The 280,678-nt window shown below is 43.0% G+C and overlaps 15 protein-coding genes and 2 long non-coding RNA genes across 39 annotated transcripts; 7 read left to right on the top strand and 10 right to left on the bottom strand.

Moving 5' to 3' along the window:
* The first annotated feature begins 12,623 nt into the window (after positions 1 to 12,623).
* YTHDC1 (YTH N6-methyladenosine RNA binding protein C1) lies at positions 12,624 to 33,374 on the top strand. 4 transcript variants are annotated; one of them, XM_054633918.2, is made up of 18 exons: positions 12,624 to 12,781; positions 16,524 to 16,625; positions 17,222 to 17,550; positions 17,683 to 18,037; positions 19,291 to 19,380; positions 19,892 to 19,945; positions 20,548 to 20,642; positions 22,477 to 22,585; positions 22,686 to 22,803; positions 23,652 to 23,736; positions 25,635 to 25,801; positions 28,292 to 28,374; positions 29,784 to 29,820; positions 29,913 to 29,952; positions 30,055 to 30,117; positions 31,584 to 31,718; positions 32,358 to 32,565; positions 32,956 to 33,374. In XM_054633918.2, the coding sequence occupies exons 1-18, from the start codon at positions 12,754 to 12,756 to the stop codon at positions 33,003 to 33,005; spliced, it is 2,148 nt and encodes a 715-aa protein (XP_054489893.1). In that variant the 5' UTR covers positions 12,624 to 12,753; the 3' UTR covers positions 33,006 to 33,374. The 4 variants fall into 4 exon arrangements, with proteins under 4 accessions (XP_054489893.1, XP_054489894.1, XP_054489895.1 ...); XM_054633919.2 differs by having other exon boundaries at positions 32,358 to 33,374; XM_054633920.2 differs by lacking the exon at positions 19,892 to 19,945.
* A 1,558-nt stretch (positions 33,375 to 34,932) lies between these two features.
* LOC129121049 (UDP-glucuronosyltransferase 2A2-like) lies at positions 34,933 to 47,521 on the bottom strand. Of its 6 annotated transcripts, none has more exons than XM_077177144.1 (7): positions 47,071 to 47,521; positions 44,261 to 44,676; positions 40,165 to 40,313; positions 38,809 to 38,940; positions 38,314 to 38,401; positions 37,479 to 37,698; positions 34,933 to 36,276 (listed from the first exon to the last, which is right to left on the bottom strand). In XM_077177144.1, the coding sequence occupies exons 1-7, from the start codon at positions 47,388 to 47,390 to the stop codon at positions 36,000 to 36,002; spliced, it is 1,602 nt and encodes a 533-aa protein (XP_077033259.1). In that variant the 5' UTR covers positions 47,391 to 47,521; the 3' UTR covers positions 34,933 to 35,999. The 6 variants fall into 6 exon arrangements, with proteins under 6 accessions (XP_077033259.1, XP_077033258.1, XP_077033256.1 ...); XM_077177143.1 differs by having other exon boundaries at positions 44,261 to 44,671; positions 47,066 to 47,521; XM_077177141.1 differs by having other exon boundaries at positions 44,261 to 44,909; positions 46,662 to 47,521.
* A 3,863-nt stretch (positions 47,522 to 51,384) lies between these two features.
* On the bottom strand, positions 51,385 to 54,013 carry LOC129121050 (sulfotransferase 1B1-like). 2 transcript variants are annotated; one of them, XM_077177145.1, is made up of 8 exons: positions 53,592 to 54,013; positions 52,936 to 53,087; positions 52,627 to 52,755; positions 52,405 to 52,502; positions 52,177 to 52,303; positions 52,005 to 52,099; positions 51,746 to 51,926; positions 51,385 to 51,674 (listed from the first exon to the last, which is right to left on the bottom strand). In XM_077177145.1, exons 1-8 carry the CDS (start codon positions 53,849 to 53,851, stop codon positions 51,562 to 51,564), a joined length of 1,155 nt encoding a protein of 384 aa, XP_077033260.1. In that variant the 5' UTR covers positions 53,852 to 54,013; the 3' UTR covers positions 51,385 to 51,561. The 2 variants fall into 2 exon arrangements, with proteins under 2 accessions (XP_077033260.1, XP_054489901.2); XM_054633926.2 differs by having other exon boundaries at positions 52,936 to 53,084; positions 53,592 to 54,008.
* Positions 54,014 to 54,022: 9 nt separating this feature from the next.
* LOC129120408 (sulfotransferase 1B1-like) lies at positions 54,023 to 56,634 on the bottom strand. Of its 2 annotated transcripts, XM_077177146.1 has the most exons (9): positions 56,530 to 56,634; positions 56,322 to 56,450; positions 55,666 to 55,814; positions 55,310 to 55,438; positions 55,124 to 55,221; positions 54,818 to 54,944; positions 54,646 to 54,740; positions 54,387 to 54,567; positions 54,048 to 54,315 (listed from the first exon to the last, which is right to left on the bottom strand). In XM_077177146.1, the coding sequence occupies exons 3-9, from the start codon at positions 55,811 to 55,813 to the stop codon at positions 54,203 to 54,205; spliced, it is 891 nt and encodes a 296-aa protein (XP_077033261.1). In that variant the 5' UTR covers position 55,814; positions 56,322 to 56,450; positions 56,530 to 56,634; the 3' UTR covers positions 54,048 to 54,202. The 2 variants fall into 2 exon arrangements, with proteins under 2 accessions (XP_054488973.2, XP_077033261.1); XM_054632998.2 differs by having other exon boundaries at positions 54,023 to 54,315; positions 56,322 to 56,605.
* A 187-nt stretch (positions 56,635 to 56,821) lies between these two features.
* Positions 56,822 to 59,273, bottom strand: LOC129120449 (sulfotransferase 1B1-like). Of its 2 annotated transcripts, XM_054633057.2 has the most exons (8): positions 59,134 to 59,273; positions 58,309 to 58,457; positions 58,000 to 58,128; positions 57,778 to 57,875; positions 57,550 to 57,676; positions 57,378 to 57,472; positions 57,119 to 57,299; positions 56,822 to 57,047 (listed from the first exon to the last, which is right to left on the bottom strand). In XM_054633057.2, exons 2-8 carry the CDS (start codon positions 58,454 to 58,456, stop codon positions 56,935 to 56,937), a joined length of 891 nt encoding a protein of 296 aa, XP_054489032.2. In that variant the 5' UTR covers position 58,457; positions 59,134 to 59,273; the 3' UTR covers positions 56,822 to 56,934. The 2 variants fall into 2 exon arrangements, with proteins under 2 accessions (XP_054489032.2, XP_077033262.1); XM_077177147.1 differs by lacking the exon at positions 59,134 to 59,273 and having other exon boundaries at positions 58,309 to 59,127.
* A 1,430-nt stretch (positions 59,274 to 60,703) lies between these two features.
* Positions 60,704 to 63,036, bottom strand: LOC129120785 (sulfotransferase 1 family member D1-like). The gene is made up of 7 exons (XM_054633535.2): positions 62,130 to 63,036; positions 61,930 to 62,055; positions 61,728 to 61,825; positions 61,508 to 61,634; positions 61,335 to 61,429; positions 61,074 to 61,254; positions 60,704 to 60,940 (listed from the first exon to the last, which is right to left on the bottom strand). Exons 1-7 carry the CDS (start codon positions 62,467 to 62,469, stop codon positions 60,828 to 60,830), a joined length of 1,080 nt encoding a protein of 359 aa, XP_054489510.2. The 5' UTR covers positions 62,470 to 63,036; the 3' UTR covers positions 60,704 to 60,827.
* Positions 63,037 to 63,178: 142 nt separating this feature from the next.
* On the bottom strand, positions 63,179 to 65,708 carry AP5S1 (adaptor related protein complex 5 subunit sigma 1). The gene is made up of 2 exons (XM_054633536.2): positions 65,492 to 65,708; positions 63,179 to 65,068 (listed from the first exon to the last, which is right to left on the bottom strand). Exons 1-2 carry the CDS (start codon positions 65,638 to 65,640, stop codon positions 64,642 to 64,644), a joined length of 576 nt encoding a protein of 191 aa, XP_054489511.1. The 5' UTR covers positions 65,641 to 65,708; the 3' UTR covers positions 63,179 to 64,641.
* Positions 65,592 to 94,914, top strand: SH2D4A (SH2 domain containing 4A). Of its 2 annotated transcripts, XM_077177153.1 has the most exons (11): positions 65,592 to 67,501; positions 74,023 to 74,364; positions 75,139 to 75,298; positions 75,813 to 75,975; positions 78,045 to 78,110; positions 78,522 to 78,657; positions 79,888 to 80,104; positions 80,506 to 80,636; positions 81,040 to 81,260; positions 82,740 to 85,833; positions 87,946 to 94,914. In XM_077177153.1, exons 2-10 carry the CDS (start codon positions 74,190 to 74,192, stop codon positions 82,830 to 82,832), a joined length of 1,362 nt encoding a protein of 453 aa, XP_077033268.1. In that variant the 5' UTR covers positions 65,592 to 67,501; positions 74,023 to 74,189; the 3' UTR covers positions 82,833 to 85,833; positions 87,946 to 94,914. The 2 variants fall into 2 exon arrangements, with proteins under 2 accessions (XP_077033268.1, XP_077033269.1); XM_077177154.1 differs by lacking the exon at positions 65,592 to 67,501 and having other exon boundaries at positions 72,793 to 74,364.
* On the bottom strand, positions 86,730 to 128,574 carry CSGALNACT1 (chondroitin sulfate N-acetylgalactosaminyltransferase 1). 5 transcript variants are annotated; one of them, XM_077177149.1, is made up of 11 exons: positions 128,425 to 128,574; positions 127,882 to 127,950; positions 121,614 to 121,723; positions 103,729 to 103,982; positions 101,167 to 102,089; positions 94,769 to 94,985; positions 93,091 to 93,192; positions 92,120 to 92,298; positions 91,676 to 91,770; positions 88,546 to 88,627; positions 86,730 to 88,193 (listed from the first exon to the last, which is right to left on the bottom strand). In XM_077177149.1, the coding sequence occupies exons 5-11, from the start codon at positions 101,798 to 101,800 to the stop codon at positions 87,910 to 87,912; spliced, it is 1,593 nt and encodes a 530-aa protein (XP_077033264.1). In that variant the 5' UTR covers positions 101,801 to 102,089; positions 103,729 to 103,982; positions 121,614 to 121,723; positions 127,882 to 127,950; positions 128,425 to 128,574; the 3' UTR covers positions 86,730 to 87,909. The 5 variants fall into 5 exon arrangements, with proteins under 5 accessions (XP_077033264.1, XP_077033266.1, XP_077033263.1 ...); XM_077177151.1 differs by lacking the exon at positions 127,882 to 127,950; XM_077177148.1 differs by lacking the exon at positions 121,614 to 121,723.
* LOC143693948 (uncharacterized) lies at positions 114,102 to 125,768 on the top strand. The gene is made up of 3 exons (XR_013182047.1): positions 114,102 to 114,236; positions 123,541 to 123,677; positions 125,561 to 125,768. It is a non-coding gene; the product is annotated as an uncharacterized LOC143693948 (long non-coding RNA).
* Positions 128,575 to 134,032: 5,458 nt separating the features above from the next.
* On the top strand, positions 134,033 to 155,169 carry INTS10 (integrator complex subunit 10). 4 transcript variants are annotated; one of them, XM_054632519.2, is made up of 18 exons: positions 134,033 to 134,200; positions 135,078 to 135,145; positions 135,832 to 135,935; positions 136,953 to 137,092; positions 137,654 to 137,735; positions 138,028 to 138,168; positions 138,601 to 138,772; positions 139,222 to 139,391; positions 142,988 to 143,121; positions 143,846 to 144,002; positions 144,639 to 144,721; positions 145,438 to 145,590; positions 146,697 to 146,805; positions 147,133 to 147,212; positions 147,666 to 147,828; positions 148,875 to 148,968; positions 152,839 to 152,916; positions 154,814 to 155,169. In XM_054632519.2, the coding sequence occupies exons 1-18, from the start codon at positions 134,072 to 134,074 to the stop codon at positions 154,968 to 154,970; spliced, it is 2,214 nt and encodes a 737-aa protein (XP_054488494.1). In that variant the 5' UTR covers positions 134,033 to 134,071; the 3' UTR covers positions 154,971 to 155,169. The 4 variants fall into 4 exon arrangements, with proteins under 4 accessions (XP_054488494.1, XP_054488495.1, XP_054488496.1 ...); XM_054632520.2 differs by having other exon boundaries at positions 143,849 to 144,002; XM_054632521.2 differs by lacking the exon at positions 152,839 to 152,916.
* Positions 155,170 to 155,263: 94 nt separating this feature from the next.
* HGSNAT (heparan-alpha-glucosaminide N-acetyltransferase) lies at positions 155,264 to 167,268 on the bottom strand. The gene is made up of 17 exons (XM_077177157.1): positions 167,026 to 167,268; positions 166,614 to 166,753; positions 165,975 to 166,096; positions 165,008 to 165,077; positions 164,330 to 164,399; positions 163,299 to 163,405; positions 162,769 to 162,845; positions 162,123 to 162,153; positions 161,084 to 161,244; positions 160,637 to 160,746; positions 159,809 to 159,930; positions 159,282 to 159,408; positions 159,077 to 159,163; positions 157,898 to 157,975; positions 157,720 to 157,790; positions 157,469 to 157,581; positions 155,264 to 156,461 (listed from the first exon to the last, which is right to left on the bottom strand). Exons 1-17 carry the CDS (start codon positions 167,266 to 167,268, stop codon positions 156,280 to 156,282), a joined length of 1,911 nt encoding a protein of 636 aa, XP_077033272.1. The 3' UTR covers positions 155,264 to 156,279.
* Positions 167,269 to 167,558: 290 nt separating this feature from the next.
* Positions 167,559 to 172,091, top strand: POMK (protein O-mannose kinase). Its single transcript, XM_054632525.2, has 2 exons — positions 167,559 to 167,905; positions 168,417 to 172,091. Exons 1-2 carry the CDS (start codon positions 167,618 to 167,620, stop codon positions 169,188 to 169,190), a joined length of 1,062 nt encoding a protein of 353 aa, XP_054488500.2. The 5' UTR covers positions 167,559 to 167,617; the 3' UTR covers positions 169,191 to 172,091.
* Positions 172,092 to 175,352: 3,261 nt separating this feature from the next.
* LOC143693950 (uncharacterized) lies at positions 175,353 to 176,752 on the bottom strand. The gene is made up of 3 exons (XR_013182048.1): positions 176,577 to 176,752; positions 175,663 to 175,737; positions 175,353 to 175,529 (listed from the first exon to the last, which is right to left on the bottom strand). It is a non-coding gene; the product is annotated as an uncharacterized LOC143693950 (long non-coding RNA).
* A 686-nt stretch (positions 176,753 to 177,438) lies between these two features.
* Positions 177,439 to 179,937, top strand: SMIM19 (small integral membrane protein 19). Its single transcript, XM_054633187.2, has 3 exons — positions 177,439 to 177,627; positions 177,744 to 177,868; positions 179,031 to 179,937. The coding sequence occupies exons 1-3, from the start codon at positions 177,464 to 177,466 to the stop codon at positions 179,099 to 179,101; spliced, it is 360 nt and encodes a 119-aa protein (XP_054489162.1). The 5' UTR covers positions 177,439 to 177,463; the 3' UTR covers positions 179,102 to 179,937.
* Positions 179,938 to 180,541: 604 nt separating this feature from the next.
* Positions 180,542 to 237,334, top strand: SLC20A2 (solute carrier family 20 member 2). Of its 4 annotated transcripts, none has more exons than XM_077177155.1 (13): positions 180,542 to 180,660; positions 190,499 to 190,714; positions 198,993 to 199,136; positions 204,923 to 205,473; positions 210,096 to 210,236; positions 211,442 to 211,527; positions 213,517 to 213,613; positions 215,595 to 215,711; positions 216,357 to 216,560; positions 217,996 to 218,584; positions 229,100 to 229,285; positions 230,002 to 230,086; positions 235,673 to 237,334. In XM_077177155.1, the coding sequence occupies exons 4-13, from the start codon at positions 205,185 to 205,187 to the stop codon at positions 235,835 to 235,837; spliced, it is 1,959 nt and encodes a 652-aa protein (XP_077033270.1). In that variant the 5' UTR covers positions 180,542 to 180,660; positions 190,499 to 190,714; positions 198,993 to 199,136; positions 204,923 to 205,184; the 3' UTR covers positions 235,838 to 237,334. The 4 variants fall into 4 exon arrangements, with proteins under 4 accessions (XP_077033270.1, XP_054489678.1, XP_077033271.1 ...); XM_054633703.2 differs by lacking the exon at positions 230,002 to 230,086 and adding an exon at positions 230,587 to 230,671; XM_054633702.2 differs by lacking the exon at positions 190,499 to 190,714 and having other exon boundaries at positions 180,569 to 180,660.
* Positions 237,335 to 256,513: 19,179 nt separating this feature from the next.
* Positions 256,514 to 274,005, bottom strand: FAM241A (family with sequence similarity 241 member A). Its single transcript, XM_077176579.1, has 3 exons — positions 273,783 to 274,005; positions 273,038 to 273,369; positions 256,514 to 260,223 (listed from the first exon to the last, which is right to left on the bottom strand). The coding sequence occupies exons 1-3, from the start codon at positions 274,003 to 274,005 to the stop codon at positions 259,978 to 259,980; spliced, it is 801 nt and encodes a 266-aa protein (XP_077032694.1). The 3' UTR covers positions 256,514 to 259,977.
* Between the last annotated feature and the right edge of the window lie 6,673 nt (positions 274,006 to 280,678).

The following is a 280,678-nucleotide window of genomic DNA, read 5'->3' on the forward strand; positions in this document are numbered from 1 at the left end:
ACAGCTGTGTAATATTTATGAAAAGTATAAAGCAGTTGACTATCCAGCTTCAAATAGCAGGGCAGTTCCAGGCTGACATCACTGTTACCTGTGTGTAACTGGAGGGAATTTGTCTCCAGCTGTGGCAACGCTGCACAAGTCCTCACTTAGCACATATCAAAGCAATCAGCAAATGGGTCATAAAAACAAGGATCTCCCAGGACATAACCTTTGGCACAACTGACATCAGCCTCTAAGACATAACCTACTGCATTAATAAAGTGGGATCACTGTGAGGTACAATTGTTCTGGCCCAACTTGCACTTAGAGGACTATATTACAAAGCTGTGGAGTAAAAAGAGAAAGAACATGCAATAAGCACATCCTTACAGTATCTCTCACAGCAGATGACCTGCTCATCAGAACGTCAGAATTCACTACTAGTATTTCCATTTCTCTTTTGAACTACAAGTGAAATAACAGATCTGATTTTGCATCTGTATCAGACTGGTAACAGACCCAGAAAAACACCAAAGCCTGGTTTCTTATGGAGAAAAAAAAGTCTTCTGCCACCACATTTTCCCTGTACTTACCCTAGTTTGATGCCACCATATGAAAGGGAGATGATATTTACACCGGTACTGATGAAAGGCTGGTGTTTGAATTCAGGGCTCCTAGATAACAAGAGAACTCTTAGGGGTGAGGTGATCAGTGACACAGCCAACAACACTAACCAAAACCCAGTCAGACAAATATCCATACAAACCCAAGTTTCTTGGCCTTGCTGCAACAGCAGGTATCTTGAGAAAGTGGCAAAAAAAGCTGACTTTGGCTCTGTGAGCAGTGCTGGCAATCCAGACAGGCATACAGCAGGAGCTAGGACAGGCATGGAGCTATTGCTTAATGGCCAAAGCCTCTGATCCTACAAAACAGCAAAAAGACTGTTATCTGCTAATAGTGCCTAGTTTCTCTCTCTAGAAAGCCATGTCCTACTCTCCCTACACACTATGAGATGGGAAAGCCATCGCAATGCACCATTCCTTGCCAGCAGGTAGTCAAAAGGGCAGTGTCTGTGCAGCCCAGGCCAGCTGGGGCTGCCAAGCAGCCTCCCTGCACGCAGCCATCTGTAGTAACTCTCACTTGCTAAGTTGACCTCCCTCGCTGCATCTGTCAAAACATCTCTAGAATGGCAAGCTCTGCAAAAATGTAAAAAACTTTTCAACTTAAAAAGAAAAAAAATAGTACAAGCTAAAATAAACTTTTTAAGCAGGAAAAGCAACGTGCCTATGCAAAATTGAAAAAAAAATTCAAAATATGTATAGGCAGGTCTCTCCTAAGAGACTTGTTCTCTTTAGCAGGTTTGATTCTGATCACCCTGGTGGGTTTCTGGATTGCAGCAAACACTATGCAATCCCTTCCTCAAGGAAGTTGCTCTTTCTGTTACAAGAGGCATGGTCACCTGCTCCCAACTCCATAGCATCCCCCATCAGGTGCAAGTTCCCAGGGCTCTGGCATCCCTTTTGTCATTTACCAATCAAGCAGAGATTACATCCTAGACATTAGGTTCCATGATCTTGTAGTGTTCCTTTCTTTCTTTTGAGAAAGCCAGACTTCATGTTGTTTGGGTTGCCTTGATACTGCCCTAATCTAACTTCATCCATTTAAGAGTTTTTAACTGACTGACCAAATTAAAACACCCATATGTGATGTGATCTGCTTTGTAACACAGGAACTGAAACCTGTCCCTTTCACAAACAATCCCATAAGCACTGTAAGGTGGCTGTGCCACAAAACAGTGCCCACACACTTTCCCACAGCAAAAGGGCAGCTAAGAACTGAGGCGTCTACAAAATCTAGGAGTCTTTTCTGAAGAGGGATAGCTGTCATACAGCCTTCCAAGATGAGGAGACAACAATGATAAGGAACCAAATCTGAAGGCTCCTGGCTTCCTCAGTGTCACAGCCACCTCGTCAGATGTAAGACTAGAAGATGTTTACTGAGGTTGAACAAAATATCCTGTGGCCATTTCTCAAAATTATAGCCATGATGAGTAGAATAAATGGAATTGATTAATTTGAAGTAACTCAGAAATTGAAATTTTGAAAATTATTTTACCCTATAGAACAACTTGAAAAACTGTTTATTATGAATCAGTTTATTATTTTTTTTAAATATAGAAGCTTTAAAACTGAAGTGATCTAGCATTGTCAGAATGACCTTGAAGGGCATAAAAACCTCAAACCACCAAACATTTTTATTCCCAGAGAAAAGTTATTTTGTTCCCAAAGCAAAGAAATTTTTTGGCTGTTCTTTGGATTGTCAAGTTCTTATCTAATATATCCACATTTGAAGCAACTATAATACCCAAGTAAGCCATAACTAAGATAATTAACCTATCATGCAGATGTAATTATGATTTCTACTTCAATACTTGCAAGAATTACTAACATGTTGCTACATGATACAAATTTAAAAAGAACTTCAAAGCAGCAGTTAGTAGGTTATAAAATAAAACAGGAGGCAATTAAAACTGTTCAACTGACTGCAGAGAGTACTACCACAGGAGAGTATACTTGGTGTGGTTGGGATGAATTTTCTTCACAGCAGCCCATCTGGTACTGTGTTTTGGATTTGTAATCAAAATAGTAATGATAACACACCAATATTTCAGCTATTTCTGAACAGTTCTTGCACAGCAACAAGACCTTCTCTGTTTCCCACTCTACGTTTCCACTCCCTGCCAGCAAGTAGGCTAAAAGGTAGGCAGAAGATTGTGAGGGGTCACTGACAGGACAGCTGACCCAAACTGATTAAAGGAATACCTCATCACATATCATCATATCACATATTGTTTGGCAAAGAAGTCCGAGGGTCATGTTTTCCAAAGTAATTGTTGCCTTGGAGACTGGCTGGGCATCCCACTTCTTGTAGAAGGTGGCGAGTTACTGCCTTTGTGTATGGTGATGTCCACACACATACACCTTGTCCTTCATTTAAATTGCCTTCATCTTGACCCAAGAGTTTCCCTTGCATTTGCTCTTCTGATTCTCTCCCTCATCTTGCTGGCTGGACCTGAGCCATCAGCTGATTATTAATTGCTAACCAGGGTCAGATCCCTTCAGAATCCCAAAAGACAGAGTTACTCCTTACAAACCAAGGAATAAGGAGTCATGCAGGTCAGATTAAAGAAAATTTAGGATAACCCGGGGCTCTTGGAAAAAAAAAAAAACAACCTACAGGTGAATTGAAAATTTATTGTAATAGCTAGGGATTTCAGGAGCAGAAAACAAAAAAGAAACCACGTAGGTTTTTCAATACATCAGAAGCCAGCTGGTTGAACGGGTTCTAAGCTACCAGGAGAAAGATAAGGCAGATAAAGTCAGTGCAGTGACACTACGTATTTCTGCATCTGCTTTCACTTCAGGAGAAAACGGAGTGGAACAGAAAATCCTCAGGCTTGTGTTAACCCTTTTCAGAAAAATGCAAAGTACTTCTCAGGGAGAAAAAAAAATGTTACAGCGGTCAAAGTACAAAACCCTACAAACAGGCTCAAAATGAAACATTAAATCCTTTGTCAGAAAAAAGCAAATGAGTAAGCCAACAGTGCTGACAAATTCAAAACCACACCACAGATTAAATTAGACCTATGTATTTATGACTCATCTGAATAATTGCCGAGCAAGCTGTGTCTGAAAAAACATCTCAGCATGGAAGAATTTCTACACCTGGGTCACAGAAGGTAAGTTGTACTCAGTTGCCTTGCTTTGCAGCAGAACTTGTTGGTGCCTTGCAGAGAAAGCCAGATGGCAGAGGAGGAGCAGAAAGAAGACAGAACAAATGAAAGTTCAGAGTACAGCTGTGATGAGCTGCAGAAGCAGATTAGTACAATAACAGCAGATAGAGAACCAAGGTTGAGAAGAAAAGGATAAACCACATTCCATATGTACCAACACAGAGCCGTACAGAGACGTTTGGTGAGTAGATGCTCCCAGAAAACATCTGAAAGGTCAAGTTAAGTTCATGAGCTTCTCTGGACTGAACAACTGTTGCCGTCATCTCAAATCTATTGCATTTCATTACCTGCCCCCACAATAACTCCTCTCTGAGGCAAACCTGTGAAGGCACAGGAGTTGCCTAAGGCCCCTCCTGCTACCTCTGGCACATGTGCTGTCTCCGTGACAATCACTGTGTTTCATCAAGATTTATCAAGCCCCACAGGAAGCTGTGCCATGCAACTTGGCACCTCAGCTTCCAGCAGCAGGACTCAGTCATTAAGTATTAGCTCACAAACATTATCCAGCCAAAGCACTGTACCACAACACACACCGTACAAGGAGAGGGGTCACCCAATTTTAAATGGTGAGGGGTTTCTTCAGTGAAGGTGTCAGAGGCATATGCATAACTGGAGGAGACTTAAAGGCTCCAGATGTGCAGAAGCCCTTCAGGACATAATTTAAAATTTAAGAGGAATATATGTACAGGCTGAGAAGTGCCATCTCAAATAAGAAACAGTTCTTGAATCCAATTCATGGACAATTTCCTGAGAAAGATGTATAATTATTTGAGCTTCAACTTTTTCAGTGCTACATTGAAACCTACTACGTGAGATCAAGGCTTCAAACACATGCAATCTTGTCAATACTGATCCTGATCACTGATTCAGAGTCTAATCATTTCCTTCCAACATTTCACCTCTTACCACCTTACTGCAGGCAAGGCACTTCCTGGTAATTTACTTTCATTTCTTTAACATTTACAGTGACACAAAGCACCAAAGTATGAATCCTACTTTTAAAACTTAAAGGCAATAGAACACCCACTCTTATGGCATCTGAGCACTTAATAACTGTTCAACCTGTTCTTCTAAGATTCAGTTACAGATATTCTAAAGCTTCTATTAAGTAAACAAAGAGTCAAGAGCACTTAAACTGTAGTTGATAATTTGTGAGTTGGAAGAGGAATCAGAAGACCCAGCAATATCCTTTGAGCCCTAGCTTCTATTATAGCTCTATGTTGATCTATGAAGTCCCATAGTTTGCTATCTGACTTGTGATTCTAAGTATCCAGTGAGGGTAATACAGATAAGCAATCAAACTATTTGATAAACAATTAAACTCACATGAAAAAAAATTCCAAAACATAAGATAATTGAAGCAGGACACAGAATCAGCAAGTCTAAACTCCAATCCTATGAAGCATGAGTATTCCAGCAGCCCCAGAAACAGAAAAGCGTTGTGGCTTAAAAATAGGGTGTGATACCAGATAACAGCAGTGATTCAGCTGGAAGACAATGAGAGTACAAAAGCAAGAGACAAGCCAAAACCTGCACTGTAATGACAACACACAGTCACAGCCTTAACATCTCCTTTGGTGCTGGAATGAGAGGTTAAGAACAGGGCAACCTGTTTCATGAGTACAAATAATAAGAAAAACTATAGCCATGACAGAAGCAAAACCCATCACAAACACAAATGGCTATTACCAGCTTATGTCCTGACAGCAATGCACACTGCAGCCATCTGCAATCAAACACAGTAAAGCCACTTTGAAAAGCAGCACAGCTTTTACAATTTGAACCAAGACATTTAGTCACAACCAAGAGTCTGACCAGAAAGAGTGTAGCTGCAAAATGGAACAATATTGGGAGCAAATTAATTTCCTTTCACAGTAAAATGTGTAAAATGTATGTCTCAACTTGACCATCTATATGCTTATATGTGGAGAATGAGACAGCAACTCCTCATGCAATTGCTTATGTCTATTTACACACTGTCCTTTTTTTAAGTGAACAAACGTAACATTTGGTCCCACTGATGTAGTTTCATGATTTTGGGATCAAGAGATGGATACATACAAAACCTCTACCCAAAACCAGATATGCATGCCAAATAAGCATTTCTACAATTATGAGACGAAGAGCATTTTTTTTCTTAGCTGCTTCCTGCCCTTTGACTCCCTTTGGATATTGCTTCTAATAGACTAAACCTCTGAGCAACTGCTACTCTGAACCTGATTTCTCAAAGACAGACCATTAATGCAGTGTCTCCCAACAAACTCAATGGGCTTTGACATTTTAAGAGCTGGAGGAAGAGGTGGGGAGCAGAGTAGGAAAAGAGGCTACTACCCCTATTGAGAACACCATTTATGGTCACATCTTGTTAGACACCAGAAACTCTGCTAAAGACATGCAGGTGACTGGGTTTTAATTTGTTTAGGATTCCCAAAGAACCACTTATTAACAGAAAACTCCCTACAAACTCACCAAATACAAGTTTCCTTCTTCCTCTAAAGATGACTTCCCAGAAATATTATCCCAATAATTACATTCAGTCTTTAATCAGACCTTCAACTCTGAACAGCTCTCTGCAGAGAGAAACCCAGCAGAAGGTGTTGAGAACTGTCAGCACACTGAAGCCTTGCTGTGCTTGGCTACGACAGTGAGAGTTTGAAAAGGTGACCTTTACAGTCAGGCACATGGCACTGCCTCTCTTCAATTCTTTCTTAAAAGTCTGTAGTATCAGAAACTGAAACCCTCCACATTTCTTCCTCGGGACAGAATAGAGAAAAATACACTGGCACAAGACAGAGAAACCTGATGTGTTCTCTCCATGATGTTATTGAAAGCTATCTGTCCATTTTGTATAGCTTTAAAATGTGCTGCTACCCATGGGTGTGAATACTGTGCACAGAGCCCTGGACACTATTTTTGTTACCCAAAGAATTCCTTGGTTTACATCAGGGTGCTATTCATCTATTTCAGGATAAGTTAAGGTAGGGCTATCTAGCTAATGATAGGGTCTACTACAGTACCATGTAGACACCTAGTCTTGTCAAGCTTGTTCTTTAAACCCCTGTCTAATTGGCCTAGACAGTTTGTACCACACAGTAATTGTTCATACACTTCCAGTGAGGTGACAGCTAAGAAGAGAGCTGTACTTTCCGCAAATATAAATCACAGCAGAGGCGAGTGAGTAGAGATTACCAAATACACACCCCACCCCTTCAGTGCAGGAGAGCATGTGAGCTGAGCTCCAAGTATAGGGCTCACTTCCAGTAAAAAGTAACTGCAAAAGGATTTAGTAAGGACCATAAGGCCATGCTTAACTTCAGGTGTTACAATCTTGTGGCTCTCATAGTTCTGTAAAGGCCCAGCTGAACTCAGCAAATGCAAATGTCAAAAACAGATCTGAGAAACACATCTCAGGGATAACCTTAAATACAACTTCACAGCCTCTCATTTCCCAGGGAAGCAGACAAGGAGCAAAAATTTACTACTTGAAATATCACCCAAACAAATCCCACCCACCACCTCCACACAAGGTCCAACTACGCCGAACAGCACCTTCATGACAGTGATCTCAAGGGGATCCCACATTTCTTTTCCTCCAGCCATAAGCACTGTAGACCCTTTTACTGCAGCAAAGGAAATAAAATAATTCATATTGATTTAGAATCAAAATATGCACCAAACATAAGATGCTGATTCTGTAGGGGACTGACCTAGAAAACCCACAAAGCTGAACAGGGTTGCAGCTGGACTGAGCCCATCTAAACACTACTCAAGGCTGCCAAAAGAGGACAGTTTCCTGTCCTCCTGTTCTTTGTGTTCACCCTGCCTCTCGAAAAGCTATTTCAACTCGTGTTCTGGAAAGTCATCCATGAAAAAAAAAAGAAACTTTTATTTCAGATAAGCAATTTAAATTAGGTCAGTGATGACTGTGAGAACTGGTAGCACAACTGAAAGCAAGGAGCAGGCAAGATAGAAGAGAAGGTCACCATATCCTGCAGCAGAAATAGAGACCAACTCAGCTGTATCATTTAACCTTACTTCATGGGATTTGAAAAGGTAAAGGACAGAAAAACAGTCTGGTCTCTAAAGCAGAAGTGCTCAAAGAAGGGAAAATTGCAGTGATTATGAAATGCAGATTCTTCAGGTCTCCCCACAAAACCAAAATCAAAGGACACTATTCAATAAACTCAGCTTTGTCCTAACTTGCTTGTCACTGAAGCAACTATTCAACTCTTCAGGGTCAGTCTTCTCACAACATGCACTTCCAAAAGCATTTATCAGGTTTTATTTAGCTATTCATAGAAAGCTCACCCTCCCTGAAACCCAGTGAAAACAAACAGATATGGCCCTTAACACTACCAGCATAAGAATCACACCACCTGATGGGACAGGGGGAGAAGGAAGCAGCCTGACCAGGAAAAAAAACAGGCAACAAACACAAACAGGAAAAACTACAGGAAAAGCAGTCGAACCCATATCTTGGGTTTGTAGGCAAGTAGGGAAAAATCGCATTGGCTTCCAAGAACTTAAGTTTCCCTTTCCCCCCTCCCCATTCCAACTTATTAATTTACTAATTAAAAATATTTTTTGAGTAATCCTTATTGGGAGTTTCCTGTTTACACAGCAGTTACTCCATGATCCAATAAACTCCCTGGCCTGAAGTACGTGACCTTGACACACAGTCCAGCATACAGCAGTTACTTTGTAAACAGGAAGCTGCCAGTGCATCAAGGCACAGGAACAAGAAGCACACAGGAGTTATACTTCTCCACCAGCACCTCCTGCAGCTTATTTCAAATGCAAATCAGGAATTAAAACAGATATGTCATGAATATCTACACCAAAAAGTGTTTGCCAGCACTCTCTGAAGCTTTCTTGAAAAATTACAACTTACTTTTAACTGTAAACATCTTCCCTGGGCTGATGTAGCCAAAAGACTTACAGGCATCCCAGAGTGGCTTTTGAAAGGCTTTTAGGCATAAATAAATAAGAGCAAAGCAGAGAAACCTTTTATTGTAACCTGCACCTTACTGTTTTGGGGTCATAGGCAGCTGACAAGCACTAGTGCTCATACATTCTGGAAGGTATCAGGCTTTATGGGAATCACACACATGGTAACACCAGTCAAATATATGGGTGTATCAGTAGAGGCTTAAATACCAGGCTGCAGCTACATGGATGGCTCCCTGCTAAGCTACATCACAAAAGTCTAATTTTAATAAGAGCAGGAACAGTAACAAGGCTTATCCTATGATCTGGAGCACAAATTCCAAACCAGTGGACTCTTCATTTTAATTTTAGATGCACTGATCTAAAAGTGATAGTCCCACTTCACCTTGGTTCTCCACAGTTCTAAGTTATATAGACTGCAACAGGCCTACAAAAAAAAAAAAACTCCCAAAAACACACCTCAAGCAATCAGCAAGCATTCCCACTCAGCTCCTTGATAGATAGCAGAAGGCCTGGACATAAAAGCAAGCCCAAGTTTGTCTCTTATGTGCAACACAGATGTTCTCAGTTACCCTAGTCACTTTCTCAGCAGTGGCCCATCTCAGTAGACAGTCTACAGAGAATGTCCATCAGCAGTTACTTGCACAAAAAAGGACAAATGGGCTAATATTAAGATGTTATAAAGACATTTCAAAGGGAGAATTTCCAAGCAACTGTAGCGATCTGATTTTGAAAGGGATTTGGCAGACACTGAGGTAATTCTTCCACATCCCTTTAAAACAGGCTAGGGCAAAGCAATTAGCTGTCCCTTTAAATAACTGTATCTATCAAATCTCTGACACAGCAAGATCTAAAAGGGAACTCACTACCAAGTTTAGCACCATTTTCCTCCTCCCTTCCAGACTGATTTGCTATATTGTAATCTACACAGGAAGCCACAGCTACCAGCTGCTTGCTGCACTAAGGAGTATCTCTTACCCTAAAACTCTTGAACAAGACCCCATCAATTAAAAAACCCATAAAAATGGTTAAGGCTGAAAGGGACCTCTGGAGATGGTTTAGTCTATATAGACTAACATTACATCCTTGAAAAAAGCATCAGCAGCTATGCTCACTTGCAGATACCCACCACCATTAACAACATACTACAGTAAAGGTGCTGGACTCGTGCTAACAAGGTTTGAACTTTGTCCCATGTGAAAGGCGTGAAACCCACCAAAAGGCTCATGATGGACTTTAAAGTACAGTATTCTCCAAAGATGTCTTGGTGTACCTGCAGCTTCAAAGGGAAGTACAAAAACTGACACCAGCAGCAGCCCCACGGAAGTGCCCTTCCATTTAAGTCGTGCTGACAGCACCATCTAGTGCATTACAGACCTTTTTTCCTTAAGTAGCAAAACAGGATGTAAAGTTAACACCACACAGTAATTTCTAGTAAAAATAGAAAACGGAGGCATTGCTTATAAATAACACAGGTTAAATAAACTTGTTGTGTGCATACCAGACACTGAAAGGTCACTCCACAAGCACCTTACCCAAGTGATGATTGATGTGATCAGAACAGACACACAAGAACTGCTTCAGTGTTTGGCTACAGAATCAGAAGCTAAGTGCCAGTAAATCTACTAGTGTCAAGTTCTGCCACTCAGACACTCCAGAGAACAGATAAATGTGATAAATTTTGAATGAGCTCAAGCTGCAGCACTACAGTAGCAATCACCTTTCATCAAATCAAGAAGCCAATAGAAAGTTGAAGAATAGTTACTTTTGTTTAATTCTGTAAAACTTCACAATCACCCCCTAATTTTTACCTCATCACATAATTCCATCTTTCATCATCTCTCTCTGCAGAAATACTTCAGTTCTTCAGGGCATGTTTTCATCCTCTGTTCAGACTTTGCTTGCACAGCTTTGAGGTGAGACAGACAACACCAAGCAGTGTTACAGAGTGCCTTTTGCACTCCAGCCTCCACCACTGGAAAGGCAAAGTGCTCCCTTAAGCTAGCCAACAGCATTCAGCTGCTGTGCTGATCAGGCATTTCTACCAACCTGTCCACTCTGGGAGCACAGGCAAACACAGTCAATACTAGAAGTGAAGATTGCTGGAAGTGCAGTGTTTTGGAGAGGGGAGTTCAAGGTATTTAGTTGACTGGCTGCACCTATCAGGCTCGTCTAGCAAATATCTGCAGCCTTACAACAAAAAGTATCCCATAGTCTACAGCAGTACTCACCTTGCTATGCCTCTACTCCAGTTAAAGGGAAAAAAAAAAAAAAAAAGACGACAGGTAGAGCTTTATAACAGAGCTTTTATAACAGTTAGCATGTCAGGTAATAAGATATAAACATATAAATTACCATAGTGGACAAAACAAGCCTTACTTTATAATTGCAAATTACACACAGCCCTAATCATAGAATCATGAAATCATTAAGGCTGGAAAAGACCTCCAAGATCATTAAGCCCAACCTCTGACCAATTACCACCATGTCAAGCATAGGAGTAAGTACCATGTCCAGTTGTTTTCTGAATGCCTCCAAGGGTGGTGACTGTACCACCCCCCTGGGCAGCCCATTCCAATGCTTAACTAACCTTCCTGTGAAAAAATACTTCCCAACACCCAGCCTGAACTTCCCCTGGCACAGCATGAGGCCATTTCTTCTCATTCTGCTGATACTTGCCTGGAGAAGAGGCCAACCCCCACTACATAACAACCTTCTCTCATGAAGTTGTGGAGGGCAACAAGGTCTCCCCCAAGCTTCCTGTTCTTTTGGGTGAGCCATGCTTCTCCAGGAGAATGCTGTGGCACCAAGGGCTTTACTGAAGTCCATGTAGTCATGTCCACAGCCTTTCCCTCATGCAATGGAGAGGTTACCTGGTCATAAAAGAGGATCAGGTTAGTCAGGAAGGGCCTGCCTTTCCTAAATCCATGCTATGGCCTAATCCTCTGGTTGTATTGTACATACTAATAAACTAGCAAATGCAACTTAGTGCCCAAGCTTCTTCATAAGCTGCCCAAAAGGGCAACTAAGATGAGGTGGTAAAGTTTCCACCTACATTATGGTAGAAAAGAGTTACACTCTAAACTGAAATTTATTTTAAAAACAGTGTGGATAGATAAAGCACACTTGTTTCATATTTCACAGAATAGTTTGGATGGGAAGTGACCTTCAAGGTCATCCAGTTCCAACCCCTCTACCACTGGCAGGGATAACTTCCACTAGATCAGGTTGCTCAGGGCTCCATCTAACCCATTGAATGCTTCCAGGGATGGGGCACACACAGCTTCTCTGGGCAGCCTATGCCAGTGCCTCACCACTCTCACCATAACAAAATTCTTCCTGGTATATAATCTAAACCTAGTCTCTTTCATTTTGAAGCCACTCCCCCTTGCCCTCACCTTTGTAAGAAGTCTCTCACCATCTTTCTTGTAGACTCTCTTCAAGTACTGGAAGACTACAATTAAGTCACCCCAAAGTCTTCTCTAGGCTGAACAATCCCAGTTCTTTCAGCCTTTCCTCATAGGAGAGGTGCTCTAGTCCCCTCCATCAGCTTGGTAACCCTCCTCTGAACTGGCCTGATTGCCAGGAGAAAGGAAAAAACAGTGAGAAGGGGGGGAGGAAGGTAAAAAAACAAGAGAAAACCAGGGAACAGCAACACCCAACACCATGGGTTAAGTAAGTACTGTTAAACTTTGCCCCACTCAAGACTCTCAGCAAGGGCTCCAACACCTCACACACACAGCTGCCACAGCAGCACGGGCGACATGCGAGCTTCCCGCACTTCCGAGAGCAGAGAAACCTCCTCCTTTCCCCGCCCAGCCGGCCGAGCGCAGCCCAGAGCTGCCAAGGACTGACATGGCGGCTGCGCCCTCACGGCCCCGCGCGGCGCATGCCCCACCACCACCACCGCCGCCGCCCGCCCGCGGCGCGCTCTGACGCGGTGAGCGTAAACAAAGCGGCGCCCTGTGGGAAGAGGGAAGCGCTACGTGCAGGAAGAGGGAGCCTCCATCTTAGGCGCTCGTCGCGGCGGCGGGATGGCGACGGATGGCCGGGAGGAGAAGGGTATGTGGCGGTAGAGAGGGGGGCAAGCGTTAGGCCCCGGGGAAGGGGGAAGGCTCAGGCGGGGATCGGGCCCCCGCCTGAGCCTTCCGCCCTCCCCGGGGCCACCTTGGAAGCTGGTGCTGGGCCTTCAGCCGGGAGACTTGCGTCTCCTCCGGGGGAGCGGAGGGGCGGCGAGGTCAGGGATGACCCTTCGAGGATGATTTTGTTTTTTGCGGAAGCGCTGCCTGTGTTTTGTTGGGGAGCAGGAGGTAATAGGGCCCCCCATACTTTGGTGTCCCGACAGCAGCGGGCTCGGGGCAAGGTGACTCGAGCAGCGCGAAGAGAGAGAAGTTCGTGGGCCGTAAGTTTTACATCATCGACAGCGAGTTACTGCAGGTTATGTTTTCGCAAAAAGTATTTGCTATTTTTATTGCGGCTTTTTGTTTCTGCTTGGATTGCTAGGCCGTTTTGGTTTTGGGTTTTTTTGCACGGTTTTCTGTGGGGGGATGTAGTTACTTTAGTAAGCAGAAATTTGTGTTGGAATCTTACTTTGCCGATTGTTGCTCGGCTTTTTGCAGTGAGCTGTGAATTCTGGGCACTGTGGATAAATAAATTTGAGTTAGAGGAATCGGACGATTTCAGAGTTATTACTCTGGAATAATAATAATAATCTAGGGCAATTAGTGTCGAATAATAGAATCACAGCTCTTATGAGTGGCTACCGCTATCCACGGAAGCCGAAGTGATCCGCATGTTATCTGTGAGATTATGTCAGTCAGTCCTCACGAAATAACCTCTTTAAGAAGCCAAACCAGAGTTAGGTGTAGCAGATTGCCATTTGGTGGTTAGTGCAGAGAGTTGCGGAGTTATAAAAAGGACAAAGTATCACTAGGGTAGTGTGGCTTGGATTGTGTTCATTTGGATTTCTGTGGAGAGTAATGCTTCCTGTAAAGCCTTTTGCAGGATATGTGTCCACAAAATGGCTTTGTTGGAGTGGTAAAGGTTTGCTGTCTGGTATTTATTTTGAAACTATATGACATGGAAAATTCCCAGTAGATTTTGTCAGAGCTGATAAATAAAATTACTGATGGTGCTTGATCCTTAGTGGTATTATTGTAAGACTGGTAGATGGGATATGATCAGGTTGCGTCAGAACAGATCTGATCGCCCACTGTGGATGAGCCGTGAATTTGAAATGTTTGCTGTTGTCATCTATAAATTTCTCTTCATATAAGTATTTATCCACTTGGGCTGGAATTTTTTTTTAGTGTTTGTTAATCGCTGCCAGTGGTGAAGTTATATTTTTACTTTAATTTGGTTTTAATTATTTCTCATGTGAAAGGGGTTATTTTGACTGAATAACAAGTGTTGATGCACGTTTGCAGCTAAACTGATCTCTGCTGTAAGTGCTCCCATTGGAAGAGAAATGCCATTTTACCACTTTAAAAAAGCAAAAATAAGGCTTGCAGACCTGTTTAGGTTTAGATCACAGGGTCTTATTTCTTTGGTGTGCCAAATCGGATTTTTCCTTGGACCCTTCCAGTAGTTCTAATTCTCCTGGGCAGCAGACGAAATGGCCTCCCAGGCTACCTTCCTGCTATTTTGGGTGAGTTAAATTTGTTCATGGAAGGATCCCACAAAAGACAAGCGGCAGGAGAGCCCTGTTGGGAGTATCTGTCACAGAAAGAACTCATTTGGTCCCTCCCTTTTCTGTGGTGATGGACTATAAAACACCTGTCCTCTGCCATTTTTCTGTTTCTGCTTTTGCTGATAGTTCTCTGAGATAATTTGGCTCTTCAGGTTGAACACTGACAGTGGTGGTTCAGTGAGAGAAATGATCTTGTGCAAGTCAGTCAAGCAGCGTATCCAGTGCGAGACAGGAAGCAGGCTGCTGAATGAATCTGGAGATGTGCTTCTAAACAAGTCTGGTCGATGTGCCTATAGAAGGGGATGGGGGATCCTGCTCCTGTCTCCTGCACCCTCTTTAACATTCCAGCTGCAAATGAGGCCCATCTAACCTGGAAGGGATTTAGGAGAGAGTGTGTATCAGAGTTGCATTTTCTGTTAAATTTTCCTTCTCATACTTCTGATGAGCTGATACTGGAGTCTTTTAGCACTTTCCAATGCTGCTGCAGTAGGTAGGTTAAACCTAGTTTACTCAAGTATGCTGTTGTCTCACCAAGAGGGAAACAAATCTAAGGTTCAATACATGTGATTTGAGATGGATGATATGTTTAATTTTCTAATCTCAGTGCACCTCTTTTTCATTAGTGTCCAGTAAAAAAACCTTGTGCTCTAGACTTGCCAGGCTTCCTGTGGACAAGCAGAATGCAAGCCAGGAAATTGCATCCCATGTTTGGCAGTTACACAGCCATGAATCTGACTCTCATATATTTATCAGTTACAGCAAGAATATTTGCTATAGATGTATGTCTACAAACATAAAGGGCTGTTCCTAAGAGAATTGTGATGCAAGTTTGTGTTGCATTTAAATGCCTGCTAACTGTAAACTGGCAGGGGAAGGTTTGATCCTCTTCACTCTGCACCATTTCCTTTGCATTAGAGACACCAACTGAGCAGTCCAGGGATCACTTCTGCATTCCCCTACCACTGAAAGTGTGGAGAAGTGCCAGCAGGAAAGTTAGTGCACATGCTGACTTCAGATTTGGTAGTATAGAGTAGAGAGACAATTTTAATACTAATTTTTATATATATATATATATGTAGTGTGGGTTATGTTTGGGGTTTTTCAATATCAAGCTGTAAGTTTTATTTTGTGGCTCAGCTCAATATTTTGAGATAGACAAGCTGCCAAACTCTGGAGGACTTAATTGCTGCATTACCTCAGTTTCATGCTGTACTGGAGTCCTTACCTTGTGTCTGCTGTGGATATTGTAAACCAGCTGAATCCTTGGAGGTTGCTCTGGTTTCTTTTTCCTGAGCACAGAAAATGCAATCAATCACAATGTGGGAAGAACTAAGAATTTTGGAGAGATTCCAAAGTTAATAATTTTTTTATTTTTCCTTTGCATGTTTAGGCTTAGTTCACTCTTTTTAAAGTGCTTGGAATATAGATCTGCTACCCTAAAGCTTGTGACTCCTTCTTCTAATAGGATGACCATATATCCCTTTTGGTTTCAGGCAAAGTGAAACAGCCAGAAATTGTGACAGATTTTAAAATTTTGTGAGCAGGTGCGGTCATTTACTGCCTCTGGCATTAATTTTCTTTAACATTTGCCCTTCTGATCAAGTTGTGGGGGTTTTTTTCAGAACAATCAGAGTTGATGATGCAGCAAATAAATACTGTTTTCTCCATTATGTTTTTTCTATTTGTTAGTGAACCACAAAACCCACCATTCTAACACAGCTAATTCATCATGCGAGTTTCAGAATTTTGCAGAGATAAGGGTCCCTTCTTTTTACTAATGGCCCTCAGACTACCTCTTGGTCTCCCTTTTTCTAAAATTTTATGTTCAGCTTTCGTTTGTAGGTCAGCTTTTCTGAAAAGCTTTTGTGACATGAGGAGCCAACTTGGACCTTGTTTAGAGGTCTAAATACTTCTTGTGACATATTTTAATTTTTTTATTGCTCTACCTGATCCTTCCAAATGAAAGTGTAGAAATAAATCAAGAAGACATCAATTTTTTGCATTGTTGCTGATCTGTAGCCCTGAAAGAAATGTTTGGGTTTGTAACTACTAGTTCTGTGGTTTACATATCCAGACTTTTTATGGTTGGTTTTGACTTTTTTTGTGTATTTTCAGATGGTGAACTGAACGTTCTGGATGACATTTTGACTGATGCTCCTGACCAGGATGATGAGTTGTATAACCCTGACAGTGAGCAAGACAAAAGTGAGAAAAAGGGTATGTGACTTTGGTAGTGGTTGTTCTGCAGGAACATAAGTGGTAAAAATGTCTGTCTTATTTCAGTTAGTCTTTGAAGTAGTGGATTTTATAACTTGATTCAAAGAGTGAATGAGTTCCAAAAGTCTTTATTTCATGGACATGTACTTTTTCACCTGACCCTCCAAGCAAACAGTCAGATCCATTTCCTCAAGAGCAGTTGCTGAGTCTGGCTTGATCTGAATTCATTTGCTGTTAGAAAATTATTGTCCTTTTTGGCTCAGTGAAGTGAGATGGAAGTGGAGCAAAGGGGTTGCAAAGTCTGATTTCAGTTCAGTTCTTTATTTGGCTTTAGGCCAATCCCCTAAGCATTTAAATTAGGATTTCCAAGTGTAAAATCTGAGAAACAAATACATCTTAGAAGTAAAATACATGTTTTAGAACATGAGCTGTTCCTAAGAAGCAGTTTTTAGTGTTGCTGCAAAGCCTACAACTGGAAGATGTTCCCTATGACTGCAGCAAGGTAATTACCTAAAATAGAGGACGTAGAAGCCTCTGTACAGGTTTTGTTTTGATATCGGAAATAACACTGAACTTGATATTTCTTTCTATTTAAGGATCAAAAAGAAAAACTGACAGGATGGAAAATGCTGAAAGCAAGAGGCAAAAACCTTCTGTGCATTCCTCGAGGCAGATGATGCCAAAGCCTCCCAGTTCATCAGTTAGCAATAACAAGAGAATAGTGAGCACGAAAGGAAAGCTGGTGTCAGAGTACAAGACTGAGGAGTACCAGAGGTCTGACAGAAACAAGCGCCCAGATGGCGATCGGAAGATGCGAATGTCAAGCAGTTCCAGGGAACCTTATAAAGGACAACCAGAAAAATCTTACATGAGGAAGAGGGATATTGACAGAAGGGCAAAGTCTTCTACACCGGATGGTTCAGAGGTATTAAGTATTCTTGCTGCCTTATAAATAAAGCAATTTTATGAGACTTTTGTAAGGCACGTTCTCTTAGGACTGTGTGTGCATCCTGACAATGTTATATGACTGCTGATTCACTTTTTCTTTAAACATCAGAGAATCAGGCATGATGTGGATAGAAGACCAAGCAGATCTAGTCATTCTTCTAAAGAAGAGGTGAACTCTGAGGAATATTGTTCAGATCACGAGACTGGCAGTAGTGGTTCCTCTGAACAAGGCAACACAGAGAATGAGGAGGAAGGAATGGAAGAAGAGGAAGATGATGAAGGGGAGGAGGATGAAGAGGTGGAAGAAGATGGGGAGGAAGATGAAGAAGAGTATGAACAGGATGAGAGGGATCAGAAGGAAGGAAATGACTATGACACACGGAGTGAAGCCAGCGATTCTGATTCTGAATCTGCCTCTTTCACAGATGGGTCAGTCAGATCTGGGTCTGGTTCAGATGCATCAGGTAGGCAGCATCTTCCATGCTAATGTGAAATACCTTGCCACTGAAAGTTTGACTGCTTTGAATAATAACCACTTCCTGACCACGTCAAAAGTAAGCCGTGGTGGCAGAAGTCAGGAAGATGTTAATTATGAAATACCATAGGCAAGGAAAAAATGTACTGGAAAGTGGTAAAACAAAATTGTGAATATCCAGATTACTGTGTTGAGGATTCATTGTGTTCTTGACTGCTTTGGCCTTGCTGTTCAATGCTTTATAACACTAAAATTAGTACTTTCTTGGGTATCTAATGGCTTAGTTTTCCACATGGTTAATTTTAATTCAGCGTTGAGCTGTTTGGTGCCCATCTACATGAGTGACCAGGTAGACTGGAGTAGTAAAACATTAGGTCCCTGGGGAAGGATAGCTGAATCTTAAGTATTGCCTATGCTCAGCATAGGAAATCTAAACCTAAATTGAAATTATTAGGGCAAATTTAGAATGGAATAAATGTTTTAAGCAGAAACTAGAAACAATTGGTTTGTATTTGTATATTGTAAGTGGTCCTAACTTGCAGATGTGAAGTGCTAATGACGTAAATACTTTTGGGTTTGGCTGTTCGTTGTTTGTTTTTTCTAGGAAAGCAGCTTGCAATCCTGTTAAGATTCCTATTGTGTATCTTCCTTGTCTGAAGTCTCCATAGGTGGTCATCCTGCTTAATATGCTGCCTCTTTTAGCTCAGCTCTGCTGTATGGAATTAGAGACAGCAAGGTGTAACCTAAAGACAAGTGAAGCTGTAATAACTGTTCTAAAAAACTCTGTGGTATAATGTAACACTTTCTTAAGAGTGGAAATAATTGCCTGTGTTCCACAGTGTTTTTGTTTCCCTGTCTCTTACTGTTTTTGAGCTCTGAGCAAACGAGCTCATATCACTATTGCTACACAGTTTGTGCTAGATGTTGCGCATTTAAGTGAAGGCTGGAAAGAAACGCTAACCCACCCTTACTAAAAATATAATAATAATAAATTCTGTCTCTAAATATTGCACAGATTTAATAGATTTGTGCCAATCATCTTCCTTTTGTGAATGAAAAGCTTGAGTAACTAGCATTTGCTTCTTCTGTGCATGATAGTTTTGTGGCAACAACCACAATTTTAATGTGCAAGCCAAATGGTACCTTCACTTTTACTGATGCTATTTTCCTGTCTCATTACTTTTTAATCTCAACTTTGCCTGTGTTTAAAGTATGGCTTTTTTTTTTTATGGTTTCTTTTAGACGAGAAAAAGAAGGAGAGGAAGAGAGCTAGAGGTATCTCTCCAATTGTTTTTGACAGAAGTGGGAGTTCTGCATCAGAATCATATGCAGGTATTCTTCCCTTTTGTTGCTTGTCATTGTGACTTGCATCAAATCTTAATGTGTAACCTAAAATAAATGTAACTGGCTGTAGAGATTTATGGGGTCTGTAGCTTTGTATAATTTGGTATTGACTTCTGGCATGTTGTGTGTGGATACCTTTGGGGGGAAGTAGGCTTTCTTGTTACTTTAATGCTATTCTGTTGCTTAAGTGGAAATTTCACTTTTTTTTTATTTTTTTAAAACTTGGAAGATGATGATTCAGTGACTAGTTTTCTGAGTAGGAAATTGTTGAAATATTATTTAAAAAAAACAAACCCAAATCAAACAACCCAAAACTGAAACAAAAAAAACCAACAAAACAAAACACTCGTGCACATTGAATAGTATTTTTTGTGTGTGTGGGTGCGCGCCAGAAAGCATAATTTGTCATGAATGAAAATTGTATGGGACAAGGCTGTAGAAATTGTATATTATCTCTATTAAGGCTCAATCTGAACAAATGTACTTTGGCTAAACACAGGTTCAGAAAAGAAGCATGAGAAATTATCATCTTCCGTTCGTGCTGTCCAAAAAGGTATCATTTAAATTTGAATTTTTAATGCATGCCCCATAGCAAGCCATTGTCTCTGTTGATTAAATTACCTGTAAGTAGTGATGTTCTGATATAAATCAATTTAAGCACGTCATTGTTCTGAGCATGATAATTGAATCTTGAGCTACTTTTGCATGTTTTGAGAGCGATATGCAAAAAGTTCAGTTACTGTGCTCTTTGCAGAGGCAGCAAATTTAAAAAGGAAGTGCTTAAAGCTGCAAAGAGGAACAGCATTCACCATTCTCTATTGAACAGTTTGTGCTTGTTACGAGTGTTACCCATCATTTATGCAAAGATCCTTAAGCAAGGAAATAAGTCCTACATATCAGAACATCACTGAATCATGCTGATTTTATTTTACTTTTTTCTTTACTTGGATATCTGAGTTTTGGTTTGGTTTCCCCTGGCATTTTGTGCTCTGCAGCTTTGACTTTAAGTTGGGTGGTTGACTGTGATAATACATAGATAGGAAATGGGTGGGATACTGTGTATTTTGAAGGAAGCAAGCAACTATCTGTACTCAAAGCAGCCTGTTTGGTAAGTATTTACAGTTCAGCTTATTTGATACTTTGTTTTCTTTTCAGACCAAACAAGCAAACTTAAATACATTCTCCAAGATGCAAGATTCTTTCTCATCAAGAGTAATAACCATGAAAATGTATCACTTGCTAAGGCAAAGGTATGTTATATTTTCTTCAAACTCAGCCCTTTGTCTGTTTTCAGACACACTCACCTCAGTTTGGGAGAGTGTGTAGTTGGATGCGTTTTCTTCATTGCTTGGATCCCAGTGGATGCAGCAACAAAGCTGCTGTGCCTTTGTTCTTTGGCTTCCAGGGTAACCTAGAAAAGGTCCTGACCACTGGCCATTTATCTTGGCAAGAATGGGCTTAAAAGGGGCCTTAGGGTCTGTTTGGTAACATCCTAAGCCAGGCTCTGTCAGAATACTGGGATGGTATTTTCTCCCTCCATCAGCACCTCTGTTCCTATTGCTGTACTCTGAGAAGGTTCAGAAGGTTGTGTGGCTTTTTTCTAATGCTACATGAGTAGTTTTGATCAGGTGATTCAGGATCTGAAGCCTTACTGTGGAAATGTATGCCTAGCAGTGCTGGTGTGAGTGAGTTCTTTGGGAGGGATTCCAGAACACCAGATTCCAGCTGTTGAGGAATTGCACTAGGTGTCCATTGCACCACTCTGGTGGTTTTGTATTGGCATGTGTTCTTTGGAACAGGTCAGAGAGAAAATACTTGATTTGCTGTTACACAATATACATAGAGTAGGTGATTCTGTTAATGAAGATTTTCTAAATTAGGATGAAAGTAGCATCAAAATGATTAAACAAATCTCAGAGTCCTGGGCATGTTTGGTTCTCACCTCTCCTTCCACCTTTGAAGGTGCAGTGAACACCATTCTGACTGGTGACTCTGTAAACCAGTCTGTCCTTTTTTGTGCATCATCCACATATGGAGCTGCAGTAGTATCCTTGTTCCTGAAGTTATTGAAATGGATGCTTTGTTTCTCAGTGTAGCGACATCAGTGCTTTGATGTTGGACTTTCATCAAACTCACTTTTGTGGTGCCAGTGTAATAGGTTGTTGAGTTCACAGCAGGGCTTTACAAGCAGCCAAAAGCCATGTAATCTGACTGAAAGCTAGCAAAAACCCCAGATATTCTCTGGGGGCTATAGTGAATTACCAGAATCAGACAAATACTGGTCTGAGTTCAGAGTAGGGCATAAATACTTACCTGCACTAAAAAAATGCAAGGGAAGGAATGTTGACTTTGGTATGTATAGCCTATTCTGAGGCTGAAGCTTGTTTACCCAGAAAATGGATGGAGGAGTAATTCAATAAATTGTTATTCTATATCAGTTCAGCTGGCACCTTAAAACAGGTTGGGTTTTATTGTGTGGCTGCATAACAGCTGGTGAAATGGAAAAGATAATATTTAGTAGTAGGAGGAGATGTGTAGGGCTAAACAAAGTGATTTGTCTTGCCATTTCAAATTGTTACTTCGGTGTCTTTCATGTTGCTGGCATTTCACTGAAAGAATTTTAAAGTCTGCAGACTGTCTTCAGCAACTCTGCAGTACTATAGTCAAGTCTACCTGCCCACCTTTTAGTAGTATTCTGTTGGTTTTTCATAATTCCTGTGTGTTATATAATACATAAATTCCTTAAGTCACTTGAAACATATGTGAAAACTTTCACCCTTGCTATTTTTCAGTTAGCTGCCCATCATTATAATTACAATGGATGTCTTGTAGATGATCTAAATGCATCTTCAGTGTTCAAAAAAAGGTTGAAAAGCCAGTGTTTTAAAAGTTTTAGTACAAGGCAGGCTAAAATACTTCTTGATGGAAATTAATTTAGCAATATGTTTTTCTTTCTATTATCTTCTACTCCAGTACAATATTTTGGTCTTGTTTTCTTCATCTACATTACATATTTATGCTCGCTAAATCATTTGACATTAACTGTTATGTTTTGGTGATGGGGTGGGTGTTTTTCTGTTTTAGGGAGTATGGTCAACACTTCCAGTGAATGAAAAAAAGCTTAATGCTGCATTTAGATCAGCAAGGAGTGTTATTTTGATATTTTCTGTAAGAGAGAGTGGCAAATTCCAAGGTAAGGACAAGTGAGCTATTTTCAAGGTGAGTCAAAGTGAGTTCTATACTCAATAACCTTTCTGTTGTATCTTTGTTACAATTCATACAAAATCCTTCAGGGTTTGCAAGATTATCTTCAGAGTCCCATCATGGAGGATCACCTATACATTGGGTGCTGCCTGCAGGAATGAATGCAAAAATGTTGGGAGGTGTCTTTAAAATTGACTGGATTTGCAGGTAACCAATTGTGCGTTTATGTTGCTGTTAGTAACAAGGCATTATAATATAACTTTTGCGTATTACTCAAGTGCCAACAGCATCCTTCTGAAACTTGATTCAGCCAGAGATCTGTCCTCACTGCTCACTTGAATAGACAGCTGTGGATGAAAAAGATTTGTCCTTACATTAATTTTTTTTTCTGTTTTGATCTGACTGAACAAAGAAAATACTGCTGTTCTGAAGCAACATATGAAGTAGTGCAAGTATTGCATAATGTACAGGTTGTGAGCAGTATGTTCTTCCAGAAAAGATTTTAAATCTCTTATTAAGGAAAAAAGTTAACAGCAGTCCCATGAAACACATTGCATGGCTGTACAAGTACTTTGGACTGCCAGAAAGACTGAATGGAGGAAAAGTGAGACTTTAAATTAGAGAAAAATCTGTGTTGGAAAGGTCCTCTTGAAGCTACTGACTCCCACCTTCACTCAAAGCACTTCTAGCTTCATAGTTAGGTCAGTGCTCAGGGATTTAAGTATGTGCCAAGAGCTACCACATGTAGAGACTGGTCAGTGTATTCGGATGGTGAGATAATAAACAATCACAATCTCAATATTGCATGAAGATCAAAATACTCTCTTTTAAAGGAGGGCCTGTCATAGTAAGAACTATATTAGTTACTACTGGAGTAAGTCCAAGTGAAATCTTCAGTTACTAATATATAGACCATAAGAATATGTTCAGAGACTTAACAGTACAAATAATAACAGGATTATTTTATATGTAATCTCCTGCTGTATACATTTTTAGTTCTTTTCTTAATAACAAAAACTGAGGCAAAACTATAAATGGTGCCACTTGATATTTAGGCGGGAATTGCCGTTCACTAAATCTGCTCACCTGACCAATCCTTGGAACGAACATAAGCCAGTAAAGATTGGACGCGATGGACAGGTTTGTTAATTCTTACTTTTTTTTTTTCTATAACTGACATCCTGTAGTGCTTGCTTCCAGCTTAGAATGTGCAGGAGAGTAGGAATGTTTTATAGCAGTTACTTGGAGTAGAGTGCTATGGCAAAGGCATTTTGCTTCTCTCTAATGCTGTTGTGGAAGAAGGAAAAGGAAACAATACAGTGCCAATTCTGTTTTCACCTTTATGATAAACAATGTTTGCTTCAAAACTGTATAGTATTCTGAATTTGAAATGTGATGTGCCTTGCATTGTATAGTGTGCAAACCACATAGCATCAGGTTTTAAGAAAAAGGTCTGGTGTTTCCAGTTGTGCTCTGCATTACATTTTTTTTTATGTACTGTATTGCTTAAGGCATAGAGTCCCACTATAGAATATATGCTAAGCAAATTTCAAGTGGGGCTGGCTCTTTGTCTTGTCAGACATACCAGAGTTGCAAGTATGTTACTTCTGTCATTGTGTACCCAAGCTGTGGGTAAAATAACAGGTTCTGCTTTCTTAAGACAAGGTGGGAGGTAATTCTATACTGTATGGAAAATGTCAACTCCGTGTTGCGTTGTTTTGCCCACAGGTATGTTTGCTTTGTTGTGTAGCAGGAGAAAAACAATAGTTTTGGTACTGTTTTTAGTTTAGTGTGAACTTTAAAAAAAAAAAGTATTTCAGTTAACTTAGCTACTGTTAAATGGCCAAGGAAATTTATTTTTTTCCTAATGTTTTGTCTACAGTAGACTTGCAATCTGGATATGGGTTTCAGCTTTTTTCATCAAATTACTGTACTGTTACGGTTTGGACAAGCATTGCCTGATGCTTGCTCTTCCTGCTTTTCAAGTCTGCTTATTTCCTGAAATGGTTGTCCTTTATCCATTTATAATTGCACAACTGTGAATGGATCTCTCTTCTGAGGACATGTACACTGAAAATCTGCCTTTATGACATCATTTGGGAGGGTGTTCTGCAGGCCTGCAGTCACCAGTTTGAAGAAGCACTTCTTGGGATTGTTTTGCACCTGGCTCCTGCTAGATTTATTTGATGGCCCGAGTTGTTGTACTGGAAGAGAGAGTCAGCAAGTTCATGTCTGTCCCTTTCTCCTCCAGACAACTCGCGGTATCTGATGGTCCCATTATCTCCATCTTGTTCCCCATATCCCACATATTTCACTTTTAATCTAGGTTGGAGAGACCTGACCTTTTCAGTCATTGCATGTAGGAATTGTTGTATTAATTCATTTATTCTTGGTGCCCTGCTTTGAAGTTTTCCATTTCTATTGTCCCCCTATTTTTGAGATGCAAGGGCACAACTGCACCCAATATTTAAGGTGTGGGTGGAACATGAAATTCAATGTGATACAATGGCTTTCTTATTCCATGTTCTTTTCCTAATAACCCTAAGCACACAAACTGCTTGTTTTGACTGTGGTCAGACCATGAGTTGGTATTTTCATGGACCTGTCTACCATATAATGAAGAACTCATACTGAGAGGTAGTAGTCAACTTCATCTGGCCATAGCTTTGTGTGTGAAGCTGGGATGGATTTTTTTTCCTACGTGTGTCACTTTTCTTTCTGTAATAGGTAATCATTTTCTTTGTGATGAAAAACAGTCCTCTGATTTTATAGCAATGTGATTTTATAGTGATGTGGCCTGTATATCTTATGGGAAGATACAGTTACCCAAAGTGTTGGACTATTTAATGAAAATTCTAATTAGTACCTAAAGAGTTAAAGGTAATGTAAGTGAATTTTTGCTGTGTCTAGTGATACTGAAATCTCTTTGAAGTGTCCTTTTTTTTTGTTTTCCCTTAAGTGTCTGTTGTCAGTATATTTGGGGAGAGTTTTAATTTCTTCAGTTTATAAACCACTACTGAACTTCTAACTAATTCTAGGAAATTGAGCCGGAATGTGGAACCCAACTTTGTCTTCTCTTCCCTCCTGATGAAAGTATTGACTTGTATCAAGTCATTCATAAAATGAGGCACAAGAGAAGAATGCACTCACAACCCCGATCAAGAGGACGCCCATCCCGTCGAGACCCCGTTCGGGATGTGGGAAGGTTAGAAACGTTCTTTGGACTGATAATAGGCACATGTGTCAGAATAACGTGATGGAGGAATGTGATTCGTCAAAGCTTGCCCTGCGAAAAAGAAGAGAGAAAATCCTCAAATCAAGCTGCATGGACAAGTTTGTGGCTTCATTGAGGATTTCACATGGTTCCCCGGTCTGTCATTTTTCAAGAGGAAAATGGGGATCTTTGCTTTTGCAGAAAAAAGCTCTTAAAGTTCTGTCTCTAGTTTAGACTAGATCATTTATTGAGCTAATGCAACTTGTAATGCTAGCTGTAGGTAAGCTTGGCTTGATTATGAGCAGGCTAGATGGAGAGGAGGAAATATTTATGTGCCAAAAATGTGTTAATATCTTGTAAAAGCCTTTTCTTTCAGGTGTGTCTCTGGATAAGCCTTATCAAATATGGGACTTTTATAAGGATCACTTAGAATTTTGCAGAAGATGCCGCCTCATTTTGAGGATAAAATATTTAAGTTATTTTGATATTCAAGAGGAGCATTATTGGGACTGTTTCAAATTGTGTCACCGTGATGTGTTAACCCTATTGCCAAATATTCTCTAACATGTAACCACTGAATTCACACATCTTGCTGAGCTTCTGAAAACAGTAGGTTCTTTCCAAAAGGGATCAAGTGGCCCTTGGAGACCCGGCAACAAACCAAAAAGAATGGCTGTTGCTGTGTCTGTATATACAACCTTTCCAGATGCTGGCAGTACCTGTGGACTTTAAGTATTTTTAGAGGATCGACATGGTTATTGATCACTGCTTTATGAACTTAACATCATTTTCCAGAAAAAAGGGGGTATAACTTGTTACAGAATTGGAGAAGTCTTTGCAAAGAACTGATACTAGCCCTTCTGCCAAACACCTTTTCCCCGTGGTAGCCACTTTGCATACAGACTGATGTATGGTTTGGGCTGAAACCTTTGGTTAAGTTTCCTTTTTGTGGGAACATCCTGTGGTAGGTACAGAGCCCCAACAAGAGTCCCCATTTCCTTGAGCTTAAAAAAAGGACACTGTAACGAGTAGGTAGGAGGAAACCTGGCAGCGCCCCCCCTATTTTTGGCTTTAAAGGACTGAACACCAAGATGGCTTTTGGAGTTAAGCTAAGAGGTTTCCAGTGCAATAAAGTATATACAAGTGAAGGTTTTGTAATGGACTGCAAACTATACATATAACACCACCACACCTTCTCAAGCCTGCCAGGGCCTCCATTTATGTATGTGGCTTACAGCTTAAAGTCAGTAGTTGGACTACTATATGAACTGTTTCTATCATATTATATACCGGTCGTAAATGCACTCTCAAAACTACAAGAAAGCGGTATGTTTATTCTTTACACCAGCTTTTATTTTCTTTGATCTGAATTTGCTGTAGATGCAACTGCTTTGGTTTTTGGGCTTTTTGCTCATACTAAAGAATCTGCTTCCATTTTAAAAAGCTTAGTAACTGGGTATGGTGGGCTTTAATGACTGAAGTTGGGGAAGGGAGGGAGAAGTCACTATTTATAAAACTAAAAGCTATATGAGCTTGTTACTCAGCTGGCAAGTTGCACAGTAATTAAGCAATATAAGAAAGTGTTAATGTCTTGTCATAATGAATTATACTGTTGGGGAGGGGGAGGGGGGTGAGAAGGGAATGGTTCTGTAGCTGCTTTGTGTTTAGAAACACTGTTACATTAGCACTAGAGTCTCCCAGTACAGTAATGTTTATGTACCTTGGAGCAAAATAAGCACCCAGTTGTCAGCTCTTTTTTGAGCCTAACAGCAACTGGAATGTAACTTTATAAGGAAGAGCAGAGTTTTTAATATCTCTTCTGTCAAAGAGCTGCTTTTATAGAAAACAGCCGTAATTATTTTAATTATTGGGAAGCTTGAGTGTTATTAAATTGAAAAATGCACCAGTGCATTGCTAGTAAGTTGCTTAGAACAGAAATTATTAGAAATAATATAATTGGCCTATTCAATTAGGGAAGTCACAGTTAAAAGTTGCAATTTCACAAAGCATGCAGAGTTTTATTTATAAATGTTGTGGAAGTAGACCTTTTATTGAATTCTTTACCCATTAGCTATGAAATGCAGTAGTCTTCATACCCTCTGACTGCAATGTACTGTGAAATTCTTTGTTGTCCAGTAGGTGTTTCAAAATGTAATGTGGAAAGTGTAATGTTAATGCCTAAGCTTGAGTTTGGTTTAGACAAATTTGTTACCTTTTGTTTGGGATGAAGATACGGTTTGGTAGAGTTCCTTCCTTAACTACCAAAATTCCTGTAGACAGAAAGTAACAGTGGAGTGTATGTAATTGAGCTGTTTCTGATTCTTTCAGTTCAGATTTAAAGCTGTAGAATATTTTGAAGCAAATAGAGTTGAGAATGATTACATTGATATCCTGGGCAGCTCAGACTATTCCTATGAGGTATTCTGCTGTGACAAATGCTCCAAGCAACCTTGTTTAATCTTTGATATCTAATTTGTGTAGGCGTCGACCAGAAGATTATGATATTCATAACAGCAGAAAGAAACCAAGGATTGACTATCCCCCTGAGTTTCACCAAAGACCAGGTTAATATCTTACTATGAAGATTTGTGTGCACCAATTCATGAGTATTTTCTCTTTTAGCATATCCTCGTTAATTCAAAAGTAAAATACTGATATAACTTGGATATAAAAATGTGACTTGTTTTAAGTGCTGCCTGCTGCTTTAACCCACCTCTCGAAGAAGTCAGTGACACAGTTTCACTGGTTTGAGAGCTGAGTTTAACCTAGGCTGAGCCCTTTTTAAGAGCGTTGAATTGTGTTCATTGTTGTGAATGATCTTCTCAAGTGCTGTGTTAATATGGGCACAAAAATAGATCTGACCTACTTGTCAAGATGCTAATCATCAAATGAAAATGTTTGAGAAATTTCCACCTGGGAACATCAGCTGAGACTGTGTGACTAGTAGCCTTTGTGTGGAGATGATGGTAGACATTCAGTTGTGTTTTCAGAGAGAGTTTTTTTTACAAGCTTGACATGAGTTAGGGAGGATGCAGTTGCACTGCATTTTACAAGAGGATCTAATGATGAAGGGAAGTTTGTTGTTCCCTAGAAAGAAGTGTTTGCAGTGGTACTACAGCAACAGCATTGCTCGTGGCAGCTTTTTTTTTTCCTTCAGAAAGCAGCTATTAAGAATTTGTTGCTTTTAGTCTACCAAATTGTGCTTCACATCTCTTAGAAAAGCGCCTTCTCCTATTTCAGTCGTAGATTTCTAAACCTGTTCAGAACATGCCTGTATCTGTCCAGCTTGTCTGCAAAGACTGCATTCTTTTATGCAAAAAGTGTTGTTGCTGCTCTGCATCTTTCTAAGGCCATTGTTTAAAAAACAGGACAAGATTCTTTAAAAAATAATGAAGGTCACTATTTTATTGTAGTGCAAGCATGCCTGATGTTTTGCACCGTTCTACTGAGCTCTTTAAAGGGATTTACTGAAGCTGTAAGAATTCTTTGCCCTGTGGGGCTTTTCCAGATACTTTTTAGTTTGTTTTTAATTTCCTGTATAGCGTTGTATCCAAAACATATTGGGAAATTAGCTTTTTACTGAATACACATTCTACTGAATACACAGTTAGGAAGTAGTAACAGCCACGTGCTAAATGCCTGGAGGCAGCACTCTTCAAATTCATGTGCATTCCTAATTCATTTGACTAAATTTCAAGTCTTTATTTGCACAGTTTCCCTCTTGTATATTTGTTGGTACTGTGTGCAAGTTCTTAATGGGTTTGTTGATGTCACTTTTTTATTATACTACTTGTCTGCATTGTCTATTAGAAGCTGTAAGTTTTCAAGAGTTATTTTTAAAGTGAGGGTAATAGCAGGTAGACATAATTTTGTAGTAGCCACAAAATGAAAGGATACTTTCTAATGAATATAGTTTTTAAGATTGTTAACTTGAGACAGTAAATTGAATTAATACTGCTTGATGTTCGAACAGGGTATATAAAGGATCCCAGATATCCCGAAGTAGACAGGTAAGGTGTGTTCATGTTACTCATTTAATGTCCTGGTAACTTGTCTGCACGGATAAGTTGGATTTAGTTCTATAAATTTTTATTCCCAACAGACGATTTTCAGGAGTTCGACGAGATGTATTTTTAAATGGGGTAAGTTACTGCATGCATTTTTTTGGGCAACTTTATAGTCATCTTTCTGCACTTCCAAAGGACACTCAACACAAATTTTAATATTACTGTCTTTCATTTTAGTCCTACAATGATTACGTGAGGGAGTTCCACAACATGGGACCACCACCACCATGGCAAGGAATGGTTTGTGTCTTGTTGAATTTGATTTTTCTCCTTAGCATACAGCTTCTTTTTGTTTCCCCCAAAGGAGGCTGCCATATTCAGTGTGCTCTCAACTCTTCGCTTTTCCTAAAATGTATCTTGGCTGTAACAGTGTAAAAATTTTAGGGGAAAAATACTTATTATAAGTATTTTGAAATATACTTTCAACAGTAGTCTGGCATTTTTAGTAAGCTCTGAACAAATAGCAGAACCCTCCTTTAGTCTTGATGGGAGGGTGTGATCACATTCTGTATCCTGCTAAATGTTGATGGTACTTGGCTCTCAAACAGCAAATGCATTCAAACATGTGGACTTGTTGAAGAGGCTCATGGAATGGGCTGCTGGGCTCTAGTGTTGTGCAGTCGCTTGCTTTTGGCTATGGCAATGAAGCATGCAGGAAACTAGCAAAATGTGCTGCACAACCTAATTAAACTAAGTCTTTCTGTATTACAGCCTCCACTGAAGTGCACTTTTTTCCCCAGAAAGATGAGCAGATACATGAGTGGACGTATCTACAACTGTGTAGATAGTTCACTTGTACAAGTTGTGGCCTTCATGTCAAGAGAAGTAGTCATAGTGAGGTTATTTTGGTTATATTTAGTAGTAAGTCTGGCCTGATTTTGTATACCTATAATGAGTCTTTTGGCTCTTGTTTGTACTGGCAATGAGCAAAAAGCAGTGCCAGATACAGAGATGCTCCTATAGCCTCTTATTTTTGTCAGCTGAAACACAACTCCTTACAACTGAAGGAAGTAAACAAGGTTGTCAGATGGGAGGGAAAACAGTTTTTTTAAACAGTTAAGCCTCCAGAAACTCCCTTTTTTTTTCCTCCTCCCCTCTTCTGCATGCAGTCCAAGTAGTTGTCCTAGAATCCAGTGCTTTCATTTACTTGCTTTGTAACAAAAATGCAAGCCAAGATGCTTTGGTACTAGGCAAAGGAGGACTATGCAGATTGAAGAAATGAAAGAAATCAGCCAAAATAGGTTTTGTTAAAAACAAAAAAAGAGGGCTAGCATTTTGTCAAATAATTTGACTTGCAAATTATTTGGTTTTTAATTTAGAATAGAAACAAATTCATAAGGAATGAGTATGACTTGTTTCTGTAAGAGCTCACTGGTTTGGGCAGAATTCACATTCTATACACAAAAGTTTAAAAAACCCAGAGCTGAAACTGCCACATTAAAATAGCAGAAGTTTTGTGTACGGTGTCGTATTGAGGCAGATGCAGATGGAAGGGATATTGGGCTGTGGGGGGCGGGGGGTGGTTACCAGACTTCTCCAAGCAATGGTAGAGAAGGAGTAAAGCATGCCAGCCCAATGGAAAGTAGTCTGCTGTTCAGTTAGGAGGCTGTGATCAGATTTATATAGATGCTGTGTTTTCCATCTGAATGATGCACTCCTTGTGTGCATTCCTTTGCTTCAACAAACTTCCTGTAACTTTCTTGTAGCCACCGTATCCAGGTATGGAGCAACCACCACACCACCCTTACTATCAGCACCATGCACCTCCACCTCAAGCTCACCCTCCATACTCAGGACACCATCCTGTACCCCATGAAGCGAGATACAGAGACAAACGAGTAGTAAGTGTCCACACAGACAGAGGGGATGCAAGTCTGCAGGCTGGAGAAGGAATCTGGAGTCCAGGGGTAGCCTAGCCTGAGCTTTGTTTGCTATGATAAACAGCATGTTTATGACCTGTATTAGAGTTCCTTGGAAAGATCAGTTGTTTAGATTGACTACACACTTACAGCAAATTTGAAAAGCCTTTCTCTCCCTGGTGAGGTGGAGGTGAAAAATTCTCATACTCTTAAACTGAGGTGTATGCTTAAATTGGCTTCTGGCTTGTCCACCTCTGAACATTTTCATCCTGAAACCTGGTTTGAGTAAGGACAGGGCTGTAACTTTGCTTGTGCTCATTGGCAACAAATTACTTTATCAGCAAAATTTTGTGTTTTAAAACTTCTTACAGACACATCAGAAAACAGGGTGGATTATTAAGTTTTCTGTTAGCTGACTTGGAAGCTCCTTAGCTTTCAGGTCTCTTGCTGGTGTCTGGCATTTGAACCCCAGATTCTGCACTTGGATGCTGGACAGTTGGTTTGGTTGGGTTTGCCTTTTTTTAAATACTGGGCTTTCTGAGGAGTTACAGCCAGCCTTATAGATAAGGGAGGGAATTCTGATCTGGGAAAGAAAATAGCAGAGCTCTCCTTTCATCACAGCACGACTATGACATGAGAGTAGATGACTTCCTTCGCCGCACACAAGCTGTTGTCAGCGGTCGGAGAAGCCGGCCCCGGGAGAGGGACCGAGAGCGGGAACGCGACCGGCCTCGAGATAATCGGAGAGACAGAGAACGGGACAGAGGCCGTGATCGGGAAAGGGAGAGAGAGAGGATTTGTGACCGGGACAGAGACAGAGGTGAAAGAGGTAGATACCGAAGATAATCTATCTGGAACAGTGCTCACTTGAATCAAAAAAAAGCTTGTATTTTTTTGTGTGTTTACAAGTAGTACATTTTATTTTCAGCTGTCTACTTAAAGTTCGTTGTGTAGAAGGATTTATAATGACCCTCTCTATTCCAAGCATGCAGTGAACTATGAACTGGAAAAATTCAAATAGGCCAAAAATAAAATACACAAAGCTGACACACAACTTCATGTTTCTATTGGAACAAAGTTGGAAGCAGCTAAGAATGTAGATATTGATTAATTCTCAATAAGTGTTCTACTTAGTGACTTCATTCTAGGTTTTTGAATACTGATGGATAACTGCCTTTTTTTTTTTTTTTTTTTTTGCTTTGATGTTTTCTTCCTGTAGTTTCATATGGTTCGATGGGAGAATGCTGCTATCAAGTATGCAAATACTGAAGTATGATCTCTTTCTTTTTTTTTGACGGTATGGCAGTGTTGTAGCAGCCTTTTTCCCCCTCCCCCCCCTCTTTCCCCCCCATTTTTTAACCCTATCTGTGAAGTCAAGTGGTTTATTTTCAGTCTTCAGTAAGGAAAGCAATATTAAGAAGACACTATTGATACTTAATTTTTAGCCTTTTTTAAAAATCTTCCTGTGTTCAGTAACATTTTGGTCAATTCTCTTGTCTGGTCTCTTTCCAAAATGTACACATTGCTTGGAATGTTCACAACCTGCGTGCGTGGAACCAGAAAATATTGCTGTATTCTACGTTGCTACCATTTTTTTTTATAAAAATAAATTGGTAACTATTGAAATGTTTAAAACTCCATGTTGGATTTCTTGGTTTTCTAAGCTTGACAGCTTTGCTAGATTCCAGCAGTTCTAGAAAAAGATCTATGTTCAGAAATAGTTCAAGTGTTCTTTGTGGTAAACAAAACTGATCTGAAGCCTGAATTAAGGAAAAGGACTGTTGATATAAAAGGTAATTGCATTTCTGTTTCCATAGTGAAGTGGCCAATAACTCCCTCAGCTCATCATAATTAAGGCCCTACGTCTTCAACATAATCATACGATCTTCAAGCTGCTGAGAGGCTGTCCTCAGCCACGACATACCTGTCTCAGGAATGTGTTAGTCCTGTAAGATCCAGAGTCTGTACCTATGCTCTTTGTAGTGATCACTTGTTACTTCTTTTAAATAAGAAGTATTTTATCTATGCCAATGGTAAAAATGTGAGGGGGGGTAAAAAAATTAAAACTTGTACTGAAAGTTCTTCAGTTTATCCAGCAATTTCCAACTTTCCAAAACTTGTAAGAGTAGCACTGCCTTGGTGGACTTCTTCATAAACTTCCTTCAGTGTCTTCTCATATAACAAATCCAGACTGTGCTTTAAACACCTTCAGCTCCACCCTGCTGGGGGCTGCAGCTGTTTTTATAAATGCTAGTATAGGACTGGCCACTGTGTGGCATTTGTGGAAATGTGGTTTATTGATCTGGCAACAGTTTGTGCTCTGCTTATTTTAGTCTACAGTCACAGTAGACATCTACATATGTTAGACAAAAGGTTAGATTTCCAATGTACAAATATGTTTGGCTTCTTTAAGCAGTACTAGAGGCTGAATATGTGTTTGGGCTCCTCAGCACAGTTTATTGTGCACAGAGAGGTAGTGCCTGCTAGCTGGAGGATTAGATCAGTCTGTCAGATGTAGAATACATTCTGTGTCTAATTGGAGAAATGTGTCACAGACCACCCTCATACTTTGATATCTTTCTCTGCATTATATACAGACTCTAAAATGAAGAGGGGGTTTTGGTTTTGAGGTTTTTTGTTTGGGTTGGTTGATTGGTTGTTTTACTTTTTAAATTCAGTACTAGATAAGCCAAATTACTCAGAGTAGGTTACAGAAATGATGCACCTCCTTACAGGTACTGTGGAGCACTTTGTCCATCTTTTCCCATCTATCCTGTTTCCAGTGTCCTTTGTTAGCCCTGTCTGACCAATACCTGTGCAGTATGCTGGGAGGGGCTTGCTGGCCTTCTGGCATCCAAACTGACATCTCAGCAACTGGGTGACAGGAGCTCATAGTGATCCAGCCTGATGGAGCTGTGCCTAGGGACCCACCCAGCTCTGAACAGTTACAGCAACCCCTTTCTGATTAGTGTCATGCAGTTCCCCTTTCTATTCACTGTGCATATTCCTGGTTATGATCCCATCATGACAACAGGAACAGTGTACCAGAAATTGCCATGATATGCAGTATTCTTCTTGTAACCCCTCTATAGTTTGGAAACAGTTGAGCTTTTGTACATGTTGTAGTGTGAAGAGGTTTAAGCAGATGTTGAAACATGACAATGCTAATAAAAAAAAGTTGATGTGGCATAAGGAATTTTATTATGTAAACAAATAATCATGTTCTGTTTTAAAACAATTCCAGAGTATTTAAAAATATCAGTCAAAATCTGAGTGGGATTTTTCTTGAGTAAGCTGGCACAGCAGTGAAATAACCTTACCTGGAACAGGAGGCCTGGACTAGCAGCATTTTACAGGCATCTTTAATACCTGTTAAAGAGGTACTACGTTTACTACCATTCCTATCTGGCCCAAGTGCAGCACTATTTCTCTCCAGCTCTTCAGGCAAGGCAAGTTGGCTATTGCACTGTTTCCACACGGAATGTTACTTCTTTGCAAGTTCCCTCTCTGGAGGTTTTCCTGCATTTATCAATTAGCATGGCTCAGAGGCCTTTGGGAGTTAAGATGGGCAAGTTCCTGACAAAGGTGGTTTTTCACACCCCTGCAATGTTGCAGTTGGAATGATGGCCTGTGCAGTAGAAATTCCTGACTGAATGGGAAAGAGAAATGGTTCCCAGGAAAGTAATGTTTATGGTGGTTTTAGGATTCTAATCTCCCCTCAGCCCCCAAGTAGTCAGTGCATTTGCCACTTGCAGCTTCCAATTTTCATGATGGTGGCCCTTCAGATAGGCACTTTTTAGGAGCCCCTGATCTTGGATTCGCTGTCCAGTCTGGAGAGTTTCTGACAAGAGAGGAGGCATTTTGGTTGTGAATCAGTGATCAAGCCTGCATAACACTAGAGGAGAGGACAGAGTTAGGATAAGGAGCCTAGTTACAGACCCATAGGGCAAGGCTGAATTTATGAAATATACCAAAATATTTGAGATACTTGAAAATATAGAGCAACAATTTACCATAGCAAGGACCATATGTGATCAGCTAACATGGTCCCAAGGGATAAAGCAACTATAATTTAGTTTTATTTAAACAAGAAGGAATTTGCTGGCTAAGCAAGCAGCTCTGCCCCACAGCAGCTTTGTTGTGGTGCATTCATGATAAGCCCAGCTTAAAGCACATCCCAATAAACTTGTTCACCAACCGATGTGCATAAATGCCTTGCTGAGTCAGCCTAGGAGAAGAAAACTGCTGATGGAAACAAGGTGTCTATTCTGTCTTCCTCTTTGCAATCCTGCCACATCTTCTACAGCAACATAGGCAGCACTTGAAAAGAATGAAGACAATAGTGGCTGTACAGGTGAACAAGAATGTCAGAACATCCAGAGAGTGGTACTGGTACCAGGTGAGATGGTGAGCAGCTGATCTCAAGTGCTTTGCTCCTTTGTGACGCATGACAAATTCAATCCAGAAGACAGCTCTGTCCAGAGGCTTAACAGGCTGGTCATGCTGTATCTTGGATAACTTTAGAGCATTTTCCTTATAGCTGGGGAAAAAAAAAACAAAAGCAGAAACCAAAGAGATTTTTCACTTACTTCTGAAATAAACCATTTAGCACCTGGCAGTCCTCTTGAGGAAGGTAGACAGCCCTGCTTTTACTTTCATCAGTCTTATATAAATATTTGAAGCTGGTCCAGTTTATTCCTCTATGCATAAAACTGGGTTAAGAATAGTAATAGAGAAAGCCAGTATTTTGCAAAAAAAAAAAAAAGTTATTCAAAATTATTCCAGATACTCCTTAAAAATAAAAAAACAACATTGAAGTATTTGCAGCATTTCTGTTCCAGTATAATAGTGTGCTGATTTAGGCTGGGATAGAGTTAGCATTCTTCACAGTAGCTGGTGTGGGCTATTTTTTGGATTTGTGCTGGAAGCAGTGCTGATACACTAGGGATGTTTTCCTTACTGCTGAGCTTATACTGAGTCAAGGCCTTTTCTGTCTGTCACACCACCCCACCAGGGAGGGGGCACAGCAAGGAAAGCTGATCCCAACTGACCTAAGGGGATTCCAGACCCTATGGTGTCAAGCTCATGTACCAGCTGCCATCCTGGTTGTTACAGATCACCTCCACCGTGGCTGATTCTCTCAGATACTAGATACCTCCATCAGTGCTGGCCCATTTGATTCAGAAATTTGCAGGTTCTTACTTGAAGGAACACCTGTCCTTCACACTGGATGGGAGTTGCTGCTAAAGATTGAGGACTTCTGCATTTTTCCAATCCCTTTGTCTGTGGTCTTATCCTTAGCAAGCAATTCCAGCTGCTGGGCTTCCTTCTCCTCTAAGTCCTGACTGATAGGTACAATAACCTAAGAATACTGCTAAGTCAGGGGTAGGAAAAAAAACTGTTATGACTACAGGCAGCTAAGATCTAATAAAACTAGAATTAAGTCCTCCAGAGGATTTACACTAGTAGAGAACTCTCAAAAGCTCCTCTGAAGTTTCCAAGACCTATTTTTCTCAAAGCACTCATAAAATGCGGTATAAGGAAAAGCAAATTACTGATCTCTCCTTTTTGAGAAATGCTGATTCTCAGACAGGAAAGATGGCCTTCATCTGAAATCCAAACTTCAGCTACTCTTCATTTTCCATTCCCAGAAGAGCCAGCAGAATTTTTCACATGAGCAGCCCAGGGTTTTAATAACATCTACTTAGGGAAAGAGTACTGTAAGACAAGAGCAAAACTCACGTGGAATTGTAAATTACTGTCTTCAGGGCATCAACCAGATCCTGTGTCTTCATTGTGTTGAAGTCCACCTGAACTGCAGCTCCTTTTGCTACCATGTGAGCAAGGTTGTCATGCTGGTCAGCAAACATGGGAATCCCAACCATTGGGATCCCGTGGTAGATGGCTTCATAGAGCCCATTGGTCCCACCATGTGTAATAAAGGCCTTTGTCAAAGGATGGCCTGGAACAAAGAAGGAGAGGGGTGTGTTACAGCAGCTGTGGCAGGCTGCATTCACTGGGAGATGAACACAGCATAGAGGGGACAATGCACTGCTAGAGAAGGGAACAGCCCTGACCTCTGGATCAGCAGCAGAGCTTGTATTCTTAGCTTTCACGCAGTCATAATTATTTTAACACAACATGTGAATCAGCACATCCCTCCAGACTACCCCACAGTTACTTCAGCCCTTTGCTATTGTGCAGTTGTAGTTTTCACACGGTATCGGAGTGAGAATAGACCCGTGCTTCAGCCTTGCTTAGGTCAAGCATTTTGAAGAATGAGTCCTGGAGATGAACTGCAGAGGCCAAATCCAACTCCAGAGCACATATCTACTTTGGTCTTTACTCCTGCCTACAGGTGCTTATGAGCCCTTCAGACAACTGCCACCAAGCTCTCTAAGTCAGAGCCTTTTAGGAAACAAAGGCTCCCAAGAGCAAAGCTCTGCAGCTTAAGAATGAAACTAAGTATATCCACAAGCATTACATGGTTCTGGCTAGATTTAACCATTCTAGTGGAAAGAAAAAAGGAAACAGTTTTTCCAAGCATGCAATCCATCCCACATAGAAACAGTCTTACCAAGCAGGTCATTTTGTGGTATCCAGTCAAAAATCCTGGTGTTGGAGCCCAGAGTTTCTGGTTTTTTCCCTTTGTACCGCCAGAGGACCTTGAACAATGGAAGAATAAGATAAACACAGTGCATGTGATGTGCCTTTCTCTATTATCACATGTAATTTAGAGCTTTATCTCAAACCCATATACCTTTTCCAATAATTTAGATAGCTTTGGCTGCAGTTGAACTCTTTGACTGGTTATTATGTGCTAATTATAAAAAATGCATGGAGTGATTTTTGTATTTTGGCCTGTAGATGCACCTCCATGTCATTTGGGTCAGAGGAGGTGAAACACCAGAACTCTCCATGAAATAACTCAGCTGTGTGTCTCTCTGAGAGAACCCAGCTTCCTGGCTGTATCACATCCAGCAGGGATTCCAGGTAAAGAACAGGTCACTCCAAACATAAAAGGGAGTGAAAAAAACAAGGCAACTTGTTTGAGGCTTGAAAAGAAATTCACCTTCTGTGGAAGCTGGCTGAGAGCTTTGGCAATCACATTACTTTTTTCATCACTTAGGCTGTGGACCATTGACCCAAGAGTGAATACGATGACGCCGTGTTCCCCTGAGCTCTGAACAAATTCTTCCATTTCCTAGGAGAGGCAGAAAACATACCGGGGGTAATTACACAATGCAGATTTCACAGATTTCTGTGAATAGAGAGCATAACCTTTTCAGCTTATTAAGGAAATGATGGTGGTGTGAACACCTCCTGACAGAAGGGCTTGACAAAGACAGACCTGGCCCTGTGGAAAACCGTCAGTTTCTCCCAAATGAGGAGCAGGACAAGTTGAGACAGGTGACAGATGCTTTGTCTTTTTGAAAGCAAGTTTTGGGGTTCATTTCAAGCAGCAGGAATGAATCCTGGCATTATCATGAGCAGGCCATACATACTCTGTGACACTCTCCTTAGCACGATCATGGTTCTGGATTTTACTGGAACAAGTACTTTGTATTACATAACTCTGCTGAAACCTGAGCGGGTGTTTCAGCATCCTGATCACAGATTCACCAAGTTGGTGCTGTCACTTTGCTAGTCAGACAGTTCTCATTTCTTACAATGTACCACATTGCTCAAAACAGCATCTACAAATCAGACCAATAGGTTTTCCTGTTCCTTTTATTAGTTAGTATCATGTGAACTGGAGCAGTAACATGCAAAAGAGAATGGTTATCCATTTTCCCCAAGCTCAACCCATGCTACAGGGGAGTGGGAAGAGAGTTAGAAGGTTTCTTTTAGTAGAAAACTTGCACTGAAGTTGGCCTTTATCTTCCAAGGCTCCTGCAGAAAAGATAATCTACACCAGAGCTTGTCATGTTGTCATCTTCAGTATTTGGGAGTTTCAAATTCCACCTGAATACTTCAATTCACAGAGAGCATAAGCTGGAGATACTCAGTGCATTACTCCCTTAAGCTGTCTTAAACTAAGGTACAAAAAGAAAAAGTGTTTATCACTCATCTATTTCTGCAAGTTTTGACCCCGTTTTACCTAAAGAATTTGTCTTGTCACAGTGCCTTCTGGCATCAGGTATTTCAATGTTATCATGGGCTGCAAGTCTGTGTCTTAGAATTAAATATTACATTTAAGTACCCTGAAGTAGCACCTATTTTCTCCTAAAACAGACACTCTATTACCCCGTGCTGACATCAGCTATCCTCTTTTAAGACAGCAGGCTGTAAACCAGCCCTCAGTTTGGACAAGGATGGACAGATGCTAAATAACAATGAGCTTTTCCAGGACAGGGCTTGTGTGGTTGTCAGGGAGAGAAACAGTCATTGTAACAAACCAGCTAACAGAAAAACGAAGTTGGGATACCTTTGGTAATGGTTTTGCAGGCTGGCAATGAAGTCCTCCAACAAACTCAAAGTTGGGCAGGAAAGGACGTGGAAATTCAAAATCCCAGTATGTTCTGATTAACCAAATCTCTGCTTTCCCCATCGTCTCACACAGGGTTGTGGGCCTTCCTGTGGACAAGGTACAAGAGGTTTACAACATGCACGGGAGTGACCTTGTTTGCTCTGGATTGTGAAACAGGAGCCTTACCTTTGTCTTTTGGCACTCCCAATCAGCATAGTTTATCAAACCATGCATAAAATGAAAACATCAACAAATCTGGATCTATTCCTTGCCCTGTCCTGTGCTCAGCTTTAGCAGGTGGCCACAAGGTACAATCCTTAAAAGGATTTTGAACCTTCATGATTATTTCAGAGAAATACAAGCAAGAAGCTTTTAGTATCTGATATAGAAGTGCAATTCTTGAAGTGCTTGTAGTAAAAACAGAACACACTTGGGAAAGAGAACAATCACAGAAAATTTAGTTCCAAATTCCAAAAAATGAATGAATCACAGAGTGATTATCACCTGTCAGGGAGGAGGAAAGTTTTTAAACAAAGTTCTGTAGCATTTTTCAAATGGTGAGTCATTTAGTGGCTGCTCAGATAACAAATAAAACACGGGTACAGACATCTCTAGTATTCTTGAGGACTGGATCAGCTGCTTCTGACACATATTGGGAAAAATTGGCCAACTTCATAGATACTTTTAATGTCATTTTATGCAATATCCAGTATTTCTAGAAATCCATCTGAAAAAAAAAATCTATTGGTAATCTGATGTTTAATAGTTTACCATTTGGCAAAATATATATTCTTAGGTAGATGTTGCAAGTTTTCTTTGCAGTATTTTCTCCACAATGTGAAACTGGGGCGTAAAAGGGTTAGAAGTATTGATTAATAGTTTCCCAAAGCCAGCCTAATGCAAGCAGGAATCAACCTAAATAAGCAGCAAGATAAAAATTATCCTGTAGGGCATCTTCTTACACTAATTGATCAGTATAATAATCTACACCAGTAATTTTTTATTTATATTTAAATTAGAGAGCAATGAGTCAGTTATGAAGTTGCTGAAGTGAAAATTAAGTTTGCATTACAGGTAGAGTGATATAAAGGTGTAATTAAATCTTTATGTTGGATTAAAAAATTAAATCTGGTGAAGAGGGACTAGATTTCAGAGCACAAAGGCATTCTTTACAAATGCAGGAAAAGATTGGACAGAAACAGAAGAAATGCCCTTGTGTTTGCTGTTCACTCGTTATCAACCTAAACTTAGATACCCTAGAAAAGATTCAAAGTCCATTGAACTAAAATGAACTCTTTGTTAAATGTTGAATCATGCCTGAGTTGTACTATGTTGGAGTAAAATTTTCAGGTATGTATGTAGTTTAAGGAGACTCTTTCAAACTCTGAATGGTGGATTAAAGGGAAAGGTGACAGCATTTATTGTTGAGAATCTGAGCTCACACTCAGCATCCTGCACTATACAGAATTGCAAGATACTTCAGGATTGCCACCTCTGCTGGCCTTTGAGAAAGAGTATCTTGAGACAACAGCATGACAGTCCCAAAACATTCAAAAGGCACAACCTATGCAAGAAAAGAAACCGCTCAACAGCTGCCTTACCTAAGACATTACTGTAGTACCCATCCCATTGATCTCTCCAAAACTTCATGAAAAATAAATCCGTGAAAATGTAAAAGAGGAAGTTCTGTAGTCTTTCCACAAAGGACATGTGGTGTGTCAGCCCCATTGTGCTGGCAGGCACATAGGAAGGTGGGGACGGGAGCCCACCGCACAGCCGCTCTATCACATTCCCCTCTGAGAAGCGGAAGCTGTAGACAAAAGGGATCTCTAGCATTTCTGCTACAAGCTCCCCACCTACAGACAGGGGGTCAGCGATCAGAACATCAAACTTGGCCTGCTGCAGCTTTGCCAACAGGTGAGAGTTCATCACCAAGGTGTCACAGGTCTGCTTTGACATATTGGTAAAGGCCTCCAATTGCTCTTTCATCGTCCACATGATCTCCCAGGGGAAGAGATTAAAGGCTTCATTCATCCAGAAATTGAGAAAGTCTTCCATTAAGGCATCCAGGGTCTCCTGGCTAAAGGGGACTTGCAGGACCTCAAAAGTGAAAGGGGAGGAGGTGTCCTGGTAGTCGATGAGCAGATTGCTTGAGGGCACCAGCACAGTCACTTCATGACCCCGGAGAACGAGCTCTTGCAGAAGCACTTTCACATTGATCCAGTGGCTGGCATCGGTGGGCCAGACCACCACCCTCCCACAAAAAATAGTGCTGCAGCAGCATGTGTAGGCCCAGAGCAGCCAGGGGAACTTTGGCCCCAACATCTCAGCATTCCATGTACAGCTCTGGTCTGACTGAAGTGGAAAGAGTTCAGGGCTTCACTGTGCAAATATTTTAGAGCCAACCAATTACAAGTGGCATTTGTTTGGTGACTAGACTGGCAAACGTTACAAGATTGGCAAACGTCATAACACAAAACAACATTCATGGGAGGGCTGGGCAAGCGGTAAATCTCATTCTGGAGTGTTCTGCAGAGCCACAGCTGATCTCAAAATTACAGCAGCTCCTATCTGCTCACCACAAAGTGCATTTTGCAGCACTTTGTGCTGTGAAGACTAGAAGCCTTTTCCCTGTGTTGTGGTTTAATCTTGATAGGCAGATAGGCACCACAGAGCCTCTGAATCTCCCACAGTAGGAGGAGAAAAGGAAGGGCAAAAGTTAGAAAACTCATGGATTGAGAATGAGACAACTTAAAAAAAAAAAGAAAAAGGAAAAAGAGCAAAAAGAACAGTTGCTCACTACCAGCCAATGCCCAGTGAGTCCCTGAGAAACATCAGCCCTGACAAATTTCTCCCCTGTATCTTTTATTTTGCTGAGCACAAAAGCATTATGGGCTGGGGTATCCGTTGGGTGAGTTGGGGTCAGCTGTCCCAGCTGTGTCCCCTCCCAACTTCTTGTGTATCTCCAGCCCCCTCTCTGGTGGGGTGGGCTGAGAGGCAGAAAAAGCCTTGACACTCTGTAAGCACTGCTCAGCTGTAATTAAAACATCCCTATGTTATCAAAACTCTTTTCAGCACAAGTCCACCATGCAGCCCATGCAAGCTAACCAAACAGGTATTGCACGTGGAGCCTTAAATGCTAAACCCTGCAGTTCACAATAAAAAAAGACACCACAAGATCCAAACAGCTCTGAGGCTTACACAACAGACTCCAAACTGTGCTTCAGCCAGCACAAGATTTTCTAGTCTCTGTCATCATAATATGCTAAGCAATTCAAAGGCACCACTAGATACTCTTAAGAGTAGGATACCTTAACAACTTAGCTCTCTCAGCTAAGTTGTTACTCAGAATTACACCTTACTAGTGAAATATAAATAAAAACACTTTGAAGTCTCATATTGAAATACCCATTTTATCTCCCCACTAGCAATGCAAATGTTTGCCTGTTTCCTTTTAAGCATCACCTAGAGCAAAAATGGAAAAACAATTACACAACTATTATTTTTTTAAAAATTAAAAACAACTTACAAATAAATATAACTATAATAGTTTTTCAGACACTTTCAGAAAAGCAAAGAACCATGTCTCCGCAGACGGCCTTTTATCACTGTGAATTGGGGCTCATCTAATCTCCCGTATTTTTAAAGGTCCAGAGGAGGATATTGCCTCTAATTTTGAGACAAGGTAGCAAGTAAGAAGTGTGCTATGGGAGAAAAAGTACTAGTGTTTGTTGGGTATATAGTATTTTACTGTTTTAGTTTATGTCATGATTCATCTATGAATATGACTAATGAGCCCTGTTTCAAGTGCTTTAGCACTGTTTTACATATCCTGGAAGTAACTGTACAGACTTAGCTCTACCACTGTAACAGGTCAGGATTAACAGGCAATGTTTGTACTTGCCTGGATTGCTTGACTTGATGCAGGAATTTTGAAGGAAGGAGAGTGAATTTGGGGCTGTCTTGCTCCTGATTTGTGCCTTAACCTCTCATCTCTGAGAATTTACTCTTGTGTGCACAGCAGATGTAATTTCTGGAAAGAGAGCAGCCTTACCTAAAACTTCACTGTAGTATTGATCCCAGTTTGCCCAGAGAACGTAATGAAACATGAAATCATGCAGAGCATAGCCGAGGATGTTTTTTAGCCTTTCCCAGAAGGTCATCCTATCCGTTAGCCTGGTTAGGGTGGTTGGTACGTAGGAAGGAGGTGATGGGAGTGTTCCACAGAGCCGCTCCACCGTGTTGCCCATGGAGAATCGGAACGTATACACAAAGGGGATACCCAGCTTCTCGGCAACCAGCTCCCCACTGGGAAACAGTGGGTCTGCCAAAAGGAGGTCGAAGGCAGATGCCCTCAGTCTTTCCATCAGGGCCTCATTCTTCACAACTCCATCACAAATTATTTTAGTTATGTTCTTCATCTGCAATATCATTTGAACTATCTTGTAAGTACCTTTCCAGATAGGTAGCCCTTTCTCCTCATTAAAAAAAAAATAAAACATTTTATCCATTAAGTCAGTCATCTCCTTTTTGGTGATTGGCACCTCAATCACCTCAAACTGGAAGGGCGAGGGCTTGGTGGGATTGACGATGAGGAAGCACGAAGGCAGCAGCACGGTCACCTCGTGGCCCCGGGCCACAAGCTCCTGTAGTATGTGCTCCATGTTCAGCCAGTGGCTGTTGTCAGCAGGCCAGACCAACACCTTCCCCCCGGACCCCCAGCCCAGCAGGGCCAGCAGCACCAGCACAGCCACCTCCTTCCCTGCCATAGCCTGCCCTGTGTGGCAATCCCCCTGTGGCCTTCCTTCACCGGGAGCAGTGGCACTCCTGAACTGGGCTGGGAGGTGACACTGCCTTGATCCCGAGGGCAGGGAGCCAAAGGTAGGTGGTGTGAAATCCTGTACTGGATAATGGCATGCTTAATATCATGTTTACCTAGGGCACAAAAAAGGTGACTGGCACCAGCTGGCACCCTCTGGTGGTAAGCAGCTCGCTGAAGCTGGAAGATGTGATTTCTCTGGAGCAGCAGAGAGAGCCATCAGCCCTGGGGGGCTCAGTCCAGCAAGGATTGTATCCTGTTGGTAATTCTGTCCCTCCTGCCCATCTAACTACAGGTTCTGTGTTACTTGTTTGGTAGAAGAGGTAACTTTTTCATTCTTCTGGCTCTTTGAAACACAGCTGGGTAGGTAGCAAAGATGTTCACTGACTGTGTGGGCAACTTTTTTGCTTTTATAAAGCCACTAAGCATTCCTTTAGAACACACTTAAGTTGTTGATCCAGGGCTGCAGCCCAAGAGTTGCATCTCAAATGCATGAAACTACACAGCAAATTACTCCAATATCAGAGTAAGACTGTCCTCGTGTGAACTTGCCTCCTACAGAGCACTGTGGGAGACCAGGAGGGGATAGTACAGGCTTCCTGCCTGCTACTAAGAGCCAATTATGCACTATAAATTGAACCAGAAAATCCATCAGTTTAATTTATGTGGTCCCTCCTGATGTGCAGTTAAGAAATACTGTAAGTTCCCTTTTGTGTGCAAAAGAATCATTATTACAGGGTTTCTGCCCAGTGCTGTTACACAATGGTTTCCTAGTGTTGTCGTCCAAGGCTTTTGGTATGGTTTCCATGCTGCCTAGACACCCTTTCTGGGACAAAAATGTGGGTCATGGAAGGTCACAGCTGGACTGTGAAGAGCCAGACTGAGATACCCCATGTACTGTATCCATGACACCAGCTTGGTGTACTGGTGGAGTCTTGCATCATGCAGGTATTTGCAGGCAATTGAACACTGAGAGATTTGCAAGGAGTCTTTTTAAAGAGCTCAATGGGAAGGTAATAGAAATGACATGTGATTAATAATAAACATATTTTTCTACCTGATCACTCAATACAGTCCAGAAGAAAAGCCTGCAGAGAAAGGTTTGTTGTTTTCAGTTTGCTTTGTGGGTAGGAGGGTATGTGCTAAACAAAACTTGTTTTGCGCAGAGAGAATTGGTTTTATATGACCAGTGACATAAGTGAGGTCTCTATTACAAAGCCACAATGCACTTAAATATTGCTACTGAGGCTGACAAGGCTGGCTTGTAATTCACCAGCTCTCCCCTCCTTGTTATGGTCCTCTGGATGAGGAAAAGGGCTCTGTTCTTGGCTGCTTTCTGTGCAAGCAGTCACCCTTGCTGAGAGCCCTGTATGGTGTGGAAGTCATATCAAACTCCATGCTACAATTATGACAAAAGTCAAATCCATCAATAGGAATGACCCTGATCCTCTCTCTATGCAATGGCTTAGCAGCACAGCACCCTGACTGCTTGTGGCTCAGCTCCTTTTTAGGGACAATAGACAAACTCTTGCTGATCTTTCTCTTGACTTTGTGACCCTGATGGGTTCCTAGCTCTGCAGATCATAAGGACAGACTGTATAACAAGAAGTGAAGTATCAGAAGGCTTACCTAAGACCTTGCTGTAGTAGGTATCCCAGTGTCCCCAGTAGCTCCGGAAAACATAGTCTTGCAGGTGGTAAGAAACAAAGTTTTTTACTCTCTCCCCAAAAGACATGCGGTCAGTGAGCTCAGAGAGGGCTGCAGGCGTGTAGGATGGTGGGGCTGGGATCTTGCCACAGTGCCTTTCCAGAGTGAAGGCTGGGGAGAAACGTAGCGAGTAGACAAAGGGAATGCCCAGCTTGAGAGCCAGGAGCTCCCCACAGGGGGTCACGGCATCTGAGAGCAGCAGGTCAAAGCCAGAGCCCTGCAGACGATCCATCAGCTCTTGGTTGTTCAGCACTGCGTCGCACATCATCTTGTTCATCTCCTGCCAGCCTATGGACAGTCTTCCCAGCTCCTTGTAAAACCGCCAGAAGGTCAAGATGGTTGGCCTGTGGTTGAGCCATAGGTCCACTATATCATTAAGCAGGGTCTCAGGTAACTCTTTCCCATAGGGCACGTTATAGATCTCAAACTTCTCCGTGGTCTTAGGCCTGGGTTCAATGAAGAGGCTAGCATTGGCTACCAGGATGGTAAAGCTGTGCCCACGGCGGATGAGCTCTTGTACCATTACATTCATGTTCAGCCAGTGGCTGCCTTCTGTTGGCCAAACCAGTACCTTCCCACAGAAGACAGGCCCTAGAAGGGCAACCTGAAAAAGGAGCAGCTGGAGGTATTTCTTTGAGCCAGTTGTTTTCATGGCCATGGCAGAGTCAGGGAATAGATAGTCCGGGAATTTTCCCTTCCAGTTGGGAATTCTGCACCTCTAAGTTGTGTTTGATGGCTCCTTAGTAGCACTTTTAGCAGAAGAGAGACTTTGCTGTTGCACAGGTAGTGCCTTTATAACCTGTGTTTTGTCTGAGCTCTGAAAAGAAAATAAAAGTTTGGTGATTCATTTTTCCCTTTCTGCCTTCTACCCTGTTAGCTTCCCACTAAAGGGAGTTCTATTCTCCTGGTAGGAGGATGACAGCAATCCTCCCTGCTGTCAAAGGAGCCAGTCCTCTGGATGCCAGCCCTGAGACTCAAACAAATCCCTTGCATTTTTTCCATGAACTAGCAATGCCAGAGGCAGGCCAAGGAATAAGAGGCCACAGGGCTGATCTGGATGTGTCATCCTTTTTCACAGTGAGATGCTGATATTTCTGCATAAAAGTGCTGATATTTCTTATGCTGGGAGAAGTCAACAAATCCTTCCTTTGGTTGATGATAATGCAAATAACAACAAGACAATTTGTTCTAATAGGTTACTGGTAGCTTCCAACTGCTCCCAGATAACAATGGACAGTGAGTCCATTGCTACTGCCTCTGACACATCACCACCAACCTGGTCATGTTCTGGGCTCAGTTCAGATATCTAAACATGGGTCTGGGCCTCTTCTGGGCCCTAAAGGTGCTAAAGAGCAAAACCTATATCATCTGGGATGGCTCTCACTTGGAAAGTTGTCCCTTGAATATAAACACCACGCCTGGAAGCAGTTCTTTAACCACCTGGAGCCAAAATCACAACTAAAACCCACACATACAATGACACACTCGATCAACACAATTTGGGGAACAAATGCCATGCAGCAAAAAACTCTTACCTAGCAGAATCTTCCAAGGTACATAAACATTGTGCTCTGAGTTGCAAGGTGCAATATGCTACACCTGTTTGCTGCTTTTCCTTGCTGCTCTCCTCCTCTGTGCCTGGGCTGCTTCAGCAGGATTGGTTATCAGGCAGAAGGAGCTTAAGTAAATTACCCTCTGAACTGGACTTTTCAAAAGCAGGAAGTAATAAAATACGGGATGATGGCAACAAGGCATGGATTCTGTACTTGTTCATTGCTTTGTTATGCCCTGGGAATTTAATGGTTGAGATGGTATTTCCCTTGCCAGGATATACTATAATGTTGTTACAGAGCCAAGTTCCTGGGAAGATTTTGTATGCAAGAGATAAGAAATATGGTGTCTGACTGCTAAAAATACTTTTTTACTCCCTTTATGGTCCCAGGTTTGTTACTATGTAACAAACAAAATTGTTTGTTACCCTCAGAATCCAGGACTATTATGCCAGCATGTTTCAACCATAATTTGGCCTTACAGCCAGGAATTTCACTACAGTCTCTCCGCAGACCTGTGTATCCAGAGTAAGATTTTTTTCAGGCTAATATAGCTTATTATATGAAGTCCTATAAGAAACTTCTAATTTTCCCAGCAGCTACTGAAAGGCCATGTTCATATGGGCTAGAGCAGATCACAGAGCCATAGAATCCATCCTGAGCTGGAAGGGACTCACAAGGATCATTGAAGTCCAACTCCTGCCCCTGCAGAGGACAGCCCCAAGAATCACACCATGCCTGAGAGCATTGTCCAAATGCTTCTTGAACTCCCTCAGGCTTGGTGCTGTGACCACTTGCCTGGAAAAAAACCTTAGATGGGAACTTGTTTTTTGTTTCCAACCCCTTAGTATCAAATTCCTCCACAGCAAACAAGAGCAATTGCTAGGGGAACCAAAAAGTTTAAATTGTCTTGTTTCCATGGCCAGTTCTAAAGATGATACTCAGATTACTCAGATCAGAGAAGATAAGCATTTTGAGAGGATTAAACTACAAAATCTAGCACATGAGAGAGAAGTGGAGCAGAAGAAATTAGATGGTGTTAAGTGTCTGTATTTCACCCATCTAACATTACTAACAGAAGTGCTGCAGATAGTGATGCAACCTCCAGCCCTGTTAAAAAACAACAGGCTTTTCAAGGCTAAGGCCCTCATGCAAAAGTTAGGCAATGCAAACTGATGTTTTCCACACACGGGTCTCTTCACCATTGTGCTGGCTGGGGGTCGCAGTGTGCATGGCACTTTGATTTCCAGGAAACCTCCATGCCAGCCAGAGCCCCAGAAATTCTGGGCCAGGGTGGAAAAGGGAAGCTTTTGCCCTGAAGAAGCACCAAATGGCTCTGTGCTTTCCCTTTCACTTAATGCAATGAAGCAGCTTCTGGTCTGAAAGCAGACTTTAAAAAGTCTTCACTAGCTTTTTTTTTGGGGGGGGGGGAGGGGCTGATTGGCAGGAAGGGAGTGTACTAAATTGGGAAAATTTCAAAGTTGGCTCATCTCTACATGCAGATGTGACAGGATTGAGCAATTCTGCAAAGTCACATGTGCATACACTCAGTAAAAGCAAATGTGCTTTGTAATCCCTGGGGTTTAGGAAACTCCAGCAAAAGTTAATGAGATGAAATTGCCTCACCATGACCATCTTTCTTGAATAAATTGTATCTTTTTACCTCTGCACTGTTACTGCAGGGTGAAAAAAACAGGGTAGGTTTACAGACACTTGGATTTTTTGATTCATTTTGAGATTCTATGAACTCTCTTCACTGCTTCTGTAATGCTGCAGGCAAGTAAACAACAGCAATCAGGGTGACTGGCATGGGAGCCATTTCCACTCTGCAAAGCCAAAACATTAAAGAAGTGAGAGAAGGTTCAGGCCAAGCTTGGTGTCCCTGCTAGGAATCTGCATTGTTGGTGGAAGAATAGGTGCTGCACCCTGTCCTTGTCAGTGAGGAGCAGCAGCAGACTTTCCCAAGCTCCCTGCAGATGTGGCACACCCCTATCTTGCCAGTATCTGTCCAACCTCCCAGGGAAAGCAGCATGCTATGGTGATGGGCAAATCCACAAATCCCATGGGTATGGACATGATGAGACTTATCTAGACCAGCCCAAAAGGGAGGAGTTGCTCTCTCCATTCCACCTTTTCATGAATGTTTGCTGTTCATGCTCCCATGGCAAGCCTTTCCCCGTGACTTTCTCAGTCATCCTGCCAATCGTTTGTTTTAGTGGGAGAGTTGCTGCTGGGGCAGGAAGGATCTGGGAAAAGAGCAGGCAGGCTGCAATGGCCAGGGCAGCCTGGTCACCAGACACCATTCCTGCCTGGGGAGCAGCAGTGATAGCACCAGAGGGCACCACGGCCATGGCTGCACCCACTGCTGGGAACAGGGGGCCCAACTGCAGTGACAGGAGCACACCCAGAGCCCCAGCAAGGACAGGGGCCCCAACAGCATGCCAGCATCACCCAGAGCAAGCACCTCTTCCCTTGCCTCAGCACCCATGGGGAGCAGGGAACTGGAACTGAACACTGCCCTTGCCTCTGTCTCAATATCCCTGGGGATATTGCAGGAGACCCCAGAGCAGGGGAAGGTTTAGGGGTGCCGATTGCACTCCGAAGTACCCCAAACCCACTACCCAGCACCCCCACACATGCAGCTCTGTGCAGATGAGCATGGACAGAGCACCCAGGCAGACCGGTCTCACCTCAGACGTGCTGCTCCACGCCGGGACAGCGACTCCAGGAAGGTGACGTCAGGAGGGTGATAACAGGAGGGTGACAGCAGCAGTTTTTAAGGGCAGAGAGGCAGGGTGCTGAGGGCAGTAATGTTTACCAACGCTGTGGCTGCAGGGAAGGGAGGAGCGAGGGCAGGGAGAAACCGGCAGCCACTGACCTGCAAGCAGGCCCACAGAAGATGTTTCAGCCCCAGAAGTAATGCTCTTCCCCACAGATCCCAGGCAACATCCTGCTGTGTGAGGGGGGGGAGGAACTCAACATGTTCCCCACATGCAGTATTGTCAAAAACCTCTGGGATCCCATGAGATGCTGGTGGCATTCCCCGCCCCCAACAGCGGCTGAGGGGTGACACCTGCTTGTCCCAGCCCAAGAAGAGAACAGCAGCCCCAGGGGGACACTTGGGTTGGGATCAGCAGAGGCTCAGGACAGTGAGCAGCACCCCATGGCAGGGTCAGGGAGCACATTTTATTTCTCTCCAGCAGTTCCAGGGGAGGGAAGGAATGGCATCAGAGCCACCACAGCACAGGGCGGATCTGGGGGGCGTCCAGCAACGTCCCCTCAGATCTGAGTGCGGAAGCACAGGTCGGTGCCTGACATCTTCTGCGCATAGTCCTGCTCAAAGCGCTCGTTCTGGGCCACGGTGAAGTGGTTCTTCCAGTCCCCGGTGGTGCCTGTGGCCGGGAGAGATGGGGCTCAGCAGGGGCCGGGGCAGGCAGTGCGCCAGGCCCCCGCAGCCGCTCACCTTTGCGCATGAAGGGCGACACACTCTGGTCCATGAGGTCGGAGGGAATATTGGTGTAGTTAGTGGCAGGGTTGTCCCTCATGGCCTCGAAGGACGTGTGTCGGGTGATGGTGTCCAGCGCCGCATCCGACAGCTTCTGCCCCAGGAACTGGGCCACCTTGGCAACCTCCCGGCGCAGGTCCTGTGCGACACAGGCCGACACTCACCCCTCCTGCCACCCCCGGACCCCCTCACACCACCATCCCCCCTGCCCCATCACCTCTTTCAAGTCCTCATAGAAGAGGTAGAGAATGGGGTGATCCTTCCTGCGCTCCCAGTAGCCCTTGACGTGGTCGTACCAGGAACCATACGCCACTGCATGGGGAGAGCAGCCAGTAGGTGACAGTCCCCTGCAGGGTCCCCTGCATGCACTCAGGGGTGCCCTGTCCCACCTCTGCCAGCCATGAACTCCTCCAGGTACTCGGCCCATGTTCCGGGATGTGCTTCAAACTTGTTCATCAAATCAAAGTGGTAGTAGGAGACAGCCACGTCCTTGGCGTTGCGTCCCACATAGACCATCTGCAGAAAGATGCATGTGAGGACTTGCAAGGTCCCAATGGGGCTGGGAGCCCCCTTATGGTGGCTGGATCCCTCCAGGTATGTTCATTCCAGCCTGTTACCTTGCAGCGGTTTTCCCAGAAGGATTTGGGCAAGATGTGAGCTGGGATGTGGGTCTTGATGATGCGAGGGGATGGCATGGCCTCCAGCTGCTCTGTGCCTGTAAGGATTTCCCCCAGGAGTGATTTTCCCCCCACCACACCACAGAGGTGCCCTCCCATACAAAACCAAATTGTCCCCATCCAGCACCCAGTGCCTCCCACCACCCTCTGCCACCCCACTACCTGCTGGTAACTTCCCAGGAGCAGCAAACTCCATCATGGGCACCCGGTTCAAAATGAAGTCCTGCTTGCACTTTTCCGGGTCACCGCCTTTCAGGACCATGTCCATGATCTCACTGACCCAGGTGGTGCCTGGTGGGGAGAGGTTGGGTGTCCAACTGATACCATTCCCACTGGAGATCCATCTCAGGCACCAGAGGGTCACCATCTACCATTGTTGCCTTTTGGCACACCCCTGGTCCCAGCCCAGGCACCTGCAGCATGGGCTCCCTCCCTGAGCCTGGCCCTCCTTTGGTGCCTGGGCACGCTCACCAGATTTGGGGTAGGTGACCACCACGATGTCCTCAGGGCGGCTCTGGAAGGTGTCAATCCGTTCCCAGTTGTGGGCAAAGGCATTGACCATGGGGATGCCGTGCACGGTGAGCCAGGGCTGCCGCAGGTAGGTGTCCGGATTGGCCATCCTGCTGGGGACAGGGACATGGGACAGGGACATGGCTGATGAGGGCAGGTTCCCCCCACCCTCGCAGGGGCCCCATCTGCCAGGGCAGCCCGGTCACCTGGCCCTGTGCCTGCTCAGGGAGCAGCAGTGATAGCACCAGAGCACAGACCAGAGGTCACTGCAGCCATCGCTGCACACACCGCTGGGAACAGGGATCCCAGCTGTGGGGACAGGAGCACACCCAGAGCCCCAGCAAGGACAGAGGCACCAACAGCATGCCAGCATCACCCAGACCTAGGGGACTAGACTAGAACAGCACCTCTTCCCCTGCCTCAGCACCTGTGGAGAGCAGGGAACTGGGTCCCTGGGGATATTGCAGGAGACCACAGGTCAGGGCAAGGTTTAGGGCTGCTGATTGCACACAAACCCAAAATGCTCCAAACCCACCACCCTGACCCTGCAGCATGCAGCTCTGTGCAGATGAGCATGGGCAGAGCACCCACAGGGCACCCCGGGACACCCATCTCACCTCAGACCCGCTGCTCTGGACCGGGAGGGTGACGCCGGGACAGTGACTCCAGGAGGGTGACAGCAGAGGACAGGGAGATTCGGGGCCTCCCTCGATAAATGCCGGCAGGAAAAGGAAAAAGGCAGGGCGCTGAGGGCAGAAATGTTTGCCAGCCCAGCAGCTGCAGAGAGGGAGGAGCAAGGGCAGGGAGTAACCAGCAGGCACTGACCTGCAGGGAGGGCCACAGAGGACATCTCAGCCCCACAGGTCCCAGGCAACATCCTGCTGTGTGAGGGGGGGAGGACACCTCTCACTGCCCATACCCACCCAACATGTTCCCCATACACAGATTTGCCAAAACCTTCTGCAATGCCATGAGCTGCTGCTGGTGGCAATCCCCCCCCAATAGTGGCTGAGGGGTGACACCTGCTTGTCCCAGCCCAAGAAGAGAACAGCAGCCCCAGGGGCACCCTTGGGTTGGGATCAGCAGAGGCTCAGGACAGTGAGCAGCACCCCATGGCAGGGTCAGGGAGCACATTTTATTTCTCTCCAGCAGTTCCAGGGGAGGGAAGGAATGGCATCAGAGCCACCACAGCACAGGGCGGATCTGGGGGGCGTCCAGCAACGTCCCCTCAGATCTGAGTGCGGAAGCACAGGTCGGTGCCTGACATCTTCTGCGCATAGTCCTGCTCAAAGCGCTCGTTCTGGGCCACGGTGAAGTGGTTCTTCCAGTCCCCGGTGGTGCCTGTGGCCGGGAGAGATGGGGCTCAGCAGGGGCCGGGGCAGGCAGTGCGCCAGGCCCCCACAGCCGCTCACCTTTGCGCATGAAGGGCGACACACTCTGGTCCATGAGGTCGGAGGGAATATTGGTGTAGTTGGTGGCAGGGTTGTCCCTCATGGCCTCGAAGGACGTGTGTCGGGTGATGGTGTCCAGCGCTGCATCCGACAGCTTCTGCCCCAGGAACTGGGCCACCTTGGCAACCTCCCGGCGCAGGTCCTGTGCGACACAGGCCGACACTCACCCCTCCTGCCACCCCCGGACCCCCTCACACCACCATCCCCCCTGCCCCATCACCTCCTTCAAGTCCTCATAGAAGAGGTAGAGAATGGGGTGATCCTTCCTGCGCTCCCAGTAGCCCTTGACGTGGTCGTACCAGGAACCATACGCCACTGCATGGGGAGAGCAGCCAGTAGGTGACAGTCCCCTTCAGGGTCCCCTGCATGCACTCAGGGGTGCCCTGTCCCACCTCTGCCAGCCATGAACTTCTCCAGGTACTCGGCCCATGTCCCAGGGTGTGGCAGCAACTTGTTCATCAAATCAAAGTGGTAGAAGGAGACAGCCACGTCCTTGGCGTTGCGTCCCACATAGACCATCTGCAGATTCACCATGGATGTATGAGGGGCAGCCCCAGGACCCCCAACAGGGAGGATGTTCCAGCTCCTAGATCTCCCACGGACACTTAAGATGCTGGAGGTAGCAGTGGGGAGTCCTGTCTCAGGGGAATAGGACTGCTGCGATTCCCTCCAGGGCAGGGACAAGGGTTGGGCGTTACCTTGCAGCGGTTTTCCCAGAAGGATTTGGGCAGGATATGTGCCGGCAAGTGAGTCTTCACCACGCGGGGTGAGGGCATGGTGGCCAGCAGGTCTGTTCCTGGGGCATCCCAGAGCAATTCCTCAGTGATCCCTTGGTAAAGACCCTTGGGACTCAGCCCCTGTGGGGTACCCCTGCACCTCATTACCTGCTGCCATCTTCCCAGGGGCAGAGAACTCCAGCATGGGCACTCTCTTGCTGATAATGTCCCGCCTGCACTTCTCAGGATCTCCGCCTTGCAGGATCATATCCACAATCTCGCAGACCCAGGTGGTGCCTGGGGAAAGGAAACCATAAAGGGGAGCAGCCAGGGCAGCATTGGGTGTCTGAGCACTGACAATCGCTCAGACCTCAACCGGATACCATGGGGGGAAAGGGAAATGTTACACAACTCTGTCCTGACACCCCCTAAATGTGGTGCATAGACCCAGGCAGTGGATCTCAGCTGAACAACACACTTGCCCACACAGTACCAGCACATCTGGTTGCCTTGAGGATGCTCACCAGATTTGGGGTAGGTGACCACCACGATGTCCTCAGGGCGGCTCTGGAAGGTGTCAATCCGTTCCCAGTTGTGGGCAAAGGCATTGACCATGGGGATGCCATGCACAGTGAGCCAGGGCTGCCGCAGGTAGGTGTCCGGATTGGCCATCCTGCTGGGGACAGGGACGTGGGACAGGTACATGGCTGATGAGGGCAGGTTCCCCCCACCCTCTCAGGGTGAGTGTGAGCCAGGGCAGCCCGGTCACCTGGCCCTGTGCCTGCTCAGGGAGCAGCAGTGATAGCACCAGAGCACAGATCAGAGGTCACTGCAGCCATCGCTGCACACACCGCTGGGAACAGGGATCCCAGCTGTGGGGACAGGAGCACACCCAGAGCCCCAGCAAGGACAGAGGCACCAACAGCATGCCAGCATCACCCAGATCTAGGGGACTAGACTAGAACAGCACCTCTTCCCCTGCCTCAGCACCTGTGGAGAGCAGGGAACTGGGTCCCTGGGGATATTGCAGGAGACCACAGGTCAGGGCAAGGTTTAGGGCTGCTGATTGCACACAAACCCAAAATGCTCCAAACCCACCACCCTGACCCTGCAGCATGCAGCTCTGTGCAGCTGAGCATGGGCAGAGCACCCACAGGGCACCCCGGGACACCCATCTCACCTCAGACCTGCTGCTCTGGACTGGGAGGGTGACGCCGGGACGGTGACTCCAGGAGGGTGACAGCAGAGGACAGGGAGATTTGGGGCCTCCCTCGGAAATTGCAGGAAGGAGAAGGAAAAAGGCAGGGCACTGAGGGCAGAAATGTTTGCCAGCCCAGCAGCTGCAGAGAGGGAGGAGCAAGGGCAGGGAGTAACCAGCAGGCACTGACCTGCAGGCAGGGCCACAGAGGACATCTCAGCCCCACAGGTCCCAGGCAACATCCTGCTGTGTGAGGGGGGGAGGACACCTCTCACTGCCCATACCCACCCAACATACAGATTCCCATACACAGATTTGCCAAAACCTTCTGCAATGCCATGAGCTGCTGCTGGTGGCAATCCCCCCCCACAGTGGCTGAGGGGTGACACCTGCTTGTCCCAGCCCAAGAAGAGAACAGCAGCCCCAGGGGGACACTTGGGTTGGGATCAGCAGAGGCTCAGGACAGAGAGCAGCACCCCATGGCAGGGTCAGGGAGCACATTTTATTTCTCTCCAGCAGTTCCAGGGGAGGGAAGGAATGGCAGCAGTGCCACCACAGCACAGGGCGGACCTGGGGGGCGTCCAGCAACGTCCCCTCAGATCTGAGTGCGGAAGCACAGGTCGGTGCCTGACATCTTCTGCGCGTAGTCCTGCTCAAAGCGCTCATTCTGGGCCACGGTGAAGTGGTTCTTCCAGTCCCCGGTGGTGCCTGTGGCCGGGAGAGATGGGGCTCAGCAGGGGCCGGGGCAGGCAGTGCGCCAGGCCCCCACAGCCGCTCACCTTTGCGCATGAAGGGCGACACACTCTGGTCCATGAGGTTGGAGGGAATATTGGTGTAGTTGGTGGCAGGGTTGTCCCTCATGGCCTCGAAGGACGTGTGTCGGGTGATGGTGTCCAGCGCTGCATCCGACAGCTTCTGCCCCAGGAACTGGGCCACCTTGGCAACCTCCCGGCGCAGGTCCTGTGCGACACAGGCCGACACTCACCCCTCCTGCCACCCCCGGACCCCCTCACACCACCATCCCCCCTGCCCCATCACCTCCTTCAAGTCCTCATAGAAGAGGTAGAGAATGGGGTGATCCTTCCTGCGCTCCCAGTAGCCCTTGACGTGGTCGTACCAGGAACCATACGCCACTGCATGGGGAGAGAAGCCAGTAGGTGACAGTCCCCTGCAGGGTCCCCTGCATGCACTCAGGGGTGCCCTGTCCCACCTCTGCCAGCCATGAACTCCTCCAGGTACTCGGCCCAAGTCCCAGGGTGTGGATGGAACTTGTTCATCAAATCAAAGTGGTAGTAGGAGACAGCCACGTCCTTGGCGTTGCGTCCCACATAGACCATCTGCAGAAAGATGCATGTGAGGACTTGCAAGGTCCCAATGGGGCTGGGAGCCCCCTTATGGTGGCTGGATCCCTCCAGGTATGTTCATTCCAGCCTGTTACCTTGCAGCGGTTTTCCCAGAAGGATTTGGGCAAGATGTGAGCTGGGATGTGGGTCTTGATGATGCGAGGGGATGGCATGGCCTCCAGCTGCTCTGTGCCTGTAAGGATTTCCCCCAGGAGTGATTTTCCCCCCACCACACCACAGAGGTGCCCTCCCATACAAAACCAAATTGTCCCCATCCAGCACCCAGTGCCTCCCACCACCCTCTGCCACCCCACTACCTGCTGGTAACTTCCCAGGAGCAGCAAACTCCATCATGGGCACCCGGAACACAATGTCATCCTGCTTGCACTTTTCCGGGTCACCGCCTTTCAGGACCATGTCCATGATCTCACTGACCCAGGTGGTGCCTGGTGGGGAGAGGTTGGGTGTCCAGCGGATGCCATTCCCACTGGAGACCCATCTCAGGCACCAGAGGGTCACCATCTACCATTGTTGCCTTTTGGCACACCCCTGGTCCCAGCCCAGGCACCTGCAGCATGGGCTCCCTCCCTGAGCCTGGCCCTCCTTTGGTGCCTGGGCACGCTCACCAGATTTGGGGTAGGTGACCACCACGATGTCCTCAGGGCGGCTCTGGAAGGTGTCAATCCGTTCCCAGTTGTGGGCAAAGGCATTGACCATGGGGATGCCGTGCACAGTGAGCCAGGGCTGCCGCAGGTAGGTGTCCGGATTGGCCATCCTGCTGGGGACAGGGACATGGGACAGGTACATGGCTGGCAGTGAGGAGCATCATGGGGCCGTCTCCTTCCCTAGGTGCCCCAAAATCCCTGCTGTACCCAGCCATCCTGGCCTTAGGATGGAAACCATGCCCCGCTTGCTGGCATTGCAGGTGGTGGCACCTGTGTTCTGTGGGGGTTTTGGGGCCCAGGTGGCAGTGCAGGGAGAGTGGAAGGGCATGGCCAGCTCTGGGGGCTCAGGTCAGACAGGCAGTGGGTAGCTGCCCATAGCAAGCTGGCAGCGCTGTTCCTGGCTAAAAACTCGGAGGGGCATTCCTAGCTGGAGCTGCAGGCCGCTTTCTCTTTGCTTTTTCCTCCCCATCTCCCTGTCGTACGGCAGCACTGGGGGAAGCCTTGCTTTCAGGGGGCTTGAGTGAGGGTTTGACAGAGACAGGAACGAGGAGCAGAACTGAGAACTCTCTCCCTAGGAAGCCTTTCCACCCACGGCTTAGTAGAAACGCTGGACATGCCAGCGGCAAAACCCCCACGCTGTGATTTTTGGAGACAAGCTTGGTGTCTTGCTCCCATCTCCCGGGGGCTTGCGGGGACACGGAGCCCCCGCACCCAGCCCCGCAGGCCCCTGGCTTATGAGGCCAGGGCACCCAGAAACGCCGCGGCCAAAGCCCCCCGGCTACTCGCCTCTTTTCCGGGCGCTCTGGCAGGGAGGAGGCAAAGCTTGGCCCCCCGCCTACGGGGCGGGATTTGTTAATTTCCTTCCCCTGCCCGGAAGGTGGAGGCGCCGGGGGGCACCGCTGGGACAGGAGCCGGGAGCGACCCGGTCCCGGTGCTGCGGTGGGAGGAGTGCGGGGAAGGGGCGAGCGGGGATGAGGACGGTCTCCAAATGCCTGTGATGAGCTGTCCGCGCTCAGCGCCCGTCGGGACGCACACGGGCAGCGGGAGTGGAAATCACAGCTTCCCTCTCCACCCGCTGAAGTAAACAAAGGGAGGAAATCCCAACCCACATCCCGGGAGATTGAACATCACCCTGTCCTGGTCCAAGAGTCACCTGCGTGGACGTCCCCAGCTCCTCACACCGACGTGGGGTTTGCGAACAGGATGTGGGGTTCAGGCTTTGGTTGTACCCCTACTCCACTCAAATACGGGTCCAAAGTTTGCGGGGTTGCAAAGCACAAGTGCTCTTGGGAAAAGTGTTTAATGGTGCCGATGGTGGGGAAATGTTCTTCTTTACCTTAGCTGGGAGGGAGTGGGAAGGGCAGGAGAGATGGCAGCTGGGCAGGGTCAGCAGCTCAGCTGTTGGCAGCCTTGAGAAAAACGTCCCTGATTTATCTCCAGGGCCAAGTTCCTGGTAAGATGAGGCATGCCATGGCAGGTGTTCAGGTGTTTTGCTGTCCACGTGCCAGCAAAATTGACTGCACGTGCAAAGCCAGGAGCTCAGTAGGCACATCTTCCAGTGGAAGGCATCATGGCATTTACATGAATGTGTGAAAAGGATTTATTTCTGTGAGGCAGGTCCCTTCATAGCACTGCTGCTCTTTAGAGGTTGGATCTGGGCTGCATCTCTTTCAGGACAGAACAACCCCATGAGGCTGTCTTCCCAAGAAGCTGCAGTCTTAGAGACTGAAGAACCGGCCAGAAATGGGGTGTAAATGGGGAACTTTGGACCAGGCTGAAATGGTCCAAAGCAGACCCTTGCCCCCAGTGGGACAGGGACTGGTTTGCTCCAGGCATCCCAGAGCAAGGGCAAGGTGCAGCCAGGTTATATGTTGAAAGGTGTGTTCTTTATCCAGCAAGGACAGTGATTTTGCTGAGCCTGGCCACACAGCAGCAAGGAGCTGTTTTCCTTCACCTTTGTTCCCACAGACCATGGGCTGCCAAACTCCAGCTGGGCCAAGGAGAGCCTGACCACCACCCACTCTGTCAAGAAACCTGCCCCAACCCAGAGGCATGAAAGCTCCTTTGCACGCAAGGGCTGCAGCAGCACTGGATTTGCTGGTGCTCTGGGGATTTTCCACTCATCATCGATCTTTGTTCCCTCCAGGCACCTTGGCAGGCTGGGGCAGCCCAAGCTGGCAGGGGCCAGTGGTGGTTTCTGGGAAGGTGCCCACTCCTGGTGATGCCTGACCATCACTAAAAATCCACCGTGTGCCCACCCTCTCTCCTGATGACCATGAAGGTGTTCCCAGACACTGCCTAGAGTTCAGGGGGTTCAAGCCTCACCCTCATTTTCCCTGAAGGCAATGACTCAACCTCTGTTTATCACAATTTATTGCAAGGGGAAAAGTGAATTAGTGCAAGAATCTCCATCTGGATCCATCCTCCCCACTGGGAGAGCAGGGGGAAGCACAGTCCTCCTGGGAAGGGAGATGAGCCTCTCACACTTCCATCTGGAAGTGGAGGTCAGAGCCTGCCATGAGCTTCTGGTAGTGCTGATCAAAGCGCTCGTTCTGGGCCACAGTGAAGTGGTTCTTCCAGTCTCCAGAGATCCCTGGGAGCAAGAAAATAACTGGGGTAAATCCTCACACACATGACATATTTGCAACTGCAGACGGGGGTTCAAATACAATCCAGGGACATCCCTCCCAAATCCTCCACCACCGAACCCCCAGCTGAACCCCCACCTTTCCGGAGGAAGGGGGAGATGCTGTGATCCATCAAGGTGGGGAGCACGGTCTCATAGTTGGCAGCAGGGTTCTTCTTCATCTCCTGGAAGGAGGTGTGGTGCAGAATCCTATCCACTGTTCCCTCTGCCAACTCCTTGCCCAGGAACTGCAAGATCTTCTGCACCTCCTGCCGTGGGTCCTGCAGGGTGATTGACATGAGGAGGCTGCCAAAAAAGCTGGGGGGCAACCAGGGCTCCTTCCCCTACATCCCACCCTCACCTTCTTCATGTCCTCATAGAAGAGGTAGAGTATCTTCTTCTCCTGCTTCTTTTCCCACCATCCGCGCACATGGTCGTACCAGGATCCGTAGGGCACTGTGGGATATGGTCAAGGGATTAGCTGGAAAGAGGGGTAGCGGGGGCTGCCCTTCCCACAGGTGGCTCAGCTCACACCTTTGCCAGCCATGAAGTTCTCCAAGAACTCAGCCTTTGTGCCAGGGTCATGGTGCATCTTGGCCATCTGGTGGAAGTAGTAGTAGGAGATGGCAACATCCTTGGGGTTGCGGGCCATGTAGATAATCTGGAGAGAGCCAAGGATGTGTTTGGGAGGTACAGAGTGGTGCCTCCTCCCCACCAACCCAGATGGGGAGACAGGGAGCACCTGCCACGTTACCTTGCAGTCCTTCTCCCAGAAGGAGGTCGGGAGGAGCTGGACTGGGAGATGGGTCTTTACCAGCCGTGGGGATGGGGCGTTCTCCAGCAGCTCAACACCTGTGGCACAGGGGACTTAGAGGTGTGAACCCCAGCACCCTCACCCCCATGCTGGCTCTGTTCCCTCTCCACCCAAGCCAGGCAGCTGGGCTGGGGAAGCTCACCACTTGTTTCCATGGGGGCCTTCAACTCCAGGAAGGGCACACGGTTGTAGATGGCATCCCGTCGGCACTTCTCCACATCGCCATCGTGGTAGATCATGTCCATGATCTCGCTCAGCCACGTTGTGCCTGCCGCACAGGGACAGCATTGCAAAGGCTGGTGTCACCTCATCCCCCCTGCACCCTTCCCCAGGACCACTCACCCGATTTGGGGTAGGTAGAGATGAGCAGGTCATCTGGACGGGCTTGGAAAGCCTTCACCTGTGGCCAGCCCTCGATGAAGCTCTTGTAGAGGGGGATGCCATGGAGGCTTCCCATCTCCTGTGTGATTTCAGCTTCCTGCTCCATGGCTGACAGTGGGTCCACACAGCACTGGCTGTCTTCCCTGCTGGCAGCCTCCACAACCTCCGAACTGGCTGGCACCTGTGCCAGGACTGTGCCTGGGGCAGTACTGGGTCCTGTGCCAGGACTGTGCCCGGGGCAGTGCCCTATCAGGCAAAGTCCAGCCCAATTCACACGTGGAAGAGGTATTGCCAGTGCCATGGGAGCATGCCCTGATCCCAGTAAGATACTTCGGTAATGTGGATGCTGGCCAGGCACTAAGTCCAAGCCGTGAGGGGTCAGGAATGGAGCCCAGCATCATCTCTCCTCCCACCTGTCTGCACTTCTTCCCCAGCCACAGCCCCTTTAATGAGTGCCATGGGGTTGTGGAGGTGCAGAGACAGCTCTGCCACCCAGGGCCCCCATACCTCTCAGGATTCCATGTGCGCTGGTGCCCAGGAGCCCCTCCACCCTCCTGCCACACCCAAGGTGTAAAGGTTCATGAGAGCTGGCTCAGCTATGGAGCAGAGCTATGGACCTGGCTGAGGGTGCTGCAAGCAGGGGTAGCCCCGGACTCTGCCCTCCTGAGTGCTCCTTGGATGTCTCTTGTAGGAAAGGGCTGCATAGGCTGATCTGCTCCATCCTGGATGATTTGATCCAGCAGGTTGTGCAGTACAGGAACGTACCATGATGGAGCAGGTGCTGCTCTTGCTCCAGGAGGAGATCAAGGAGAAGCAGAAGCCAAGTGGTGCCTGGCCCAGGCCAGGTCAGTGGAGTCTCTGGGAAAGGAGGCACCAGTGCAGGACAGAGCATCTGGACCATTTGCAGAAATACAGTCTCACAATTCTGTCCTTCTGTATCCAATGAGGGAGTTGGAAGTTTGTCAGATCTGTTACCCTAACAAAAAAATATATGTAACATTTTCATCTGATGATGAGGAAATAACATTATGACCTTTACTTAAAATTGAAATACAGATGATGGACAGGGTCAGCAAACTGCTACCAAAATGGTGCCATATATGGTGACCATGATATCAAAGTTCCAGGAAAAGTCTGGCAGACTTACATGGGATGGAAACATATGGGGCGATCTCCATGACAGAGAACTGGGAAAAGATGATTCTTTATCTCCTTCAATTCCCCCTGAATCTACTAGACCTCAGGGTGGAGAGGAAAACCACACACAAATAACTATCCCATTTGATCCAACTCAGGTGGCTGATTTGCAAGAGAATTTTGGCCATAAACCAGGCGATACTGAAATCCAGCAACTGGAATCCTATCAGTGCAGACACAATAATGGCCCATACATTCAGATTCCAGTTGATTCTCATCAACAATTGCTAACACCATTGAAACACTTCAGGACAACGTCTCTTTGGCTCTTGGTTGTATTCAAGCCAGTTGTGGGTGCAGTATGTGACAGCTGCTATCACATGGGAAGACGAAGATGGTGCTCCCTTCCCCTTATGGGTGGGATGCCACAGTGGGCTGCAATGTCCCCCCACCTCCAGCACACAGTGAGATCCCCTGGCACAGCCAGAAACCCACCATGCCTGAAGCCCAGTGCCCAGCACCCCTCCTCAGGTGCTCCAGCTTTACTGGTGCAGTTACAAGGGAAAGCACTTTGGGGTCTGCCCCGTGACAGCCCCTCTGCACAGCCTGCCAGTGCTCAGCCTGTTCCCAGCACAGCGGTGTTAGAGCTGTGCATGCCAGCTCCTGGCTCCCTGGAATTCCCAGCACCCAGAAACTGATAGGGTAGGACTCTGCTCCCCACTGCACCCTGCAGAGCTGGGTAGGTGGGTGCCAGCTCCTGCCACCTCCCAGGGTGTCACACAAGTCCCCTGGCTCCAAGCAGCACCATCTAGGGACAAGCACCCTGCTTGGGTGTGCCAGGCACAAAGCTACATCCTGCCCCACTGCCTGTTTATTTAATCCCCTACACAGAGGATGGATGCACACCCCTGCTTGCCCCATGTACCTTGGCAAGGTCCCATCCCAGAGTCATGTTTCCCCTGTCAGGAAACTCTGCCTGCCCCACAGTGCCCAGCTGGGGTAACCACAACCCAGGGTCCCTCTTTTAGCGTCCATTCATGGCCACGTGCAGCCTCCACTTGCTGTCATGTGCACGTGGAGTGGTGCAGGAACGCAGTGCAGGAACTTGGCACTGTCCCAGCTCCAGGTGGATTTATGGGGATGGCTATTAGCTCTCCCATGATGGTGTTGGGGAATAAATGGATTAAAACCCTGCTCTTAGCTGGCTCATTGCTCCTTATACCAGAACTATGTTTCTCATCCATCCCACTGGGGCTTGGTGACCATCTCAGATCCCTCCCTTGTCTCTCATCCCTCAAAATATCTGGGGGTGGTAGGCAGGAATGCCATCTGTGGCTCAGCGGGACACTTTGAGACCCAGCTCTCGGTCCATTGCCTGGAGGAAACGTTCGTTGAGGAAAAGCATCTGCCCATGGGGCAGGAGTCGGTCCAGGAGGCCATCAGCGGCATCAGGACGGAGCAGGACGTCAGCGCCGGGGCCGAGGAGGCGCAGGGAGAGCAGCAGGCGGGGAGCCAGGCGCCGCAGGGTGATCTCAGCCAAAGACAGATTCTCTTGAGGCTCACAAACCAGGGCGAAGGCGAGGGCCAGCACCGATAACCAGACTACTGTCACCCGCTCAGGGAATGGGTCTCCGGGGGGCATCTGGAAAACACCCCCTGGAGCATCTTGCAGGGACATTGGCTCATCGGGTAGCTGGGGAAGCTGTGGAGAGGACGGGCACCCCAAGGATGCCTGAAGCAGTTGACACTGGGAGGCCACTTGCCTGGAAGAGAAAAGGGGGACACTCATGTTAAGGACTCCCACCTCATCCAGGGACAGTGACCCCTCTGTTGGGGAACAGGGTCCCAGGGGTCCTGCCGAACCCAAGATCCCCAAAAGGGTGGGTCCCATGAATGATCCCTGGGGTTCTCGCTGAGCCCTGTTCCCCGAAAGGGGAGCTGCCACAGGCTCTCCTCAGGAATGGAAGGTGTCCCACAGTCAAGGGGTGGGTGTCCCAGCCCTGGGGGTCAGGCAATGCCCAAGAGCCCTCCCATCAAACAAAGTGTGTATATCACGGCTGTGGGGATCCCAGGGAGAGGGAGGAGGTGTCCCAGGTCCAGAGGGTTCAGGAGACGGAGGGCAGACGGTGCCGGGTGTCCCACCAGCATGCACAGGAAGGGGATTCCCGCGGATGTCCAGCGTGTACCTGGCCACGACCAGCAGCTGCTCCTTGCGGCGAAGGCGCTGCCGGGGCCCCCCGGGGGCGGCGCCGGAGGGGGTCCCGAAGGTGCGCGCGTACAGCACGCGGCAGGGGGCGGGCCCGCCCGGCGCCAGCAGCACGAACGCCCGCACCATGGCGGCGGCACGGCCCCACCGCGGCCGCGGCGCGCCGGAAGCGGCGGCACTGGCCCGGAACGAGCAGTGGGCGGGGGAGCGGGGCGTCCCGCCGTGCAGGTCACGATTGGCCAAGGCTCGGGGGCAGCGAGAGCTGATTGGTGGGCAGAGGTCGGTGGGCGGGGAAAGGGCGCGCGGCCGAGGCGGAGGCAGTGTCCCCTCAGGAGGGAGCCCCGGCAGCCCCTCCGCGGCCATCCCTACTCCTGTCCGTGTCCCCCTCCCGGGGTGTCTCCGTGGGTACGAACACGGAATGCAGTACGGGGTCTGTGGCTCAAAGTGGCAGCACAGCACAGTTTTGGGATCTAAATGCGGGAGGGAGTGTGTCCCTGGGCATGGGGTGGACACGGCTGCGGGAGGACATGGGCGTAAATGTGGCTTGAGGTGGCTCAGGGGGACACGGCCAGGGCCAGCATGGAAAGGTGCTTGTCTTGAGTGCACATACAGAGGAGTGTGTGGCTGGCACTGGGGACATGGAGGGGCCTATGGCCAGAGGGGCCATGGAGAGGGACATGTCTGTGTGGAGACATGAGACTCTTCATGAGACCTTTCCAGCCACGGAAAACTTGTTTTCTGCTCAAGTGGCTTCAGTGGCAAAGCTGGTTTTTGACAAATTCTTTATGGCTGTGGCTGGTTATTCATGGGTTGAAGGTGGGAGTGGGAGGGTGTGAGGGTCTTTCTGCCGTTTTCGAGGCATGTTTGGGGAGGTGATGATCCAGCTGTGGTGTCCATATTCAAACTACAGTATCCATATTCCAGCTACGGTATCCATCCCAGGCATGGTGTCTGAAAGGAATAAGATGAATGTGTCGTTACAAACAGACCATGTGAATCTGCTTGTAGATAGGGCTAGGAACTTTAATAGATAGAGAAGTAACAGAAGAAACTATTAGTTCTAGAAAATGTTACTAATCAACACGGACTGTTGCTTAGCCAAGGCCATGTGAAATTCCTGAACCTAGAGAAAAAGAACAAAGACTCAATAGAATTATGAATACCTTTATTTTTCTTCTTTCTTTTATATATCAAAAGGGGGATGCCTACCAGAGGGAGGTGTAGAGTAGGCGATTTGGGAAGTCTGTACCTTCCGAGTACCTCAGCCAATGGGGAAGAGGGTGATGCGACCAGGAACTTAGGATAAAAGGGGGGCTGAGTCCCCCAGCAGTCTGAGACCCGATGGGAAATTTCCATGGCCTCTCCCTTTTGGACATAAACCTCTGGCAGGGTGGATTCATGTTCCTAACAGTGTTCCTCCCGGAGCTGACTCCCAGGAGTAGAGGGCCAGCCTTATCCTCACGCAGTCTTGCTGTGTACATCCCAAAGCAGCGTCTGGCTGCCTGCGGGCCGGGCGCTGCCGCCCCCGCCCCGGGACTGCGGGGCTGCGCCGCGGCCGCCAGGCGGCGCCCGGTGCGTGACAGGGGCGTGCCGCCGCCGCCAGGGGGCGCCGCCGCCCGGGGCCGCGGGGATCCTGCGGGGCCCTTCCCGCGGGTCCCGTCCCAGGTCAGCCCCCCCGGCGACCCCTCCGGCCACCGGGCCTCGCCTGGTTTCTTCTCCCCAGCTCTTTCCCAGAGCCACTGCCGGCAGGACGAGCCTTTCGGCCCCGCGCTGGCTCTGCTGTAACCCGGCAGAACAGCTCGAACTGACCGCTCCCGGAGCCGCTCGTGCCCGAGCGAGCCAAGCTGACTGTGGATCCCCCAGGAAGACGCCGGGATGCCTGCACCGAGGAGGATGCCGCTGCTGCCTGCCCTCAGCACGGCCCTGCCAGCGCCCAGCCGGCTCAGCCCTCACAGAGATACTGCGGGGAGCTGGCGGCTGCAGCTCCTTTGTGAGTCCCGTTAGTTTGCGTCTCCAGCTCGGGGAAGGCTCTCTCTAGTTTCTGCTTCACCTCCTTTGCAGCTTCAGGTGATTTGCTTCTGTCCCCATTTTGTCTCAGGTTCAGCTCATATAGTTTGTTCGTGCCTCCACAATGTTTTAGACTCCAATTTGGTTTCACCTTCCCTGGCTTCTTTCTGGCTTCAGCTTATTTGCAGCTCCAGTTTGTTTCCATGTTCTGTGGCTCCAGTTCATTTCTGCTCTGGCTCATTACCGCTTGTGCTTGTTCAAATGATCTTGGCTCGTGACAGGGCCACAAATCAATCACTCTCATAACTTAAATGTGAACGGACATAACTGTACATTGTCTAAAGATGGACTAAACTTCTTGGACCAATGCAAGTGGACTTTCAGCCTCCAGTGGGATTCCCCACAGATGCCCCAATACCAGTTCCCACTGTCAGGAAAATCCACAAACGCCAGAAATTTATGTCCATAAGGGAGACAGAGGAGTCCTGCAAGTTTATGCAAATAAAGGGAGCAACTCCTGCACAAGCTCATGGAGTTTTCTCTCTCGAGGTTTCGGAGGGCACAGCCTCTATCCTCAACTCCCAGCCACAGGTTGCCCTCTTCCTTTCTCCATTAGCTGAGGTACTCAGAAGGTACAGCCTTCCCGAGCCACCTACCACATATTCCCCCTTGTACCTACTGTTTTACCTCAAAGTTCCGAAGTTCAGGCTTGTGCTGACCCACTTGTGTGTTTCAGGAGCCAAGCTGTCTGGTCTCTGCCACAAACCTGCTGCCTAAAGTTAGTACAGACATTAAGACCCTTTTCAGGGACTAGTATCAATACTGTCACTCATCAAATTGTAAAGACATGAGCTTTCCTCTCACCACCTTGATGAATAATGGGAGTGAAGTTCCAAACAAGGTAAAGAACAAAGTGGTTAAGCAATGGAAGCAATAATCACAGGAATGTGGAAGAGAGAACATTGATGACATAAATTCTTGAAGGGGGAAAACACAGAAAGATAACACCCTTCTAATCCAGGATGTGTAATGATGAACTAAAAAAATCCCCGGTTTTTACTGCTTCTATAGTGAGAACTTGCCCTAGTGATGAACTTTTGCTCCTTATAATAGTAAAAACCCCACCCCAGCTTAGGCATCTCCCCCTACAAAAAGACTACTACTCACCAAGCATGGGCTATGATTTCTTGGGACATAATGGTTTTAATTTGAGGTAGAGAAAAGATGAGCCAATAACAACTTAAGCCAAGTAGTGACTTAAGTAAGACTTAATAGCCCAAGATTGTGCCTCGGGGTGCTGGCTCTGCGATTTACCACCCAGCACCTCTTTCTGTGCAGAACAGTCAATCAAATTATGTGGTTAGAGAAATCTCCTTTTTTAGAGTGACTGAGTTTGGTTGAGTATCTGATCCTGTGTGTTAACCTATAGAAGCTCTCACCCTTTTCACCACACCGTTAATTCTCTCAGTAATTTTGATACAGGGAGATGATCCAAGAAATGTTTGCACGTTGTTCTAGGAGGGAAGATACATTTCCTTGAAAATAGAGCCCTGCGGCCTCAGAATGTGTTCAGTGGCTGCTGCTATATCAAATTATTTTTTCTTCTTGTCATTACCATCCATTCTTACCTGCTACAAGATAACTGCTGCCCCCTCCAGCAATATCAGGGACCTATAGGACAAGTCAGTTCAACTATAGGTAATTTCAAGATAGTTTATGTTGTGGTGACTTCATTGGTCTTGTTCTTTCAAGCATTGTATGCCAGCCTTATGCAGAATCCAGTACATAAAGGACTACAAGATGGCTGAAGAGGGGCTTTGGACAAGGGCGTGGAGTGATAGGACAGGGGGAATGCCTTCAAACAGACAGAAGGCAGGTGTAGCTTATATATCAGGAAAAAATTCTTCCCCGTGAAGGTGCTGAGGCACTGGAACATCCCTGAAGTGCTCAAGACCAAGCTGTGTGCTGCTTTGAGCAACCTGGTGTAGTGGCCCTGTCCATGGCAGGGGGGTTGGAACTAGATGATCTTTGAGGTGCCTTCTAACCCAAGCCATTCTATAATGCTAAGATACAAACAGGTCTGGTTCTGTCTTTTGGGGGCTGTGCTTGTGCAGTTGTGTTCTCTTATATCCAAACTAGAAGTTTTTCCTTCCGTCTAAAATAAAAAAAAAAAAACAAACCAAAAACAGTAGGCTGAAGCAAAATTAAACAGAAAGAGAGGAATTAATCACTCCCCTATTTAGAACAGGATGAGGATTATAAAAAGCCCCAAACGAACAAGAACAAAACAAACAAATGAGCAGCCAAACCCCAAAGCACGGAAGGATGTTTTGGTACTAACCTTGCCGGTGCAGCTGCTAACATAAATGTTTTCTGACACAAGTGCACATTAGGAACCAATGTGTAACAGTTAACCCATGAAGGCTTGTGTACTCAGAGCAAGGCTGGGGTGGTGATTACTTTTGGCTGCAGTGATTTCAGGTGGGTTTTGCAATTCTGCTTTGCTTCACTTCTGAAAAAAATCAGAAATGCCTTCATGAAGTCTGGCAGAGAGTTGATGGCATTGGAGTGGCTGGAACTGGAGAAATCCAGAAAAACCTGAGCTTCCTAGTGCTGCAAGGCTTCTTGGCAAGTGGAAGGAAATTCATTTGCATTCTCACAGTCCAGCCTCTTGATCAGGGAAAAGAATTCCCAGTGGAGTCTCTGAAACCACCTCTCACTAAACAAATAATCAGCTACAAGGTGAAGCTCTTGATTCAAAATAATATAGTTCACCATTTACTGAGCAAAATGCTCTTATCGGCCTTTTAAGGGGAAAACTACTTTATGACAATAGAAATCCTCTTAGGTCATCAGCCTGTACCCTGAAGCAGCTTTTCTTGCATTCTCTTTCCTCCTCACTGTTTGGTTTCTTGGGTTATTTTAAATTTACAGTTACTGTCACATTTACAGTGGAGATGTGTGCAGCAGGTTGAATAAGCTGCCTCCCTGAAAATGAGCACATTTACACTGTGCTGTTTGATTTCTTGGTGAAAATCATATCCGTGGAGGGCTAGAATGTAAGAAAATGAAGATAGTGCAGAAGGTAGTCTCACACCTGAGGAGTTGCAGCTGTACCAATCACCAAAGATTAGGAACAGGCCTGCCCTTAACAGGCCAAGCTGTGTCCAATAAGAAGATGAGTGCTACAAAAGGGTTAGCTGGTGGAGATGAGAGTTGGAGTTGGTTGTGCTGTGAAGAGAGATGGAGTTTGTTGGCTGTACTGTGGAGAAGAAGGAGTCAGTGCTGTAAGGAGCTGCCCATGAGAAATCACCAAGAAGGTATGGAACCTTTGCAATATGATGGCAACACATATCTATGATTTTTCTGTCTGTCGATTTCTTGGAGAAACTTCCCTTCTGCTGGTAGCACTGATGGTGAGGACGAGGACTAGTATGGCCAGGTGGGAGTGTCTTGGGAGCCTGTGGTGTCCAAAGTGTCACCTGCTGCACACGTGAGCAGGAGCTCGTGCCAGATCTTCTCAAAGCTATGGCACTTTCATGTGTATTCATAGGCTTACTTCCCGTGTTCATGGTAGATGATTTACAGGAGCACAGAGCAGAGGCTGCCCTCCAGTAGGAGATTTAAATGTTGTGTGAAGGACAACATTTTGAAGAGTCATTTAGCCTTTGAATCGTGTTTATCATAATGGCTTTCAGGCTGAGTATCTTAAACATAAGTGGCAGAGCCCCAAAGCCCTGGTTTGGCTTCCCACGTCCCCCCACTTAGTTTTTGCTATTTTTGGCTACTCCCATCTCTATTTCTCCACAAAACCAGCTCCCACCTACCACTCCCATGAAAAAAAATGCAAACAGTAGAAAGTTTAACAGGAGCTCTACTAGAGTTTTCCTGCAAGTTACCTGCTTGGAGGTCCCTGTGCCATTACTGCAGTCTTTGTCCTCACAAAGTTTGAGCTGTAAATATACTACTTACAGCTGAAACAGCATCTGCAAAACCATTTCCAGCCAGGTGTCAGTAATATGGCTTTGATTCAGATTTTGGGAACAGTGTATGACTGATTACAAGGATTTCCAGCTCCTAGATCTTTAATGAAACAACTGCTAACACAGAAATATTGCAAACCTCTTGAGATACTTGTGTCATTTCCCTGTGTTAAAATAGCTGGTGCTTTAAAGGGTACCTTTGGGACAGCATTATAAATCTCCTCTTACAACCAAAATTATGAGGAAATCCAACTCTGCAAAACTGCATCAGCACTGTGAAACTTATTTGCTGAGCACCCTTCCATCTTGTCAACACACTGTGCCCCCAGGCATGGAAAGAGGGACCAGTTTGTCACCATGGCATATGGCACAGCACATCAAGTTCACCCAAGTAAATGCCATAACAAAGCCATTCCAACTCCTGAGAGGCCAGAGCAGCATGGATGTGCTGCTGCATGCATTCTGCTGATGGATTCTCATGTGTCAAGTCCCAGGAAGCTCTTCCCTCTCTATATATGCCATCTCCATGGCTCGAGGACAGCCCAAGACCCTCTGGCTGCTGAGCTGAAAAATCTCTGCCATCAGGGCAGTACTCAGAAAGCATTGCTCAAGTCAGATCATCTCCCCTAAAAACTTTTTTTAAATCAAGAAAGTAATTTGTTTAAACCAAATCCATACTGATTTGGAACAGCAGCTTCATGTTTCCTTCTAGAATGAAGTTAATATTTTTTAATAGGAAAAGTATTATGTAATCAGAGAAACAAAATAGAAATGAGAAGACTTAAGATCAACTCCTGGTCACTGCATGCTCCCCAGGACTCTTGCTCCTGGCTTCTGCTACAGACAATGCATATCTGGGACCATGATCTGCTCTCTTTTTTCTTGAGGTCTTTGAGGAGCAATTTATCTCCCTGCCTACAGCTCCTCCCCCTGCTCCAAGCTCCTTTCAAGCTCCTCCTGCTGAAAATGAAGTGGGGCTCTAGCCAGCTGTGTCTCTGGCAATTTTAAGGCAAGCCATATTCAGAAGCAGGGGGATGTTTGGGACAGACTGTTTGCTTCCAGCACCGGTGCAAAACAGAGGAAGGTGGACCAACGCAGCAGATACTGTTCTGACAGTCTGACTTCACGATGGCTGCTGTTGTGCTGTCCCATTTCATCTAAATAATTGTGTGCTCTGTGCATGATCCTTGGGAAGCTTCAGTATTGCACTTGCTGGCTTGGCTACCTCCTTTTTTTTCTTTCTTTTTTTTTTTTTTGGTCAAAAGCCAAGCAGTTACACTGAGAAGATGCTCCCTGCACCTTTCTTCCAAGATTTGGGTTCCTAGTAGTCTAGTTTCTCTCCTGTAAGGTGGCTAATTGATTTGACCCCATTAACTTGATTTAATATGTATTCCCACTTCACCCTGGCACAGGTCCTACCATGTCTGTGTCCTTTGTATTTCCACATTTCTGCCTCCCACCTACTGTGCTATGTTCTGACGTACTTGTTCCTCAGACTCCCAGGATTTGTGCAGATGAAGAATACCAGTGCTTTAATTTTCTTTGTAGTCCAATAGCAACACTTCCCAAGAGTTTGTCCAGAAAGTCCCTGCCACTTGTGGCCGGTCAGCCACCCTGCTCTGGTGTTGCAAATAATATGCGACTGTCACCCTCTCCATGTCACCAAAAGCACTGCCAACCAATCTCCTGATCTCCATGAGTTATCCAGATAAGGAAAATAGTTGTTTTCAAGGTCTTTAGTCCACATTTCTACTTTCTCATTTGTCACCTTCCCAAGTGACAGGAGAGCTTTCAATTTTCCAGTGGAATCTCTGTTGTAAATGTAAATCCATGAGCACAAAGCAAGGCTGTGAGGGTGTTAGTACCTTGCCAGAATGCTGGACATAAGCCAGTATCCCGGGCAGGAACAGGGATGCCCCTTCTCCCCATCAGCTTCATCCTGTCAGACAAGGATGTCCCATGCCAGGCTCACCACGTGGGCAGGTTCATCAGCAAGATGTGTCATAGCAGGAGCTGTCTAGGGCACTGGCTATCCAAATGGGCTTTCATCAAACCAGCTGCACTCCTTGTGCTCCCTTGACTTGCTGGGAGGCTGACTTTGATGGATGGGAGCACTCCGAAATTCCTGCTCCCACCTCAAAAGCAGAGTCGAAAGTCCTCACTGTGTTTCTTTGGTAAAATGAGGCAGGCTGCACTTTTAATCATCAAAGTTTTCCTGTTTGGAAGGAGGAGGAGCCATCTAGTCATGGGTTCATTGATTCCCTGCCCAGCAAGAATGTTTGCTTGAGCACAGCCAAGCCGCACCTCTGATGACTAACAGGCAGCGCTCTCTCTCTTTGATATACTATCAGCCGGGTTTATCACAGTATCAACACAACCTCCCCACTCCAGGCCTCGCCCCTTCTGGCCAGCTCTCCCTGCAGAGCGGCAGGGGCTGCATGGGAGCTGAGCTCACCTCTTATTCCAAGGAATCTTAACAGCAGGTTTTAAGGTACTTATTTACTTTTTTTGGTCTGCACAGGAAGTCTGAGCTAAAAAAAAAAAAAGGAGACAAGTATAATTGCTCTGGCACGCCTGCATTCCTACTTCAGTCTCAGACGGGCAGGCACTCTTTCTTGTCAGAGCCTGGAAGAGGATCCGATCCCTGAAGATTATTGCCACGAACGTGTGTAAGTGAAACCTGCAGCCATGCTGAAACAGATATTATCAGACATGTACATTGATCCGGAGCTGCTGGCAGAACTCAGCGAGGAGCAGAAGCAGATCCTCTTCTTCAAGATGAGGCAGGAACAGATCAGACGGTGGGAGGAAAGAGAAGCTGCTGCAGAAAAGATTTCAGCAAAGAAGCCACTGCCAAGAAAAGGTAAGTCTCTGCCTCCTGGCTGCTTCACCCTCTAGCATGTATCTGGCCTAGTCAAGTGCTTCCTGGAAATAGGAAGCAATGTGTTCTTAGATTAATTTCTTCTCCAAGGGACATGGCATAGGCTTATTTTCAAACATAAATGAATCCACCTGCAATGGGGTAGTTTTGGCCAGGCACAAAATGGTTTTTACTCCCTGGCCCAGATATTCTGTCCTTGACCAAATTGCTCAACTCCCCTAGCTGGGAAGACAGGGCTTATTTGCCCCCAGGAGATGCATCTCATTAAGTTTCCCACTAAATGGTGCCTCAGAATCTGTCTTTACCATAACCATGGATTTGAGTAGCTCTCCTGAGGCACTAGATCTGATGGGCAGTTCCCACCAAAGTTCCCTTGCCAGGATTACACAGCATGCTGGCTGCTAGGAAGATAGCTCTCTTCTCCCAGGTCTGCCTCATGTGCTCTATTTGTAAGTAGCTCACCCTCACACAGTTTGGGGAGGACAGTGGTCAGGAATTAAGGCAAGAAAAGAAACAGTGGTGATTCTTCTCCTTTGCTCCTAGTCTCAGAAATGCCTCCTTCACTGATCTGGCTCAAGGAGTATGAAAAAATTGGCAAGTGTGTGGGCTGCATCCAAGTCTAGTTTCTTCATGTACAGTTGCTTTTGGGGGGGCTGTGTAACCAACAGCAAATGGTAGGGCACAGCAAGTGCAGCATAGGCCCTGCAGAGAGGTACCCAGCAAAGAGCATTTGCCAAAGAGCTGCTTCTTTTCCAGCCAACAGGAAGTCAGTGACATGGAAACTGGGTGCTGACAATGAAGTGTGGGTCTGGGTGATGGGCGAACATCCTTCAGATAAATCCTATGCAGCCATCTGTGAAGAGATCCAGGCACAAAGAGCAAAGCGCTTAGCGAGAGAGCAAGGCCAGGAGGGCAGGTAAGCACCCTTCAGCTGAAGGACTTGGTGGGTAGATATAGAGGAGAAGGCTTTGTCTAGGGACACATGAGCTGGGTCTTCTCTGTAGGGGCTGTGGTTAGCACTGTCATGCTACTCTTGCTGGCAAAAAGCCACAGGCAAAGGTTGGTTTTCTGAGAGGACACACATTGCTGGCAGAGACCAGCTGCAGCCTGAGAATTGCCCGGCCCACTGAGCCTCCTGTGACAAGGCTGCTGCGTGGGACCCTCTGCAGACCACAGGAAATACTGATGCTGCCACTGCAGCAGGTGATGGGCTCAGATCGCTCTGATTCACCGGCAGGTGCCCGAGTACAGCTGGACAACGGTTACTCACCACAAGTCATTAATTTAATTACCCACCTACCTGATCTGGAGATATAACTGCCTGTGCACATGTGGCATGATTGCAGCTCTGCTCACGTGCAGCCTCCTCACGAGATTCTCAGACATCAGAAAGTGACTCCCTCCTAAATCCTCTCTCTCTTGCCTTTCAGAGAGACTGAATCTTCTGCAACATGGTCTCCACACCCACAGCCAGGACTTCTGGCTGAGACAGATCTTCATGGGAATACAAAAAACACTGTGGAGAAAAAGGAAGAGCATGGGAGAAGAATGACTGATATTGATACAACAGGAAAGAGCCAGGAGCTCACAAAGGTAGTTTTCCATTTTCCCATAAGAAACATGTTTTTTGAGGTCTAGGAAGTGCAGCAAATCCTGGTTGCTGTAAATACAAATCTGAAGGAAGAAGCCATCTATCTGTTGAAGCTTTTCTTCTACAGAAGAGAAGAAACCATATTGTTACATCCTTCCTTAAGACTCAGAAGGTCTATGTGCTGTTCTCAGCTGGGATAGATCTGCTCTGCACCAATGGATAAACTACTCTGAGTTGCTTTGCTTCCATTTTCTGTGGGTAAAACAAGGAGTGCAGTACTTTCCCTTCTACACCATGGCTGGTTTGAATGGCTTTTGGGGCAAGACCAGGGAGGCTATCCTAGGATTTTTAAATGGAACATCACAGCCCTCAGCCAAATAATTTACTTTTATAAAAGACCAAATGAAGATAATTTTACCAGCATCATCTGACATGCATATTTTAGGTGTTTCTTGGGGTTTTTTGTCTTCTAATACAGAAAACAGCTTATGACATTGATAGCACAGGACAGGTCCAAATCCAGTAATACAGTGTCTGCATTCCTGTGGTGTTTGATTACAGAAATATTTTTTCCAGCAATAAATACATTTGTGCTTTTTAACTGTCTACAAAAAGCCATTTGCAGAGAAAGGAAAAAATAAAGAGTTAAATTAACTACCCGTGCAACTACAGTTGAACAAAAGGAACAGGACATCCTGCCAATTTAATGGGATAAGTCCTATCTCATTCTGTGTTTTTCATTCAGCCTTGAATGACCTTGTATGAGTGTATATTCTTTTATCATACTGCCATTCCATACTTGGGTATAAAAAGTATGATAACAGAAGGTTGGGTTTTGGCAAAATACTCTCCTACTGCTACCAGAATAGTGAATGGAATTTGGAGTGACTGTCTCCTTTATCAAAAGCCTCTGAATCACATGGGGATTTTCTCTGCACTGTTTGCTGAAGTTGAGCAACTATGTGGGAGGTTCTTCTTTTTCAAAGGAACTTATTAGTCAAAACTGACCAAAAAACCCCAAAACAAAGCAAAAACAACCCCCCAAAAACAAACAAGCCACCACCAAAAATCTACCCCCCTTTCAAAATCTTGCACATGGAAATAGATGGGGGTTGTATATTTTCCTTTCTTTTCTGTCATTATATTATTAGTAACTCTTCCCAGGTTCCTGGGGCTTTTACTGTTAGAAGGAGGGCTCCAGACTGAAGTCTCCTGTTGTATTTTCTAGGCCTGAAGAGAGGCTTTTTCCCACCTCCTGCATAAAATGTCTTCTCTGAGATCTAGTTTGTGGTAATTGCACTAGTTCCCATTTAACCTGAGAGATCCAGGTATCATGCTGCAGGGAATAGGGCTGATCTACAAAAAAAAAAATGCTGCTCCACAGACATTTGAAGTTCCTAGTTTCCTAAAGAGGAGAGGGAAATTGTAAAGCCATGTTCATATTAAATATCAGCCAAGTAGGTGATGGAGCTAAAAGGAAGTGTGACCTTGGTAAGCAGAATAGTACAGTTAACTCATCACTTGTACTGTGAGAGGCAGTCGGGGGCTGATGGGGAGGTGGGTGGGTGTTTACTGAAAGCCAAACCTAACAGTTTGTCTGCAGAGGCAGCTCTCAGCTAGGGACTGCTGGCAGGGCAGCTGGGCTGGTTCTCAGGGAAGAGAGAACACGAAATATCCAGCCAGTTGGATCAGTTTGTCAAGTAGGAGTTTGCAGCAAATCCAGCCACAGCTGCAAACATGCACAGGCAGGTAAAGCTGTAGATAGCTGGTTCTGCAAGGGATTGCTTTAGAGGAAGGGAAGAAAGGGACTACTCCCTGGGAGCACTTGTGAGCATTGCTTAGCAACTCTAGGCATGCTTATGGCTATCCTGACACCCCTGAGTTCTCCTCCTGTGGCATGTTTGGCCAAATATGATGGGAAAACCCCCACAATGTTTGTCAGAGCAGGCTGGAAAAACTTGTTAACTAATGTCACATAACTGCTTTTGCATTAAGCACCCATTGCACAAAAAAAGAAGAGCAATTGTCCTAATGTCGCATTTATTTCTCACCACTCTTTTGCTCTGCTCAGAGAGGAACCAGAAATGTTCACCAGATGCTGGCGGATTGCCATGCAAGGAAGCAGAGTTTCCAACAGGTAAGTGGCAACCTATGGTGCTCCTAACACATTGAGTGGTGTCAGTGCTTTATCCTAGAGTCCCAGTCAGCTTCAGAGCCTCATATGAGCCAAGAATGTTCTCACCTTTTGGACCAGTTTTATCCAGTATTACTATGTTCCTCATGTATGGTGTGATGATTTGAAGATGATACAAAGCAGGCCAGGCTGGCAGATTGGGGAGTAGCACAGGGAGATACTCCTGATGATTTTTGGTGGGCTGTTTTCCCTTCCTGCCTCAGTTGTTACCTTCAGTAAAGACAGAGGGCCTCTATATTGTTGAAATTGGAGGGATTCACTGTAAAGGACAGAGTTCCCAGTATTTCAAGGCTAGCTAAAAAGTAGGGCTAAAGCTTGCCTGAGACAAAGCTGAACATACTGTTTCTTTCATAGATGAAGGAAGCACAGCGGAAAAATTCAGAAGAGATCACAGCCCCCCAGAAGCCAATACCACAGAGCCACTCCAGCACAGAGAGCCAGAGAACGCTGCAGAAAGTGGATGAGAATGAGCCTGAATGGCAGGAATTCTGTAAGATCTTAAAATTACCTTTTCCTATAAGGCTTGAGAAATCCTAGGGTTCTGTAGGGTCATGTCAACTCTTCCCCTGCCATACTAGAACTAAATAATAGGTCAGAGGGTGGAGAGAATTGCCAAGAAATACAGCACTGTATTATCAGAATATTTTTGAGTCCACACAGCATTGAGACTAGAGCTGGGCAGGGAAATTGAAAACTTTTCCAACTGACACTATGTTAAAACAAGCAACAAATAGGAACCACATGAGTATAGCCAGTACAATTAATTTTAAACTAGAAGCTGGCCTTTTGTAGGACTTTGCAGTAACTGCTCTTGAGGGCAAGGGTAGTCCTCAAGAGTAACAGGGACTAACAAAAAGGGCTTCCCTGTCATTCAAGCATGACCCCACCCAAGTAAAGCCCTTCTGCACTGTCTCATGTAATGAATCCCAATAATAGAAAGGAAAATGGCAAATAGTATGAGACTTGCAGTAGCAGCCATCACTGCTGCCAAATGCTTCCTGAAGGAGAACCTGATGCACTTTTCTTTCCAGTTCCTCCCCTGCTGCTCAGTAGATGGCAATGCTGTACCACCAGTTGTTTCCACTTCAGTCTAGGGGTTTTATTTTTCTGACTGATAAAAAAACCGCTGACTGGAGAGCTGGTTACTCATACAGACTCCAGGGAGAGATGGACCTAGACAATAGAGGCAGTTTTACAGGAAAAAAAACACAAACAAAAACACAGTCATGTTCTCCACTTTCCATAATAGTTTCAGCAAGGCTCCTTCCCACCCTCCAAAATTGATTAGCACTTTCAAATCCTTCAAATTATTGATTTGGGGTAATTTCAGCAGCTTCAACTCCAGCAGCTTCAAGCTCTGCCCCCCCCCCCCCCCCCGAATTTACATGAAACGCACTACAGAAATCCATGTCTGAACTAGGAGTCAGCATCTGAAACAAAACCAAGAAGTATCAGTGTACAAAAGGACCTGGTACTGAGAAAAAACACACAGATTTTGAATCTTGTCCCAGAAAAAAATTGGTTTTTAATTTTTAAAGGAATAAAAACTATGCCACTTAACACATGGGAGAGACGTGGCAAATGGTCTCACAATTGAGTGACTCTTTCAGCTTGTGGAATGGATTATTCTTATATTTCAACAAGCAGGAAGGTGGCCAAAGGGTAGCAAGCTTTAAACTTGCTGCTTGTTCGCTCCTGTAGGACTCCTTTTTTGTTCCAGTGCAGAAATCCAAGGCAGCAGACGAGAAGAGACGCTCCCTTGCACGGCAAGCCAGAGATGACTACAGGAGGCTTTCACTGCAGGGCATCCACAGAGGGAAGCAGGCAGATATTTCCAAGGGTGCCACAGCAGGGGATCGGCGACCACTTCAATACCCACCTCTCCCCCCCAAGCCTAAACTTCTACCTCCTGCAACGGCAAATGGGAGAGCAATTAGGTAAGGAAGCCCCTGTGCACTGTGGAAAGGAGAAGGGATGAGATTATTTTGCTCTAGCAAGAGATGGTTGAGATGGTTGTCTCTCCTCCTTCTGTGGAAGAGACACCCAGCAGGGCAAAATACAGAGTCTAGGCTATATTCCAGCCTGGGGTGTGATGAGGCCTTCAGGTGTTCATTCCTGGAGGGTAACAGGTTTAGTTAGTAGAGTGTCTTAAGTCTGGAGCACAGAGAGCCCCTATGATGCCAGATGTCCACTGAAAACCATATTCCATACAGCTGAACTGGTGTAAGCTGCCTGTTTAGGGACAGTCTTAAAATCCTAAGCAAAATGTAAGTCCCATGCAGAGACTCAAACCCTGTCTTTTGAATCTGATGCACAAACCAGAGGTCTTTTTTAACAGGAAAGAGGGAGTCCAGAGGACAATCTCCAATTCCACAGAAGAAAGCATCATCAAGTGGTTCAAAGAGGAGCAATTCCCCCTCCGAGCTGGCTATCTGAAAACCACAGACACAATAGCACCTTGGTTCCATGGTGAGTCCTGGGAATTTCCACCCCAACCCAAGTGTTTAAGAAGTTTTTTCTGCTAACATGGCTGCTAATATGGGCTGGTCTTGGGAGTAAAGCTCCTACACTGGAATCAACATTCAACAACTGCAATACCATGCTCTCTCATAACACAGCAACAGTCCTTTCGAGCTCTCCACATTTGTCATTCATTGTTGGCCAAGTGTGGCACAGTTAACAAAAAGCTGTTGGCCATGGCCTGTTACTAGCAATGGCAGCACTCTTCTTCTTGGGCTACTGGGCAAGAAAACAGTGAAAGGGATGGAAGTGCCATGGACTAGTTTTAGAGCAGATTTCTTGTGAGAACTGTTCTATCCAATCCTGCACAAATGCTTTTCTCCCTAAAGTTTTGTGTTTTGGTTTTGAACAGGTATCCTAACCTCTAAGAAAGCAGAAGAGCTTCTGAATAAAACACTACCAGGGAGTTTTCTGATCCGGGTCAGTGAGAAAATCAAAGGCTATGTGCTCTCCTATCGGTCTGTGGAAGGATGTAAACATTTCCTCATTGATGCCTCCAGTGATTCCTACAGCTTTCTTGGAGTGGACCAGCTGCAACATTCAACACTGGCTGACCTTGTAGACTACCACAAGGTGAACGTCTAGCAATGCATTCACTAATTGCTTAATTGCCTCAGGGCACTTCAAAATAAGACAGAGTAGATTCAGTTGTTTTGAAGTCAGTAATAACTAGACCCATTTTATCTGCTGCTGGGTATCCTGTGTGATGCTCCAGAAGGGTATGTCAGCCTGACTGGTACAGCCCAGGTGACCTAATACATCTCAGGTATCTTAGATTTGATTCACTCACCCTCAAACACACAGAACACCTTGCATACTGGGCCCAAGTTACTTAAAAGCTACTTAGAAGAAATGTTGATGAGAGGTGACAGCCTACTCATACAAACTCCTTTCTTTTGTATTCTCTCCTTCGTTAAGGGTCAGTGGCAAGTTGGGTAAACACAAATTCCTGCTTACCTTCAGCCTGAAAGAGAGCAACATGTATATCAAAGCAGACAAGGGGTGGTACTGAGCAAAGGTAAAAAATAGAAGGGAAGGAGGAAGGTTGGCAGGCTCTTGCAACAATAACAGTGGTGTTTACCAGCACTGACTGCAGTTGCGTGGGTTTCTAGGAGAGCCAGGTGGATTGTTCATTCGTTTTGCTGTAAGATCTGCCCAGGGACACGTCAATAATTTTTCTCATGGGTTCATTTAAAATCCCTGTTTCTTTTAAAAAAGTGCCTAGCTTAATACAGACATGGTAAACAAAACTGGACATGAGAACAATAGCTATACTCATTTTCTCTACGGAACTTTACCTGGACTGCGTGAGCTTGCTTTTTGCATGATTTTCACAGTTCAGGCTGAAAGTATTAAAAGCAGGAGTTATACAGCTATTTGTACCAGAGCTAAAGGATTTAAAGCTTTGCTGTGCATAGCTACATGGAATATAGAGCCAAGCCCACAGTCTGCAAAGAATCCTGCAGCTCCCCTGCACTACAGGACATGTGGGCACATGAACCCACTCTGCCAAAGTGCCCCACTGGGTTCTGCTTATCACCCACCAGGTGAGCATGAAAGAAGGCAAGTTCTCACCATGCATCTGTTGCTAGGATGGAGAATGAGATTGGAAGCACTGTACTTAGAACAGGACTTGCCTAAGCAGAGGGTGTGTGCTCTCTCCAGAATCCACCCTTGTCCCTCCCACAAACAGTCAGAAGCACAGTTCACAATCCCTGGTCTGGCTCTACCTGCATGCTGTACATTCCTGGCTCCAGCACTTTCTAGGCAGGGCACCTCTCCATGTCAGAGAAGCTCATCCATTCTCAGGGATGAGCACAGCTCTTTCCTAGAACTGCCAGAGCTGTGTCACTGAGTTATGGCACAGAGCACATTGTGTTATGAGGGCAGAGGGCCCTTCCCTGAGTTCTCCAGGAAACTGAGCTGTATCACACAGTGGTGGGAACACATCCACAACGTAACAGAGGCAGGAAGACTGCTGTTTGCCTTGTGAAGTTGTGACAGGCAGGGTCTGTTTGGAAACTGGTGTTTGATCATATGCTATATTAACAGGACGAACCCATCACTTCCTTGGGGAAGGAGCTGTTGCTTTATCCGTGTGGCCAAGAGGACCAAGAGCCAGATTACATCTCTCTCTTTGAGTAAACCTCCCCATCTCGTTGGGCAGCCCCGGACTTGTATTCACAAAGAACTTGGAACTGGACTTGGAACTAGAGCTGCTGATACTTACCTGAAACCATCAGTGCCTCTATTTTGTATCCTTCACAACAAAGCAGTAGGAGGATAAGTACTGTGAGCTACAGGATGCAATAGCCCAGCAAGCTGCAAACCTGGATACATCCCACAAGATGGAGAGAATGAGTTGATGAAGTAATCAGTTGATCAGGGAGATCCTGCCATGGATTTTCATTGGGTTTTTGAAGGTTTCCTTGGGGGACTTCTATATTCAAGCTGCCTTTTGTTCTTGAATGCAAGGTTCTCTGGGAAATAGATTAGTACCTACAGTTGAATGAGATTATAACCTTCCCAAAGGCACAAAACAACTTGGAGAGGTGAATCGATCTTGATATGTAATTTGCAAAATGTGAAGCTTAATTCTATAAAATGCTGTGTCCTTGGAAGGAAGGATGTTCAGCCAAACATCCAAGCAAACCCTGAGTGCCTTTCAGTGAAAGGTGCTCTCTGTGACAAGAGATTGGCACACGTGAAGACTGCATTTTTTTAAACTCCTCTAGCCTCTGAATATAGATCCTCACTCTTTTAACCTGTATTGAACTCCCACACAGGCCTTTCTGCATTGAGAGGGATTATCCTTTTTGAAAAGGAAAGGAGATGGGACAGAGTAATTTTTATGAATGACAACCACATGTACAGAGCCTAAAAATGTAAGAAGGAACACCTATATCAGTATTAAAACAGTTTACAGAAGAGTTTTTGCCAGTAAAGAATGCTGTTTTCCAAAATGGAGCTATTTATTGCAAGTTGTGTCCCAATTACTGAGATGCATCTAGTGTAAACTTCATTATAGAACTTGTTCTTTCAACATCATGTTCTTTTTCCTTATCTGTTATAATGCTCTTTAAATACATCATTCAGAAGATTGGGGGAGAGCTTGGAAAGAATCACATAAGAAATTAATCTTCATCCAGGTTCCCCAATGTTGTTGCACATGACAAACTCTGCAGCTGAGGGGTCTGAATCTGCAAACATCATTTTTAGAGGCACAATCCTCAAATAGTGAATAAGAGTTGGTCTTGTTTCAGTTATTTACCTCTTTTTACCTGGTCTCTTTTTTCTGTTAGATCAGGGCTACTCAACTTGAAGAAGCAGTCAGAACTTCCAGTCTTACATTAATCTGGGTTTTGCAGAATACAGATTTAAAAAAATTGTGATCATCTGGTCTTAAAATTTACAGCTATGCTTACAGGTGCTTTCCATTCCAGGAAAGAGAAGATTACACTCCAGTTACAGCAAGTTTCACTTGCTGGAAATAAAGCCTTAATGTAAACAGATTCTGAATGTAAAGACACTCTGCCACTGCAAATGACTTCATGAGCTTCTTGAGCAATATATCACATGTATCAAAGAGATAATTTCAATATGATCTGTATCAATCATGAAAACATCCCTCCTTCCCTCTTTATGAATTGTTTCTTTTAAAAATTTTGTCAAAATGAAAGGTCCTTCAGAAAAACATCTGTTTTCATGTGAAGAATATGCCACAGCTGATATCTTGCTGAGACAAATTGTGAAGTGTTTTGCAGACTATTGGGCTGGTAAAGATGGAAGAAAAGTATGCTCTAAAAAGGTATTTTGAAACTCAGGGTGTTAACTTGCAAAATAAGATGCAGGGCAATCTGTCATGGACATAGCGGGCCATAATTAATTTTAGCTCTAAGATCTTTAGTAAAACTCCTCAGGTTTTGACCTGCTGACAAGTGGACCAGTAGATTTACTACCTTTATATTAAACTACTTATTTGCAAATATTGTCTCAGTACAGCCTAGGGAAAACTACTGTCCATGTTCACATCATCCCACATCTTTGAGTCATGCCTCAGTTTTTCAAAGACACACTTTTCTGCTGTGAGGCAAGAAATATGAATATTTAGATGACTACACTGACTGCAAAGGCAACTACCTTGCTAGAACAGATCCCCTTAAGACTGGCTCTTCTATTGCTCCAAAATCCAGTTACCCTGAAAGTCTGTGCAGCAAGGATGTCTTGCAGCAGTTGAGAATCAAGGGTGATGACATACCTTTGGGAGTTTTCTCTGTAAAATCTTTCCTTCTTCAAGGGATGATGTGTAAGGATTACAAGAGGAGTTAATTTGCAAGTTGCTTGCTGGAGAGATCATGAATCCTGGAGGAGCATGGGAATTTGTTTTTGCTCAATGCCTTTAGCCAGAGTATGCTGCAGTCATCACAAAGTAAAGCAAGGAGTCCCTGGATGGCCTCCCCACCTGCAGAGGGCCATCTCTAGTTCCTCCTCAACCAGGATAAAATCAGTTGTCATTCTGAGAAAGATCACAAGCTGGTTTGGGGACAAGGAAGGTAGACACCTTCATAACAAAATCTATTGTTCTGTTGACTGTTCTCTTTGGATTTCACCTTTTTCTAACTGGGCTAGAAGACCTGTTAGAGCTCCACTTGGCTGACAGAAACATGAGTAACAGCAGCTTCCCTTTCTCATGCTGTTCCTCACCTCTCTTGTCAGTGCAGTCTCCACCTGTAAGAGAGCCCTGACAGATCTCTGCTGTGATTAGATAGCCCTGCACATCATCAGTGACTGTGGGCTGGATCTCTCCATCACTGATACCATCTCAGCTCTTGCCAAACTGGCTTCTGCAGCCAAGGAAAGAAACTATATAGACAGTATTATTCCTGGCAAGAGGAACAGCGTCTCTGTGGAAAAGGACAGACATAAGAATCACAAAGATGCTATTTAAAAACATAAGTTGTGAAACTCTGACAGGATCTGGATGATGTGCTTGCAAAGTAATGAAGTGCTGAATTTACAACTGCCCAGTGCTTAGAACTGGAGACTAATAGAGGCTTGAAGGGATCTCTGGAGATATCTGGTCTAGTTCTGCTCTACAAGTGTGGCTCAGGGAAGACTGAATAAAACAATCGTGGAAAAAGTTAAGGTGAGGCTTGGCACAGGTCATGATTGCAAAACTTTCATAGTGTACAACACCCAGTTTCAAATTCAGGTTTAAGTGGGATTGTAGGAACAACTTTTGCCTTGGACCAGCTGCATAACCACACTTTGATACGCACTCAACAAGCCATACCTGTCTCCTCCTATTGCATAACGTTTGTAAAGTTACTTCATCAATACAAAGCCCTTTATAAATAATTTATCACGTGTTCTGGGAACAAACCAGTTCTTTGGAGGATCTACTTGAGTGATTACTGAAGTTTCTATGGTAAGTGATGTATTTTGGGGTTGAGGTTTTGAAGTATACAAAGTTTCTATTCTTTTTGTACTTTTGCAGTGTTTTGGACACTTGGTGATTTGCAAGGCAAGTGCAATGCAGATCCTTTGCACCAGTAAAAGTCAAACACATATAAACCCATCCAAGGGAAAGGTACTTATAGCAGCATGGTGTCTGTCTGCAGAACCTACATGCAGTGCTTTCAAAAGAGGTTCATAGCGCTCTTCCTACTGCACAGCTGCACAACAAAGAGTGGCTCATTCATTGTTCAGTGCTACCTTTCTTTCCCCCAGCTTTTACAAGCCAAAAACCAAATTAGAATCTGGTTCAGACTGCCTTGAATTAATCTGAATCCAAAAAACAAAGAGGCTGCTCAGAGAAACAGCATTTAGGTAAGCAAATGGGATTTACAAGCCCGTGCAGTTTTTGTTGGCTAGTATATATTAAAATGGTAAATAGCAGTCAGCATTAAAAGAAAATGCTTCATGTGAGCAGTAACTCAAACTTTCAACAGTTTTAGGCAATTGCAACAAAAACTATCAAGAAGATGACTAATTTTTACAATTAGTACCTATAATTATAAGAGAATTTGCAGGGTCCAGTAGTCCATCACAAAAATTTATTTCGTTAATTACAGAAAGCTTTTTATACCCTGGGCAAGACTCTATTTGGTTTAGAAGAAATACTTTGGCATAAAGTCAGAAAATGTTCATCACTGTTGGTATCTGGCATCTGGAGTTTAAAGCCTCCTGCTAAATCAGTACTGCAAGTTGATATGTATTTCGTTTTCTTCAGCATGATAAAGCTTCTGCCTTCCAATGCCCAGGTTGTGTAGAAAAATCACTTATCTATTCTAGTTCCCATCCACAGGAACACAGATCTGCAGAGCATTTTCCAAGCATTGGAAGGTTGTACTATTTCCTACTAAGGCTAGAAGTAGAAAACCTGAAGTATGGCAAAATAATTCTCAAGCCAAATGAATTTCATTTAAAAATAAATCTTGAAATACATACAGCATTCTAAAGCAGAAATACACTATGTGATTCACATGATACAGATGTGGCTCATTGCTTATGGCTCACTGTCCACAGAGGAGAACAAACAGTACCCTCCAGTTGATGGTTTTTCAACCATCACACTTGACCAGTAAGATTTTCTCTTTCTTAAGTTTAGAAAGCACTTTCTGAGAAAGCTCTTTCTCTGGATTAACTGGGAATGGCCTGTTAATGCACTGCTGCTGTGCCCCCATCCCAGCCCCTTAAAGAAAAAGTATTTTTGGTCACTCCAGCTTTACCATGGTTAACAATCAGATGTCCTCAGAGCAGGTGTCCCCGGACTTAAAAAATAGCCCTTTTTAGATATGTCAAGTTAGATGTAGGAAATAACTCGTAATTATTGGCCCAGCAAAAGATCAATCCTTTAAATAACTGTACACATCTTACAAACATTTCAAAAGAAAAGCACATCCATTTGTTAGTGTGAATACCACACTGGTCACATAATAACATATAATGTTCATTGTCTCTATGATGTGACCTTGAATTTCATCAAGTGTTCAAGTCTTCCCCAGAAGCAAGTGCTGAACAGTCAGGATAGTGGAGTACTTAAAAACCTCATTAGAATAAAAACAAAAGTTTGGAGGACAGATGCTTTCCCTCTTCTTTTGCTGCCATCCTGCTGGAATCTCCATCCTCTTTCCGTCTCATCCCAACTTTTCTGGTTAAAACCTCTTTTCCAAAACACCCTGGAGTCCAGTTCAGAGGCTTTCAACCTCCCTTTCTGTATTCATGTCTTCTTACTGCTCAATTTCTGTTTTTGCAGGTGTGTCTCAATCTCTTGCTTGAAAACAAGCATCCCAAGCTGGCCATGGGAAGCCTCATTCATGGCCTTGGACTGCATGCACATTTTGTACTGCTCTGGAGTCAGCTCATCCAGACACTGCTTTTCATGCCACAGATGGAAGAGACCCCTGACAGGCGTTCGGATCACCATCAGGTTGCTGTGAAGGTACTTGCGGTACAGATGCACATCTTCACCACCCCAGCCTTTAATGTCCAGGTCAAAGCCACCTGACACAGACAAAATTCAAAATAAAACTAGAAATCTGTTAGCAAACTCAATGCTATTAATTGCACTGCAGCTGTTTTCTGATTCCAGTCAGCCCTTTAAAACACACACACTTTCTGTGAACATTTAACTGCCCATCTTCAAATATTTCACCATCAGAGAGAAGTTCTTTATTTGTAATTTTATTTGTAAACAGTGTTTAGATTCTGGTAATTCTATTACACCTAGGAAAAGCCTGAACATCTAACCACAGCACTGCTGCAAATTAGTGAGATTGGCAAAGGAAAGGGAGGCTAATCATAATTTTCTATGTTTTAGCAAACAGGCAGGTGTATTGGAATGTATTTTTCTTACCTATGTTGATAAAATCAGATCTGTACTGGCAAGTCATCCCAAAACCAAAGTCTCTCCAAAATCCAGTTTCTTTTTTAATAATCTGCACAGAGGAAAGGAATATTTATATAGAAGCAGAAATGCTTTCAGAGTGAGCATTCTGACCTGAATGTGGACAGAAATAGGAGCAACTGCCCTTTTATTCTTCCCCATGTGAATCCACAGCTGGTCCTGAACCCGTTTTTGTAGATATTCATTGGATATATCTATATATCTGCCCCCCCAAAACAGCTGTATTCTTAGCTATCATGGATAACCCCCCTAATCCAGAACAATCAGGTTTTGCTCTACTCCTGCTGTTGTAGACCAAGTAGAACAATATCACAGCTCTGGAGATAATTTCTTTGCAGGCAAAGCATCCTCCAAAACTGTTAGTTTCTGTGGGATTCACACCTGATGTAAGAAACATATTGGTAAACCAGGGAAACCAGACTTTGCTGTCAGAACAGATGGTGGCATCTGCATTGTGGACCACAAGAGCTCTAGAAGAAAACAGTGGTTCTAATCTGATCACACAATCTACAGCTTTTTGATTACATTGATTTTGAGTAACAAGAATAATTTTCCATTACAGAAAATGCTATATCCACCTAAAATTGAACTCAAGAAATGCTTAGTGATAGATATATATCCCATGAAAGCCTTTGTAGAGATGAATGGTCTGCCTTCCTGAGATGGACAATCAAAATATTATGTATTACAGGTAGAAAATCAGAGCACTGAGAAACTATGGCTATAATTTTGAAAGGCAGATATCCAAGTACAGATCTCTAAGGTCATAATTCATGCATGTGAGTGACCTAACCCAATCTGGTGAGACATCCAAGAGCTTCAAGGGACTGGGATAGGCATTTAAATCCTCTGAGCAAGTCAGCAGTACTTCACACTCTTGAATGCCTGGTTAGAAACCTATCCATTAGCAGCTTCTTTAGAAAATCTTTACTTAGTTGTGACAGAATTTCAGAAGATGAGGAAAAAGAACTTCCATTTCTGGTTTTACAAATCCTAGTATTTCCTTTATGAAGAAATGCTCTTCCAAAATTTTCTCTCCTGATTTATTGTTCATGCCTCCCCTTTTTGTTTATAACTCTTGTCACTTCAAATGCTTTTTTAAAAAAATTATTTTACTGCTTACATTGCTATACATTTCATTTCTCATTTCTCCTTTCTTTGAAAAAGCCAAGTCACTGCAGAAGCCAATTAAAAGGAAATAAGATTGAATCTGTCAGGCCTGCACTGTAACAAGAAGTCTCCATCACGATGCCCTTACAGCAAGCTGCTCGTGTGCATTAGCATTATTATTTCCCATTAGGGCAAGTGGCTGCTGCACAAATCAAATTCTATCCAAGATTTCTGAAGGATTTTTCTCCTCAGAAGCCCAAGTTCCAGGACGGAGAGCCAACACAGTCTTATTTTATTGGCATAGATCTGGCCTTATGCCTGGCAACTAATGTGGTCTAAAAGTACAAAAATATACATAAAAATGTGATTGGCTGTACTTCTTTAAATCAAGAAGCTTTTCTGACATAAGCATCACATTTTATGATTCAATATTAGCTATAAATATTTTCACAATCCTGACAATATACTTTGTGGAATTTATGCTAGCTTGAAAGCTAAACTCTATTTCATTCCCTAAGCACAATTTTTACAAGCTTGAGGATCCCTGACAGGCTCTGAGCAGAGAAAGAAAAGCTTATGTGAATCCCATGGTATGATCAGAACAAGTTTCTTCTGAAATAAAAACAGTACAAGGAATTTTCCAGACACTTCGGTAAAAGGCTTTCTGGCTATATGTCTCATAACACAGAGTAGTTTAAAAAATTACTTTAAAATATTTTGGATTGACTTTCAAACTCTCATTCTTCATTTTTATGGAGGAACTGCACAAGGTGGAGGCAGTGATGACAGAAGACTGGACTCAGACACCAGGTGATCTTTTTCAACTGTGACTGTCTCTGGGCTCACACCACCCTTAATTCATACTTATCCAGAACAACAGTAGAAGCTGGGATGCTCTGAGGACAGTGTCCAGCCTGGGACAGGATGAGCCTTAGTAAGTGCAGTGCCTGGCAGTAAGAGAGGCAGATGTGGCAGGTTAGGACCTGGCCCAGAGGAACTGAATGAAGCTGCATAGTTGGCTTATGTTTCAATTTGAAAATTCAGCCACTTAGCAGCACTAGTGGGGAGAGGACTTTGATCCACTGACTCTGGAGAGAATCAAGACTCCCTTCTATCAGGCCTTTAGGCTCAACAACAGTGCAACACCAGAGCACAAGAGAATGGAGAACAGTGTCTGCAGCAGTGCCAAGCAATGGCTTGGTCACTAACATTTGTGTGAACCTCTCATCTGTGTGCTCTTTCTTCCTCACAACAGCTCCTCCTCATTCAGGAGACTCATACATTTCTTAATCATATGCCTTATGGCAATGTTTTTAAAAATACTGCTTTTTTCTCACATCAAAATTATGCAGGTGAGATGAAAATCAGTGGAGTTGTGCTGTGTTGTATCAGTACCAGAATAAAGTGACAGTTCCAAGCATGTGATTTGAGTCAGACACTTCAGAAACACACTGTCTGCTCACAGGGAGTTCAGTCATGAACTGTGGGAAGGGAAAGGCCACTGTAAGGTGTTCAAGTAAGTAGGGAATAACTCTGACAGCTCCTGGAGCTCTCCTTTTACTGACTGATCTGAGGACAGCTTTGCTTTTTACAAATGTCATGTCTTCAAATGCAAATAGTATTCAGTGACAGGAAGAAATCAGAGCAAGTCAATGACTGTCACCCCAAAATAGCACACCATGGAGGAATTATTCACTAGTTAGGAAATTCCTTCTAACAGAGAAGCAGACATTTAAAAAATTCTTAGTTTCCATGTAAAAACTTCAAAAAGGTTTAAAATAAATGGCACCAAGGTACTTCCCAGTGAAAAACACTGCAGAACTCACAGTAAGTTGAGTGTTGTAGTTAATTTTGTCTCTGTGGTGGTCACTGTGCACAAGGAATAGGGAAATGCTATCCAAGAGCACATGTACCTTTAAAAAATGCTTTGTTCAAATAGAAGCAGGCATTCAGAGATGCATGTACTTACCAGCTGTTGTTCTAAAGATGGTATGGAATCATGATGACCATAAATTATACTGGGGTTATACTGGCTGAAGAGAACAGGATAAAATACCTTCTTCCCTGGAAATGACAATGGGTTGTTTTTTTTAAAAAAGCTGTATAAAACACACTTGTCTCTTACATGGTACAGTCCAGACCTGACCATATCCAGACAAAGTCACACAAGTTTTGCACTAAGTCTATGTTCTTTCCACAAGAATGTAAATGTGAGGATATAATTAATAAAAAGATCCTGTTCCAGAAAGAAAGGTGCTGAAGGCAAGAGATTCTATCACAATTGGAGCAAGAACTGTTACAACTGATTTACAGTAGCTTCATTACCAATTCAAAGACAAGAATACTCTGGTGAAGGATTTTACAAAATAGGTGGAACCTGTTGAAAGACAATGCACTTCATGAGGAGCAGTACCTGGCTGTGTGTTCAGTCTACAGGAGTTCAAGAATTCAGCTGTGAAGTATATGTCCACATCACAAAAAAAGAGAACAACATTGTTTCCTTTCCAAAATCGAGCACCAACATCTAACCCTTTGCCCCTGGAAAACTCTTCATTCAGCTGGATGAAGGTGAAGTTCTTGAAGTTGGCTGACCTAGAAAGGAAAATATTCAGCGACTTACCCTGTCCATCCAGCTCTTAATACAAGCTGGGGATGGGAACCCCCTATGAAAGAATTAACAGATTAATAGAAACCTGTAGTATCACAGTTCTGAGAGCAACTGGAGGGAAGAGATGTCCTGTTTGACTCTTGAGGAGATTTCGTATCTACGTTCAGAGCTTGACCTGTGCCAAGCACACGCTAGCATTCCTGCCACAGACTTTCTTTGGACAGATCTCACAAAAATCCCAACAAAGTTTAGATTCACAAAAATATCTTCAGTATGCAAATTTCAATGACCTGTGGTTACATTACTGTATCTATACAAGGGTTTTCTTCCTACACAAAGAAGTCAAGCAAAAGGCTGCGGTGCCACATGATCTTGACAAATACAGCTATGTAACCAAACTCAACAGAGCAGAACTGGCCAAAAGTATACAGTTCCTTTGTGCTCTACTGAAATTGTCTTCCACCTGCCTTCAGAAGTCAGTTTTCCATCCTAACAGTCAAAGCCACTTTCAAAGAACTAAAGATTTACCAGTGTGTGGGGGGAGGGAAAAAAAAAAGCAGTTGCACTGAGGTAAATTGAGTTAAAATCTGCTCTGCAGTTCTAAAGACCACTCTGTGGGACTCTGGGTAACACTATTTTTATTTGATACAAAAAGAAAGCTATTTTCTGCAATGCGCTTTAGAACCTTTTGGCACAACTATGAGTTTTGAGTTATCAAGTCTCCACTTCACGTAGGATTGCTGCATATAAACAGTACCAGATGTTCAGGTACTTACTTAGAGGTATTTTCAAGTATTGATTTGACTTCATTCATTTGTTCCTTTCCAAAGTAAACTACAGTGAGGTGAATTCTTCCATCCTGCTGAATGCCCATTTCCCTGGAGAAAAGAGACAGATTTGTGACTTGTTCCAGAAGTTACCTTCCTTCAATAACCTACAGCAGCTGGAGAAGGCAGAGTAGGGTGAACCTCAGAGGCATTCCTGGGGACGTGATTCACTGACAGGCATTCTTGTCCTGAGAAAGCTGCTCACTTTCTCCCTTAGAAGAGACAGAATTCTTTCAGGCAGATTAGGTACCAGCTCTCTAAGCAGCATTTGTTATATTAATAGGACACTGTTAAAAGAGGCCATCCAGCCCCAGGAAGAATGATCAGGCAGGCAATAACTTCAGCACTCAGGAGAACATGAGAAAGGGGATTTTTATAATATCCTACCTCATAACCTTGAGTTTTTGCAACAGATATTCCAGAGTTCAGATCTTTGGCATTAACTAAAACCTAAGTATTAGCAGAGATCAAATGTGTAGCTCAAGGGTAAGACCAATCTGAGCAAATGCTAGAACCGTGCCTCACTAAGTTTGGTTTGTAAGAGTTCATCTATAATCAGCAGAGAGATCAGCATGACCAGAGGGCAATTTCTCCCAGTCTAAAACAAGATTATCAGAATACTAATCAGAAGGCTAATTTAGACAAGGAGCCTATTTTTAGATGGCTGTAATTGGACAAAACATCCCATTGTAAGAGTAAGTATCTTTTGATAACACAGTCTTTTGTGGGCAGCTATTTAAAGTTACATTCCAGTTCAGTTCTTCCTCTGAACATCATATCTGTGCTGAAAAAATAATAGTTTAAGAGGAACTATGCTGAAAGCTTAAATACATTTTTTTCTTGCCTTTTGTTGCCTTAATATTTTATCTAATGGAGCCTAGAAAAGTGTCTAGGAGCACTGATTCCCCTTTTCCTGAGAAATGCTCCTTTGCAACTAGTGCATGGCATTCTCATGTTGCCACAATTGTATGTGCCCAACAAATAGATTGAGACTCTTGAGTCAGGTTCTTGCAAATCAGAAACCCTGATGACTGGAATATAATTGCTTTTATCGCTAATCACAATGCATTAAGCAACCAAATGCCTTTCAGTCTGTAATCTCAAAAATCACTGTGTAGAACAATGAGCTGTTATGTAAAAAGTAGCAGTGAGTGAGGTTTTGATAACTATTGTAAATCAAAGGCAACTCCGACTAAGGGGAGAGAGAATGATGCATCTGACTCCATCATCAGAAGGCTAATTAATTACTTTATTATACTATACTATATGTATTTCATCTTAACTGAATCTGCCATGCACTCACTCTTGCTCACAACTGCACAGAACTGCACTCATCTCTGATTCTCTCGTGACTGTCCCGTGACAGTCTGACACACACACACCTTCTTGGCCCTGATGGGCCAAGGGAACAAAACATCCTCACTTTGGGCAAACAATCTCCATATTGCATTCTACTTTGGCACAACACAGGCACAGTAAGTGAGATAAGAATTGTGTTTTCCTTCTTCTCTGCTTGTCTCACAGCTTCTCTCTGTTCAGAGGGCACGTGAATACCACAGATAACTCTTTTAATTGCATCTTACTTTCCTAGTAAGAAAAAGTAAAGGCAGCATTGAAGGAAACTCACCTGAAATTCTGCATGAATTGCCGAAATTTGCTGGCTCTCTTGGCCAACGGCACAATGACATTAATAAGTGTGTCAGCCATATTGACATTTTCATTTTTCACTTTCATTACAGGACCAAATGGCCGGAATAAAACAATCTTCTTGAACTGATGTTTTGCATCTCCTTTGAAAGTCAGCTCATACAAGGTGCCTTTATTTTTTTCTGTACGGTAGATCCCTGCATGAAAACAAAAATGAAGAGATTTTTGTATTAAAGTTGGGCTCCTAGGGGGAAAAAGGGGGAAAGTCTTAAGTTGCTACATCTAAGCTGAAAATGCAGCAGAGGCAATGAGATATTTACTTTTATACCAATACACAGTCCACTATCATTTGGAGGAGGCCATCACTGTAGCAGGGACACAACCCTGGGTTGCAGGAGCTGTTTGGTATTCTTGCAGGCACATTCCAAGGCTTGGCTGAGTTACAAACCCCTGAAGATTGCCAACTGCTCACTCTCAGTATAACCCAGCAGATGTACTGTCCTTATTTTTCAGACTGCTCCAATTGCACACTGCAGACATGTATGGTAATGGGATGCAGAGGGACTGCAAAGGCAGTCTGCCTCTCTGCAACAGGAGGGATTAGGCCATCTCCCAGAAAGGCCATTTCCTGATGAGCACTGGGAGGAGCTCTGGAAAGTCCCCTGATAAAACTGTGTAAACAGGCCCCAACCATCAGCTTCACCCACTGTCAGTCAGGACAAAACTCTCCTGTTACTCAGCTCTCAAGAGACTGCTATTTTCTGTATAAATTCCCACTCCTGGTCAAGTAATGGTCTGCAAGGATAACACTACAGTTTGTCAGAGGCTAGACCAGGATACTTAATTCATACAATCATGTATTTATTTCCTGTATGTAAGAAACTTTTGACATACTTGATGGGTGAAATTGCTCTGGTTCATGCTGAGAGCCAACATGAACTATAAAAGCCTCGATCATGCCCCACTGAAATACTATAATATCCTAAATGAGATCAAATTGGCAAAAAGGCTATAGATTTTACCCACTCTAAATGATACTTCAGTCCCTACAGTGTATACTGAAATAAAGCTTTTTCACTGGAAATCCATTAGGTTTAAGAAAGAAAAATTAATGCTAATTCTAACTAGTCATTAAGCCACTGTAAACATCTTAACAACTTAATCAGTACAAGAGTATAATTGCAATGCCTTCCATCTCTTGCAGAAGTTAAAGAGACAAGCACAAATGTCTTGAAAAAAACTCCTCCTCTTAACTTGTTTTTCTTTCTTTTTTTTTTTTTTTTCCTCTCCATCTGGCTAGGAAGCATAGCTTCTTCTGGTTATGAAAAACAAGACCAAAATAAGGCTTGCTTTTTAAAAAATTTTGGTTACTCCCTGATGTGTAACATTGCTGAGCATCTGACCCATAGGCTGTCAGCTCTGTCTGTATTTCTTGTGAAAGTCTGGGTCAAAGTTTTCTTCAAAGAGCAAAGTGACATAATCTCTTCATCTTGTATTGCTGCTTTTACATTGGTATAATCAAAAAACTAATGAGGTGTGATTTTATCTGGAGAAAGTTCTGTGGGCTGTCTTATCTTCACTATCATTCTCCAAGTCTTTTATTCTTAATGAACACTTCAGCTGGTTAATAATATATGCAGATTTGCTGATCCAGTATTCACTTCATGTTTTATTTTTAATATAAGCTGATTCAACAAATGCTCCAATCCTCCTTCTAGCATAGTAAATGAATCTAGGGAGATAGCAGCTCCATAATTCTTTTGCTGCTAATCTTTCAGATTTGTGCCCTTGACTCCTCCTAGCTTTTTTCAGAAAGTCTGCCCAAGCTGCAGACCATGAACTACATCTGTTACTGAACTGGAGCTCATCTGAATAGTGGCCTAATAGTCCCTTGATTTCTTCCTCCTGGTGGCCAGAGAGTAGAAATCTGGGCCTTTGAACTCTGCTCACCCATTTATTCTTACAGAAAGCCTGCTGATGATCTGAGTGCATTGTTGGTTGCACTCATTTGCTCAGGCAGTTTTTGAACACAGGTTTTACCAAAGATGTTTGTGTTTGAAAGGTTAAGGCAACCTTCTGACATTCAGATAAACAAAATTCTAAATTAAATCTGATTTTCATTCCCTTTAGAGATAAATTGATAGGACTGTTTCAAACGTGTTTCACATTTTTGACATAGTGAACTGACATTTTTTCATAATAAATAAGTTCTAAATTTAATTAACAAATCTAATAGTATCTACCACACAATATTTCAGCTTTTGCTTTTACATTCTCTTCTACCTACCCCAGCCAAGAAACAGTGACCCCACAAATTCCACTTCCCTGGAGAGAGATGTACTATCCAATAAAGGAAACCTTGCCAAATAAGAAGTACCTTAAAGAAGAATGCAAGTTTGTGACCTGGCTGGGGTCCCTCACAGGGCTATACACACAGAGGCTGCTTCTAAATCTGTAGTTTTGTTCTTGTTTAGTACCTCTACTATGGCTGAAAACAAGTAGCTTAGGTGTAGGCATTTATACAAAATGGTAATCCAAGAATTTATAGTCATAACATTTTATACTGAAGAGAACTGTATGCAAGTTTAATGCCTCTAATTAAATATTGCTATTCTTCACAAATATTTAAACTATTTGTTTTTCATTTTTAAAAATGTTCTTTCCTTTTAAAGTATCTTCTTTTTAGAAGCAGAGAACAAAGTGATTTGCCCAAGGACAGGCAGTCAGCTTTGGAAATGAGTCTGAATGTCTTGAGTCACTCTGGTGACTCGCCCAGCAGAACATCCTGCCTTTAACAAATGCTTTCCATTTCCAAAGGCTCTACTTTATTTGTGCCACCAGGACTTTCTACGTGATCCAGGAAGATGTGTTAAACAGCCTCAATTCCGAGATATGAACTATGAGGGGAGGAAAAAGTAGTCTCAAAAAAGTGAACAAAAAACCCTTTTCCTTCAAAGATTGCTTCTGAAATGAAAGCCTTGGAAAGGCCAGATATTAAATAGGGATAAAAGAATGTTAATTGATCATCTATTGCTTCCATTACAGCAGATATGTTTCAGAATATGCACCATTCCTTTCAGAGACAGAGAGAAAAGTCAAAGCCTTTGGAAACCCAATGTAAAAAAGTAAACAGGAACTCTGTGTCAGCAGATAGAATGGCCCTAAGATGAAGGGAAAGAATAAGTGAGAGGCAAAAATGGCCTGGGCTGAAAAACTGATGAAAGAGCAGTAAGTCTCCAGTCTTCAGGGCAGCAATTCCCAGAGCTCTCTAAAGAAATGGAAAACACCTGATGTCTATTCAGCAGGGCAGGCAAACAACTGCCAACTATATGGATCGACATGAAATGTGTAACTAGCAAACAGCCATGCATTCTGAACAAAATGCTGTTGAGTGGATGACAATTCTAGCCTCAGTTCTACAGACTACAGGCTTCAAGTCTCCTAGTGTCTCTAAAACACTGCCTGGACTCATGTTCATTAATTCCCTTCTGTTAGATGATGTAGGAGCCACTATGAGGATTTATCAGAATTTGTTGTCCTCGTTTTAACTCAGTACTACAATGGTGTTCCCACTTCACATGCAGTAAAATACAGCATCTTATCCTTTGATGAAAAGCATCATTCCTTTCTCCCAGTAAGCAGCCATGGCAAAATTCCATCAGATAGACCACTACCAGTAGCTGCCCATTTGAGGAAGCAAAGCTATTCCTTTTTCCTTTGCCTCTGAGACCTTGATTAAAATTCCAGTCACTAGGCAGCCACATACTTTAAGTAGGAAAACTTTTGATCCAGCATATTTGAAGGTGTTATGGCAGGGCATTTCTTAAAAATCCAGGGACTTTCTGGAGCTGTTCACATTAGGAAAGAATATCATCAGGCAGTGATTCCATTCACTTATGGAACACACTACTGAGGCTTGTCAGTCTCTGAATTATCATCTCCATCTCTGAGAAAATGAGCAACTCCCAGATCTATTTAGTGCTGCTGCTATTTACATAAATTAATGACCAGACCTGTTATCCTGCTTTCTGAGCAAGTGGCTTTCTACTGGAAACAGAACAGTCCTTTGCCTGCTTATAATACACAGAAATTTCTTTTTTTTTCCCCATGCTGTTTCTTACTGACTCCCCTTGGCAGAAAGCTAGTGAACTTGGTTCATAAGTGGGAGGAATAAAGGGGAGAGGGGAGCAGTATAGCAGCTGAACAGTCCAAGTGCCTCTGTCAGGAGAGAAGCTAAGCAGAGAAGCAGCCAGATGGATACATCTCCAGCTCCAGGGAGAAGGTGTGGCTCCCTTGGTTTTGATTAAGGGGGGGAAAAATGGAAAATTCCACTACGTGTCAGCTATTGCTCTGGAAGGAGAACTGAGAATCCTATCCAAATTTCACGTAACAGCAAATCTGCTGAGAAGGAGTTTAACTCCAATTAAGGTACTAGGGTCATAGTCTAATTTCCACACACAAGTTACTCTGTCTAGAAACTGCAGAGAATGCAACACTAATTTTAAGATGCCACAGAGATAAAACATTTCTCCTTTAATGCAAGAAGTGTTTGAAGAAACATTTCCCCTCTGCAAAGACAAGAATAAATGCACAAAATTAAAAAAAGGAAGAGATACAGACCCCAACTGAGTTTATTGCCACACACCACCACTCTACCTAACAATGAACTAGTACTGAAAAAGTGATAGCAGGTGCCAGGATGCACAAGAAAAGAAAAATCCACACAGGAGGCGGAGAAAACAAGATTACTGTGCACAACTCTATCTTCTAGCTAGACTCAGGATCAGCAACACACTTGAGCAAAGCTGGTGTCAAAGGCATCTCTAAGTAGAGCAGAAACAAGGACGCAAATCCCACATACTGACAGCAGCAGTTCAGATTTTAAATCCTGTCTCTGACCCTGATTACCTGATTTTCATTTCAGCACATCTCTCCACCTGATCAACCTTTCGATGAGAGCAGTAGCCCCACATTTAACATGAGAGGCACACAGTTTTGTGTGCTGTTATTGCTTAAGCAGCTGGAAAACACTTAGAGGGTTAGTGCTATTACTTTCAGTGCAAATCTGGGCACTCCCAGAAATCTCCAGCTGCCCATGGCAGTTCCAGAAAATGAAAACAGCTGGCTTGGTGCTGGGTTAATGGACTCGACTCATGGTTACTGTGTTGCTGGACTTATACTAAGTTGCCGGAAGCTGACACAGAATCCAGCTTATTACTCATTGTGTAGGCAGTAGCACCTGCAGAGCACTGTTTCCAAAACAAGTTCAGAGTCCAAAATATACTTGAAATGCAGAACTGGAACAGATAATTCAGTCCTCCCTACACATACTGAAGTTACACAGAGCAATGGATTTGTCCTTTGATTGGCAGTTTTTGCCATTCTTGGGAGAATAAAGTTGGGGGGAAAAAAGAGTGACAAGAAGTCACAGAGATGTCCAAAGGAATTTGGCAGGGAAATTTTCTGCCAAGTCTCTTTGTTTCCAGCCCCAATACATGGATCACTGCATTGGCAATCAAATCAGTCTGCCCTGATGAGTGAGAATTAGAATTTGTTCCCTTGCACCTGCAGAAGTAAGGACCTGCCTCACAGGGGAGGACATAAGGAAGGTTCCTTGAGCTCAGACTGAGCTGTACAGAGGCCTCCAGTTTCTTGAGCTCTAAGTCATGTGAAAGACTTCCTCCCTCTGGAGAATTTCACCATGGTATAAGAAAGCCAGCAAGACCATTAGTGCATGAAGAACCTCCACAGAGCCAGCACTAGCATGCATCTCTTCCCCGCATCTTCCTGCACTTGTTTCCCGAGCACAGCACTGGTACCTTGTCAAAGTCTCTTAATTATGCATAAAGGCAGGCTCACAGCTTAATTGATATTAAGCAATGTGTTTCAGGAAACATCTCCTTTCTCCTGACCCTCTCACATGGAAAAGGTGGTGCCAAACCGTCATATCTGCTTGTTCAGCACCTATAAAAACTGTAGAAACATATTTTGAAAAGATAAACTAAACAACAAACAGAAAGGAGGAGAATGGCAGCATGGATTTGAACTGCAGTTGCCAATGTTAACTCTGGAAATAGATCTGGGATTGCAGCCTGGTCAGTCGCTCCTTGCTTTGTAAGTTTTGAGGCAAGCGCATGACTAGAGAGCTGTGAGAACACATTGGTGTCACTACAGGACACAACGTTGTCACCAGGTCCTGTTCCCCAGGAAAGATGCCATTTTGCAATAGTGCCCGAGACAGCATCACTAGGTCACAGCACTGACACTATCCCAGACATCTGTGCTCTGACACAGCTCCCATCTCCCTCAGCAACTCAGTCACGCAGAACTCCTCCCCAGCACTGTGTGCACCTTCTAACCTGCTCTCTGCATACGAACCTTCCACGAAGTCGGAGGCTGTGTATAGGCGGGGTTTTGCTTTGCTGACCCCATCTGGCTTGTTCAGGCTCCCCACTGCTAATTCAATCACCTCTATCAACTCATCTCGCTTGTCCTTCCTTACAGGCTTCTCCTCTGGGTGCCGTGTCAGCCCTGTCTCCAGCTGGTAAACCTTCTGGAGGGTGAAGCTCTCAAAGGGCACTGCTGCATACTCTGTGGACAGCTTAACACCGCTGTGCACCTCTGCTTTGTCTACTTGGGAACGCAGGAAGGCCAACAGGTTGGCCTGGGCCTTCTCTGGCTTACTGTGGTCAAGCTGAATGTCCAAGGGGTCTGGGTACTGGTTCTGCATGTTCTTAAGCTGCTCGGTCCTGCCCTGGAGCTCAGCCTTCAACTGGGCAATTTGTTTCTTCAAGCTGATGATGTAATTGTGGTGTTGCTCCTCTCGCTCTTGCAGAATGGCTTCATATCCCTCCTTCACAGTTGGACTGTGCACCCTGGGCAAGGCAAGCTGCTGGTTGTCACCCTTGGGTGTGCAAGCCAACATATAAACAATAGACACTGAGCAACAGGCCACCACCAGCAGGCCTACAAATCGGGGAAGAAATAGAATAAATCCTCGTCGGAGCATCATATCTCAAAAAAGCAGAGTCTAACCCCACACATGCAACAGTTCTTATGTCCATGCAGTGCCACAGAGGCCTCTGGTCTTGGAGTACTCTTACACAGATACATGTATGTGCAGGAACTGGTTTGTCAGCTCTCCTGAAATGTGTGCTCTGCCTCTATATGGAGCTCTCTCTGGTGTGTACCCAGCAGGACCAAAAGACAAGTTGTGAAGCAAACAGGACACGTCCTAATCCTCATGGCAACACCTATGTTGTTGCAATATGATCAGACGGTGGCTGATGGAGCCTGAGGACCTGAAAGATAAATGACAAAGACAGACAAGTTAGAATTTGGTCATTCAGTCCAGACCATTTAGCGTGTTCTAATTTAGCTTGTTTCTCAGCTGCTCTAGCAGATCTCAAAGCTGTGAAGTGCTTGGGCTAAGACCCTAAAGGTGCCAAGGTCCTTATGTGAAAAATCCCATATGTATCCCTTTCACTGTTAATAACATGGCTTGGCCCATTGCCATGGGAAACTAGTCCAGGCCTCAAAGACTCCCATGCTTCACAATAACTTGGAAGAGTCTAGTGGTCGGATGCTAAAATGCTCAGTTCATCCAGGCATTGATGGCCCTTCAGGTGTTCTCAAATCTTGGAGTGTTCACTCAAGTTTTGAAAGGAAGGCACTCAGTCCCACAGCTACCACATACATTTTAGCTTCCAGGCAGATTTTTTCAAAAACGCCAGATGACAAATATAGTCCATTTGAACATATGAAGCCTGACCTGGAGTAGAAATCTGATAACCAGAAAACTAAAAACTGTTATCAAGGCCAATTACCACAACTATCATTATCTTATATATCCTACCAGATGCTCCCATAAAAAACAGATAATGAGGAAGAGGACATATTCTAGGAACACTCAATTGGTCTGAATTGGTCTGAACACTCTAGTGTTCCCAAACTCAAACAGAAGCTTTGTTACAATTTTGAAACTATCATCATTGCACATTATTTTAACATTTCAAGACCCTCTTCTGTTTCTTACAACATTATGAAAATCTGTGCAAAAATGTACAGTACGACCATTTTTTCCAGTCTTCCTAGGACTATAGACCACAGAGAAGGTGGAACTGGGAACATTATAATTTTTAATAAAACTTCTTCAACTATATATAGAAAAGGGGAAAAAATTAGATTATTGAAGTTGAATATTGATCTAGCTATAAGCTACATTAAAACAATTGTGCTGAGAACATTACCAGAGAGATTTTCAAAATCCCTTGGGTTTGGCCCAAACGCATAGTGGTGCAAGGAACTTTATCATTTACCCAGCTGACTGTACACTTAGGTATCAAGACTGAGTGACATCCTAGATTACACATTGTTAGACACAAACACAATCAAATTAACCCCTTGGTGCTCTCCCCTTGGATGCATGCATGACATCATTATACTCTTTTGACAGAGAGAGTCACAGTCCTTTTAGGCATACATCCTTGCTGGCACACCCTTAAGCAAAAGCAGTTTGACTAAGAATAAGACTTTCAGAGTTATTTTCAGTTATTTCTAGTATTGAATCAAAGTCTTATGTAGGACTTTTTATAAACTGCTCTGTGGCTTCCCCCCCTCCCCCAATCTTGATTGACTATTACTCCATATGCAGCAGTTATATACAGTTATAACACAGAGATATTTCTGATGTTTGGACTGTTATTATTTTATCAGTTTGCAGAGCTTCTGGGAAAAAACCCAACTTTGAGCAGGAATTGAGGGGGCTAGAATGAGCCATAGAAATAGTACTGTGTTTTTTTCAAAGTAATGCTAAATTACTTTTATAGCATTTCTAGGATTCTCCAGAAAATGTCAGCATTTTCAAAGAAAGAATTGCTGATTTTCAAGAAAATATTCAAGCAGCAGGAGAAAAGGACAGGATGAAGTTGGCACCCTTACCTTTTTGATGTGATTTCTTTGGAACATCTTGGTCTGCTACAGCTTCTCCTCAGCTTGCCAAAACCATTGCCTGTTTATCTCCCTTCTCATGCCTTTCCCAGAAAATGAGTGTACTATGAAAAGTGCTGTCAACCTCAGAACACCTCTTCATTGCTTTCATATTTGTCAGCTGCCTACATCTTCAGTCTGTCTCGCGTGTGGTGAAAGGCTGTAGTGGAGACGCTTCCTATGGATGCACTAAAAATGTTGGCCTCCTGCAATGTAAAGGAGCTTGTCAAAGCAGGGAAAATTAATCTGGGCATTTCTAACTGTACAACAGATCTGGCTAGAAGACTGTAAGAAGGTAGTGTGCAGGGAGACAGGGTCAGGAAGTGGTGAGATGTAGTACATAAAACACTGCTGTGCTTGTATGCTTCCCTTCACACAATTAGTCCATTGACTGAATTGGCAGAAGCTGAACATCAGTGAAAGGATTAGTTGTACTAACATGGTATAAACTGAAATTACATCTCAATGGCTTAGATAAACACACTATTTAATTTCTATAAGCAGCAACAGATTTGAGTTTTGGTCAAAGAGCTCTTCAAACGTTGACCTAAGAATATATATGCATATAGATAGCCATCCTCACTAAAATGTAGTATCTCTCTCTTCAGGGTATTATCTCTTTTCTACATAGTTTTCTGGTTTGAAATCTCTGCCATCAAAGATGGATCTTTATAAACATTTCAGGACAGTAAATTAGCAGAGCTGCTTTGTCCTTTGAAACACCATTTTCATAGTAAGGAATTGAGACCATGGGGACTTTAACTTTCTTCACAGGATTTTACCATCATGACTGGAGGCATCCTGACAAGAAGCTTTCATTGCTTGCACTCTGGATCTGTCTTATTAAATTGTACTGGTAGCTTCAGTGGCACTGCCTTACAGTGACTGACATTTAAATATACAGCTGTTACTGTCCTACTATCTCATGGGCATGCTTGTGAAAGCAGTCCCTGTCCAGGTCAGTGCCAAAAAAAGCATATTACTTTAAATCAACACCAAAGGTGGTCACAGCTAAGGCATGTCAGCTGCATAGGCAAGTACCAGAAAGCCAGGGATGGTAACTCCTCCTAACAACCATTCTGTTGATTTCACCAGACCAACACAGTTTCACACCAACTGAGACGAAGAGAAGACAAACTGAAATGTTATTTTTTTTCCTAGGAACTGACAAAAACGCCTCTGTATTTTCACAGCAGTCAGCTGCATCAAGTAGTATGAGTCTCTTTGCAAGGAGAAGCTGTAACAAATATGCAGTGATTAGTCTGGTGGCTGAGGGAAAGGGAATTAATTCTTAAAAAAGCCTTCACTTGCAAAAACATCTTCAACCTCAGTTCAACCTGTTAGCCCAGCCAGAGGTCAGCCCTGCTCACAGAGGTGCTTTTCACTTGTTTTCAAGGAGCCTGGGCCCAAAAAATGCTCTGAACACAGAAACAGAGTCTGTCATCACTCTAAGCACTCTGTAAACATTCCTGCACAGTGGAGGGTGCTGCACCCAATCACAGGGAGCGGCAAAAAATGAAAATTGTTTGGTTTGAAATTTCAGATGGTATGCACCCATCACTGTTTCTCACCAACATCTGAACTTTTATTGGACTGTAGAGATACAGGAAATTCACCTCTGCACAGAAATGACAATGTATTTCAAGTCTGAATTTTTGACTCTCGAAAACCACACAGAGAATCTGTGCAGGAGAAAGGGACTCAAACCAAAGTATGTCTGTATATATATCTCCTCTCTGAGCTTCACAATTTCTGCACTCCTCATGTTGAGGACAGAAATGAATGGCAAAAGCTCAGTCATATTTGCAGAGGCAGTGATCTCTCAGCACATGTGACATTATGCAGGATAATTCCATGTTTTTAAGTACTTTCTGCCACAGCTTCTTATTGTAGGTGTAACTCAGACTGGCAACTCCCATTTTAGCTCACAAAACTTTGAAATTCCTTTTATTTTCTTTTTTTTTCAGTAGAGGCAGTAAGTGGCAGAAGCTGCAATTAGGTTTTGTGTAGGTGTTTGAAACATCTTCATTGAATAGCAGCACATGTCACTGTGAGATTTCAGTAGAATCATAATAATCTCTGAGATGAGCTGTGGGGAGGAGGAAACAGATGTTCCACCCAGACTTTAAGTGCCTTACAAAAATAGAGAAAGACATTCTGCAGCCACTTGTAATTTACCTTGAACTTCTTAATTACAAGGACTGTGCATAGCACTGCAGACAAATTAGTCTGCTTTAAATGTTAGGAGCAAGATTTTTCCCCTTAGCTTCTCAACAGGAATCCAAGACCCTCAGCAGAATAGAACATGTCACAGGGATTAAAATTTAGCCTCACATAACAATTTACATACTTTATGCAAAAATTAATTCTATTTCTCCTTATGGCTAGATCATGATTTCTCAACTACTTCTCAGCCCAGTTCTTCTGTCTAGGGCTAAATTAAACAGAAGGCTGAATAAAGAAAAAAGCCTGTCTGATAAATGGACTGGGTGTACCTTCTTGGCCTTCTTCTATTGTCCCCTGTTAAAAATGCCACCGCTCCCTCTTGGGTTGACACTCACACATCCCAAACAAACCACTCAAAATCTTAACATCTGGTTTCCAATCTTCAATCCAAATAAAGGGTTAGTAAAAAATAGTATGCAGAATGAAAATGTTAAATGTTAATATTTGAAGACAGTAGACAACTTACTGTAATACTCTTCATTTCCTAATCTTTGATTCTAGAGTCATCTTCAACAGAAAGTCTTACTTACATTGTCACATGTTCTCCAGAAATCCTCAAAATCTAACCCTGCCCACAGAAGGACAATTACACTGTTCCCCTCTGTAAATAACAATTACAGACTGATCCTCTTGCAAATAGGTTACAACAACAACTAGAAGCTGACTTCAAAAGAAGAAGCCCTCAAAACTTTAACAGTCCTGGAAATCTTGTATTTTCCTCTTGTAAATGAACTGAGAAGTAGCTGTTTCGTTCAAGAAGCAGCTTATATTCAAGATATTGCTATAGACTTCTCACTCTGGAAGCTACAAAACCAGTGCAGAAGTCCTAACTTTTGCCTTTGATGGTATCTGGACCCTATTTCTGCTAATTTAATTGGGTTCCTCTTATAAGGGTGAAGCATTAACTTTATCTGCTGTGCCAGTTTAGCTGAATTCTGAGCTCCATGTGTACTTGTGTTAGACCATCCACTTACATGTGGTCTCACTGCTCATGAAGGGAACTTTCCCAAAGACAGTCCAGAACAGAAAACAAGATTACTCTGAAAGCCTTCTGCTGTCATATGCAGTAAACATGCAAGAGTTGTTTTAACTTTTACAGTAGCCATTATTACTCTTACAGTAGACATCCAGTAATAATTATTTCTTCTACAGTATCATTTCTATTTAAACAAAGCACTCAAAAGGAGTACTGAGGTCCCTTGGTCCTCCCAGTGCATACCTATTCTGTGTGTGGGTTTATCAATGTGTATACACACAAAAGAGTGAAAGCACCATTGCTTTCCTTTCTCCAATGTTAACAAAACTAGTTTTAAAGTTAAAAAAAACCACAGAGGATAAACAGTAATTAATTTCTAACTACATCTGAAAAGAACTGGTGTAACACCTAAAATTATCTCCACACTCCAATAACATTGTTTTTTCTGATAAAAACCTCATTACTTCAAGTAACTGCAACAACACTCCTAAAACTGCTTTCTCTGCCCCAGAGCAATGTTATCTGTGTAAGACCTGGCAGTTCATGAGAGATCAATAACCAGCCACTCCAAGGGTCTGTATTAGGAATGCTATTTTTTGTATGAGGTACTCAGATTTCCACTTTACAACCAAAACACACCACCCTTCTCTGCTAAACACACTGATCTATAGGTGTACAACCTGCACATCCTCAGTGCAACTATTACCTGGGGGTACTATAGGGCACTTCCAAAAGCCTTCACAGGACTTTTCTGCAAGTTTCCACCACTCTGTCCTTCCTCCAGTAAGGACATGACTGATCCATGCCTTGTCAGGCTCCAAAGAGAAAATGCAGAGAAGAGATGACAAGAATGCAATGCTGCTGCAGAGATGCTGTGACTCACAAAGACTATCTCCATGCTACTACAAGAAAAAAAGACAAGGTTTTTCTCTAAAGGTCCATTTCTCATAATCAGGTTCTGGCCTGGAGTTTTAGGAATTCAGTTACTCCAAAAGAGTTTTGAACTTTGCTAAAATGGAGACGAGGAATATGCTTTTGAGTTGAGCTGGAATTCAACCTGGTCTTTTTAGAGTAAATTAGCAAACTATCATAGATTCCAGAACTAAAAATTGATGGCACGGCTGGACAGCTGAGATGTCCAACTTAGCCAAAAGATCAGCATCTTCTGAACATGATCATCACTTTAATTTCATTTAGGTGAGTACCATCTCTGTTTTGTAGATATGGAAAAGAGGAGCATTTTTGTCCAATCATATGATGCTGCAAGACAGCATCAAATATAGCAGCATGCTGAGAACAGTTTCTTTTTGTAGGAAATTAGCTAACAAAACAAGGACAAGCTACATCCAGGGAACAGCTAAATAATGCTACTCTAATTTACTTCATTTTAAGATCTAATTCAATTTCTCTGCATGTAGAGAGCTTCCAGATAGACTAACTCAGCTTTAACATAACACCAATCTATACCAGCTTCTGAAATATCTTAGAATCTGAGTATTATTAAATTATTAAATAATTATTAGTAGTAATACTAAATCCTTTAGTATTTCCTGATTAAAACTAATAATGGGATACACTTTGCTTATCCATTTAATTCTGTACCTGGGAAAAAATGCTATTATTTCACTTTGAAATGTTTACACATGCACCCTCAGTGATTTGCACAAGCAAAAGAAAACTGACTGCCACCATAGGAATTAGCAGTCATTCCTTTTAAGAATGAAGGTGTCCACAGCTTTATGAAAGTAGCTCAGGTCAGCAGCATCAAGTCCTGTAAAATTGAAGAGATCTACACCTATGTGGGGACACTCTGTGAATGCTTGTTGGTTTAGACCATCTCTTCATGAGTGTTACTTAAAACATTTTCTTGTACAAAATTCATATTAATGTCACTTTATGCAAGGAGCCCCAAAGATTCTCCCAGATGTACATCCCAAAGTTCCACAGTCAGATTTTCAATAAAATCTGAAGCCCAGTAGGTCATGAATCAGGGAGGGTTTAACACCTATCTAATTAAGCAAAAGCATCATTTATCCGTGCATGGCTAAGTTGTGTTCAGAAACAGAAAAGCCTAGCTAGGCTGAGCTGCAGGGTGGAAAGCATTTTGTATCTCTTCCCATATTTGACTAGGACTTCTTTAGTCAAGGCTATAAAACCTTTCATATGTTTAGCTGCCAGTCCAGGCCTTCAGCTACAAGTGCACAGTGCAGTGAAACCCCCCTGATTTGAGAAAAACTGTGAGGTGATAAAGTACAGTAACAGGGACTGGAGGTATCTATCCCATCAAGGTCCCTGTAAGGTAGCAATAAAGATTTAAGATGTTTGAACAATCCAGCCTGACCTGGAGATTATGTCTTCCTCTCCTTGCCAGAAATCCCTGGTACAGCTAGAATGCTCTGTACCAAGCTGGATGTGGACTTGAACTTCATTAACTCCAGCAGAGTTGGCAGGGGAAGAGGTTTCCTCCCTCCTGAGTCCAGCATGTGGGAACTGAGAAGAGACATCTGGCTCCCAGAAGTCTAATGTTATATTCTTATAGCAATGCAGAGCCCTAAATTTTGAGCTCCTTGTACTTGAAATTAAATTTTCTGGGTAGCATGGTATCAATACAGAGCTTTAAATAAAATAATTAAGAGCAAAAGAGACAACAGAAAAAAACATTTTGATAGCCAAGGTATTAAGGATTAGGTAGGTTATCTAGGCTGAGCAAGAATTAGCAGGATAGGAACTAATTTTGCTGACCAAAATGACTTTTAATCTGTGGTTTACATTACAGGAGAAAATCAAGTTTTAGACTACAAACTAATAACCATGAAGGCAGAAAACAACTGCAACCTGGTTCAGAATTAGAGAAGCTACCCAGGCTCTGCACAGAGCACCAATACATGCAGCATTAACAGCTCTCCTGTACCAGCCCCCAAGCTCCACTGATCTGCATTTGGCTGTCAGTCTGGTCTGTACTGACAGGAAGAGGCCAGGGCCCTGATTCAGCCCCCACTTCCTTCCTCCTCCAGGTTAGTGTTACTCGAAAACAACGTGCCACAAGGTGTCCTTTCCTTCAGCACCACTGTTTTGATACGTGGTTTTGGTCAAAGGCCCAGCGTTTCCTTGATATACCAGGAAACCATCTCCTAGCAATTCTTTGAAAAGCCCAAGCTCTTTCAGTTATTTCAGTAAAACAGTTTTCCTCTTTCTAGAAGAAGTTTCCAAATATGTTTTCCATTTTTTAATTTGGAGCTCACATAATATTTGAATCTCACTGACTTCACCTTCATCATTAAACTAGCTTATTCTTTACTATGGGAACTTGAAAAGATAAATCACAGCAAAGGTCTAGGCAGAGATGAAAAGAAAGGAAGGCTTTTTAATATTTTATATTATACAGTTTTCTATCCTCTTGACCATGAAATTCTTCTTCCAAAAAGGAATTTAAAAAAAAACAAACCTGAGTACAACCAAAAATTAAAGAACTATCTTGCAAAACACAGCTGTCTACAAACTTTCATTCAGGTCAATTGATTTCAACAGAATGAAGATGTTAATCATTGTATCATATTTTATTACTTACATAGATTTATTTTTAAATAGAATATTTCAATAAGTTGAGAATCCCTACTTTGTTTTAACAAATCACAGGGCTTCAAATTTCCAATTCCTGTCAGTTTCTGTATCTTTGAAAGTGTCAGAATGCACACAGGTCCACAGAAAACTGCTTTTGGTCAAATGGCTACAAGAAAAAAATATTCTTTTACGTTTATGAAAAATGTCTCCATATTTCTATATCCTTTAGTTAAGTAAACCAAGCCACATTTTCAAGTGTTAATGAGACACCTGATCACAGTTACTTTGGTTAAGTTTTCATCTCTGATCCTCAAATCATATTAAAAATGGAATCTATCTTTCAATTGCTTTATAAGCAATTCTAACAAGTAATTCAAACAAGTAGTCTGATATTCTATTTTACACCTCTCTTATATACCAAATTACAGCCATAAACATAATTTCTCATTGGTTCTTAAGAAGTTTCAGTTCCTTCATTGACTGTATTGGTATCTGGGATTAAAACTGTAGTTTATTAAGGAGATTTTAATTGCAGTTATTGCATATTGTCAATAGCCCTTAAACCCAGTCATTTAGCTAGAAATACATTAAATGTTAACAGTTTACACAAGAGGCATCCTGGTTCCCTAACACAGAGCTGATTGACGACATAAGTAAAGCCAGTTTCCCCTACCAGCAAGAGCTATCCTTTTTTCCCCTTTTGTTACACAGGAGAGGAAAACCCTGCAATCAGCTCAGCATTTCCTGAAAAGTTACAAAGAGCCTATCCCTTGAAAGAACTTCAGGCTTCAATCAGAAGCAAAACCATTCCATGTGAAGTTATGAAATAATGCACACAATATGATCTTACTCTGTCATTTTTCCTCATTGTACCACGAAAGTCTCTGACTCGGTTTAATGTAACTTTGTATCAAAGTTGATGCAAACACTTTTTTTTTTAAGGATAGTTAATTTTTTTTGAGAAAACAGTTTTCTGCTTATCCTTGTTCCTTAGGTGCAATGTTTTTCAGAAAACAGGAACAGAGAAAAAAGTGTAATCTCATAGCCTACCAGAATACTTAAAGAAAAGAAATTTCCTTATGAGTTTAAGCTTCACGCTACTGAGTCTTTGTTTTTGTCCACATGGAAACCTGTCTGCAAATGCATTATTTTTATTTTAACAAAGATTGGCTAGGATGTGTGCTGGCACAGCTGTGTAAGCTAATGAAACAAAAAGAATAAATTGCTGCTGTGCCTTTACAGTTTTCTTCCATTCCCTCCTTTTAATATTCCACAGTTCTCTGTGAAATATTAAAATCATACCATTTTCAGTACCAACTTGTGACAGCTTAACTCAGTGTAACTCCCTACATCTCCACTGCTTTCTTTCCCTGTGTTGTTCCATTACCACAGAGCAAGGGTTCAACAAGGGCTATTAGAAGCAGCAGTGAAATGTCTCACTACAAATAGTTCATTAGTCCCTAAAAGAAAAGTTGTTCTCCTAAGGATGTAAAAGCAGCTCCTTTTTCCAACTGCAGTCAAAATAACAGGCAGAGTTTTCCAGGACTGGCATCTTAAGGACAAATGTCAAGAGAATTTAACAGTCTTTTGTCTAAAAGAGGAAGGAAAGTAACTGTTGGTGGAACATGTTAGTTATTAAACAGCAGCTGAAAGTTCCTACAGGAAAGAATGAAATATGAGCAAATGGTGTCAGCATGTGGATGTGGACCATGTGATAAAAAGCAAGTCATACCTGGTTCAAACAAAATTCACAGAGAGGGAGAATTTTTAAGCACTAGATTGGTGCATGCCCAGGGGATTTTGGTGGTTTAATTCTCTCCTGTGGCACGTACCCTTGACAACAAACTTTGCATTAAAAGCGTGACAAAAACTCAGTGAAACTGAAGAAGCTGTGGGAAATCCCTGTGTTCTTAAAGGAAAATATAGGTTAGAAAAATTGTCTGATAGAGCAGATGATATCAACCATCTCTGTAATGGTTTACATTGCGTCTCTTAGAGGATACCAAGTGCTTTGGAAGGTGAAAAAAAATCTTGTAAGCAAAGAAATCTTTTTAATGTTTTGATTTTGATGATCAATTTATTCCCCAAGCATAAGTTTGTATTTTTGCAGATATGCACAAGAAACAATTCTTCTGTTTGGGAAATGTTACTTTCCTTCATTACTTTTGTGGATTTTTACCCTAATTTTGACTTTCATTGCTTCAAAATTGGTATTTTCCCATCTCCTTCTCAGAGAAGTTGCATTTACTACATGCTTAGGCACTGCTTTTAGCTACTTCTGAAAGAGGACAACCAATTTCAATAGCTACTCTTCTTGATCAGTACTTGATTCTATTAAGCTGCAGTCAAAAAGGACAAAGAAAAGTGTATTATATGTAAATAACTGGAAAGTTCAAAGAACATGAATATCTTACAGACAATCATAGGCAGAACTCTCCCTTGTTTACTGTAAGAGATATGCTGCTCAGAGGTCTCATTTATTACATTACCTAAGGTCAGGCTCCTGCACTTAGCTCCTGAATTGTCTTCTGGACTCCATCTAGCCACATTCCTGATGGGAGCCCAGGGAATTTACCTGGCTAACTTAATCACCTGAAGAGCCATCATCACATAATGCCAATTAACTTATTTTACATAGTTGCAGTGTGTTCATTACTGCCACAACTGAACTAAGGTAACATTCTAGGGAGTGGAATCCCTCCTGATAGCTTTTATACACTGACTTGCCCCCTGTAAGACTAATCCAGTGTCCTACTGTTTATTCAGTTTATTTTTAACTTTAGTTACTTTTACAGGATTACAAGACATCAGCCAGCCTGTACAGTGCAATAGTTCAGTGTATCTCCAGCAAGTCCAACACACCCAAGATGCACTCAGCAGAAAAGGGAACGAATATAATGAAAATCAGATGGTTTTGGCCTCCCCTTTGGTTTTATACACCTACTTCTGCTTATTTCATATATTCTACCTCAAAAGATACAGTTGACTCAAAATATAAAAAGATGCAAGAACCAGGCACCAGTCTGATTTAACAACTTGCCAGCTGAGGAGTCATGCACACATCCATTATTACAAGCCTAAAAATAGCAAGACTTTGAGAGGCTCTTAGGACAGCAAAATGTGGCATATTGATATAAAAGTAATTTGTGGATGAAAGAAAAAAAGATGGTAAGAAGCTATTTCAAACAGATGGTTAAAGAAATAAAGCAATTTAATCCCAACTTCCCGAGGCAAATATTGCCATCATTATCAGTGATGTTAGAGCCAACTGCTCTACCTGGGTTCTTGCTGCATTCCTTTCAGAATGTCCAGGCTCCCAGGCAGTGGGGTCTACTCCAGATGAAGGCTACACAATTTTCTATCACTCCTTGCACATTCTCTAGTGAGTTTTCCTACCCATTTTCTATTTCTCCACAGCAAACCTTCCCAGAACAATTGTGTTCCTTACTGTTCAACACTTTGCACAGTAGAAATCAGGTCCAGTTGGGCCCTCAAAGAATCTGTTATGACAGCAAGGCATCAAATATCAGATGGTGGCCCATAGCTTCTTCTTTCTCCCTAACAGATGTGCAGGCCGCTTCAGAGGCCCTGGCAGAACCATCTTGGCTGGTCTACTGAAATGAGGCATTAGTGCTGGCAATCAGCCTGGAAACCTTAAACATGGTACAAACTGTGACTCCAGCCCAGAGGAAAAAGGGTAAGAAAATGGTAAATACCTTGAAATTAGAACTCTGTAATCTCATCTAGCCTTTAAAATCAGAAGTCTAAAACTAAATACTGTGCACATATTGCAGCTACACAGTGAGGTTCCTTATTTGTTGGCAGATCTGGAATTTCACATGAGTCTGTCACACAGGAGCACAAGGAGGAATTTGAGGAGCAAATGTGAGGTAAATACTCTTGCCATGATCTCACAGCACCATTTTCCACCTCCTACTTTTAAGAAGGGCACACCCTCAGGACGATTATTTTGATGTGTACACCATTTGCTGGGTGGAGGCTCTACACACTCCTTGACTTCCAGAAGAGATGCCCCATGAAATTCACTCCCTCCAAGCACATTCTCCTTTACAAGCAGAAAGCTGCAGTTTAAGGAGGGCAGCTACACACAAAACCCCCAGCCTGCAGTTATAGGATAAGCCTTCTATATCCATTAGCACAGGCAGCAAAGGATTCCTAGCCTGAAGAGAGACAAGAGGAGCAGCTGAGAAGTGGCTTCCTCAGATGCTGAACTGCACATGGAAGTCCCTGTAGATATGGGTCCCTGGTGTCCAGCCAAAGGGGGCAAAACTAAAGACAACTAGATATAATGGGTGGAAAAGGAAGCTGCTTCTTTTAGGCAGCCTCCTTTTCCAGAGTAGCTCAATCTAAGAGTCTTTCTCTGAATACACACTGCACTAGAGGCTCATGCAATAGAGTATTTGTTAGCAGCATATTTTATGGCCTGAGAAGAAATAAAGTTCAACTGCTCATGCTCTAAAGCACTGGCAAAACACAGCCATCCCTCAGCTCAAACCCACACTTTGGCACAACACTGCAAGATGCAGGCTATACTCATTAGACAGATCAGTTCTCAGGTGTGATCCATTTCAGTCTGCAAAGCTGACCAGAAAAAAATAACAAAATGATGAAAAAATGCTTCCACCACACCCACAGAAGACAGCCCAGTTGAACAGTTTAAACACTTTATAGACCAGAAGTGCATAATTTTGAAGACCCCAGCATGGCCATTTCCTGGTGTAATAAACACCTGGTCAATCTCAGCTGGAAACACTGCATCCATTCCTGGCAACACTGAGGAGGCTTTCTAAAGGACACACTGTTTTTTTTCACCAGGGTGGCAATGAGGTGTCTAGATAAGGTTTCTCACACAACTAAAACAGTGCACAGACTACTTGAAAGGAGGTGCTAAAAGGAGATGGTTCACTGTAAAAGTAGAGCTCAACTTTGAATTTCATTAGAGATACTGAAACATGTAACCAAAAAAAATCTTACAAAAAGGATATTATTGTGATGGTCACTAATTTTTTTTCCTTTGAAAAAGGGGAAGTTCCACAAGGAGTTAAGGTAATGATGACATGATACTAGAAGAGGAACATTTGTAATGTGTAGTTCTGCTGTAACTGAAAACCGTCAAGACACACCTGTGCCAGAGACAAAATCCTCTGTATTCAAGGGAACATAAAATCAGGAACACTGACACAACACTTTATTAATACTTGTCAGATAACATGAGGAAGTCACACCATTGACTTCAGTAACTACTGAGGAATCAAATGAGAAAGAATTACAAATTGTAATTACAAATTGTAATTTTCTATTAAAAGCAAATCAGCTGTAGTGATGGAAAGCAAACATTTTCACACATCTGATTTTATGCATCCTTGGTAGATTTCAAAGGTGCAGACACAACATGAAAATTATTTTTAGAGCCCTATAGCTGGATACATTTAGTTAACTTTTGCTACTTCCCCCCCTATAAGCAGGCATGTTCTCAACAGTTTTCCCGTTTATTCTGGAATGCCATTTTGATTGGGGATCAAGAGACTTTGGGTTTGTCTTATTTACCAAATTTTACTTGAATGAAAAAAAATGCTGAGTATCTATGTATCACCTAAATGGAAAACTGAATTATTACCAAGGTCATAATGATTTATTGTGGAAGTTTTAGTTTCATTTCTAAAGGAGGGGAAAAAAAAATGTTCTTTTCAAGGCATAGAACAGTATTATCTGCTGAATATCAATCAGTACTGATTCTTTGTAAAGCATTTTGTCCGTCCAAAACATCAGTACAGCAGTAGTAACTGCTATTAATGAACATTGCAAGCAGACCATCTGAGCAGAGCCATTATTTAGACCAGTCCATGCCTGACTTCATTGAAAATTACAGTAATATTTTTTTTTAGTCCTTAGTTAATCTATTCAATATCAAAATGGCAAATCCCTCTGATTAGCTCAGTACATACACTGTGATTGAACATCTGAAAGGAGCTTCAGAGGTGCTTTGCACCTTCACGTCATGAGCACAGGGTCACTAAAGAACAGAAACACAAACCTTAAAATTCATTACCCAGCTGATGCCATTTAAACTCAGCAATCAACTTACAAACTGTGTATGCAAGACAGGAGATCACTTGCCAAGATGACATTTACAATCCAAGTAAACAAGCAGCACAGTCTAGATTTCCTAATGCATCAGGCTCTGATGTTTGCAGGCTCTGATTGCTGCTGCTTATTGCTGCTGCTTAATGCTCAGACCACATGCATGCAGAGAAGCCATATGCTTGTGGGAAAACAAGCCACTCTGCTTAAACCTGAAATCTGCATCCTAGGAATCAGAAAGGACTGGGTTAAATGGTGGATTATGCTGTCCTCAAGCATTCCATGTGTTAAATGCTGTCCTCAAGCATTCCTCCAGTCTCCTCCATCAACACTGATATACCTTTGTTGGAGCACTATGGACTCACTTGGCTTTGCTAAAGGGATGGAAAAACATGTTTGGAAGAAACAAGTGAGGAGTAAACAAATGGAGACAAAACAGGGCATTTGTGGAACGACTTAGAATTACTATGTTGCTAAAATACCCTTGTAAAGTGAGGAAATTGGCTGTGAGTAGGTTTGCAGCTACAAAGAGCCACAAAACCTCAGCATGGTTTGAAGCAGTTTTGCTGAAGGGAAGCAGCTGTAGTAGCTGGCCTGGATTCTGAAATGTGTTTGGGAAAAAATCCCCAACAAAACAACAAAACTCCCCACATGTTCAAGATGTACATATCTGCAGAGAACATCAGAAGAGCCTTAGAGAGCTCAACAGGGGCTGGATGCGAACTACAGTTCTCCCCAGGAAGGAGTGCACAGGGATCCTCATTCAATTTGCTCTCTTATTTTCCCTGTGCAGCCTCTACCAGCTTTTTTTCTTCCCAAAGGTAGGCTGGGTTAGAAAGCTCTTAACACTCCTCTTTCTACCAAGTGTATTTATCCGAGCAAGTCCAATAGGCCTGAATCCAGCTACAACAAACTTTCTGGGCACCTCTGACTGTTATGAAATGTAGTGACTCAGCCAAGCTACATCAAAAAGAGAACATATTTTATTTGTTTACTGGAACTTAGTAAACCAGGGCAGGAAAAAAAAAGCATCAGAAAGGACACATCCCCACATGAAAACTTAGTCCTTCTCTCTGACCCTAGGCAGGTGTCTTTATCTGGCTTTCTGCCTCCCCATAGACTTTTGACTGTCTGCCTCCCTCCCCAGGCCCACTGCTCTGCACTTCAGACACTCCTGGTCACATGTCCTGTGATGCAGTTGAATCAAAGGTATCAGTGCTTATTTACAACCAGCATTTCCCCACAGTTCCCATTGCCATGGTGAGCAGCAACAGAGCCTGAAATATAAGGTCAAAACATAGCCTAGATATCTCCCACAAGCCACATGGAATAATCATTTTCTGAGGAAATTTCTGGCATAAATTTGCACTTGCTCTCTGACCAAAAGCACACCTCAGCTTAGCACTCTGGACTCCTAACTGAGCTCCTGAGACAGAGAACAATAAACATCCCCAAAAAGCTTGAACCCAGATTCCTCTGCAGAAACTGAAGAGGATCTTGCCAGTTCCTTATAGGTTATCAGTGTTACTTCTTTGATCTCTGTCAGCCTCACTGTGTTTCCTTCTACCATGTGGAACTTCAGGGCCATGGTACATATCTGCACTGCTTGCCAAGCACCCCAACATTACTTCATAGGAATTTGTTATTATTTTCCATCTTTCAGAAGCTTTTCAGCCTATCCTTGCACAAATAATGTATGACAATATAGGTTGCATGTGAATATATTTGTGAAGACAAACCAGACCTCTTCCCCAGTTGCTATTCCACTGAAAATCAAATGTCAGTCTGCATGTCTTGGATTACTCAGAGATAATGCAGTTAGCATCACAGTACAGTTATGTGAACTGTATCAAACTAATCAGACATCGAGACAGAGGAAAAAATAGGAGAAATCAAATGAACCCTGGAAAGAGACATCAAGTCCAGGCTCCCAGGACTGCACATACTGAAATGCCTGAGGAAAGACGAAAATTATTGTGGTAAGTACATCACAATTTAGGCCAGCCTAAGAGAGAGGCTGTCAACTTGGTGGAAACCTGGACAATAGCAGATATTCAGCATAAGAGACTGTGTTCTGGAGACAGGTATGAGGACACAAAGTATGAAGCACCAAAAAGGCAGAAACATAATAACAACATACAATCGCTGTCTTGTCTCAGCAGGAGTCAAATTTAAATTACTGGGACCTACCAGATTTCCATATAAATTGACATTTCTGGGCATTAAACAGGATTATTCAATAGATGAGAACATAGAAGTGCAGTATTGACAATAAGTATCAATATATCAGAGTGGTGATACTGCAGCCCAGTTTGGTATCGTAAGCTTGATGAATAATACACTGGGCAAGACAGAAGCTTTTAATTTCTGTGTTGCCTCCTGTATCACCTCAGCCTTCTCTGGATTAATTTTAAAACAGCTATTTTGGAACTTGTGAAAACAAAGGCACCTCCATGTCAGTTTTAGCTTGGGAAACTGTCAAAAATCCAATTCTAGCTGCAACTTATATAGAATCAAATGCAGACTCAGGCCTTAATTTTGACATAAGTATCAAAACACAAGGACATCAGTGGTTTTTTCCTCTGTAAATTGCAACAGATCTTCACTGATAAGTTTTCATGTCATAGTTGCTTTCTGATCTAAAAAACAACAATGCAATTTAGAAATTCTTCTCCTCTACCTTGATACAATCTTGAGGAATGCAAGTGAATTCATTTTAATCTGGAACACCAGAAAGATGAAAGAGAATAAAAAATTTAAAAGAGATCAAAATTAAGAAAAAGATGTAATATCCAAGGAAAACAAATAAATATTTAGCCAGAAAATAGATATAGCTGAATGGAAATTGTCCTGTGCAATATAAAAAGTGCTGGTAACACTTTTTTGGCTTGGCTTTGTTGTTTCAGTCCTAAGAGATCTGAAATATTTGCCTTGAACTGCTCCTGACCATACACATCAGTTTGATGAGAAAGACCAAAAGTTTAGTATTAAGTGTGTACCGTAAGCTGAGGAGCAACAGCTCAGAAGTTGTATCATTCAGCAGGCAAAAGTACACTACAGCCTTCATATAGGGAAATAGGTCCTCTCTTGAAGAAAGCCCATGGAGTAAAAACAAAAGAACACTGTAAGAAAGAGCAAAAGCTCTCAGTGCATTGAGGTGACAAGCGTGCAGCACATCAGAACTTTTCAAAACACTACTGCACTTCCTAGGTCACCACATGCAGGTTTCCAATATCTTTCCAAAGGAAAGAGTCTGGAAACTGGTCTGGAAGATAGTCCTGATCAACTCCTACATGACAGATATATATGTCACTATATTGTGGGACTGAACAGCAGCATATGCAGGCCAAGTCTCCTTCCTGAAGGTAAGATGATCCTGTGCAAGTCATTTCCCTGTCTTACTCTTGATATTTCCAGCTGTAGCAAAGACAATGATGATGCCCACTGTATCATCACTGATATTATGCATTTAGATAAGATGATGAAAATAAACAGAAGTGGATATGTACTTAAGATGAAATAACTTGCTGTAGCTTCTTCTCTTCACTATCATGCAAGGAAGCATAACAAGATACTGAACTGAAATGCATTTTGGAACTGGACAATCCAGATTCAACCCTAGCAGTGTAAGAATTAGCATCACTATTAATACGCTGAATACTGCTTCTCCAAAAATATCAGGGTGAAAGACCAGACTTCACTTCTAGATCAGACTTTCACCTCTAGAAGGTTGGAGTTTTTCCCTCTCCACAGGTATGTTATCATAAATATTAATTGGAAAATGTCTATGTACTTCAAATAGGAGGGGGAAAATGTGCCCAGACTGGCGATGCCCATGGCAGCTGCAGTGAGGAAACAAGAAACTAAAGAAGTCTAGACCAACATGAAAGCTTTTAACATGCCACTGTAAAGGTTCAAGTATCAGTTAGACAGAGTCTAACTGACTCTGTGACTGTAAGATTCAGATGATTTTATCACCAATCACCTAATTATTGTGCATACTCAGCTGAGAGGAGCTGTGGACACAATTTGACTCTCATCATTTGAATACATAATTTTTTTTCAATTTCTATTTTTTTGAAAGACAATACAAAAGTGAAAACACAACTCCTAAAAGAAATAGCAGAAAAGTCTTACTGAGGAATCATATAATCATAGAATACCAGGTTGAAAGGGGACCTCAGGATAGTTTTGCAGTGGCACTCCCAAGGCAATGCTCACCTCACCTGTGCCATTCTTCCATCATGGAATCATGCCCAGAAGCTTGTAATCCAGCCCAAGGACTCCAAAGAAAAATGTAGTTGTCCCCTGTACCCAATGTTCATCTAAATAACAGTCCCCAGCAGCAAGAAATTGATGCAGCATAGCTCTTTGTGACACAAGCCCTCTGTGATCTGCCTCACCCACACCTTCTCTCTTTCCTTGGTAACTCTGGAAAAGAGCTTACCCTTCCCTTGGACTCCTTTTGATAGCAAGGGACACCCATTTGGCTCTTCTCAGTGGAAGGAAATCCTCATGGTTCTAAGGTACCTGTGACAGCCAAGGCTTACCTATTCCCTCTGGTTGTTTGAGCACATTATCAGCCCAGATGAAGATTATAATGGATGCAAGAACTCCCTGATGGCTTTTCCCCCAAAGCTAAATCTCTCCTTTGCCGCTTTATGAAAGTTGAAATATTTAGGTGGGAATGAACCAATATCAAAATTCCATGTAAGATTTTTTAACTCCAGGATGGAACTTCAAAAGGAAGCTAAAGAAATACACTTAATCTGCTCTGTGACTACCAGCACTTCTGTAAAACAAATACAGCAGCGATGAAGGATCTCACAGGACCCAACATCTTTGAAACTCAGTCTCATGCAGCATAAATTCAGTCCCCTGATACATCCATCCATCCATCCATCCTCTTTTCTACCTCCTCTAACTGACTACATTTGAATCATGCATATGAGAAGAAACATCAGGACAGTACCGTTAGCTGCACTACAAGTCACAGAAGCACAAATGGCATGGAACGTCTGAGCCTTTTAATAATGATGCTCTTCTCCGCTGCAGATCACCTGGCACGCACAGTTCAGCTCTCTGAAAAAATAATGCAATCACTCCCTGATTAAATTACTCCTGGAGTGGAAAAGACATTGAGCAGCCTGCCTGTTTCAATTGGCTGTGTAGTGACTGAGCTCCATGAATATGGAAATAATTAGAAATGCTAGACCAATATAGAGGAGGACGAGGAATATGTGACCCACATAAAGGGCGTGCCGGAGTTGCATGAAAGTGCAATCATAGTGTAATATTAAACAAGTGAAAAATCCTTGATATCAGTGATGGACGTTAGAAAACAAATTAGTATCACTTCAGTAAAATGCCAGAGGGTTCCAACTGAGATACAAAGTCTTTTCAAATGCATTTTACAAGCTCCTTTCTCCAAGAAAAGAGGTAAAATTGAGATTTTATTTTAAATCCTAATTCATAAATCTAATCCACACCTTTGTGTCTCTTTTTCTCTTGATGTTTAATAAGTTTACAATATTACTAAGTAGCTGCCAGACAAGTTTTTTACTTGGGCTCTGAAGCTTTGACCTTAGTAGTAGTTAATAGCCCAAAAGATTCTAACCAGAGTATGAGAAATGGACAAGTACCCTAAGAAAACGAAAAAGCTTTACCACCAGATGAGCCTGTTTTCACCAACTCAAGCAGATTAACTGCTTGAAAGCAAGTAAGAAAATTATGGCCCTGAATTTACTGGAAAAATTCAGTCACATACATCTGTAAAATCTCTAAAAAAAGCTTACATTTTCCTTGGACATGACTCACTTCCTCACTTGCCCACCTGTGCTAACCAGGAAGAACCAGCACTCCAGTATAAGAGGTGCTTTGGTGAAATTGAAGTGCTCTGCTCCCCACATACCCATGCAGCTGGAGTACACAGCACATGCAGGCACCCCACATAGCTCTGTCTCTCCTGCCACTCCCTGGAATTGCTGGCAAACAAGGTGTGTTACAGCAGCCTTCTTCAGCTTCTTCTATCTGGCTGTCATAGCAAAAGGCAGATCCAATAGCAAGGAAGAAAAATGAAGTCTAAACCACACTGGACAAATGCAAACATCCATACCCACTGAATTCTAAACTTTTTTTGTCCCCATCAGAAAACTAGGGCCACCAATTCATAACAACATTTTAAGGGGTTCTGAGATGTGCTCTCAAAACTGTTTTGCAGGTATCTTAATTTGTGAAGATCTAGTATCTTAGTGTAGTTAGTTCCTAAGGATTTTAGAGTGAAGCTTTATTTTCCTTTCTCTAATGCTAAGAAATTTTCCTTTCATTCCTTTAACATTATGTAAGTGCTTTTCATTTCCTGAACAATTTTCAGAGAAAGCCGCTATATTTTTGGAGTAGCTTATTAATTCATAAATTTATATACATAGTTCAATTAAGTATCAGAAAACTTCACCACTGACTTTTATCTCATAAAATCATCTTATACTATCCTGTAAATTGAAAGGTCAGTGGCATGTTTTCTATCCCTGTGGCTCAAACAAATCTCTGTATCAATTTTTAAGCTAGCAACCAATACTTTCACAGTAAGTTCATTAATCTAAAATTATTTCTGTTTAAATTTGCTAGGATTAGAGGTAACATTATGATGTGTTATATATTCCCTTCAGACAGTTTTTTTACTTAATAGAAGTATGATGAGAAAAAAGCAGTGCAGGTAACATGATTCACTATGCACACCACTTTATATTTGGCTAATAGCTTTTTACAAGATTTCCCAAAGTTTATTTAAAATCTCTTCCTTGAAATCTAAAGGCTACACCTTCTCACAAATAAAATAATACAAAGTTTCCTGTACAAAGGGTTTTTCAAAACTTTACCTCTATTACCTCTATTTTCAGACTATTCTAACTGAAGAGGAATGCTTTCCTAAAATACTGGCTCCACATTAAAAGCACACATGGGAAAGACTATTTGATGTAAAGCTCCTCCTTTCAAAATCAATACAACTCAAAGTTTCCCTCTGTGAAGAAAGACGGTATGTACGTGGTCATTGTAAATGTTAATGAAAATATCAGTTGTAGGATAGGATACATGAATCAAAGAACTCAAATATAGACATACTCTGGTCTGGGCAAGCTGAAATTTAACTGTCCTATCAGGGGTTGGGTGACTGGCTACAAAAGCTAAAAAATAAAATTGCACCCTTCAAAACTGGAAGCCACTTATTTCACTGAGTGATTACCACTGATCCCTGGCACATGTAGCTCTGTCTAACTCTGTTATGATCATGGTCAGGACTTTCATAACTACCTTCTATTAAATCAATTCATAGGGGAAAATACTGGAAAAATCTTAAAATTGTACAAGTATTAAAATCCCACTTTTAAGATTGAAATATTCTGCCCTCCCAGATGTAGTTGAAGTACCGCCTTGGTAGCAGGAATGGCAGCACAGGTGACAGAACATCTCCTTTCCTTTCACCATTCACATCCTAGCAAAAGGTGTGAGTGCAACACAAACCACTGACCTCAGTACTGGTCTGGGTAACATGAAACTCTCTGAAACTCTCTGCCTTGGTGCATGTGCCTGGGAGGCCTTTGGATATTCAATCACTCCTGTGGTTTGAACATTTTGGCCTGTAATTCTTTATTAAGCCAACTTTCAAAAGAAATCTCTTAGTAAACCAGATGAAGTTACAGATCACTCAACTAGTTTGAATTAAGTGATTCTGATTTCTAAATATGGCTATACAATAAAACATAATCTAGTAGGCAAAAATCTGACCTTAAAGGGAAGACATAAAAGTCCAGCTTTTGGTTCTGCCACTGGGCCAGTGGCAAGATTCCATGTGAGTCTTTTCACCATACACAAAACAGGAACAATAAGAGAATTGCCTCAAAATCCGAGCAACATTATGAGCAGATGATTAATAGATATATTGGGCTGCAGACTTTTGGCTTTGAAAATCTTGATCCAGTTTCTTATCCTGGAAAGGAAGCTGGGATTATTCAATTTAAGAACTGTCAACTATTTATAGCCTCAGCTATAAAAAAAAATTCTTTTAAGAAATAGCGAGCCAGAAACCTCTTGTTGCCCAGCCATCTCCAGTAGAAACAATTCCCAGGGGTATCTACATACTGTTCCAATGTTGCTGGAGTGCATATTGCTCCATGTCTTCTTGCCAGTAAATTGCAAACCACTGTCAGACACATAATGGAGAGGAAAAAGGAAAAAGCAGTTCTGAGGATTTAACTTCAGTAGAGTTTCCATCACTGTTCTGTTACTTTAGGAGGATGATGCTCATGTCCAGGTGACTCAGTAACATTTTTCTGTTATCAAGGCAATGCAGCCTGATCTAATGGAAGGTGTGCTTGCCTATGGCAGGGGGGTTGGAACTAGATGATCCTTAAACAATGTTCAATGCAATGTACTTTTAAGAACATTGCCATTGGCATGGAAGTGGGCTAAAAAAGTACAGTTTAGCCTAAAACACATAAACCTGTTAATGATAAACCTGAAAACAGAATCCAGAACTGTAACTACTCTCACACTGAGGTACCTTAACAAAACCAAAAAACACACAGCTCTCTGCTATCTTCTGACAATCAACTTTCTGTCTCCATGTCAGAGGAAAGAGAGAGCTCTGCACAACATTGAATGTGTTAATTTACTCATTGGTAGAGAATACAGCTCACCATGAAGACATTTTTCTGAAAACTAAGTCCCAAAGTGAGGGGAAGACATTTACTCCTATTTTGACTAACCAGTCAAATATAAGAATGTAACACCTACACTAATAAAGATATCTGTGAGTCTCTAACAAGGAAACAATTGAGGACAATGATGACATCTTATCTGGGTACACACAAACAGCTGAGGATGAAAGATTAACACTGCACTGTCTCAAAACTTTTGTAGTGCAACTGAATAAAAAATGAGAGTTTCTTCAAGAATCAGAAAATGCCCTGAGGTATGCTGGTGTGGACAAAGATGCAGTGTGACAGAGCTTTCTCTCACCAGAGGGTAACTAACGGATGGAGGCTTGTGAGCAGGCTTTCTCCAGGAGATGTGGCCTGAAAGGTAAGCTACATGCAAACAAAAAAATTTTGTCAGAAGAGGATCAAGTCAGCAGGACAGGGTGAAAGAAAATAGAAGCTAGGTGTAAATAGATTCAGCATTTTTGCCTTATGTTTTTTGTCCATATCTTCAGTAAGTGTTTCTAAGTGCATTGCTGATTTTAACTGTTACAAACAAAAGTTCATAGTGCATTTCCACTTAACCTCTCTTGAATAGTGCATGGTTTAGATTAATGAGCCTTTCCTTGGCAAGACACAGGTAAGAAAACAAGCACTCAGTTAACCAGGTAATAGGAGCCCAGTTTGGGGCATGCAAGGTGAAATATAGCAAGCCATGAGCTCTGCTACATTGACTAGGTAGAAAGCTGACACCACAAACATCATGGAAAAAAATGAACACCTTCCAGTAAGTCATGGAAAGCAAGAAGGATGGAATCCAGTAAGATACTACATCAACTCCCCAAAAACACACCAAGCCATACACATCACTTATCCTCCTTTTCCATTCATGTTTTCTGGCAAAGTAATGTCCATAGAAATGTCAACACATCATGGTGAGACTCTAATAAGATTTGGAAATCAGTACTGGCTACTCACAAACCAGAGATCAGAAGGGAAGGGAGGCAGCCCAGTACACCCTCTGCCAGGGATGGTGAATCAGAGATCCTATCTATTTTTTTCATAAAAAGGTTCAGAAAACATGTTCTATAAAGACTGCATTAGTTTATTATACTGCTTAATTTTAAGTTTTTAAAGGAACATTCAACTTGAGATAACTTTAAGAATAAGAAATAAAGGAAATTTTTTTTGACAGAGAAAAGACGTTGCAGACATAAAGTGGGTATTTGCACTGTGACAGGATATGGATTTCTAACTCCAAAAAATAAGATTACAGAAAATAATAAGATTTGGTGTAATGTTGATTAAAGAAAGTTAAGCCTCAATGAGTTTTAAACCTTCTTAGAATTAATTTATTCATTTGAATATTGTAAATGTTTACAGTGGTAAATATTTTTGCTCCATAAAATGAAAAATAGTTTAGTGTAACTTTGTAATTCTGCCCTCTATCATTCCTTACCCCATCCCAAGTAAAAAAAAACCTCTTGACAAACTGTTAAAGGGCACGTCTGAATGGAGCTAACACTAGGTGGAATTCAAACAGCAAACAGCTTCAGAGATGCGAGGAGCCAAACAAGATAGATTTAAAACATTTTGCTAAATCAAAAGTGTTTCTAGACATGCAGTACAGCATGTCTGCCTTAAAAGATACAGACTCCCTTTGTGAGAGATGCCCCAAATATTCAGCTAGATTGATTTCAATAATGAGAAAACTATAGAAAGCATGAGCAAAAATCTTGAATTATGAAAACTGCAACCTTGATACAGAAAAGTTAACATCTCTTGAATGGCAAGCTCTTAAATTGCTTGAAAAGAAATATAAACAAGAAGTGGTATTTTCTAATTCCCCATGCATTAACTAGAACTCACCAATAGTGGTGTCCCACACAAATCCATTTTCAATGCAGTTGCATTGGGCAATGTTGCAGTGACACCTTTCAGCTATTCTGATGCTCAAAAATAACAATTCAACCTTTTAAAGCTATATACTTCCTGTAAGAAGCAACATTAAGTAGACAAGGAAGTAAACAGCTTGATATGAATAACTATTTTATTTGGACTGCTCTTAAAAAAGAATACACAAAAAGTACATTGTATATGTTTGAAAACAATACTACTCAAGTTAAACATTACCATAAAAGTAATTCTTTTACAAGGAAAGTGATTCACAGGGGAAACAATTTGAAACTCAGTTTTACAAAGTTTGCATAAGAACTGCCCACCCAGGTCAAGAAATCCGCTCACTTCCACACAATATGATAAGCATAGTGGACAAAATCAAAGCAATTGCAAAAAATGATCTTTCATTGATCCAGAGAACACAGGCTAATAGGAACATGCAGATATGTAGTAGACATTGTTGAAATAAAAATACAGGATTTTAAGTCTCACATAGAGAAGGAACAGTTTTGTGACAAGTATAAACATATTTTATCAATAAGAAAAACAAATTGCAACAGGATAATCTTAGCAACTATAATGAAAGTAAATACTGCATCTACTTCATAGTCTAATTTCAGAGATAAGGAAAAAAAATTGCCTTACCTCAAATACAGCTTGAAGAGAGACATTAACAATATGCCTACATCCTTTCTTAGTTCCCTTGATAGCAATCTAAGCAGAAATACAAAGTAGCAAATAACTATCTTTCCTTCAGACAGCATGTGCCCAGGAATAACACACTTCCCAGTAAAGAGTGCAGAAAAGAAATAAAAAATTAAAACTCAAAAAGACAATCCTTGCAAAAAAAAAGACAAGAACTTTATATATTTGAAATTCATAGTATGATTTATTGCATTTTAAGGGAGTAGAGACATTCAGGAATTAGATAATATAGACTTAACTGTGATATTACCTCCATGCTCACTAAAATATTAATTCAGTACATTTGTCCACAAAAGGAAGATTGTAAATTCATCCACACAGAACCCAGACACTGGAGACATAAAAAGATTTCTATTCCAGTAGAAGGCACACATGGGCTCACACGATACAGCCTTATTAACTTGCTTTTTCCTCCCAAACGACAGTGCTTACCAAAGTGACACTCAAATGTTAAATGCTTTGGTCAAGAGTTCAGTCACTGACCTGCAATGAAAGCCTTATGTTCAGCTTCAACATTTTCTAACAGCAAACAAGGAGAAAAAAAATGGTTTCACGGAATGAACTGTTAAAAAAGAAAATCCTCACATAAGCTTTCCCCGAGGGGGAAGAAATATCCACAAGCTTTAAATTGGCCAGGCGGATTTAAGAGGAAGCAAAAAAAAAAAAAAAAGGCAGCTCTTTCTGTTGCGTCAAAGAGCCCACTGTGCAATAGGAACAGTGAACAGAGTTGTTAAACTGGCAAGCTTTTGCTGAAGACAGCTTTTCAATATGCTCTCAGCATCGTCTCCCAGGGCTGGCTGGAGACAGTCCCACTCCTCTTATTTGGGCTCTACTCCTTCAAGAGGCAATCGCTCTTAAGGACAGTTTCTATAAACACACTGTTCTCCTGGCTTGGCTGCACATGATGAGGGCAATTGCACACGTATACATACCTGCACTCAGGGAGCAGACCTGCAGGCACTTAGGGAAAATGCAGGCACACTCAAACTAGCCATCATTACCTTGGCTTAAGAGCAGGATGCTATTGATGACTGACTGCTTGCTAAAACTCCCTTCCCCACTTAGACCATTCAGTGTGCTGTTGGAAAGCAATCCTGAAAGGCACAGTACTTAGAGAGGAAACCTCTAATGCAATTCCACTGGGACACTGCAGCCCCAGCAGTGCTTTCTGACTAAAGGAAATCAGTAGTCACATGCTGCTGCCTAGCTTTGTGTGTAATGCAGAGAGCTCAGAGAGCCACCAGAGACTGCAGCTACACGGAATGAGTGAACCATCCCTCCCAGGAATGATGGCTCCATCACTGAGGACATCTTTAGGGGCTGAACCCGTGTACATAAGGTGAACAGAATAACCTGGTTAAACATTAGTAAAGCCACACTCATTACCACATACAGGAAACTGCCACACAGATCTCTGCAGGTGAGGACAGTGCCCTGCATTCCTTTTACAAGCCATGGAGACCTAAGCAAAGGCATTCAACCTACTCCAACCTGCATCTGGTCTGCTGAGCTGCCTTCTGGGCTCCTCTGCCTACAAAGGGAATCCATGATGGCTTTCCCAAAAAGAGGTTGCAGACAGCAACATTTTTAGAGATGAGTGCCACTCCAAATGACAAGGCGATGAATGCCTGCAACATGTGCACAGAAAGAACTTGCAAGGAAGAATACCATTGGTAAGGGACAGGAATAGAAAAGGGAAAATACAAACTGTGGAATACACTTTTCAATGTGACTGCAGAATTAAAAGTGGGGACAAACATATGCAGCTGGTTGATTTAGAATTTCTCTTCTATTTATATATTTTTTGGAGTTGCCACAGGGACATAATGAGCCTGAATATGTGGGAAGGCAGCAGAAGGAAATGAAGTATATGCAGGAGCTAAATTCTCTCTATTTGTGTTCTTTCTCTACTTTATGAACTTCTGTATGGAAAAATTACTGGTTTAACAGCTTCTCTTGAAATCCTTCCAGGTGAAAATGAATTTCTCTCCTAAAAAGTGTTTCCATAAATGACAGACTAAGTTTTTGCAAAAAGTACCTTCAACTTAGAAGTGAAATACAGCATTTTCTAAGCTTTTAGCCCCATAAATTTAATGCAAGGTCCTATTTGTGCACCAAGCAGTGTGCTGCTTTATTGTGTTCTCACAACACCAGACAACTCACTGTGTCCAAAGCCCCAGCTGTAGTGTCACTGGAGTGATATGGGTGTAGATTTGGCCACACGAGAATAGAGTAATTAATAATTCTGTCTGTGCTGTGTGGAAGATAATTACAATCTGGTTCAGCTCCCCAGACCTAAAAGCTAGGCAGGTATTTTAACACTCTCACAATAATAATATCTGCTCATAAGATTACCTAAATGTTTCCCCCTATAAATCCAGACTCCCCACCACTCATCAGGGTCACACTGCAAGTAGAAGGAAACTGGTAATATTTGTTCTTTTCTTGAAATTGATTTTTTTGTTTAATTTAGTATAATAAAAGTAGTTAATTTTCAAGTTGAGCAGGTGGCTGGAGCACATGATGTCCTGATGTCCCTTTCAACCTAAACTATTTTGATTCTGTGAAAATGAGGTCAATTATTAAAAGCTGCCTTAGGCTATTACAGAAATTAGGTGGACTGTGGCCAACTTCAGTGTTTTGAAGCCATAATTTGGATTTGACTGTCAGCTGCAGTTTCAGAGTCAAAGATCTCCATTATGTCCCTTTGGGAGAAGCTACCAGATCTGCTGAAACATAAAACATAAGCATTTGTAATGATATTGTTGTCTGTGACATCATTAATAGATATCACTTTATGGAGAGGGCTGTATTGGTTCCAACACATCCCTTGCTGCTCCACTCTTGGGTTCCCAATCTCTGTTTTTTTTCCCCTTCTTATCTATCACCCAGTCATCCAATCTCAATTTAGTGTCCTTCTGCTGCAAGAGACAAAGAAGACATTGAGAATTCTGAGTGACTGAAAGCCCAGACAACTCATGTCAGCTTTAGAAATTCCTCTGCACAAAGGACACAGAATTGACAAAAAAATCTACAAAATAAGAAAACCTTTTGCACGTTCCCTAGTTTTTGTGTAGACTCCACCACACTGCTAGTTCAACACATACTGTCTTCTCCAAGGCCTCACTTAGAAGATGTTGAGAAGATGACCCCTTTCAAATCCTTTCAGTATTATGCAAGACTTTAGCTTCCTTGTTACCCATGCCAGACATAAACTCCTGCTCCCCAGGCCTAAGGAGTGGCTATCAATTCAAGCCCTCACCACTCAGCACAGCATTTATCCCAACATTTGCACTGTCACATCATAGACCACTTTATCCCATACCTAAAACCCAACCTGCACACCCTTAGGGCTTGTCATAAATACTCCAGTCCTGTGTAAGTGACAGCAGCCTACGGCAGCAAGCCAGGAAATCCAACACAGAAGGAATGTTATCTGCTGGAACTATACTGATCCAGAAACGTGGAAGGTGGAGAGTGACATTCAGAGCCCTTTGCCGCCGCCAAGTGCCAACCCAATACCTTTCAAACACTCTCCTGACTCATGAAGACTCGCTTTTGTCGTGCAGAGGGAATTTAAGCACTACCACCAAGGTCTACAATATGACCTTTGCACACATCATGATGTATCCATGTATCTGTCCCTGTGCTGCATCAGCTACACTGCCTGAAATATCTCTGTTACTCACAGGCCTTCCTCAAGAAATGGGACAATCTTCCCAGGGAAAAATCATGCTTCACTACTGCCTTGAGGTCAGTGCTGCCTCTTTCCTGCTATAGAAGGTCACAAAACCTCTTCCTGAAAAACAAGGCTCATGTAGGTATTTCAGCTGAGTCCTGTATTCCTGCAGGAAGGAGGCCTGAGTGCACTTCCAATTGTCTGGCCAAAACATTGAGATTCAGCATGTCCTGCACTGTGGAAATCCAAACAGCACAATCTGGGCAAGAACTCAGGAATGCCACTGTAAGTGGAGAGGAAGCTTCAGACCCTGACAGGCTTAGCCCAACCCCACCACCACCTACATGCCTGGCTCCTGGAATGGGAGAGGAGCATGCAGTGCCATTGGCGGCACATCAGTAGTTCAAGTTTAGAACAGCAGTGGCTCTAAACTGTCAGCCTGGCTGAAAACCAAGTTTATATTCCAAGTACCTTCAAATGCTAGTCTGATGTCACCTGTTGCAGACACAGTGCCCATATTCTGAAGAAGCACAGTGCTCTTCTTCCTCCCATCCACAAATGAAACATCAGTGGTGTTTCCTGCTTGCTCAGTGGAATCACTTGCCCCAATCCCCTGCAAGTCTGATCCTGCTGCTTGTCTTGTATCTATGTGAGGATCACAGAGCAAACAGTTTTACCTCCAAGGTCCAGAGGTCGGGCAGCCTGAATGTAAGTCTTTCCTTAGGTTTAAACTCTTCCAAGCCCCAACCAGACTGTGCCCTTCAGACTTGTCCTCTTCTGTCAAGTTATGCTGTTTGTACCATACAAAAGTGGACCCTCAACTTCTCCTTTCCTGGGGGGGCTGAGTGGACTGGCAAACACATGGAGCATTTGGAATGCAGAAGCAAGGATTCAACAACTGTCTGCAAGAGACAGCAGTACTTTATTTGAAAAAAAAATCAAAAAAAACAACAAAACCCAACAGATTATTTACAGTTTTAAAAGAAATTTGAAAAAAAAAAAATCCAGTGTCCAGAGGACACACAGGCACACACAAAAGGAAAACAAAAAGATAAAAGGGTGTTTCTAATTTATTGGAAGTATTCCCCCTTGCCTAGTGGATTAAATACAGCAATCTTGCTTTCAGGACACTTTGTGAAACTGGTTCCAAAACTACCATCTCCCTGCCTAGCTGATGTCTAGCTAGGGGTGATTCTGCACCAGCAATTTTTCAGGGCACTCCTCACACATCCATTAATTTTCAGAAATAACTGTTGGTAATCCCCTGCTCACCCATTTCACTCCTGCAGCATCCTGATTCTGGCCTCACAAGCAGCATAGGGGGAACCCCAACTAGCCCATCAGCTCTTGCTGGACAGTTTCCAAAGAGACAGAATACACAACTTTATTACCATATTCAGTTCCACAATGCAAAACTATTATTATTATTATTATTATTATTATTATTATTATTATTATTATTATTATTATTATTATTACTACTCAGTCAAATTTGGCTGTATACATCTGCACAAGGACATGGAGAAGAGCTCTGGGTAGACCTACACACCAGCCAGTGATTAACATTGCTGCACTTGCAGGGGATAGCAGGGCTGTGAAGCCTTTTTTAGAACCTGTGCCATCCCACAGCAGTTTATAGTTTGACGGCAAGAGCAGGAGAAGAGGAGGCACCTGTTTTATGAGGGACTGACTTTCTGCTGTGCCTTTGTCACCTCTCTGTGGTGACAAATGGCCACAGTCTCTGTGTGAATGACTGCAGTCACCCCAGCAGGAAAGCAAGGACCTTGCCTTTTACCTGTAAGAGAGGTTACAAGTCTCTTAAATTATTTGCTGAAATGATTATTGTAATAGCTCTTAGATGTGTAATTTATGGATTTAATCAGTGGAAGTCCCCAAGTGCAAAGTCTGTAAGGTCTGTTGCAACATCAGAAAGGAAGAGGCTAGTTGAAAGGAGCAAAGAAAGTGGCAAGGAAAGAAACAGACAACTCCTGCTATGTAACATAAGGGGTTATGCTTGTAATCAAGCGTCCTAACATTAAAATCTAATTATAAGAAGCAAGACTCTGTTCCAAGCTGCTGAAAGGTGGATGCACATCTGTGCTGAAAGCTCCTGCTTTTCCTTCCCATTTGCCTGTGGTGACTTTAGTAGTGGACTGTAAGAACTTTAGAGAAGCACTAGGCCAGGCAGCAATGCCTTGGACTTCCAGAGCGGGCTTTGGCCTGCAGCAACACCAGCTTTAGTAGGGCAGCGCTCGCTGCCGCTCACATCAGTGCTTTGGCTCTCTCGGGGCCCGCAGACCGGCAATCGCGGGCCCGCTCCGACACTCGGGCCAGTGCCGGCGCTCCCCGGCGGTGCGCCAGCCTGGGCGGAAGCAGCGCGGCTCGGAGAGCGCCGCAGCGCATGCGCGCCGCCCGGCGGCCGGGGCGGAGCCGGGCCGCGCCGGGTGCAAGATGTCGGCGCAGGGGGACTGTGAGTTCCTGGTGAAGCGGGCCCGGGAGCTGGTGCCGGGGGACCTGTGGGCAGCCAAGGCCTGGCTCATCACGGCGCGGAGCCTCTACCCCGCCGACTTCAACATCCAAGTGAGCGCCAGCGCTGTCGCACCGCTCGGAATCGGGGCGCGCGGCCCTCCCCCGCGCGGCCTCGCTGGGGCCCTGCTTGATTGACAGGCAGCTCGACCAATGGGAGCGGGAGGGGCGGGGCTGCTGGGTGCAGTGGTGACTTCGCGGTTAAAAAACAAAGAAAACCCTTTACTACTACTGCTACTACTGTTAGTTAAAGTATCTCTCCTCATTATGGCTTTTGTGGAGTCTTAATGGCTTTGCATTGCATTTGACTGGGTTCAAACCCTGGTCAAAGGACTCTCTGAATTCCAAGTTTTCAGTTTGTGTAAAAATTAAGCCGGTGTATTCGCCATGGAATGTTAAGGGTTGGTTTAAAGATCGTCTGGTCCAACCCCACTTCCATGGGCAGCGCCACCTCCCACTAGACTAGGTTGCTCCAAGCTCCATCCAACCTGGGCTTGAACACTTGCAGCGATGGGGCACGCACGGCTTTTCCGGGCAGCCTGTTCCTGTGTCTCACCACTCTCACACTAGAGAATTTCGTCATTATATATAATATAAAGTTCCCTTCTTTCAGTTTGTACCCATTACTACTTGTCCTAGCACTTCCTGATGAAGAGTCCTTCTCTGACTTCTCTGTTGGCCTCCTTTAGATACTAGAAGGTTGTAAGTGTTAATAATATTAAGTATATTGTCAAGAAGATTTTTATGTCTAAATCAATATGTGATTAAATAGTCTAATGCACCTTCTAATTTCTCCAGCAAATGTTGCAGTCCTTTTATTTTCTATTATGCAGACTGTTGTGGTAAATCGAGGGCAGTTTTTTAGAGTGGAGGGACTGATGTGATTGATAAATATATTTGGGAAAGCTGATGTTGTGTTCTTGTGCTGCAGTATGAGATGTACACTATTGAGAGGAATGCTGAGAGGACAGCGTCTGCAGGCAGGCTGCTCTACGACATGTAAGTAATCAGAGCTGGAACTCTGCTTTCATCCCAGGTGCTCCATTCATGGAATCAGTTTGGGAAAGACCTCCGAGATGATTGAGTCCAGACTATGACTAAACTACCACCTTGTCAACTAGACTATGGCACCAGGTGCCACATCCAGTCTTTCCTTAAACACCTTGGGGAGGGTGACTCCACCACCTCCCTGGGCAGCCCACTCCAATTCTAATTACCCTTTCTGTGAAGAAATTCCTCCTAATATCCAACCTAAACCTTCCCTGGCATCTTAAGACCATGTCCCCTTTTCCTGTCACTGGTCGCCTGGGAGAAAGACTGACCCCACCTGGCTACAGCCTCCTTTCAGGGACTTGCAGAGAGTGATAAGGACACTCTTGAGACTCCTTTTCTCCTGGCTAAACTACCCCAGCTCCCTCAGCCACTCCTCACAGAACTTGTGCTCCAGACCCTTCACCAGCTGCACTGCCCTTCTGTGGACAGATAAATGTCAGGATTTCCAAAAATGTAAACGTACAGTTTTTGAAAATCTGTGTGGATAAATTAAGCACAAAAGGTCTAATTAATTAAAAATAAACAAAGGAATGTTTTATTTTCTGTTTTGCCCAAACACATACTTTTATGGGAAAGCTTTGTCTTTGAGACAGATTTTGAGATCACTGTACATTCCTTAAACGTTGTTACAGGTTTGTGAATTTTCCAGACCAACCTGCTGTGTGGAGGGAGATCAGTGTTATTACATCAGCATTAAGGAATGACTCCCAGGACAAGCAGACACAGTTTTTAAGAGGTAAGGATTCTATCCTGAGGTAATCTAAAGATGAGCCCTCTGATTATTTATCTAGTTTGACAAGTAAATGTCAGTTTTTCTAACTTTGCCTGTGGACTGCAGGGTTTGTTCTTTTCCCCTCAGTTCATTCATACAGACTTCATTTGGTGTGTTAGGCTTCGGAAGACAAAGGGACATGACAAGCTGATACCCATTGCTTTGTCTCTGATACAGGTAGGCTTACTCTGCCAGAACAAGAAGCACATAGAAGAGCAATTGAATAGAAATAAGTGGAATGGGACTTAAAAATCACCGTCCCACAGATTGCAGAGAGCAGTGTATGGTTGTAAAAATGGAGTGAATTCTTGTTGATGTAGGGAGGGTTATAAAAATGAATGGTGTCCAGAAGGGCTTGGCATTCATGCTGGCAACCACAGGCAATTTTGAAAGCAGGATTCACACCTAAGAAACTATAATCTGCTGTTTGAATACGTGCTTCAGAAGCTCTAAGAATATTCCAGTTAAGAAAACTTTTGATTTTTCATGGAGTGTATTTATTTTTTAGAGCAAATACATAAAACACATGGGAGAATATGTGAATTTCTTTTTAGTGTCTCACTGGATGTTTAAATTGAAAAAACCCTACATTTTAGTAATGAAAGTATTAATTGTAGAAGTAGAATGTAAGTAAAAAAATAAATAAACAGTTTTGAGAAAGCATCTTGAAATGTCAAATACTGAAGTATTGGGATTTAGAGTATTCCACTTACTAGTAGTCTTACTTGTTAATTCAAGTTCCTTGCACCCAAATAAACACTATTACAGATAAATATTTATTTGGTCTTCTCTGAAAGAAACAGACTTTTTTCAGGTATGTGTGTTAAAAGCAGAAAATGCATAAGGAAATCCCTTTTTGTTCAGCAAAGCAGGATGATGTCAATTGAATTTTATGCTTTGTCGTATTTACAATTATTTGTCATATTGCCATCTTTACAATTCAGACACAACAAGTTAAATGTTTTCTTTTTTTTATTTAAGGATTATTTGAGACCCTTCCTGGTCGGGTGCAGTGTGAAATGCTCCTGAAGGCAACAGAGCAGTGCTTTAACACATTAGAAAGGGCAGAAATGCTCCTTCTCCTTCTGCGGCGTTTCCCAGAGACCGTCGTGCAACATGGGGTAAGAGAAGGGAAACTCACAGTAATTATTAAGGATATTGGCACTCAGTTTTTTGAGGTTCTGCTGAAATGTGTTTTCCTTAATGAGAGGGTGGGTCTTTTTATTTATGTTTGACTGTGACATATAGTTCAGACTGAATGTGTTTTCCTTAATGAGAGGGTGGGTCTTTTTATTTATGTTTGATTGTGACATATAGTTCAGACTGCTATATCTTGAGTTTACCACCAGGAAGGGGTTGGGCAGGATACAAATGGAAGCAAATAAAACAATAGTTTGTTTTGTAAATGAAAGAATATCAGCCAGATATCACTTTCACCTGTCTGTGTATCTTTCTATTGAAACAGTTTCATGCACAGTTTTTCTCTTGGTCTGGTTTTGCTATCTTCTGACATTGCTTTTCACCTGCTATTATGTGTGGATGGTTAACTGTATATTTGGAGACTTGCACATGCTGTTGCCATAGAATTGTTACTGAATTACTGTTCAACCCCACTAAATTGCAGTTTAAAAAGTTTCTGAAACCACTGGTCCAGTGTTTGATTGTCACTTCTGTTCACACAGGTAGGCCTTGGAGAAACGTTATTAGATGCTGAAAGTATTGAAGACCAAGAATCTCCAGTGAATTGCTTTAGAAAATTATTTGGTAAGAAAATACTAATGTATTTGTTTTACAATACAACTTTTTAGTATGGCAATGTTCTGAGGTCAGTAAACTTCTTTCATGATACTATGATTAGAAAACTGCTTTAGTCAGAAGAGGCTGAGGCCATGTTAATCCAGGCTGGCCATATGGTACAAATTCTCCTGGAGCCATTCATGTGAGGTTCTTTCTGGTGTATGGTCATCCCATTGCTGATGGAGAAACCTTACCTAGGAGAAATAGAACAAAAAACTCCACAAACTTAAAGGATTTTTTTGTTTGTTTTCTATTTTAGTTTGTGATGTTCTCCCTCTGATAATTAACAACCCTGATGTACGACTTCCTGCCAGCTTGTTATATAAATATCTGAATAAAGCAGCAGAATTTTATATTAATTATGTAACTAGATCTACGCAGACAGAAAGTCAATATCAAGGTAAGAATATTTTTACAAAATCAAGCTTTCTTAGAATGTGTCTTAGTATCACTGAAATATCTAAATCTATAAATAAAAAATGCATTGTTTTTATGTTAATGTATCCCACAGACAAGGATACCACTAATAGTAGTATTTAGTGTTTCTTAGTTCTTTGATTCCAAAATACTAAGATGGTGCTTCAGCTACTTAGTCATGCTGCTTATGATGCTTCAGCATATGAGAGGTGGGACAGAATGTCCAAGATGTCCTTATCTGGCCTGTCAGCTCTCTTGTACAAAGAGGCAGAAATGCCTGCTGCTCCCTCTTAGACTTCTGTGTAAAGAATGGTTACTCTGAAAGCTCCAATGTAATTTTTACATGTCTTCTTCTTGAAAATGCATCAGTTTGTTTGATTTCTTTATGAAGAGAAAAATGTGCTGGTTTTCCTAGGTTCACAAGATTCCTCTGATATTATGTCTCCAAGCAAGCGCAGCTCTCAGAAATATGTAATAGATGGTCTCACAGAGAAATCATCCCAGATTACAGATCCTTGGGAGAGGCTGTTTAAAATACTGTCTGTGGTGGGAATGAGGTGTGAGTGGCAAATGGATAAGGGAAGAAGGTAAGAAAACTCTGCTTTACTGGGTATTTCCCCTCATGGAGAATTTGGCTTTTTGATTCTTAATAAGAACAATTCTCATTGAAAAACAGTTTTAACACAAAAACATTTTTGGTAAGTTCACAGCAGCTTTTCTTTCAAGACTGTACAATGTAAAGCAGAAATGGGGTTCTAGAGGTTCAAATTAGTCTCTAAAATCAACTTTTGATGATGAAAGTCAAGCATAAGCACTATATTGCTGTGGGGTAACCTTCCCTATGTGCCACAGTAAAGAGAAGCATGGTAAATGTTTTGTGAAATTTCACTACCGTTTATTCCCAGCCTCCACTGACTTGATGCTCGGGGATATCCTCAGCAGAAACATTGAGATTTTCATATTCAGTATGCATTATTTTCTTTAGTTGCAGAGTCTGTGTAACATCCTGAATTCTTGTTCTCTCTCTTCCCCTCAGGAGTTACGGTGACATTCTGCATCGAATGAAAGATCTCTGCAGATACATCAGTAACTTTGATAGTGAAGCCCACATTAAATACAAGAATCAAGTAGTGTATTCCACGATGTTGGTCTTCTTTAAAAATGCTTTTCAGTATGTCAGCAACATCCAGCCGTCACTCTTTCAAGGTTAGTTTCTAATGTTTCAACTTTTGTAATGAGCCCTTCGTGAGTTCATTGCTAATGTCTTAAAGATACTTTCTCATTAGTCTTTTGAAACTGTCATCTCACAAAACAACGTTTACATTTGTTATGACTTGTCATAATTCTCCCAAGTCACTAAGCTTGCCAACAGCAGTTCATAACACATGTGTCGTGGATCGGACCAAAGATCAGTCTAGCTTAGCATTGTGGTTTCAGCCTTGGCCAATAGCAGTTGATTGTCTAGCAAGGAGAAAGGACAGACCAAATGTTATGGGAAACATCCCTAGGGTTGATTCCTATTCTTCCATGAGCATTGTGTTTGTTTCATTTCTCCTCTGATTTTGTTTCTTTGAAGCTGACATTTTCCTGCTTTTCTTCAGTCAAAATTAGTGAAAATATTTTTGCACTGGAAACACACAAATTTGTAATTAAGTAAATAAAACTGAATAGGAAAAGATTTCCTGACATTCACAAGCTTCCAACTTGTCTTTCTTTATATAGCTTAAGCATAATCTTTGAGGTGTGTTCTGTACATTACTCCTAATCAGTAATTATTGGTAAATTAAGTGTTTAATATATGTGTGTTACTTGTGCATTTTCCTGTCCACTCCATCTGCATTTCAGACATGCTAGATTGCTTGGATTGCATCTTTTGGGATTGATTGGACTTTTCAGGGGTGGCCCAGAAGCTGAGGAAAGTTTTTCTAAGCTCCATTTTGTTTTAGAACTTACTGAATTAGACAGCAACACAAAGAGGAAATTTCAGCTCTTAATTATGTGATAGGAAATTCCTTGCAACAATAACAATTGTCACTATAGGTAATTCATACTTATTAATACTACAATTATTGATTCATGTTAAAATTACAATTTTAATTCTGTGTGTTGTGATCATAAGTTTCATCACATTTTTCTGCATGGGGCAAATGATCATTTGAGTAAGGAAGTAGGCAATACAAATGATGGGTTTTAAACAGCTGTACAGTGTGTTGGGGGATCAGCTGAACAATGTCAGTAGATAGCTAAGCTCAGAGGACAAACGACATGGCAACTGGTATGCAAAGAGCACAGTCATTTTAACAAATACAGGAGCTAATTAACTAATGAATCGAGTTTTTGTTCTGTCCAGAAGAAAGAAGGATTATGGTGGGCAGGAAGATACCTCAGGTGTGCATGTAGTTTTAGCTGCTTGATTCCAAGGTAAAGAAGAAAGAAAGTAAAGAGCTAGGGAAAATGTTCATTTCTAAGTTGTACAATTGAGTATTTCAAAGCTCACATCTTCTGACTGAACCACCAGAAAAAGAATGCATACTGAAGTCACAGAATGCAGTTCCTATTGTGCAACTTTTCTGGTACCCTCTGTCATTTTCTGATATCAGGAACATATTAACAAGACATCTTTTACTAATTTCTGCTTTAGCATGGAAGTCCAGTGGTATTCAGTGCCTTTCATATATTTTCTATCATTAGAATTTTTTCTCCTTCTCTCTGGAGGGCTTACTGTAGAAATGTAGAATCCTACATATTTTGGAAGCATGGTCTTTGAGAAAAATGCTGTCTCCTCATCTGTGAGGATTAGATCTGTGACTCTCTTCTCATGTGCGTGGATTTGCAAGAGGCTTCCTGAGGGAAAACTTTCAATGCATTTTTCTTACATAATTTGTATCTGCTTTGCTGAAGACTTGAGAAATGAAAGAGGCAATTCACACCTCTCATAATTTGAGGCTGCCTCCAGTCTTGGCAGGAGTTAATATTTGGGCTGCTGCTTTTGGGGGTTTGTTTATAACACTCTCTGCTAGAAAACAATTAAAAACTCTGTTAGCTTTGATTCTAGAGCTCAGACAGAAAAACACAATGCTGCTCTTTGTATGCCTGTGTAACTTTCAGTACTGTAAGAGAAGATCTGCAGCCCCAGTCAAGTGTGACAGTGGATTTTCTTTTGTTTTAGGACTGGAGGTTTTGGAATAAAGACTGCAGTGCACTTCTGGTACTGGGAGGAGTATACTTGTTTGGAAAGCAAAGCACTTAGCTGGCAATAATTTAAGTCAGTATGAGTATAAGAAAAACCCAATATTTTTCTTCTCAGGTGTTAAAACTAGGCAGCTCTTGAGGTTCTAATGGTGAAACTCCTCCAGCATCCCAGTTGTGGTACTTTGCATTCATAATGAATGAAACAGATTCATTATGAGAAACAGATATGAATATTCTGCATTTATGTCTTGGCTCTATTTTCAGTTTTCACACATGAGATTCTGACACAGTGGAATACATGATGGTACAGGAGAGGTGATCACAGTGTGCTGTAGGTGCAATTTCAATGGTGGTATTGATTGACCTGGTTATTGTGGCTGTATTTATCGACCTGTATTTGTTAGGTAGACCAAATTGGTTGTTTCTTCTAAGAGGAGCTTCTGTTGTAGTGAACTCCTTCCACATCACTTTTGAGTAGATGGGAAAAGCTTAATAGAAGTTTTTTTATGTCAAGAGATAAAATGAATCGTCTACTAAACTCTCAAATTAGTTCTTTGCAGTTACAAATGAAACCTTAGCCTCATATCTTTCTGCAAATAGAAGAAATACACAAACTGAAAATACTTGTTTGCACTACTGTCTTACAGAGATTTCAGAAAGAGAAAACAGTTTAAAGGATTCCTCTTCCCTTTACATTTCTCTTTGACTGAGCTTTGCACATCTATATGCAGCTTGATTGTGCAGGAGAAAATGGTTTTGGAAGGAAAGCTGTCTCACTAGTGATCACATATCAATGTTGATTGAGATTAAGAAGTATTGTTGTTCCTATTTTATGTCTAGTGAAACTTAAAAACTGGGGTGTGAAATAATAGGTACCAGATCCTGCTGGATGTTTTGTGACAACAGTGAAAGTAGAAATTGTTTTCTGTGTTTCAAAATGAGGCTTTTCTATTTTTTGGGAGTGAAGATGAGCTCTGGCAGTCAACTAAAGGTTTAATTCTGTTTACTAAAATTGGTGGGGACAAAGCTGACACTGAGTGATCCTGCTGGGGAAATCTTGTCATAAAATACACAAACTTCTTTGTGGGGTTGTTGTCTGTCAGCATACTGGTTTGGTTTCTCATGAGAAATATTTTGAGAATATTGTTGTGCTTTGCCATATTTGTGGCTGTTAACTTCAGAGCCATTTGTGCTTCAGAGTTCATCTGTTGAATAATTGTACTTATTTAAAGCAAATAATGCTTGATCAGAGGGCACCTGCTGCCTGAGTATATTTTGTGCCTGCTCCAGAAGAAAGGGATTCAGAAATACTCTGAAGCTCTCAATCAGACTCTGGTGATGTCTGGTAAATGCATTCTGACCTTCACTGTATGGCTGCATTTAGGAAACCACAGCTTTACCAGAACAGTTTAAGCAATTTAAGTGACTTAATTTAGGATTGTTGTCTGTAGCATTATAGTCATTACTTGTGAAGGAAAAAAAAAATAAACCAGCTTGCTGTAGGCATAAGACCTTTCAGATCAGTTTAGGGCAATTGTGAATTAATTTGTTATTATTGTTATTATTATTAATTTATTTTTATTAATTTAATTAATTTATTTTAAATCCAGGTCCAAATGCTCCAAACCAAACTCCACTGGTGCTTCTTGAGGATGTACCCAACATCTATGGTGATACAGATATTGATCGTAACAAACACATACACAAGAAAAGGAAACTTGCTGAAGGAAGAGAAAAAACAATGGTAACTTTTGTAGACTTTTTAATTCATAACAAGAATGGCATTGCTACTGGAATTTAAACAACAGTGGTTTTGACATAGATGTAAAAGACATATTTTTAGAGCTACCCTGAATTAGCTGTTTATGACCACAATTTTCAAACATTTTTTTCTAAAGCCAGCAAGAATGAAACAATTTCTGCAGCAATTACTGTAGACACATGTTCTGCTGTGAGTGCTTTAACTTTTAAAGGAGTTCAGCAGAGGCACTTAAAAAAGTAGCTATAGCAGTCAGATACTCTACAGGTAAACTTCCAAAGTAATTGACTTTTCATGATTTAAATTGTCAATATATCTATTGCTTTAATGGTAGAAAATGACTATTTTATAGAATTTCTCTGCTATAAAGAGAATACAAGGATTTCCTTTGCATTATGCCACTGTAGGTTTAAATTGAGTCATAAAGTGTGAAGTGTGTATGTTCTTCAACTGATAATCTGGCTGAAGCTCAGTGGTGGTAAACAGAATAAATTTGTTTGGGATACTGCTCATCACACTGTGCCACTGAGTTCTTGGTAGCAAAGCAGATGGATCTAACCTTAGAACAAGCTAAGTGAAAAATCACTTAAAGTCACTTAAACTAGGACTGTGGCACCTCTATACATAATTGTTTTCTTGTGTTCAGTGGAACTCCTGAAGAAAGTATAAATTAAGAAGTTCATCTTTGTGTTTTATACTGACTTCTAAGCAGAGCTCAGATGATGAGGATCCTTCTGGGAAGGCAAGAAGTCGCCATATTACAGTAAATAAAGCTGATCTTGCAAACTCCATTGAAGTATTAGAGAGTTTCAAACTGGCAAGAGAGAGCTGGGAGCTGCTTTATTCTCTGGAATCACTTGACAAAGGTAAAGTAACTGCATTTAGACTTCATTGCTCGGCATAGAAATCACTTTTTTCATTGTTAAAATGGAATTCCTGCCATTATGAATCCTTAAAATCTAAATTGCTTTGTGTCCTGAGTACTTCTGATAGAAGTTCCAGTAAGAAGCTTTATCAGTCGTTGCATTTCTGAATATTTCGTTGCTGTATTGCATTTCATTCTTGATGCATCTTTGCTCATTCACCCCTACTTCTCTTGGAGCAGTTGGTCAGTAGTAGGGCTGATAATGCTCAGTGAGGATGTGCTGCTTTAGTTCATGATTAAGAACATGTGTTTTTACTGTGTCTCCCTTTCTGATAATAACTGGTGTGATAAACTTGAAAAGAATTTCTCTCCTAAAAAGCAGGCAAACAGTACCACCTAGCTGCTTTTAGGTTTCTTGCACATGGTAAAGAGAAGCATAATCAAAGAATGAGTGTATAGGAAGAGAATATCCTATATGTGAAGGATTTCATCCTCTTACTGTTTTGATGCCATTTTTTCCATTCTTAAATTCAGTTATATATATATATAATTTTTTTTTTTTTTTTAATGTTTAACCCAAAGCTGTGAACCGTTTCATATTCTCTTTGGTTTTTTCTTCTCTAATCATGTAACACAGAGTTCACCAGAATTTGTTTGTCATGGAAGACGGAAACCTGGCTTTGGTTAAGAATCTTTCTTACAGACATGATCATCTACCAGGTAAAAAAAATACGCTATAAACTAGGAAAAACACCATCCTTGTGTTGCTCTTCCTTCTAGTAAAAGCAATTTACTTCTTTCTTGTAAATAGTAACTCTGATTAGCCAGTTTGACTGCTTATAGTGTCTACTGATTTTATGCCTTAAAGTAAGACTCCTCTGGGGATAGAGCTACACTGTTTGCACCACAAGCTTGGTACCCTGCTTTGGATGGTCCTGTCCCAGTAGCTGGGGGACAGCTAATACCAGCTAATTTTGGTATGTGGAAAAACATCTATGTTCTCCACAAAAATTAGGATAACTGTGCTCATTCCAATACCATCTACAGAAGAAAGCTTGTTCTTTATTTTTCCTTTGTGAGTCTTTTATTTTTGCCTCTACTTGTGCCTGAACAAGAGCTATTTCAAACTTTATTAGTCTAAATAAAGTAATGATTAGTTCAAGAATATAATTATTTGATTCAGTTACACATATGACTTTGTAAACTGACGTTTTAAAGCAGAATTTTGTTTGCCTTCTGACTGCCTTGTAAATGATTGACCCCACACACAGTCTTGTATGCAAGTCATCACTGGAGATTACTACTTTTGATTAAAATTTTGAAGGCTTGGACACAAACCATTTTGAAAGCTTTCCGTAAGATATTTTTTTCTCTGTGTTTCTACTTATTGTATAGAAAAGACCCTAACAGGTTTTTTTTAATATTCTTTTTCAAAGGGGCAGTACAAAAAAGCAATTAGCAGCCTACATCACTTGGCAGCTCTTCAGGGCTCTCATTCTCCCCAGCAAATTACAGGACAAGGATCTTTAGAAAACCAGAGAGCACTGATCCAGTTAGCATCGTGCCACTTTGCCCTTGGAGAATATCGGGTACGTACAGCATTCCACACCCTGGGCCTTCAGCAGCTGGCCCTGTGCTTCCCATTTCTCTTTTCCCTTAGAATTTTCCTGTGAGCCTGCTTTCAGCAGCATATCAAACATAAGCCAGGGTCTACTGAAAAATCCGTGCTGTACTGGGAGAATTATACTTTGTGCCACATTAACTGACTGTCCATTAGCCACTCTTTATGTGTATAGTCTTTCTGATAGAGAAGATTTGGAGGGTTAGTTATGATTTTTCGTGGCTACATGTGTTTGAGTTGTCTGTAAATGTATCCTTAATTTGAATTCCTTAACTTTACTGAATTAGTTCCTTATTTTAGGTACAGGCTTCATGTGGCAGGAGAAAGAAAAAGTAAAGGAACTTCTGTGATCATCTTAAAAGAAAGTTAGTTATTAGCTGACAATATGAGAGACACCAGAACAATATTATCTGGCCTGACCTCTGAACTTGCTCTACTTTTGCAATAGATGTTTTGTTTGCAATTTTTAATATTGCAGGAGTGTGTGATGGTCTGAGGTCAGTCAGAGTCAGCACTGACAATAAAGGCTCTGTCTCTAAGGATCTACCTCATCCTGGTACTGCTGGACAAGTGCTTTTGTCCCTTCCCCTTTAATACTTTTTCACTGGAAATGTGATCATATATTCCCACAGACTCCTTGCTAGGAAATAGCATGAAAAATTCATTGAATTTCCATCATGCTGTCAGATTGCCATTTTCCTTTCTATTTTTACCATGAACAAAATAAATTTTACAAAACTGTTTTAATAATTCATTTAAAAACTTGATCCTTCAAAACAAAAGAATTTTTGATTGCAGTTTTATTGATCTTATCCTCCTGAAATGAAGAATGCCAATACAATTTTTTCACAATTAAAGTGATGTTATGTAGGCTCTCAGAGGTTGTTTAGTGACAGCTGAATCTTTTTGCTTAGCCAGACTGTACTGTGTATTAAGTCAACTGAAGTTCTAGCAAAGAATTTTGGGATTGTTTTGTACTTTTGTGGTGTCTGAAATTTTTTATTGTTATTAACATATCTGAATATTTAAGAATTTGAATTTAAATTTAGCATTATCATGTCCCTTCTTTTACAGCAAACGTGCGAAAAAGTGCTTGACCTCATGTGCTGTATTTTACTTCCAATACAAGAAGGAGGTAAAGTACAAGAGGAGCAACCTAAAGTCAAGTCAAAATTCAGGAAAGGTATGGAGTTGCTATTACCCTAAACTCAATGTCAGCTGAATTTTTGTGTTATGAAAAGGGAGGAAGTTTTTTATTTTCTTTTGGCTTTGTATTGAGGTTTTCTTGCTTGTACCTTTTAAAGTATATCGGTGGCAAAGTCCTACCTCAGGAAAAGAGAAGTGAAGAAGAAAAATTTAAATGTTTCACTTCACATTTTGAATCAGTCATAATTTACATTTAAAGCTTTCCTCCCTACCTGAGATGTGGTAATTTTAGATTTGTTTTGCTCCATTTAAATTTCTTTCAACCTACCTATTGTGAGACCCCTAAAGAACTGTTCTGTTGCAGGGTCTGATTTGAAACTTTGGCCATGTACCAGTAGAGCTATCATGCCTTACTGCCTTCATCTGTTGTTAGCTTGTTTCAAGGTAAGATAGCTCCAAGGTAATTGGAGCTTTCTTGTCCTTAAGGCCTAGTTTATATATCCTGAAACTGCATGGCCATATCCCAGGGCTGTGTCTCAATCCTTCTTAACTAAGTAGGTATGGGGAGTGTCTTCTTTTGGAGAGGGGAGTGGAGTTTTGATGGAGGAGGGTTTGTTTTCTCTTTTTTTCTCTATTTGTTTAATTTTTGAGCAGAGAAGATTCACAAGATCTCAAAATTTTTGTCACTGTTCAGACTTCTCTTATAGGTCAGTGGGAGAGGATTTGGTATTTTAGCTGGAAATTTCCAGCCTACTTCAGAAGTGTATTTCATTCTGCCTTAATATATACTTTTAAAGAACTTCTCTATTTGCACAGATCTAGATGAGATAAATCCTATATGTTTTTGAAAGCAACATGTATTTCCTGATTGTCTGAATGTAATTTTTTTCCCTGAAGCTCAGAGCTTTCACAGACAGCAGAGATGATATGGCCCTGGGCCATGTAGTTGTTCTGCTCCAGCATGAGTGGCCGAGGGGTGAGAACTTGTTCCTGAAAGCCATCAACAAAATCTGCCAGCAAGGAAACTTCCAGTATGAGAATTTTTTCAACTATGTCACAAGTATCCTTTCTCTAACCAAGAATGTCTTTCACATCCTGTGCTGTAGTGTTGAAAAAGCTGTTAGTTTCCACAGCAGCTCTTTCTCTGAAACATATTCTGTATTTATTTTCATTCCAAGAAAACCTCTTGTAGTAGGCTCAGTACACAATGGACTGTAAATATGCCTCCTGTGCCCTGGCACATGAGAGTACCCTTAAGTACACTGCCATGGCATTTCCACTCAGGAAAATAGCAGGAGCTCAGGCTGCTCATGCAAGTGACAGCAATCTCTTCATTAAGAAATACAGGGCATTATGTACAAGGCTGTTAACAAAAAAGACAAAGTGGTACCTGTGCTGCAGAGCTGAATGATTTTGGCTCTTGTTTGTGAAGTGCTTGCTGCGGGTAACATGTGTGGGTTGAGTAAGATAATGAGCTATGTCAAAGATCATGCAAAGCATGTCTGATTTATCTATTCAGATATCTGACATAAATTTTGACCATCGTACACACAAATGGACAGTTTCATGTTTAACCTAAATAGACATCCAGCCATGGGCCTCAGGAAGCAGGGGGGGTCTAACTCCTGTCTGTGACAACTAAATAAGCTGTGGTGTCAAAGGAAAGGGAAAAAAACCCACACAAAGCAAGCAGCTAAATAAGGGATCAAAGTAGAAAACTAAAAAGGGTGATAATGTGCCACTGTGGTGGCACTTGCTTCAGATGCTGCCTCAGTTTGCACTGCTTTCATAACCTGGAGTGCAGGAAAAGGAAGTGAAACCCAGGGAATTTTGAGATCAGCCTTCTTTACCTCTGACTACATAAGAAGAAATAAAGAAAGAAAAGAAACTAACGGATGTGATCTTCACTTTGAAAAGCCATTTCTCATCAGTTTGTGGAGGATTAGGAACACATGCTGTGATCTTCTCTATCACTTTTAATAATGAGGTACTTCAATAGCTTTTTAGTTTGACTCTCCTTTCAGCAATGTGGCTTCAGATGGGAGGCATAAGAAAGAATGTTCTCAATCGTCATTTCCCTACTCAAATCTTTAACGTTTTCTTCAGATATTGATATGTTGGAGGAATTTGCTTATTTAAGAACACAGGAAGGAGGGAAAATTCATCTGGAACTCCTGCCAAATCAAGCAATGTTGATCAAGTAAGGATAAAAAAGCATTTACTGTTTTCTTTGGCAAAAAAAAAAGGGAGTATGTTCTGGTTGTCTTTGCTTTCATGTTATCTTCTGGATAGTTTGTCATGTCTTTGAGCTTAAATTTAATGAGTTCAAACAAGGCCGTGAGTTTCTTTTTCTGACTCCTGCTGATCTATGTATTCTTTTGGTGGGGGGGGGGGTTCTTCAGCTTTAATTCCTCCTTTTACAGGACTTTATTTCTGAGTGTGGCATTTGCTTTAGAGTGATTGCTATTCAAGTGATTACAGTTGTGCTCTTTCAAGTAGACACTTGCACTTTGCAGGAATTCTTCAAGTAATTAGGCATGAGTGCAAGGTGTTGTTACTAATTTTGCTGAAGAGTAATGCTGAGCAAGAAGCACTATTTTGCTTATTTTTGTAAACAAAATTTATGAAAGACCACTGAATGATGAAAACTTTGAGTAAAAATACAAATTCAATTACATTCCAGCTACACTCCAGTAATCTGTCTGTTAGAATTAGCAGGTCATCTTATTCTGCTTAGCTTATTACAAGATGCTGAAGTAAATTAATAATTTGGATTAACTTCCTAGGTGTTTTTACTTGTTCAGTCTTGACTCAAAACTATCTGCTGCAGGGTTTTAGTGACATAATGTTTTGGAGTATCCTGGTTGTTTATGAGAACTTGTAGTATTTTGCTTCCTAAAAGGGGGACTGCTTAAAGTTTGTTGAAATTCCACTTACGATCAGTGTATTCTGTCTGTTCACTAACCAGAAATAGGCTGAAGTTTTCAAAATGAGAGCCTAACATCAGACAATGGGATCCAAATTTTAACTAGTAAATAGATTTTTCAGAGATCTAGGTAACCAACACAAAAATGAGATACTAGGTGTAATTAAAGGAAAAGTAGAAATTCAAATGCTTAATTATGTGATGGAGAATTTTCTTTTTTAAGCTCTAGGTTTTCAAACTCTTCCCCTTGCCATATCTCACTGCTTGTAACCAGCTGTATGAAAACAAGCTTCAGGGCATGCTGCACCACATAGGCTGTTAAGTAATAAGCTGTGCCAGCAAGAGGGCTTAGCACTGAAGACTCCATCTGGTAACTTTTACCTGCTGTCTCCATTTCGTTGCAGTAGGTCAGCGCTGTTTCTCTTGGCTCTGTTTGATTGGCGTGGCCACAGTCACTTTCTGTTCTGACCCCCTCGGTCAGGAAGGAGGTAGGAAAAGTGTTTCTAGCAGGACAGAATCTCTCTTTGACCTCCTTTTGATCTGTGATGTTTTCTCAATGACGAAAAGGCTTGTAGAAGAGAAGTCCATTTCTTTGTGCTCACTGAGCCAGAACAGTTAAATATCCTGTCCAGCTGGAAAAGCTGTGTACAACGTTTCATGTGGCTGTGTAGGACTGGAAGCACTTCACCAGAGAGCCCATGGAAGGGATAGCTGAGGCCATAAGCCACTGATCAGAGATGATGTCTACTCCCCTGGTACTGCAGATGTTTTTTTAGCTGGACTGGCTGTGAGGCCCAGGGCTGGTGTCCCTCACCAGTGTTGACCTGGTTAGCTCACAGCCTCCCCCAGCTGGGTTTTTGCTAAAGTGTGCCAGTGTAGCCCTGTTTCCTGGGACAATGGGTGGTAGGCTCAGTATCTGCAGACTGCTTACATCTTTCAAAACTATCACCAGTTCTGGTTGGATGAGCTGCTGCACCATCCTCCCATAAAACAGCAGCTCAGATGCTGTTCATTCATGCTCAGAAAGACTGAGTTCAACACAACAGGCCAAAGATAAAGCAGTTGTTCCTTTGTCTGATCTTTTCTCAGCATAAATGTAGTAATCCTGCATCTTAATGGTTGGGAAATGTATTGCAGATTATATATGTCTTTTATAAGGACTGCTGTTTGATGACTGACAGGGCATGTTCTCCCCAGGTGAATTCCTCATTCTTCTTCCAGTACTTTATTCTAAGTACTTTATACTTCATAGGAAATTATATTTTTTTCTGAAGTCAGTAGAGCTAACTGCAGTGTACTTTTACAAAAGATGAAGTAAGATCTTTGTAGTCTACAGACTTATAATTAGGTTCTGTAAAATATTTCCCTTTGCTTGCATCTACTGTGGGAATGAGAAGGTCCATGGTTTTGGTTTTAACTGGTGATACAGCCAGCTCATTCTGTTTGTGGTGTCAACAAGATTTGTTTTATGAGCTTTGAATCCAGCACCATTAAGTGCTTTTGAACTCCCTTCTAGAAAAGCCAAGTTTCACAGTTTATCTGATATTCATGTCAGTAGGGGCAGTGTTAGCTGGTGAGGCTAAAGAGGAAAAGAGCAATATTTGCTCTTTTCCTCTTTATTGCTGCTTAATATCTTGCTCCTGTTTTTGATAAATCTTTGTCTAATTAATCTAATCATAGCCTACCTAATGGCATAAACTTCATCAGAAAGCTATGTCCTTCCTTTTACTCATATTCCCATCACATCTCTCTCTCCTTGGGGACTGTGGAAGTTGCTTTGAAGTGAAACAAAGTATATTGAAAGTGTAATTTTTACTCTGTGCACATGGGTATGCTTAGTTCTGACTGCAGATCTTGCAAACAGTAGTGAAGACACAATTGCACAGAATTCCTTTTGCAAACATCTGCCACTCTGGGACCAATAACATCTTGCTGGTCCTTTGTATTTTCTATTTCCCATGTCCGTTTTTGCAAGTACTGAACTTACTCATGCCAAGAACTCTTGAAAAATTACCTCATTTGGTGGAATAATTTTTGTGGGTATTTTATTTCAGGTAATTGTAGCTGTATTAGAGTGTTAAATGTCTCATTTTTATTTGACTTCTATAAGCTCTGTATCTATCAATAAACCAGAGATGCTAACCCAAATGCCCAACTGTGAGATCTGAAGGTAGGCACTTAACTCAGAATTACAGGAATCTAAGTGTGAGTTTTGCTTCTCTGCTCCCTTCATAGCATCTCTGGGGGTGAATGGTGCACTCACTTCTCAGGTACCTATTAAAATTTAGGTGATATAAGAGACTTAGATTAAGAAGCTAAACCACTCTCCTATATACCAAATTTCTCCTTTCTCTTCTCCTGAAGCGGGGTATTGCTCTAGACTGAACCTGTTAGGTTATTATCTTGTTCTAGATAGCACACAGAGATAAAAATGTAATTTCCTGGAGAAGACAAACAGTCTTTCAGCTGAGACAGCTTTTGGTGGTTAGTTCCTGTAGCCCTGGTCATAAATAGGAGGTTGCTTTGAGCAGGCATTTGTGCTCGGGCATTGTACAATGCTCTAAGAGCTGTTTTTATATGCAGTTAGAATTTGTAAAGGTGGAACAGTCCATCTGTGGACTAATGAAAAGATACTTGGGCAACCTTTAACAAATACTGCCATGTGCTCAACCTGGCCGATACCTGCTGTGCATGCACCCGGCTTGGGCTCAGCAGCCAATCCCTTGGCTCCAAGCTGTGGGCTCTCCCAGTTTGCTGACATGCTCTTGCCAGTACTGAAGGGAAGCTGTGGTATCTGCAGTGCTCCTCTGATTAAATCTTTTCTGACTGACATGCTTCCTTGGAAGAGCTGTGACAGTTCATCGGAGTACAACTGTGTATTGGTTTTGCACCTGCTGCTGTCCTTTCTCCTGGTGTAACTGTCCAAAAATATGTGTATATATTTAGACCACAGCTGTAGAACAGCCTTGCAATGAAATCTGGAGATATTTGCATGTTTGATGCTGTTAGAGTCCTGCACCCCTTTGGCTGCTCGGCGTGAGCTCACCCTAGTTTTCTGTTACTCCTTTTTTGGAGAGTTGTTTTGCACCAGAGGGGGAGTTGGTGTGTGGGTGTTTGAATGCTGCTATTTGCTGTTTTTTAAAGGACCTCTAGCCCTCCCATGGGGTTACTGCAGCAGGAATTCATACCTGTGCTACAGCCCAGCATACAGACTGCTGACAGGTACCAAGTGGAAAAACCCTGCTCATAGTGTGCTGTGTTTTGTCAACATGTTTTACTGCCCATGGTTTTCAGCAATTTGTTACTCAATATTTATCTTTTTTTTTTTATTTCTTCATTTGTGCCTACATTGCCTGGCAAACCATGTTGTTCTATAATAACATTTATTTTTCTTTTTCCCATAAGTTGCCAGTATCTGTGTCCTTTCAATTTAGTAATGGCTATTGAATTTAAACAATAATGTAGAAATCCTCAAAAGTTTTACTGATGTTCCATCATATATTAGCAAGAGCATAACCCTTTATTTTCAAGATACTGGTTCCTGGATCCATTTGTAGCAACTTTTCTTCATTTAGGTTGTTCTGAATTCTGTTTTGTGTTTTCCAGCTGTAATATAACTCATCCTCTAAAGTGCTGCTGGCTTGCTCAGTAGCTGTAGGTTGCATATTCTCCTTTAGGCTGTAACTGACTGTAGCACTCAGCTGCCAGCAATGTTTAAGACAGTAAAGACTGAAAACAGGACTTATCCCATAGCCTCTGAATATACTGTAGTGTCTTCAGTTTAGGTTTGCTTAGCATAGCTCACCAAGGATTTGCTTAGCATAGCTCACCAAGGAATTGCCCGTAGGCTTTGCCTTTTCCATGTGTTGCAAAGGTCTCTACTGTTTTGGCAGAGAAGTCTCTTCTCAAATGCCAGACTTACATGAAAGTTGTGTGGTATTGTTGGTAAGTCTGAGATGTTTCCCTTCCTTGTTCCCAGCATCTCTGGATGGGCACAGATGCCCTCACCCTTTATTTTTTATTTTCTTTCTGTCTTTCAGTGGGCTTGCTGGGTTTGGACCAGCTATTCCCTTCTTACCCATGACTCAGGACTCATCTCAGCATTAGCATTATGCTTTTCTCTCTAAATTAATTTATGTTGGTTCCTTCAGTAGTGTTAAGGTTCTCATTTCAGGGCATGTCTTTTTCTCCCCTTCCCAAGTAGGGCTTGCAGGTAGATGTTACATAGTCTTGATCTTACTTACCCAATTCTGGACCTGTGCAAGTAAAGTGCTTTGATGCTGCAGAACATTGTTTTAAGGACAAGATTTAGGTGTTGAGGCCAGCATGAAGACAATGAACTGTTCATAAAAATGGCCTTTAACAGAGCAATATCCCATAAGTTTCCCCAGCAAGCACTGCTTTAGCTTGCTCAGTAGCTGAACCTTTGTTCTGTTTGAAAATAAGTCCTGAACTTGTGTTCAGAATAAATGTAACCCCTTGCCTGGTGTCTAGTATCTTCATAAGAGCTGGCTTCTACTGATGCAGCCTGGCATGATTTGGGTTTTGTGAAGTGCTCACTGTGCCCTTCACTAGCCACAGCATTATCAGTGCCCACAGGGTTATAAAGCTCCTTCCTGCACTTTGATATTGATAGAAGATGCCCTCTGCTCTTTATGGTGGCACCTGTGCTCCAGAGAAAGCAAGTTCATCTTTTCACTCTTCTTTCAACCCCAACCATTTATAGAGGTGATTGCAGGGAAGAATTGGCCTAGGCAGCAAAGGTAGAGAGGGAAAAAAATTCCTTTCCCCAAGCAAGGAGAACTCTGTACTTGCTGGGTTAAGAGAATAGATTTTCCTGTTATCCAGAAGATTGACATTATTTCCCCCTTCAGCAGTCATAGTCAAAGCAGTGAGAACATAGATTTTTTTTGCAGCTTCTAACTGTTGAAAGACTTGTAACCTACTAAACATGATTTTTAAAAAATAGCATAGCTCAGGCTCTTTGACTCTCATGAAATAAACTCAGCTATGGACCATAAATATATAGTAGGTGACACACAGTACCTTTTAAAAGCCTGTAGTTCACTAGATAACCATGATTTGATGTTGTCTGTTTCTCTTTCCTCCACGGCTTAAGGCACCACACAGTTACCCGGGGTATAACGAAAGGAGTGAAGGAGGATTTCCGCCTGGCCATGGAGCGCCAGGTCTCGCGCTGTGGGGAAAATCTCATGGTGGTCTTGCACAGGTTCTGCATTAATGAGAAAATACTGCTGCTGCAGACTCTTGCTTGAATGGACTGGATCCTGATGCAGTGTCTTTTATGGAGAGAGGGGAAGGCTCTTTGTATGAACAAGCAGCATAGCAGTGGAAAATCTCTTGTTCAGAGGGTCAAGAAGTTCCCTGTAAGTTACAGGTTCTGCACTGCTTGATTTCTTACGTGAGTAGATCAAACTTTATAAATAAAACATTGTTTAAGAAGTCTTTGTAATATCCTATTTGTTTTGGGGTTTTTTTCCATAGCATTATACTAAGGTGTCTGTCATAGTTCTTTTTATCTTTGCACATACACAGAGAAAATAGCAAGTTATTTCAGGTTTTTTATTAGCACTAGTTTGGAAATCACAGCATGAGTGAATTTCCTGAATCTCCAAAAACTGTTATCTTACATTGAATTGACCTGTTAGGTCTTCTTGTCTGCAGAATTCTACCTATATTGCTGGTTTTCAGATTCGGGGTCCTTAAGTAAATTCATGTAGAAAGAGGATTGTTTTGATTGAAATTTGGTAATACCCAAGTGATTATGCAAAGTCAGTAGGAAATGGCCTTTCTGCACTCCTAGAGTGTAGCACATGAAACTTGGACCTCAGCCATGCAAGAGGTGTGTTACACAAAGGCCCAGAACATGCACAGATGGGCTGCTAAACCTGTAGGAGCAGCCTGCTGATTAATAAGCCAATAGAAGAGATTTTGGGCTTCAGCAGGATCCTAAACCTAAGGGTTTGGTTGAATAAATGGGAAAAATACAATGAAGCATGATCAGCTGAGAGCACCACCAGGCTGTGACACAAAGGTGCCCCCAAGCTTTCCCAGATGGTCACTGGCCAAGTTAAATGTGTGCCAGTAACCAGAAGGGACAGGCATGCAAGAGGTGCCAAGGATATATACAAACCCCAGACCACCTGAGTTAGAGGGTTCTGTGTCACGTGCAGGGACTGTTACCACAGGCCCTTTCTGACAACTCCTTGCAGTCACCATCCCCCATCCCTTGCAGTTCCTTTCATGAACACCATCAGGGTGTCTTAGGCTGCCCAACTGTTAGGGTATGTTCAGCTTTTCTATATGAAAGAGGGAAATCAGTAAAATATTTACAAAAGATGGAAAACAGAGAGCAACTGTAATAGACTAGTAAGTTTTTGTTAAATAGGAAAATACTGTCCCTTAAGTCACATAAAAGTCTTGATGATGGCACTGTAAACTTGAACTAGTATCCCTTTTTAGTAATACAGCCTGAGTGGCAATATTTCAGGCTAATCCATCATATTTCAGGCTAATCGACTTGCCTCGTCAGAATCTAGGCCTGCTAGACCTTGACCACCTCTATCAGATTTTCCAGAATATCCTTTTCCTGTAAAGTATGTATGATATTATGACCCAAAGAGTTGTTGCAGTGAGGTTTTGAGTCAGATGCTCTGCGTGGGATTGACTGTCTTGCATCTTCCATTTAAAAGGGAAGTAGTTTGCAAACACTTGGTGTCCAATGTATACCAGGATTGAATTCATTCCTGAAAGGAAGCACAGGTTATACCATCTGAAAGAGCAGGTATGGGCTTGCTTCAGAGCAAGCAGGCAGAGGTGTGCCAGGCTTATAAAAGAGAGTGGCACCAAGACAACAACAGCTAATGTCATTTGCCCCAAAGATGCTACACACTGTTTTCAAATACAGTCTGAGGGGTTCTCTCCCCCAAAACATTTATTAAAAGAAATACAAATAATCTCTGTGCTAAATTGAAAATACAACCAAATCAGTATGCTGCAATGATATTAATAAGGAGAATAATAACAGTTACTGTTTTCAGAGTGGATGAGTGCCAACCAATCTGGTCAGATCTGCTGCCTTTACAAACAAATGCTGACTGCCCTTCAAAGCTCTGGGGTTTCTGGTAGGAGGTAAGATACCCTGCTGTCACCCTGCCTATTTTCCTACCCAGACAACAGGGACCAAAGTTGCTGAAAGGTCCCCTCTGCTGTGGCTTTGCATTCTCTACTCAAGTTTGTTGTGTGCCCAGTGTGGTTCAAACCACAGTGGCATACTTTGGGAAACATGCTTATCTAAAATCACAGAGACACAACCTACACAGCTGCCCAGGGGATTTAGTCTTCCACATCTTCAGAAGTGGTATTACTCTGTTGACAGGCCTTTGAGTTTCCCATTAGGTTACACAAGTCTCAGCAGTCCCTTCCAAAACCAACTTTGAACAGCTGTGGTATTTTGCTTGGTACTAGGCAGCTGTTCACTGAGACCTTGACTTGATACCAAACTCAGAACAGTCATTAGGCAATAGCAGCTTTTAGCCCTCATTTAAAGAATTTATTGTCCCTCTCTCCTAAATATCTGGTCTCAAGTGTCCCAGTTCTATGTAAAGGTTCCACTCAATCATTCTGGAATCCTTCAGGTTACCTCAGTCTAAATCCCTACTTTCTTACAGACAATGGAAGCGAAGAAAACAAAAGAATAGTATCAGTGCAGAAAGAATCATAAGGAATATGTCTCCTGATGTGTTTTACTGACCTGGGTATAAAAATGGAGCACCTGACCACCATTTCTTGACATCCACAAGGTAATATATCAGCAGTAATAGGATGAAGGCAAAACAGCTCATGGTTGTCACATATGATATTGACCTACAAACATTTTCAGTAGAAAGAGTAATATTTAGAGAACTGTGTGATACAGATCTCAATGTACAAAAGATAAAACATTCCCTAAGCTAAAATAGTACTTTAACAAAATCATATGAAGTGTTCCATCTCTTTGCTTACCATAAGTTCTTGTTTATGGGAATAAACCCTTCTTCTTTAGAACATTTTGTCAAGATAGCAGAAATAACTCCCTGAAATAGAAAGTAAAGTTTATATAACCACTGCAGCATGTTTCAGAAATATTTGCATTGCATTAAAATACATGTCTTTTAAAGAGCTACATAACTATCAGACTTACCATTACTATGCCCCATATGATGAACCGACTCATAATTTGTTTGGGCTGGTCTTTGTAGAACAAAGTAATTTTTCCTGCCTTATAAAAAAATTACAAAAAAATAATTAATGCCCATTAATGTAACCACATTTCAAGAGCCAGATATATTTTCCACCAGCTACCTGTGCTAAGATAGAGACCACAAATGGGATTTCTATCAGCCAGGTGGTTGAAAGGCTCAAAATGAGGACTCTTTGTAAAGAATGGACACACAAGGGGAAAGTATGCAAATGCAACCCAATCAGCAGTAGAGGTGCACCTTTTCTCCCTTTCTTACTATTAACTGAGGAAGGGGACAAGCATCTTTATTTGGTCAACACAACATAAGTTGAGCTCCCTCTCCCTTGGTAAGGAACACCACCAGAGCGAGCCCCAAGAGCTTCACCACAGCATCCCTGACCCGCCCAGAGCACATGCTTCTTTTCATACACCACTAAGCAACGTGTCCTGATAATTCACTCCTCAGCGTCACACTTCTCTTCCAAGCTCTGCCTCACAGATATTCCCAATCAATTTTTACCCAGTGCTACATGTGGTAACATTTCTTTCCCAGCACAAGAGTTCCAGTTTGGTTCACAGCTGCTGGACCATCAGAAAAACCAGCAGTGTGTCAAAACTGCATCAAAAAGTGCAGTACTTATAAGCAGTTGTGAGCTGTGAGCTTTTGGTGTTGGTAACACCAGTATGAAGCCCTGCATCTCTCTTGTCAGGGAAGGTGAGCACACAGCACCTGTGCAAGATAGTTATCACTGCACGACAAGCGGAAAATCAGCAAGGGGGAGCAAGTACATCGGCAATTTTTGAAACCCTTACAATGAAGCTGTGAAGTTTGTGTGTCTCAGCCTTATTTTCCAACATGCAGAGCCAGCCTACTCCCAGCATAAGCCCAGCCTTGAAACACCAGGTGGCTATTTTGCAAGCTTCCTGAAGTCTCAGTGTATCTAATGCAAGCTGCTGCTATGTTAGCTTCCACTTCTCTGGCACTCACCTCAGGCTAAGCCATTGCGAAAGCATTGTTCTGAAAAAGGTTTTGTTAGAACCAGTCTCAGCCTTAAGTGAAGAAACCCAGTTGCCTCCCCACTTCCAAGTTTCCTTCAAATCTTCCCATTATAGCATGCAGCCAGAAAGAAAATGAGGTACCTGCAGTCCCAAAAATGCCATAACAATGCTATTTATGGTCCCCAGGATCCCTTCAGGATCATACGGCATCGTTGATTGGTAAATCACCTTAGAGAGAACACATCTGTTACAGAGCACCCAAGCAACCAAACTCCTTTCTTTTAAATCCCCTGCACATATCATTCCCAAGCCACTCCTGACATACTGCAAACCAGAAACTACTTACACCTGAAGAGGGATGCTGATACATATGCTTTTCTCCTAGAAGCAAACGGTCAATGTAACCAGCTGCTCCTCCAGTGCAGTTGGGATACTTTCCAAAGTCCCCAATGCCCCCAGGACCAAGATAGCCGCTAGGACAGAGGTAGAGAGGTTGTAGCACAAAATGTTGTTACAGTTCAGCTGCACAGCCACTGGCCCACTGACCCAGCACACTAAATGCTCTGTTTTCCCAGGCTAGAGGCACACATTGATGGCACTGCAGTGATCATATATTGCTGCACACAGACCTGAGGGAGATTTTAGTCCTCTTCTTAAAATAAATAGAAAGGAAGAGTGACATCATATAACATCTGGTACTTTAGTACCAAAGTAAAGAAAGTTTTTTCACATGATGGATGCTTCTTTTAACCCTGCTGGCCTGAAAGCTCTTCCCTTCATTCTTTCACTATGGCTAATAAAATGTGCCCTCTACTCAGTAGAAGAGAACCAACTTGATACCCCACATTAAGTTGTCTGAGTGCACGGTCTTACCTGGGACAATCTGGCACTGGTAACAAGAAGGTCAGGCAGAGCCAAATTGTTTCTAACACCAGAATAAAAATCCACTGTGGCCAGTAGGGGAGGATATCCTGCAGAGCAGGGAATCGTCCTTCCTGCATGAGATGGAGGGAGGGGGTGTTAGCTGGCAAGTAAAAAACATGCCCTTGGGGACAACCTGCACTTCCTGGCAGGCAGTCTTGTACCCCAGATACAAGAGGGAGATGTCATTACAAAACTGGGTTCCACCAATAGACCTTTCATTTTCACAAGCAATTTCCAGACACTTAGTTACTTGGGGCAGGGGGGAGAAACAAACCAAAACAAAAGCCCTTAATGTTTTTTAACTTGGAAAATGTCAAAAGGAATTTTGATTCATGCTTAGAACAAAAGCCTTTTGGGAAAACAGAAAGGCCAAAACCCAGTATTACTTTCCCCTGCTGTGAAAAATCCTTGCCAAAATTAACTGGACAAAACACAGACTACAGGATTCAGCATAGAGATGCCTGTCCCTGGACTTCCTTGGCAATGAAAAAGTCATCAAAAGTGTCTTGGAATGCCTATTTTTAAGCACTATCTGAATGGATTGTTGAAATCCTCAAATATAGTAAAGCTAGATGTGACAAAATGCAGAGTGCGACACTGAAGGGTGCACATACCCAGCATTGACCCCTGCCAGGCCACACTGCACCACACATCAAACAAGATGTTACATCTTGTTTTCATGTTGTTTCTCATGTGTTCTTTTTGCCCAAACAAGAGCAAAGGCTCCCAAACCCTGCTCCAGCATCAGTTCAGTTGTCATCTCCCCACATAACTCACCCAGGTCCCACTATCAGCTCTTGTAAACAGGAGTTCAAGAGCAGCAACCACCAGGTATGTGAATCCCAGCCTCTGGAGCACGCCTGGAATACGCAGATTATCCCAGGACACTGGAAGACATGCAAGCAATGTGGAAGAGGAGCAGACATAGGCTCTGTTGTACATACAAAAGTGATCCTTCTTCAGGAAGAGCTGAGATCCACTGCACCTGCGGGTACAAGGGATACCTCCCCTCTGCCATCCCAATTTTCTGTACATCAAAGTCCTGGGAAAGTCACTAAGACAATCAACAGTGGTTGGCACAAGAGTCTAACAGAGAGAATTGCATCAGTGCAGAACTGAACAGCACTCCACAAGATACCATCCAACTGTTAAAGTTTTTGCAACAGCCCAGCCAAGGAGGCAGGAACAAGTTACAGAAATGCAAGGAAGACAAGTTCCACTCACAAGGTCCAAGGCAGTAATTGGGATTCACAACTATGATTCCCAGCAGGATTAGCACAAAACTCCTCCAGATGATTTTTCTAAGCATCTTCCACTTGGAACTTCCCCACCTCAGCATGGAGCCCAGTGCCAATGCTATTGATGTCCCCATGATGAACACAAACCTGGAGAACAGAGCAGATGGGAAATGGAGCTGACAGATGTCTCATAACATGTATGAGTAACAGCAAACACTAAAGCTGGCAGAGTGGCCTGCATTGGTCCAACAGAGATGCATGCACTGAGTGAAACTGGGTGATTTTATTTCCTCTGATTGCTAGGACTTTCCAGGCTACTGAGCTTGCACTATGGGACACTTCTACCTTTTTCAGTGGTCAGTTGAGGTAGGGTTGTAATTGCAGTCGACTCTTTTTCCAGCAATTCACATGATACCAAAAAAATCCATTACCCAAAATTAAATTAGCATCTTCAGAACAGTCAAACACCAGCTTCAAATCTATGATTCAAATTCAGAATTGACCCACTCCTCTCCTCTAGCTTAGGTTCACAGTCCAAGTCCAGCTCCCTACTCCAACAGAAACCACGGCTGGTGTAGAGAAGCATGCTAGGGGCAGATGGGATAATTGCTTCTCCACAAGACCATTCTTTGGTTATAGAAATATCAGCTTAATCAAAAATTTATTTGGCTCCTTTATCTATGGATACACACCAGTCCAGCTTTGAATCTTGCCAGACTGGCAGCTTTTAACACAGTGGCATGGCATTGAGCTTCTCAGGGATACTGCACTTCCACTGGCAGGGTAACCCTGGGCCTTGTGTGTGGGAAAAAGAAGGATGTGGGGCACCAAAACCACTTAGCTCTTCTACAGGTTCATAAGGGTTATGTTGTTATTTGTAGGGGCAGAGTCCTATTGACTGTTTAACACAAATTCATCCTTCCAAATACATTTCCACATGGAGGCAAGGTGCACACTAAGTTCCACTTGCAATGTTTAATATAAAGAATCACTTGATACAAAAACTATTCTTCAGGAAAACTTACCATGGAAACACCAGATCTGCCACTGTTAATCCTACAGAGAAATACAAAGGAGCATGTTATTTACCTTGAACCCTCCTCACATTTAACAATATTACTGCTGATTTTCTAGAGGAATTGCAGGCTGCTAGCAATTATTCATGTCTCAAAACCTAAAACATGTTACAAACAAAACCTACAAACCTACAAACAATCATATTGCTTCACTTCATTTACCACTCTTCAAGAATAGGGTCAAAACTGATTGCTGTGCCTTGGGAAAGATTTCAGAGATGGGATCCTTGCTATTCTCCACTAGGGCATTACAATGCTTGACTTCATCCCCATCAGCTTACCAATCAAGGCATTATGTTTTTACAACACTAAGCAACATCAGCTTGACTAGGGTCATTTAGCAACATAGGAAAGTTGACCCTGTATCACAAAAGAAAAGGTTACACACAGACTGTGATGTGAAACCATGCTGTCACAAGGAGGACCATACTCTGCTTTGCCCATTTAAACAACATGCAGATTCCCTGCTGAGGCAAACCAGGACAGCATCCCAGCCTTTGGCTGAGCAACAGCTCGCTGCAGCAGCTGCAACACCAACCATTTCTAGATACTGCTGCAGTTAAAACCCAGAGCAACTGTCTCAACTGTACTTTACCATTCCAGCTCTCGTGTTTGAAGAACCAGTATTTTCCTCCTCCATAGTTAACAAACACCATAATTACAAGAGAGAGCCTAAAAAGACAACAAAACCACAAAGTATCACATGTCAATGAAATGCATATTTATGAACACAAAGTTAATGATTACTACTCCCACTAATGCATTTCTAACTCTGAGATTTGATTTATTTTACTTTTAAAGCAAGATTCCCTAGGTTTCCAGCTTTACCAACCAGTAAGCCATGTTTCAAAAATCATGGCTGGTGGTGAACCAAGGCAAGCTCCTTGCAGCATTTCCACTTTGAACACGTTGTTCTTTTGCACCCTCTGCCACAACTTTGACGTCTCCTCAAATTAGATCAATTACAAAGTATTTTGGAATATCTGAGAATTAAAATCTTAACTTCCAAGTAAAACAGACCACCTTGAACTGTCCATCTGCTATATATTGCCATGCACTGTCAAACCACTGGAAAAGTCTCATTCCCCTTGGAGGAGCTGCTTTTGAGCAAGCTCTTAGGCTCACCCTCGGAAGGTGTCAAGGGACCGCAGGCGCTGCCGCGAGCCCGAGCTCCACGACTGCGGGGCAGGATCACAGTTAATGGAGTCTGTGGTGTTCGGGGATCCGAGCTCCTTCGGGAACAAACCAGACACATGAAGAGCACATCAGCAGCTGCACCAGCTGACTAGGGAACAAAGGATAGTAAACTGCAAACTTTCACACACACTGTCTTTATTCTCCCTGTCTTTCTTCTGTCTACTTCTAACCTCTTCCTGGCTTCACCACATTGCAATAATGCTTGCAGATGCTCCAGACTCTACCTTTGACCAGGCAAAACAAGAATGCAGTGAAATGAGCCTGTGCTTGAGACTCCTCAGAGCTGAGTCCCCTCCAAATCAACCAGAGACTTGCCAATACTCTGAGTACTGGTTTACAGCAGAACTGAGCAGATCCAGCTGCTAACTCTCAAACAGGACCCCCCAACCCATCAGCAGTTGTCTGACACCACAGAGAGACTGTTTGGAAATTGCTGTAGAGCTCTGCTTCCAAGTCTTTTGATTCTAGACAGGTTTGGACCTCTTAGATATGAAGCCCAGACTCTGATGAACTATATACATTCTACTACAAAATGAGGATCACATAGAAATGCCAGTTCTAGGGTGCCAGAGAAATTCTGACTTCATTTTTTTGCTAAATTCCTGCTCTGCTGGAAGCAGCAATGAAGGCTGTGATTTCCCTTACACTGACTATGTTAGAAGGGAACAGTATTTATACCAACACATTTGTTTCAAAGGAATTAAAGAGGGCACAAAGATGTATGTTCAAAACTTGCAAGAGCTTTACAGGGAATCCACTACACTTGCATGGAAACCCAGTCTAGCACTCTCCATTGACATAAAATTGCCTATCTGACAGAAGTACAAGATTTGCTAAGGGGAACACACGCAAGGGGAAGATGATTAGTAATAAACAAGTCCCCAGATGTCCAGATAGTGTGTGTTTCTCAGAGATGCAAACACTACAGAATGCAAACTAAAGATACTGTGGTCACTCACGGAGTTAATCATACGATCAGTTGCTCTGGGATTCAGTTTCTTGTAAACCCAGTTTCTGACTGGATCAATTCTGAAAATGAGTAACAGTTTAAAACACAAAACAAAGCTGAAAGTACTTTATAGTTAATTTCACCTTAAAAGAAGCTATTTAGCAGAATAAAACAGAAGTTTTGACAGTTCCTATTTCTGTTTTTACAGCTCACATAGGTAATACTGAGATTCAGCCAGCACCTAGGATCTCAGTTAAGTCCAGCTGTGGAAATACACTGATACAAGCTCATGTTTGGGGGTTTTATTCTCGGGTTGCTTACAGGCAAAGATGATTTACACCTTTCAGTAAAGGGTAGAAGGTTGCATTTGTTACATGCACTTTGGTCCCACTGCCTTGGATTACTGATCCAGAGCTAGACAAGGAACAAGGGACATCAGGGTGCAGCAGGGCATTTGTGAGGTTACAGTGAACATCAGCTGCTCTGCACACAAACTACCAAGGCTGCAAGATATCCCTCGAGTGAAATCGCATTACTCTGCATTTCTTGCCACATGTGCCACAACGTGCACATGGAACCTGATAACAGGATCTGATCTGCAAGCAGGGCCACAAGTGGGACTCCAAAGTATTGCCACACTGAGATGTGTGGTCTTAAACTGGCACGTGCAAGGAAGAAGTTCACTTACTTCATTAGAAGGCGCCCAGCAATCAGGAGAGCAAGGATCCCCATGTAAACCAGGAAAGCAAAGAGAATAGCTACATGAAAAAGAAGAACACAACTCTATAAATGATCTAACAAAACCATCCAGCAACCTGGGCTTGGCCAAATGAGACACAAACACGACACAAAGCCCAACTCCTTGATCATTATCCCCCCTTCTCCATGCAATAAATATCCCAGAGGAAAAAAAACCAACAGCAAAACCCCCAAACTATCCAATGCAAAAGCAGGTTAGTTTCAAAGTGCAGCTCAGTAACTCCACATCTTGGCATAAAAAGAGCAAAATAAAACCGCGTTGCATCACAAGACACTAGTGAGAGAAGAGCTGATGTGCTGTGATATGTTCTGAAGAAGGAAGTAGAGATTTAAAAACAGCCTCAATGTGCAGAAGATAGGGGAAAGGGCAATACACCTAGTTAGCAACCATGGAGAATTTTTCTTTACAGTTAGGAAACTGGAAGAACTGAAGAATAATGTAATGGAAAAGAACAGACATAGACAAGAGTTTGAAACAGTCCTGGATAAGAGATGAACAAAAAAGAAGAGGGTCAGGTTCTAAATTAAAAGTGCAACAACAAAAATCCAAACAAACACTGTGTGGATTGTTTCCCATTTTGTGAGAGAAGATAGAGGGAAGAAGAGGGAGGATTCTGCATATATACAAAAACATGCAGGGAAACAGGAAGTAATAGCTCCCTCCAGACACGTACCCACTGATTTTTCTGTACTAATGCCTGCTGCAAAAATGTTGTGGGCAGACAGGATATCATGTGAAGAGGCCTGATCCTGGTCAGGGCCTCAAGACGGATGTATAAAAGGAGGCAAGGATGTCAGGAAAGAAGAGGGGAAGGCTCATGACAACTCTCCAGCACAATATGAGTGGCTGCACATGTGGGTTGTAGAATGAAAGGGAAAAGGAGAGCTCTACATACGGAGGTAGCTGTTGATAGGGCCTTCATTGATGATTAGGTCACAAGAAACAGTTTGGTTGCTTGTACTTAGGGTCTTTACCACAAGGGAATAATTGCCAAACTCTCCAAAATGATACTGAATCCTGCAAATGATAAAGGTAACAAGACTTGTGAGCCACCCCCAGTACATGCAGGTACCACTGCAGCACTCAGTGGGGCTGTCAGCCTGAGGAAAGGCAAGCCAAAAACTTGGACCAACACTGTGATCTAACATGGAACTTGCCTTTTCCAAGCATTACCCTCCCCTAGCCCAGCACCAATTTTTTACCACACATGCACTGCCATCATTTGTTTTCTTGAACTAGAGACTTCCCTGCAAGAGAAACCAGGTGCTTGCACATGCTGCCTCAATGAACACCGTTTTTGTTCCTGCTCGCACCTTTCAGCACAATTCCAAAGTGCACCACACTGTTACAGCAGTGGAGTGAAGACTGAGCTCTAGGTCTAAACAGTTGGGAAAAAGGAGGAGATGAGCAGGCAGTGAAGAGGCACATGGCTCCAAGGGGAAAAAACCCAAAAAACCAAAAACCAACAACAAACCAAACCAGCACAAATAGAGGCTAGCGCTATCCATGTACTCCCTGGGGCTGGGCCACCTACTTGCAGAGATCTCTGTCACCCACAGAGCTGTTGAGCAGCAGGGTGAGTGGATGCTGCGTATCAACCATTACCGACGCCGTGCCTGGTTTTCTCAGGCTCTCGTTGCTTGGTGGGACAAACGCCAGGAACTGATACAAGCACTGTGGAAGAAGAGGGTGAAGGGAGCTCATTAGTGCCAAAGAAGAGTGAAACGGGGTTCTGCCTTGGATGGTGGCAAAGACAAGGAAAGATGCCACGGGGCTGGAGCATCTCCTGCTGCGGGAATTCCCTGCGTGCTGCTCGAAGGTAAAACCAAAGCGAAGCGACCTGACGAAGCCCCGGGGAGACGCCGGAGAAGCCGAGCAGCCCCGCCGCTGGCCGGGCTGTCAGAAGCGGAGGCCGGGGGTGACCCCCGCCCGGCACAGCCCCTCACCTGGTGGCAGGAGCCGGAGCGGGCGGCGAGGTTCAGGCCCGGGGCGGGCAGCTCGTTGCGGACGAGCAGCAGCGCCTGGTCCATCCGCCCCGACCGCCGCCGCTCCGCCGCCGCCGCCGCCGCCGCCGCCCCGCCGCGGGGCCCGGGCGCGCCCTGCCCGTCGGGCTGCGAGAGGCCGGGCGCCATCAGCAGCGCGCCCAGCGCCGCCGCCACCGCGGCCACCAGCCCCGCCGCCGCCGCCATCGCGCCGCGCTCCGCCCCGGGGCGGGGCCGCCGCCACCACCACCGCCCCGCGGGCCGCGCTTCCCGGTGTTTTCCGGGGTCAGGCGTCCCTACCCGCCCGCAGCTCGGGCCCGCCTGCGCGGAAACGCGGGAGGATGCGCAGCGCGGCGAGCGTCGAGCTTGCGGCCGCCTTTAACACGTCCCGCTGCCACGCGTGGCCTCTCGTCGTAGGCTGCAGGCGCCGGGGCGCGGTGCCTGCGGGACGGCTGGGCAGCCGGCACTGAAAAAGCCGTACAGGCGTTCATCCCCGGGCTGGGAAGAGGGTTCTGCTTAGCCTCCGTCTTTCACGGAGGATGCAGAAGGCACGGCCATGGAAAAGAAACAGCATTTCGTTAGGAGAGAGCTTCTTCCCAGAGAGGTGCCATCCATCTCGCTGGCGTTACTGCTTGCAGCCGTCCTGCTCCTTAATGCCCTTCTCTACCTGTACCTCAACAAGTTTTCCAGCTCTCTGGGACGTGTCGAAACGGACTCTGGCCTCTGCCCTTTTGGGCATTTCAAATTCGGAGCGGTGAAGAATTGTTCCCCGTGGCTTTCCTGCGAGGCCATAAATAGGGAAGTCAGGAAAGTCAAATGTGTTGGTGAAGGTGCTGTGAAAAAGGTGAGTTTGGATTTTCTTTCTTCTCTTCTCTGGATAAAGAGCTTTCACATTTTGCTGGCTAATTAACGCCAGCACTGCTGTTATGATTATCCTCTCAGCAGCTAATTACTGTAGGCATCCGGGACCATATGGCTACTGATAAGGCGAACACAACAGGTACGAGAGCATAACCTGGGCCACCTCTCTGACACCAAACGACATCCAGCTATACAAGCAGAATCACAGATTGGTACAATCCTGGCAGAGTGAGACTGGTTATTTGGGTGATATAAAATAACTTAATTCATATGCATTGTCCATGCCAAAGGAAACGTAGGAAATCGTGATATAACTGTGGCATCGGAAGGGGCTTGCTGTGATAGGTACACAGCTCTACCTAAAGCTGACTGTGCCTGCTGACTGCAATTTGCAGTTGTGACTAAGCAGTCACAGGAAGAGGTCGGCAGCAGCTGGTAGCTGTTCATCGAAGAAGGCTCTCCACATGTCTTATGTGTTTCTTGTATGTTCTCAGGTCTTCCTTTCTGAGTGGAAGGAAAAGAAAGTGGTCCTTTCACAGCTCACCAACTCAGAGCTGAAGGAGGACTTTCTCCATGGACTGAATATGCTGAAAGCCCTTCAGAGCAAGCATGTTGTCCGGCTGCTTGGCTACTGTGAGCAGCAGTTCACAATCCTCACCGAGTACCATCCTCTTGGTTCACTGAGAGGCCTGAATGAAACTCTCCACATTCCCAAATACAAGGGCATGAACACCTGGCATCGCAGGCTGATGCTTGCTATAGACTACGTGAGTGTCATTCGGTACCTGCACAACAGCCCCCTGGGCACCTTAGTGATGTGTGACTCAAATGACCTGGACAAGGTTCTCTCCCAGTATCTCCTGACAAGTGACTTCCACGTTCTGGTGAATGATTTGGACGCTCTGCCTCTTGTGAACAGGAGTGCTGGCAGGCTGGTGAAGTGTGGTCACAGGGAGCTCCGGGGTGAGTTTGTAGCTCCTGAGCAGCGTTGGCCCTATGGAGAAGATGTGCCATTCGAAGATGACCTCATGCCTCCCTATGATGAGAAAACAGACATCTGGAAAATCCCAGATGTCTCCAATTTTTTCTTGGGCCATGTTGAAGGAAGTGACATTGTACGACTGCATCTGTTTGACATCCATGCAGCGTGTAAGAAGAAGGACCCGGCAGAACGGCCGTCTGCCCAAGAGGTCTTAGACACCTACAGGAAAGTTTTAACTCTGCTTATTCGGGAGGCAGCCATGCCTGGTACTAGAGAAATGTTATAGTGAATCATGAGGCAAACAACACACTGGTTCCTATTTATGTAGCTTGCCTGATGGGCAAAATCTCTGTCCCCAAAACTGAGAAGAAAAGAACAGCTGAACTTGTACCTCTTGATTAAAAGAAAAAAAATCCCCCCAATCCAAGAGCTGTGCAAGCTTTCCATTGGCAGGTTTAAGCTACCATTGGAAGAGGAGGAGGGAGAGAAAGGAAGTTGTGTGGGTGCAGGGAAAATTTGTTCCTTAAGAAATGATAAATTTTCTTTTGCAACATTTACACAAAAAATATCTTAAAAATTAGAGAAAAACACCTAAAAAAATATTGGTCTACCTTAACTTGTTGGTGGAGACTGGAGAGCAGAGACCATGGCATGCCCCCCACAAGCTTTGTGCTGATTACTGTGGCTTTGGCCTATGTTGTATCCACAGAGCCCTCATCTTCTTTCCCATGCAGTAAAAGCAGTGGTCACTCAGAAAGGAGTGCCCTGTTTCACTTCAGGTTTTGGTGAGCCCCAGTGCCAGAGCTGCAGTGACAGTCTCTCCCTGCTGGCTGGGGCATAGGTTGTTTTTGGAGCCGTATGGCTGTTGCTACTGTACCCCACAATAGCAAGTGTGTGGCCACTTTTGGAAGCAAGAGGATGATGCAGATTCGGAAGAGTCTGCTTACAGATACAGGTTCTTGGTTTTCAAGCCTTTGTCCTGTGGTATTCCCAGATGGGCTCTTCCAAGATGAAGCTGTCAAATGCAAGTCTCTCACTCCTCTGTAAAGCACAGAAATGCTGAACACTTGGAAAAGAGCTGAAGTGTGTCTTTTTTTTTTTTTCACTCACCTATCTATCCTGGCTTAGTGTCATCATGATTTGATGGAGAGGAGAATAACAAGGAACTGAAAGAGAATGTGACTTCCACAGCAATGAGCATTAAACACAAGCTTTGGAAAAGAAAATTCCTGTATTCAGAGCATACAACTCTATTCAAAGTCCATTAAGGATAGAGGAAGGCTGCTAAAAAGTAACCTTTTTGGTGTGTTAGGAAAAAGCTTGAGGTAAACTACATGGATGTAACAGCCTGGTACCAACAGCTAGAAAGGAAGAGCAATGATGCCTTAATCCAGCAATAGGCTGTGTTTGGTGGGACTGGGATCCAGGATGTAGTCCCCTTGGTGAAAAAACAGAAATAATATGAATGAGAAACATGGACTCCACCATCGTCCACCTGAGGACTTTCTGTGCTGTGGACTAAATCTTTGAAAGGCCTAAGAGACAACTTCCATATTGTGATCTGAGAGGTGATTTGTAAGCAGAGAAGCACACTGTCCTTTTTGCTCCTTTTTAAAGAGTTTGGTTTGTTCTTGTCTGTGCTGCTACTCCTCTGCACATAAACCAGCCATGTTCTGACTGCACTGAGATCATGCAGTCATTTCATAATGCATAATGTTCAAATCTTGGTATCAGAATTTTATTATAAATGGGAAAAATTTCCTGCAAATAAGGAAATTAATTCCTGATATCATACAATACAAGCTGCTGATTATGCCTTTCCTTTCCCTCTGGGCAGTGTGTTTTCTTAAATTAGACTTTAGACATTTTTAATTTACTCATTCCTTCCTTGCAGCTTTCCTGCTGAGGTTGTCAGGAGACAAAGCTTAGAAATCAGCTTCTCCATAAGAGAGCAGTGATTGTGGATGCTTTAGGTTTGTTTTGGACTTTGACTCAAAACGCCTAAAAGAAGCATGGGGAAAAGAAATGCTCTGTTGAAAATGCATCATCCAACCCATGGACTCCTGACTTGTTATTATTAGGGTTAGAGTTCTACAGCTCCAGTATGAATACAGGATGTGCAGCAGTTGAAAAAGTCTCCTGTTACAGCACCTTGAAGCCAGGGATAAGGCTTTAAAGGGTCAAGAGTCACATCTTCTGCATGTTTTCCTCACAATAATTTGTTACCTTTTGTTAGCCATCATGTACACTTGAAAGGGAAATCATCATCTGATGGCTGTAAATAACTATTCTATGAAGGGTTTTTAAGAGTGTAGCAAGGACAGACAAGAACCTGACAAACATCTTGTCCTGGTGTCTCTTGGTTAAGACAAGCTTCTGCTGGGATTCTTGCCTTGTTTGTACTGTTGCACCTTGCAAACAGCCACATTAATTTCACCAAGTGAAAAAAATGTGGAAAAATTCTGGTTTGGAATAATTATCTTGCCATGGAGATTATTCCCTGTTCCTCAATGAAATAGTTACAATTTTTTTAAAAAAGAGGTGTCTCCCTAAACATTCACTTTGAGCAGTGGCTTCTCCATGTCTCTTTCCCATTCCCTCTCCTTCAGCTTGTGTGTTGTCCAGCATTGTATTTCAATATTTATTCCATCAGGAATAAATCAGATTTGTTCTGAATACAACATTATGGAGCTGCACTTTCTTTTTTGGGATGTTGTTTCTGTCTGTAAGGAAACATTAGATGGCAGCATGAAGGTCAGTTTAGAGTCAGTTATTAGCAGCTGCCTCTGAAGCCCAGACATAGGCAGAATCTGGCCTTGCAGCCAGTATTTTCCTAGCAAACTTCCCTTACAGGTAAACCACTTAAAGATCTCATTGTGTTTGCTTTAGTGAGTTTGAAGGAACAAGACAGATAGATATAGGGGCTGACCTATTGACCTCACATGCCACACATGCCACTTCCCTTTAACTTGCTCGTGGTCTTTGTGTGCTTTGCTGTCCGTTTCTATCTCAACCTGGTGAGACCAAAACCAAGTTTGCATGTCACCTCCTTCCAGTCTTTCTGTAAAATCAGGTGTTTGTACCCTATGCATCTTTCTATTCTTCCCTGCTAGCTCCTTCTGCAATCTCAAGATTGCATGAATCCATCCAGTCTTTCCCACATTTCCAGCTTCTTTTCCCTTAAAGGCATGACAGAGAGGGGGAAAAGAGGCAGGACAGCCCTACATGCAGTAGTCTCCCCTCTTTCCAGTTCTCTTTTCTGGGCATTTCAGTCTTTACCACCAGTCACAGCCTTTGATAAACATTCAGGGACTTTGTTGCCTCAGTACAAGCACCTCTTGTCTGTCCAGTGGAAAGCATCAGAAGATGAAGGGCAGGAAGAGGCCTGTTCACAGCTGGGAGCCTGCAAGTCCCCAGCCAGCTCTAGACCAGTGGCCATGACCTCCCCTGCTAAGACCACTGCCGCAGTTCTGCCTAACCTCAACAACAGCTGCTGGTTCTTATCTCAAGCTCTGATCAAGTGTCCCACTTCCTTGTCTTTTCCCACAAAATTTGCTTCTCTGGCAATGGTCATTTTCATGTTTCTTATTGTATTACTCTTCTTCCATCCCAAAAAGCCAGTCAAAGAAACTGCACAAAGATGCAGATCACACAAGAAGGACAGTGATTGATGCTTATCTCCTTCAGAAAACTTCAGAGGAGGTTCCCCAAACCACCCTAGGTAATCAATGCCGAGGCAGATATGATCCCAGTCATTCCAGGCCTTTGTTTGCTGTCATTTTCAAGATAAAGGCCCTGGGTCTGGCCCCTTTCCAAGGGTCAGGGCAACCCTTTTGCTGAGGTTAGTGTAACCACCTTACCCTTCTCTTTTGGGCAATCTCTGCCATCCCTGCAGCAGTTCCACAGCGTATTTCACCCACCCAGCTGCTAGACAAAGAATCAGAGCAGAAGCCCTCTCCCAGACTCAAGAAATAGCCCCTGGTTCCCAGACTGAGCTCTGCTGGGACACTGCTGTGCAAGCAGTGGAGGAGAGCAGGACACTGAGGCCATGCTAGCTGAGCCTGCTGACAGTCTGGCTGTGGTGGCAGCTGAGTCAGGGCCCACTACTGCTGTGGTGCACTCTATCCTTGGCCCAATGCTGTTGCCAAAACAAATTCCCAGTGGATTTCCTACTAAAGTTTAGCTTTTACCAGGCAGGTTTGTACTGCAGGTTATAGAATGGAAACCACCTCAGAGGTCTGTCTCAGAGCAGAGACCCACTGCTCCTTTCATTTTCTCCTCAGGGCCATCCAAAGAATAGCACTGTGAAGGTTATGCTGATTTACTTTCCACATTGCCTGCTGGCTGCACGCTTCTGGGGGGTCAAGTCTGATGGAGCATTTCCCATTTTGTACTATGGATTTCAGAATTCATCCTGAAAGCACTCCTATAACACTAAATCCTCTAGGGGTGAGCAGCCTACATGGCAACTCGTTTGTATGTTTGACACCATCAGACATAAAAAGCAGTGCATGAATATCTGCATCAGCTGTTGTGTAGGTCTGGGTAGCTACGGAGGAGGTAAAATGGACACAATGTATTTAATTGAACATTTGTTTGATTTTTTTTTCCTGTTTGATTTTTTATTTCTTTTTGAAGGATCCGTTGAAAATCTGTGTTACTCTGTATTTAATAGAGTGGTAACTTTTAAATGTATCACATGTTGAGAATACCACACAAAGTTTTTGAAATTCTGTCACAATCTCTAAAATAATATTTTCCTTTCCACATAAACAAAACATCAGATCATTATCTTTGTGAAACAGAGGCAGTCTTGTTTGCCAAATATAATTTGTGAGCTATTTGGCAGAATATGCAACTGTAAACCGATTCTATCATTATGACTGTAACGTCTTACCAACAGTCAAGAGACCCTGGGAACAAGAAAAAAGTGGTTCTCAAGTTCTTCTGGCATGATATAATGTGTATATTTGTAGAGTCCAAGCAAATAAATTATATGCTACATGGTACTTTTAAAAAAGGAAAAGGATTTTGTGGTTTTATTTTAATTGAGGCACTGTATACTTGAGATGACCACAAGGTTTCCAATAATTGTCAGTCTCTGTTCAGAAGTCTACAATCCAGTATTTATCAGGATTAAATGGTGAATATATTTACATTACAGTGATATTTACATATCAGCAATTTTTGATTCTGTTTAGCTCTGGGTAACTCAAAATGCATTAAAAAAGATGTATTTATATATAGACACACACACACACACACACACACACACACATTCTTTGGCTATAATTTTTAAAAGACCAAGCTAACTGTTTCAGCATTCACATTTTGGATATGCAGTAACTGGATTTTCAAAACTGATAATATTCAGTAGCTCTCGGTCAAATTTCTAGTAGTTGCTGGATGCTAATGACTTTTGGAAAGTGCATTCTTTCCCTGTAGAGCTGGAAGACCCTTTTCAGCAATTCTCTTGATAAATCTATGAGACTGAAGTGAGTACTTTTATCAAGTACACTCTGGATTTCTTTGTGGAATGAACAAAGTCTCCATAAAAGTGTTTTTCTCCCTAAGAGCTCATTCCTGGTATGGAGGGAGAGTAGGGTGCTGTGTCTAACTCAAACTGAAACCCTCCAGGCTTATTTGCCTGTAATGTTGGAAATCTAGCCACTAAACTTGGGTCTCCATTAACTATGTCAAGCTTATGCCAGTGCCATATATTATCATTACATATTATTAGTTTGGTGCCTACAGGCTTTGGTCATGGGCCAGGATCCTGCAGGTCAGATGCTATAAAGGCACAGCACAAACTGACAGTCCTTTCCCTACATGCAGCTTTTGTACAAGAAAATATAAAGCAACAACTTGTGCATGCTGTTCATCCTCATGCATGAACAGCATGCACAAGTATTGGTCATCCCATGCTGCCTCATCCAAGCCACAAATAAATGTGCTACCTAACCTACATGGACAGGTAACACAATTCTAACACAAAATTGCAACTGCAAGGACTGACCGTGCTCTGACTGAATTCAAGAGCAGCTTGCATTCCCACTTCTGAATGTGTTTTAGGAGCCCAAGACTGAAACAAAAGCCCAAGATCTAAAAGGAAATAACAGTGTACCAGGCAAGCTAACCTGTAGGTCTAAGAGTCCTTTGCTGTTTGAGGCAGATTCTTCAAGGAAGTCATGCAGAAGGCCTTCACCCCCAGAACTCCTATTTCTACAGTCAAACAGGGGGAAGATCCCCCCTTTTCCTCAGGTCTGCAAGGCTGTCACACTCAGGGCAGCACCAGCTGTTATGCTCCTCAGTCTAACCCTGTCCTATCCACTGATTCACATTTACTAAATTCAGAGGGGTATGTGGAAGCAGAAAATCTGTCTCTGCCTGTCTTTTAGGTTGGGGGCAGGTGGATAATCGAAGTCAGAAATCAAGCATTTCATTAAATTCAACGAGCTGGGCAATGCTGAGTGAGGCAGTCTGTTTCTGTGTGCTGGAGGCTGCAGAGGAAATGCCAGGACCTGAGGTCATGCTTTGTGGAGACAATCCTTGGTTCCCTCTGCATGGGAGGCTGTGGGCAGAGTCCTGGGGTGTCCCAGCTCCTTCCCAGCTTGTCCAGAGTGAACTGCAGTGTTAATACAAACAGTGCCTTTAGTTACAGCTTAAATGCAGCTTCTCTCCTCCCCATCCAAGGGAGCCTGATCTCAGCTGAGGTCTAGAGACAGTAATGCACTATAAAGAGCACCAAAGTTACTTACATTTGTTCTTTCCACTTTTCTTCAAAGATGCGTGATGCTTTCTTGTCAGGCTTGTTAGCAGAGAAGTTCAACATACTAGAAAAGCAAACAAAAAGCCTCAACTTCACAGGAAACTGCTTAAAATCCCTCTGAAACCATGCTTAATTAAATGTCTTTTGTCGTGTTGCATAAGTGACTTTTTTTTTAATCTCTCTTAGTGGTTACCACAGTTCTGTGAATGGGTGCCATCCCAATTTAATGACCTAGAATTATGTCTAATTGCTATTCTATCCTCCTTTCCCACACCATGTGGGGCAAGGAACTTTTCTCATGACACCAGTGCCTTAGGTTGTTTTGGTTTTTTTATATTGTCATTTTCACTCATATTCTTTTATGTCCTGATCTAAGGCCTCTTAAAATGAATCTGTTCCATACCATGGAAAGAGAAAGACTTGGAGCATCTCACAGTGAGAACACAGCTCCCCAAAGGATAGAGTTTCCTCAGGCTGATTAGACATCTGCAAAGCAAGTGCCATCCAAATGAGGTGTCTAGACTCCTTGCACTCAGTAAGGGATCAGAGCATTTCCCAGGCACAGGAGGCATGATTCTGAATGTTTGACACAGGTTAAATAAATCACACTCCAGAAATACTTGAGTTTTCCCCCTTTATTGTCTTATAAAGGGTGAAGATGGATAACCATAACACAAGCACATACCCCAAACACATGCTGAGCATGGACCATATCACTGATGCCTAAATTGTAACAGTTCTAGTATCTGAAGGAAGCTATGGCAAAAGGAAGTATCAGAGGTGGATAGAAAGAAGCAGAAGGCCCTAGCGAAAAGCACACCTAAGCTGTCATGTAGCTGAAACATTCCACATCAGGCATTAGGGAAAAAGTTTGTGTGTGAGTGTTAGAGCAGCCTAGTTTACCTGCATCTCAGTAAGCAGTTCAGAAAACTTTTCCAGGTTCTGAGCTGAAACACTTGCTCTGCCAAAGCAAAATCCTAGAATTATGCTTTTTGGCAACAGCATCATATGGACCATCAATAAAGCTATATTATTCCAGCATCTGAATATCCAGCAACTCCCATTTTGGTACAAAAAAAAAAAAAAAAAAAGGCACAAAGTCTTTCAGAAAGCGCTTTTTCAGAAAGTGCTCTTTCTATTTTGACAAATTTAAACTGTTACATTTAGTTCCTATATGAGAAAAGCGAGAGCTCGTGACAATCTGAACCTCTTCTGAAAGAGACATTGCTTATTCTCTCTACAGCTCCCTGAAAGGAGCTTGTACCCGGCTGAGGGTCGGCCTTTTCTCCATGGTGACAAGTGTCAGGGCGTGGTTTTAAGTTGTGCCAGCAGAGGTTTAGGTTGGACATTAGGAGGAATTTCTTCACAGGAAGGGTGATTTGACACTGGACTGGTGTGCCCAGGGAGGTGGCAGAGTCACCCTCCCCGAGGTGTTTAAGGAGAGGCTGGATGTGGCACTCGGTGCCATGGTCTGGCTGACAAGGTATTCGCTCACGGGATGGACTCGATGGCCTCAGAGCTCTTTTCCAACCTCACTGATTCTCTGATTTATTTCACAGTGCACAAGCCCAGGTGCTGGGCGGTGTCCCACAAACCCGGCGCGCCGACTATCAAAATTTTTTCCTGCGTATACATGTTGGCAAACAGCGGCATTAGCGTTCCCCGGCACAGTTCACTGTCAGCGCTAAATGCAACTCCCGGCGCCCCTCGGCGCCCCCCCGCCATGGCGCGCGGCACCGCCCTGACGTCACTTCCCGGGGCCGGGGCCGCCCCTGCCGGCCGCGCTCCCCATGGCGGCGGCGGCGGCAGCGGGGGCCGGCGGCGGCGGCGCCTCGGCGGCGCTGGGCGACGGCGGCGCCATCGACTACTCGGTGCACGAGGCGTGGAACGAGGCCACCAACGTGTACCTGCTGGTGGTGCTGGCCAGCCTCGCCCTCCTCGTCTACGCGCGGCGGTGAGAGGCGGCCCGGGCGGGGCAGGGCGGGGGCTCCCGCGGGGCCCGCACGTGCAGGGGCGCCCGCCCTCCCCGCCGTGCCCTCACCGCCGCGCCCCCCTCCCTCCTGCTCGCAGGAACAAGAGGAGGATCATGCGCATCTTCACCCTGCCCCCGGCCGCCGAGACGCCGCCCGAGCCCAACTTCTACGACAGCATGAAGAAGATCCGCCTGCGGCAGCAGCTGGAGATGTACTCCATCGGTAAGTCGGAGGGAAACGGGGATCCCCCGGGCCTGCGGGCTGCTGGGGGCCGTTTCTAGAGGGGCGGCCTCGAGGCTGGTGCAGCGGGAACGCCCTCGGTGCTGTGGCGCCCTGTGAGGAGCAGGAGCAGGGGCTGGGCAGCAGCCGGGGCCGCAGGACTGCTGCGTGAGGAAATACGGAGCGAGGGAGCGGCTGTGCAATCGTCCTAAAGCAAACGTCACAATGAATCCCATGTTACACTTTGAAAGAGCTGGGAAGGTCTGGGTGTCGTGAATACCTGGACGGATTTGTAAAAAAGTTGAGAGGACTGTGGAATGATAAGACAACCACATAAATTGAAAATAAATTAGGATTTTACTGTACCAACAAGTGTTGCTGCTCCAATCTCAATGCTGAGGGTCAGGATGGAGGCAGGAAAGAGCCCCATGCCCGTGATAGTCCAGTGGTCCAATTCAGAGAAACACAACCTTGCTTCGCACCTGCCCTGCGTGCATGCCTAGAGGAAATACAGAGAAACCTCTTAGTGGTCTGAAACCACCTTTTAAATGCAAAGACTTGATGTAAAGATTCTTACACCAGGCCATTGCATTCTGTAGGAACAAAATTGGATGTTCTTCCTACAGTGGAATGCCTGCTGGCATTTGCTGATGGTGTTTGTACCACTGCACACAGCTCTTTGATCTCCCTTTGCCTTGCTAACCAGATTAATTTTGAAGTCAGTGTAATTGTTAGCTTGTGGCTTGTATATTGTGGAGAAGATGAGAAATGTGGACATCAGCCTTGTGACTATTGAGGCTTTCAGGTCATCGGTAATAAAACTTCTGAAGCCATAGCCTTTAATTTTATTTATTTTTATTTTAATAAAAGGACCTGAATGGAATCATAGTTCTCTGCCATTGATTCACTGACATTTTGCTATGACTCTACTGTTCAGCATTTATAAGGTGAAGTTCCACAAGGTGACTGAAACTTTGCCTTGTGTGGCTGAATTAAGGTTCTCTGATGTTACGTCTGTTTCTTGATTGTTGTCATAGTTACATGAATATATATAAGCATATATATGTACATGTATGTATATGTATGTAATAAATAATACAATAATAATAACAATAATATAAAATAAATTGTATAATCGTTGTTGATTGGTGTTTCTTTTTTTCAGCAAGGAAGTATGAACAGCAGCAGCAGCAGCCACCAAAACAGACTGAAAGCGTACAGCTCTCAGTGGAATGAAGCCCACAGTTCTGTAGGAACTCAGGACATATATCCAGTGCTGATTTTAAGAGTCAATGTGGAGCTATTTTCAATGGTTTTTAATTGACACATAGCTGAAGGCAAGGGGGAAAGGGAGTGGACTGTCCCTAAAAGTTTGTTCTTAGTAGCTTTTCTCTGAGCCCTCGTGCGGTAAAGCGAGTGCTCACTGGAACATTCAGCATGAAAGCACCCAGCACAGGGCAGACCTGCTCAGAGGAACATGAGGGCAGGGAAGTGCAGTCTTAGCAATGTCTGAAATTATTTCTCTCTGCCAGCACCTTGGAAATCAGCTCCTACCTTCTCTGGCAACAGCACCCTGGAGAAAGCGAGGCAGTACCTGTCTGCCTGGAAAGCCTTGTGTTCCTTGATGATGAGTTGTTGAATTTGCTGAATACAGTCAGTAAGTGTGACTGAAGGCACTGGGTCATACTGCCCGGTGAAGGTGAAGCTTTGAGAGCCCAGTGTCACTGGTGGTAGTGCAGAAAAGTTCTGCTCTCTGTTTATTTGGGAGTTGTGTATGCAATACTGTGAACCTTTCCTGGAGAAACTTTGAGACGTACACAGTGAACTACACATCTAGAAGACACTTAAAGCCACTACTCTAATGTTAATAGCAAAGGTGGTTAGCTTAATTTAGTCAAATTGCTGTAAAGAATGGGTCTGTCTGTAAAAATCGGTATAAGCAGGTCATAGCTTGTCCAAAAGAGACTTCACACTGCAGTTACTTTTTCTTTCTAGGTAAATCTCAAAATCAGTAAATTGAAAGGATTCTGCAGAAATTACTTTTTAATAAAAGCATCTAATCATGAAAACTATTTGAAGATGTATCATGCTGTAATTCCTAAGGTTATACAATGTGAGTTGGCCGAATGATGGACAACCAGCACAGTGCTGGGTGTTTATGTCCAGAGGTTCTCACCTGTTTTGCTCTGAAATCTATTAAGTCTTGGAGCAGTGGTGAGCACCACTGCGGTTACATTTGAATATTAAGAAACTTGGCTTTGAGCACCAAATTTTACTATATTGAAGTGATCTGTACTTCAGTGTCTGTAGGACTGTAAAACGTGACCCGGCCGAACTGACAGTGGCAGAAGGTTTGCCCCATGGAAGGGCTCCTTTGGGTGAAGGGTGGCTCCCTGTGACAGCTTCCTCGCTGTAAGGAACTGCGGAAAACAGCGGGGTCACTGCGCGGGGCCGAGGACTGGCGGGCGCGGGGAGCGGGGAGGGCGCGGAGCCCCGGGGCCGCCGGTGCTGTGTCCTCCCCACGTTACTGTGCCCGTGTGATGACCCCGCTCCGCAGCGCGTCCCCGTCACTCCGCGGGGTTTACGGGGCACAGAGATCCACGCCCAGCAGAGCTCCCCGGGCTCAGGGGAAATCTCCGGTCCGCAACCCCCTCCACCTCCCGGAAACGGCGCCGTTTCCCCTTGGCGCGACCTCACTTCCTCCCGCGCTTCCGTCTCCGGGACGCGCCGGCTCCCGCTGCTGCTGCCGCCGCCGCTGCCGCTGCTGCTCGGAGGCCGGAGGCGCCCGCCGGGCGGTGAGTGGGGCCGCGCCGCCCGAGCCCCCGCCGCCCCCCGCGCCCGTCCGCGCCGAGGGGAGGGGAAGGGGCGCCTCGCCGGGGGCCGTGGCGAGGCGGGAAGGGGTCGCCCGAGGAGAAAGCACGGTCGGGGGCGGGGAAGGGGTGTCCGGGTCCGGCTCCATTCCCGCGGGAGGGCTTGGTGCCGCCGCCGGGCCGGCACGGCCGTCCTCCGCGGGAGCGCTCCGCTCCATCCTCCGCGGGAGCGCTTCCCGCGTGTCCCGTGCCCGCGTTCGCGCCGCGGTGATGTCCCGGCACGGGGGCTCGTGGCGGTCCGGACAGCTGAGCCCTCCCTCCTTCCCACCGGCCCTGCCCACCCGGCGGGCCGGCAGGGAACGGAGCCTTTCCAATGGCGCATCTCGGCCGGCGCCGCTGCCCGCCGCAGCCCCGGTGCGGCTCCGCTCGCTTCAGTGGAGCTGCGTGGCGGAGAATGAACCGGCGCCCTGCCGCTTTCCCAGCACAGCCGCCTTTCGGGCTGCAGATAATCATTTCACGGTTTGCCTCTCAGTTCAGCTGAAAGCACCGTGAAGGGCTTCGAAATCTGGAGCAGCGTGCGGCTTCGTTTGTATTCATGGACCTGGGGCGGTGGCAGGAGCATCTCAGACTTACTTGTCCAGAACAAAAAGCTTGTAAGGAGAAGTAGCAAAAGCAAAAGGTTTTCTAGGGCCCGTGCCTTTTGCCTGTGCTAGGGTGTTCTAAGTGTGCTGCTTGAGCCATGAGCGAAGGGCAGGTCGTGGTTTGTTTTCCTGGCAAGTGCAGCCACGGGAGTTCTGTCCCAGTGAAACTATACCCTGTTCTGCAAGGGGGTTTATGTTTTCAGCTGTACAGTACAAGTATGTGTTGGGAGAGAAGGTGTAGTCAGCTTTTGACTGTAGTCAAATATCTGCACTGATTTTTACCTGTTAATTCATGATTCTAAAAGCAAAGGCAGATAGGGTAGAGAGACAATAGATTTGTTTTATGCATCCATTTTTAGTAGTCAGGCTTATAGGCATGCACAGGAGCAGCTTCTCAAACTCTCATAGAACTTAGTTAATGCAGAACTTTGGATATGCTGGATGGGGAAAGTTATGACCTAACAAAAATTGGGCCAAAGTTATCTTCAGTTACATTTATTTTTGAGAATGCTGTACAGAGGGAACTGTTTCTAGCTTACCCAATACTGTTTAAAAAGCTGTTATGCTGTCTAGATTAAATGGTGTCTGATCACATGAAGCATGTGAGGGAAGGCTTTCTAAGCAGTTAAAACTTTACATCTGTAAGATACTGCAGAAAGTCATTAACAAGTTGCTCTCAATTATAACTCCAAAGTTTTTGAGAATCTGACCACTCTGTTGTCTCCACGTGAGCTGCTGAATGTCAGATCTTTGTAAATGCATTCTTCAGATGGCATTACAACCATGCCTCTATAATCTTATGTGAAAACTATAATCTTCTGTTAAGTGGTGGAAAAGTCATCTCTCTCCTCGTAACCCAAAATGTGGCTGGCTAGGTTTTTTACTCAGCACTGCGCAGAAGATCAAAGGATTTTGATACAGCTCTGTGACAAGGCTCAAGAGGGTCTTAAGTATTTAAGCTATGAGTATGTCTGTGTTTAAAGAAGACGTCGTAAACTCTGAGAGCCTTGTAGTGAAAATTTCCTCCCCTGTGCCACGAGCATTTTGTGTTTCAGTCCAGTGTTACATGCCCAGATAGTATGAGCTGGTATGTGCAAGCCGAGCCCAGATGAGAACGTGTCTTGCAGCAGCTGCCATGATGCCTTATAGCCAGCCACAGGATTTAGGAATTTCAGCAGAGTGATGCTTGAGTGGTCCTAAACTTGCTCTCAAACTTTCCTTCCAAAACTGCTTGACCTATTGAAAAGACCCACAGAGGAAGCCTTTGTTGTACCACTAGTACTTATGATGCCAGTAGAAGCTCTGAGAATGGAGAGAAGATCCCAGTGCTTTTGTCTGAGGACAGTTTGCAGGGAAGCTCCTTCAGTGCAATGCAAAATTATTAATTATGAATATTCTAACCAGTGATGAATCTTTCTGTAATTTATGTTTTGCATATATGATTAAGCAGCATTGGACAAAAGCCTGGTGACAGCACAGGGCTCTGGAATGTTTTCCTGTTGCCTGGGCAGTTTATTCATGTTAGCTTACTTCCGTGAGCTTTAATCGCTCCTTTTAAAGTCTTCCTGAACTCAGGAGTGCCCATGCTGTTGAGCAAGCTGAAATTATACACGCTGCAGGGAGCAAGGTGGGGATGTTGCAACTTAACATCTCTTTTGGAGGAATTGAAAAGATTTTGTCCCAGCCCTAATTTCTGCATTAAAGAAATTGAAAATTGTCATTGCGTGCCTTCTTCAACAGGGAAGCAGCACATTGTTAGAAAACGTGTTATTAAATCCATGATGTCTTTGGCCTGTTATGCCTAAGGAGCAACAGCAATTGGAGGAGGCTTGCTGACAAAGGGGAGTCTTCAGTCATGGTTGCTTATGCTCCAGATCAGAAGCAGTGATCAAAAGGCGTTCCCTGTCCCCTCCAAACACTTAAACTGCACTTTAGTCATGGTGAGGAGCCTGGGTGTTGTTTATTAATGTAGTCATGCAAACAAAAGGCAGCACTCGGTCTTGTCCTTGAGACAGGGGTGCCGTTGAGGAGCAGAAGGTTTCAGTGCCTCAGGCCCTCGAGAATGGAGGTAAGAGCCTTCACTTTGCAGCCCCGCATCTGTTGTGGCATAAGAGTTAAGGGCTATGATCCAGTTTTTTGTAGTCTAACAAGCTCCACCAGAAGCTGGCATTGCCTGGGTTGAGAGGCCTCGCTGCTGGCTGAGGGAGAGATACAGAGGATGACCAGAGGTACTGACTGCTGGCAGAGCAGCCCAGAGCCAGCACAAATGTCTCATGAGAAATCTGACATCAGGGAGTGGAAATCGGTGATGCTTCTTCTGTAACAGAAGGCAAGAAGGGAGGAAAAAAAAAAAGACACATGTACTGTTTGGAGCAAAAGGCTCATGATTTTTTTGGGCAGAAACATAGAAAAATCCTGCCTTAATTACTTTTTTCCTCAAGTCTCTGATAAAAAATGGCTGATAAAACTTAGCAGTGCTCAGCTGTCTTTGTGAAATTTGTGTTTGCATTGAAGACTAAGAACCTTTTTAAGAATGAAGGTGCTTTGCCTTATTTTTGAAAGGAATGCCTAAGCTTTGGGTGTTACTTTAATAAAAATAATTCCTGATCTTTTTATGGAATATATAAACTCTGGGCGTTACTTTAATAAAAATAACTTCAAACTCCAAGATTAACAGAATTGCTAAAAGGAATTAGTTCTCAATATGAAAAACAATAAACTAAGTTTGGAATTTCTGAACCAAGCCCTCAAAGGCAATTTGTGGCAAAACTCCAGGAAAAAAAATCTCATTTTTATAAAATTATATCTAGGGACTGCTTTGAAAAGTGATTCTCTCCTTGCAAATGCCTAGGAATGAAGTATTTTAAGAGAATTTGGTTTAATTTTAATCTAGCAGTGAAATAAATTAATCTTGAAAAGGGGCTGTTCAAATTTGGGGTTTACTGAAACTGTAGTCTGAGAAAATACTTTACATTTGCATATCTGAAGAAGAACTTAGATCCTGAGTCTGCGAAGGAGTAGTCCCCTTCAGTTTCTGCCAGGCTATCAGACTTGCTGGAACTGGTTTTGGACATCTATGATGTATAAAATGCACAGGTGGATCTACAGTTTGCTCCTGAGAAAGACCATGGTTTGATAAGATGGTAGCAATATTTGTCATTTTCGTAATGGAGTAGAACAGGTATTTTGAAAAGACTCCGCCAACCGGAGGGCTGTATTACTTTCCAAAATATCCTCTGGATCATCTTGGAAACATGGTTTGTAATATGCTCTTGACTGACAGCGGAGGGTGCGAGGCGTGAATTCCTGAGCAGGGAAGATGTATGTGGGTTGTGCAATGGGAGACTCCATGTGATGTCGTTATTTATGGCGCTTCTCTCAGATGTCTTTCTGGGACTCAAACAGCTGCTGTGAACTTTACCCACCACTGAGCTCTAGGTATGTTTGAGTGACTATTTTGCTGTTGCTTGGATCATGGTGATAAGCAGTACAGAGCCAGGTTCTGTGACACTGGTTGAAAGAACAGAGCAGAATTTGTACTGGTTGATGAAAACCTTGCAAAGGGGGAAAAAAATGAGATTATCATCTTCCATAGCTTTGGTTGGTGAACATCAGGGAGTGGTAGTTGAAGGCAGCTCATTTCTTTCTACTGTAATATGGAAGGAAGGGTGGACTGACAGAAGAGGGAAAGTTGCTTTTTCTTTTCAGATAGAGGCAAAGGTGCAGGTTTTTTCCTCTTACCTCTTTTCCTCATGACTGTGTTGTTAAATGGCAGCAACCATTGTTTACAGGAACTTTTCCTGGCTTTAGTAAAGAACTGTGGGTTGTCATGCGTTTTGATATGTGGCAGTGCTGTTGTTAAACAGATCCAAATCTACAGTCAGATAAGGCTCAGAATAATTGATGTTTTTAGCTCAGCTAAATAACTGGGTTCACATGATCTGTAAGTGGCCAGCAGGTTTTTTCTTAGGCAAAGTATGTACTGCTTGTATTGTACATTTATTTAAAGCTAATTTTATCACAACAGATTGAGAATTTTAGCAACCAGAAATACCTGAGTTGAGTCCGTTAAAAAAAGTCTCCTTACCCAGAGTCGGCTTCTGTGTGTGACAAACAGAAAATATCACTTCGACTTCAAAGTCAGTAATGACTCCAAAGTGGTGAAAGCATTGCACTCTGTGCCTCTGAGATTACTTTTGCCACTGCTGATGGGAGAATTGTTCTGTATCATTATTGTCTTCCCTTTCAACCTCAGCACATTCTGGAATGCCAAGGGCAAACCACTCGCTGGCTGATCCGAGGTCCTGGCGGTGCTGGTATGGCAGTGCTCTGAGCCTTGTGGCTTGGACCGCTCTTTCAGCATTGCCTAAGACCATTGTACAAGTACCCAGCTCAGTACATTGTCTTTACACATGTGAGACTGAAGAACAGGAAAACGTTTATGGCCTCTTGGAAAGAAACCGTCAAGATCTTTGCTCTGAAACAGAGTTTCTAAGACCTCTGTAACTATTAAACAGCATGAAGAGGTCTTTGAGAAATATGTGAAAGGAGAATTTTACTGCCATTATGAGACCTGTCACTTTATTGACTAATCAGTCTCTGATACTCAAATAGAGAAAAAAGTTGCATGTGTTTGGATTATTTAATGAGGTAACTGTTGACAAAGTGGGGCCTTTTACCACTTCTGTTACTGCTATTTTGATCATTAAAGAACTTCATTTGTTTCTGAACCATAAGCTGGAACAGGCTTTTTCTCTCACCCCCTTGCTTGCCTGAAGGTTGTTCCAAAGAGAGATGAAATGGTATAATTTTCATTTTGGTTGAGGCAAAGAAGTATTCTCTTACCATAGCTCACCAGTTCCAAGCCCATAATCACAACATTTGTGGTCAAACAGTGATGACTGTGTGGTATTTCTCACGGATGCTGTAAAAACTCTGTCATCTCCTTGGGAGGCCATCTTCCCATGAGATACCAGCCTTTCTCTCTTTCTTTCCTGAAGACTTTCGGACTGAGAACCTGTGGCCTGGAGTCCAAAGTTTTAGCTTCAAAGGCTTGGAGAAGAAAATGCAGCCCAAGTAATGACTGAAAGCAGGTTTTGGGGAGGATCCAGAACTTCAAGTGTGCTTTAAGAGTCTCCCTTTCTTGTCTGCTGCTTGCATATATTTTTTTTTTTTTTCCCCACCAAGCTTTTGTTGAATGAAGGTGTGGCTTTATACGTTGATGCATACATTGTGTGAGCAGAAACAGCAGAGAGCACTGGAGCTTTAATAAGTACTTGGCACAATAATCATGATGAATGTGCCATGAGCTCATCCATAAGGAACAAAAGTAGCAACACAGGCTAAAGTTATTGCACGGGGGAACTTGCAGCCCACAAGAACATCAGCCAAGAGCAAAATAGGATTGGTGTTGCATGGTTTGGCCCTGTTGTTCTTTATTCAGGTATGGAGATGAGAGGGCAGTTCTTTGCTCAGAGAGGTTCCTGTACAGCCCTCTGTTCTAAGTAAATTTATCAGAATATTGAAGGAGGGTTTCAAAGTGCACAACATAGAACAAAACATCTTGCTTATAAGAGTGGCATCCCTGGAGTGGAAAACGACATGAAAGTGAGCTTGCAAGATCTAGAAGGGAGAGCCTGCTGAAATCTTGGTGCAACTGCCAACTTTCCTGCAGATCCCAGAAGTGTAGCTTAAATGTTGCTAGATATCTAATAGAATTTGCTCAGTAGTTTCCTTGAAGATCCTCAGATTGTGTCCTGTCACAGGGCATAGTGTGGCATGGAAATTTATGGTGCAAGGCAGGCTAGAGCTCTTGGAAGGGGAACAGAAGTGGTTAATGGTTATGCTAGTTCCCATAGTGCAAGAACAAAGGGATATTTAAATGACATTAGGCATAAACACACCACACAATAGTACCGAGAGCAAAAGTTTAGTCGGATTCCAAGCAGACTTGGGCATTTATATATTTAATGACAATGTCCAGAGTTGCTGTAAATAGGATTAAAAATAAATTAAGCACATAAACCTTCATGCTTATTGATGAGGTCAGGAAGGAATTTCCCTTTTGGGGGAATTACATCATTGCTCACTACCTGAACTGTTCTACCTTCTGTAGCATCTGGTCCTGATCACAGGAGGCAGGATTCTCAGAAAAATGGACCAGCAGTCTGACCTGTCGTGCCAGTGCCTGGGTAGGATCTTGTTGAAGGGTTTGAAAAGCATATTTTTTTTGGGGGGGTGGTTTCTGAGGCCACCTGTGCTGCAGTGTATGTCTGCTTTTCCAGATTCCCATTGGTGAAACAGGACAGCTGTTGTCCAAGTGCCTTTAATGAATCCTGAGAATTGCCTGTTGACATGTCAGCAGCAGCCCACGTAGAGATGGAAGATGTGATGGGCTCATAAGGCATTGCTGTATTGCTCCATAGATTCAAAGGTAGCTCTGTGAGCAGCTGAACTACTGAAGATAAATCTTTCCTGCAGCTCTCTTGGTTTTGGTGGCACTGCAGTACCTTACACATTTTTCCTTCTTTCTCTCTTTCCATTACACAGCAGTGCTGTCAGCATCCCTGATTTTCCCCACAGCACAGTGCCTGAGCAGCTTCTCACTGCCTTGTAGTTAGTTCTTGGGCATATTTAATCAAAACATGCTGTCTCCCTGATGTTTGAGAGCCAGACCTTTTGCTCAGGTGACTGCCTTGGTTGCTTACTTTTGCAAGTCTGCTGTGGGAATTGAGCACCTCTGAAATCTCCTAACTTTTGCAGGAGACTAGGTTGAAATTGGCCTTATAGTTTACATTTCCTTGCATGGAACAATCGGTGGGGTTGTATAACCATTGTTTCTTTGGGAAACAAGGAACGCTTTCAGTATTTCAAGCAAGTTACTGAAGAATATTTTTTCTCTCAAAGCAATCAGGTGAATGAAGAGTTACACCAAATAATTGAGGCGTGTGTACTTTTAAAACATGCACTGTTTAATCTTTTAAGATTTCCCCCTAGGTACAAGGGAAAGGTTTCCTTGCCAAAATACTGTAATTGAGTTAACATTCTGGGAGGTTTCTGTGTTTTGTTACTGAGCTACAAAGCTTCAGAACTTCTGTTACTGAGCTTCTGCTGGTGTTGGAAGGAAGGAAGATCAAAGTTAGAAGCACCAGCCTGCCAGTAAATTGTCTCTTCAAAAGAAAACTGAAAATTCCTAGGTTGTTTCAGGTGGCAGCCAGCATCAGATCTTTTGGACAACTATTAACCTTTTCCTGCAGTTCTCTTTCTGCATGCCACAGTGAGCAGCCTGGATGTCTTGTAGTGTGTATGGTGTGCAAGATGACTGTAGACATCTGATTAACAAGTGAAGATGTCAATAATAGATTGAATTACTTGTCCTCAGTTAATTTCTGCTGCTCAGAAAGAATATGGAGTTATGATGACTATCGAACAGTAAAATTATGGTTTCTGCTTCTTGTATACAGTGATCATCATGATAAAAGATTAAGAATCACTGTGGTGTAAAATAATTGAATGGTATATATATTATAAAATAATTCTGGATGTCCTGACAGCTGGACATTTGTGACTGCCTCAACTTTAGTGCTTTTGAAAGCTTTTAAGCTCTTGAAATCTGTGATAGTTACCTTTCCTGAGTAGGCAGTAGCATGTCTCAGTAGCAGGCATGATCACTGAGGCACGAGCTTTCAGGACTGTTTGCCTTCTGATCACTTTTGAGGGTAAGGACTTAATCAAGAGTTCAGAATTGGGGGAGTACGTATTTTCCTTTGACATGTAATCTCAGCACAGCAAATACATTTCTGTCCAGTTACTTAAAAGATGTTTTTTCTGCAATACCCAGAGCGCTCTCAGAGGGTTTCTTGATTTGACTAAGGCTCAGTTATCTTCTCAACTGTGATGTGCAAGAAGCAAAGCCAAAACTTTGTGCTCTGGTGGGACTCTGTCCCTACAGCTGTCCCTCATTTCTGCAGTAAGAAAGCCAAAATGAGCCCCTTTTCACAGGGAGGAGTTGGGGAAGGACTACTCTGTCTTTCTGATTAATGCATATGGAGCATTCTGCTGTCAACTGTTTTTGCAGAATAAAGAAGGATTTTAGATGGGATGTAGAATTATGAGAAGTTTAGGTGGTAGCTGATAAGATGTAGGGTCTGCTCTGCTTCTAGTACAAAGAGGTTTTGATGCTAATGTTTATTTAAATGCGGCCTTAACCCTAAAAGGGAGAGATAAAATGACTTTCATGCTTCTGTTTCACTGAGAGCTGGCTGGCAGAATGGTTTTGGTGCCTGCTTATCTGCTCTGAAGGCTTCTTGGCTGGGGAGGCTGCAGAAATAATTCTCCTGTACCCCCTTATTCAGCATTCAGGCAAAACTGTAAAGCAGGCAGATGGTTTAAGCTGCAGCTTTGGACACAAGAGGGTTGTGTGTCCATTTTGCAGATGAGTCATCCCTTTGCTGTTCTGTTGTTAGACTCTAAACAGTGCTGCTCTTGGCTTTGGGCCTGTTTGACCCCAAGTTTTGGATGGCAGAAACAGGCAAGTGCCCTCTACCCCAATGCCAAGTTTTATGACAGGTTGCAAGTACCTTAGGCCATTGTCACCTTGTAGTTAAGCTGCTGTAACACAGAGAAAGCTTTGTCTTCTCTTGTACCTGATAAGTGTATAAAACCACAAACTGTGTGCTATGGAAGTTGTGCAGATTAGGGAGCAATGGGAAAAGTAGAGGAGAAGCTTACTCACATCTTTGTTTTTAATCTAACTTGTGGGCTTGAGCTCTACTTGGACAAGTGAGTCCTGGGTAAAGATAACTGGCATTGTTTTCAGTAGCGGGTAAGTCAGCAGATGGGTCAGCAGTTTCTTTTAGTTGAGCTGGCTGCCGCAGACTAGTTCTGCAAGCTTGGCACCAGGTCATATTTTCCACAGTGTGTAAGGCTAGCTGGTGCAGGATTTCTCCTGCTCATGGTGTCAGGATCAGAGGTGCAGATTGGGAGATTGGTTACCCTGTTTTTGGCACGCGATGTTTTGCCAAACTAGGTTTGTAAGCTTTGTGCTTGTGAAAGGAACTCTGATTTCCTAAAAGGAACTTGAATGAAAGTTGGGATTTTATTAAAGACACAGAGGCATATTATTATTCATCTTTCATTGCTTCATCCCTGTGATGTTTCCTGTTTTGCTTCTTGAGATACAGGTGTCATGATGAGGAGCTTCTCAGAAACAGAAGTGGATGATGAGTGGAGATGAAGAAATCATACATTTAAGAAGTTGGCTCAAGTTTCCGTTACAGGCATGGAAAGTTTCTGAGACCAAGCCATGCGAGAAGAACATGAGTAAAGAAGAGGGAGATGTAGACCCAGACTTTCTAGAAGGGATTGCAGGATTTGAGAGGACGCTGCACAGACGTCACGTAGTTTTCTTGCTTATTTATTTACCTGCACCCCTGAACTGTAATACTTTGTTTGCATGTCTGTTTGGAAATTGAAAAATCCCCTCACATCTGTGTCTTTAATATAATCGTGGCTTCAAGCTTGTTTTAGGAAGAGCAGAACATCGCTGTAGTTTTCATTTGTGGATGAGATAGCTGCTGCTTTGTACTTTAAATCAATTTGGGGTTTTTCTTGTTGAAACATACATTGAATATGGAAAAGCTCAGACCATTACAAATAGGAAGTTAGAGGTTTTGCTTAAGTTTAATAAACAGCCTTTGCATAGAAAGTATGACGACAGGTGCATAGGTAAAAGAAAAAAAATAGTGCTAGCCCTATAATTTGAGTAACCTTATAATGTATTGTTCTTGTGGTGTCCTTAGGCAGATGCCAGAATCAAATATCAATCAATTTTATCTTTTCTATCTGACTGTTGGTCAGAAAAATGTTCTAGGTAAGATTTCTTGCCAGGGTTGTAGGGTTATAAGCGCAGATTTCTTAGTCAGGAGAGAGCTTTTTGGAGAGAGAGGTTTTGAGCATCTTGGCTGTGCCGTGAAGTATCTCGAAGGAAATACTGGCCATGCAGTCCAACAACTTAATGATGCTGTGAACAGATTTGATTGTAGTAAGTCTCTGATACAAAGTTATTAAGACTTTGATGTATATGTATTTAAAATTTTAAAAGTAAATGTGTTTTCCTGTATTGAAAAGTATTGGTGGTAGTGGCAGGCAAAGAACATCTTTATTTTTCTTATCAACTCCTATCTGGTGTCTTATCCTTAATAAAAGGCTGTGGTTATTTTTGTATACTGACTGAATATTTGGCCTTTAAGAGTATATAATTAGATAGAAGAGTAAAAGCAGTTGTTAAAGGACTATTTTTTAAATGAAAATAGTTTGAAATCATATAATTTTAGTTTCTTCTGAATAGATGTGATTAGTGTCTTGGAAATAGTTTTACAGTGGATATAAGGGGAACAGTTGAGAGACAGTGGCTGAGAATGTGTCCAGCTATTTTTGTAGTTATATTTTTCCAGTTAGATTTTTTTCAGTCTCTTTACTTAGATATTTCCATATAATCGAGCTGCTACATCACAATGGGATACAAAAACTATTTGCACTTTATAATATTTACATTTTAAAATAGGTTTTATTGTAATAATTGATAAGTAAATTGCAATGACTGTGAGAAAATCCTCGCCTATTTTATTACTTTGATAGAAATTTGAATATGGGATAGTATTGTCTGTATCATATAAGAATGTTTTCATGGATTTTTAGCTGCTGAAACTGAAATCAATAAACTTCAGCTACTGTTGTTGACTGGAACAAGTAAATCTGCATATTTGTTTTCTTCGTGTTACCTGTACCCTCGTGTTCACGTAGTGTTTCTGCCAGCATTGCTCCTTTCATGGTGTTTGCCCATGAGGCACACTCAGTGTGGGTTCCTGCATGTTCTTGTGGAAGACTTTATTGATGGAGAACTGTGCATTCGAGTTTGTGCAATTAATCTGTTTTCTGAATAAACCTTAGAGAATCTCAGTCAAAACAGAATCCCAGGATTAGAGTAGCCAGTGGATGAGTTTGTTATTTTTTTCCAATTCTAAGTAGATTTTTCAGTAATTGATGATAGTGTTTGCAAGTAGATAGAGAACGGTCTTCTGTACCCCTGAATTTCACATATGATTAGTGACCAGCCTATCCCAGATGGAAAGTACATTAGTGAATAATACAGTCCAGGTTCTGGATTACTTTAGAGAATGGAAAATACTTTTTGCATAATTGAGGAATTTTTTAAACTGAAAAGTATTATTTTTCTTGTAAACTCATAGTATTTTGGATTTGAAAGAAACAAACTTGTAATATAACCCAAATTTATTGTAATCTATTTAGCTATTAGTATTAAATTAAGTGATTAAGATATCTTCATGTCTGCTGAAGTTTTAAAGAAAAAAATCGAATTGTGAAAGATATCTGGTTAAAGGCTTGGAGACAGTGTTGATTGAAATATTAAGCCCATTTGGGGAGTAATGTATTCCACTGTTTCAGAGCAACTCTTTTCCTCACATAATTTTATTAATTTGATTTAATTAAATATCTGCTTAATTCAAAGTGGAGAAACTGATTGATAGTTGAAGAGATGTCACAATTAATTTTCCCCTTTTTAATTTATGTGTAGAAGAGATGGAAGAGGAATAGATTTATGTGACTTCTGAAGGTCTTGGTGACAAGAAACCATTTTTTAATTAATTGTAGATTCCTTGATTACTTCCTTAAAGGAAAAAATACTTTATATTCTTTTTGCCTGTGTATTCAGTGTTCTTTGTTTATATGATTATCTACTTGCTCGTTTGTTTTACGGATAACAGTGGGTAAATTTTCCTTATCAGTATGACAGAGATAGTCCTTGTTCCCTTTCAGGTCTTGCAAGAAATGTGCTCTGCATGTTCTTCCATATTTCAGAGGACTCTTGACATGGTGTGATTGTCATGGGTGGCTGCCATAGACTTAATTTTATTTATTTTTGGGGGTTATTTTCTCTTTTTCTGCTTGATTTTTTCAGCTAATTCTGGAATTTGCACCCTTCCTTGGAGTGGTGTGACTCTTCTCACTGTGCTTGTGTGGAGCAGAGAGGTCTGTGTCAGTGCCACTCCCATTTTTGGGTTGGTCATTTTCTGCGTGGGGGATGCGTAGTCTAGAGAAGTCCCAGCCTGAGCCATGGTGGCCACAGCAGGATCCTGGCATAGCCAGCCCTGGTTCTCACACCAGCAGGCAGGGAAGAGGGGGGGGTTCCTCATGGAATCCCCTTTGCTATTCCTGACCTCTCAGCAGCATCCATTCTATCTCTTCTCCTCTGGGCAGCCATGGGGCTTCTGAGATGCATTGGTGTCATCATTAGCTAGGAATGCGTTATCCTGAGGATGAGGCACAGAGGCCACCGGCCCTGTTTGCTGGTGCCAAGTACTCAAATACATTCTGCTGCCTAGTGACTTCCTCTTCCCTGCAGCCTGTGGGTCAAGCAGAGAAATTTCAGTTGTTCAAGCTCTTTTGGAAGATGAATATGCTCATCAGTCTCTGTGTCCTGTTATCTTGCCCAAACCTTTAGGAAGGCTCTTTGTGCTCCACCTGACATTGGACCACTGGTTTGTTCCTCGGCCTTCCAGGAGAGATAAAGCCTAACTTTTCTCAACCTGCTTCATATGACCACACACCCTTAGTAAGCCCTCTTGGAGGTGTTTGCTAAGCCAAGAACCCAGCTGTGGGACGCTCTTTGGCACGTTGCATTGACAGTGATTTAATCTGTAGCCCATGTCACAAGTCTGTTGGGCACTTCTTTGTTCAACCTACGGTAAAACTACCAGCAGGTTAATGTTGCCTGGTAGGTGGAACTCAAGGTATTTGCTTCCCCATCATGGTCCTCATGCCTCTAGCAGCAAAGGCTGCAGGAGACAGATGTGGATGTTACATGAACTCAAGGACAGAGATCAGCAGCTATTGGGCTTTGAGGGGGCAACGGGCCTATTAATTGGCAGATGCCAAGCTTTGCATGGTTGCCAGGCAGCATAAGCATGAATATTTGTCTCTGATTCCTGTGAAATGAAGCCAAGGTCACAGCTTTCATTGCTGTTTCCCCCTTTATATCTCTATTACTGCAATGCTCATAGGGAAAAAGAAGCAGCAAAATTTCCATTGCCAGAGTGTACTGGCTTAATCTATTTCCATTTACCCCCATAACCCTAGTTGACACCTCTGTGAGTGTTGTCCCTCCTCTGGTTATAGCCCTGGTCCTTTTCTCCTTTTGACATTCAGCTAGATCAGGAGTGCTTGGTCTTCTGTCCTGTGGGCCACACTGATTTTGGAGGTTGGCAGTGAGAGCCAGCCGGTGTGGTTTGGCATGTTGATAGCTACTCACTCACTCCAGCTCTGAAGAGAGGGGGCTGCTGGACTCAGGGGAGCTCCAGCCATGTCTTCTGTCTCAAACAGAAGGCTCCACAGTGGTTGTTCTCTGAAACCCAAACTGAAATGGAAATGGCAGGCAGTCTGGGGCTGGATGTGTCAGGTTTCCTTTATCTGAAAAATTTGCATTGTTGACTTTTGGCAACCACACTCTGGCTTTTCACCAAGGGCATCTTTACATATGCCTCTGAATTTGCAAAATGCATATTTTTGGATTGCCAGAGGAGTGTTTTGTGGGCAGTTTTTATGTTCTGTGTAAAGTCGGTACAGGTCCGTTAGTATTTCAGGATAATGCTCCTTGAGTTGTCAGCAGTGGCCAGGGCTTTTATAGTACTGTGCCCATGCTGACTGCTTCTTTTGGATATGGGTCTGGGGAGGGGAAGATTAAGCTCAGGGTGGCTCTGAACAGCAGCTCACCCTTTTCCTTGGTCTTAGTGTGGACATGGGTGTGCCCCAGTCTCTGGTCAGTCTGCTGGAATCACAGGCGATCCAAGTCCAGTTCTCAGCATTAACTGGGAAAGGACCATTCCCAGCTTGAATCAGCACTGGCCAAAGCCTTGCTCCTTCAGAATTGCTTTGCTGCCTTTGAACTCCTCCTGGCTGGACATGGGCTTGTGCTGTGGTAGAGGTTGGAGTCAGCATGGCTCTCCCAGGCCACACAGCACCCGGAGCCTGTGTCATCCTATGCGCCAGCCTTGGCCTCCAGCAATTCCACTTGTGGGTTCCTCCCTTTCATTTCCCAGGGCTGGCTCACTCAGTAGACAAGTGTGATCTCAAGCAGAGTCACATGCTGTAACATGGCAGCTCTCCATGCATGCCTGTGCAAGCACAGCTAATTCACCTCGACCACTGGGAGTGGAAGTCCCTTGACTGGGGTGGGATGTCCTCTTTGAGAGCCCACAAGCTTGCTGGAAAAAAAGATGTTTGGATGACAGGGTAACAGAGTTCAGAGCCATCAAGAATGCCCATCCAAGGGGTTTGATTCCTTAGAGGAATCAAAGCAGAGGAGTTGCTCCCTGCTAAATGACTTCTTAATTTTTATATCTACTGCATTAAACTTTGCAGAGTCCCTGAGATGGTTTTCTTGCAGTGAAACATGGATGTATCTCTTTTGGAGATTATCCTGATAGATAACAGAATGTTTCAGAACTTGCTATCCAATATGCAAAAGCAGATGTGCTTTATTGGCTCTTTTTAACTTAAACTGTGTTTGCAGCTCTCTACAGAGCAGATGCTCAGAGTTTTGTTGGTATTCATTGAGCATAATAGAACTACCAGAGCTCCAAGAAGTGGTGCTGTGTTTGGTAGAGCAGGTTTGGTTAAATCTCTGTTAGTCTGAAGGGCCTCAGGGCTGATTTCCAGGTAATGATTGGCCTGTGGTGTCCTTCAAGGCTCCCATGGTGGAGATGGTCATGGGGGCCTTAAGTACCAGAAAGAAGAGGGCTGGAGATTTCTTTGAGGTATGATGGGCTGCCATCTGCCACCCCTTTTCATTCCTCCTCATTGATTTGATTTCCTTTGTTTATAGATTGAGGGGGAATAAAGGTTCCCAGGCAGGGTCAGGGTCTCCAGTTCCAGGTGCTTATGGCTCCCAGTTTTAGAGTACCAGCAGGTATGTGAGAGCCCAGAAACTCCTGTAGCTGGTCACTAAGCTTGCAGCTTTTGGATGTTTTTGTTGTATATCTATTCATGAGTAAATGCATTTTACAGGCATTCAGGTTCCAATTCTTAGGGGTTTTTATGTTAGAAAATTATACTCATCCCCCATTATTTTCTACTCAAAAAGTAGGTGTTCTAAAATCTGAATAATCATTTACATATGTAGCCTTGCAACCTGAATGGCAAAAAAAAGCCAATTACCTTTGATATAAAAGTTACCCTTAGTTGCAAAATTAACTTTGTTTTAGTGGTCACTGGGAAATGAGAACCTGGGCATCTTTCAAAAAATAGCTAATCCAGAAATGCAGAACAAAGGGGGTTTAAAATGAAATATTTAAATTGGCCTGTCCTATTACATTATTTAAGCCTGAATATAAATCTGCCTAGCATGAGTTTGTTGAATCAAACAAGGATCTATCAATTATTGATTTACCAAAATAAATTACAATTAAAACCGAATTATGATATCTGATCAAGATTGTAATTTATCATTTCTACAAATATTTGATTTGATGGGAACCAAACTGGTGCTGCCATTTCCAAAACCCAATCCTCGCAATTTATTCTGTGGTCTTATAAATTTTCCTTTGCTTGCTTCTTTAGTGGTGTCCCAAATTATAACTCTTTCTAATGGTCAGCCTATCTTGGCTTGAATTTTCCCATGCCTGAAGTCCACAATGCTGATGTAGCAGAACAGAAACTTTGAAGATATTTCCTTTTCTCTGTGCTGTTTATTATATCCTTTGCTTTGTGTGTAGACCGAGCTCTGAAGCTTAGGTCAACAAGAAGCCACCGTTGTGGCCAGGCTGGCTCGTGGGAAGCAGCACTCAAATGGTTCCAGTTTGCAGCTCTCCTGGGTCTGAGATGCTTCCCACAGGTCAGGCTGGCAGCTTCTGGGGCTTGGAATTGAAATAGATACCTCTCAGGTCACATGTGCCCTGGGCAGTGTTTTTACCTGCACGCTGGTGGTGCTTGCTGTAAGCTGGGGGAATGGTCCTTGGCTTCTCTAAAGGAGAATTAGGATGGATTTAACGCTTACTGGGAGAGGCAGACATCAGCTATAAACAGAACATGGAATAATATTTTGCCTTTTTTTTTTTCTTTTTACCTTATAAAGTTAAACAAGTGCTACAAGAAGTTTCTGCGCTTATTTATTCGCTTTCTTAAAACTTTGGAATCCAGATCTATAAATACAAGCTGACTTAATGTTTACCATTATGGTCCCTCTCACTTGAATTGATGGGTGCTACTTGTTAGGAAAAAAAAAGTAAAAAAAGGTATTAAGATATATAATCTGCAGGAAAAGATTAACATGCTGTTGTTGTTAAAATATGTTGCTTTTGTCCATAAGGGAAAACCACTGTGAAAGTCTTAGCCCCTCGGTTTTCTAAAAACTGGAAGCCTGTTTGTCAGCTATTACAGGAGCAAAAGGAAAGACATCACAACCAGACTAAAGAGATGTAGCTTTTCATAAAGGTAGCAGCTGTATCACAGACTTAGTTGTAGTGGGGTATCGACCCTAAATAAAGAATCACCATTTCTTAAAAATAATCATGGCTCAATAGGTATAATTCTTTCTTTTGGGGGGGGGGATTTGAATGTCATTTCTTCATTGCAGATTTCTAGTTGGAGTTTTTTCCTAATTCTTTTTAGAAGGTGATGTAGGCTTGCTAATCCATGTGAGTTTTCTTAAGAAATGTAAAATACTTTTTATTATTACCAAATAACCATGCAGATGTGCAGCTGAATTTAACCAATTCAGAAAACTTTTGACTTCTTGTTAGGAAATATCCTTTATTCAAACTTGAAAAAATAGATCAGGAAGGATTATGTTTCCAAGTCTGTGTTCACAAAACTGAATTGATTTGGTTTTTCTCAAATGTTCAGGATGAGGAAAATGTGCAGATTTAATTATATTAAGTTCTAATATCATTACACACATTTTAATTACTCTGAATGGAGTAAAACCTAGCAGATAAATTTATAAACCATAAAAGTGTGCAAATAAATTTTTGTCAGTCAGATTTTTAACTGTGACAATGCAGTTTTGATTTTAATTCCTTTTTGCTGAATATTATAACTGAATTGCATTATATAGTCTTAAAGCAATTATTTTATATAAAGCTAAGCCGGGTACTTTTAGGCAAACATTAGTTTTGCCTTGATTTATGTGCAAAAAATGTTTCCCACTTAAAGGAAAGTGGTTGAAGGAATCTGGATTGGATAATTTAGGCTGAACTGTTGAAAGTGAAGTTGTTTGCTTAGGCATCGATCCAGACAAAACTCGTGCACATCTTTAACTTTCTGCAGTCTGTGTAGCCTGTGGGACCTCTACTGACATGGATAAAGTAGCAAGCGTGCAACATCATTCCCAAATTGGATGTACATACCCTACTGTCACAGGCACGTGAATTAAAAGTGCATTTAAGTGTGCTTGCAAAGAAAAGATCTGGGACTCCTCAGAGATTACCTGATCTCACCAAAACACCCAACTGACAGTCAAAAATGAGATTTCCTTTCTTGTCTATGGCTATGCCTGGGGGTGGGGAGGGGGAAGGGAGCGTTTTGTTGCTTTTAATACGAGCTTCATTGGATTGGTTTGTCTCTCTGGTGCAGTCGTGACGCAGTGTTGTGTTTTATCAGTGCCCACCCCCAGCAGAATTCTTTGCTTAAGAGGAGGCAGATTTTCACCTACTGAATAAGAATCTGGACTCGCATTGATGCTTCTCAGTGTTGTCTTGTGTGCTCTCCTGTGCCGGAGTGAATTTTATCCCCGGACTGCCTGGTGTAAGTTACAGCCCTCTTTCTACCCTCTGAAAGTTTGCATGTTCAGATGTGACTGTGCTGAATGATAGGATATCTATTTTAGACTGCAACCTGTATTTCTGATCAGGAGGAAAGGTTGCTAGAAGAACTTTGCTCATTTTTCTCTTGATAAAACTTTTAAATACTGGGTGAGTTTTAAAGACTTCTCTGCATGGTTTTCTTTTATAAAACATGTTTTCTGTAACCATGAACACTTGTTTTCTCTGAATGGATCTTGCAAATCTCTAGTATTGAGTCGTAAAACTACTTGCCTGTTAGAAAGACTTTGTTCAGTCACTGAAGGATCAAATTGTCCTTTAGTTAGAGAAAAATATGTTTATCAGCAAATGCATGAGAGTTTGCTGATACTTCACCTTTCTTACTTGTTTGTAGAATTGCTTAAAGTGACTGCTGTCTGTGTTTTTAGTGAATGTTTTCAGCAACAAAATCTCATGCTAGGTATTTTATATCCATTTTTGACCTTTCTGTGGTGGGAACAGAAGGTTGATAGGGACTAGGAAAAGGAAGCATCCTCTGGAAGTTTTGGGAGCTGACAGTGACTGTCCCTCTCTGCAATGTTAAACTGGACAGGAATCCTTGGAAAGCTATCAACTTCAGTCTTGTTTCCATATCAAGTAGTAGCATGAAGTATGCTTAAACACATTGTGACTGTATTAAAATAGGAACTGATTGATAGAAAAACCTGCTTCTGCTGATGTGGTAATTGATTTTTTTTTTTTATAGTAAGTTCAGAGTGCTTTTTGTGTACTGGAGCATTAAACTTGCATAATGTTTGGCCTTGTGACAAGTCCTGTGCATGTAATTTAGAGCCATATAGGGGTGTTCTCTGTCTTGAGCCACTTGATTCAATACTACCTTTCATATCATGAATGTACCGTTAGTAATTTTAAGTAAATAATTTGTGAGCCTTGTGGCCTGAGCATGAACTGGAAATGATAAGGACTATTGATAAGAACCACATTAGAAGCTCTGGTTATAAACCAGGCTCGGTTTCTATGCAGTGCTGCGTTCAGAGCACTGGAGAGTGGAGATTTGGAGACTGGAATGCCAGATCTGGCCTGAGTTTGTACACATAGGTGGGAACCTGACAGATTGGTTTTATATAAAAAGCCGAGGATACAAAAGAGAGGATACGGACTAACCTCCCAGGAGCTGCTGTCTGGTAAGCATTTTAGACAGACTTTTCCCCCACTGGTAACTAGAAGTGAACCTGCCTGTCAGTACAAATCCAGTGCTGCTGTCAGTCATTAAACATCTACTGTTTTCAACACAGCAGAGGAAAAGAAATTGTCCTCCCTTGTCTGCCTTGCCATAATGCAAAGTGGAGTAGTCATAGAAATTATTTTGGGAAATGCTACACTAGCTGCTGTCCTTTGATTTTTGTTCATACTTGGGCAACAACAAATCAGTTAAAACTGGGATGTCGCAGAATCTCTGTCCCATCCAGAGCAGAAGAAAATTTTCAGCTGCAGCTTGGGGCAACTTCTGAGAGTAGGAGAGCTGCAGTATGATTTATATATGGTATGAGCTGCATACCTTTCAATGCCTTACAAATGCTGTAGGTTCTTCCCTAATTCTCAGTGAAGAGAATATTAAAGGACATTTATGGGATCTCTGTTTGTTCCTTTATGTCACACAGTCGGATTGCTAGATGGTAATGCACTCTGATTACTTCCTTAGAATTTGAACTTAGTCCTGAGCTTTTATTTATCCATTCATTCCTGCTGTTTGATACTTCTCTGTTCTCTTTAGCAGCAATTTGTTTAGCAAAAACAAAAATCCCCAAACCCTGACATCTCTGATTTTCAAATTTAGTATTATTTTTTTCACTAAAACTTGTCTAGGCTCAGTAGTGTACTGTGAACAGCTTCCAGGAGACCTGTCTTAGTAAATGTCTGTATATAAACATGTCCTAAAATGATCTCATGTTTAACACGAGATCCTAACTTTTTCCTGAGGATTCACTTGTCATTGTGCATGAATTGAGGTGCTTTTTTACCTAGGTTTTGTTCTCATCTCTCCCTTAGGGAAGAAATAGCACTCTGTCTTGACAGAGTTATAACAAGCTGTTAAGTGAATAATAAAATACAGTCCGAGGGGAATGTCTGGATCATCTGCCAGTGAGGCAGAGGGACGTGCTTAGCATTTCCAAAAATCGAATTTTTCTTGCTGAGGTGCAAGTTTTTAAGTCCATTTAAAAGGCTTCAACTCAAACCTTGTAAGTATGGTGCACTGACTATGGACCATAAGGAAACTCTGTTAGCTAAAAAACTTGCCTTAATGCAGAATTAGCTTCTTCCAGCTTGAAATGCCATCTCTGTGCATTTCTCTCCATCCATCAGAGATGCACGCTCCAGTTTCAGGTCCTGCAGCTCCTGGTCCTAACACAATTCCTCTGCCCTGCTACTGCCCAAGTGTGAGTTTGCAGCATGGCAGAACGAGTTGGGCTGGTTCAGGAAGAGTTATCCAAAGCCTAAATAGGAAAATGTACTTTTCCACCCAGAGTCTGCTGTGGTGGCAGAGCACACCTGACTGCAGAGGAGGTGTCAGTCCCAGAGGTAACTGGGAGGATCTCCCAGCACCCAGCAGGTTGGGTTGAATTGCATTTGGATTGCATAGAGGCACGTTGATGAAATATGAGAACAGGAGAGACACAGGCTGCTGACTTCCAGGTGTCACACGTGGAGCAGATCACCTGCCATTCCCTCCTGTGTGGTGTTTTTTCCAGTTTCTTTTTCATCCCACTAACAACATCACAAGCTCTTGGGTTACATTAGGTGATGAGGGGCATAGTTCAGCATGTCTGAGCATGCCAAATGTATTTTGGGCTCTAGAAGGAAGCAGACTAAGATTTAGTCTGTATTTAGTCACTGGCCTGCTTTGCAGGATATTTTGCATTTCTGAAAACTTTCTCAGCAGAGATGTGCCTTTTTTTGCCATTTTTTTTTTATAAGCATTTAAAATCTCTTACCGTTTTTTAAGGTTGAAAGTAGTAACACCTAGCCATTCACAGGCAACCTACATGTTAATTTTTAAACATGTGTTTATTTCCTTTTTCCTTTTGATTTCCATCTTGTTAAAGACACAGCTTAGCTGCTGCTTGGTGCTGTTGCTTGTGCCAACACAGTTGAGCCTCTCAAGTTTTGGAGGAAGCTCTATTTTGAACCATCACCTTGCATAAAATGACAGGTGGGGTGACTTCTTACTTAAGACATCATTTTCTCCTGAGGCCACGTATCCTACTTCACAGGGAGGGAGTTTGAGTAGCTGCCTCTGTGAGCCCTTTGCCAGAAGCCCTGCTGACAGTCTCCTGGAGACTCTCTGGCCTCCAGGAGGTGATTTAGGAGCACACATACGCACTCTTGAAGTCTTCATTTCTTTGGGACCATCTGGAGGAGTTCACCCCATCCTCCTCCCAGGGAAGCTAATAAAGGCAACCTTGTGACTTAGTGGTTTATTTTGGTAACTGCAAGAACTCGCCGTGGCTGGAGGAGCCAGATTTGGCAAACATTGTCCCATGAATTCTCTTGTGGTGGGGCAATGTCACACTCGCCCTGCTCTTTCTCTCAGTCCCAGGAACTGGGCCACCACAATAAATTGGTAGGTTGGTTGATAAGTGGAGGAAAGACAGATCTCTGTTGGGAATAAGGGTGTGCTTTTATCTAGCTGGTCCAAAGGAATGGGTCTTGTATAATCACAGTCTGTGGGTGCATGTGTGGACCTCAGTCAGCTTTGCCCATTTTCAGGAGAAGAAACTGGGGCACTGAGACTAACTTGGCAAAGGTACTGTGGAAATGCATGCAGGATGAAGAATTTAATCATTAATCTCCAGGATCAAGGAAGGACCCTGGTCCAGTACTTCATCTCCTGGCAAAAATCTGACATGCATAATAGAAATTTTTTAACAAATGCTTTTAGTGGGGTTTGGTCTTCATTCACAGGCAAACAAGTGCTAACTGTAATTGTTTCTTCCAAATATCATTAGCCTTTTCTGTTTCTGTCAAGTCCTTTTCCACTCAATGGGCTGAGTGCTCATGAATTATAAAAAAGCAACAAGTCTTCAAACAGAAAACATGCTTTGGTGCTTTGTTTTCTCATGTTATCTCATAGTATAAAAATCCTTATACAAATGTTTTTAGCCATTAAGACCTTCTGAAATGTTATTTTAGAGTGTAAGGCATTCAAGGATTGATGTCTGCTCCATGTCTGGAAAAGACTGGAGCAACAGTTGTTCAGCCAGTTTGGAGCCTGCAGAAAGAAAGAGGGACATCTTTTTTTGCTGAATATGTTTCTGCAGAGGAAGCATCAATCCTTGACATCAATTTTAGAGTTTTCTAGGAAACACTTATGGATAGAGGTTTTATTTTCCTCTTGGTTGTTCTCAAGAACCCAGCACCTCAGGATGCTGGGTATGCCAAATCTCTTTTAATTTTTTAACTTTGCTATTATTGCAGGGGTGTCAGAGACCCTTCCTCCCTGCTACCACAGGACCCAAATTGAAAGAAATTAAGCATGGTCTTGAAACTGTCGGTGTGGGAACATTGTATTGAAGTGACTGTGAGGAAATAGAGAGTGAGCAGGAAGTGGGCTCAGGGCTTTAATCTGACATTCCCTGCTCTCTAGAAGTGCTTCTTCAAAGAGGTGGAGTTGGCTGATGCAGATTGGCTGCTAAATGTTCATTAACCCCTTGCCACAGGACCTCAGGAAGTCTCTGTGGTGGCCAGTAACAGAAGAGATTTGGCCCTCTTGGAAGCCAGTGGTTTGGGAAAATTTCCTTCTAGCTTTTGACCATCTTGCTGTCACTGTGAGCCTTATCACTCCATTTAACAGTCTTTTGGATGATGAAGGTTTAATTTTTTAAACTCCCTTTCTCCGTGTCCATGTTTTGCTTTGAAGAAGCTTACTCTTTTATTGGACTAAGAAAGATGTAATTCAAAAGGCAGCCATAAAACTGAACCTGTCAAAAGAAATACTCAAAGACATCTGTGACAATAGTTTGAATATAATAACTGTTAGTAATTGGTAACTATCTATAGGAAAAAACAGAGTTCAGTGATTTCCTTGCACCTTTTTCATAGACTTCTCTAAACCAGTAGGGATACATGGAAATATTGAAATTATTGTGCTGTTTCAGTGACTGAAAAGCTGTAAGGAAATTGTATTCTTACAGCATGGGATGTGATAACAACAACAACAGATGAATATTAATGTTCTTCAGAGTATTTTCAGTGGTATTTCCTAGACAGAAATATAAAATAATTTTTCAAAGGAGCATATCCATGGCTGCAGCTGATAAAATGTTGAGAGCTCTGCTGAGGTCAGTGGTCAGGTGTTCTGTATCAGCTGGGAGTCAGGCTGTGTGGTATGGTCTGTGTACCCTTTGTCTTATATTCACTGGGTGCAAAAAGCCAAGAGGAATCCTCCTGCTAGAAAGAGGGCTTATTGCTCTGCTTGGTAAATTCAACACAAACAAAATTCTCAAACTTTCTAAATCCTTTTAAATTGCTCCAAAGATTTTCTTGGTCAGTGATATTGCAAGAAACATATTGCTTTGGAGGTGACCCAATTTGAATCTTTTCTGAATTGCTTTATGATTAGAGCAGTCACATGCTGAGGTAGGACCCCATTAGTGGGTTTAAATCATCTGTTTACTTCTGAAAACACGCATTGTTATGAGCTCTGCTGAGTATTCCCCTTTTTTTTTTTTTAATTTTCTTTTTTCTTTTTTTTTTTTTTCTCTGTTGCAGGACAGAACATCGCAGTCCTACCGGTTTGGAAGCAAAATATGGAATGTGTTTCACTGCTGACCGAAGGCAGCCAAATGAACAGTATTTATAGTAGTTCGAAAATCAGCAGTTAGCAGTTTCTTCACATTCTAACACTACCCAGCACTTTCCAGAGAGAACTCATTGTTTACAAGAAATCTGCTTTCCAAATCCGTGGCGGTGCCCTCCAGCCTTGACTATTAACTATTTGCAAAGGGGAAGCTAATCTACAGTTTGGGGAAAGATGGCAATGGATGAGTACCTGTGGATGGTCATTGTGGGTTTTATCATTGCTTTTATTTTAGCTTTTTCGGTCGGTGCAAATGATGTTGCAAATTCTTTCGGAACGGCCGTGGGCTCTGGTGTTGTTACTTTACGCCAGGCTTGCATTTTGGCTTCAGTTTTTGAAACCACTGGCTCAGTGTTACTGGGAGCAAAAGTAGGAGAAACAATTCGGAAAGGTATCATTGATGTTAACCTGTACAACAACACTGTCCCGCTGCTGATGGCAGGAGAAGTGAGTGCAATGGTTGGTAAGTAACACTTTCCTATTCCAAGTAATGTTTGTTCTGTATTTGTCACCCTGTTAACTGTGAGCACTGTTAATTCAGTCTTCCCATCTTCTGGACCTGCACATCCATTTTTGTGGGAATGCAGGGGCCTGTATTCCTTTTTAAGTCTCCTATGTTTTTTTAAAATGCTTCTAACAATTTACTTTTTTCAGTGGTTCAGCCACTTAACTAAGAGATGAAAAGGAATGTTTAACACAGTGGATCCTATATGTGTATAAGACACTGAAAAAAATTATTTTGGAGATTTTTGTGATGGTAAATGGAAAATATAAAAGTTTAGCATTTGTGTTTGTACACAAGATCCTACAGAATCAGCAGTTTGCAATGAGTGTGTATGAGGAAGAATCCTTTTTAAAAAGTTTCAGAAAATCCAAACGCTTCTGTAAACTGATTGCCTGGCTGAGCGATTGCAATTAGTCCTACATTTCACCCTTACCCACGGCAAAACTAAGGGAGCAGTAAAAATAATCACACATTTAAGGTCTTTTTAGTTTTTCTGACCCAAACGACAGCAGGTCAGCCCTTAGAGTCTGCTCCCCTTGCTTGTGTTTGTAGTTAACTAAATCTCTGTTCAGAACAAACAGCATATTCTGAGGTAAGTAACATTAAGCCACGGTATTTACTCTTTGTTTATGTGCAAGAGGCTTTGTGAGCTTTTAGAGAGCTCCCCCAAGGAGCAAACCTGCTCTTAAAGGGCAGCAGGGAGGAAACCCTTTATCTGTGGGAGAGGCAGCCCCGGCAAGGGGCCAGCCTCCCACCTCAGTCTGGCAGCTTGGTGATTTACACAGGCATCACAGCATCCTCTGCTTGAGAGGGATGTTCCACTTGAAGATTTTCTTCCTTAAACCTACTTAAACCTGACCTAAATGTTATTTCCACCTATCCCTTCTAACCTCTGCACACTTTTTACGTGAGACCTGCACAGGAGTTGGGTGAGTCTGTGCAGAGATTTACTACATGTGGTTATTTTCCTGTTTCCTTTGGGAAAAGGGAAAATTGAGTGCCTTTAAAAAAAAAAAATTCTTTTATTTTTATGGTTCAAAATGGACATTGAGTGACAGTTTCTGGAGTTGTCAGAGGTGGCTTTGTGTGCCTGAGAGTGGGAAGGTAGTTCCCTTGGTTCTGTGGCTGTTTCTGAGCCTCCTGAAGATTGGCCACCTTTCCTTGCCCAAGGGGAAGAGGGATTGGTCACCAAGAGATCCCTGGGGCAGCAGCCACTTCCACAGATGGTGCCACTTTAACCCACCTCAGGTGCTCCTTCCCTGCCCCCCACCCCATCAGTTCCTCTTTCCTGATACCTTGCAGGGTCAGCTGTAGGTGTTTGCTCTTTCCCTCAAGGTGGAGGGTGGCTATTTAGCACCATCCCACTTGCATCTGTTATCCTTGTGCTTGCTGAGATGGCTCAGGCCATTCCCATGGGTGAGCCTGGAGCACTGAAGTGTGAGTGACCTGCATGTTCTTGATTCCCTTTGAAGGAAGGGTCCGTTTTCTTTCCTGGATCTATTTCTGGTATCCTGATCCTGGCAGGGCAAAGTTTTAAGTCTCAGATACCCCCTGTAGAGGCAACTGGCCAGAAGCTCAAAGAAAACAACTTATTTGCATGCCTATTTACATAAGCCTGTGTGAACTTCATGACCAGTTGCATTCCCTTCCTCCAGTAGGGGCATTAGGAAGAAATTCCACATTATAAGTCTCAGAATTAATCACAAGTTACAAAATGCAGATTTCAGTATTTTTTTTCCCTCAAATCCATCTCTAGCTTTTCTCTGGATGTATGATATTTTTTCTGTGTTTTCTCTTAGCCTTTTTGGATGTTTACTTTTTCTGTTTTTGCTCTGCATTTTCCTCCACCCTGTTCTCTCATGCCTCATGATCATGTTTTTGCAAATGGATTTAGCTTCTGAATTTCAATGAGGCTTAAATGAGTCAACAGTCTGAGAGAGACCAAAAGTCACTGTATCCTCTTTCCAGATGTTGGTGGAAGATCCTTTGATGCTTGCAGCAAACAGCAGATGTAATTTTCAGGTCAACCTCTTCTCCTAAGAGAAAAGGAAGCGGGAAGTAATGGGATTAAAATTTTAATATGTAGCATTTTGTTGTAGTTTGGAGCACATTAAAATGTTGTTTATTAGGCAGATGAGAAGTTAAGGACTGTTGCTCTTGGGGTAGATTGTAGTACTTGCCCAGCACCAACTGACTGTCAAGTTATTGTCAGGACTTGCCTGTGTGTTGTTCTCGAGGTTCTGGTGTGAGCTGAAGTCAGCAGCTGATGTGACTGAGGAGATGCCACCAACAGAGAGGCCATCCCAGCCAGGGTTAGCAGAGCCAAGTACTAATCTAGTCCTGCAGGTGCCGTGGTGTTTGGTGTGGGCTCACAGCTGGCACTGAGCGCTGGAGCCTCAGGAGAACGGGGTGCCCTCAGTGGGCAGGCTGCAGGCAGCGCTCTGTCTTCAGGGGATGCTAACCCAGAGGAAAGGGTGTGGGCCACAGTGTCCACAGGCATGAAGGGTCGGAATTTGGGACTCTTTGACCCAGCCTAGTGAGCCTCCTGCTTCCTAAGTTAGTTTTGCGAAGGTAAAAGTTGAGAACATACATTTTATGTTAAAGAGGATTTAAAGCTTTGATGTAGGTAGTTAAAGCACTGCAAGTCCCAGAGTAAAGTCCTGTTCTGGCTTCCTTTGTACTTTCTTCTGTTCCTTAACACTTCCTTAAACTTCTTTAGATTATGCATTGTCCTTCTCAGGCCATCCATTGGTCCTTCACCACCTGTTTCTTTCTCTACTGCTTGTTTTCAGTTGAGCAATGGTCAAAGGTGTTCCTGCCCATGGCACGGGGTTTGGAATTAGATGATTTTTAAGGTCCCTTCCAACATAAACCATTCTGTGATTCTATGAAGTTAAATGAACAAGAAATCGTTTCATACTCCCTCTATTTCCCCTGACAATAAATCCAGTCCTCACCAGACATTTGCAGTGCAGCTGTGGCTTGGTTACATTTCCCCTATTTTTTATACTAAGTATTTTGTAATTACATATCTATGGGTAGCTTGCCTTTTATTTGGCTTCTTTCAGATGTAACTGTCTGATTTCTCCTTCTCCTCACTTCATTTGCTGGTCTCTAAGTTCATGTCAAAGGTCTCAAAGTGTTTTTATTTTTATTTTTATTTTAGTACAGGGGAAAAGAAGCCAAAAAATTGAAGAGCAGGTGTTCCTTGATTGATCTAGAATTTCCACTAGCAAGAGAAGTAACAGTTGTTTTGGGATAGTACGCCAGGAGAGATCAGTTTTACAAACTGGTTGACTTCCAAATGCAGCCACATATGATACCAGCAAATCACTGTTTGCAGATGGCTCTGTTTCAAGACCTTCAAACCATCTTCTCATGTTGGAATTGAGGATGGAGGTTGAAACTTTGGGTAGTCTGCCAGCATATGTTCAGTGACCTTGCTTTATCACCTGTATCTGCTGCAGATCTGTTAAGAGAGGAGGCATGAGCCAGAAAATTCTCTTATGGCTCTCTTATGGCAGTCTGATTGCTGCCACTGGTGACTCAACACACAAAGATTTAGTCTTAAGGCCATGAAGTATTACAATGAGGTCTTTGTAAGAATTCTCTAACATTAGGGGGGGTCCACAGAAAGCTGGTGTCACTCTCAAAAGTATTTTGCTGTCCTGAGGTTACTGCCACTGCAAGAGGAGCAGGGATTTTGTGTCTTTGCAAAGTGAAAAGGAGTCAGAGCATGGAGCTGCATGCTTGAGAGCTTGGTGGCCAGCTGTGTCTGATCTAACTCCTGAAAGAGGTGCTTGGGATACTTTTTTTCCCCCTGTACTCTTGGCCAGCATTCTTCCTGGAATTCTTGCTGGAATGCCAGATCTTGCATTTACTTTACAGACCATTACCCACTCTCCCTTAGTTAGGGGAACTTATTTCCTTATGCCAGGGTATCTTTGGCTTCTCCATGACTAACATAAGCCTTTTCAGCAGTCTTGAATTTCTCTTGGAATCCTTCTTGAATTTCTCTGCAACAATGAGCTGCAGATGAAGGCAGTGAGAGAGTCTGTATTCTTTCCTCAGTCCATTTTTCCTGTAGAGGACTGGATGGCTGTGTATCACTGAGATGAAGCATGAAATCTCTCTGTCCCACAGTTTGAACCTTTCTCTGGTAGTATCCAACTTTAGGAGCATGGGTGGTTCACTAGTGAAATGGTGAATGCCTCCTTATGCTGATCACCTGCAGGCTTCCAGGGTCAGCTCTCAAGAGTGAGGTTTTCTAAGCTTGACGTACACTGGGAGCAGTTTGTGTACTTAATCAGACAGGCTGTAAATACTGAAAGCAGAACTGTCATGGGTTGTAGGGAGCTGTTAGTCATAAACAGTCATAAGTAAGATGTAGCATTCAAAGCTGCTATTAAACTGTCTTAGTATCTGCATTTACAGACAGAACAGGAACAAAACCCTCTTTAGAAGATCTCTCTTATGCATGAGGAGTGTAGGCAGCACTTGTAAAAGAATGTGTGGCAAAGAATTTTCTGCGTTACATTGTTGTTATTGTTGTTGATACCATATGGTTCATTTGTTTCTAGGTTCTGCTGTTTGGCAGCTAATTGCATCGTTCTTGAAGCTCCCAATATCAGGGACCCATTGCATTGTAGGTGCTACGATTGGATTTTCTCTGGTGGCAATTGGCACGCAGGGTGTGCAGTGGATGCAGCTTGTCAAGATTGGTAAGTGCTGTCTCCTTTTATGTGTGAGAGTGTGTGAAATAGTGTGTGCTGCCTATGAAAAACATTCCCAGAAATCTGCTTTGTGCTGATAACTCCCTCATTAATTTATTTTCCACCCCTGTCACGTCATTCAGAAAATGCACTGGTGCCATGTTCATTAAGGGCTGCAGTGTGTCTCCAGTGGAGAAGGGGGTAAGGCAAAAGGTGTACTTCCCCAGTGGTAAGCTGGGGACACATTGTCCCTCAAGAAACATGCTTCAAGGTGACATTCCTCCTCTTCTAATTCTCTTTGAGGCAGCTCATACTACCCTGTTCTTGTTCTCAACAATATGAATGCTATCATGTAAATGCTCACAGTCATGTTCCTCCACCCACCACCACCTTCAGGGCACACAGCATGTTTAACTCACAGCCTCCCATTGCCAAGAACAGTGGCACATCCAAGCAGGGATGTGATGGAGTGTTTTCTTATTGTTTTGGAAGCCTTTGGAACTTGAGGTGCAGTCTAAAGTCTCTGTTAGAAGGAAGGCATGGTAATATATGATAACTTCAGCAATGCATGTGGTTTTTTAAAATTCTGTCAATAGTAAAAGAGTTTTCAGTGACAGCAGAATCAATCTGTTAACCATGCTGCAAACAATAAATCACTGTGGATGAGATTTCCAGAGTGCTGCCCTAATCTGGTTTTATTGAAATCAGTGGGAGCTTTGCCACCTACTTCAGTTAAATCATCCTGGACACTTGCAGTGCTGGCCTGCAAAAAATGTGCATGCATCATACATTACAGTTGATGCTCCTGTGGCATTTTGGAGCTCAAGACTCTTACCCTGGGAGCAGCAAGTCATCCCGCTAGATGCAGTTGCTTTCTACTTGCTTGCAACATTCATGGTGGTGGTGATTAGGAAATTACAATGCTTTCTTGGTCTACTCTGATTCAAACTACAAGAAACTTTCCTGAGGAGTTTGATTGCTAAACTTGCAAAATTAGCAGGAAATGCTTTGGCTGTTGTTTCTAATGGTGCTTAGCATTACTTTGACTTTCATGAGTGTCGGTGGACATTGAGTTGCACCAGTTGTAAGTAAACATACAGAACATTCATTCCAGTTGTACAAGAATTGTTTTAGATTTATTGCTCATTAACAATGTACTTAACTATTATGCAAGAATACTGTTTATTTCAAGTTTCATTCTTTCTTCAACGCAGTTGCCTCTTGGTTTATTTCCCCACTGTTATCTGGCTTGATGTCTGGAATCCTATTTGTGCTGATCAGATTCTTCATTTTAAACAAGGTAAAGAAATCTCACTATTATAATGAGTGCTTAGTATGAAGGTTGTGTTCTAGCCTCCCATTGAGTGCTGCCATTTCCATAGTTGAGAGTTTATGACTTCTTTTTGGACAGGAGACCAGTCATTTTAATAGCCATTTGAGTTATACTTGCTCTTAGCAGTTCTGAAAGCTCACAGTAAGTAATTTGACAAGTATTTGAGGCTTAGAAGGTGCTATGTGATAATTAATATTGTATATTCTGTTAGGTCAGAGCATGGTACATGGAGGCTGCTTCTGTATTAGCACAAGCTTGCTGGCATTGACTTAGCCTCACAATTGCTGTTCTCTCTGTGGTTTAAACAGAGCAGTCCTCCCTTGGAGATACTCTAACTGGATTTTGAAGTCGTGAAATTTTAAGCCTTGGTTTTCCAGCACATCATTCATTAGAATATGGGCATCTGCCTGTTTTGTAGACTCTCAAGAAACCTGAATCAATGGGTTTTAGTGACCTGCAGTAACATTGGTCCATGTATCTCCAGTACAAAAGATTACTTGCCTGCCACCCAGCATGGTCTGGAAACTTGAACTGCCTTTTCCATTTCTCTCACACCATTCAACTTGCTAAAATGGGGAAGTGAAGAGCATGACAGTGACCTAAAATAAGGGACACTATATTAGCAGTTATACAGGGAACTTAAATAGATGAGGGATTAATTCTTTTGCTATAAATAGCACCACCTGTAACCTCAGCTTCATCGTTCTTCATTTCTGCTCTAAATAAACGTCAGTGATAAAAACAGATGATAGATTTGATAAGATTCAGCTTTGAATAAAAAATAACTCAAGTTGCATGAAAGATAAGGAAAGGTTCCACTATTGTATTTAAAGCCTAGCAACTTAAGAAATTAGCCATCAAAGTCATGTGAACTCTGGTATTAAAGCTGTATATTTAAACATTCAAGAGGCAGAAAAATTCAAGTTAAGGAAATTGCCTCCCAAGTGCCGTCTGTGCCATTCACAAAGCAGTAAGATCTGTAGAGCTTCTGACATAAGCAGGTAGTGACTTGTGTGCATGCATAAAAAAAGAGCAGCTTTCTAGCTTTGTGAGTCTGTGGCCTGTTACAGGGCTCTATGCCCTTGCTGGGGATGTTAGTGAATAGCAGCTGGCCCTGCAAATTCAGCCCATCTGCATCCTGCTTGGGGACCGGGCATAGCACAGGGTGACCACAGCCTTTTCTCAGCTCCCTTTTACAGCTCATGGCAGCAAGAAATGAAACCACATTAGTCAGACCTCAGCTTTGCCAGGCTCTTTGCAAACACGTGGAGCCCCTGGAAAGGCCAGAGCAGTCCCTCACAAAGGCTCTGTCCGTGGCTCGCATGCTGCGTTTGCGCTGCCCTCTCAGCTGAGTCTTTCCTTGTGAGCGCTGAGGGCAGCGGGCACAGTGCCGTGCTAAACATTGCCTGCTCACTTTGTGTGTGTCACCTGCTAATGCAGCCAGACACCTGGCATTTCAGGGATTTCTGTTAGCTGGTAGGAAGTGCCAGGCTGTCTTGGTTGAAGAAGAGAGCTTGGGAATATGGTTTTGAGATGGATGCCTTGCACTGCTGCTTGTAGCACAAGTACAAAACATCAAAGCCCTCTCCTGCTTGGCACCCTTCAGTCATGCTAAGTGAAAGGGACTCCTCATCTTGGACACAAAATAAATAAGAACACACCTGCAGAAAGAAACCCGCCCCCAGGTCACTCAGCAGCTGACTGGAAAGTACAACATGAGTCCTTGGTTCCCATTGACAGTGTCAAGCTCTCCCAGGGTGCTGGTACTTGCCAGGACCAGCATTGTGGACTTGGGTGTAACCAAGCTATCACTATCCTTTCCTCAACATCCAAAAGCTCCATCTGCCTGTCACTGATTAGGGAGCACATGTTTTCCACATGGAGGTTCATGCTGACATGAATAATCTGGTGTGAAATGCAGCTAATGTTTCCTTTTTTTCTGTGGTTTCTCTGCAGGAAGACCCCGTGCCCAATGGTCTCCGCGCGCTCCCGGTGTTTTATGCTGCTACCATAGCTATTAACGTGTTTTCCATCATGTACACTGGGGCACCAGGTGAGTGAGCCAGGGAGGCACAGGAGGGAGGCTTCCCACAGTGTGTAGGGATGCTCTGCCAGTGTCACCCAGACACCACAGGGTTATCTCCTGTGTTAGGAGTTAACAAGGGCAGGAGTAAATCATTCACCTCCCCACATGCTTCTGTTTGTGTGTGTGTTTTTGTGACACCCTCCTGATCGCTCTGGTTAGTGGGGAAGAGCACAGCTACAAACAGAATCCCTCTTTAGAAGAAGGGAAATTACTGAGAGGCAGCTTTGGCTTTGTAATTCTGAGCACATGCTGAGCTCTAAAAGGTGTTCTAGGTTTGTGCATCAGGGAGTGAAGGTTCAGAGCAGGGTGGAGAGCAGGTGCTGTTTGCTGTCAGTGTAATACCTTCACTCCTTCACTGACATCAGCAGAGTCGCTGTTCTGGCATGTCTGGCTCCAAGACTGTTATTTAAATTTACTACTTTATTTCTCTTTAATGATAAGAATCCCCAAACCTGTTTCTTCATTGAATGCATCTCTTTTTTTTTTTTTTTTTGATGTTGTGGTTTGATTGCAACTCAGAAGAGGGAAATGAAGTTTAAGGACTTTATATTTTTTATATATTTATATATCTTATGTGTACTTACATGTTTGTGTTTATTTGCATATATATATTTATATCTGAATTTTTATATTAGTTGAATTTTTATATTATATTTATGTTTGTATATTTTATATTCTCACGTTTTATGTATTTGCATTTATATTTTTATAGTTTACTGTAGTGGTGTATATTTAAACGCACACTTCTAGCAAAGGGGTTCAGAACAAAGATATTCAGTGATCTCAACTACTTTTTTGAAGACTCTGATCATTAAATGTTGTCTTTAGGTTAGATTATTGTCCAAGAACCATGAATGAAGAGGCAATTGAAGATAGACTCCTGAACATGGCCCTGAATTAAGAAAGCAGGCTTAGAAAGTGACCTTTTTTTAAATGGAAATATTTCTCTAAAATCCAACACATTAGATGTACTAGATAAAAACAGTTGATAGACCCTACTCCATAGCATAACATTACTGGAATTAATAAAAACTTGAGACATTCCCAATTTGAAGGTAACATTACTATTTCTCTTAAGTCTAATTGGCTATGTATCCAAGATGTTTAACAGTAAATCAGCTGTATAACTCACATTTCCTCATTAGTTGTACTGCAGAAGTAGGTCAGGCACTCTGCACTGACTCATTAAGCAAAATAAATGAAATAAGAATCTTAATTTTCCCTCTGTTTCAGCTTAGCAGTCTCTAAAGTGTGTGAATAAAAAGGTGGGACTCCATTTTCGATACTGGGGAAAAACATATTTACTCTCCAAGGCCTCTGTTCTGGCAACATTCACAAGGATGAATTAATCATGTAGGTTTAAAGATAGGCAATGTATATATGGGTTTGAAAGATCAGAGTCCAAGCTCTTTCTTCATTGAGAGTCAGATTGTTTCATTGAACAAGTGCAAGGATCTCTGTTGGGGGAATAATGACAGAAACACGAGTTGTTGATGTCGCCGTGCATTGCAGGGCGAAGCCTCAGCTGCATTAAGCTCATATTGCAAGCAAATAAGGGCTTAGAGCAAGCTAAGCATCAGGCTTTATGGACCAGAGCAAAGGTCAAGTAAAGACTTAACCCTAATGGGCAACGTGGTTTAATGTGCATTCATTTATAAAAGCACTGCAAACTTGTTTCAGCAGCCCTGATGTGGGGCTCTTTGGGAAATAACATCACAGTGGGGCAACAGGAAACTGGAAGACTAAACCTGCAAATGTTTTCATGTCAACTATACCTTTAAATACTGCAGTAACTGGTAATGTGTTAAAAGTCATCAGCTCCTTCATGTTGGCTTTGAATACACTGTGGACACTGGCTTTTCTGCTACAGACTGCTCTTCCACTGCCTGGGATAATTAAGTCAAGTTTATTAATGGCTTGCTTCAGTTTTATTGCTTTGTCTTTACAGTACTGGGACTGATCCTGCCAATGTGGGCCATTGCTCTAATATCAATCGGTGTGTCCTTAGTATTTGCTGTCTTAGTCTGGATTTTTGTGTGTCCCTGGATGAAGAGAAAAATAGAAAGTAAGTAGTTATTTGATGAAATGTGAGTGATATAAAATCATGGAATATTACATTTCAGAGGTGGAGGTGCCCTTGAGGGTCACCTAGTTCAGTTCCCACCCACAGGCAGGATGTGCCTAAACTATTCCTCATGTATTTGTGTAATTTGCTCTGAAAAAGCTGCAGTGGTAGAAATTCAAAACCTTGTTAGGCAAGCCATTGGAGTGCTAAGTTCTGAAGTCTAGCAGAAACAGCAAAATAAAACCTGGAATATAATTTGGTTTATATTTTATTAAGAAAAGATTAGAGAAAAAGCCTGTCAGACTGATCATCTTTAAGTGACTGTTTTAGCTTTACAGTAAGTTGGGCTGATCACAGCTTTAGTTGCTTTGCTACTCTCAACAAATGCAGAGAAAAGTGTCAGGTTTCATTAACAGATGAACAGCTCAGTGTTTTTCTTCAGTTACCTACTTTGGTGAATTTTATCAGAAGAAACAAAGATGTTCTAGAATTTTCACACATGAACCTAGTAGAGTGTTAGAAATAAATAGTGTGTGTATGAAACAAAGCTTGGTTATTGTAGCCAAGTTAAACCATGCTGTTGATGCAAACAGTGGAAACTTAAGTAACCTTGGGTTTAAAATTACAGTACTATTCTTTCCTTAGGCCGGTTAAAGAAAGATGCTGCACTGTCAAGGATATCAGATGAAAGTCTTGATAAAATTCAGGAAGAAGAAACACCAGTCTTTAAAGAGCTTCCTGGTGCCAAAGCATCTGATGAGAGCACGATTCCCCTTACTGGCTCAGTAACAGAAGCTGCTGGGGCATCAGATAATATTGCAAATGGAAACCATCCACGTGTACCCTATGGTAAGGAGCTAAGACAACTTGGACGGTTTGTCCTCTTCCTGCTTCAATGAGGTTTCTTAGCTTCAAGTAGGTCTCTGCTGTAAATAGTAAATTGGGGTTTGGAATTTCCATCTCTAATCCCTTTTCAGTGCTTGTTTGGAAAGATGCTCATTTACAAGTGACATTTTCTGGAGAGGACGTAAAATAAATTACATTTTGTTTGGCTGTATTTCAGTTTTAGAAACAGCTGAAAAAAAATTACTTGCCTTTTTGCGTTGCTTTGCTTTGTATTCTTAATGGTGTTTCCATCCTATCAAGCAGTGGAAAAATACAGAGCACACAGATTGCTGATGTATGAAGGTTAAATTCAGCATAAAGATGATTAGCATACTACAAAAGGAGATGAAAAGATTTGGACTTTAGTCGATAAATGTATGACCATTTGGAGCATGTCCACTGGAAAAATGTCACACATTGTTTTCTGAACATATGTTTGCAAGAAGTAGACTTGTGCATAAAGCTCTTTCTGTTCTGCCACGTGGTGGGAACACCCCCCTCCACTTAGCGGTCTGCTGACTTTGATATCGCTTTGCTAACATCTACAAAGCCCTGTAATTTGGTTAATAAATGCCTGATGTATTCAACTGGTTCTTACAAAATCAAATAAGTCATGACGTGGAGCCCTTAGAGTGTGTGCTTCCAGTTTAAAAATAGCTAAACCCAGTTCTGATTGTTGCACAGTGAAAATCCAGGAAGTCAGGAAATGAAAAAGACAGTTTCTTCAGAAATATTACCTGTGATACATTTTGATGCGTGTCCTGCAGTGTATGCTAACATTAAATGTATACAGTGGGAATATACATCATCATGTTCATAGAACTAGTATATAGAAAATGTTGCAGTAACTAAGGAAATACTTCTGAAGAATGTGAATTTTTTAATTTGTTTTTTTTAAATTATTTTTAAAAGCTATGTAAATGTCTCCTAAACAAATGAGTATGAATTAAATATCTCTTAAACAGATGAGTCCCAGTATGAAAATGCAGTAAACCACATTTCAGAAATCCTAATTATTCCTATTCAATGTAGACAAAAGCTCAGAAAAAGCAGAGCTTGCTTTACAAGAAAGGAATTTATTGGAAATTTCTATTTTCAAAGAACCTGAGGATTTAACCATCAAGTATCACATTCAAATAGCTGATCCCAAGTGATTTGCTGGAGGTCATGCAGCATGTCAGGGGAGACTCAGGACTGGAAGAAACCTCTTTTTGCGCAGAAGATGAGAGACTTTATTTTGCAATGAATTGAATCTTGGTTTATTCCTACATGTAGTGCAAATGGATCTTCATTGTCCTGTATTCTCAGATGCTGGCCACAATATTGTCTTGTGTTGGAGGAAGGGGGCTTTTGTATTGCATTTTGTGTAAACAAAACCTCTGAATCTCTGCCTTTCTAGGAAGGGCATTTTCGGTGACGCACACCTCGGTGAAATCACCTGTTTCCAACGGCACCTTCAGCTTCGACGGCCACGTGAGGAGCGATGGCCACGTGTATCACACTGTGCACAAGGACTCAGGTTTATACAAAGACTTGCTCCACAAAATACACCTGGACAGGGCCAACGATGAGAGGCCCAATGCAGAAAACAACTACAAACTCCTACGGCGCAACAACAGCTACACCTGTTACACTGCTGCTATCTGTGGCATGCCCGTGCATTCCTCCTTTAAGGCAGCGGACACATCTACTCCAGAGGACAGTGAGAAGCTGGTGGGAGACACTGTTTCCTACTCCAAGAAGCGAGTCCGCTACGACAGCTACTCCAGCTACTGCAACGCAGTGGCCGAGGCAGAGATTGAGGCGGAGGAAGGCGGGGTGGAAATGAAGCTGGCCTCGGAACTTGCAGATCCCAACCGGCCCCCCGTTGATCCCGTGGAAGAGGATAAGGAAGAGAAAGACACCTCTCAGGTCCATCTACTTTTCCACTTCCTCCAGATCTTAACAGCCTGCTTTGGATCCTTTGCCCATGGAGGCAATGATGTCAGGTAAGAGGAGGAGATCTCACAAGCCAGCAATTTTACAGTCTAAGTACATGGAGCAAGGTTTACCAGCTTTGCTGGTTGGAAAGCACATTCATTTCTGCAGGTAGATGATCATCAGGGCTGTGTGTCATCAGTGTCCTCAGTGCCTGCCAGGAATTGCACTGCTTAGTCTATGGTTTCTTTTCTTCTCAAGGGTAAAATATTTTTATTTGCTAACTAACTGTGAAGTAATTAGTTTAATTTACCTTTAATTTTGGCAGTCTTGGAGGCATTGAGACTCCACCCAACATGCCAGCGACTGTAAAGGCAAACAGGACAATCCCAGCCCTGCAGAATTTGAAGCCTATTTTAACTGCGAAATCAGAAACTTTCAACAGACAAGGGGTTTCAGACTATTTTTACCATTAGATGAATTTCATCTCTTGTCACACAGCACCTCACCATCTCAGTGGCATGTGGCTGAGGAGCAGTTTGGGTGGGTTTTCTGTGCCCTGGGAACACTCTGTGTTTTTCCTTTAGGATTTGGGTGGGCTGCCTCTTCCCTAGACCTGGAGCAATCCATTTGGTATTTAATAGATGCTTTTTCCAGTATCATGATAAGGTCCCCTGAGAAATTCTCTCAAGTGGCTTGTTGGAGCAGCTGTCCTTATTTGGGTTGTGGCTGGGGCTGTACTGAGTCCCCTTTCTGTTGGACCCTTGCCGTGACAGCCATGCCCTTATGGTGTTGGTTTCAGTGTTTCCAGCAGGACTTTACAGCATTCATAATTTTCATCGTCCTCCTTTGCCTTCTGGGCACACCCTGTTCCACTCTTCAAGGACAACACTTAGTGCTTCATGCTCTTGTCAGCTTCCTAATTTAACTTGTAACTCATCATGAAAACAATTACAAACGTGTTTCTTTGCTCCCCGTCCATCCCGCATCCTGGGAATTCAGACCAGGGCTTTCTGAAGAGCCTTTTGTACTTCCTTGGTATCCACAGGGATCTGGCTCTGGGAAGGAATCCAGAGGCCCCTCATCCTCTGGATCAGAGGGCAGTGGTGTGTAGCTTTCATTCCTCTCAGATGGTCTCTGTTGTTAAAGACCTTTGCTCTGAGCATACTGGCCAAGAGCAGAGACCCATGGGAGTCAATATCCAAGCTCTGCAAGTGGCCAGCAGTGAGTGCTGAAGGGAACACAGGGATAAGAACAAAGACTGCTGATATTTCTTGTAATTTATCCTGGGAAATACCAGGGTATTATGCAGAAAGTTCAGAGCCTACCTCAGCAGGTGTCACAGCTCCTTTATTCCCTGCAGGTGATACTTATGTTTATGCACATGTTTATGCATGCATCACTTGCATGTTATATAGGAGGAAAGGGTAGTTGATTTTGTTAGAAGTGATCTGTAAGCATGCAGTTAGTTCAGAAATCAGATTTGGTGCTGACAGGAGCTGGATGAAATACAAAGTTCAGACTCTGTGCTGTGTGTGTTGTTGCATCTTACAGCCTCATTCCCTTAGAATTTGGCATTTGGACTAGCTTGTTAGTGTAGCAATATCCTTTCCTGAAAATGCTTTTAGTGTTTTTCAGATCCCTAGTTCTGTTGGTGATCCTATCAAATTTGCCAGGAAACGTGTTTTTATTAAATGCTGTTTATTCCAGAACCTCTTCTTAAGCTGAAATCATATAATTGCAAAACTAAAGAACAAGTTGGCTTCGTTTTGTCAAAGCTGGTAGAAAAGCAGGGAGGTGCTCATGTGTCTAGGATATTGGATAGGAATCCATCCTTGCAATTGCACTGAATTCCAGCTAAACAATAAAATTAAAGACCCCTTCATATACCTAGAAGATTTATTAGATAAAATTCCCTGGGAATGCTGATGTCTATCCTGTGGATCATATAGCAGAGATGTTTTGTCAGTCTTTATCTAGTGGAGCAAAAGATGTCTTGGCTCTGCCACATGTTGCATGAAGATCTGCAGGGCTCAAAAGGCAGTGCATTGTTTAAAAAATGATGCTGTAGAACCCAGCGAGTAGCACAGCTTTTTGTTCACATTTATGTAAGGAAGTAAGCCCTGGCAGGTCCATCTTCCACTGATGACTGCTATCTTTTCATCTCCCTCCTTCATACACTTTCCTTTGGCTCATTTTAGGTGCTGCTGTCAAGCTGTTTCTCTAACGTTTTTCCTTAGCCTTGAATCCTGTTGTTAAAATCCTGCTTTCCTCTGCATTTGGTTTTAAGCTCCTCACTCATGTATTTAGGATAGCACCTCCATTGTCCACACCTTTTTTTTGGACTTGACTGCAACATTTTCTTTCCATATCCTGGAACTTACTCTTGTGTCATGTTTTCTATTTATTTTCCTTCAGGCTGTTTGCAGGAGCAAAGAGATAAAAATAAAAAGCCAATATGAAACTTAAAAACTGCAGGTGATTGCAAGGTAAACAATTGGCCTGCAATTTAGAGAATACTTAAGCATGGGGCATACAGTACATACAGAATAGATGTGGCTCAGAAAAGCTGCATGGATAAGAAGTGCCCCATATAGTTTGGACAGCACTTTGGTGGACAGAAGATCATATGGAGAGCTCTTTTGTTTCATTGTCCAGGATTTACCCAGAGACCTGGAAGAGTTAAATCAGTATTTTTCCCTTGACTGCAGAACTAATTCTCAACTAACTCATGGGGTGGTTATAGACTCCAGTTTCTTCTAAGATGATGATTTTTATATTCATAACAAAATCAGCCATGTTTGCTGTAGGAGCTGATGTTTGTAGCCATCAGAGCCTGTGCTCAGGCTGACATCAGCAAGGATGCTGGCTGGGGCAGCTGTGTGTTAAAAGGAGAAGGCAGTGATGGTAGCTCCTTATTTGGGTGACTGTTTTGTTCGGACCATCCTCTCCTGCCCTGCCTCCAGGCTTATGTGCACTGTGTCAAGGGTGCTGGAGCCCTTCCAGGGCTGGGACCAGCTGAGCCGGGCCCAGAGCCTTGTGACACCACCATGCACATGGACTGAATGAAATCTAAAGAATTTAAAATCCCAAATAAATGTGTTGGGACAGAAGCGCTGAAAAAACCCCGTTGTTGTTGAAGTTAATTAGCGGCGCCAAGTGAGCAGGACCCACTGGCTCAGCAGTGAGCACAAAGGGAGTGCGTCAGGTCAGGGCAAGGGCAATGGGAGAATAAAAAGGGCAGGGTGGAAAAAAGACCTGGGCCAGGAGCGTGACACAAGGAGAACTGCCAGCTTCTAAATGCTTGTTCAGAGCCAGCTTTCCAGAGAGGCTGGGAGGCTGGGCTTTGTCGGCCAGCAGGGATTATATGCACCTATGGTTGAGTTGGACTGAGCTTATTTTTCTGTAGATATAGGCTGATTCAGCAGGAATTGTCATCTGGAGCTTCAGTGCTGCAGCCACAGCAGCCTACCTGTGTAACAACAAAATAGCAGAACAGTTGCTGAAGCTGTAGGGTATGTGCTGTATTTTAAAGTCTGAAACATGTCTGAATTAACTAGTTCTCAAAACCAAAGGCAGATGGGCAGGCTATTTTGGACATGGCTAAAAAGGATTGCTAACCTCAAAAAGCTAATATGAAACTTAAAAACTGCAAGTGGTTGCAAGGTAAATGATTAACCTGTTTTGGAGCATATTTAAGCATGAGGTATACAGTACAGACTGAACTGTGATGCAGCTCAGAAAAACTTCATGGGTCAGAAATACCCCATATAGTTTGGACAGCACTTTGGTGGGCAGAAGAGCATAAGGAGATCTCTCTTGTTTCTTTGTCCAGGATTTATCCACAGACCTGGAAGAGTTAAAGCAGTATTTTACCCTCACTACAGAACTAATTCTAACTAACTCAGGGGGTAGTTTAGACCCCAGTTTCTTCTGAGATGATGCTTTTTAGCATCATAATGAAATCAGCCACCTTTGCTGTAGGAGCTGCTGTTTGTAGCCATCAGGGCTCCCTGTTCAGCAGGGATGCTGGCTGGGGCAGCTGTGTGTTAAAAGGAACAGGGAGTTGTGTTTTCTCTGGTGCTCAGCACAGCAGTGGCTGTGGCTGCTCTGCTACTGGGCTGGGAATGAGAAAGCTATGAGCAAAGAGTGTTTACCCCACAGTCCTATCCTAACAAGTGGGAAGATGCTTTTGTTGATTGCTCAAGCAATCTCTGGAGCTTGTTATTCCTTGAATTCTTGCAATCAAAGCAGGATGACCCACAGAGAGATGCTGTAGGTCAGTGTGAGTTTTGCTGATTAAAATATGCTGTTTATGCTGTGAGGAAAGCCTGAGCCTTGTACTCCTCCACACCTGTCCATGCATGTGTTCAGTCATTTCTCACACAGATTCCTTCTCCTATAAATGGGCAGCCTCTTCTGTCCCTTCCTGCCCTCCATCACTCCTGCGGTCACAGGAGAAACCCTGGGGGTGTCAGAATGGCCTGTGTGCCTTGGCTGGTGTGAGCAGGCAGCTACCTGGGCCCATGGAGGAAGGTTGATTTAGGGCCCTGGCAGTGGCAGGAGGTGTGATGCTGCCAAGGGACAGGCAGTGCTGAGCTTTGGCTGGTAGGTGCTGCAGGGAGGAGAAACCTGCCTGCAGTCATTTCACAGGATCTCAGTTTTCCTGAGTTCCTGCTGCATAAATTGTTGGAGTGTGTCTGCTCTAATTAAATTTCCTGTGGAGGACTTTAGGACTCCCTTTGCATATTCATGCTTAGATATTAGGAAAAAGGGGTCATTGGAGTTAGAGTCTGCAGATAATGTCATATAGATTTATGGCACAAGTTTGAGAAAGAATGCCTCTCATTATCCAAACAATATAGGCTACTTTACTGACAAAAGGATTTAAAACCATTTCAGAGCTATAGTAAAAATATTTGATTTTTAAAAAATATTTCTGCACATTCTTTCAGTGATTTTAGGGAAGCTGGCTGCTATTAGGTAGGGAATTCATTTTTAAGCAAAACAGTTTGAGAAACTAGGAAATGTGTGTTTGCCCAAAATACATGAAGAGGAGCTTTCTCCTCTCACCTTCATACAGATTTCACTGGAGTTTAGGTCAGAGTGCACAAACAGCAGTAGGATTCACCTTTTCCCCCTCTTCCTGAAGTAAAGGCAATGGGATTAAAGGAGGGAAGAGCCAGACCATTGCCAGTATCTCACTGCACATGGAGAGCTTAGTGGGATTCAGCCTCTTGGCTAAATAAGGAGTCTAAAGGAGCTATAGTAAGGCTGGATTACAAAACAGGTATTTCTTATTTCCTCCCTGAGAGCTGCAGTCAAGATCACTTAGAATATTTAGGAAGCTAATCTGTCTGTTATATTTAGTGAGGGAAGCCTGATTTCTGATTTCTTCCCTTTAGTCCATTCTGTAAATTCAGCTTGTGCCCAAGTAGATGTGAATCTTCATTTCTGTCCTTTACTGTGCATGTACAGGACATTTTTGTTGTGCCATGCAGGCAAGTCAGAGAAGAGCAGCAAGAAATGGGGTCTCCAGTGGGTGTGGGAATCCCTCCCCATCCCTCTGTGAGCAGGGCTCATGGCTGGGCTTGCCAGGGGAAAAGCTGATGCTGGTGGGCACAGACCCAACCCTCCAGGATCCAGGGCTGGGGGTTCAGGGCCAGCATTTGCAGGACACAGAGACGAGCTGCAGGAATAAAAGCATGTCCACCCTGACTCATTAACACACCCAAAGCTTGCACTTCACAGGGCACAGCTCTGACACACTTTTATTGTGCTGTGGTAGATGTCAAGGCTGTCCAGTTATTTGAAGTAGGATAAAACTCTCCTGATAATCTGATAACCTTGCAGATTAGAGCATGTTTTTTTTCCTGTTGCTACCTACAGACGTATCTGTCTTCCACTCTTGCTCAGCTGGGTGATGTCTCAAGACATAACTGCAGCCTATTTAGAAATATCATCCCACTGATTTTCCCAGTGGAAGGTTTGTTTGTGAAATCCTGGTTTGGGAAATAGTCAAATGGCTGGACATTTTGTAATTGTACTTGTAATTTTGGACACCTAATACAGATTTTTCAGATGGCTGTTTTGCTCATCATTCAGCTTTAGTTTGTGATAATGGTTCTTTCACTCCACTAGAAAAAGGGACTAAAAAGCAATCTCCTTTTTCGGGTGGCAGAGAATCTAAGCATGGTCATCAAGGAGTCTATACATTATTCACAAAGCATATTCAGAGTGTAGTTTTCAAATACAGTTAGATTTTCTTTTTGAGCAACTCATTACTCCCCTCAAACAGCAGCCAGGAAATAGCAATGTTGCTGCATCATAACATGTTACTACAAGCTTGATGGGCTTTGGTCACAGAGCATTCAGCTGATGGTTGAATGACTGGGAAAAAGCCCCTTGTTTTTTACCAAAAAATAAAGTGTTAGTCCTTATTCCTCCAGAGAAGGTCTTGGACTTGTGACCCAAAGATACCTAAAAATTTCTGCTTGTGTGTGTGCATGGGAAACTGTCATTTCTAAGCCTGTCTCATGATAGCTGAATGTGGGGTGGTTATTTTTGTTGGTAATACTATCTGTCTCACAGGGGAGAGGAGAAGCCAGCTCTATTTATAGTTCAGATTCACTGTCAAATGCTATCTTTCACAACAGTTTTATAAATGCTGTGTGACAGATTCTAAACTGGCACCAGTGAGCAGCAGAAGAGAATTGTGCCAATTCACGTTAGCCGAGAGCACCAGGAAAATCATCCCGAGGGTCAGGCAGCACCTCAGAACCATGGAGCAGCCCTTCAGTGAGCCACCATGGAACCCCTCTGCCAGTGCAAGTACTGCTGTGGGTGGCATTAAATCCTGCACTGCAGCTCCAGGGAAGGCAAACAGCCCCTGTGCAGCACCCCAGCTGCAAAGCCCTGTGCCCTGCGAGTGATGGGGCTGGGGGAGCCCAGCAGAGGTGGGGGAAGTGTGGATGTGGAGAATACACTTTGCAGCAGGCAGGCTCAGGACTTGGGCTTCTTATGCCATAACATTTCATAAACTCATCCTAAAATTAACTCTATTGGCCACCCCCTTGTGCTCAGTGGGAAAGTGTGTATTAGGTGTGCAAAATTAAAGTAATACCATGACAGGAGCAGCCTATTTTCTGTTTTAAACCCAACAGGTAGATAATACAGCAAATTCTTTAAAGCACTTCAGTTTCATAGGAACCTGAGGGCAGTTTTACATATAGATAGATGTGGATGGGAGTTCAGAGCCCCTGTGTGACCATGTCAGGCTTTTTTCTTCTCTAAATTGCAATGGATAAGATGTGGAGCTCCAGCAGAAAGGAGAGTTAGTTAAGGTAAGTAGAAACCTGGGTGGGAGAGTAAGAGAAAATAACTTATTGAAAATGGACTTGTGAAGTGAGTCTTAGCCAAATGCATGGAAGATTTGAAGTCTGCTTTCCTGCTAGTCATGTCTTGAATCAAGTGAGCTAGAACCAGTGGGAAATACTGTGAAAGCCACATCCCAGTCTAGCCAGCATCCTTGTGGTTCGTCTGGTTAGTCACTCAGCTGTAGGAGACATCTGTTAAGCAAACTGTCTTATCTAACAATGCCTTTTTTGTTGCTGGGTTTTTTTAGTGTGTTGTTTCTCCCTTACCCTCTCTTACTGTGCTGTTGGGAGTGGCTTTTTGTCTTCTACCTCTGTGCAGAGCCAAGATGAAAAGCTCTGCAGTGCCTGAGTCAGACCCATTTGCTCTGAGCTGTTGGCAGTTTCATGGTGGGACAGGCCCAGCAGCTTCTTCTAGAGATGTTTTCCATTGGCATAGGGAGCATTGATACCACAGGCCCCTTGGACTGCACCTCCTGGACAAGTCTGGAAGCTGAAGGAGCCCCTTGGAGAGCTGTTATGGTGCTAGATTCAAGCCACTGTTGTTGCTGTTTGTAGCCACTTGCAGATATTCAGGCTGGGACATGCCACTCTTCCAAAGAGCTGAACATTTAAGTCACATTGAAAATGATTTCCTGGGAGAGGAAAAATGTCCCTCTGGTATAGATAACCAGTGATGCAGACACCCACAAAGGAAAATGAGGTTAGTTTTTACCTTTTTGCCTTTTCAAGCCTATCATCAGCCTAGTGCTGTTTGGCTTTCTTTTCTTACAGGGAAGGTATCAGAAATGCTGCCTCTGTGGATAGCAGTGTCATCTCTTCTGCTCTGTTGGACAGAATCAGCCACTCAGATTGTCTGAGGCTCAGCATAAGTCAGCAGAGTTTTGACTTGTCTTCCTTTGCCATAAATAAGAACCTTTTCCTCAAGAATTAAGCTTTGTTGATTCACAGAGGTGTAGCATTTGCAAATAATTAAAACTGGGCTTTGATATGGAAGAGCATAGTTTGCTGCTGCAGTTGTGGAAGCCATTTCTGCCTTTTCATTTACATTGGGACTGACAAATATGTATGCATAATCTCTTCAGAAGAGTCAGGAATCAGTGCCTGATCTCACTTCAAATGTGGCTGTTATTTTCAACAGGGAAGTTTTTTTTTCCATGTCATACAGCACTATAAAAAGGGATGATCAGTTTTGCCTTTATTCATCTGATCAATGTATTATTTGCCTTTATCCATCCTTCAGCATCCATCAGTTTATTAGTGTACCTTCGTACACTGAATTACCTTTTGTTTTCTGTGCCCAAAAAGGCATTTAAGTGTGCAAGTAATTTAATCCACACCTGAAAACACTGGAAAAACAGTTTCAGGTTGATTTCAAAATATTAGAAATGCTTCAGTCAATAATCTCTTCTTCCATGGAAGTAAAATAATTCTTGCATTTAGGCCCTAAGGACTTTTCACATACTGTCCTTTCAAAACTGAATGAATTGAATGCTTACTTGGGCACAGTATCAGAACAGAATTTTAAAGTGTTCTAGCTAGTTGAAATCACTCTTTATTTAGAGTCTTTAGTTCTTCATTGTACTACCCAGTGTCTTCAAACCCACTGGATTTTCTTATTCATGTTAGCTCACTAATTTATTTTCAGGATCTTTCTCAAAATCTGTAAAAATTGGTAATTCTTTTTTATAGCAAAGTGCATTTTTAACTACTTTCATTTCCCTCGCAGCTTGAATGTTGCTGCGTGTGTTTACGAGGGAAAAGCTTTTCCTTATTACTTTGCTTCAGGATCACTTCTCAGGGTTCAGAGCTCAGTTTCTCAAGGGCCAGATGAAGGCAGGAGGGTCCTGTGTTGCTGAGGTGTGCCAGCTTTGGGCTGCTGGTGACCCTCGTCTCTTGGCAATCACCACTCGGCCCCTGGCACCTCATATCTGGTAAAGACAGGATGGAAGGAAATTATTAACTGGCATATACAGTGGCCTGGTTTGCACAACATTTGACATTAAAACTGGCCCTTACTCCATCTGTGTGCTTTGGAGTGGAACCAGGAACTAAATTTAGCAGGTCCTGGCTCTGGGGCGAGCATGGCTGTCAGTCCTGCCTGCGGTGCTCGCTGTGACCTGCTTTCCTATTGGCTTACAAAGAGGGGAGCTTCCCTGATAGTTTTCATATTTTTGGAATGACATTGGTCAGGTTTGTTCTGCTCTTTTCACTATTATTTAGACATAAATATAGCACTGCTTCACTAGTTACTTGGTGAATAAATGCTGCTCAGCAAGGCAGGCAGCTACTTGGTTTAGTAAAAGAGCTGAAAACAAAAGGGACGTTGAAATTCTTATCTGCTTTTTAGTATTTAAGCCTCCAAAGTAATTGGATACTGGCTTTCAAAGTTTTTCTTCTAGCTAGAAGTTTCTGTCTAGAAACTTGATGCTTTTTTAGAATAAACAGAGCCAGAAGTCTGACTCCAGACATGAGTATCAGATGACCTGCGTTAAGAGTGGGGAATTCAGTGTTGCTGACTTCCAATGTTTTTCCAGATAGTAGCAGCAAAAAGGGCTTACTTCAGCTCTGTGTCACCAAAGGCTCCTCTCTGATCCAGTCCAACTCACTCTACAACATCTTTGAAGATAACTAAGTCACCTTCCCAGCTGCACTCAGATCATATCCCAAACATTAAAGGCTGTCAAGCTAGAAAATATTTCTATATTCTTGTCTGTGATGGTAATTTTGCTCATTATTTTCCCCTCTGATAAAAAGAGCTAAGTTGATACTTGAATTTTAAAGATGCACAGCTCCTCAATTGGTAAATTTTGAGGTATTGGTAAATTTGGTAAATTGAGGTTTTGGAAAAATTTGAGGTTGGTAAAATTGGTAAATTTGAGGTTTCAATGTGGTACCAAAAATACTGATTTTTGTCACAGAACAAACATAACAAGGTACTTCCAACTCTGACATTTCAGGAAGCTATTTGTAAAAGAGAAATTTCTTTCAGGCCTTGCTCTGGTTATCAGTGAAGAAGTGACAACTGAAAGAGCAACACGATTAGAGTCTCCTGTTGCACCCTTTCCAAGTGAGAAAGGGTGCTGCCTGTAGGGTCAAGTCAGGGTAGTGCTGTGCCCATGATGAAGAAAAATCATGCAGAAAATAACAGACTTCTTTCAAGGCAACTCTGTGCATTTTTGTGACTCAGGTGACACGTTTCTGTTTCTCCAGCAATGCCATCGGTCCCCTCGTCGCACTCTGGCTTATCTATGAGCAAGGTGCCGTAATGCAGGAAGCATCCACTCCCATCTGGCTGCTGTTCTATGGAGGTGTTGGCATCTGTGTGGGCCTCTGGGTCTGGGGAAGAAGAGTTATCCAGACTATGGGTAAAGACCTCACTCCAATCACACCCTCAAGGTAGGTCCACAGGTGTCATTGTGGTTGTGTGACCTTTGTGTGTGAGCCAGTCTGAGGAGTTGCTGTTCCAGTATTTTGTTTGTAATGCAGTTTGCTGGATTTGCTGTGCTTTGATTTTAATGATAACCTGGCTTTGACTTCTCCATCTTTCTAAAGAAAAAAAAAAAGAAATAAATGAAAAAGGAGAAAAAGAAAACATGAGAAAAAGAAAGAGAGAAAGGAAAAAGGATAACCCTGTAATACTGAATGTGTTTAAGGCATAGAGGTCTGCATGAACAGGCCAGCAGAGTCTTCTGCTGATGACCTAATAAGTGTGGTAGAAGTTGCATTTGGAAATGGCAAGATTACAGTGGCTTTCCCAGTGTGCTTGAGACCATTAAACCCATATGTATTCATTACAGTAATTTTTGTCTTTAATGCCTACTCGACCTCTGCTGGTGCCTAACCAGATTACTAATTAGGCACGATCCACGGCAGCGTAGAGTAGCGGAGGTCTCTGACGCAGTGAGCCGCGCAGACGGGGTACTGCGGATGACTAGCCTGTGCCCTTCCCATTGTTCAGCCCTTTCTTGTCCTCTTAACTTACTCACATGACCAAAAATCAGTTGGAGATAAGAGTCGAAAGAAGAAACGGGTAAGACTTTGGCACGCTGCATGGTATCAGTCCGAGCTGATGCAAAGAGTGATTGTGAAGTGTTTTCTTATGCTTCCCGCAGTGGATTCACTATTGAGTTGGCTTCGGCGTTCACAGTTGTGGTAGCTTCCAATGTTGGACTTCCTGTCAGTACTACACACTGCAAGGTATGCCTTTGCCCAGCGACTGCAGTCAAGGCAGTCTGGACTATTCATCTTAAAATTGTGCTGCTCAAGCCAGGGATAATGGCACGGTGCGGGGAAAGCAGCTGCTGGCAGAGGATGGTTAGGTAGGGGTGCCTCATCTCGGTCATGCCAGCAATGTGGGAAAGTAATCAGGCTTCCAGAAAATGTGTTGGAGTTGTCACATTAAAGTCACTGGAATTGGCCACAGCATAAACCCCATAGCTGTTGGTGAAGAAGAATAGTGTTTACAAAAGCCTGACCTCAATTTTAAAGCAAACGATTGCGAGGAAGAGCCTGGTTTCCTCTGACGGTGCCATTTGAACCTGGCTGGGTAACATTTCTCCCTTGTTCAGAGGCTGCGCACCATTCATCATTTATACTTGACTTTCTTGATAAGTGCATGGCATGGGATTTCCTGCATATAACTCTTTTACTACAGGTTTTCCATCTGTCTTTTTTTTTTTTTTTTTATTTCTTCACAGTGGATTTTGCATTGAAGTAATGTGTGCGCTAACGGTACTTGTAGCCTCAAATGTGGGTATTCCAATAAGCTCCACCCATTGCAAGGTATTGGAGTTTGCAGTGATACTATCAGTAAATCACATCACTAGGACAAACCATAACAAAATCTGGGAGATACCAACTGTTGCAGATTGCCTTCACTGTGCCATGCCCTGCAGACCGTGACCGCAAAATATCGGGGCCCGCTTTTAAAGGCAGTACAGCCAAGCAAAGTCAGCATTTTAACTAATTGCACAAAAGTCTGGACTGTCTTTCACCCCTACATGGTTGTATTGAACTAATATAGACATATTAAAATAACGTAGATTCGTAGTCTGTGTGAACCCAGTTACGTGTATTTTAAAACCACTTGTATGAAAACCACTGCTACCTCATGAAGCTAATATTTTAATGTCTCTCTTCTTTTAAACCAACTTGTCCTCACTTTTGTGCATTGTAATACAGAATCTGGCCCTTGTAATTAGTCCTTTGAACAAGGTACTTTGCTTTTTTGGTTTTGTTTTTTTTTTTTTTTTTAAAGAGCACTTTGTAGTATAGATACAGGCTGGGTAATGAGCACAATTTAATTGTGTCATGAAGACATTTATATAGCTTGTATATATGAGGGAGCATGTGGACATTTACACTACTGGAAGATCATAATGGAAATTTGGAATTTTGTTCCCTGGGAAATTCTCAGGTCAAATATCCTGTCTTTTTTCCTTCTGTTTCTCCATGGACTCTCAAGCTCCTGGACGTGCAGAGCTGTTTGTTTCTTTCATTCTCTGGCAGGATGTGGGGAAGCCCCTCCAAAATCAGAGAACCCAGAATGGCAGTCCCTCTGCATCATTGCACACCACCAAGACCAAGTCCTAAAAAAAGGCAGTCCTTGTAGGATTCCCTGCTGCACCCTGGGGAGCCCCTGGCTGGGGCTGGGACAGGCAGGTTTCTGGGGATAACTGCTCCATGGCATGGCTGGCAGGCTGGCAGGAAGCCTGGCAGCCTTGCCTGTGACATTGACCTGCTTTCCAGTAAAAGAGTCAATGAAATCCACACATCCTGCAAAATGCCCAAAGTTGGTTCAATTGGCCTTTTTCTAGTGCAAACCATTTCTTCAGAAGGCCTTCCTCTATTGCAAAATCATTTAGTTCTTTTACCCTGGTGCTCTTTGAGAAGCAGCCAAGACTGAGCTGCTCTGAAAGGCCGTTCAGATTTCCTGGCATTGACAGAACTCTGGTTCCTCTGAATAAGGCAGGGAGGGGAAAAATAATAACAATGTTATCCACTTCTAAAAATGCTAGCCTGAAACTCCTCCCTTTAGGCTGACTGGTATATCAAATGCATGATGAAGAATTTGCCAGGGAGAATAATACAGCTTTGATTATCCCAGTTGCATGCCTGAAACACTTCTAGCCAACTGTTGTAAAAGAGAAAACATACTTTGGTCCAAACAAATAGACTGAATTTAAAAAGAAAATGTCTTGGAAGCCAGAAGCTAATGAGAGGGGTATTCATTCACTCAATGCAGCTAAAAGCTTGGTCTTTTCTAACTGCAGAGCAAAATAGTTCTTTTTTTAAAAATACTTCCATAAAAGCAGCTAATGTGGTTAGTCTGTGTCTGCTCCCTGCAGCTTGCTGTATCTCATTAGATGGATCATTCTTAATAGGAAGATCCACTTTGCAATAGGATTAGACTGTTCCAGGGATGTCATGTTATTATAACTGACTCTGTTTCAGCAAAATGAGATCCTGAGTTGAAAGATCCTAAACGAACAACACAAGATAAAGCAAACACTTGTAACTGATGTATTCTTGTATTCCTTGCTTTCTTTGAGGGCCAGGGAAGGAATAAAAGAATTGTTAAATATCATTTGGTCCATGTGAAAATGCCTCGCTGAAAGTGCTGTCAACCACTGAGTCAAAAATGCCTTCTTAAAATTCAGCAGAAAAATTATTTTGCCTTAGAAATCCAAAAGAAAACAGGTTTGAGGTGAGTGTAATCTTGAGCCTCCAGCATCAGGGATTGGGAATTATTCTTTTCCTCAATATTTGCTCCACTGCAAAATAGCATTTGCTTGAGTGGAAGCCCTTCTGAAGGGGTGTCAGTCACCTGAGTGTGCAGCAGCTGGATAAACTGATGGCAAATAAGGAGCAGCATGAAACAGATGAGGTGGAGGGAAACCTTTTTGAAGTGAAACAGTAGTCTGTAATGAAAAATGGAGACCAAGTATGAAGCTCGGAGCAGCAGTTTTCAGATCTCATAGCAGATGCGGTGGCAAACTGGAGGTTGGTAGCAGGAATAAAAGCATTTAGCTTCTGGGGAAGGTTTGTAAAGCCCTCTCAGATCAGGACCTGCCTTTGGTCCTAAACCACAGCCTTTGGTCTCCATGAGGTGTCACTGCCCCACGTGCCTGTCCCACATCAATGGCCAAGCAGCTTTTTCACATTCAGTGCCTGCTGAGAGCCTGAACTGCACTTTCATCTTTGCTACAGGTCCAAGGGGAGAGGAAAGACCCTTGAAAGCCTCCAAGTCAAGAGGGCTTGGAGGAAAGACCTTGTCTTTTGAGCCTCAAAGGAATTTGTGGGTCTGAAGGCAGTAGCCACATTGCTCTGGCTGCACCAGTTCAACCTCCCCTGGGGTTTAGCACTGGAAGGCCAGAGTGGTGGGAATGCATACCTTCCCTTTCTTCTGCCCAGGTGGGCAAATGGTCACATAGAGTCTTAGAGTGCCTGTTCTCTGTTCTCAGACTGGAGATTTAGAAATAGGCATTTCTTAGCTGTAACAGAGTGTGTTCATGTAAGATAAAATTAGAGTGCAGCAGTTAAATGCTTTTCCTCTGCAGAAGTGACTTTGCTGAGGTCATTCTGTCAGCTCCATTTTGCCATTATGATTTTGCGGTTTTGAAAAATATTCTCTTTTGCTATGATTGAATTATCATGTTCTGTGTGTTCTTATTATACAGCATTGCACAGGAACAAGAGAGCCAAAAGCATTTCTGTAATGCTTTAAGCAGAGCATACTGAAGGCAAACTGCACTGGTTTCAAACCAATCTCAAAGTAGATACCATCTGAAATTCTACAGAAGGTGTAGTGTGCCTACACCCAAGGATTAGCTTCTCTCCTAACCTCTAGTCTATCAAAAATCACTATTAATAAACTAAACTTTAATCATGTTTACAACAGATTGCCAATGCCATCATTGCTGATACCATTTAAATTTCAGGAAGGACTCGGAGATTAGCGTACGTAGACTGCAGCCTTGCTCAATAAGTAACACACACCAAACGTAAAGCTGAGCCTGACAGCTGAGCTGCTGAAAACCCAAATGCTGTTTCTTGGGTTAATGCTTTGATGTAGTCACAAGTGTGGGGTTCCTCTTCACCTAGATACACCTCCACCTCCTCAGCACACTTACCCCTCTTAATTGCAGAACAGCATATTGTTCACTCCAGGAGTATTCAGATGAAATATTATCCAACAAATTTCATTATTGGGTCAAATTTTCAACAGAGACCTTATTGGTCATAGAATATCAAGTTTAGTTTTCCCTTGTTCTGTCACAGGCCCCCTAGAGTTACAGGGTCTTCCACAAGTAACTCTTCTCCAAAAAGAAATGTTTAGCAGTAGTTAGAAGCTGAACAGGTGTTAGCAAAACATGCAGATTTTATATCCCCACGCTATCTTTCCCTGATTCCCTGTACTCCTGGCATGTATCATTTTCCTGGCTCTGTGCAAGGGGAGCAACCCATCTTTTGATCTATAGGCAGGGACTGATACTCCCATTAAGAAAATAAGCAGGGAGGCAGGGATGGCACTTCAGGGAGCACATACCCAGCTGTGTCTTGGAGTTTCCTTACCTTCAAAACAGGATATTTCTTCCACATTTCTTGCTGCTTTACTGTGCACTTTGAATAGACTTACACTGTTTTTGCTAACAGCATGGAAAGCACTTCCAGGGCAGAAAGAAAATGTAGTCTTTATGAAATTCTTGTATAATTTTTCATTGAAAATGTTTTTCTCAGTCCAGTTTTTTTCCTTAAAAACTGATATGCTGGGTTTATACCTGAGTTTATAAAGTGAAAATACCTTTGAAGGAAGAAAAGGTTGCAGCTTTGCCCATAAAACACAGTGTGTTTTGTCTACAAAACCACTGACCTACCCAGCTGCCCTGGTAGTAGTGTCTTTGAAGGATATCTTGGTGTTTTATCCATTCCCCACCATCCTCTTGGTGTCTGGACAGTTAGTGTGCCCCATAATATAGTCTGGTGCCTTTTTCTGCAAGACAGGATTTTAGTTCTGGATGCTTTGCTTGGCTAGCTGGTCCAGAAGAGTTTGTTTCCCTCACAGGGCTCAGATTGATGGGTTTGATGTACTGGGTCTAAGCCTGCCCTGCCTTTCTGCCCCCTGCCAAGCCACCATCACTGCCACAGGGTGGGCTCAGCTGCTTTTACCTTGCCCCTGCTATCCTGTTTGTGGCCTGCAGTATTGCAATATGGATGTGGTGTTTTGAGGCTGGGCTGTGAGCTGCACAGAGAGGCTCAGCAGCTGCTGAGAGAACAGGCAGGGCATCCCAAACCAGCAAGAGGACAGGCAGTGGGACAGGAGCCATACTAGCTGTCCTGGCCTGCCCCATGAGATGCTCTCCAGCAGAGCCTTAAGAACAGCTTTCTTGGTGTTTTCCTGATTTAAACTGCAATCAGACCAGAGTCACTGGACACTTGCTCTCTCCCCCGTGGACTGAGTCAAGTGCAGGGCTGCCTCACTTGCACTGAAGGCTCATGTAGGAGTTAGCAGGACAGAGAAAAACTCCCCAACATAGTTTATTGCCTTTGGCTGACCCCAAGACCCATGAAAAATACATTGAAAAACAAAGGTTTAAGTACCCTGGAAGTGTCACCTCCCTGCCAGCACACCAGAACAGCGCCATTGTCATCCTCAGGGGCTCCTTTATCTCAGGGCATCGCTTGGTATCAGCTGACTGGCATTGGTGTGGCCGTGGGCATGTCACAGGTGCTCAGACCTACCCCTCACCCCCTGTCTCCCTCTCTCTTCCCCACGCTCCCAAGGTTGGCTCCGTGGTGGCCGTGGGCTGGATCCGCTCCAAGAAAGCCGTGGACTGGCGCCTGTTCCGCAACATCTTCCTGGCCTGGTTTGTGACTGTGCCCGTGGCCGGCCTGTTCAGCGCCGGCGTGATGGCGCTGCTGATGTACGGGATCCTGCCTTACATCTGAGGAGCCGCCTCTGCTGGGAAAAGGGGAAATGGCCGAGCTACTACCCATGGGAGAAACGCTCCCATGAAAGAAGCAGTCGGAGAGGATTCATCTTCCATACCTAACTTCTTATCTACTGTACATAACAATGTGTCATATTGGTGACATGGTGATGTGGTGCCATTTCTTATATATTAAAGAAATATATATGCATATAGTAGGTAACAATACCTAAGTTATATCATCAGTGGGGTGAAAATAATTGCCTAGAACTTAATATTTAGTAAAATTTGTACATAGTGTATCATTTTGGTGGCTATTTTTTAATCTTTTGAAGAAGAGTATGGATTAGGAAATGTTTCTTGTCCATTTGATACAAGAAGAAGCGAGGTACAGGACTGTGTAATACATGACTTTTTTAAAGCTATTAAGATACTGGAACAAAATAAAATGTGCAGAAGTGCTTTTCATAAAATAACTTTGTTCATATCACATTGATTTTCATGTATCATAGTGTGATGGTTATGGCTGTGTAAATACTTATGAACAGTAACTTTTAAATGGTGCATTTCCCTTATATATTTTGGATAAGAAAGTTTAGGAAGTACCAAAGAAGCAGGGGAATAGCTTGCCGATATTATGTTGTTGTCTCCACGTGTGTTGTGTTTCCCCACCTCTGATTCAATGTTGTTTCACCAAGCTCTGGCCAGTGAGGCCAGGGTAGTACTGTTCATGTCTTAATGTAACTTTAAAAAAAAAAAGCGCACACAAAAAATTAGTTCTCGTACTTAGTAGGCAGCCCATGGCTCTCCACATTAGCTGATAGTAGACTGACTTCATTTTGTGGGTTGATACTCGAGTATCTCACTGCTCACCTTCTACCTTCCCCCTTCAAGTCTCAGCTCCCGGTTGCCCTGCTCTGGGTTCCTGTGGGAGGACCGAGCGCCAGCCTCCCTCCTCCTCTCCATGCAGACACAAGCTCACTCTCAGGTACAGGAGCGGGGCCCTGGGGCACCCCCGCGCGCGGAGGCGAAGGGCAGCAGCGGCGGGACAGGGCTCAGCCCTGGATTTGTGCCTGGAGGCAATGGGCGCCCACGGGAGTGCTGATCCATGCAGGGGAGGGCGTGAGCAGGTGCTGCCTCCCCCCTGGCAAGTGCCATGCCAGCCACAGCCAGCCAGCCTCCTGCTGTGCTCCTGCAGCAGGGAGGGGACGGGAGCCTGGCCCTGTGTGGATGGAGGTTGAATGGTAACCAGCATTTGGGATGAGATTTTTTTCATGGCAGCTCAGGGGAAAATGGCCAGCTACATCCCCTGCATGCCTTTGGAAAGCACATTTGAGTGAAGGTTACTGATTTATGTGTGGGAGGCAAAGGGCAAGGGGTGCCCAGAGGAGGTTGGGAATCTATTACTGTTTAAATGCTGCTAAAATTTTGATAAACTGTTCTTGGTACTCCATTGTGATTTTTCCATTGGTCATTCATACCAAATTTATAATAAAAAGATAAACAGCCCCTATAACTGCCTCTTGCGTTTTTGGAGTGTTACTCAGCTGTAACGGGAAGGCTCCCCGGGCAGTTAAAGCCCACTCCTTGGCATCTGCCACCCTTTGTCCTTTGTGTGCTGTGGTCAGTGGGATCAAACCATGCTCTGTGTGGCGCTGACAAAACCTCCCTTTTCTCCTGCTGTCCTGGCAGCCCCAGAGCCCAGCCTTGCTCTGCCCGGGCTCGGCTCACAGGCGTCTCTCGGTCGAGCTTTGGGAGCTCGTGGGCTGCTTCAGACACATTCCCTGGGCTCTCACTGCCTCCAGCTGCCTCCCTCACCCTGGCTCTCTTCCTGGGGCTCTGGAAGCATCCCTATTGCCATGGCACCGTGCTGCTCGGTTTCCAACCCCTCTGAAACCCTAGAGCTGTGGTATAAATAGTGCTGGCAAATGGGTGGGCAGCAGCTGAATGACCAGAGCAGTCAGTAAATGCACAAAGAAAATTTGGGACGTGTGGAAAAGGGTGGAAGAGCTCTCCTTATCTTAGCACTTGCATAAAGAAATGCCTGCCCAGTGGCCCAGCAGCTTCCCACCTTGTTTTATCTACAGAGACAAACCAGAGTTCTCTCATTCCAGCGGCAGGGACGCAGCTGCAGCCCTGCCAGACACAGGCAGCATGCAGAGGGCTGTGCCAGCTCTGGGGGTATGTGATAATCCCCCAGCACACACAGCTGGGTGTCTGTCAACACACACATATATAAATAAAACTGCTGTGAGGGATATGGCTGGCAAGGAAGGACCTCCAAAATATTCCTGCCCCAGCTACAATAACCTTCACTGTGGAGGGAGATGGAGAATCCAAAGTGACTTTCTTCATACCACAGAGGTGTCCTTTGACACCCCAGAGAAGCAGAATCTGCACAACTGCTGAAACATGGTGCAAATATGGGCACAGTTAAAACTCCCTTTGCTCAGGCAGCAATCAAAATAGGTCTATTTTCAGCTCAAGAGATGGTGGAGGGGGGGATTTGCATTTTTTCAGCAGCATCGGAGCTCAGTGGGGCTGGAGAGCTGAGCTTGTTCAGCCAAGGCCTATTTAACAAGCAAGTGCTGATAGACCTCGACAGAGACACGGGATCTTGGCCCCCTGCAGGGCTGCCCTGTCCCCTGCCAGAGCTCTCCCCACCGTGGTGGTTCAGAGGCACCAGGGCTGCAGCCCTCCCGGGCAGGACACAGCACAGCGGGGCTGTCACCGGGCAGACCTTGCTGCATGCTGGGGAGAAGCGTGCACAGGCTGCTGGGGCTGCAGGAAAATGGACACAAGAAACAGGTCAGAAGAGAGAGAGAAGACTGATGGAAATATTTATTACAAGTGGAAAGTGTTTTAGCCAAGGAAATGCAGCCTGAATTTCAGAAACTAAGGTGTCTACTGGGCCTCATAGACCAGTGGTAAATCTTTGACTCCAAGCAGCCTGAGGAGAGCCAGCTGGCAGAGTGAAGGTGCTAATAGAAGAATTAACCTCATCAACCTCTCCTCCTGCCCCCAGCTTTCACCCCAGTACCAGATTTCATGGTTTGCCCTGGGAGTTGCCTTGCCTTTGCATGTCTGATGGTCGCTGGGATGATGCTGGGACGTGTCAATGCCACCAGCTCTGCTTGTGCTGCTTGGCAGAGTGCCCTGTGATGGTGAAGCTGCTGTGGCATGGTGACCTGTGCATCCTGCTCTGTCCTCTCCAGCAGAGCAGCCCTGTTTGCCAGCTCCCTGCTGCTGGTCTCCCACCTCCCAGGTGAGTGCCCTGTGTGCTCATGCCTGCCCTGACTGGCTGAACACCCTTGGAGCAGGAGCTCTGCCCATGCCACAGGCACTGAGGTTTGTTCTGGAGCTGGTCACCAAGTGCTCCTTGTGGGGACATGTGAGGTGAGAGAGGCCAGGAGATGCAGTGGGGAGGTGCATGGGGAAGACAAAGCAAAGGCACAGGGCCCTTTGTTTGTGCTAGAGAGACCTGGCTTGCTTTGAGAGATATCCTATCCCAGGCCTGGGAGCTAGGTCCTCCTGGACTGCAAGATGGTGCTGATGGACAAATCCACATTTTTGGAGGGCAGAAAAGTGTTTGAATTAGTGCCCCGTGCTTTTGCTTCTCTAGAGAAGGTAGATGATGGGGAAAGGGGTTTATTCTGGTTTTGGGTTTCTTCTTTTAAAGTTTAAGGACCCTTGGTTTTGTGTTCCTGCTTTTGTGGAGCTTGCTTTAGTGACATTAATGATTGATTTGATGGAGCATTGCCTCCACCTGCTGGTTACCAAAAAGAAGTCGGAACTGGAGTAAGACTTTTATTGCCAATGTGAAGCTTTGTGAGCCTCATTTTTCTAAGCAGTAAAGCAGAACAGAAATGAATTATATGTAACAAAAATGTGGACTGTGCTCTTTCCAAGTGAAAATTGTAAGTACAAACATGTATTTATTTGTAATTTTGTTATTACAAATAAGTAAATATTGCACACTCAGTTTAATTTCCCATATCTTAGGTTCTAGGAGAAAAAGGTATTACTGTTGCACTGAATTAAATTACATTTTCATACTGATTGATACAAGAAGACTTTTCTTCTACTTGTCCTGCAACAGTAACCAGTGTGTCACTTGAGTTCTTAAAACTAGGCCTTTTTTTTTAGCATCACTGAACTTCTGCCGTGGTCCTGTTTTAGCACTGTATTGATGAGCAAACAGTTTATCCAGGGGTAGCATTGGTCTGAAAGATTTTGTAGGCATATTACACCACTTATTCAGCTAACTGCAGTTTTCAAAGGGGTATTATTTTCCCAAAGTGAAATAGTATTTTTAACTTGTACAAATATGCTGTGCTGCTGCCAGCTTTCAGGTGCAGAGGTTTTTTCTGTGAGAAGGTGAATGTAAATAACAAAAGCTTGTTTCCTTCCTTAACTGCAACCAGCTTCAAAACAAAGTCAGAGCCTGGAAAACAAGCACAAACAATGTCTGAGTTTCGTGGCTCCTAGCATCTCTCCCAGCTGACAATAAACATCCAACTTCAGGAAGATGACTTCTCATCTGATAAACCCTAAGTTCAAGGATGTGACATGTGTTACTGCAGTGCAAATGTTTACTGTAGATCATTATTCATTGCTGTGCTTCAGGAAGAGAAGAAGGGGTGGCAGGTGTCCAGCCTGTCCTCTCCATTGCCCAGTTGCAGCCAGCCCCTGGATGGATCTCCCCACGTTTTGGCACAGTGCATGCCAGTGCCTTTGCTGGGAGCAGTTCGTGCAGCTTACAGAATTCAAGTTGCTGCTGAAGAGCTTGTTCCTGGTCTCTCATTGTAAGTTCAGCTGGGGTTCTGTGCCTCTGAAAGCTGACTCCATTCCCTAACTGGGGATGCCCCACCAGTCCATATCCTTCCCCTGGCACAAAGGGGGAAGATGCTTGTGCCTGCAGGTCAAGTTGCCAGCGTCAGGGAAAGGCAAGGAGGGTGTAGTACACTGCTCTTATGTGAAACAGGGAGATGGCTCTGAATGGAAAGCAATAAAGCATTTTTGGATGATACCAAAACTGCTTTCTGACTGTGAGAGGATTTATCATCTTTTTTGCTGGAGGGGAAAAATATAGGAAGGTAAATCTGAAAATGTTTCCTTGCTATCTTGATGTACTTTGTAATGGGTGATCTTCTCTTGATCTTGCAAGACAGTGTTGAGGATCCTTTTAATTCCTGTGGAAAACAGGCACACCTGGAACTGCCCAAAGTTTCTGGTCTGAATAATTTTCTGTATGCCTGATTCTTCCACTCGTTCTTGCTTCTCATGGAATCCTGGTGATCTCTGTAATGGAAATTGCATGTGACATGTCTTTCACACTCATGGGCTTATCAAGGTGAAGCTGACAATTCCTCTCTTCTCAGTCTCTGACTTTGCATGACAACCTGCAGTAAGTCTTGGCTGCTTTCTGACAGATGGCTGCTTCTGTTTCCCATGAGAACAGAGATGCTTTGTTGCACTGATAAAGTGCCTGTCAGTGCTGGGGTCAAGTGCTGCTCAAAATACACCAAAACAAATGTGGAACTGGCACAAGAAATTATGAAAGGGAGAAAGAGAGCTTGAGACTGGACTCAAGGACCATGAAGAGTTTGGTAACTTTATGGGGACAATGTCACAAATTCAGTTCTGAGGACAAGCTTTGGATGGCAGACATAGGTGAATGCACCTGGATTTTTTAGGTCACAGTCATGTGCTGCTTTTGCTGCTTTCCAAAGCTTTAGATATTTTTTCCTGAGCACTTAGAACAATTTGGATGCAGAAATCTGTGACCCGAATCTTTGAGACAACAGTTCAAGAGCTAGATTATGTAAAGGTCAGCTAAAAACCTTTTCATATATTTGGGTTAAACTTTCTAAGCACTGCAGAAAGATGTTAAAAGGCTTTATCAACTTGCAGGCTGTTCTCTTCCATAAAACACTGTCCTTTCTATTCCTATCCCAAATAATGTTCATTAAGGCAGTTTCTCTTCCTTTATGAAGGCTGGAGTAAATGCTTTTAGATATCTTTTGAAGAAAATCTCCTGGATTCACATTATTTGTCATATGTATTATGGCAAAGACTTCTTACTTGTTTGCTTCATCCTTTCATTTCAGATAGTTTGCATCAAATAAAGATATTTCCTTTGTTGTTGAAAATTACTCCAGATCCCCTTTGCACAGGAATGTACAGAGACAAAATTTCCAAATTTGGAAGAACCAGTTATGAATGTGAGGAGTTTGCAGATGGTGTTGATAAAAAGCATGAGTACCAGGATAAACAGAAAGGATAGAAATAAATGAGGTGGGAAGGGCATACTAACAATACCAAAATAGCCTTCAGAGATCAAGAGGTTGTGGCTGAGACAAATAATGGCAGAAACACAAGCTGCTGATCCAAAACCAGAAGAGGAACATTGCTACAGAGATGGCCTTCCTCAAAATTCACCAGCTTTGAGGGGCCTCTGTTAGAGTAGATTCAACTGGGAATCTGTTGGTTTTATTCTCATGCCAACATTAGCTCTAGGGCAGAGGTGGCCACTGACTTTTCAGATGATGGGCATAGAGTGACAGTCACAGAGCAAACTGAGCAGTCTTGCTCCTGCCCTCTTTATCCTCCAAGCCACCAGGGTGCTTGCTCTTATTCTGCTCAGCCAGTTTCAGGAGCAGCACTCAAGGACTAAATTTCCACTTAATTTAATTGAGAAAATGGCTGTAGGGCTTTTCTGCTATCACTGTTTAGCAGCTATTTTTCCTGAAGCTGTAATTATCACAGGCAATGCCATTCAGTGGGTAATGGAGGAAGTCAGGACAGGAAATGCTTCAAAAGCTCTCTCCAAGAGGCTCTCAGAGATGTTGAAGTTCAGATACAGCTTGTTTACATCCTCCATTAAGGTCCTGCATATAAAGAGCTAATAAATATTATAGTACATTTTTCACAAAGTCATAAAACCCATCAGACCAGCAAGTTGTTCTACCTGGTCTGTAACCATCTGCAGCATTTGCTGATGTATTGATAACCCTCCAGTGGTACCTGGCAAATGTGATAACTTAAATGTTAAATCTGTGCCTCTGAAAGCTGACTTCATTCACTAACTAGGGATGCCCTTCCAACTCAAAATATTCCACAATAACAATTTGCACTCCTATATGGCCCACTGGAGTTTGTTTCTTTGGTATGTAGTTGGGTCATAATTGTATTACTTGGAGGACAGAAATTAATTTCCATTTACAGTTTAGTAACAAATGTGATTGACAAATCTGCTACAAACCTTCTCATAGAGGGCAAGCAGATTGACAAATCTGCTACAAACCTTCTCATAGAGGGCAAGGAAAATTTCTCATCCTTGGGAAGCAAGTCTCAGTAAGGCAATGACAAATTTCTTACCAAATCAACTGAAAAAAACCCTAATTATCCAGGTATCATATGGGATAAAAATTGCAAAATACAGGGCTTTTTTTTGTATAATTATTTTGTATGCCCTGCTTATTTTTACTCAATTCTCCAGTGTTGGATGCTTTAATCAATTAGACAGGTATGTTCATGATTCAGAAGAAACTAAGTGGAACAACTTTGGGCAGGATGTGCTGGTTGACTTGTGCTGCCTTCAGCCTGCAGTGTGCTAATGCAAGTGTGCCATCAGGTGGTACAGAAAGAAAGAACTTTGTAAAGCACTGGGCCTCCAGCTCAAGCCTATCAAACAGAGGAGACCAAGTGTCCATTAAAATGCTACATTTTCATCCATCAAAGATGAGTGACAATTATTGATGTGCCACCATAACACTAATGGGAAAGAGCTCTATGGCTGGGCTTACTGGGGCTGTAGCTGCAGGGACAAATGTCTATGGATTCAGCAGGCTTTGAGGCTCTTAGGCTTATATAAAGTTCAGCCTTTTTAGAGTCTGCCAAAGACACTGATTACCATGCAGAGAGATGTGTGTCCCACCTGACAGAACCAACAACTCCCCTACTGAGCCTTCTGAGGAGCATCAGGACCTGTTCCTGCAGATGATACTGATTTAAATGCAGCTCAATTCAACCCAGAAAGGAAACTGCAGCTGGAACATGCTGGAAGTGCATGGTTGGTGGAAACCTGTACACATCTATGGGGACACCAGGAGATCTCCATCCTCCCCCTTGCATTGCTTCCAGCCATGCCAGAGCAGGTGAATTTGGCTCAGAAATGCCAGATTGGGGTCAGGGATATGAAAGGATACAGCCAGGCTGTGCTAGCTGGTCTGGAGTTTGCTGCTAGTGGAGTTGTGTCAAATAAGGGCTGAAGGCAGTGTTGGAAGCAGAAATCCCAGTGGAGAGCAGCAGCAGGATGGACACTGCCTGCCTCTCTTCACTGCCTTAGAAATTATGAAGTTGGCTTAGATGAGATTTTAATTGAATTTACATTTTCCTTTCATCTGCCCTCAGGCAACCAGTAAGGCTTTTCCAAACTGGCTAGGTTTAGGGCTTAGAAAAAGTAAATTGTGCTTTTTGAGAGGGCTTGAGAAACAAAAGAAGTCTTGTGTTTCACAAATTTGAAACCAGACTCATCTGGGGCAGTTTAAGTTTTTGAAAACTGATATCAAGTACTATGTTTTACTTCTTGAAAAACTGTCCTGAAGTCCTGCATTGGTGGGGCTTGGAAATTGGCTCATTTGGGCAGTTTTGGGATTAGCAAATTGGAGACCAAGTTCTGCACTGTTGAGCTTGGAAACAGACACCAAGTCATGTGTTTTTTTGGGGACTTGAAGCTAGACTCATTTGGCCAACTCGGAGGCCAAAAAACTGAGGCTAAATCCTGTGGTTTGAGAGATGGGGATTAACTGGTGCAGCTTTGGGGCTTAAAGGAGGTTCATTTGGTCAAACCTGGGGCTTGGAACACAGGAGACCAAGTCCTGTGCTGCTGTGCTCAGAAGCATAGACAGAGCCCAGTGCTGGGATTTAGCTGGTGAGAGCCTGGTGCTGGTAGTGCCAAACTTTTGGGTTTGATCCCTGTGGGCCGCTCACTGAAGAATTGGACTCCACAATCCTTGTGGGTCCCTTCAAACTCAGAATATTCTGTGATTCTGCTTTGGGTCTGGAACCAGGACCGTGCTGCTGTTCCCAGGCTGGCGGCAGAGTCCTGACCCTGCGTGTTTGGGCTCAGCCCTGAGGCTCCCTGGCTGATCCTGGGGAGGTCTGGGGGCAGAAGGCAGTTCCCAAGTCTCCACAGAGCCCACTGGCAGCACTGCTCCAATGGCTGGAGGAGTGGGGGGCTCAGGGCAGGCCTGAGCAGACCTGAATCCTGGCTGCCTTCCCCAAGCCCTTTGTCATCATCATCATCATCATCATGGTCCCTCCACCCGGGACCTTGTGGTGCTGCACTGGGGAGAAGAAACCATGTGGGAGGAGGGAGCCTGGTGGTGGTAGGAGGGGTAACTGCCCAAAAATATCCCAGAAGGTTTTTAAACTGTTAACAAGAGCAGCTGGGTGAGGAGATCAGCTGGACAGTTTCCTGGAATGTGGTGCTTCAGGGACTCCCATACTGTCACCATCATATTTTCTGAAAAATCCTCTCTGCCCAGGATTCTTCTCCTGGGAAGCAGAGAAGCCTCAGAGAAGAATGAAAGCAATCATTATCTGATTGCTTCTCCTGTTTTTTCTGCTTTGGAATGTGGTTGGAGATTGTTTATCCAACAAGTGGTTGTTTGATTGGTTTCATGTGAATTGTTTTTATTTAATGACCAATCACTGTCCAGCTGTGTTGGGACTCTGACGAGTCAGTCACGGGTTTTTAATTAAGATCTTGTTAAGTATCCTTCTGTAAGTATCCTTTCTCTATTCTTTAGTATAGTTTTAGAATAGCATAATATAATATAATATAATATAATATAATATAATATAATATAATATAATATATAATATAATATAATAGCCTTCTAAGAACATGGAGTCAGATTCACCAATTCCTCCTTCATCCTGGGGACCCAGCAAATACCACTCCCATACACTGCTCTGATTCCCTGCTGGTGTTCATGAGGTGGTGGTGGTGGTGGTAGTGGTGAATTCTTGTGTGTGTGTGATCCTTCCCTGCAGCACCAGGGCTCCACACAGACAGGTCACTGGGCAACAGAGCCCTGACAGAAAGTGTATTTCATTTAAAAAACCTGTCCTTATGGAATCTGGGCTGAGACAAATATCTTGTTCTTTATGCCTAGGACCTTTATGAACAATTTTAAATGAGGTAAAGATTTTTCAATGGTACAGGAATTACTCGTCTTTACACCTTTTCCAGTTAGTAAATATTGAACCCTAAGAAATAAGTATTCTCTTAGAAATGGCTTGGCAACATGTCTCATTTCAAAAGAGCCATAGAAATGCAAATTTGAGGATGTGTTTGATTTTTTTTGTCCTGCCTGATTCGATTTGAAGACAAGAAGAAATCCTGGCAGCCATACTCAGTTGTGTTTTGTAGCATTCGCTGGGCGGCAGCAGTGATGGTAGATGTGATTAACGAAGCTGGTGTCAATTAGTTTCACCTTTATATAAACAAATGGTCCACTTAGGTTAAGCCCTCAAGCTCCTGGAAAGCTCTCTGAGCTATTTCCATCGCAGCATCTGGACTCCCCTGAGATGGTAACAGAGCTCAGTGCTGCAGCCACAGTAGTGATGACTTTTTAACAGCACAGAGGTGGGACAGATGAGCCCCTGCTGTATTTCAACAGGCAGTGAACATCACCTGTCTCTTCAGTCGTCTGTGGCAGACTTTGTTTTACCTCATGTGGTACCTGCCGGCACCATTTCTTCATTTATCTCAGTCACATCCCACAGGCTGATATTCGAGGGTGTGTAGCTTTACCTAACAGTGCATCTTGGAATTCAAGCTTGTTTTTAGCAAGAACTGTGTCTTGGAATGAGGCTCCCACGTGAAAGGTAATGACTTACCCATTATTGCACTAAAACACTTAAATATCACTTCTGGGTGTTTCCACTGGACAACCTGAAAGTGCCAACATCATGGGATGCAGTGATCATGGGATCAAGAGCTGTTGGATGCTTGGGAGCACTTTCTTGCTGGCAGCTGCCCAGGCAGGCAGAGTTCAGGCTGTGCATGCCCAGTAGGTTCAGCAGCTGAGTGGGAATTTTCTTGTGGGATTGTTGGGGAAAATGCACACCAGTTGAAAAATATGTTTTTTGTTACATATGTAACAATATGTAATGTTTTTTGTTATATGTAACAATAATTTGTTACTGAGCTGAGTTCAGACTGGTCACTGAGGTTTTCCCACATTCTGAAATGGCTGCCTGAAGTGTGGGCCTCCGACAGAAGTGGGAAACCTGAATGGAGAATGGGGAAGTGTGAGACTGGACCTTTGCAGGGCCATGCTCGGTTTGTCTTGGCTCCCAAATACAGCCACTCTGTACCTCCCCAAGAAAATCACTGTTTTCAACCCTTCTTTCATTTCTTACAACAGGATTTTGCAGCATCAGATGCACAGAAGTTTGCAGGTACTAATGGAAAACAAATAATACCATGTGCTGCCTTTATGGTAGTAAACTCTGCCCCATGGGAGATCCCTGATCCTATGTTGGCATCTGATAAGGTATCAGATAAGTTACTGGGATGGAAATTTCTTAAATGGAATTTTTTCACTGTGTTTTCTTCAGGCACAAGAAGGTATGTACATGCTTTTAAAGAGACATAATATGTTTTAACCACACCCACCAAGAGGTTTGGAGTTCAGGTCTGCACCACTGTGGTATGTTTTCCAGGGAACTCTTCACTTTGAAGAGCACATCATAGTAATGGAAAACTATTATATGCAGGTTGAAGCAGCATAAACTTGCTGGTCTTGCAATGTCATCCCACATTAGCAGAGCTTTGATATTCCCTTAAATGATGTTCCCTTTTATTTATGCCCTTCTTCCTTTCACCTTTACAGAACGAGAGATTCTTCACCTGAGCAAAGGAGAAATTAATCCAAGTTATATGAAAAATTTAAACAGAGTTGTAATCTTTGGGCTACCCCTTTTTTTAATGCTGATTTCAGTTCCATGTTTCCTGTATTTTTTGGCTCACTGGATGAAGTACATTAGCAATGCCACCTGTGGCACTTGCTCTGCAGATCAGGGTTTTCCTGGCTACGTTTGAGTCATCTTGTCCAGCTGCAGCAGGCACACAGCAGAGGTGATGGCAGTTGTGGTTTTCCTGCTGGGTTGGTTAGCCTAGAGTCCTGAGGCCCAGCTGGAAATGCCTCCCTGTGCCCTGGCTGCTGTGGGAGGCTGTGCCTGCCCAGGCACCCGTGCGCTGCTGAGCCGCACGCGGAAGGGCAGGAAGCGCTGTAGCTCTTGAGCAATTTCTGTTACACTGGGAAGGGAAGGGCTGCTCACATCACTGGCCACCAGATTATCAGTTTTTGTGGTCACAAGCAATTAAATGTCCAACCCGGGGTGCTGGGGGCACATTGCTACAATGTATGGTTTATTGAGCAAACCAAATGCAAGCAAGCAGAATTTGGCAATAACTGAAGAACATAACTGAAGGTAGCTCCTTTCTTCCACTTCAACGGTCTAACACAGACCATTATCAGCTGGGTGGTTCAAAAGGAAATAATGTCACTTCTGCCTCCAACCTGGAGACATCAGATACTTGGAAACAGAACAGCATGAAGCAAATATAATCTATGTTATCTCAGACATGAATCTTTCCGTTAAACCAGGCACCGTCGGAGCAAAGACAAGGTTAGATCATCTCTGTGACCTACACTGCAACGTGCTCACAATCAAAACAGGAAATGAGCAAAAAGGCAATCTCTGCAGAGAACTTAAAAGGGGTCCCTTGCACTGATGTTTCTGGAAGAGGGCAAGTGAAATAGCTTTTATTTGTAGCTGTACCAGAGAACTGGAAGAAATTTGCTTCAGAGGCAGAGTCTGGTCTTCTTCTCTTGCAGAAAACCATCCCATAGCAACTCTTTTGGAAACAACCAAGTTTTATCCCAAAAACTTTTTCCAGGTTCTTGTAGTCACTGATGTAAATCTTTCAGAGTCTTACTCAAATGAGGGTTTTGCCTAATATGTGGATGAAAATTGCTAACAGTTTTTACCTAACTACCCTGCAGCCAGCATTACCCTTTCACTTATGCTTTGCCCCATGACTTGCCTCATTTTACATTTACAAACAAGCCACCTTCCATTAAGATTTTAATGAAAATGTTAGAAAATTTCTGTACCACATTATATTAAAAATTAGATTTAAAAAAATAAAAATACGTCCAAAACCTCCTAGGATTATTTTTTTCTGACAGCCACATCTTATTCTTGGCTCCTGTTCCTCCAGTGTGCAACTGAAGCTCCAGCTATCCTCTGTCCCTTTCAAGAGATGAGCTCTTAGGGTGCCTTTTCATGAATTCAGAGCTATATGATCTTGCACATGATACTATTGTAAATTTACTTGTCCCTTTTTATATAACTCCAGGCCTTAGTGCTGAGGCATTTTGCATAATCCTTCCTATTGCTTTTATAAGTTTCTTACATGCCTAATTCTTGTGCTGCCATCACTACTACAAATATGAACAAGGTAGGTGTACAAGACCTCACTGTGAAGAGTTCTCCTGTAAAACTTATTCCAGTCTGACAGCTTTTCTTCATTTCCCTTGTCTCAGTTGAAGTTTGATTACACTTTTTTTCCTCTGTTGTATAAATACCTTACTGATTTAGAGATTGCCTACATCTGCTGCATCAGTTCTGGCTCTGAAATCAGTTATCAAAAGTATATAGCTCTAAGAAATAAATTCTATGGCTCTAAGAAATAAAATGGGGTTTTTAATGTAGTTTTATACAGAGGGGTAAGTTTTCTGGTATGGAAATAGGCAGCCTCAAGTAAGCAATTTTAGAATAGTGCAGCAGTTTCCTGATAACTCTAAGGAGTCTGGGCTTCAGGTGCTCTATTCAACAATTTCACTGTTCAAAAGGCAAAATAGGAAACCCACGCAAAAGCTACAACTGTGCTAAACTTCCTGGAAAAGCCAAATACAGGAAAAGGCTTAAAACTATTTTTATTTAATTTTTTAAAGGAGAAGGCTCACCTATGAAAGTATCAAAGGCTTAAGAAGAGCTGAGTTTGCTGAAGATCAGCTCAAAAGTAAGCCATGAGGCACATAAATAATTTAAATTCTTTTTTCCCTCTCTGCACAAGTTAATGCTACTGCAGAGCTTGGTTCCTGCTTTGCCCTTACCCACAAAGAAGCAGGAAGTCCCACTCAAGAACAGAAACAACATACCAAAGCAGAAACATGCTTTACCATGCTGAGAGTCCAAAAGTATTCAAAAAAAGCTTTGCAGTAGGCAATTTTTGGAGACAGTAGTGATTGAACTGCTGCAGAGAGGGCACTATAAAGGACTGCTACAAAAGAGTTTCTCAGCACCAGGACACATTTGCACTTTGGCTCACACATGTCCAAGCTGTACATCGCTGGGAAGAGCTGGAGATCTCTTGAGTGACTGAACACAAACCAAATAAAAGCTCAATTTAATTAAACAACCAACAGCTCTTCAGGCTGTCTGAAACTCAGGAGCCAGTCCAGTCCTAGTCCAGTCTACAGCTGTTTCTGTTGTAAGCTGGCACCTAAGTACCTACTGGCTTCCTGCTGTTGGTGCCTTTGAGTGCTGAACACCCCTCTTTGTGACCCTGAAGGGAATTTGACAGCTCCTTCCCATCTTCATGTGAGCTTTAGTTTTGTGTCTGAGAGACAATTTTCCAGAGCAGCATGTTATGTGACTGATGAAGAGAGAAGTGCAGAGCCCCCTGCTCACTGTGGGGCTGGAGACCAGAATGGGAGCCAGGGAAGTGCCAGGCACAGCTCAAGGAAGGAGGCCCCTGCACCCATCCTTAAGATGAAAGACCTAAGTTTCGAGACATGAGATTCTATGGAAATTAAAAGTACTGTGTGCAGTATGTGAAGATGTTTTAAGCTGGGTTTTGTAGCATTGACCTTCTAAATAATACAGTAGTTTCATTTATGTGTGTATTATTGGTAGCAGAATAGGAAGGGGACACTCCTGAAAGAAACAAAACAAACATTTAATAATTTTTTTACTGTGACAGCTTGTTGTCCAGCTGGGAAGGTAACAGATATTACATATCTGTGATCTGCAATGCTACAGTGGTTTTACAAATTTCTGCTGTTAGTAAAGTCATTGAAGCAGGAAGAGGTAACAAAGATAATCATCCCAATGTAAGGCTCTATTAACTGTGAAATTTTTCTGTGGAATGCTTCAGTGCTTTTTTTACAGTAATGATGGCATGGAGCCTTGTGCCTGTATACATTTTTCATGCAGTAAACTCCATTTCTTTTCCTCTCAATAAAGTGCTTTTGAATTCAGCAAGTAAAAAATGTTGATTCAGCAAGACACAGAGGACACCCACACACATTCAGCTGGCACGGTATCTGCTGAAACACAGCCACCACAAGGAAATAGGCTGTGGCAGGGCTCTTCAGGCAACTGCTAGGACATATGGAAACCCCAGGATGTCCTGGGAAGTGAAATAGGAAGACTCATATTTAAAGATTCCCTGTGTTTTCATTTTACAAAAGAATAGTTCAAATGTCACTTCTTAATTTGAGAAATAAACTATTCTATGTACTCTTTACAAAAAGCCCCAAAGGAGAAAATCAGAAACCCACCCTTAGTTTGTTTTTAAAGCTCAGAGCCTGTTCTATTTTAGTCCATGCAAATATGCACTTGGCAGAGGATTCCACCTAAACCATCAGTCAGAAATCTAGGCAAATGCTTTACATTCCCAGAGAGAGCCAGAGCTGTCCTTGCCCAGGCAAGGAGGTGCCTGCCCTGTTGAAGGTCACTGGAGATGCAGGTGACTCCTGTCACAAACCACGCTATCCAACAGTGCTGCCATGAAACAGCCCTGATGGATTTCTTCCCAGGGTGCCAAAAAGCCAGGGTGCAGGTTTGCTTCAAACCCACCATGGAATGAGCCTTGATGGAAACACACCTTGGGACCCAGGCTGAGAAAGGGCAACACAAGGATATTTTTCTGGGCAGGGCTAGAAATCCCCTGTCAACAGCAGCATCTAACAAGCTTCCAGCTCATTGTGAATGACAATGGATTGAATAAAAACATAGAGCAAAAATGTCAAGATAGAGAATGTTAGAGCTCAGAAGACAAAAGTTAATTCTAATATTCATTGACTACAAACATGGAAAAAACCCAAACACCAGGAATGCAGGAAATAAATCATTAACAGTGCTGAAAGTTAAGGGAATAAAAGATTCGACTACTTCCACTGTTTTATGGGAAACTCCAAAAAAACTTTGCATCTTATCAGGTCCCATGACAACTAAACATCTTCATGACTTTGTGTTACAGGGAAGGTTACTGGAGGTTGAAAACTCCCTTTGAATCTTCACAATGATTTTGCAGCTTTCAGCTTTCTGAAAAAGTCCCTAGGGCTGAATTCAAATTGGAATGGAAAGTGCATCTCCCACACCCCAGTACAACTCTTTGCCTTGCTCCAACTGCTCTTGTCCTCTTATTCTTCTTTAATAATTTGTCCAGAGCCCCCTCACCACAAAATGACTGGGAAGACTCAAAGGGAGTTTTCAGCAGCAGGCCCCAGTAAGCTCAGTCACAAACCTGCTTTTAAATGCTACTCATCAAAACAAGTAAAAAGAAACAACACATTTCATACAGGAGCAGAGATGACTCTGAATTAAATAGATTCTGAGCTTCCCCAGAGAACTCTGAAGCACTTAGGAAGGAAAAGTCAGCCTGCACTACTTCTAAACAGGAAGCAAGTGCCTTGTAAGTGGGAATTGCTAAACTTTTCTTTTTTTTTTTTCCCTCTAGTGTCTGTATTACACAGGAAAGAAAGGTGGCAATCAAGAAAGAAGTTTCAGAAAAGGTGGGAGAGGGGTTAAATAAGTGGAGGACATCAGAATGCACTGAATTTACTTTTTTTAGTAGCAAAGGAAGAACAGAATATTAATGGCAGAACAGTTACTAATGAAGACCCCAATTCTGTTTTATAGGATCTTTAGCTCAGTTTCCAAAGTTCTGTGGAAAATATTGTCATTACAACACGTGGCTTAGTCTCCTGGGAAACTGAAGCAAAGCCACCAGAGCACAAGCAAATTAGATTAATCTCCAGTCTTAACTGTACTTTAACCCCCTCCCCTGCAGCTGGTAAAGCTCAGCTGACAGATAGGCACGTCTTAACAGCGAGGCTCAAAACACTAAATTGTCCAACAGTCCCACCACCACTGAGGTATATCCAAAGCAAGCAACAGAGGCTCCCCAAAGTGTGCTTGGTTTTCTTCCTTTAAAAAAAAAAAAAAAAGCAAAAGAAAATAGCAAAAAAAAAAGAAAAAAAAAGAAGAAAAAAAAAGAAAAAAAAAGTTAAGCTCATTCATTAGAACAAGAAAAAAAATATATATTCTGAGATATTCTGAAGGAAAAGTAAAAAATACAGCAATTTGGATGTATGTGTTGAATACCCTGTTAACTAAGAGCCAAGTTAAACTCTACTGCTAACAGAGCTCAGCCAGATACTGTCTTATCTCTCTAATCACAAACTGAATGACAAAAATGGGGAAGCAAGATGAAAATCAAAATTACTCAAACACTTGTATGCCTTTAGTTCTCTGATCTACAAAGCATCAAAAGTAGACTCAAAGCTGTTAATTTTTTTCCCCTTTCGGCATCAGGAAGATTCAGAGGCACAGAAATGTTTGTTGCCTCAGTAAAACTACATCATCATGCTTTTCCTAATCCTATTAGGATGAGGACATGACAGTGGGATGCCAGGCAGTATTTCCACTCTTAGCAGGAAGCAGAGGGCAGCAATGGGGGTGCCCAGATCTGTGGAGTCTGTTCAGCAGCACAGAACAGGCTCAGAGAAATGTCAGAGGAAATCAGGTACTTGGCTAATGCAAGCTCTCATTCAGCATGTAACAAGATGCATAAATACAGAAAGTGACAGCAAAGGAAATGCCAAAATCTGCTTGAAGGCTTTGTAACACCAGCCAGGTAGCATTAAAGACACATCAGTCTCATCCTGTGACCTGCCATTCCATATTCACAGGCTACCTTCAGCCCCACCGGTCACAGCTATTGACAGAGCAGTGGCTTTCAAGAATTTTGGACTGATATTACCAGCTTTTAGACTGGACATGAATGAAAAAAATGGTTTAAAACAATAAACAGGTAAAATATTCAACATGAAGATTGAATAAGCCAAAGCACTGACTCAAATTTCATTCAAGTCAAGAAGAGACTTCCTGTTACAGACAAGGATTTTGGCTGACAAAGAATTTTCCTTAATTAATAATTCACTTCCTTGTTACAGATTTCGTGCACCTAGGAATCATGTTCCAGCTAGCTTGGGGAAGATTGCTACAATAAAACCCAGACAATTAACTTGTGAACTAGGACAGAAGAATGGCCACTTTCTACCCTTCATTCTGGACAGTATGGCAATCCATCTACCTTGTACATTCATCCCCCATACCTCAGTTAGCATCTTTTTACTCTGAAAGGAAGCCCTCAGCAGTGTGCCAGAGACTAATTTGGCTCCCTTCTCACAGATATTAATTAAACCCTCATCCAAATGAGGACTGGAAGATGAGTCCTTTTCCCTTGTAATGTTTTAAAATGCAATTAAGAGTAAATGATACAACTGAAAGATGCCTAGACACACAGATGGGTTCCAGATGCAGAACAATTTGCCACAAGCAACATTCATTCCAAACACAAGGTGATGGCACCAGGACAAGCCAAGGAAGAATGGGGCTTAATTAAATTTCATTAGAAGAACATAAAATCTTGACACAGCACTCTGTAACAGCTCTGTCTCAAACACTGCCTGATCAAATCCCTTGGACTGTGGTATGACAGTCCTTCCCCATCCGTGCCACTGGGACTCCAGGTATTTCAACAGTACTGGCAGCCTTCTGTACCCTGGGAAGGAGACAGTGACCCTGAGGCTGCAGCAAGAGCAGCTCCTGTCACCAGAAGGGTTTTAATCCAGCCACAACCCTCCTGCCATTTGAGGGGAAAAAGAGGGTGTGTAGTTCTCAGTAAATTGGGAAAACCATATATTATCACAGCAGCTTCACTTTTGTACTAATTAAAAAATACATATATAGGCTGGGGGGAGATAAAGACTTGTGACAAGTGCACACAAGACATAAATATTATCTGGATTGGAAAATACCAGAATTTGAAAACACCGGAAGCTTGCATGCAAGTTAAAACTCACTATTATTAGTCCAATTCCCCTTTCCCATTCCCTTTGGTTCCTCTGTGAAAAACAGAGCTGGTGAAAGCTCAGTTTTCTTCAGAGTGAGATTTCTTCAGCAGAAGGAACACTGATGATTTTATATGCATTCAGAGAATATTCATTCATTTTTTTCATTTTCCTGGAAGCAACCAAGGCACTGGCAGGAGTTAAGGGAAGCTACAAGTCCACCTGCCTGTATAAGCTTGAAACAACCCTAAGCCACGTGCTGCTTGCTTGACCTGCCTGTTCTCAAAATCCTGGTGCCAGCCTCCCAACAGCTCCTTACCCTCCACACCTGCAATGCTCTCTTTGGTGAATGCAAATCACACTTTGGTAACCATCATCTAAACCAGCAGAAAAGCACTGTAAAAAAGAAGTGACTGACCAGCATACACACAGTTTTTGAAAATCCTCTATTTTTTCCCCTCTAGTGCTAAGCAGGCACACAGTAAAACAAATAAAACACCAATCTGAAAATGGATTTTCTGTCTAGGTGGCTTTAAATAAGACTGAATGATGAAAAAGCCTGAACCTTTGGCACAGAGAAAGACTGCTCAAAGTGAACACCCCTAGAGAAGGAAATGCCAGAGTTAAAGGAGGAATGGACAAAGCAGATAAAGCTGTCAGTTCTGGCAGAGGGGAGAGGCTAAGTTCCTAAACCCTAGAGTAAAGCCCAAGATGGAAAGAATCCGAGTCAAAGCCAGGCTGTTCTGAATTTGTATGCACCCTATAAAAGGCCTGAAAAAGATACTTTAACTGAAATAAAACCTGAAGGCTTGAATTTATTCAGGAATGAACCTTGTTTCTTTTGTGCACATTCAATAACAGTTCAAAGGACCAAAATTCAATTTTGCTACTTTAAAAAAAACATAAACTCTTCAACTCACTGAGCATCCTGAGCAACACAGATACATTGAAGTGTCTGCTGGATGCAGCAGAATGAACACCTTTCTGACCTGCAGAAGCAAACCAAAACAACAGCTTGAGGCAGATTTGTTTTGAACCACATAATGTTCTATGTGTATCTAAAAAAAAAACCAACTGAAAACACCCAAACCTTTCTGTGGCACAGCAATTGTCACTTCAAAGGATTTTTCACACCCCTGATTACATCTGGTTCCCTTCAGAGATTGCTCTGAATACAAAATAGATATGCTGTGAAATAGAAGCTACTTCATACCATAACGTTACCATTATTTGTTAACATCTAGCTCTACTATTTATTTTCTTCTAGTTTAGCATAACTTGCTGCATACAACCACAGAGACCTGATGCAGTCTATTCAGCTCTTGTACTGCAGTTTTTCCTCCACCAGCTGCAAGTTAACTGATTTCAGTGGATATCTGAACACTGCCCTATTTTATCTGGGCCTACCATGACATTTTGAAAGGACCCAAGTAACTCTGAACACCACAAAGAATTCACAGATCTCATTGATGGAAATATTTTTTATTAGAAAGAGTAACAAAGTGCTTCCCATAGGTTTCATTCAATACAGAGATTTTAAGAAATAAGATTTTTCCTTTTTATAAGGACAGCTTTGATGCGATGATGTTTCAGCGCCAACAGGGTTCTCCAAGATTCTCCTGCAGAGCTTCTCTGTACACACTCTTTCAACCATTTATGCATTTGGCAGGCATGAAACAGCACTGAAGAGTCCATCCCTTAAAAAATGGAGGTTATGTAAAACGCTTGTAATGTGGAAAACACTGGCCAACAGGAATTATATTGTTTGTTGTGGTTTAACAGAGATTTAAGGGACAATTCTTTCATACAGTCCTACACACAGATGCATAAAGGTGCTTTTAGTTCTATCAATAATAATAATAGTATGTAACAGCATAAATAACATTATCAATTTTTACTATATAGACAACTGTGAAATTGCCTTTTTTCTTTTTAAAAATTAACCTCTTGCTTTTTTAGCTAGGGACATCCTTTGAACATTTGGTGCTTCCTTTGCCTTCTGGATGGAATAAAGAACACAAGCAAGGACTGTTCACCCATTTCCCCCCCACTTTTGGCACACATTTATGATCAGATTTCTTTGGACGCACATATGCACCGTTTCACCGCATTCCACTTTCCACTCTTTATGTCTGATTCTATCCCAGTTCCCCCTTTTCCTTAGTTCCTCCTGCCTTCCCTGCAAACGAGAGGGGGATAGTACAGTAATAGCACAAAATTTAGGACAGACATTTCAGTACAAATTGTTATATACAAGGGAATGTATGAAACCAAACAGGAGAGGGGGATTATCCATGCAATGCATTCTTTTCCCATTTTCAAGCCAACCTTACACCACTAGCACTGTTTTTTCAGGTTGTTAAAAATGCAAAACTTCTGCAAAGGACAAGACATAGTTACCCATAAGAAAAACCACCTAAGACATCCACTAAACACAGTATCAGCCCCAAAGCTACCCTACCTTTCCCCAGAGTACACGTACACAAACATGAACATTGAACAAGCAACTGAACTGAATTCATGAGTGCAACAGTCACAGCTCTGCTCACACTGAAAGGCCACATGCACATCAACAATGTCCTCACTGAGGCTGTTGGTCACACCCGTGGTTCACTGTTCCCCCTTCCTTATGTACAGAGCCCAATCACCACTTCAAGGAAATACCACATGCCATCTCACAGCACAGCACCTTTACACAACAGAACTACTGCAACAAGGGTAGCACAGATACACTTCTTGCTACGGGATGAAGAGAATTAGATGAGATCCTCTGTACAGTAACTGGATTGTGGGAAGAAAGAAAGGATTTTTTTTTTTACTTTTAACAACAGGATGCTTTTGTAATACAGCCCTTATACAGGAGGAGAATACACATAACTCCATCATTCTAGCTATACAAATCTGCAAAGATGTAAACAGATGTTCTCCTTATAGGGGGCTTGAAACAAACCCAAAGCTTACCCCTAGGCACTTCTGAGTACAGAGCTCCTGGCTCTGAGTTCAGCCTGTACTTGCTGTCCAAGATTTCCCTGCCACCAGCAGAACTATTTAATCAGGTGCCAATCAACACAGGTTGCCATCTAACTACACAGCTGGGCCTCAGTCCTGCAGTCCTGCTGCTTCAGCAGAGCCTCCTGAATCCACATGCAGGGTCATCTGAAGATCCAGAGAGGTGACCTGCCTCCACAGAAGGACACTACTTGCTCATTAGAAAAGCACAGAGACACATCTAGAGATGGCATTTCAGTACAAAAGAGTCTAGAGGAGCTGGGCTTTCATGTTCACTGCCCTAAATAACAATAATTTTCCTAACAGGAAAGTCTATAAGAACTGGGGCCAGGAGTCCTGGAAATAGCCTAACAGACAAATGATCCATGCAAAAAGCTGGACTTGAGAATACAGCTGCAGGAATGGGACTACAGAGAACCCTCCCTTAACTTTAAAAGTCTTTGAATAAGACAACATCTTCAACTAATTTATTGTTGTAAAAACATTTAGGAAAAAGTCACTGCAAAAGGTTGAGTAATTTTCTGTAAATTTCACATCTCCTATTACATCTCTTTAAGCAAATATGTAATTTCACTCTACCACAGATGAAATAATTTTTGCAATTAAGTTTCTTGCTAAGAGTAATGTACAACAAATATTAAACTGGTAGCCTATTTAGCAGCAGTAGTAAAGTATAAGTAGTAAAGATTCTGTCCCATTTTTCTGTTTCTCTTCAGAAAAAGAAGAGAACTTGGATATACCCAGCACACCCCTGAAGTGGCTGCTGGGGAGGGGAGTGAATTTTGCACCCACTCCTGAATCTATATAGCCTATTCTCTAGGCTGTGTGTGACATATACCTGTAGGTAGGCATTTTTGCTGCCTAGTATGGAAAGGAACCAGTTAAGACTACTAAATAAAATGACCACCTGGTTTCAACTCCATTCTTGCCTTGCATGAGGAAACAGGTCGAGTTGGCTTAGGTGCACAAAACTTTAGCTTGTGTGGGCCCACACTGCAGCAAACGTGGGAAGCATTGAGAGATCTGGTCTGGTATCTGGTTGTTCAGCCACTTGTCACACCACCCAGAGGAAGCAGACAACATTCATGCTGTCTGGAATGGCAAGTGTCCAACACTGCAGCTGGAACTACCTACAAACTCCATGAATTATCCAAATATTTATCTTAAGAAGGAGGGCTGGGGGAAAGAGCAAGTACGAAAAATAAAGAAAGAAAAATAGCAGCAGGAGCTGAGTACATTTCCAAAAAACAACGCAGTGCTACACTAGACTGCTTGGCCAATGTAGGATTGCAATTCCTCCTGAACAACAGCTGAAGTCTTGTCTGATGTCACTAACATTAGTATAAGGGCATTTTGCTGCTACAGCTTGTTTCCTGGGGGAGAGCTTACTATAAACTACCTTACCCAAAGTTGCTTTTGTGTCTGGAAATTGTACTCATCTTACAAATGCAGGTTTGTTACCAAATCTCCCTTGCACAGATTTAGCTTTTCAGCAAAACACTAACAAATTATGCAGATTCAGGGAACAAACAGCACATAAGCCCTCTCAGCAGTGAAACAGAGCACAAGAGGACACACAAGTGTCCTCTTAAAACCAGACATGAAATTTTCACTATACAAAGCAAGATCATGGGGAGAGTGGAAGGGAAAATGAAAAGCCAGTCCTTTGGCTAAGGCCCCATGAGCGCAGAAAACAGTATATTTCACACCATTACATTACAAACATCTCCTTTCTTCCCCCTAAAAGATGCAGTAGGGCAGTGCTGATTTGGTTTGAAATGTAATTTTAGTCCCCCTCACCGGAAGTCCAGCAATTTGAAGCACTGCAGCTTTTGATATACCATCCATTTACATAAACACATAAATCCACTGACATAGTGACAGTGTTGAAATATGTCATCCAATCAGTATCTATAAAATTTTACTGTTGTACATAAATAATGACAAGGCACAGAACAGCCACCAGTCCAAGAGCTTGTAGGCCAAGAAACCAGAGCATAACCCAGAAGAATATAATTATCACGGGTTCTACTATCCGTTCTCCAAAGTACATCCTTGTGAAGCCTATTCTGATAAGGCTTTTGTTTAGTTCTCCAAACAGAGTTCCCATCTTTTTGTAGTCATCTATCACAGGTTCCGTGCTGTGGTTCCTTTGCTCTTGGTGGACCTGTAGGCAGAAGACAAAAAGAGAAAATATGTTGTACAATTTTATTACTGTGATTCTGAACAAGTCTCTCATCTGTTTCTATCTGAATGCATAAAACTAAGATACACATGCAATAAATCTACTCCTTAAATCAAGAAATTGAAAATGCTACATAACTTGTGACCTTGGTACAATGCTAAGGATGTAATTTGTCCAAACCTGGGACATCTGAAGTGGTGCTACAAATACATGACAGCCTCCCTCCCCTCCAGATGCCACTCTAGAGGAGGTGTAAAGCTCTCCTGCAGGTCATAGATCTTACCTGTCTGTGCAACCTGCCTGTGGTTGTCAGGGCAACCACAATGGAATGAGATGTCTCTAATTCCAGGAAGGAGATTTGGCTGAACTATCTCCAGAACATCTCCAGAATTACAAGAATGATATCAAGCTATTAAACATGAACTATGAAGTGTTTTGCAATGAAGGCCAGGGAACTGAAGGGCTGCTAATCGCTGCTGAAAGAAGGGCACTGCATTTCACCAGGAAAGTGACAAACATCTGTCCCAATGTTGGTGTAAGAAACCATACAAGTCAGACAAAGGAAGACAGATGAAAGGTCGGCACAGATGTAAAGTGGTGGTATAAAAAAGCAAAGGGAAGGAGAAACAAGTTCTGGACTTTTTGTGAAATAAAAAAAGGCAGAGCAAATACACAGGAAGGCAGAGATCCATCTTTAAATGAAGATGCCACAGGTAAATATCACTGCAGAAAACAGGAATGTTTCACCATGTAAACTGTAACTAGATTAGAGTTTGAAATCCCATCTCTCTTCCCTAGAGTCCAGAGATTCTTTGCACAAAACCTTATTGCCTTGTGTTTGGGTATGACAGGGCAAACATGCTTTCAAGATGATGAACATGAATCTTCTAATGCTTCCATTAGGCAGCAGTGAAAACACATACAGCAGGTACTCATAAATAATTCAGTTGACTGATCAATAGGTCCTACAAATTGCCCATAAGCTCTATGTGCAATTAGTTTACTCCCAGATTCAAAGCAAACATGTTCCATCTTTAAGGATGAATGCTATTCTGCATCCCTTGTTCTATGGCTTGGTCTTGGTAGAGAAATAGAAATTCCTTTTCACAACAGTGCCAGGCTTTCCATTAGAGAGCAAATAATAAATTGAGTTACCATTCTTACAGAAAAACATACAGCAAAGACCAACGGAAGCCAGTATTGTGTTTCTAGGTCAGACTTTAGGCCACCATGCAGAACCTACTGGCTGAATGCTCTGGGTAAAGCCCTACAGCTGCTGCTGGAAGAAAAACCCCAACAGTCCCTCAGCTGAAAGTACCAGGATTTTTTTTTTCTTTTTTAAATTTGCTTACTCATAAAGAGTCTGGTTTAAGCTTCAGTACTGAATCTCATAAAGGGACAGGTGCAGAAAGCCTAAATAGAGTATTAGTTATGAACACATTACTGTTCACTCCTTCTGTGCTTCTACAGAACATCCTGAGCGGGGAGAACTGCAGTACTGGAGGGTATGTACAGACAGACTCTCGCCTCTTTTCAGCCAACTTTGCAGGCCCAGGTTGTTTTCTCCCCCTTACTGGATTTTCTTCAGCATATTAGCTTTAACTGTGCTTTATTTAATTCAATTTAATTCAAAGAAACATTGACTCATCAATAATCCCAAAGTTTCAAGATCAGTCTCTTCCAGAGAAGCAGGACCCCTTGTGAGCCCCTGTAAACTTGGCAGGGCTGGGAACACAATGGAACTCTTATCCCTCCATTCCCAAAGAGCACAGGGAGACAAATAGACTCTTAGCCTAAGTGTATACTGACCACAACAACTAGGGGAAAAGAGAAGGGATGTGCTGAGAAGGGAAAATAAATTTATTTGCTTCTTGCATGCAGACACCAGAGAGAGCATGTGACAGATGATGGTGGAGAGGATCAGAGCACAGCTCACAGCAAGCAATGCAGAGACCACTTCTGAGAGAACAGCTGAGAAATCACTACATTTTCTAGCCGTGGCCAGAGCAACCAGGAGGGGGGAAACATACACATCACTTCTTCACCCTTGTAAGTGGTACTCAGCAAGGTCCTGGAAGCCTTCCCACAGAGCAAGTGCAGCACTGGCCAGGAGGCTGCCAGCAGGCACAGGTCTGCAGGTCTCCTGCAGCTCCCACTGGGCTAAGCAGGATTAACCACACGTGTTCATGCCAACTACGCCCTTCCTGCTATGAGGAGCTGTAGGACACATGATTGCACTTGCAGCCCCGCTTGCTTCGATAAGCTAACAGCAAGAAGTTGCACACCTTCTCTTAAACAAACTAAACACAGTAAATTCCACCTCACTTAGGTTGTCCAGGTATTTTTTATTTTTTCATTACCCCTCCCACACCTTCTCAAACAAGGGTAGATTCATGGATTCCAAAGCGATTAGACACAGGGAGCTGCCAGGCACAGAGACTGACAAGTGTATGTTTAACTACAGAACAAGTGTCAAGTTATTTTTCCAAATATTTTCAATAGCTTACAAAACCTTTCAAAATGATCAAGGAAATTCTCAAGACTTCAAAGTCTGCTTCAGTTAATTCAGGCTAAGTATATCTTGCTCCAGGCAACTCAGCAATAAGCAAGTGAAGCTGAGAACAGATGATCAGTCACAAAACACTGACGGCATATTTTTCTTTACTATTGTGTAATATTTCACATGCTGGACAAATACTTTTTTTCAGAGGTGTAGCTAAAACAGGATTAGGGCAAATGCCAGTAATGTTACAATACTCCAAATTGCTAAGGAATTATAAATAAGCTTCAGTACTGCAGCTAAAATTTCTCTCACTAACTTTCAGGGCAACAGTAAAATGGCATGCAGCCCCATGTATGTACCATAGCTCTCAAATCATAACCTCAGAACCAAATTCTTTTTTTTCCCGACAAAAAAATACTTTTCTAAACAATTTTAGAAATTGGCTGCCTTCAGTGAACACACAGTTCCCAGCTGACTCTTTAATTTTTACTGAACTATTTTCATAGGGCTATTTTCATACTAATCTTGCTGAATCAGCCTGAAGCTAGACAGACACTACCATAACAGACAAAATGTGAAGAGAGAAATGTACCCATTCTGAGCAGCTCACCCCCTTGCCTCTGCAAAACCAGAGCTTCCTCGCGTAAAAGCCGAAGTTTCCGTTGCAAAGTTGCTATTTTAAAATTCAAGAACGCAGCCTAGGTTTCATAACTTCTAAGAATCGACTGTGTATCAGGAGGGAGCAGAGGGAATTTCTTGATCTGCACTAGCCCCAGAGAAAACATGCTTTCCAGGCTTTTCCCAGCTGCTCTTCTCCCCATAATTAAGTGCCATGCAGGGGGCACTCCCAGACTTCATCTGCTACAGCTCAGGAGGGAATGTAAGAGAGGGCCACTTCAACTTCACTCATTTGTTTGCCTTTCCTCACTCTTGCAAACACAGGAGTGAAGAAATTCAGAGGGACGGGGAAACAGCAGTGCAGCCAGAGATCTAGATGGATTGATATAGATTAATATATGCCCAAAATATCTTCTGAAAAGACAGGAACAGCAGCACTGCCTCCCAGACAAGAATCCTCTTTCCCCCTTCCTCCAACTGGCTAAAAGACACTCACCAAATATACACATACGATATTATTCCTGAAGGAGAAAGGAGAACAAGGCTTTCCTAAGTGAATAAGTCTAAACCAGAATGTATTAGAAATGCTGATTGCATTTGTTTCCTAATCTAATGTTTCTTATCAAATTAATGTAATGAATTACTTCTTACTGTAATTTAAATTAATTTTACATCAATTTAATTTTATTTTAGACTTACTGGGATGACTTAGTCTGAATTCTGAATCTATCCTCTGTCGGTTTGAAATTATTCCCCCTTGTCCTATCCCTACACGCCCCTGTAAAAAGTCCCTCTCCAATTCTCTCCTTTTAGGCACTGCAAGGTGCTATAATGGCTCCCTGGAGCCTTCTATAGAGCCCTGGAGCCTTGGCTCCAGGGAGCTTCTCCCAACTCTCTCAGCCTGTCTTAACAGGAGAGGTGCATCTTCATCATCTCTAAGCCCCTTCATGGCTCTCTTCTGGACTCATTCCAGCAGGTCCATGTCTTTCCTGTGCTGGGGGCCTCCAGTGCTTGCAGCACTCCATACTCAATTTTGTATATGGCTTCTAATTTTTTATTTTAAATTATTTAAAGATAAAAAGAGAGTTATCGTACAGAACAGAAAGGGAAGCAGCTGATCCACTCCACTGCTCAGCATGCACAATGTCCTTCACAAACCCATTGGTACCTGCAGGTTCCCATCAATTCCTCTGGTCTTTTCAGATGTTTGGTGTTTTAAAATTTCCCTCCCTGTTCAAAATGACACATTTTCATTAGCAAAGCCATGGTCTGCTGTCTCCCACTGTTTACTGGCAGTGGGAGTCAGTCAGAACTTGAAGATCCAAACTCTGAAAAGCTTTTAGACTGAAACCTGGAACTAAGTTTTCCCCTCTGTTAAGGTCAAATAGCTTAGGGGCTTTGATGCTTCAAGGAGAACCATGACAGGCCCTCACAGATGTGATGCAGGATGCCATAAAATCACCTTTTTTCAGGATGAAACCCTACAAGGAGGTCACAGAGGAGCTACTAAGTGCCAAGTTCTGTCTGCTTCCAGAACAGCTGATGCTCCCTCATCCCTGAAGTGCTTCTGGAAAAAAATTTCCCATTTAATTGAGTATTTTCCTTGACTAACTTTAAAACAACAAAGAAGGTAAAGTCCTACCTCATCCTACTGAACCCAACTAACATCCGGTTGTGGCTTTTCCAGTTATGTTTGTCATCAACACAACACAAAATTCCCTGTGTTCTGACCACTAACTACCCCTGCTTATGGCAAACTTCCATCCATTCACTGAAACTCACTGCTTCCTAAACTCAGGAAAGCACATGGTTTGTCACGAGCAGAGGCTGCTCCACACCAGCCTGATGGGACAATCTTTTTCTTACTTACCCCCTTCCTATCAAAGGGTGCTTTGACCAGGCAGTGAAACATGAGATCCCATCAGAACATCCTGCCCCCAGAAAGAAGCCATCTTTGCAGTGAGTCATATGCTATTCCCTGGGAGAGAAGGATAAAGTTAGCACTGAACTCTTCTCTATGGCCTATGACTGATCCCTGTCTGCATCTGCTATGTGTAATGTAGCCAGTTTATGGTCTTTTCCCCTCAAATTGCTGAGAGCACACAGTTCCTGCCCCTGACCATTTGCAGATCACACCAAGAAAGTCTGCCAAGCCTATGGAGGATGCAGAACACAAATGGATCCAAGAGGGGCACAAAACTACCCTACACACATGGGAAGTTATTTTCTAATAAAAAAGAGCATGGGAGCACAGATTTAACATCTATTTTTTCTGCTGGGAGGACTGAACAGCTCTAAAGTAACCACAAGTTTCAGTTCTGTGAGCTCACCCCTGATGTGGCCGTGTGGAGAATGGGTATAGTTATTTTTTCCAGGCATATCATCTGCTGAAGCAGCAGCTTGATCCACGGTTTTCCACACTTAGCCTAAGAATCTTAAGATGGTGTGTTTAGTTTGGGATTTTTTTGTGTGTGTGGAAAAGACCGACCAAGTAACTGACTTTCACTTGAGTGAAATAATTGGATAAAGTACAAAAGCCTTTGTTTTGTGGAAGGAGGGAATAGATGAACACAAGGAACCTGCTCCACATGAAGATTCAGGATGTTAAGAAAAATAAATCCATTCAACCACTCTGAAGGTACAAGATCCATTGAAGCAAACCAAGTAGCGCTCTTGTATTTGGTCATGCCTAATGAATAGAAGAAGCCTCAACAGTCTTCTCTTGCTCAAACAACCTGAAAAATTCCCACCACAGACTTAACAACAGCACCAGGCTGAGTACAAGTCTATAATTGCCTCTTTTCTTGCATCTACTGCCTGAAAGGGCATTAGACAAACATTGAACTCCAACAACAGAGGAAAAAAGGCCAATGAATTGGGAAAATAACTACGCTCCATGTAAAAGCTTATGATTTTACAGTCAAAAAAGTGCTGCTGGGCAAAGAAGGCAATGAGAGAAGACACAAAAGGTATACACAATGTTCATCTCCAACACAGAAAAGCAGCAGTGTCTCTAAATTGTGTGACATGCCTCTGATCACAATTCATCATACGTATAGTTATAAAAGAAAGAAAAAGAATGGCATATTTAAGAGAATTATTTCCACACTGTAGAGAAAAGAAATCACTTTTGAGTACCATAGCAAGCATGTGTTTAATTACATCTAAATGAGACATCAAAAAACCACTGTAATAAAGAATGCAGAGATGACTTCTGAATGAGATATTAAAAAAACCCCAACCCTCTAATAAAGAAATGCAGGGATATCACATTTACACACCCATCTGAACATTTCTCTTTTTTCTGAACATTTCTTTTTTTTTCCAAGTAAGAAGTTTTCCCTGAAACATTTAACTGCTCACTATCTATTTTACTCCAGTCATGGTTATTTTTACTCCAGGGAACAGGTGGTGTGTCTGCTATCTGAAGCCCACAGACACCTAAATGTCAAAAAAGGCAGAGAGATATGACTTTAAGAACAAGCTTACTTTCAAAAACATAGGAGCATTTTTCACGAAGTTGAGATGTTAATGTTCAGAAGAGAGTGCCTCAGAGTTATCTTTTACAGAAGATGAAAACTGAAACTGAAAATACTTCAGGACCACTCATAATGAAAAAAAATAAAAGAGAAGAAAGTGAGCAGATGACAGAGACCAGGATGGAAGAAACCACAAGTCCTCTCCCCTCCAGAATAAGAGACCAACTTATCTGGGTGCAGAAAGGGACACACCAGCCAACCTGCAGCTACAGATATTTAATAGTTGGGTAGCCAACCATGGAAGTCCTGAAGAAAGGAATGATCCAATCTCGCTGGTACTCAGCCATATGACCACCCAGTGGATTGCCATGGACAGGCTCTGGAGATTTGCAGCCAACAGCAGGTTCCCAGCTGGTGGCCTGCTCTCTGTGCAAAGCACAGCCTCACCCCATTGCAGGGCACCAGCACAAGCCCTGCTGATGCACTGGCCGGGTGGGGGCTGCCTTTCTGTTTCCTACTCCTCCACATATGCAAAACAGTTTTATGACTGGTAACACCTGGCACCTGATCTCAGGTGGATCTCACTCTGCTTTCTTGTACTTAAATGATATCTTACATTTAATTAAAAGAAAGTGAAATTTGCCCAAGAAGGGCAAATGATTTTTTGGCAATGTCTCTCTCATTTTCTTCCTCTTTGCTACAGGAAAAGACCGGTCTCCCTTTGCATCTTTAGCTAGCGTAAAATTAACAATCAGTATTTAACCTCGTAAACGTAAGCAGTAAAAAGATCTTGATATTGAGCCAACAGACTACAAAAATAACAAAATTAATTTCAACTGTCTGGAGAAAAAAAAAAACCCAACCAACCAACCAGCTTCATTTCTCTAGGTTAATTTCAATCTGGTATTTAACTATGAAAAGATCAATCAATTTGGAAATGAGGAAAAAAACCCCCCTCAATTCCAGATGAAAAACAAGACAACAAACTAAGTTTAACTTCTTCCTCTGGGAAAAAGAAGCAAATGCAAGAAAACTAGAAAAATTCTTAATACCAAAAGTACTTTATAGCAGTTATCAATAAAAGTTACATACTTAGAGGAAGTTTAAACAGAAGATTGCAAACCAAAGCTTGGGTTAACATTCATTTTACAGCAAGAATCTAGAAATCATTTATAAAATTGAGACAAGATGTTTCTATAGAAACAAGCAACAACATAAGAAAAGCAACAGCACCGGATTCCCTTCAGCCAGCTTTTACAGCAACTCAAGTTTAGAATCAACAGTTGCTGGAACAAACTCTGAAATATCAGGAGAAGTTTTGCGTTAAAGAGATGAAAAGGCTTTTCCAGATACTTTAACTTGTGTACGGGTGGAACAGAGATAGCTTCTAAAAGAATAGAGGCTTCCCTTGATCAACACAAAAAATGTCCCATAATTTCACGAGTAAGTTCCCCACTAATCAGAGGACCAGATGAGAAAGTGTGAAAGACAGGAAGCTGGCACAGGAGGGTCCATGGGAGAGGAAACCTGCGTGCCCCCATGTCAAGATCTACTGCCTCACTCCCCCACTTCAGGATGCTGCTTACACTCCCTGCTCCTGCTACTGTCCCTGAAACTTGATCCCATCTGTACTGCAATTTTACATAGAGCCTAGATCAAATGCAGTGTCTAATCCATCTTTTCATTACACCTGCAACATTTAATTTCCATTGGATTTCATTTATCAGGGTCCCCTACTAAAACTGGTCAGCTTGACTCAGCACAACGGTTTGCAACTCCTGTACATTCAGTGTGGTATCAAATGCACTGGCACGCTGAAAAGCAACAGCTGTTAATTCTGCCTTTTAAGGGGAGGCTACTTTTATTCACTGTCTCCAGAAAATTTTTTTCTTTAAGAAAATGGGATCTTCCCATCATTCAAACAGAGTATATTATCCTAGCTATTGTAGGTATGTTTGAAGGGTTGGTTTTTTTTTCTTCAAATGCTGTTAAGCCCCAGAAAACTTAATAATGCTTTTAAGAAAGTTATCATATATTATTTTATTGTTACAAACCTCTGCAACAGAGTTCATTTATCTGTAGAGCCAGAACAAATTTGGGATTAAGTCCTCCTTGTCAAGTATGACTACTTTTGGAAACAAATTCCAACAACTGTAAGCAGGACAAACCTACAATTTTCAGATTATCTCAGTGTAGAATAAATTAGAAATAGGTTTCCAGCCTTAGGCATTGCAAGTTCCACATATACAAGTGTACTTTAGATAATTCTTGATCATTACTGACTTATGAAATTATGCTATTCTGAGCAACACAGCACACAACCACCCAACAGTGGAAGATGAAGATTTTACACAAGGCATACCACAGGTCTGTTGATATTATTCTCTCGTTCTCCTTCTACTCATCCTCCTAATTCTGGAGAAATACTAGTGATACTGTAAAGATATTCAAAAAGTTCAGGGCTTGAACTTAGTTGAGACACCCATACCTCCTCAACAAAATTCTCAATTCTCAAAGCCCTTTTGTAACAGCACCTCTAAATCTGAAGCCATCGATTAGAAGATAAAATACTCCATGTACAGCCATAAAACACTGTTCAAAATAATAATAATAAAACATCCCAAAGGCTTACAAACTCAGGTTAATGAAAAGGTGATAGTCTACGCTAATAAATCTACTTGTAAATACACATATCACGTATTAACTCTGAACTTAAACTTTTTCTAGAAGCCTTGGCTTTACACTTGAACAGCACTGTGGATTCTGTGTATCTTAAACCAGCGTGGAAATCCTGGCCTCATTGAAGCAACTGGGAATTTTTTTATTGCCTTCAACTTTGATTACAAGGAACTAAACCCCACTCTTGCCCAGACACAGAACTGCCCACAGCTGTCAGTACGGAAGGAGCTCCACTGTGACACAGAGCGTGGCTCCAAAGTCCCTCTAGACAGACAGGGGCTGTGCATCCCACTGATGCCACCTCGTGCCCTGCTGTAGGGCATGTGCAGGATGCAGGCGATGCAAACACAGGACTTCTGCATCAACTTTTATTAATACACGCTCATGCTTTTCTATTCATATTTAATAGTTTTAATTTACAGGTGTTGATGAGATTACAATGCAGTACTGTGACAGTGGCTAACCTATTTTAGGAAGTGGGTTAGAGAAAAAGGTTTGAGGTCCTTATCTCTAGTGATGTTGAAAATACAGGACAATTGATGTGTCTGACTAATAGCTATCAACAGTTAGGAAAAAAATGTGATCTTGAGGGGCAAAGCAGCAACCTACTCCCATGGCTTCAGGAGCAGCTGAATCTTTGGGTGCTTTCACTTAGAACTAGCTGAACCCCAGCACTGCAATACAGGAGAGGTGGAAGAAACTACCAAGGTCCTGCAGTGCATTGAAGACTAAAATAGGTGTAATTAGCTCTGCATGCAAACCTACAAAGTACACAAATCAAATTATCATCCAGTTCAGCTTTCAAATCTAATCACAGAAGTAGGTAATTCTGCAGTCTATTGCAATAATGAATTTCAAAGGCTATGTATAACATTTAGTTACCTATCCATCCATTCGGAATGTACAGATATGTAACCATCCATACAAAAATGTACCTGTCAGTAATTTCATTAAGCATGCCAGTGCTGACACAATAACAAGCTTCAATAAAAAATTAAAGCCAGAGGGTTTGGCATTAATTGATTTATTTCCTACAGGGTGTTCTTTCTTTAAAAAAAAAAAATAAATTTAAAGACTATATCATTATTACTTAGGTCCTGCTTGTCAGGAAGGTATTCTTTTAGTTTTCTGTTACAAGGTATGATCTTAAACAAACTGTGTTTATTTTGCAGGAAATGGGAAAAACCAAATCACACCCAGGTTTGAAGCACCAGATCCTCACCTAAAAGTCCCTCTCAAAAAAGGCCAAAGGACTTTCTATCATGCAGGCTTCACTTCACACCTGATGAGAGAAATAAGCATTTATACCAACAGCAAAGCCGACTTTGGCTCCTTTCTTTTGCATGGCACATATGACTAAAGTGGCGCACGCGTACATAGCTCAGGAGAGGCACGGAACAGGAAAACACAGGTTGAGGGCCAGAGCCTGTGTTGGCAGTGCAAACACCCTCAGCAAACACAGCCACAGCGCTGGGCCTCCACCAGAGATTCCAGTAAGAACCTAGCCTGGAAACAGGATCCCCGCCCGCTGGAACAGCAGAGGTCGGCAACAATTCCTCCATGAGAGCAAAAAAAAGGGGGGCGAAAAGGATTATTTTGAGAGAAAACTGAACACACTCAAGAAAGCAAAAAAGGTACAGAGAGTTACAAGGCTTGGTGACACAGGAGCCCCTCCAAATCAAGCTAAAACTTTGTTCTTCTCCTGAACAAAAGAATCTGGGACTTTCTGTCAAAGTTTGCAGCAAGTGTAGGTACCACCAACTCCCTGTGTCCTTATGTCTTCCCTACACATAAAAATAAAATATTTATCCAATTATTTTTACTGATACTTTATTCAATATTTTAATTCTCTTTGTATATTAAATATAGGCAAGTGATAATTCTTATTTCCAAATGTACTTTATTATTTCCCCAGCTGACTGCACCTCAGTATGCAGAAAAACTACTCTGTGCTATGACAGTGAAACATATCCAAGAATCAGGAAGGATTTTCTCCTTCCTTGTGGCATATTTAAAATCTCTATTATCCTATTGCTACACCTCAACTTGTCAAAAAGGTCCAGGATCACTACCTGTGCTTGAGAAAAGTGGAAAGAGAATTTGTCAGCCAAGCGTGGCTGTGAGCACCAAGTACATTTACCAGTTTCATTTGAAAATGTGTTTAGGCACCACTGAAGGCAGCTCTTCAGCCTGCACCACCCCTTGAAACCACAACACACCCGTCGCTAAGAAGCAGCTGTAAACTGCAGGGAAAAGCTCCATGGCGAGGAATTACAACTAGTTTGAACACAGTAATGCATGAAATGATCTGATGCAACTTTTTGACCTCTCTTTCAAGGAAGGAGAGCAACTAGAACCAGCAAATATTCCTTGCTTGCCTCCTGTGACATCCTGCAGGAGGGCTTATGGACTGAGCAAGAACTCTGAGCCTCCCTGGGTGCATTTGTCCTTACCCTACATTCGGGCATGTGCTCTGCTCTGCCCCATTTTTCTAGAGAAAGGGGCAAGAAGATGCTCTGACTTACGTAAACGTGGCGTAAATGTGGCTAAGTGAATTCTCAAGTACCAGAATCTTTGAAAGCGGCCCGCTTCTAGATGTCATGTCAGGCAAGTACTACCAGACACTTTCCAGTATTAAACGATCTCAGCTGTGACATGGCTCATTTATGGTTAACTGAAGAGCATCTTATAAGAATTTTCAACAAAAATGATTAATGCAATCAAAACCATTCGGAAATTACTTATGGATGCGCTCCCGCAGCTCTGTTCGCCCCTGTGCAATCATGAGCGCTAGTATATTTCAGAGCTGATCATTGCATTCTACTATTGAGCATGAAAAAGGTTGTGTTCCTTTTTCCTTTAAATGAAACATCAATAAAGGTGCATTAAGAGCACTGCCTTTGTCTAAACACCGGGACGATGCTGTCTACAAAACAAAAGAGTGCCTGGAAAGGCAGTTTACAGCTAACAATAGGAAAACGGCTCCTAAGCAAAAAGCCCACTTCCATGCCATAAAAAATATAAATCCTGAAGCAGACAAGAGTTGGTGTTTTCCTCCAATTACAGTATATCACGTCTCCTAAGTAATATAGTGACTAAAAGCTTAAAATACTCAAGTGAACGCACACAAGAGCTGAACTACTGGGGGGAATTCCGGGGATGGCAAGAGCACCCTGGCTATTTCTAGGAGATCCATGTGGATGCCGTGCCGGGACTACCCTTGTACATCTGCTCCCATTTTCCCCCGGGCGGACTAAGCGTCCCGGAGGGAAGAACGAGGCTCAGGCGGGCCCACAGGCGGGACACCCCAGCACCAGGCGTGGGCAGCCCCACGCAGGTTGCATAAGCCCCGCCGCAATGGAGCGTTACCCGGGAGCGGCTCGCACGGGTGGGCTGTACCGGGAACGCCACGGGAGAGGAATCAGAAGCGTGGCTGCTTTTCTGTTGCCGCCCGGCGGCGGGGGCAGCCCCGGAGCCGCGGCCCGCCCTCCCAGACCCCTCAAGGGCGGGCACCCACCTGCTCCTCCGGGCGCCGCCGGTGCCGGGCGGCCGCCGCCCCCGCTTCCCGCTCGCATTCCCCGAGCGGCGCTGGCGGCGGGAGCTGCGCCGCCGAGCCCATGGCTGCTCCGCGCCGAGCGGGACCCAGCGCTGCCCGCGCTCCCGCCTGCCGGGGCGGGACGGGGCCGTCACGGGGTCCGGGGGAGCGGCGGCACGGAGGGAGGAACGGAGGGAGGGCGGCGCCGCGGGAGCGGGGGGCGGCCCCTGGCAGCGGCCCCGCGGCGGGGATGGGGGGCCCGGGGCGGGGAACCTCCAGCTGCCGGCTCCCGCCTCGGGCTGGGCGGGCGCTCGCTGCTCGTTGGAGCGAAAAATAAACCACCCCGAGCAGCCGATTTCTAAAGCTTTTGTTCAAAGCAGGAAGTGCCAGGTGTTAATAAAGCGTTAATTTTAGCACCATTCCTCGTCGGTGTGTCCCTGGGGAGGAACGGCTGCTCTTGGAAGTGTGAGATGTGGCATTCTCTGTTCCTCCCTCGGGAAAGAGGAAACACTGGCCTCGCTCTTCCGAAGCTGCTTGGATCGTGTCTTCTGTTCTTTAAAAGGAACTAATACACACCAGGAAGAAGGAAACGCAACAGCAGACCCCGAAAATAAGACTTAGTGTATAGACAATGCCAGGGAAGGTTTAGATTGGATTTTAGGTAAAAATTCTTCACTGAAAGGTTGGTCAAGCGTTGGAACAGGGTGCCTGGGTGAAACCACCATACCTGGAGGTATTAAAAGATGTGTAATGTGGCACTTGGCAACATGGTTCAGTGGTGAGCTTGGCGGTGCTGGGTTAACAGACTCAGTGGTCTTCTTTTCCAAGGGATTCTCCGATGCTCTGCTAATGAAGTGCCTCTGCACAGGGTGTGCCTGGCTCCCGCTTTGAGCACCACCCTCCCTCTGTAGAGAGGCCTCACTCCTGCCAGCCCTGCACGCCGTATCCATGCTGTCCACCCCAGTACAGGAAGGACAGAGTCTGAAAGTGAACCACAGATTTCAATGTGTGGCATTCCCCAGATGTGGTGGGATCACTGTTGTCATCCTTATGCATCTTTTCTCCTCATCCAGTTCATGCACTATTGGTGGCATTGGTCTCCTTGGCTCAGTTTTTGTTCCATAAGCAATTAGTGGAGGTGCTAACAGGTTGTGTTAACAGCAGGATTCAGAGGAAATCAGACATCTGGATTAATATTATATGGCTTTCCAGTGGCTGGGTGTGGATCCCACTGTCATTTGGAGCAAATTCTACCTGCTGTTTGCTTTTCCTGTCATTACTGTTGGGCAATAAACAGCAGTAGCTGTTTGTAGCACACCTAAAGCCATCGCAAAAACCACTCAGTGTGCTGTGGCATAGTCACACCTTCAGGCTACAAGCAAAGGTTCTTCATAAGTGGGGGGCAATACACAAACCACTGCACTTGCCAGGCCCCTCAGTCTGGCTGCAGGGGCTGAGGGCCAACACGGGGAGACAGCTGGGACTGAGCACTGGGAGAAGGGGTCACGGCTCTGCCCACCCTGCTCTACTGTGGCTCCTCATCCTGATGGAACAACTGGCCCAATCTTCTCCCCAAAGTGCAGGGTGGCCAAAAGCAGTTTTCCCTGAAGGCCTGACTCACTGCTTGACCAGAGTTTCCATCCGTGACCCATTTGTTTGTTAGTATTTTTTTCTTAGGAACAGAGAGAAGCTTGAAGAAATATCACACTGTTTAGACAGTGACCATAAACTATTGCAGTCCTGCTGGCATGCAAAATTCCTGGACATGAGAAAAAATCCTATGGACTACACCACCAGGCACTGTGGTGATACATCTCTGTGCACAATATGACTGCTCAGCAGCAGTGTAGTAAAACATCCCCGAGGTTCTCTGCTCTGTGGGCGATTTGTGAAGAAATGAAGTGTCACACATAGTACCGACATTCTGTAAAAGCCCTCTGGAAAAAAAGCCTTAATTTAAGCATAGATTAGGTGTCTATTTCAGTGAGCCTTTCAGTAAATTTACATCCATAAACCTTTGCTGGGTTGTGTATCACAAAAACACGCATTAGAAATGTTTTAGGAAAAGTTTATGCTGAAGCCACCACTGTTCTGCACAGCACAGCCTCTGACCTCACTTCCTCCTGGGGAGCAGTAACCATCCTGCCAGGAGTACTAAAACATGTTGGCTAGCTTGGTGCTGCTCTTTTTTCCTCACATATCTGCAGTCCCATTGGTTTGATGCTATCTCCCCGTAGACAAAGATTCTTCCATTAATTCTGTAGTGAAGGAAAGTTTGTCATATTTCTTAAAAAGCCACACTCCTTCCTACTGCAGTTGGCAGCCTTTGACTGCTTCTTCACATTGAGCAACTCAGTGCAGTGGAACTGCCTCAGGCTCCCTGACATTCTCCTCGTGTGAAGGCAATTCTGGGATCCAGTGCTCAGGGAAAGAACAGGGACTCAGAAGCCCTCACTGAGTTCTCTTAGGATGCATTCACCATTGCAACCTGTGCAACTTTGCTAACCTTAATGAAACCCATTCCCCTTCATAGCAAATGCTCTCACGGCAACCTTTAGCTCTTCTCAAGGTGAACTTTCTGAGGCTTCATGTGCTCTGTGCACCGGTGCCTGGGTCTGTGAATGTAGCTGAGCTGCTGCAAACTGCTCTGATTGTTTCTCTTTGTCTTACTGAAATTTGATTTGGATTTTTTCCTGACGTTTGGAAGTGTCTGGTAGCTTCGTAAGGATGTAATCACAAGCTGAAGGATCTGTCATCAGAAGAGATTCCCATAACTTAGCAACTTTCCTTTCAAGATCACTGAGGGGAGTTCCCCAAAGCCTTCTGGACATGGCTGATCTTCTGACAGTGCCTTCTCCCAGTAGTGATACTTTTAGAAAATGCAAGGATAAATCTCACTGTAATTTAAGTGATAGGCAAAAAAGCAACGTGCCAAAAAAAAACCAAACCCACAAAAATCCAAGCAGAGGTGGAAGCTAAAGGGCAGATTCTGCAAAATAATTGAAATAATTGTTTTGCATGGGGCAACTTCTCATTGATTTGTAAATGCGTGTACAGAAAAAATATCTCCCAAGGAATAAAGAGAGCTCACTTTGCATAACTCCATTATTTGTGGGCCACTAAGGAGAGTCAGAAGCTCATGCCAAAAATCTGTAATTAAAGGGGTTTTGTGAAAAACATGTGCTTGCAGCTGGAGGAAGACTGAATGCTGCAGCTTTGCTGAGAGGCAGGAGAGGCTGAGCCCTCTGGCCTTGCTGAAACACCACTCTAGGCTGCAAACACAGACACAGCTGGAGTGAGTGGGACTAAACTCCCTCTATTTGGCTCTGACCAAAGCCAAGTAGGTGGTGAGGAGAGGGTAACAGATGCTGCAGTGATACTTCTTGAGAGTATTCTTGTGGCTTCCAGTAGTCTGAGGTTCAGAGACTTCCTGATCCCGGGTGCAGCTGGGTAATGAGAGCAGTATTTTAAAGGCAGCAGAGGAAGGTGTGCTACCACAGGGATCACATGCAGCTGAGTCACACAGGGTGTTCTGTTGGTCTTGTTGCCCAGGGAAATGTATCCCATTCACCCTGACTTTTATTTTCATGCCCGTGGCATTCAGTCATGTCTTAGGCTGCTGTCATGGCCAGGGCAGTGAGCCCCCTCTCTAGTGACATCAGCTGCTCCTGCCCTCAGGACTTGCCCATCCCAGCTACCTGCCTAAGGGCATGCATGCAAAGCTGTAGCCTGCCGAAGTGCAGGCTGTGGTTTGACGATACAACAAAACCAGGTTTTGGCCATTTAATTCCAGATGGAAAAGGACATTGCCATGTAGCACACAGACTCCTTCCTGCTTCAATCAGGTCAAACATTTTTGATGGATTAGCACTGTGTGTAAAGGTCTTATACCAGGGCAGGCACTGTGTGTCCTCTCTCCCACTTGGTAGAAAGCTGGCACAAACAGCCACCATCAGCCTAAAATCAGGCACCATAAACCAGCCAATTCAACAGACACAAGTCTGTGTGCCTGCATCTGCTCCAGACCAAGCCTTTGGAGCTATTCCCAACACAAAACTCATTCTTGTGGAGACTCAGAAGGAACAGGAATTAGATATAGTGGATGTCTGGAGTTCTCACCAGCTTGCTATCTGGCACTTCCTATCAGTGGCAACTCAGCTAACTTCCTTTAATAAGAAGGAAGAACTTCAGAGAAAAAAAATGAAATAAAAACAACCAAAACTTTTTTTCCCTCTTTATATGCATCCAACAGATGTAATTGACTTCAGTATGAGATTCACTCAGATTGCTGACTGCACAGTTTAATCCAAATCTTTTCAATCTCCAGAGTTCATCTAAATATTAAAAGGCTTGGAAAAAACAGAGGTTCTTTAAAGCTCGGTTAATGGAAACTTTTGTCATAACTGGTAAAAGGTCAATGTAGTTTTATACAGTATAATGGATTTACTGATGAATGGAACATTTCAAACTCTCTGATGGGTTTTATCTACTTTATATTCCAGATGTTAATATAAGTAAATTCTCTAAACTCTCAGACAATTTGTCTAGTATGACCATGCAGCTTATGATGGTCATTGCAGCTCTTACATGGATTTTTGAAGTAAAGCTGTTAAATTTTGTAATTTCCTTAGATCCTTCAAGAATATTAAGAAATACAAGAAAGGGCTTTTCCAGCACCGGATACAAAGTGAACTGGAAGAAATTGGAATTCAAAACATGAAAATATATTAAAGGATACTGAATAAAAATGAAATGAAACAATTAATTTGGTTCCTTTTTCTTCCATGTATAATGACAAAAGGACACTGAAGATCACTTCACATTAGCAATATCTTTCTCCAACAGTTGATATGTATCATGAAATCTCATTTAAGGGTCAAAGCAAAATATACATGGGCTCATATACAGGGGCTCAGAAAGGCAGAAGCAAAACAGTAACAGAGAAGTTCTATTACAAAAGGTCACCTGGAGCACTCCTAGGCATTGCAGGGTGGTTTTCTGTAGTACCTTTTCTAATGCATTTGCCAGTGTAATATTTTAAACGTTTCAAGTAAATTCTGCCATTTCCCTTGGATATTATTCCACATTATAAAAAATCTGACAAAAGGCTCTTTCCTGGCTATCAAGTCTAAAAATTTCCTTTTTATTTCATTCTATTTTTAGGTGAGGTTTATTTATCTTCCTTGATGAGAGGCTGATTTTCTGCATAGCCTGCTTGAATGATCAATATTTACCTCCACCCTATTGGAATTAGTAGGCTTTCAAAACAAAATTTTAAAACTTAAATTTGCTTACTTCAATTGCTCTGATCTTTTGTGATTTATTACCTTTCTTCTTGGCTACCACCTCAGAAGTGAGTTTTGATTTTCTTATCTTGTCATGAGCCTTTTATAAGCGTTTACTCCATTGCAGTATAAGCTCAGAGCAGGCAAAAAATATTTTGAAAATGTATAGACAGTCCAAATTCACAGCAGGGTATTTATTTATTTATTACTTCAGGACGTGGGAAGTATGGGTAGAGTTTGCTGCTTACTGCTACTCACAAAGCTCTTGTGCTTCCAGCAGTTTTCCACGGGAATAGAGCCCTTTTCTTTTTGCAGTTCTTTTTTTGCTATGTTCCATAGTAATAAGACTTTTCTCTCAGTTCATCTGGAAGTTGAAATAAATCTCATGTGGTAGTAATACAGTGCTTTATCTTTACAGTGCCACCACACCAGTGTCACCAGTCCCTCTCCCTGCCTCTCCCTTCCTCATCCATCCCTGTGGCCCACTGCCCTCCCACAGCTGCAGGTGCGTGGAGGACCCTGCTGTGGCCCTGGAGAGAAACATATTGGCCAAGTATGACAAAGAGCTTGTGATCATTCCTAGCCCAGTCCCACAAACAGTTTTGTTGCCACTAAGCCAGGATGGAGCTTTGAGTCATAGGAACAGAAACAAATGGCTCGAGGCATGAGAAAGAGAAGGGAGAGGAAAACTCTTAATAAGGCACTGGTGCTGAACACTCCACACTCTGAATCTATGACCTCACCCCCAATATTTAATTATGCTTACTCTCCTCCTCTGAGAATCTCTTTTTGTTTACATGAAAAAAGCCCTTTTTTTGGTTGTGTTTTTGTTTTAAGGACAAGGATTTTCAGCCAGTGGGTACTTTAATAAGTATGGACTCATAATGCAAAATTTGTTAGGCAAAAATAAACCCTTAGCTGTCCTTAATGTGCTGTCATTTGTCCAAGTGCAAGTAAGGACAGGCCAGAATAGTAGGCTGCTGCTTGAGGGGGAGGGGGGTTGTGTGTGCATGTGTGTTAAGTCTCATGTGGACAGATGAATTAGGGTTTTGAGCAATTCTGAGCATATAAAACTAAACTACAGAAAGAACCAAGGGGATATGTGCCAGCAGAAGAGGCCCTTTAATTAAAATTGAGAAAGATCACGTTAATTCCTGATTAAAATCCTAAGCACTCAGGCAACCACAAGTGATTGTAGTAGCATGATTTTCTCAAAGAAATATCAATGAATATATATGTGCATGATAAGGAAGAGGGATGGCCTTACTCAAAGCACTTCACTGAGAAAGCTTCTGGCCCACAGACATAGGGAGACAGACTGGCAGAATCCCCGTACAATTAATGTTTTGTTTTTAGCCTGGCAATAGAGACAGTATTTTATTTTCTGACAATAGCAGCCTGTGAGAAAGCTCCATGTGTATGTGCATGTGTGCAAGACTCAAGCTGGGTCTGAGGAGTCAGGGCTATGCTTGGTGGTGACTTGAGTTTATGTGGCCCCAGTTTCATTTGCTGTAATTAATTTAATGTGACTACAAATCTGACAAGGTTCATTCAAGAGAGTTATTAAAGATTCAGAAAGGCCTAAGTGATTTGGTTTAAACTTGATTTTTTTTTAAAAAAGCCTGATTATTTGAAGCTGTCACGTTTTCTTGTGCTTCAGGGAAGGGAGTAATAAATTAGGATTTTTATCTTGGACTAATTTAAGGCTTTCCATAAAATTATGTGAATAATTCACAATGGGTAATTTATTTGATTAATTTTACCTCTCTTCTTTGCTAATTGTGCTCAAGCAGAGCAAGTTTTTCTCAAAAGTGTTTGTTATTAAAATTTATTTGCAAGTCTTTCCCTATTTAAAGTCTTTCCTTTAAACAAAGTTTTGGATCTGCAGTTAATTCATGACTAGATCTCTGTGAATACCTGACAGTCTTCATGTGAGACAGGAAGGTAGAGCTGGACACATTTTCCTGGCTAAGGTCCCTTGTTTACTGAATATCCAGTCCCTCAGCTGGGGACCCTCTCAAAGTACTTTGGGGGTCTCTTTTGACTTGTCCAAGGTGAGAAGAAAGCTAAAGTGATAAATACCACATCTGGTCAACCTGAAGATGTAGCTGGGAAGTGAACTGCATCTCAGTTGCACCACTGACTGGATGAAATGTCCATTAGGAAAGGTAAAGACTGAACCCATTGGCTGTTTCTGGGGTATTTGCCAAAATATTTGCCTTGCTTAACATTGCCATATCCTTGAAGAGGGGATGCAAGAGCCATGAACTAAGTCAAAGAGTGTTTGGACAGCTAAGGCTGCAGATAATGCAACATCAGGCTTTTCAAAAGTGTCCTG

Source organism: Agelaius phoeniceus, chromosome 4, assembly GCF_051311805.1.
Source record: "Agelaius phoeniceus isolate bAgePho1 chromosome 4, bAgePho1.hap1, whole genome shotgun sequence".
NCBI lineage: Eukaryota > Metazoa > Chordata > Aves > Passeriformes > Icteridae > Agelaius > Agelaius phoeniceus.

Excerpts from the sequence above, each read along its gene's own strand:
- LOC129121049 (XM_077177141.1), bottom strand. The coding sequence starts at position 47,390 with ATGGCCATGAAAACAACTGGCTCAAAGAAATACCTCCAGCTGCTCCTT. Across the intron at positions 44,910-46,661 it reads GGGATACCTACTACAGCAAG|GTGTTGGTCTGGCCTGCTGA; the intron begins GTCTTAGGTAAG and ends TCCGGGGGGAAG. Across the intron at positions 36,277-37,478 it reads ACAGTAATTTACAATTCCAC|CTATAAGGAAAATGCTCTAA; the intron begins GTGAGTTTTGCT and ends TTTTTTCCCCAG.
- AP5S1 (XM_054633536.2), bottom strand. The coding sequence starts at position 65,640 with ATGGTGCGGGCGTTCGTGCTGCTGGCGCCGGGCGGGCCCGCCCCCTGC. Across the intron at positions 65,069-65,491 it reads CAGCTGCTGGTCGTGGCCAG|GCAAGTGGCCTCCCAGTGTC; the intron begins GTACACGCTGGA and ends TTTCTCTTCCAG.
- FAM241A (XM_077176579.1), bottom strand. The coding sequence starts at position 274,005 with ATGGATACGGCGTGCAGGGCTGGCAGGAGTGAGGCCTCTCTACAGAGG. Across the intron at positions 273,370-273,782 it reads ACATCTTTTAATACCTCCAG|CGAGCGCCCGCCCAGCCCGA; the intron begins GTATGGTGGTTT and ends TCCAACGAGCAG. Across the intron at positions 260,224-273,037 it reads GGCGGCGCCCGGAGGAGCAG|GTCCACCAAGAGCAAAGGAA; the intron begins GTGGGTGCCCGC and ends TTCTGCCTACAG.
- CSGALNACT1 (XM_077177150.1), bottom strand. The coding sequence starts at position 101,800 with ATGATGCTCCGACGAGGATTTATTCTATTTCTTCCCCGATTTGTAGGC. Across the intron at positions 94,986-101,166 it reads AGCCTCCGACTTCGTGGAAG|GGATCTACCGTACAGAAAAA; the intron begins GTTCGTATGCAG and ends GTTTTCATGCAG. Across the intron at positions 88,194-88,545 it reads ATCTGATTTTATCAACATAG|GTGGCTTTGACCTGGACATT; the intron begins GTAAGAAAAATA and ends TGTCTGTGTCAG.
- LOC129120785 (XM_054633535.2), bottom strand. The coding sequence starts at position 62,469 with ATGGCACTGGCAATACCTCTTCCACGTGTGAATTGGGCTGGACTTTGC. Across the intron at positions 61,826-61,929 it reads GGCCCCCATGGAAACAAGTG|GTGTTGAGCTGCTGGAGAAC; the intron begins GTGAGCTTCCCC and ends CCTGTGCCACAG. Across the intron at positions 60,941-61,073 it reads CTCCCCCTTCCTCCGGAAAG|GGATCTCTGGAGACTGGAAG; the intron begins GTGGGGGTTCAG and ends TCTTGCTCCCAG.
- HGSNAT (XM_077177157.1), bottom strand. The coding sequence starts at position 167,268 with ATGGCGGCGGCGGCGGGGCTGGTGGCCGCGGTGGCGGCGGCGCTGGGC. Across the intron at positions 162,154-162,768 it reads CAAACACGAGAGCTGGAATG|GATTAACAGTGGCAGATCTG; the intron begins GTAAAGTACAGT and ends ATTTCTCTGTAG. Across the intron at positions 159,931-160,636 it reads GAGCTGATAGTGGGACCTGG|GAAGGACGATTCCCTGCTCT; the intron begins GTGAGTTATGTG and ends CATCTCATGCAG.
- LOC129120449 (XM_077177147.1), bottom strand. The coding sequence starts at position 58,489 with ATGTACCTGTCCCATGTCCCTGTCCCCAGCAGGATGGCCAATCCGGAC. Across the intron at positions 57,300-57,377 it reads TCTATGAGGACTTGAAGGAG|GACCTGCGCCGGGAGGTTGC; the intron begins GTGATGGGGCAG and ends TGTGTCGCACAG. Across the intron at positions 57,048-57,118 it reads GTCGCCCTTCATGCGCAAAG|GCACCACCGGGGACTGGAAG; the intron begins GTGAGCGGCTGT and ends TCCCGGCCACAG.
- LOC129120408 (XM_054632998.2), bottom strand. The coding sequence starts at position 56,581 with ATGTTGCCTGGGACCTGTGGGGCTGAGATGTCCTCTGTGGCCCTGCCT. Across the intron at positions 55,439-55,665 it reads GGTCACCTACCCCAAATCTG|GCACCACCTGGGTCTGCGAG; the intron begins GTGAGCATCCTC and ends TCCTTTCCCCAG. Across the intron at positions 54,568-54,645 it reads TCTATGAGGACTTGAAGGAG|GACCTGCGCCGGGAGGTTGC; the intron begins GTGATGGGGCAG and ends TGTGTCGCACAG.
- INTS10 (XM_054632519.2), top strand. The coding sequence starts at position 134,072 with ATGTCGGCGCAGGGGGACTGTGAGTTCCTGGTGAAGCGGGCCCGGGAG. Across the intron at positions 138,169-138,600 it reads GACAGAAAGTCAATATCAAG|GTTCACAAGATTCCTCTGAT; the intron begins GTAAGAATATTT and ends TGGTTTTCCTAG. Across the intron at positions 145,591-146,696 it reads TTGCCCTTGGAGAATATCGG|CAAACGTGCGAAAAAGTGCT; the intron begins GTACGTACAGCA and ends CTTCTTTTACAG.
- SH2D4A (XM_077177153.1), top strand. The coding sequence starts at position 74,190 with ATGCTGAAACAGATATTATCAGACATGTACATTGATCCGGAGCTGCTG. Across the intron at positions 74,365-75,138 it reads GAAGCCACTGCCAAGAAAAG|CCAACAGGAAGTCAGTGACA; the intron begins GTAAGTCTCTGC and ends CTTCTTTTCCAG. Across the intron at positions 78,658-79,887 it reads GCCTGAATGGCAGGAATTCT|TGCAGAAATCCAAGGCAGCA; the intron begins GTAAGATCTTAA and ends TTTTTGTTCCAG.
- LOC129121050 (XM_077177145.1), bottom strand. The coding sequence starts at position 53,851 with ATGTTGCCTGGGACCTGTGGGGCTGAGATGTCCTCTGTGGCCCTCCCT. Across the intron at positions 52,304-52,404 it reads TCTGGGAAAACCGCTGCAAG|ATGGTCTATGTGGGACGCAA; the intron begins GTAACAGGCTGG and ends ATCTTTCTGCAG. Across the intron at positions 52,100-52,176 it reads GGAGTTCATGGCTGGCAGAG|TGGCGTATGGTTCCTGGTAC; the intron begins GTGGGACAGGGC and ends CTCCCCATGCAG.
- SMIM19 (XM_054633187.2), top strand. The coding sequence starts at position 177,464 with ATGGCGGCGGCGGCGGCAGCGGGGGCCGGCGGCGGCGGCGCCTCGGCG. Across the intron at positions 177,628-177,743 it reads CTCCTCGTCTACGCGCGGCG|GAACAAGAGGAGGATCATGC; the intron begins GTGAGAGGCGGC and ends TCCTGCTCGCAG. Across the intron at positions 177,869-179,030 it reads GCTGGAGATGTACTCCATCG|CAAGGAAGTATGAACAGCAG; the intron begins GTAAGTCGGAGG and ends TCTTTTTTTCAG.
- YTHDC1 (XM_054633918.2), top strand. The coding sequence starts at position 12,754 with ATGGCGACGGATGGCCGGGAGGAGAAGG. Across the intron at positions 12,782-16,523 it reads GGATGGCCGGGAGGAGAAGG|ATGGTGAACTGAACGTTCTG; the intron begins GTATGTGGCGGT and ends GTGTATTTTCAG. Across the intron at positions 29,953-30,054 it reads GAGATGTATTTTTAAATGGG|TCCTACAATGATTACGTGAG; the intron begins GTAAGTTACTGC and ends CTTTCATTTTAG.
- POMK (XM_054632525.2), top strand. The coding sequence starts at position 167,618 with ATGGAAAAGAAACAGCATTTCGTTAGGAGAGAGCTTCTTCCCAGAGAG. Across the intron at positions 167,906-168,416 it reads GTGAAGGTGCTGTGAAAAAG|GTCTTCCTTTCTGAGTGGAA; the intron begins GTGAGTTTGGAT and ends GTATGTTCTCAG.
- SLC20A2 (XM_077177155.1), top strand. The coding sequence starts at position 205,185 with ATGGCAATGGATGAGTACCTGTGGATGGTCATTGTGGGTTTTATCATT. Across the intron at positions 210,237-211,441 it reads GATGCAGCTTGTCAAGATTG|TTGCCTCTTGGTTTATTTCC; the intron begins GTAAGTGCTGTC and ends TCTTCAACGCAG. Across the intron at positions 211,528-213,516 it reads GATTCTTCATTTTAAACAAG|GAAGACCCCGTGCCCAATGG; the intron begins GTAAAGAAATCT and ends GTTTCTCTGCAG.